Source organism: Rhodnius prolixus, unplaced genomic scaffold (genome assembly GCF_049639745.1).
Source record: "Rhodnius prolixus isolate KJV_2025 unplaced genomic scaffold, Rpr scaffold_3, whole genome shotgun sequence".
Lineage (NCBI taxonomy): Eukaryota > Metazoa > Arthropoda > Insecta > Hemiptera > Reduviidae > Rhodnius > Rhodnius prolixus.
In genome coordinates this window covers 48,974,711-49,183,246 of record NW_027411603.1, presented here as the reverse complement: position 1 = coordinate 49,183,246, position 208,536 = coordinate 48,974,711, and the positions used below count along the sequence as shown (strand labels likewise).

The 208,536-nt window shown below is 35.8% G+C and overlaps 2 protein-coding genes across 3 annotated transcripts; both read left to right on the top strand.

Moving 5' to 3' along the window:
* The first annotated feature begins 10,156 nt into the window (after positions 1-10,156).
* Teh1 (tipE homolog 1 phospholipid transfer protein) lies at positions 10,157-208,076 on the top strand. 2 transcript variants are annotated; one of them, XM_074126470.1, is made up of 3 exons: positions 10,157-10,926; positions 44,724-44,765; positions 199,202-208,076. In XM_074126470.1, exons 1-3 carry the CDS (start codon positions 10,223-10,225, stop codon positions 199,266-199,268), a joined length of 813 nt encoding a protein of 270 aa, XP_073982571.1. In that variant the 5' UTR covers positions 10,157-10,222; the 3' UTR covers positions 199,269-208,076. The 2 variants fall into 2 exon arrangements, with proteins under 2 accessions (XP_073982571.1, XP_073982572.1); XM_074126471.1 differs by lacking the exon at positions 44,724-44,765.
* Positions 21,077-23,781, top strand: LOC141453356 (uncharacterized). Its single transcript, XM_074126469.1, has one exon. The coding sequence runs from the start codon at positions 22,168-22,170 to the stop codon at positions 23,737-23,739; it is 1,572 nt and encodes a 523-aa protein (XP_073982570.1). The 5' UTR covers positions 21,077-22,167; the 3' UTR covers positions 23,740-23,781.
* Positions 208,077-208,536: the final 460 nt, after the last annotated feature.

The following is a 208,536-nucleotide window of genomic DNA, read 5'->3' as shown; positions in this document are numbered from 1 at the left end:
TTTTTTATTACTTGCTCTTGCACTTCGTTAATTATCAAATGCATGGGTTTTTTTTTTTTTGGGTGGGGGGAAACAATTCATGGTACCACTTTTAAAGAAAACCGCAATGATACATTATTTGTTTCACCAAGTAAGGAAATTATATCCAAAATAACTGAGATTATCTTGAAAGAGTTCTAAGTAAAGAATATAGGTCATGTTGGTTATTGTTTGGGCATAGAATTTCTGTGCGAACATAATAAAATAACTCTTATTTCAAAGAAGTTTTATTCAAGATCTATTTGAAAGATATGGCATGGTAAATGCCAATTCTGTCAAAACCCCGATGGATATCAATGTGAAATTATCCAAACCGGAAGAACAACCATCTGATGAGATTGAAGCTCCCATATAGAGAACTTATAGATGCTTTAAACTACCAAGCATTAGCCACCAGACCTGATCTTAGCTATTCTGTTAGCCGCTTAGGTCAATTTAATAATTGTTACACCAGAGAGTACTGGGTTGCCGCTAAACGTGTCTTAAGATATCTAAAAGGTACAGTAGATGATGGAATAACTTATTCACAAGATAACGAGCCGTTAGTTGGTTATGTGGATGCTGATTGGGCTGGAAATACTGATGATAGAAGGCGCCACGATAGCCGAGCGGTTAGAGGCGAGAGCTGTAAAGCTAAGATGTATTGTTGGTTTAGGGGGTTCGATTCCCGGTGTCTATGTCTTGGATTTTATTTAATGGTTAATAAGAGAAACTTATAGTAAAGTATGTTAGGTGGTTATAGGCTAGACCCGCAAAGCTAAGATGTATTGTTGGTTTAGTGGGGTTCGATTCCCCTGGTCTAGGTCTTGGATTTTATTTAATGGTTAATATGAGAAATTTATAGTAAAGTATGTTAGGCGGTTGTAGGCTAGACCCGCAATGCTAAGATGTATTGTTGGTTTAGTAGGTTCGATTCCCCCGGTCTAGGTCTTGGATTTTATTTAATGGTTAATATGAGGAATTTATAGTAAAGTATGTTAGGAGCCGGTTGTAGACTAGACCCGCAAAGCTAAGATGTATTGTTGGTTAAGTGGTTTCAATTCCCTGGTCTAGGCTTTGCATTTTATTTAATGGTTAATATGAGAAATTTATAGTAAAGTATGTTAGGCGGTTATAGGCTAGACCCGCAAAGATAAGATGTATTGTTGGTTTAGTGGGTTCGATTCCCCCAGTCTTAGCCTTGGATTTTATTTATTGGTTAATAAAAGAGATTTATAGTAAAGTATGTTTGTAAGTCACCTCCGTCCTCGACACCTAATTGGTAGTTGGACGTAAAGCCCGCCTGAAAAAATAGGCAATTATTTTACTTTACTTACTGATGATAGAAGATGATGCACTGGGTTTTATATTTATGTATTCTGGAGGACCTATATCCTGTGACTCTAAAATAAACAAAGAACAGTGGCCCTCAGTTCTACTGAAGCGGAATTCATGTGTACGACTGAAACTGTTGAGGCGGTATTATTTATCTTCAAAGGATCTTTGGCGAAGTTGGTGCTGTGAAGCCTCTGGACCAATTACGCTATTCAATGATAATATGGGTGCGCTTAAGCTAGCCGGAAAATCCGGTGACTCAAAACAGGACTAAGCGTATTGATTTGAGATATCACTTCATTAAAGATGCAATTAAAGATGAGCTGCTTGAAGTTAAGCATAAGGAAATGAAGAACATGCTGGCTGATTTATTGACTAAAGGACTTCCGGTGGGGCATTTGTACCTGATAGTGATGATTGGAATCCGTGCAGTTCCGACCAAGACTTCTGGGGAAGTGTTAAGGAAATTAAATATTATTTTAGTATTTCGGCAAGTCTTGGTTGTTGGCAAAAATTGGCAGAGTGGGGTTTGGTTTGTGTAGGGGAAGTAGCTGTTACGCGTGTTTTGTCTTATTCTGGGCTGATTGTTTATTCGCCAGGAAGTGCAGTTAAATATTTTTTGTGTTCGCTTTGTCAATGAATCTTATACATTAGATGTCTTGCTTACTGTGTTGTTTGTTCATTAATATTGTGTTATTCTTTTCCTTAATCAGAACATCAACAAACATATATCGTCAGCATTTATGGCTTAAGTAGATTCAGGCATGCCCAATCTGTAGATTACTGCCAGGATTTACGAATAAAGAGGAGCACTAGGTTTTTCAAAATTCGCGTAGTAGCTCACACTGCCAGAATGTGTCAAACCGCGGCCGCTAAACGTGCCGAGAGAGTGTAAAAAACCCTCAGTGCGCAGGTTAAACTTGGAACAATGAGTCTCCAGCGACCTATTTACAACTCACCCTCTCTCTTTGCTTCGACTGGCTGGAACATGCTACTGGAGTCATCCACACCTTGTCCAACCGTCTCTTTCCTTTTAATTCCCATCCTACCAATTTAATTTACATTGAACAAAAACACATGTATGGGCATCTCTGAAGTGTATTACATTGAAATAGTAACAACCGTAACAACTACTTTGAAGATTAATTATTTGTAACTTAGTATATCATATCCTTACAATTAGTTAAGGGAAATCGCCGGAACCTAATCCTGGTGCATCTTAAGCCCTTATATGCACTAAGCTTGATTCGTTCCATCATTGAAGCTGGATTGGAGCACGACTTCCCTTACTACGATCCTCCAGTTGTTGACCTTCAGGAATATTTTATCCCACCTCAAAATGGCCAAATCGAAATTTTCCAGAAAAATTATTCAAATGAAAACTCAAGCGAAAAATACAAGAAATGCACTACTTCCGGTAGTTTTGGAACTTTTTATGAACTTGGAATTTAATCACGGCCCTTTTAATCGCCCTGTAATGTAACTATATTACTCGTTGAGTTGTAAATTACAATAAAATAGTACTTTTATCGGAAGAATACGCACATCCTCTTTGTTTTGTTGTTGTTCCGGAAAAAATTATATAAAAAAAAAAAGGCCTAGACGCTGGAAATCGAACCCACTAAACCAACAATACATCTTAGCATTGCGGGTCTAGTCTATAACTGCCTAACATACTTTACTATAAATTTCTCATATTAACCATTAAATAAAATCCAGGCGCCACGGTAGCCGAGCGGGTTAAGAGGCGAGTCCTGCAAAGCTAATATGCATTGTGGTACTGGGTTCGATTCCCGGTCTTGGCCTTGGATTTTATTTGATGGTTAAATGAGAAATAGTAAAGTACGTTTGATAGTCGCCTCCGTCCACGACACCTAGTAAATGGTAGTTGGACGATAAGCCCCGCCTGAAAAAATAGGCGATTACTTTACTTTTAAATAAAATCCAAAGCCTAAACCAGGGAATTGAAACCACTAGACCAACAACACATATTAGCTTTACAGGTCTCACCTCTAACCGCACGGCTACCGTGGCGCATGGTTATAGTATTATTGTAAGGAGTTTTTGAAAGGAGACTAGGTTCATCCTCCTAATTCATCCTCCTCGTACAGCTCTTTCTGTTCTGCATTCTTAAGCTTGAACCCCCAAGCGTGCTGACAGTATCTGGGTTATTTATGTTTTTCTTTCCGCAATCTTCGTGTCTTGAAGGAAATATATTTTAGAATATTGAAACTCGAAGTAAGAAAAGTAGGAGTGGTTGTTTACATCGGACAGTCTTGCTCATAAATGTTTATTATTTCCGGATGTTAAACTTTTTTCTTTTTCTTATTTTATTTTGTTTACAAAGCTCTCTCCCCGCCTGTCACCCTTCCCTATACCACCTGGTAAAGGAAGAGAAATCCAATATAATAAGTGGTAGCATGTTAGTGCATACTCAAGCACACCTGTCACATCAGTTTGGAGTTCCGGCCCTGGGTTAATATCCCACTAGTTTATCGAGTTTAGTTTACTCCATGCTTGTCATAATATTTAAGAATAATAAGTTCAAAAGTACTACCGCATTGCGCTTCTGTTTTTCTTTCTAAACTATAACAGGGTTGGAAGGGATTAATGATCTTTGGCTGGGTTCCGGCAGCAGGATGGGTTTGGAAAAGGGTTTAAAACCATTAGTGAGTGTAGTTCGAACATGATTAAAAGGATAGCAGCGTGTGAGGTGATTCTCGTGAGAGGGTGGAATCAATTATTTGCCTTTCACCTTAAAGGGCTTCTTCGGTTTTAATGGGAACTGAAAACAAACCACTTTTAGCCCACTAAGTGTAGCTGCCCGTTCAGCTAAATTTGAACAAGTTTAAACATGAAATATTTTAATTATTTTGATCGATGGAATCAATTTTAATTGCTCAAAGTAAAAAAAGTAAAGTAAAGTAATCGCCTATTTTTTCAGGCGGGGCTTAACGTCCAACTACCAATTAGGTGTCGTGGACGGAGGCGACTAGCAAACATACTTTACTATACATTTCTTTTATTAACCATTAAATTAAATCCAAGGCCTAGACCGGGGTAATCGAACCCACTAAACCAACAATACATCTTAGCTTTGCGGGTCTAGCCTATAACCGCCTAACTTACATTACTATAAATTTCTCATATTAACCATTAAATAAAATCCAAGGCCTAGACCGGGGTAATCGAACCCACTAAACCAACAATACATCTTAGCTTTGCGGGTTTAGCCTATAACCGCCTAACTTACTTTACTATAAATTTCTCATATTAACCATTAAATAAAATCCAAGACCTAGACCGGGTTAATCGAACCCACTAAACCAACAATGCATCTTAGCTTTGCGGATCTCGCCTCTTTACCGCTCGGCTACCGTGGCGCCTCAATTTCTACTATCTCTTGACCTTATATCGTGATCGTAACAATTCGTTTACAGTCGTTTACTTGAATCATGAACATGGCAAAAAGCGGCACGGCCAAGTTATAAAATGAAATCTGACAGAAATTTCAATAATATGTTTTTGTGTGGATGTTAGCTTCAGATACCAATCTTATGGATGAAATCCATCTACCGAAAGTGAAGCAAATTTAGAGATGCGTTGTTTTTCTTTTGCCAGTATGGTTTTCTATAAAAAATAGTAGCAAACGATTTATAACAGCATAACTAAGATTTTTGGAATTTCCTTTATTTTTTACTTTTGTCTATCTAATTGATCAGGAAGGCGTTGCTCGTGTCAAATATTTCCGCCAAAATAAGAGTTTTAAGGTCTATAAACAAGGGGGTGGGGAAATAGTCAATGGCTTACATTAACAGGAAGTGTACAACGTTCTGAAATCTGAGTCCCGGAAGTGTTTTACGAACAGCTTTCACAACTACTTCCTTTGAAATGCCCTTTACAAGCCTGTTTCTCATGAGATCATTTTCGGGAAAATTTTTTGAAATTAAAAAAAAAAACTGTAGGTTTATGTCAGTTAGTGAGAAGGTAGTGCTTATTAGCTGGGGAACCGTTGTGCAGATTGTGGTCAGGAAGAGGAAGAAACGGCCTCTCTCACCTGTGTGTTCGATTGCGTTGCAATCGAGCGGCTGCACTACGATATCTTTGGAACTTTGAGGCCAAAGGAGATTATAGAGCAGAAGGAACTGGTAGGGAAAGCCCTCAACCTTCTTAGGAGGGGAGGTTTCATCTACTAGACTCAAAAGGGGAAGGCACAATAAGCCTCTAGTGGCTGTGGTGCCGTGGGGCATGGGTCCCGTCACGCCGTTCAAAATCTAATCTAATCTAGTGAGAAAATGTAAAAAAAAAACGTTTTAGGCTTTTTTTACAGTCGTTTCAGTAAAAGGAACAGAAAATTTAAAACACCTGGAAAATGAAGTTAAAAGTTTTGGAGCCATTTGTAACAAAGTATTTATGTGTTTAAACGGGAAAAATTGTTTCATTTTTAAAAATTATTCCAACACACGTTAATCTACAACTTTTATTGGAAAGACGACAACCGGAAATACGCTTAGGCGTAGAGGGAGGGTAGAGCTTCCTTTTAAAGGGGTAAGACCCAAAATTTTGGAGTTTAAAGAAAATTTGTAAGTTAAAACTTTGAACAAAAATTGAAATAAAAAACAGCTAGATGACCTGGAGAACTGGTCCGAACTATAAGATCCGACAAGTACTACCACCCTGGACATGACAGTATGACACCAGACATTGCAGAACAGCTAGGAACGACACTGCATCTATAAAAAATAAAAGTAACTTAAAACTAGTTCGAAACTTTCTTTCAACTATCCGGAAACTAAGTTTCTACTAGGATAATCTGAAGTTAATACTCGCTCACACGACTAGAAAAATGATAAACTTATTTTTATGTAAAGCCTAAAGGAGCGATTCTCCAGAAAGTAAGCAATCAATCAAGTACTACACGAATGAGGTTTTCCCAATTGGGGAAATATTTCTTTAAGCTTAATTCCACGTTAAATGTAACCCCTTAACACAAGAGATAGCACCGTGCTAACAAAATAATAATAATAATAATAATACCGGCTAAAACACCCCCCCTACTTCCGGACCTAGCCTGGATTCACTGTGATGTCAGCATCACATCAGGCTAGGCCTCAGTCCTACCCCTACTCAGGGGACCCTGCTCAAAAAGTGTTCCATGTCCCTTTTTTTTTTTTTAGAGACGAGTACTTCTCTTGCAAAACCAGCCACTAGCGACCAATTAGTTCTGCAAGAGAGCATCGTCTCTACCAGCATCTCAGGAGTCAACCACCCGATTATCTGCTCCAAATCTCTTCGTAGGCGACCCCACCTTTCACACACAAAAAAGGTATGGCAAGCGTCGTCTTTCACTGCTGGACAATATATGCAGTCTTCTTGAGCCTCCTTACCCATCCTCTTGAGGTATGCTCTGAAAAGGCCATGCCCACTCACGAGTTGGGTAAGGTAGAAGTCCACTTCTCCGAATGAGCTCCTTATCAAGATGCTTACATCTTTGATGAGCCTGGCGGTCCATCGGCCACGCGGTTCCTCGTCCCAGGTAGCCTGCCATTCCAGCACAGTACGGGAACGCCCCTCCCTGGACACGGCTTCTTTATTCATTTCCTGCCTCCTCTCATAAAGACTCTTACGCTCTCCTGCTAGGAGGGCAATAGGGATAACCCCAGCAATCACCATTATTGCAGGCTCGGATACAGTGCGGTATGCCGAGGCAATCCGCAATGCACCGAGCCTCTGGACCCTGGCTAGTCTTTTCCTATACGCCATTTTATTTAGAGCATTCGCCCACACCTCCACCCAATAAAGGAGCGTAGAGTGGATGACGCTCATCAGGACTCGTCGGGTGCTTGCTCGCGGGCCTCCTACATTGGCCATCAGTCTCCCCAGCAGCGCGACATTCTTCGCAGCCTTGTCCGCGGCCTGCTGAATATGCAATCCGAAGTTTAACCTCTTATCCACCGTCAAGCCTAGGTATTTCACGGAGTTGCCAGAAATCACCTCCTCCTCGCCAACACACCGTGAGATGTCCGTCGGAATCCTTTTTTTCGTTAAGACGACAACCTCCGTTTTGGCCAACGCCAGAGATAGACCATGTTCGGCCATCCACCTATTTACCACCTGCATCACTTGATTCAGCTTCAGCTGAGCTTTATCCGTGTCACGAGCAGAAATTAACGCCGCAACGTAAAGTATGTTTACTAGTCGCCTCCTTCCACGTAATTTGGTAGTTGGACGTAAAGCCTGCCTGAAAAAATAGGCATTACTTTAGTAGTGGAGCAAGAGAATGTAAAAAAGGCGTAGCTGATTATCTCGGTGCACTTATATTCCTCCGAATCGGAGTTTTTACTAAAACATTTGATATTCCTCATTACAATTGCCTCGATAGGACAGTTGTACCAGGAGTGATTACCCAAAACTGCCAGAAAAAGCCGTTTTCTTTTTTCTTTTCCTATAAAAAGATAGAATTTTCTAATTTTCCTAAAAACTGAGGGGCAGATCACAACAGTTCGAACAGATTATACAAATGTTTAGCAAGAATCTTCTTGTCCTTGGATATCTTCTTTTTTCCTCTCTCTCTTTGTTCTCTCATTCTTCCGGTTTGAAAGGGATATTCATTCGACAGACATACACATCAGCCTGGCAGACTGATATCCGTCTGTCTTGTGGTTTGTGGGCGGGGGGGGCGGCCATGACTGCTTGGAGAGGGGGTTAGGTCATCCATATTAAATGCCAGCCGACATTCTGCTACCACCTGCGTACTTCAATCCCTCACGCATCCCCCGGACAGACTACTAGTAGAACTAAAACCTTGTAGTTTAGAATACATCCTTACAGACAAACTGACATAGCGTTGTTGACTCTTCCCTTCACGACCCCTTCCACAACTTCCTACATAGTCCCATTTCTTCTAGTCGTATAGAACATCCTGTATTGTATCCATCTACATAAATTTCACCCAAATAGGTACTGTAGCACATATAAATGCACAGAGATATTTACCACCGGATATGCGTACATGCTTGAAACGTAGTTTATTTAAAATATTGCATTTTGTATCAAATATTATGAAAATTATTATTATTTTTTTTTACCCCATTCTTTTTCTATTTTGGTAGAAGTTCGAGACAACACTTCACCGGAAATATACGAGTATGTGTTCTGAGAAACGTAAATTCAAAAAAGTAAGTATTTATTGTACAAGTGCAGGAAGGAGTAAGCTCTGAGGAGAGCTTTGGCACTTCAGAGAAGAGGAAGAAAGCCGTGCTTTCCAGCTTTAACGAGGAGTCACTTCTCCTTCAGTTCTGTCGGAGGAAATCCGACAGAACTGAAGTGGTGCTTGAACGCTAGAGTTATACTACAACAGAACTTCTGGATCGCTAAGTTTTGGGCTGGATGGCCCAGGAATCTAGTCCAATCAAAAACTTAATGACCAATCATTTACTCTCTCTTTACTCTAATTGTAATCGAGCAGAGATTTTGGATTTTGAAAATTCATCGGAAGTATCTGATTAGAGGTTCCCTGAGGGCCCCCTCAAAACTTTTCTTTTTTGAAATTGAGTGTAATTCATCGAAACTCAAAAAAAAAAAAAACTGCAGAGAGCCTAAATTTGGTATTTAGCTTAAGTACCATCAGAGGATGCCACAACAAAGTTTTAGTCACAATCGGTCCAACGGAAGTAAAACTTTACGTAGATCTGTAACTACTATTTGGAAAATTTTTACAATAAAATTCAATTAACTGTGCGAGTGAGGGGAAAAACAATTTTTCCTTTAGAAACACGATTAATGGGTCAGTGCGCTGAATACCACGAAATACTAGGCGCCACGGTAGCCGGAGCGGTTAAGAGGCGAGACCTCCAAAGCTAAGATGTATTGTTGGTTTAGTGGGTTCGATTCCCCCCGGTCTAGGCCTTGGATTTTATTTAAAGGTTTATTAAAGAAATTTATAGTAAAGTATGTTAGGCGGCTATAGGCTAGACCCGCAAAGCTAAGATGTATTGTTGGTTTAGTGGGTTCGATTCCCCCGGTCTAGGCCTTGAATTTTATTTAATTGTTAATATGAGAAATTTATAGTAAAGTATGTTAGGCGGTTATAGACTAGACCCGCAAAGCTAAGATGTATTGTTGGTTTAGTGGGTTCGATTCCCCTGGTCTAGGCCTTGGATTTTATCTAATGGTTAATATGAGAAATTTATAGTAAAGTAGGTTTGCTAGTCGCCTCCGTCCATGACACCTAATTGGACGTAAAGCCCGCCTGAAGAAATAGGCAATTACTTTACTTTACAGGCTTACCTTTTGAGGGGGCCTCGCCTATTACCTATTTACCCGGTAGTGCCCAATTCGTTTGAGTCCTTTTCATTAAATTTCTTCCTATATATTTTTAGGGCGAAAATGAGCAACTAAATCCTGGATGCGGCTATTTAGAAATGATCAAATTCATGTTCAAGATATAGTAAAAATGCCGTGTTCAAAGAAAATTAGTCAATCATAAAAATAGGAATGGAAGTTAAGTAATTATTTTGTTAATTGAAATTTCGTAAGGATTGGCTATATATATATATATACTGTATTTTTATTGGATAAAACATTTTTTCGCGATTAGATAATTAGGGTAAATTAGGGCAATAAGAGATATGATTGTTTAGGGGAAGGGGAGAGCGTTAGTAGTGCAGAGGAGGGTGGTCAGAGCGACGAAGGGGTTAATATTATGTAATGTGTGCAATGGGCGAAAGTGTAGGCGGTGGTGGGGCTAAGCTGGAGGGTGTTTGGGGTAGAAAGAGGGTTGGCTGAAGAACAGCACACCGGCCTTGCACCAAGTGGTGGGGATCAGTGAGTGGTGATAGCTCGCCCAAGCTAGATGGCTTGCTGAGCAATGAAGGGCGGCAGTTCGGAACTGCTCCTAGATCCACAGGCCGAGCTCAGGAAGCGGAAGCTTCTAGACTTAGCCGCTAAAAAACCAAAACCAATACATCGTACTTGTCGACAGAAGTTCTGGTTTTATGCTACATCATTTTTTACAATGTCGGCCGTTTCCGCCGGTAGTTCGTTATTATTTCTTGTGCCGTTATACGTTGATCCGGCTATATCCACTTTGGTGGCCGATTTTACACCGGAACCAGTCACCTGTATAACTATACGCAAAGAAGAACATTCAGGTATATTCAATTGTACGTGGAGTTCTTGTAGAGAAGGTTGTACATCCGATATGTACAGATGTACGCATATCTATGTTAACTATACACCCTATGGAAATGATACATTAGACGATGTTTACGAAGAAGCTGTACTCTTGGTAAATATTAAAGGTTGTGGTTATCCGCCGGATGTAAATTGTTCCGATTTTACAAATTCATTTGGTGAAAAAGGTGCGGAATTTCCTTGTTATTATTCTAGACAGAACAGAACTGTTGTTATGAGACACTATAATCGCGATCGACAGGTGGAAGTTATTATCAATTATTTTGCGATACCTTTCGTAATTACTGTGGTCACTTCCGTTGTATTGTGCGTCATGCATTGTGATTGCAGGCGATCCCAAGTGCCCGTCCTAAGGAGAACAAAAATACACGATCACAGGTGAGCTTTGGTTTTTGTTTATTTAAAAAAAAAAAAAAAAATGAAATCCTCCCCCCACTTAATAATTTTATATTTAAAACAGGCTTTTCATCCCAATTTTTTGAAGCAATCTAACACAAATTTAGAAGCACTTAAGATTGAGACACAATTGCGAAAAAATTAAAGAAAAAAAAAATATATTAAGACGTCATGGCTTCTGCAAAATAATTCTACGCACTGACTCAGCTGATGCACAGCTCACTTGATTAATTTAATATAACTTACAGCTGTTTCTGCCATTCTGCTATTACACGTGATACATTACAAAAACTTAAAACAAATTATTTATTTAAAGCGTTTTATAAAAAAAAATAATATCTAGTTAAAATATTTATTTAAAAATAATTTTTTAACATTTTAAATACACGAGCAGAGTCAAAATGAATTCAGTTCAAAATAAAATAAGATATATTTATTTATTACTAACACTTATTCTACTACAATAATATTTTCATCAACGGAAATTACCTGATACGATCTCAGGTCCGTAAAAGTGGTATTTTTCTCTGTGTATGTGTGGCGATCATAACTCAAGAACAGGAAATATAATTAAAATTCAAATTTGATGTTTAAAAATCACCGTAAAAATGAGGCTTACAAGTCATGATCAGCCACTTTTAATGAAACATTCTGCCTCTTCCACCTCCCCGATTGTTAAAAAATTTTCGTTCAACTTCTGTACGCTAATGGCACTGATGTTTGAAAAAAAAAATTTTCTCAGCAAAAATTATTTCGTGCGTTAGATTTGGGGCTTAAAGAAGAAGAGGTTGGTTTGGCTAAATCTCTAGACGATCATTGAAATATATTATAATGTGCGGCCTCATTATCTATTTATGTAATTAAATATGTAGTACAATTTCTCATTTAAGGAGAATATATGGAGCGGAAGTGACACTTTACAGCATAGAAATTTCCATTGAGCTCTCGCACAGGAAGTCCTCTTTACTATAATTGCACATTGTTCTTTATTACTAGCTTTGTCAACCCGAGGTAGGTAAATCAAACGCAACGATTCACCTCTTAGAATAACCACCTCAGATAACCCGTACTGGTTAGCAGAGTCCGATTTAAAAAAACCATGAACCTACCATTTATTGTCCTGTAAAGGATGATAAACCAGATTTCCTGGTGCAATTCACAGACTCCTCCAAACTAGCCAGTTTTATCCTGTGCAAAAGTTCTGGAAAAAAAATTGATCTCTCTCCCAGATATTGTCAGGAGAGAAAGGCAAACCACAGAGTGTACTTCTCGGCAAGATTAGATCACTCTTTAGACCAAAGTTGGTTTTTTGTTTACTGCTTCATAGCCTCAAATTTTGGAAATTTACAACCTTTATGTAGAATTTAAAATGAAGACTTCTACAATCCATACAAGAATTTAATTTGATTAAAATGGTCGGTGTTTTTAAAAAAAAAACAAAATTGGTGATTTCAAATCTTGAGAGTATCAGGAAGAGAAAACTAGGCCAGGAAAACTAGGTATTAAGACGGAAATGAAGCAATAACGGGTTCAGCAGCCGCCGCTGAGATTGTCTATGAAATTTTTAACCACTTGCCCAGTAAGTGGGTGGAATGGTAGCTGCTGTAAAATGGTCAATGAATTTTTATCTAGTATCTAGTCCCTAAAGGGTTGATCTAAACTAATTTCCGTTCGGAACTAATTCGAATTTGGTACGCAAACTTGCAGATTCCTATTTCACCTAATGGTCGTGAAAATTAAAGATTACAAGAAATATTAAATGAAGCTTCGCGATACCAAGTGAATTTTTCCAGAATATAAGAAGATTTCTCTTTGATTACAACAGTATTGCTAACTTATTTGAGGGTCATTCATTAAATTAACGGGTAAACATATTAAGTGTAGGTGGACGCTTATTGCAGGGAATTGAAACTTCGTTAATAAGTGTTAGTTGGCAACAATGCGAGGAATGTCAGCTATTCCGATATTAATATTCAAACACAACCTCCAAGGTCATAGTTACGATGGCATTGCCGCTCGCAGAAAATACTTTAGAGGAACATCTGTACTGCGATCCAATAATTTTTTTACTTCCTGTAAAGTGTACACAAATAGTCAGAAATATTCACTCGGATGAGCAAACAATACGTGGCAGTAGTTGCACGAACTGGGCGAGTTTTTACGCAGGGTGTGTGGAAATGTTTAAAAAAAAATGGCCGCTGAAGGTGAGTAAGAGACCGAGCACTGTTCCAAAGCGTTTCGAACTTTGGCGTTGCAGTTCCTTGATTCTGTGGAGGAACAGTGCACTAACAATATTAGCTTATGCTACTCAAACAAGATGGCAGTCTTCTTCTACTTCTTCTTCTTCTTCAAGACAACGCCAGATCTCATACGGCAGAACTGATGCTGCAAACTACTGGCAAAGTGGGCAGGAAGGTTCCTAACTCATACTCCTTGCAGCTCTATCTTTGTCCCTTCAGATTTTTATCTGTTTGATCCAATTTGAAAGAACCTCTGCATGGCATCAAAGTTCAACGGCAACCTTAGAGATAAAAAAAAATAAATACAAAACTGGCTTCCTCGAGATCAAGGTAAAGCATTCTTGTCTGAAGAGATAAGAAGATTAGCAAGAAGATGGGACAAGTGCATAGATGTTGGTGGACGTAACGTGGAAAAAGTGCATCGATGTAATATCCATTTTTGATGTACAGACGGCTATTTAATTATTCTATATAATTATTGAATGACCCTTGTATATATATATATATATTTTGCGTTTATTTATGCTACAATCAGCGCTATAAGTAACAGTGATAACCGAGTAACAAATGATAAGGTAACGAGCGGAGAAGTTACCCAGTGGTAACACTCCCAAATATTATATGGTTAGTCACTCTCTTCACTGGAGAGGAGATCACTGTCTTTTAAGACGTCTTGACGGGTTGTCAGGAACTGTTCTGTAGAAGAAAGATTTTGAGCTAGAGGGTTTTTTATGAGATTGCAGGCTGAAGTGGAGTTTTCTGTATCGTGTTTTCAGCGACTTGTGTGACAAAAAGGAATGTTAAGGTCAGTGTGTATAGTCCCAGGATGGGAGACATAAAATGGAGCGTTTACAAATATTTCGAAGTATTTTAGATTGTAGAGATTGAATCCTTTGGAGATTGGAGCGTTTGGTTGAACCCCACAGCTCTATTCCACAAGTCCAGATGGCCTTGTATATTAAATATTAATTATGATTACTGAATTTAAAAATGTTCCATTTGCGACAGTAATTTGAAATTCCTTCATCAAATTTAGTCCAATATTAGGCCACGTGATTTAACAAACTAATAATATTAAAAATAGATTTTGATAAAAATTGAATGTGGAATCAATATTTTTTGACGAATTGCATCTTGAATAAAGATCCTAATACTGCACAAAAGTTGCCCTTTGCAGCTATGACGATTTAAAGTGACGATTAAAGCCTGGCCAAGCACGTCACTATTTTTTTTAAAAAAGTGCTATGTAAACAAAAGCAATAATTAGTATCTACTGATAACCGTTATCCAATGAAATCATATTATTATTTTTGTTTTTTATTTTGTTTCCAACGCCCGGAATAGGGGGGTGCCGCAATATCAAGATTACCAACTTAACGCTGTTGGGGTGGCTGTGGCCGAGAGGGGGGACCACTAATTAAATGAACATGTTAATCTAGATGATTTCCAGTTTATATCAAGGGCGGGCCGGAAGGGTGACTTTGTGGCGGGAGTTGTTGTTTATATTCATTGGCCTAGTTTTCCTCATCGCTTTTCCTAATCGTTATCATTATTAAGATTATGAGCTTTTCTTCTTCTTCCACTTCTTGCTGCGTTTTTCTTTTCCTCATTCTTATTTTAACAAGGAAATTAAATAACCGGGCCAAACAAGGTTAATTTTTGCTTTCTTTAGCCCACTTTTCTCGTTTAATAATTTAGGACAAAATGAAAATCCATTTAGTAGAATGGCATATTTCCGGTAGAAGGAAAAAAATGCCTGATAACTTCCTATCTGCTCTCACGGAAATTAAATTTAAAAATTATCGTATTTAACGCGATTATTATTTATTTTTTACTTTATTGCAGTATCCAAATCCAAATTAACGTGGTAAAGTTTGTACTGTTGATTATTTTTGGTGACTGATTCATAGTTTCATTAGGATGAAAAAATAAATGTCATTTTTTCAGTCGTTATACATTTATTATGCCGCGAGCTTTCGACCTAGGGACTAGGTCCATCTTCAGGGCTGTGGAACATATTTACAGATTGTTAACAATGATTATATTAAAATGAATATGTATAATTACAAAAATTATTTACCTAGTTTAGAAAGTAATATTTTTACATCATTAGAGGGTTGGTGTGTCTTCTGTCTTGTCTGTTCATGGACTGAGTGTGATCGGTCTGTGTGTGTTATGTGTTAGGTTGTGTGGTAGTCAGTGTTGCCAATTGTCAAGTATTTTGTAGTAAGTTGGCCTTATATATTGTTTAAATTGTTCGTGTCTGTTTTTTGAAATTTAAACTGTTTTCTGTCTTAGATATGTATATCATTTCTGCAATCTCTGTTCGAGAATCGGGTGGAAAATTATTAAAATATTTAGGAAATTCAGAATTTCCGCTCAACTAGAACATTGTAATTGTTAGAACTTACATGCTCCCGGAAGTAGCGCTTAAGAGGGAAAGTCCAATCATTCCTCTTCTTCCGGTAGTGACCTACAAATTTACGCGAATATTTCAAATTAAAACTGCCCTGGTTCGTAAGTTGTACAAGGGTTGATTGTCAAAAAACTGCACGAATAAGCGTAACGTTGAAAAACCACCCAAATTTGACAATTTTTTCCCCTATTTTCCTATAAAAGTTATCCTGTCCTCTTCCTTGGCACAGATCTGGTGCGCTACCTTGGGCTGTACATAGACAAACGACTCACGTGGAACCCACACACTAGACTTAAAAGACAAGCAATGACAAAACGTGCGCAACTGCTCAACAGACTTTTTGGGACGACGCTCCAAATTGCCCATAGAACTCAAACGCTTAATATACAACACAATTCTCAAACCTATGTGAACTTACAGGACTAGAGCTGTGGGGTTCAGCCAAACCTACAGAGCATACGGACTGTACAGGACATTTCAGTCTAAACTACTGCTGACAGATAGCTGACGCTCCTTTCTACGGTGACTAACCTCACCCTTCACACCGACCTCAACATTCCCTTTATAGACCAACTCGCTAAGACGTTCCATATTACTCTCTCGACTAACTGTAATCCTCTTGTACAGTCTCACGCTTCCTCTGACATCACTAATACTCTTCGCCGACTGAATCGACAGTGGCCCCGCGACTTCCTTACGACCTAAATCTCTCCTCTCTCCTCCTCACACTCTCATCTCTCCTCCTCGTATTCTCCTCCTGCTCTCCTCCCGCACCAGTTCTTCGTATTCATCATATTTACTGATTGTATACAAATTTTAAGTTACAAATAAATAAATAAACAAAAAAATATACATAAAAGTTACATTTTCCAAATTTTCTTTAGGCCTAAATGCGAAAATCGATTTTTATGATTGAGGTGTTTTTCGATTCGATATGAATAGTTATAGAACTAAATTAAATTTAAATAAAACCATCAAAGCCGAATTCAAGAAAAATCCTATAAACGAACTGGAAACTCGAGTCAGAAATGTGATACTTTCAGTTGAGCGGAAAAACGTGAAAACAGTCAAATTCGTGAAAATCACTTCTTCTTTTTCTGCACAGGACACCACAAATCGAAACTGAAAATCTACCATTCTTACTTGTTACAAGAAGTGGAAAGAAATGAAAAAGAAAGAAAAACACGGAAAAACTCTCCAAGGATTTCCCTTTTTAATTAGGCAAAAAAAAGGGTGGAAAACTAGCTCAAATTAAAAATAAAAAGGAAGGAGGAGTTTTTCTATTTTCTTTTTTACAATCTCACTGCTCAGGAGTTTTTTTCCCCCCTTAAATTTATTAATTAAAAGTTAAGAGTGGGGTAGGGGCTACTTTGGACCGGATAAGGAAGCTAATTACGGGTACATCTGTTTGCCACCCATTTCATATCTTACGCGGCTATAATTATATGCTTACCTAGTTAATTAGAAATTAAAGAATATTTAATTTTAATAAGTTTTTGTTGTTTATCTCGTAAATTATATTAGTTCTGCCTCTTAACCACAGATAAAAGGAAGTACTGGTATTGGAGCAGACACCATAAACATAGACAAATGTATGTTGATAAAATACCAAGCCTTCGATATATGGACTAAGTAATCTTAAGATCTTTGGAACAGATTACAATAAATGTTCTGTAAAGTTCGTAAGCTTCGAGGAACGCAGATGGATTGATCGGTCTCGAAACAGGCGCCCCAGATATTTGCTAAAGAGCCGAAAGTATGTTACTTCTAAAAAGCTTCTTTTTTTTTAATATAGGATCGCAGAAGTACTAGTATCTTCAACCTCGTAGTGATACCATCAAAGGGAAGTAGTATTAGGAGATCTCCTTCACTTCTTGCCGAGTCTGAAACTTCCAATCATCCGCTAACGTAGTACTGGACACCCTTATTCCTTCGGTTAACCACACTTGCTTCTTGCTGTTTGATGGTATAAGAAAATCTGCAAGTTCCACTGAGAGGCTTCTCAAATTGTCGCTAGATTTTCCGTTGATTTACATTTTCGCCCTAAAAATCAATTTGCCAGACCAGGTGATCGCTCAATGAAGAATAACCATAGAATAACCTCTTAATCAATCATATTCAATCTTAAAGGAGCATTCAGAGTGTTAGAAGTTTTTGGAGAAAAGATTTTTACTTCATTAAGTAAATAAACTTTAATTAATTAATTAATTTTTAATTTTTCTACATCCGCTTTTCTTTCAGTTTGAGATACTAACTGTAATGAGGTGGAAGAGTTCGGTTTTAAAACACGATTAATTGAGATCATCATATCCAATCATAAATCTTAGAACGGCTAAACTAACATTTACTTTTACAAGATTTCATTTACGATTCATCTTATAATTCTAATTCCATTTACTAGTTTTTAATGATTTATTTTTCTTAGAGTGTAGCATCGTGAATTCTTGAATCTTAAAGACGGAAACTGGATGGCTCCAACAATATTAGAGCTCGTAGGCGGTGGGTGTCACAGGGAGGAACACTTTAACTAATTGATCAACCGTTTAATGGTCCATTAGAGAGATGAAATCTGTAATGATGGATCACATCACTTGCTCACAGATTGTGAAAATGCTCTCTCACAGTTTTTTTTGTTTTTGTTTTAAGAGGAGATTTTGGGGTTTCCGGTTTTTTGGGATTAAAATAAATTAAAAATCGCAGCTTTGTCGGATTTAAAGCGTAAATTGCGTATTATTTATTTATTTCAAACTTTTTAGGATTTTTAAGGATTTAGGTCTTGAAAAAGTGTTTATTTACTTAAGGTTTCAAATATGTATTGTGGTACTGGTTCGATTCCCTGTCTCTAGGCCTTGGATTTTATTTAATGGTTAATATGAGAAATTTACAGTAAAGTATGTTTGTTAGGGGTTATAGACTAGACCCGCAAAGCTAAGATGTATTGTTGGTTTAGTGGGTTCGATTGCACCGGCCTAGGCCTTGGATTTTATTTAATGATTAATATGAGAAATTTATAGTGATGTATGTTAGGGGTTAGAGACTAGACCCGCAAAGCTAAGATGTATTGTTGGTTTAGTGGGTTCGATTGCCCCGGCCTAGGCCTTGAATTTTATTTAATGATTAATATGAGAAATTTATAGTGATGTATGTTAGGGGTTAGAGACTAGACCCGCAAAGCTAAGATGTATTGTTGGTTTAGTGGGTTCGATTGCCCCGGCCTAGGCCTTGGATTTTATTTAATGGTTAATATGAGAAATTTACAGTAAAGTATGTTTGTTAGGGGTTATAGACTAGACCCGCAAAGCTAAGATGTATTGTTGGTTTAGTGGGTTCGATTGCCCCGGCCTAGGCCTTGGATTTTATTTAATGATTAATATGAGAAATTTACAGTAAAGTATGTTAGGTGGGTTATAGGCTAGACCCGCAAAGCTAAGATGTATTGTTGGTTTAGTGGGTTCGATTGCCCCGGCCTAGGCCTTGGATTTTATTTAATGATTAATATGAGAAATTTATAGTGATGTATGTTAGGGGTTAGAGACTAGACCCGCAAAGCTAAGATGTATTGTTGGTTTAGTGGGTTCGATTGCCCCGGCCTAGGCCTTGGATTTTATTTAATGGTTAATATGAGAAATTTACAGTAAAGTATGTTTGTTAGGGGTTATAGACTAGACCCGCAAAGCTAAGATGTATTGTTGGTTTAGTGGGTTCGATTGCCCCGGCCTAGGCCTTGGATTTTATTTAATGATTAATATGAGAAATTTATAGTGATGTATGTTAGGGGTTATAGACCAGAGCCGCAAAGCTAAGATGTATTGTTGGTTTAGTGGGTTCGATTGCCCCGGCCTAGGCCTTGGATTTTATTTAATAGTTAATATGAGAAATTTACAGTAAAGTATGTTAGGTGGGTTATAGGCTAGACCCGCAAAGCTAAGATGTATTGTTGGTTTAGTGGGTTCGATTCCCTGTCTCTAGGCCTTGAATTTTATTTAATGGTTCATATGAGAAATTTACAGTAAAGTATGTTAGGTGGGTTATAGGCTAGACCCGCAAAGCTAAGATGTATTGTTGGTTTAGTGGGTTCGATTCCCCAGGTCTAGAGGCCTTGGATTTTATTTAATGGTTAATATGAGAAATTTGCAGTAAAGTATGTTAGGCGGTTTATAGGCTAGATCCGCAAAGCTAAGATGCATTGTTGGTTTAGTGGGTTCGATTCCCCCGGTCTAGGCCGTGGATTTTATTTAATGGTTAATATGAGAAATTTATAGTAAAGTATGTTAGGCGGTTATAGGCTAGATCCGCAAAGCTAAGATGTATTGTTGGTTTAGTGGGTTCGATTCCCCCGGTCTAGGCCGTGGATTTTATTTAATGGTTAATATGAGAAATTTATTTTAAAGTATGTTAGGCGGCTATAGACTAGACCCGCAATGCTAAGATGTATTGTTGGTTTAGTGGGTTCGATTCCCCAGGTCTAGAGGCCTTGGATTTTATTTAATGTTAATGAAAGAAATTTACAGTAAAGTATGTTTGCTAGTCGCCTCCGTCCACTACACCTAATTGGTAGTTGGACGTAAAGCCCCGCCTGAAAAAATAGGCAATTACTTTACTTTTTTTTTTTACTACTTTTTCACTCTGGTATTATAATTAGGAAATTAGGTTTGCGTTCGTCCTATGCCGCACTTGTTATCAATCGTATTTGTGTACTATTAAGATATGGAGAGCCTATGAAGGAAATTTTTAGGCGTATTAGCCTGCCAATTTTCGCTCATCTGAGCACTTCTTATTCAGAAAGCATCTCTATGCCCAAGAGCCCAACCCGAAAGACGTCGCATCCGCCTTATACCTGTTTTACTGATCATGTTTCTAGTCAATCGAGAAGGTACCAACAAATATATTGTAGAATTTAATTATAATAATTTTTTTCTGTCGTAATTTAAAGATTTAGAGATTTTAATGTTATTTACTGTTGAACGAAAAATACCAACATTTTTATTAAATTCAACCTTGCTTACAATAAAAAATAACCATTATAAGTTATTAAAAATTGTTTATGATGACGTAATGGTGTTCGTACGAAGCTAGACATTGTCATAACAATACTAAAGTGGAAAATGAGGAAGAGTGGGGGAGAGAATAAATAGTTTTTTCCAAACGTTTTATATTCAATTACAAGACCATTTTGATTTACGAATGCATTTATATAAGTGTTATCTACGTAGTTACTACCATGGCCTACAGAATACAATTAAAATAAATTATTCAAATTATATGTACAATACATTGTAACGCTTTGAATACAAATACAGTTGGTTTTGTTTGCGTCAATGTTTACTGTACGTGCTACAGATAAATTGTTTATTTTCCTTATTTTGCTTTTCTTAGTTTATTTATTATTTTAGAATAGTTGAACAGAATTTATGACAGTGAAATAGTGTGAAACGCCTACTGACTTTTCTTTTAATTAAGTTGAAAGTAAAACGTTTTCAAAGTTGTTGTAAGTAAAAGTTATTTAAAGTGTTTCTCTAAATGAATGATTTAGTTAACGGCGTGCTGTTGGTTCGCTATAATATGCAATTATTCTGCAATTTAGAATATGCCATTGTGTTTTATTTTATTTTTTTTTACCTCACTTGACCTTTATCGTTTTCTCCCTGTTTCTTTCACTTGACCTTTAATTGTGTTTCCGTTATATTCACAACCATTGTCGAGGAAACACAAATTTTGGAACGATTATTCCTTTTTATTAGTTAAAAAAAAAAATATTTAAAAAAAAACGCTGCAAAGATGGTTCGCTTAAAGTTTACGATGTTTGGAGGCAACCATTGTGGTGATAGAAAAAAAAAAACACAATGCACAACTGTGGAACCAGAAATCAAAGTCTGGAGATTCAAACTCCAGACCCCCCTCAAAGATGAACCACTGCTAGATCACGGCACTTACACAGAAAATGGCCAATAGTTTAAATGTTGGCACGCCTTAAAATTAAAATTTGTATGTATAATAGACGTACTTAAATTAATTATTTTCTAGAATATTTATAGTTAAAACTTTTAGGGCAAGAGAAACTCGTGTGAGTAGAAAATGAGAAATAAAAAAGAGAAAAAAGAAATGAGGAGAAACTGGAGATGAAGTATAACATATTTAAAGCGAGGCGCCACGGTAGCCGAGCGGTTAAACGCTAGACCCGCAAAGTTAAGATATATTGTTGGTTTAGTGGGTTCGATTCCCCCTGTCTAGGCTTTGGATTTTATTTAATGCTTAGTATGAGAAATTTATAGTAAAGTATGTTAGGCGGTTATAGGCTAGACCCGCAAAGCTAAGAGGTTGTAGGCTAGACCCGCAAAGCTAAGATGTTTTGCTGGTTTAGTGGGTTCGAATCCCCCGGTCTAGGTCTTGGATTTTATTTAATGGTTAATATGAGGAATTTGTAGTAATCATTTGTTAGTCGCCTTCGTCCACGATACCTAATTGGAAGTTGGACGTAAAGCCTTCCTGAAAAAAAATAGGCAATTACTTTTTTACTTACATATTTATAGCTTTCAAGAAATATATGAGTGATGCTGGAGATACAGAATGAAAGAGTTAAAGAGTGTCTCATTAATGGCCAGATCTCCCAGTAACTCCCAGTGCAGTTACTGTGGAAACACTAGCAACATAACAAAGCGTTTTTTTGAAAATTCAAAAATATTAATAAAAATCTCAAATATGCCTACTAAGTCAGTCAAGAAGGTGGCGAACGTGGCTGGAAAGTGTAAAGGGACGGAGAGTGGATCGGTCCCTACCACTAGAAGCATGTTGCGCCAACCGGATGTGAAGGTAGCTATGGAACTGACTGAGGTAAGCACCAACCAAGAAGCAAACAAGGTAAGTGATGAACACATTTACACCAAGGCGAACAAAAGTACAAATGCATACACAAATATGGCATATCAAAGTACGGATTTAGGACCCTTTTATGTTATAGTGGAAAGCACTAACAAGGACAAAAAGGGGCTTTCGAGGGTGCACCCAATGTCAGTTGGGAAACTATTATACGAAAAACACATAGACATTGCCAAAAGTATCGACGGAATTAAAAAGCTCGGCGTAAATAGAATGAGAGTTGAGATGAACAATGGGGTAGCGGCCAACAGATTAGTGAGTTCCGCAATTCTAAAGGAAAAGGGGTTCCGAGTATACATACCCAGATATTTATTGCAGAGAAGGGGAGTAATTAGGGATGTAGACACGGATCTGACCGAAGAGGAGATAAAGGAGGTTATGAGGGGCCCATTAGGGGCTGAATACCAGATATTAGAAATCAGACGATTAAAGCGAAAAGTTATAGACAGGGATACGAAAGAAACAAAATTCGTTCCCACTCAGTCGGTTTTGTTCTCGGTTAGGGGACAGCAGTTACCACAATATGTTTATATACATTACGTAAGATGCGAAGTGCACAATTACGTTCAAAATGTTATACAATGTAAACAGTGTTTACGATTTGGTCACTTTAAAGACCAATGTAAAGGGAATGTAAGATGTGGGAAATGTGGGGAGAATCATGAAGCATCTCAATGTAAAGATAACACACCTAAGTGTGTGAATTGCGGCAGTGCTAGCCATTTGGCAACTAACGTGAATATGTGTCCCCAATATAAGAAAGAGAAAACTCTAAAGCAATTAATGGGCGAGAAGAACATCTCATACCTGGACGCAAGAAGATTGCTATCCAGTAACTCGTTTGCCGCCTTAGCGGAAAAACAAGCCCCCACTTTAGATAGTCTAAAAGAATTCCCCTTACTAAATAAACTCGGAGGTAACGATAATAGGCCATTCGCGTCTACCATCTCTTATAAGAGGAAAACCAAAAGAAATAGGTTTGAGGTGTCCCCTAATTTCGATAAAAAATTGATTAACGACCTATTAATTCAACCGGGTACGAGTAAAAGTACACCAGGAGGAATAATTCCTCAAAACCCATACCGCCCCTCAGAGGTAACGAAAACTGCGAAATCCCTTCAACAGGATCCCCATTTAGATATATTATATGAAGCGGTATACTCCATTTTAAAGAGTATAAATGGAATAGAATTAAAAATACCTGACGACAAACTGAGATTACTAATCAAAGATAAAGTGATAAGTTTGAACGAGGCAATGTAAATTTCCAATTGGTTACTGTTATTAAGTAACAAATACTTTTTAACTGTACAGTGTATAGAATATCTCATAGTTTTACTTAGTATACTTTCATTTACAACATATGAATAAATTAAAAATACTACAATGGAACGCAAGATCAGCCGTTTCCAACAAAGGCAGCTTGGAAATCTGTCTAGACGATGAAAAAATAAATGTAGCTATATTAAGCGAAACTTGGTTTAAACCAAAGTCAATTATAAAATTTACTCATTTTAATATAGTGAGAAACGACAGAATGGACGGAAAGGGCGGTACAGCGATACTAATTAAAAATGATATCCCTTTTAAAGAAATTACCAATTTGTACAAAATAAATAAGCTGATGACTGTGGGCGTTAAAATTCCATTTTTTAAGGATGAATTGTCGGTAATTTCGATATACAACAACCCGGAGAATAAAATAACATATCGCGAATGGAATTCACTCTTTCAGAGTATATCCCCTCCCTTTGTGGTTGCTGGTGACTTCAATGTACACAGCCAAGCGTTTGGCTCTAGTTACACTGAGTCTAAGGGTCGCTATCTATTAGAAGCAATACAAGATAACAATTTAGTTTATTTGAATGACGGAGCGCCCACTTTATTGAATAATTTAAAACAAAAAAATAATTCGGCCTTAGATATTACGATTTGCACCGCACAAATTGCTTCAAAATTTTCCTGGTCCGTAATGGATGATACAATGGGCTCAAATCACTTTCCCATTATTATAGAAACGAATGAAAAATGCTTAGAATGTATTTGTCGACAGAATTTCCGGACATGGAATTTAAAGAAAGCCGATTGGCCGACGTTCCAAAATAGGTTAGATGAGGCTATTTCCAGTGTAGAAGATTATGACAGTTTCATAAATGTTTTAAATATTGTAAATGGAAAAGCTATACCTAAATTAAATCCACGGGTAACCTCGCGTAGTAAATGCTGGTGGGACGAGAAATGTAAAGCCAGTGTAGCAAGTAGGAAAGATGCATTTAGAAAATATAAGTTGAATCCTAACTACGACAATTATATAGAATATAAAAAACAAACTGCTAAGACGAAATTAATTATTAAAGAAAGCAAAACGAAACATTGGAGGAATTTTTGTGAAAATTTGAACAAAAATACTCCAATAAGGCTAATATGGAACAAAATCAAATCTTTAATGACCCCACCAAATAGTTACATTCCAATAGTTAAAGGTGATTGGTCCAACGATTTTATAAACAAATTAGCTCCCCCTTTTACACAAAATAAAATAGAATTAATGGGCAATAATAATGATAAACATACGCTATTAAAACCGTTTACCATCAATGAGTTTAAAAGAGCTATCAAAAACCACACGAATACGGCCCCAGGAATGGATCAAATACATTACGCAATGATTTTTCACCTTCCTTTAGCGGCTAAATACAGGCTGTTACAATTGTATAACGAAATGTGGAGTAAAGGTGAATACCCACAACAGTGGAAAAATTATTTAATAAGTCCGATATTGAAGAGAAATAAAAATAGGGAACAATGTGAGTCGTATCGACCAATTTCGCTGTCTTCTTGCGTCATGAAGACGTTCGAAAGGATGGTGAAAAACAGGTTGGAATGGTGGCTGGAGTCAAAAGGTTTACTTCCGAATAGCCAATGCGGGTTTAGGAAAGGCAGATCGGTACAGGATAGTCAGACTGAGCTCGTTACCGACATTCAGTTGGGTTTCACGACCAATAAAATAACATTAGCATTGTTTTTAGATTTTACCGCTGCTTATGACTCGGTTCAAATACCTATACTAGCAAAAAAGTTAGAAAAATTTAAATTGCCGGGTAAATTTATTAGGAATATTATCGAACTAATATCAAACAGACAGATCTTCTTAAAAATAAACAACCTGCTGGAAGGCCCCCAGCTGACCCAGATAGGCTTACCGCAAGGAAGCATTTTAAGCCCAATCCTGTACTCTATGTATGTAGCGGATATAGAGACAGTGTTGGTCGAAAATGTTAAAATGCTACAATACGCCGACGACGTGTGCATCTACACAACACAAAAAACTTCTGAGGATTGCAAAAAAGCGCTTGAAGAAGTTATGGTAAACCTAAAATCCTGGACACTTCTGAACGGGCTGTCGCTGTCAGAACCAAAATCAGTTCTCTGCCCTTTTACTAGAAAGAGGAGATTGGGCCTCTCCGGTGAGATGGTACTGGCGAACTGGAAATTTCCATGCCAAATGTCCGCAAAATTCTTAGGGTTGACAATGGACAAAGTACTTAATTGGAAAAAACACATCGAAACCGTGGAACTAAAAATAGAAAAGTACTTCAACACATTACGAGCCTTTTCCCATAGGAAGTGGGTCCTAGGAACTCCTTGTTTGAGCTAAACTCCGGTGGACGTCCCCTTTAATGGAGTTCTGCCCGGCACTAACACCATTTCACAAACTTGGCAGACGTTTATTGCCCCGTTTATTTGTCTTTTTCTCCATCTACGATTACTTCTTTTTGTGTACTTCTTTATGTACATATCTAAAGTGAGACAGTGAATTTGGCGTGTTCACTCATACGCCTTTTCCATCTTAATACAGTTTTAATTTTTTTTTTCCATTTTTCTTTATTTAGGTGCGTCACCAAGAAAAAAGCATGGTCCATCACCGGCCAGTCAGCTGTAACTCCTGAAAGTCTAAGGACAGATTCCAATCAGTCTTTCATCTCCTTTAAGCGATTTTAATTACCACACAGGCCAGAAAAACTGCATTCGACGATTACAAAAAAATTTAAGACTACTTTTTGACGTAATGAAATTAATTTCAACCTTTTGACATCCTAAATTGATGCTTAGTTAAATCCAGATTATAGAGAAGAGATTAATCTAGTAACCTGATCTTAGTAGTTGATCTCCCATTGCATAGTTGTAATTGGGTCATGACCTAAATTAATATAATCACTTGCGTATACTTAGTTTCAGCTAACATACTATCAATCTAATTTCAGAATATACGCCATCAGCTGGTTATTTGTTTTAAAAAAAAGTTTATGAGTACTTTAATTAAGTCACAACTTTGTAAGTAAAGAGAAATCAGATCTAAACTTCGATATTGGCACTTGCAAGTGGCTGATTTCGACCAATACTTATAATCGGGTGGATTTAATATAGAATTTGAACTTTTCAAATTTTAAAAAATCCAAGTCTGATATTTACGTTATAAAATTGAATATTTAAGTCTGAAATTCATTTTATCGAGAGTAATGGAAATTAAAATCGGGCAGAAATACCCTCATGACTTCCTCTGTTTATCTAAGTTAATGGAATATTCTTGGCATTTTCTTTTCAATCGATTTAGTAGCACGATCCTCTTATGCTACCAATCTCCCTGCTAGTCTATAATCTCTTAGTTCGCCACCATTGCAGGTAATCCTGCGTTTAAAACGTTATGATTTCCTCATCTAGGTGAGGAGAGCAATTAGCTCTGTAAATTGGGAGTGAGCCGGTACGTAAGCAGGTATGTAAGTGCGTATTCATGTGCGTATATTCAAGTGCTATTATTTAAAAAAATGCTCGTGTAACAATGCAGAAATAAAAAACAAAGGCTTCGTTTAAAATGTATATTATATGAGAGATGGCAGGAAATTTGGGCAATTTTGAATTATGTACGCGTTAGTGTGTAAATTTATTATGTGGGCGGTGTGTGAGCGACAAACAAAAACAATGGAGGATGAAGCACAGGGCGACCAACAAAATAAAAAATAAAGACCCGAAGCCACAACAGTGAGGACAAAAAAAGAATGAAACTAAACAATTGAAGTACTTTTTTTTAACAAAAAAAGAAAAAAAGGAAAGCACCTTCAGAAGGAAGTCCATTGCAACGTCATACACAGAGAAAACAACATTCACAATTCACACATAGCAACACCTTTCCAACAAACTACAAACAACATCCTGGACAAAAAGGGACACCAGCTTCTTGAGGAACAAGCAAGTGTGTGTAATACAGTATTTGTTTTATTTTGAAATTCAGGAAGCTGGAAGGCCTTTTTGATGTTTTTGTTTTATAAGTGTAAGGCTTTGCTCGCTTTAGATGCTTCAATATTGTAGAAGCTGTGATGGAGCTTTTAGGTTTTACTGGTTTTTAATGCATCAAGCTGGTGTTTGAACTTAGAGTAGCTTGTTAACCAAACTTGTAAAGGTTTCCATCGTGTTGCTGGTTCTCGCTTTCCCACCAGTTTCCACACGCCCCACATCCATTAACGATTAGTAAACAAAGCAATATTGCGGTAACTTGTCTTCTTCACTTAAGAGATATTGGTGTAGATTTACGAGTATATACTTTTAAAAATGCTGTGAAAGATAATATCTTTGATGGCCCTACAAATGGAAATACTAACCACCCAATCCCTCTAATACTTATTACCATTATCCGTAATTGGTTTTTAAATTTATTAAGTTATTTACCATCTGTATAAACATATAGAATAAGTAAATTAGAAGGTGGATGAGATACGAGGTGTGGCAATTGAATAACAAGACTGATGCTGCTATAGAAGAACTATGCATCCGCCAAATCCTAAAGACCAACAGCTGTGCAGCGTAAAGCCTTCTCTTTCGATTGCAGCGTCTCACGTGTTGTAGAGAAATCTGTCTGACCGGAACCGTCGTTTAGGTAAGAGGTGTTAGTTTCCGTTTTGCCGAAAACATGATACTATACATGTAGTAGAGTATATTGGTGCCGGAGGAGAGCAGGAGGAGAGAAACTACCCAGCGGTAGCACACGCTGCAGGGAACCGATTATGATCGTGATGGTCTTCAGACTGCAAGGAGGTCTCGGGGGGGGGGGACATTGACGATTCAGTCTGCGAGAAGGATTGTTAGGGAATGTCAGAGGAGGTGAGAGACAGTGCGAGAGGATTAGAGCAAGCTGAGAGAGCAGTAAGGAACTTTTGATATTTAATCTTGGCGAGTTGGTGTACGAATGGGATGTTGAGGTCATGGTGACGTAGAAAGGTGTGCCAGTTATCTGTCGGGAGTAGTTTTGACTGAAATGGAACTTGTACTGTCCATATGTTTGTAGGTTTGGCTGAACCCCACAGCTCTAGTCCATAAGTCCCCATAGGTTTGGGGATAGTATTGTACAATAAACGATTCCAGTTCTATGGGCAATTTGGAACGTCGTCCAAAGCAGTTTACGCTTCTAGTACGCAATTAGTAAAAAAGTAAAGTAATATTTTACATTGAATACAATCAGTAAATATGGAGAGAGTGATGAACTGGTGCGGGAGGAGAGCAGGAGGAGTGAAACTACCCAGCGGTAGCACTCTCTATGGGAGAGAGGAGAATGTGAGGAGGAGAGAGGAGAGATAGGAGAATAATGATTTAGGCCTTCAGACTACAAGGAAGTCGCGAGGCCACTGGCGATTCAGTCGGCGAGGAGTATTAGGGATGTCAGAGGAAGCGAGAGACAGTACAAGAGGATTAGAGCTAGTTGAGAGAGCAGTATGGAATTTTTGATATTTAATCTTGGCGAGCCCTCTTGAAGGGAATGTTGAGGTCGTTGAGGAAGAGTGAGGTTAGTCACCGTAGAAAGGAGCGTCAGCTATCTGAGTCGGAGGAGTTTTGATTGAAATGTCCTGTACAGTCCGTATTTTTTGTAGTTTTGGCTGAACCCCACAGCTCTAGTCCGTAAGTCCACTTAGGTTTGAAGATAGTATTGTACGATATATTAAGCGTTTGAGTTCTATGGGTAATTTGAGGGATCGTCCAAGTAGTTTGTAAAGCAGTTTACGCTTTTAGTACGCAATTAGTAAAAAATGTAAAGTAATTGCCTACTTTTTCCCCCAGGTGCGCTTTACGCCCAAATTCGGTGACGTAAATAAAGGCGGCTAGCAAACATACTTTATTAACAAAAATTTCTTATATTCATCATTACGGCCTAGCGAAAAAAAAAAAATCTTAAACCGGATATCAAAAAATTACGAATGCGTGCACAATGAACGTTCATACTTCCTGTTTACAGTATAGTAACAACTAAGAATTACTGATATGTACAAAATTATTGATAGTAGCTTAATATGCGTTCTCAAAATTACGTATTTTCATTTTGAACATATGTGCTTTTGTATGCATCATGAAAAATTCAGTCGTACGTATTTTTATATAACGTGTTTTTCCTTTCTTTATGGATCTTGTATTATTTCTCTTTTCAAGAGCCCTCCTACGTCAATCAAGTCAATTCATTGAGTGATTTACACTTTACTATAAAAATGTTTTATATCGAATACAAAATTATAATAATAATAAATCGACATACTGTCGATTGAATGTTTATTTTTTTTTTTATTGTTCATAAAAATTTATTGGTTTTCATAAGGTAGAGAGAAATATATGGTTCTACCCGGAAGTAGCCGTAAAAAGAAGGAAATGGTCTGAAGAAAATCTAACAATAATAAATATTGATTAGGAAAAGGAAAAAAATTTCTGTCTCTGCTGGCAAATCGCAAATTCTGAACTTTAAATGGTCTGAAATACAGTAACGTTTCTGAAACTTCCTGTACCTCGTAAAAAAATACTCAAGTTTTTGAGGAAATCTCAAAAAAAAAAGTAAAATATTCACTGAGTATAGTGGTAGTTCCGGTAATGAACATTTGAGCGCGAATTTTCTGATGTCTTCCTTAAAGGGGAACAAATTGGAAAAAAAAGATTTCTTTGCGAATATCTTGTATACGTAAACAAGTTTATACAAGATCATTTTCTTCAATGGTTTTAAAAAACACTTTTTTTCAGGCTCAGGATAAATCTACATCTGATTATGGCTGAAAATTCGAAACAGGTCAGCCATTAACATGCGTACCGATACAACAAACTTGAGTGCTAAAAAGAGTTAAAAAATCAACTATAAAATCTAAGTATCATGTATGACGTACACACACACACACACACACACTGTCAGTGACAGAAACATACGAGGGCCGTTTGAAAAGTCCGTGCAAAAATACGTAAAAACTACTTAATTTTTTGGGGTAAACCTTTTTTATTTTTCAACATAGTCTCCTTTTAGGCTTATACACTTCGTCCAACGCTGCTCTAGTTTGTTGATCCCTTCCGTATAATAGGATTTGTCCAAGTCTGAAAAATAGCCATTCGTTTCTGCAATCACCTCCTCGTTTGAATAAAATCTTTTTCCCGCCAGCCATTTCTTCATATTGGGGAACAAATAGTAGTCCGAGGGAGCCAAGTCTGGAGAATAGGGGGGGGATGTGAAACGAGTTGGAACCCTATTTCCATTAATTTTGCGACCACAACTGCTGAGGTGTGAGCTGGTGCGTTGTCGTGATGGAAAAGGACTTCTTTTGTGGGCCAATCGTGGGCGTTTTTTTCTTGCAGCTCGGTTTTCAAAACGGTCCAATAACGATGAATAATATGCACCTGTAATAGTTTTACCCTTTTCCAGATAGTCGATGAGGATTATTCCTTGCGAATCCCAAAAGACAGTCGCCATAATCTTTCCGGCCGAAGGAGAACGGTCTTCGCCTTTTTTGGCGCAGATACGACGCTTAAAGTCCTGCGGATTCTTCTGGAACAGCTGCAAACCGTCCTTGCAACACTTCACACGATTTCGTTTTTGGTCAAGCGTGAGCAATCGCGGCACCCATCTTGCGGATAGCTTTGTCATGTCCAAATGTTGATGCAAAATATTATTGTACCCGTTCATTCGAGATGCCCACAGCACTAGCAATCTCACGCACCTTCACTCTTCTGTCATCCATCACCATATCATGGATTTTATCAATGATTTCTGGAGTAGTAACCTCAACAGGGCGTCCAGAACGTTCAGCGTCACTTGTGCCCATATGGCCACTCCGAAAATTTTGAAACCACTTATAAACTGTTCTAATCGAAGGTGCAGAGTCACCATAATGTTTATCAAGCTTCTCTTTAGTCTCCTGAGGCGTTTTGCCTTTCATAAAGTAGTGTTTAATCAAAACACGAAATTCTTTTTCGTCCATTTTTTTGAAAATCACTCGACTTCCTCGATTCAAACGAATGCCAAACACAAAGAAATAGACCGATCTGGCTGAAACTTGGTTTGTGTTCTTCCAAGAGATGCTACTAACTAAACATAACCTCGATACGCGCCAGTAGTGCTATCTCTCTGACTTTGCACGGACTTTTCAAACGACCCTCGTAAGTGGTAATCAACTTTTCTGCCCTAAACTGTTGAATCAACTAATGATGCTTGAAAATCTGAAACCAGTATGAGTCACCCAGACAGACGTACGATCAAATCATATTTTCAACAATCTATTTAAATTTTTTTTAAATTTATTTTGTTATTTATAAACTGTATAATACAATATATAATAAGTAAATAGGAAGATTGAAGTATAGAGGCGTGAAAGGCAGGAGGAAAGAAACTGCCCAGCGGCAGCACTCTCTACAGGATATGATTTTTAGGCCTTCAGACTGCGAGGAAGTCGCGGCGGGGCCACTGGCGATTCAGTCGGCGCGTATTGCTAGGAATGTCAGAGGAGGCGAGAGACAGTACAAGAGGATTAGAGCTAGTCGAGAGAGTAGTAAGAAATTTTTGGTATTTAGTCTTGGCGAGTTGGAAGGAGATGTTGAGGTCGTTGTGAAGAGTGAGGTTAGTCACTAGTAGAAAGGAGCGTCAACTATCTGTCGAAGTAGAATCTATTTAAATAAAATCAATACAATATGGTGCATTATAATTCACGTAATATCGCTTATCTTCTTGTTTACGCAATATCCCAAACCTTGGCTAGCTTTCTCAGCTAAGTCCCAGGGCATGCTTTCTCATTGATTTTAAGTAGATGACATTGTAGGTTGTATAATAATGATGTTATTATGGCAATAAAAACAGCCTCCTAGTATTTGGACAAATTTGAAATGGGAATTTAGCCAGGAAGACGGGATTTGTGGAGGGAATGTTTTTGTTTTGAATTTCCCTATGATCAGGTTTATATAATCGTATATTTGTCATATATATACGATATATATATTTATATTTAATCAAACTAACACTGGGATATATGACGTGTAGGCTTTAAAGGGGCGGGGAGATTGGTGCACAGAATGGGAGGGATTACTTATCAAGTTGGGTAGAAAACAATCCATGCTAATTGTGTTTACACAGTCAGGATTGGATGTATTCACCGTCTATTCCAGTGAACGCCCGAATTGGCAAAGTCGATGTTATTTGGCATGGAAATAGTACAGAGAGAGAGAGAGAGACAGACTGACAGACTGGCACAAATACACGCACCATTTTACTGAAACGGTTCGATAAATCATTATTTACCTTTGCTTGGAAACTGGTATAGACTTAAAATCCCTGGACAAGGACCCTACCAATGGGAGGGAAGGGAGGCTAACTCTGTCTCGTTCCCTTGTAATCCCTGAAGGCTTTTCTCAAACTGCAGGCCAATCTCCAAATATTCATTTCCATTTTCTGCGTATTAATCACACAATATCGAAATTGAAAGCTAAATAAATCGATTTGGGGTTTGTACGTAGCCCAGAAACAGGCTACGCTCTTTTCGTGAGGGAAATTCTTTAGAGAAAGAGGAGGTAAGATTTGAACTGGAGGAATAGAAAACACTTGGCAATGAAAAGCGGAAATACTCCATCCTACCGCTGCCGTAAACCACATGAAATCGAATGCGGAAATCCAGAACAATCAATACGAGTTGTGGCTATTAAATAACGAGACTGAATACTGCTACAGAAGAACTATGCATGCGCCAAATCCTAACGACAGACAGCTGTGCAGCGTAAAGCCTTCTCTTTCGATTACAACTTCTCACGTGTTTTGTAGAGAAATCTGTCTGACCGGAACCGTCATTTGGGTAAGAGGTGTTAGTTTCGATTTGCCGAAAACATGATACTACACATGTACAGCAACGAACTGTCGTGAAATTCCACATGAAACCGCTACTGAAACTTATCTTTTATTAAAAGAAGTTTATGGCGATGAATGTTTATCACGTGCGCAAGTTTTTGAGTGGTTCAAGCGTTTCCAAGATGGCCGAGAAGACGACGGAGATGATGACCGCCGCCCGGGTCGCCCTTCCACGTCCAAAACGGATGAAAATATCGATTATAATTAATCAACACTGCTACCGTGAGGTGCTTGCTCAACTCCGTGAAAGAGTAAGTCTCTTCGTTTTCGTCAACTGTGGGAGATCCAGGGTAAGTCCGTTTACACAGATGAAGTTCGAAATTTTAAAAATTAGGATGAGTATCCAGACAACTGTCTTGTCGAATCCCTCTGAACTCTGTATATTTTGACAAGAACTGGAGGAACACATTATCCCTAGCCTTTAAAGTCTTAGTTTATCAAGAATGGTGGGGACTTGCAACCCATCTTTGAGGCATATATCATCCATATTGATTAACCAAAGAACAGGCATCTATCTGCAACTATATCTTTAAGAGCAGACGACTATTTTCTGGGTACCTAGCCACTTGGATTATTCCGTTCTTTGGATATCTAACACGTAGTTGTCTGCTAGGCGTAAAACTTAACTCTAATTTGTCTCAAACCTCTTAAAAAAAGAAATAACTACTCTCTTCCATGGAAATGAGGAGAAAAAATAGCAACATTTCGCCTGGGAAAACGTGAAAATTCGTGGAAGAGATGTAAAGAAGATGGAAATTACAGGGCATGGGTTTTGACTACTACTGGGAGACCTCCACTCCCTGTCTTTCACCCTAATCTTATACTTGAAAGCTACAAAAGCTCTCCTGCATCATCTTTGATGGACGACGCAAAAAACACAGCCACACACATATATATATCTTGGAGAGTTTCTTGCAGCGGAAATCCCCTGTGGGTAGTGGGCTGTCCCATAGCACACTATGGACACATCAAAATTATACACGCGTATAATTCACACACACACACTCAAGTATATACCCCCTCCTTACAATATTACAGCATCCTTTTTCTTCTACTTCAACCTTAACATCATCATCTCGCAATAGCAATGATTTCTTCCTTCACTTAGTCCCATATGACGTCTTCAATTTGTGACGTCTGACACTCTTCGTCTTCTCTATCACACTACTTGCTTGTTATGATTCACACGCCCCATTTTCGTATCTTTTTCCCCTACCCTCTTTATCTATTACATTTTCCACAACACTTTATTACGTACTACTTGGCATTATAAAAGGATAATAACATGGATTACTTCCTTCCGTAATTATTGTAATATTATTCTACTCAGAGAAAACAGAAATCTTAAACATTCCAATGCTGTTTCTCAGCCTAAATTAGCTACCCCCAAAGAACGACAACATTATACGATCAAGTCTAGAACAAAAGTCCCCCATTTCCGGACCGGAAATCACCCGAGATACAACAGAAGTTAGAACGAATCGAGCAACCCACAGAATAAGGGGGAAACAGCTTAAGCTCTGTCTGACTGACTTTGACCAAAGATACTAAACCTATCCGTTATAAGATATGAATGGGAGTGTTCCCTACTTAGTCACAAACTTTACATGAAGGATCAGGATAATTCTGAAAATAGAATGTCCAGTTAGGGATGCTTTAGAGAGGTCACAACCCTGGAAGGTTGTAAATCCATAAATCCAGATTTTTAGACTGTCGACAACTCCATTATCAATGAGGGAATACATGGAACTCAATTAAGATTGTGGTACTCTTATGATTGTGCCAAATGTGGATAGATCTGCAGTGCTAGATAACATTATAGATTGTATACCTGACCGCTTTAGGACCTTCAACAATTACCAGAAGTCCTACATTGCTCAGTTTGGTGAAGAGTTATGTTTCCTTCTCACATTACATTTGCTAACCTTCAGTCATGGTTAAAAAACCGGAAACCCAATCAGAGATGCAACAAACATGCGTGCTAAGACGAATAAAACCAAAGATATTGTGCCAAAATTTTTTGAACAAAACTTTTGATTGGGTACCCAAGTTTTGAGGTCCTCCCAATAGCAAGGACAGAAATATATTAGTTTGTTAGGGATCAAAAAAGTTAGTTTAAGTAATCGAATTACAGGATTGAGGTTCTTCTTTTTCCGAAGACGGTTTCATGAAAAAAGGAACCACATTTGAGAGATGAAGATTGAAGTTGTCTTCTTCAAGCTGATGTTGCTCTACGCCTGCACCGCCTGGAAGCCTGGACTTCTAGTAGCAACAAAAAAGATACTCCAGCACAACACAGAACAAATTTCTAAGACTTTCCACGAAGCTCTCTCTAGTCATTGACTCACTCCTCGAGTCTGTATCCACTATCCTCCGTCCACTCCTACATCCAAAATCGGACTGCTCAAACTCCTTTCAATCCTAGTCTACCAACCTAGCCCACACTGCCACGACACAGCCTCCTATAGATCCTTCTATTCTCTAGAGACACAAAATAATCTGAAACTCCTTTCCATCCTAGACTGTCATCCTAATCTTCTCTGCCACGACATAGCCTCCTACAGATTCTTCTATTCTCTAGAGACACAAAATAATCTGTAACTCCTTTCCATCCTAGACTGTCATCCTAGCCCACTCTGCTGTGACATAGACTCCTACAGATCCTTCTATCCTCCTACAGGCACAAAAGACTTTTGTCAAAAGACTTTAAAGAATGAAACACATTACACTAGCTGCAGGTTTTTCCTTCCTTTTTTTTCCTACATTCTTATCTCTGCATTCTTATCCTACATCTTAACCTTTCTATATTAGCACTTTTTATGAAGGTTACAATGTTTTGTACATTGATACTTCGAGTATTTATTTTCTTGTACATATTTATGTATTTATAATAAAGATTTATTCTAAGAAGTTGTCTTGTTAAAAGTTAAATTGGTAACTTAAGGCAGACAAAGTCAAACGGATGCAGATTGTTGTAGAGTAGCGTTTCTCAACATTTCCGTTCTGAAGTTATATTTATTTTTATTTATAAAGAATTTATAAAAACTGACCAATTGGTTTTCATTTTTTTTTGTACCCTAAAGGAATTCAACACCATGCATTCCTAACATAGATGGATTCATGGCGGAAATAGTCATTTGCATGTTCCAGCTTGTTGTACAATGACGTGTTACACATTGGCTTGGACTATGGTGAAGGGTGGTTACATTCCGTTATTTCTTCTCAATGGTTCAACTGCTCTAAAACCATTGGTCAAGCTACCAAATACTAATATGATTGGGTACAGTCTGAATGTCCACGCTACGATGGAGGATTAATAGCACCAGTCTAACCGCAGGAAATGTTCAATAACTTCCCACTTTTATTGAAGACGAAACAAGAGAATAGATATTCCTGTGACGTCCGCTATTCAGTATGGAGTTATCACCGGAAGGATCAGTTCTGAAAGCTTTTTGAGTCCGATAAAGTGGTTTAAAATAACAGGAAGCTGAAACTATAAATATCGATTGGATATCAACCGGAAATCGTAATATAAACTTCGCGATCAGCATTCTGCACCTGATGGATAGTTCTTAGCCAATAACTTCTCGTAATTGTAAAATAATTATTGCAATAAAAAACTTAATTTTCCTTTTTTTCCCGAGAATAATAAATTTTATGTAATAAATGTAATAAAAAAATTTACTGCAAAATAAAATAAAATATATATATAAAAAAAAAAATTATTTCTGGTACAGTAATATGTTGGTTTTTACGAACCTAGGAGGACCTTGGTATTCTAAGAAGAGTTTAAGCAGTATGTACTTCACTGGGTTTAGTAGGATTGTATGGAAACTGAGGTGGCCGGAAGACGGCGGGGGTTGTCTGAACATTCAGTACTGGAGGAGGAGAAGTATGAACTTAGGGGCTAGGTAAGTGAGATACTGGTGCTGTGTTCGCTCTACTGGCAGAGAAAGAGACAGAGAGAGAGGAAGTTTGAAGAAGACAGTTCCAAGAGATGGGAAGAAGAGTTCCTATGTACGGGGCTGGGGTAGCTCCAGACGCCTGTCCGGACACGGGGACAGAGGTGGCGGTCGATATATATATATATATATATATATATCTTTTACAACCCAGACTCCTCTTATTCATTCTACTTCTACAGACTCACCATTCTTTCGATTTACTTCTACTTTTTTTGGTACGCTAAGATTAAAGAAGACAAATTTTGCGTTTCATTAACGGAAACAGCTGATAACTATTTAAAAAAACAGTAGCGTTCCTTTTTTTTAAAAAAAATAACGCCATTTACGGAAATGCATAAGAACCTCCACTAATCTTCGGGAAATTTCAAGCAAAACTTCCTTCTTTGGAAAATGGAAAAAATAAAAATTCGGGAAATTCGTATTGCGTGAGGTGATGAAAAGGTGAATGAATCCAGTTCTAGGATAAGTAGACAAAATCTTCGAGTTTTTCCAAACGCTTCCCTAAAGCCCAAAAATCTATTTAAAAAATACATGGTGCCATCTGGGTTAATAACCGGATATATTACGTTAACAGCATCCGATATTAATCATTATCAGATTATTGAATCCATTTTTTTTTTTTTTTTTTGGAGAGGTAAGTTCTTCACGAAAACTGCTCAGGATTTTATTTTAATCTTCGTATGCTCATTGCGAACATCTAGGATCTATAACTTAAGGAAATCTATTTAATCTGCATAGTTGCAAAAGAATAAATTTACACTTCTAAACGAGGCGCTACGGTAGCCGAGCGGTTAGAGGCGAGATCTGCGAAGCTAATATGTATTGTGGTACTGGGTTCGATTCCCCCTGGTCTTAGACCTTGGATTTTATTTAATGGTTAATATGAGAAATTTATAGTAAAGTATGTTAGGCGGTTATAGGCTAGACCCGCAAAGCTAAGATGTATTGTTGGTTTAGTGGGTTCGATTCCCTGGTCTCTAGGCCTTGAATTTTATTTAATGGTCAATAAAAAGAAATTTACAGTAAAGTATGTTTGCTAGTCGCCTCCGTCCACGACACCTAATTTGGTAGTTGGACGTTAAGCCCCGCCTGAAAAAAATAGGCGATTACTTTACTTACTTACTTTCACTTCTAAACGAGGACTTGGTCTTTATTTTAAAGAAAATTTTGGGAATTTTTATAGTGAAAGAAGTACGAGAAAATTGCCAAAAGTGTGTTGTTCAACGTTTCGCTATTTCAGTGCAGTTTTTGTCGATCAGTATCTTATCAGTACTTCCGGAATGTTTTAATATCTCAACAATTTTCTGAGCAACTTTTTTTCTTTTTTTTTTTAAGTAGATCAAGGGGAGCTTTCTTTTTATAAAGTGGAATTTAAATGAAATAAACCGCTTGGGAAAATCAGAAAAGCGGAAGTGCCTCTTTAAATGATTCAAGGAAAATCGTATTATTCATATTTCCGGAAGGAGAAAGACATTTGAATTTTTTATTTCTGTGTTCGACATTTTTTGGTTTGTATGTTTTTTATTTTTTTAATGATTTTAGGCGCGTCAACATCTCAGGTTATTGGCGCCCGGAGCTTTTTTCAGTGCACTGCCAGCCTCCGGACAGTGTTCTCTCGAACTCATTTTTTAAAATGACATTTTCTGTTTAATCTTTAGAATTTAAGTTCTAAAAAGTATGATGTGCAATATTTTTTAAATAAATTGCTCGACAATTTAACACTCATATCTATTACAAAAGAGACGCACATACCACAACACACGTGTAATACACGTGTCTATATATATGTGTGTGTGCGCGCGCATATAACATTCATAAAAGTCAAAGAAAATTTATCACACGTGGAAACTTTGAACTGTTTTGTACACAAGCAAGTTGTTGTGATGTGGGGTGGCAAGGTGGGGAATGAACCCAGCAGCTTCTCAGTGATGATGAAGCATTCCCTGAAGGGGTTAACACATTTACTTGAGGTCACCACCACATTTATCATATCATCCGTGTAAGTATATGACACACAGACACACATACAGACACAAATTTACATAACCAACACACTAATAAACCTTAGTGTGCCATCACTTACTTTAAAACTTTCACATCAGTGTCACTTAGGTGACTTTGTCACACTAGTGTGTAAAAAAAAACATTTACATAGACAAACACAGGAAACTTGTAAGTCAATTCTCATCAGTTTAGTCGAAGAGAATTCATCCCAACAGCTATTTCCATAAAAATTACTCACTTTATATACGTTTTCTCTCACCCTTTTTCACTTTCTCTTGCTACTAAGTGCTAAGTAAGAGAAAGAATTGACTTCCTGCTGGGATTTTATTTCAGGTTTTTATCGGTATTTCCGTTTTTAAGGTTCTGCTACAAATAGACGTGAGTGAACAGCATAATTTAAAAAAGCTAACGGATTTTTTTTTTGAAAATAACGATGGAAATTTACATCTACTGGCGTCATTTCCTCTGCAACAAGTAAAGCAGATAACCGGATGTGACAAGAGAAGAGTTACCACCATCAGCTCCAATCACGTGGTTCTCCAATGAGTTAATTGTTGAACTGAACTGAGTAAATGGTGGGGGCTAGCACTGTTATTAAAACTGCCCCGGTAGGAGACAGTTATGTAAGGGTTGATCGTCAAAAATTGCACGAAAAAAACTGTGGCTGTGTCATGGACACGGCCGTGTGTTGTACGTGAATACGTTTACCTAACGGGTTATATTTTTTATATAAAATATTTTTATTTATGTATTTAGGATGAAATCAAGGAAACAAATCGACGATCGAACACAATCTATGACTATACAGTCCATTGTCGATGTAGAAGCGATTTCATCATCCACTTGCATAATTTCAACCGCCCCAGCTGCAGATGTACTGGACACCGTCGTTGATCTGCTCGGCCGCAATCATTCTTTTACGTTCCCGACACAGCTTGACTCGGTCGTATGGTGTTTTTATTATTACCATTCGATTGTTCTTGAGAAGCCCTTTCCAACCGTATACGATCTCTGTATTTGGTTTTGGCTTTTCGACGCGTATAGGCCGACATTATTGATAATACTTTTTTTATTCTAACACTTTATTGTATTCACTGTCACTATATTACACTAATGTTTTATATACAATCGATAGATTGTGACGACAGCTGACGATTAAAACTTACAACGAACATCGTAGCTTCTCCGAGTAAAAAAGTTATACTAATTGCAAATCTCAATACGCAGCAAAATGATCTCAATCGTAATGAATTCTTTGATCCTTTAGCTATCCAGTGGTCTAATTTAATTTTGGATGTAGACGATAGATTCGAAACTACAATGCAAAACTGTATCCCCCGATTTTGTTATCATTAGGTTTTTTGGATTGCCTCCATATTGTAGCAAATTTAAAGACGTATTCACGTAAAAAAAGTTTTGGCTTTTCGAAGCGTATAGGCCGACATTATTGATAATATTTTTTTTATTCTAACACCTTATTATATTCACTGAATTTTTAGAAAATTTATCTGTCTTTCTAACCGTATCATCAGAATCGAATTCGGGCTAAAACTTTCTGAGTAATAACATTTTTATTGGAAAAAAGTAATGATTTTAGAAAAAAAATTTAAAGTGACGTCACTCCAGAACAGGGGAAAATATGAAGTTGGCCATTACGTCATTGACCACCACTTTAGATGTACTATACACAGTAGGCCTATGGACATTATTTATACTGGTTCACCCTGTATAGTAGCGTTTTTACAGTTCTTGTCTTTTAAGGATTCCATGTCAAGCGTTCGTCCATGTATAGCCTGAGCTAACCTCACAGTACGAGGAAGTGCAGTCCGGAAGGTACACGTAGTTAAACCGGAGGTCATATTTCTGAGTAAAAGAAAGTAAAATGCAATTTTCATTCCAAGCAATGTCACAAATGCGTCTTTTTTTTTGTGAATTTTGAAAATTCACAAAGAGCATGTTCCCTTGATTTCCAAAACTCCAAAGTTGTGTGGCGATATACAAACGAGGAGGGTAAATGCTTTGTGGTGGCTGTGGGAAGAGGAAGTTGAGCATTTCACTGCCACAGTGAGCTCACAGCCAGTGTATGTAGCCCTCATTCAGAAGAGATAAGGTAGTGTGGTTTAAGTTATACGCGGGAGGCCAAATAGCTGAGGAGAATAATAATTTACACAGCTTTGATTCATGTGTAGTTGTGTCGGTCTGGGTGCACGAAGTTTTGTGTTTAGCCACAACAGTATGTAAGGTATCCATACTTGGGATTCAGCTGAACAACCTTCCCAAAGTACCGATAGAGCAAACCTAGTTTGTGGTGATCTTATAAATAGCTCTGTATTCAGGCGAAGTCAAGATTAAATGACTTGCTAGGTCGAAAAGGTCGAAGCTTAGAACAGGAAACTTAAGATATAAAACTCATTAACATGCATTAACACCAAATTATTACAAAATACATAAGAAATTTTTTGAAAAAATCGTAGCAGGTCGCACCCTCAAAATATATATATTTTAATCAAACACCCCCTCAAAAATAAGCCCTCAATTTAATTTTTCAAGAAAAATGCTCCAAATAAACATAAAAAATTATAAAATTATAAAAAGTATAAAGAAATCATCAGAGCCATTTTCAATAAAATTCTCATAAGATTTAAAATCTACTCATTGAAGTAATAATACCATGTTTAAAATTTACTTTAAGTAAGATATATTAAGCAACACTACGTAATCCTCTTTGTAATTTTTAAGATTCAGGAAATAATACTATTTATTGACAATATCAGCACCTATTTATGACTAAAAGACAAATTCTAGCCACTTACAGAGTTCAGAAGAAAGTATTTCATACTTAAAACTTCCCAAAATTTAACTCTCTATAACTCGCTTTACTTTCATCAGACTATCATGAAATCTTGAGCAATTATAGACTATATCATTCTCTTCATACGAGTAAAATATGAACTCAAAAGGTGTATTAGTTTAGAAGAAAATTGAAGCTAAACGTTTCTTAGTTTTTGAAACTACCCAAAATTTAACTCTCTATATCTCGCTTTCTATTCATCAGACTATCATGAAATCTTGAGCAATTATAGACTATATCATTCTCTTCATACGAGTAAAATATGAACTCAAAAGGTGTATTAGTTTAGAAGAAAATTGAAGCTAAACGTTTCTTAGTTTTTGAAACTACCCAAAATTTAACTCTCTATATCTCGCTTTCTATTCATCAGACTATCATGAAATCTTGAGCAATTATAGACTATATCATTCTCTTCATACGAGTAAAATATGAACTCAAAAGGTGTATTAGTTTAGGAGAAAATTGAAGTTAAACTTTTCTTAGTTTTTGAAACTTCCCAAAATTTAACTCTCTATATCTCGCTATCTCTTCATTAGATCAAATCTCAAAAAAAAGAAAGAAAGATCATCTGCAGTAAAGTAGCAGTACTTCCGGTTAGAGAGATTTTGTTTGCTATATTGTAGTCAGGTCTGATAAGAGCGTTAATTTTTCTGCATTTTTTTCATTTTCATCTTCCGTTTATTTATATAAACGGTATCTGAGCTGATCGCATTAATTCTCCTTTCTAATAAGAGTAGGTAAAATGACCGGAAGTAAGCTAGCAGAATATATGTCTTTGTAATGTAAATTATAATTATTTCCGGATTGTCCTGTTTCTTAAATTTAGATTATAATGACTTACATTTGCATACTTTTGTACAATGAATACCGTTGTTCTTTTTTTTAATTTATTTTTTAATCTAATGTGATTTAATTAAAATCGATTCATTATGTTAATGTCGACATTATAATAATATCGAACTGTTACCCATATTGGTGAATAAATTTGAATAGAGAAATGATTTATTTTGAAAATATTAAAATGGTTTCTTTTTAAAAATAAGCCGGCCATTTTGATTAAAACGTTTTGGTCTGACCCACTCTCAGTCCTAACTCAGCTACCAATTAGATTGGATTAGTAATTCGGCCTTAGTTTAATCTCTCTCTTTTCTTCGACAAATTTTATTAAATTTTCTTGGAAATGAAAAAAGAGAAAAATAATAAGAAAATTCTCATTTTTTTTTACGTAATTTAAGGCGCTTCAACGTCAGAGATTTTTGGCGCCCTTAGTTTTTGCTTGTGCACTGCCCGCTTCCGGTCACAGAACCGCACGCTTAGTTTCGCAGCTAGTTAATTAATCAAGCTGAAAAAACTAAAGAGGAAGTGAATGTTTCAGATTTTTGGACACTTGCTTGACGCTTGCTTTTGATTTGTAAATGATGTTTTTTTTTTAAGGCATTGGTGTAAAGGAAGCTTCCGAAGTTTTAATTTGTAGCGCTTAACAAAGGCTACGCCCGTAGTTTAAGCACTGTTGAAAGCTTTAATTATGGTCCAAAGCGTTTACTTTTGTTTGTAAACTACTTAAAATAGGGCTAACAAAACTAAACGCGAAAGCACTGACTGGCGCAATACGATCAAAGCTTTAAACACATCTTAAAAGCTAAATCGATTTTTGCTATTGAAAGCACTGTATTGATGATCAATCAGACGCACTAAAATAAAAATCACTCTGTACACATTTTGACAATCAACTTAAAGTAAAACTCACTCTGTACATATCTTTGCAATCAACTAAGGTAAAAAAAAAAAATCACTCTGTGCATATCTTTACAATCAACTAAAATAAAAAAATCACTCTGTGCATATTTTTGCAATCAACTAAAGTAAAAATCACTCTGTACATATCTTTGTAATCAACTAAAATAAAAAAATCACTCTGTGCATATCTTTGCAATCAACTAAAGTAAAAATCACTCTGTGCACATCTTTGCAATCAACTAATATAAAAAAAAAAAAATCACTCTGTGCATATTTTTGCAATCAACTAAAGTAAAAATCACTCTGTGCATATCTTTGCAATCAACTAAAATAAAAAAAATTCACTCTGTGCATATCTTTACAATCAACTAAAGTAAAAATCACTCTGTGCATATCTTTGCAATCAACTAAAGTAAAAATCACTCTGTACATATCTTTGCAATCAACTAAAATCAAAAAACAAAAACAAAAATATGTATATTAAAATAAAACATTGTAATATTTTCAGCAAAGGAAAACGTATAAAAAGAGGTTTTCATCATAAAGTGAGGTAAGTTTTTCCGCAATTTTTCTGTTTGTTTTTGTAAATAATTATTTACATTCAATGTTTTTTTTTTTTTTTGTAAATATATAAATATATTTCTTGTAGATAAATGTTTAAAAAATTTGCACTAGTTTAAATAATTTAATTTAATTATTACTTTTTGTAAAACCGAGAATCGTGAAACAGGTAGTTTCTTATTTTTTAAATGTCACACTCATAGAATTAGACTAATAATGGGAAAGGTATAATTATGGTTTCAGCCATGGTTTAGTCACCGACCATGGGGAAAAAAAAAACCCTCTCTTGGATCTATTCCAGCTACCATCCAGATATTTTAACCTCTGGAACAGGCACTTGACGGCACCATGGCCTCCTTTTTAAGATGTAGCCTCTTGAGGGGTTTAAGAAAGAATTCCCTATTCCTGGGAGACTGTATTCCTGGGTTACTGAACTATTAATGCTCCTTCAGGCTATGGCAGGCCATCTTGGATGCGTTCAGTTATTTTAGATCCATTTCCGTTGAACGTTAGCTATAGAAAAGACATAGACATCTAACACATACTAACTAATACATGATATTTGCGATGTATATGTACTCCACGTCAACGGAAACGCTCATTCAATTAATAAAAAAATGAAAATTACGTCTCTTTATTATTATTATTATTTTTTAATAGCAAGACATAAAACTTTAAGAACTATTAATTACCCGGAAATCAATTTTAAATGTTAATAAAATTAAATAGCATTAATGTTATTAGTATTATTACATTTACCAACTTACAGAGACAATTATCGATATATGTCATCGATTCTATCTCTCTAATTGAATATTAAAGTATATCTTACTCCCTCTACATGTATGCTATACTAGCTAAACGTGCGCTGCCGTTTTGTAGGAATCAATGTATATATATACATAAATAAGTTTATCTCGCAAACTAACGATAAATAGCATATTGAAATTAATGTTTGTAAACGATCAGTAAGATAATGTTCGCTTTAAATCACAGTACATCATTACAATTTAAGGCGAAGTAGCTAAGGTATTAACCTTTATTATTATTTTTTCTACACTCATGAAAGAAAATTCAATTTTCAGTCGCAAATGTCACACTCATAGAATTAGACTAATAATGGGAAAGGTATAATTATGGTTTCAGCCATGGTTTAGACACCGACCATGGGGAAAAAAAACCTCTCTTGGATCTATTCCAGCTACCATCCAGATATTTTAACCTCTGGAACAGGCACCACGGCCTCCTTTTTAAGATGTAGTCTCTTGAGAGGTTTAAGAAAAATTCCCTATTCCTGGGGGCCACTGTACTCCTGGGGTACTGAACTATTAATGATCCTAAACTTCCGGTTTAGAAATCGCGAAATTATTGTTAGATGTGACGGAAGTAGGCTAACGAAATTTTATGTTTTAGCTTCCGGGATTTTCCCTTTTTTTTGGGGAGTAACCAGTTTTCGCATTTTTCGAATTCAGGAAAACTCAAGACTTAGTATTTACGAGAAAAATTCAATTTCGTACATTTAAGCAAAACAAAATTTCCTTTTCTTGCTACACAAATTATTATCTATTGATTTCATTTAGAATTTTCTTGGTTAAAATTCAAAATTCAATTACGTAACCAACCAAAGTACTTTACATAACTAATCCCGCTAGTATTGCACCACCAACATTGCATAATTACTAGTGGATAACGGGCCCATATGGTGCATAATAAATGCGGTCCAAGTTAACCAAGCAAGCTTAATATTAATTCAGTTGCATACTGCATAATAAAAACATATTTATTATATAGATTCTCTGGTTGTTTTGGACGCGAAATGTAATTAAATTTTATAACCCGATCATTAACGGTTTATTAAAACTATATCGTAAATGTTAATAAAGTATTTAGGCTGCCTATAGATTTTCCTTCTTTGACCTCAAGCTTTAAATGGTAAATATTTAAATAACATTGAACTCTTGATTACTTATTTAGTAAAAATTGTAGGTGCGCCACGATAGCCGAGTGGTAAAGAGACTAGACCCGCAAAGCTAAGATGTATTGTTGGTTTAGTGGGTTCGATTCCCAGTGTCTAGGTCTTGGATTTTATTTAATGGTTAATATGAGAAATTTATAGTACAGTATGTAAGGCGGTTATAGACTAGACCCGCAAAGCTAAGATGTATTGTTGGTTTAGTGGGTTCGATTCCCCCTGGTCTAGGCCTTGGATTTTATTTAATGGTTAATGAAAGAAATTTACAGTAAAGTATGTTTACTAGTCGCTTGTCTACGGTGCCTAATTAGGTAACTTGAACGTAAAACCTGCCTTAAAAAAATAGGCGATTACTTTACCTTACTTCAGTAAAAATTCTAAGTTTCAAAAAACCTTATTAAATAAATAGCTTGTGGCAGAGTCAGCATTTGTAGGGTGCGCTTACATCACATTTCCCAGATTATATTAAAAACATTTTAAGTTTTATTGAGCATATATTTTCCGAGTTACAAAATATTGCAAAGATTTAGAATATTTGATGTATATAGGCAAGCTGTGGATTAAGTTATAAATAATATAATACTTATGGTAACAAATTTGTACATGTACATTGGGTGTATGACGGGGATGAAAAAGCACATAAACTCACACAGATACCGAGTGCTCAAGAACACTTCAGTGAGTTACGTACTTATTTGAGTTGCCTAAGTTTGGGAAAAAGGATTTAGTACAATAACCCGGCAGAGAAGGTTTCTGGGATATTTGTATCTACATATTATACATACCCAAAAAAAAAAAAAAAAAATTTTCTGGGATGCATGTATATGTTATATATTATAACAGTTTCTGTCTTTCCTTCCTTCTTAGAAAAGCGTACATTTTATAAATTCCTTCGGCTGGAAAAGCTCGCTCCTTCTTTTCATATTATTTCCGCTTTCGTCCTTCATGATTTCCTCTCTCTCTCTCTCTCTCTCTGTGTGTATTCAATTGTCTCTTTACTGTTTGTTTCTTTATCATTTATTTTTAGCACGGTTTAGAAAACATGCCGCGTAACGAACTTAAAAGACAATACTGCAGGCTATAGTCTGCAGTTATTGTCTTTTAACATTTTGTAGTTTACTTTAAATTTAAATTACTAAAAGAGATTCTAGCCATTTTCCTTAATTGAAATTGTAATTCTGCTAATTTGTATAAATAAATAAATAATAGTGATTGGATAATAGAGGTTTGTAAGCTTAATTAAGATTGTCGTCTGATGATTTGGATGTGAATTTTGGAGTTTATTTATTTAATTTGAATTTAAGTCGTGATATCTGATGTTATTTGTGTCCACAGTCTTTTCATTGCACTGTTCCCTCGTTTTGAGGCGAGTATAGTGAATAGTTTTACCAATATGTATCTTATTTCTCATGTAATTAAACGCTATAAAATTAATAAATAAGATGTCCGGATAAGAACGTTTTCTTTCTGGAACGCAGCCAAAAGAGGCTTTGCTGCTCTGGCGACCACCTTTAAGGATTTACAGGATTAACGTTCCTTTTTCCAGAGTTTTTACTAGTCACAAGTAGTTTGTTTTTTTGTTTTGCGCCTGAAAGTGCCAAAAAAGCTTATATCGCAAAATAAGCTTATAGCATCAAGTTTTATTCGACATAATATGGTAAAGCTTATTGTGGTCTTGTGCAATAATTGGGAGAAAGTATTTCGTCCGTCACAGTACGTTGGGGTTAAGAGCTCTTCCCATCAGTTGAGGCTAAGAGCCATCTACATCAGTTGAGGCTAAGAGCTCTTCCCATCAGTTGGGGCTAGGAGCTCTCTTTAACAGTTGGGGCTAACAGCCCTCCCCATCAGTTGGGGCTAACAGCCCTCCCCCTTAAGTCTTTGTTTTTGCATGATCGTCTTCACAAATCTTAATGTACCAAAGTACTCGTGCCATTAACTGACGATTGCAACGCAAAAGCGTGGACTATAGAGGTCGATTCTTTCTCTATCCAACAATTAATTTCCAGGAGCGGAAAAAAAAATTTGACTTCCTCTGTGGAGATGATTTTGAGCCTATCATGTCTTATAAAAAGACACAAAGGCAGTCTGTAACGGCTTGAACACTTATATAAGAGGCTCAAGACTTGCAGGACTTGTGAAGGTCCTGCCATGGTCAAAAGAGACTGGAGTCAAAACTAACATGCCACGCTTCAGCTTAAAGGCCCAAGCGGCTTATTATGAGTCAAGGGCGCCTTCCACCTGTTATTTCTTCACCCGCCATCAGACATGTCCCACTTTAAGGATCCAATGACTACCCCAGAAGCTCACCCACATTGGCTCAAACTAAGGCACTCTAGCCTACAAAAAAAAACCTATCCCTAAAGTTGCCCCTGTAACCTCTTCGAGACACCCCACACTTAATTCCTATCGATAGCTAAATTGGTGAGTTCATAAAAAATATAATGTGTGTTTGTGTGTGTAATAGAATGAGAGGGAGTGAAAGGGAGAGGAGAGAGAGAGGGTGAGAGGACAAAGTTAATTAATCATATTCATGACAAGATCTTAGTTGTTCTAAAGTCAAAGGGAACTTTGCCCCTGAACAATAGGAAGCGGACAGGCGATTAGCCCAAAGAACATTTTGAGTTGAACAGCAACTTAGTTCACAGTTCATGACCTTCTGCTTGTGTTCCATAAACTTAACAGCCACAGCAAAAAGAAGAAGTAGAAGAAGAAGAAGACTATATTATGCAACATAGTTAGGCTTTTTTGCTGTTATTGAGTGGAGTGGACAGTTCTGTTATATTGAAAGTGATGTGCCCATCTCACCCATCTTAATTATTCACTCCAGACCATTCTTCAAACTGAAGTGTTGCCAACTGTATTACATTAATAAAAAAAAAAAAAAAAAAAAATATTTATGTCATTTATTCTTTTTGATAAGTTGTTTATTCTGTTTTCTACTTTATTCCCATGAATAATTAACTAATCGTTATTTTCTTTTGCTATCGATAAGAAGGAATTATTTATTGCAATTTTCTCAGATTATATTTTTTCCAGGGAATTTTTGTAGGAGAATTATTTTCAAGGGCAGCTCTGTAGTTAGAAATTGTTGCAATTCACCAGTGATGTCATTTGATCGATTATATACGATTTTGCAAAACTGTATCGTTAAGATTTAAGTGATAAGTTCTAAGAGATATCGATAAGAAATTTGGGAATTAAGAAAGAGAAAGTTATGTAAGTTTCAGCCAAAATTTGTTTTAAAAAGTGATGATGCTATCATCAAATAAATAATGAAAAACTATCGGAAGGGTGGTTTAATTTAGGTCAAAAATTGTCTCGCTTCCAGTACATTTTCGATTCCTTCTCTGGATAGGGGATGTTTTTGTGTTTTGGTGTTTGGGTTGTATGTCATATTTAGTTGAAATCAGAACTTATTTACAATAGAATCTCGATAATAATCGAAACCTTTGTAATCGAAAAGCGTTAATCATCATTACCTTTCATAGTTAGATCGCTCGCTGCTCGTAGCCTCCTGTTTCACGAAGCAAAAGTATGGAATTGCTTTTATTTGTCGAAAATTATCGATAATTTTTTTGTAGTAACCTTGTATTTGATTAATTCCTTGTCAAATAAATCATGAAATAATTAATCATGATTGCTCCCAATTTCTTTTATAAATAACTATAATCAATTTAGTAATTATTATTCTACGAGAAGATCACGTGCTTTCAGGAGCTTGCAGAAAGGCTTATTAGAGAGGCAAGGCCTTGTGTAATGAGGTGAAGTCGACTACTATCTTACCTGGTTCCTCAGTGGACTTGGGTGTTTTATGACGTACCCTCACCGGATGGGAAAGTCGGAGACGTCGCACTTACTGCTCACGGACGATGGGAAACATAGTGCAGAGTTATGTTTTGGTTTTTTCGTGAGACAGATAGGGTGCGCCTGTGTGGATCTTTAGAAGAGAAGATAGAGAAGTTTTGCTCAGACTACATCTGCAATAAAAGATGCTGAGTAGAGAGGAAATACCTGAAGCCACGTACTAGGCTTGTCTTACCTTGTACTTCTATAGCAAAGAAGGGCAACCAACCTGGATCGTCTTCAGTGAACCCAGGTAAGAGGGGAGCTAGCCGTTAGAGCCAAATGAAGTAATGTGACCAAGAAGTTCCTGGCCAGTGTTCCCGAAGATGAGAGGATGCTTTGGTGGGCAGTCAGAACGGGAAGTCCCTCTCAGGAGAGCTTGCCTCTACGAGCAAATTTTTTGGATTTACAAAATTAAATTGGTGCAAAATGAAAACAGTATTAGTTTAATATCAAACTTTATTTCTTTAATAAAAAAAGAAAAAAGAAAACTACAAAGATTAACCTAAGAAGTGGGAGAATGTGTACCCGAAGTAGAATAAGGAGGACTGAAATAATAATAATAACTGAAGGGAACTAAGGGACCAATTTAAAAAGGAACCAAAGAGGTTGCTCTATGTCCTCCCGGTTTTGGAGAGTTGGAGAGGATGGTATGAGAGGAAGGCAAAGGAAAAGGGTCTTAGAACCGGGGTCTTTACCAGAAATAATAATATTGCCCCGGTAAATGGAAGGGGGACGAGGAGGGTTATGTTTGAGTAGGTATTATTAAAGTTACTAACACAGCCAGCTCTTTACAAAGGCTTGGTGTATGAGTATTAGTGCCGCAGAAGAAACACAGTCAGTAGTAATGTCAAGGAAGCTGGGGGATGAGAAGGACAAAAGTCTTGAGTCTTGAGATAAATTCCTTCTTCATCTTCAACTCTGAACCTTCATTCTTAAAAAAGAAGAAGTCTTACTCCTAGTAGTTGAACAGGAATTTGCGGGAAACGGGTAAGAAAATGAGTCCGGGCAAAGAAAAAAAAACGGGGAGGAAAATGTATATTCAGGTAGCCGTGGTTGTGTAGATCCGGTGAAGGGTAGTTAGCTCTTAAACATGGCATCTTACCAAGTTTTTTCCCCCCCAAAAAAGGAAAAAAAAACCTTTTCTGTCTTTGTTAGTATTCAACCCTCACACTACCCGCCAAACTCACAGCACCACCTTCAGCGCGGCGCGCCATATACCGCCATTTCTTTCAGTACTCCTAATTGTATTTATTAAAGTTAAATGAGGTTTTTCCCTTACTAACAGTCAGATCTAGTCTGCCAGTTCTCTGTTGGGAAATTGTAGCTATCACAGTTATAAGATGGTTATTACTCTAGTCTGCAACTCTTTTTTCTTTTTGTTTGTTATAACAACAATGGAGAATATTTGCTTGATAATTAATACGACCGGAACAGATTCACGGACTCTATCTTCCTTATTTTACGGACAATATGTCCAAAACCGGAAGACCACTGCTCGAGAGAAAAAGTTTATTTCATTAATATGAAACTTTTTTTTTTATCCAGAAACATTAATTTTAGTTGTACAATGACGCCACGATTCCTTTGGCAGTATCACCATATTGTGCATCATTCTCGTACTAATTACACGTACCATGAAACTGTTCATTACGTTAATTACGATAAGAATAGCGAGGTACACATTTAGTTCATGCAATTCAAGGAGATGTTTCAGACATTTGTCCATTTTCACATTCATTTTGGTTTAGTGGGTTCGATTCCCCCGGTGTCTAGGTCTTGGATTTAATTTAATGGTTAATATGAGAAATTGATAGTAAAGTATGTTAGGCGGTTATAGGCTAGACCCGCAATGCTAAAATGTATTGTTGGTTTAGTGGGTTCGATTCCCCCGGTGTCTAGGTCTTGGATTTAATTTAATGGTTAATATGAGAAATGTATAGTAAAGTAAGTTAGGCGGTTATAGGCTAGACCTGCAAAGCTTAGATGTATTGTTGGTTTAGTGGGTTCGATTCCCCCGGTGTCTAGGTCTTGGATTTAATTTAATGGTTAATATGAGAAATTGATAGTAAAGTCCAAACCAAACACTATTGATTTAGGAGTAGCAATTAGTTAGGGATAGTAATTTAAGGACTAGATATGAAATCGTGGTGATTTAAGGGATAAAAGTGAAGGACAAAAATGCTGCTGCGATAAACAAACCGTTTTCAATTAGCAAAATGACATGTTTACTGTTAAAGCAATCGATAAATCTTTATTTGATTTCGTTAAAAAATTATTATTTTTTTTTTATATGATTTATTAATTTTCAACTATGTACGAGGGTCGCTTGAAAAGTCCGTGCAAAGTCAGAGAGATAGCTCTACTGGCGCGTATCGAGGTTATATATAACATAACCTCGTAAGAGGTCCAGTTTAAATGAAGCCCTCAAGTCGTCTGTCCTGAATTGCGTCAGTTAAGGTAAGACTAAGACGATAGTGATTGCCTGACTGTCGATTCAATGTTCCGTTTTGTATTAGCTTGGTTTGTTTCCGATTAATTGCGAAAATTACTGAATTAATGACGTCATCTCAAAGTAGTTATCAATATTAGGTTGTTCTGGTCTTTTTTGGGGGAAGAGCAATGATCTGAAGTGGTTGATCATATTCATGGTGTAGAGGCCACGATGTTTGGAATAGGGGTCGGCTCCTACCCAGATGCAAACTAGTTTGGGCAATATCCCCTCTTTTGGCCAGGGTGGCACGGACACGCGGGGAGGTAAATTAAAGTAATTTATTTAGGGCAGAAGTACAGAGGGCCGATGGTAGTACAAGGTAGTAGTAACGATATCGCTGCTCCCTTTACACACACACACACACACACCCACACACCTGTACAGCCGCTTCCATGGCGCCACCTCCGCCGCTTCACCTGGATCTTGCACCTGATTGTTGGCCTAAACTATTAGCAAAACCCACCTCTACTGTATACACGTCCATTATACTGCTTAAATCTGTTCTCTTCGCTTTTTAACATTATCATTAGAACGTATCCTGTAATACTGTTAAGTTGTTGTACCAGAAGTGTCTCTTACTAGGTTGCTACTAATACTCGTAATTCGTGCCCTTCAATTTCATAAGTTTTATACAGAATAATATTACTGCAAAGATTAACTTATGTTTATCTCAATTATAATAAATTATCTATTAAGTAATATTTGAAGATGCCTCATCATATTAAGTTGTTTCATTGGGGATTAAAGATTTAACTGTTTTGCGGCTCTTCATGCCAACTAGAACGGAAATTCCACCATCGATATCTCTTGCTGAATTGGCTTAGGAATTACCAGCCGCAGTAGCTATGCGACAAAATTTTGGCTATCGTAAAATCATGTATCGTCGATTGCTGGAAAACTTTGGTAATGAGAGAAACTCTATTCGGTAAAGTTTCATTTCCTCTTAACATGATTTATTTTTCAAATTTTGAAAATATGTCACAAATATTTAATTTCCCTTTTTCTTCCTTCATGTGTGAGTGAATGTGATGATTATTCCAGAATAAAGAAAAACCAAAAGAATAATTTGGAATAGGAAAGGGATTAGCTATGCGGTTAGCGAATTGAATTCCCACGCGGAGGTCCCAGGTTCGAATCCAGCTGCTGTGACCCTTAGATTTTCTCTTCTTACAGCTTCAGCTGTCCGGTGATGGACAGTGTTGTCTGTAACGAGAGAACACTGTCCGGAGGCCGGCAGGGCTCTGAAAAAAGCTCCGGGCGCCAATAACCTGAGATGTTGACGCACCTTAAATCATTAAAATATTATTAATAATAATAATTTGGAATAGAGTTAAAATGAAGTGCCTTTTTAATACTAACTATGATGTCGAGATACATCTTTTACTATTCTAACAGAAAAATATTTATGGGTGATAAAGGGTCAGCACAAGGGTCTGCAAACATCTAATACATTCTAAAAAATATGATACTGAGAAGTATGAATGAAATATTGGGTACTTGCTGATTTGTGTACCTTTTGGCGTTTAATCCAACCCTTATGACTTAACTTTTTAAACTACAAGTTCTTGTTAAAGTTTAATTATTATTAATATAATATAGGTAGCAAGGCAGTACAATGAACAGTAATGGAATTTTAGAGTTACCGAAGTGACTTAGCCTTTCGATTTCTGTAAGAAAAAAGAAACTAACGGTTTAAGAGAGATCTAATAATCGATTTCCATCGTGCCGCGTACTTAAACGATACATCGAATTTGATCAATCTACAATTTTCTCATTTTTGAGTCACATTAACCGCGTGTAAACATTGAGCCCACAATTTTTTAAAAAAATACTATTTCGTGCTCATGAGGCGCCACGGTAGCCGAGCGGTTAGAGGCGAGACCAGTAAAGCTAATATGTAATATTGTGGTACTGGGTTCAATTCCCCGGTCTTAGGCCTTAGATTTTTATTTAATGGTTAATATGAGCAATTTACAGTAAAGTATGTTAGGTGGTTATAGGCTAGACCCGCAAAGCTAAGATGTATTGTTGGTTTAGTGGGTTCAATTCCTCTGGTCTAGGCTTTGGATTTTATTTAATGGTTAATATGAGCAATTTACAGTAAAGTATGTTAGGTGGTTATAGGCTAGACCCACAAAGCTAAGATGTATAGTTGGTTTAGTGGGTTCGATTCTTCTGGTCTAGGTCTTGGATTTTATTTAATGGTTAATATGAGAAATGTATAGTAAAGTAAGTTAGGCGGTTATAGGCTAGACCTGCAAAGCTTAGATGTATTGTTGGTTTAGTGGGTTCGATTCCCCTGATCTAGGTCTTGGATTTTATTTAATGGTTAATTGAGCAATTTACAGTAAAGTATGTTAGGTGGTTATAGGCTAGACCCGCAAAGCTAAGATGTATTGTTGGTTTAGTGGGTTCAATTCCCGGTCTTAGGCCTTGGATTTTATTTAATGTTTAATATGAGAAATTTATAGTAAAGTATGATTGCTAGTCGCCTCCGTCCACGATACCTAATTGGGTAGTTGGACGTTAAGCCCAGCCTGAAAAAAATAGGCGATTACTTTACTATTTCGTGCTCAGGAGACTTCCTGCACTTCTATATCCGGTTAAAGATAAAAACTCAAAAAAAAAAATCAGCACGATTGCAATACTTCCTGTCACTGCTGAATGAGAATATGTTTGGAAATGAAAAAACCTTATTTTACATCCCTAATAACTTAGAAACAGGAAAAGGGATTGGATTGTAGTGTGTCTAAAAAGGGGGAAAAAAGAGCCATGATACTTGTTGAACAAGTTGGGCGGGAGCCAATAAAGAGGTTCTTATCTAGTCATGACCATGCCGGATGCTGTAGTTCGTCTGTAAAATACAATATTGTTGTTACTTCTGGTTTTACACGAACAAAACAAAACAAATTATATAAAAATAAATTGCCTTCTGTTTCATTGCAACCCATCATGATCCTGTTTTGGTGAAAAGTAGGAGGAAGGGTTAAAGGAAAAGCCTCGTATATTTTAGGGGAAAAAAGCCCTTTGCAAGGTTATTATAAAATTCTCTCACTATAGCCTTTTCCGTTTTTAGAGAAGTGAAAAGATAGAAAATTGGAATGATTTATCCTTACAATTTTCTCTAGGAACCTCTACTTCAACTCTAGTAAGGAAAATAGAAGAAAACTCTGGCAGTGTAAAACCCATTGAATACACAGCGGAAAAACTCTCGTAAGAAAAAAAATACATTACAGCTTTTTGGGGGTAATGTCTTTACAAGTTCAGCCTACCAACTGGAGAACACTTGGCACAACAACGTTTCCTTCCAGTGATTTATCTAGGAGAAAAACTAGGAAACATGTTACAGGAACATCCTCTAAGTTTTGTGTTGGTCTTGTAGAAGAGGTGGGCAAGAGAGGAGATGGATTGAAAATGGGTAGAAGATTTAGCTGGAAGTGGTTGTTAGTGGAAGGTTGAATTTTGTTTAGAGGCAGAACCACTAGTTGCTTTTGATTAGTTTCCCCATTTGTATGGTTATTAATCAAAATTAAGGAATGTGGAAAAGGTCATTTATGGATGATAAGATTGGAGACATAAAATAGGGCGTCTTGGATTCGGCGGTGGACTTCGGTTTGGCATGACTGGATTTTTGTAGAGTTAGTTTGGAGTGTTCTTTTGGTAGACGAAGCGTCTTGTCGTTTTTAAGTCTAGTGTGAGGGATTTCACGGGAGTTGATGATTTAAATATAATCCCAGATATCGTACTTTGTCCGCATTCGGGAAAGGAATGGCAGCTAAAAACGCTAAGCAAAATATCATCTCAGCTGCAGAAGGACTTCTTAGGATATCCTGTTTTGTTTTTATCGCCCTTAGTTTAGATTAGATTAGACTAGGGCGGCCTCAAGGCCTACGTCACTGCGACCACTTTTGATCTATTTGTGGCTACCCCACCACTCTAAAGCTCAACCTCCAGACCTGTCCTTTTAATCAGACTCTTAATTCTGGAGAGCGACTTTTGGGTAAAGCTCACGGGCCTTGGTTTTTTTCCTCCCCGAGAAGTAACATCCTTAGCCACACGAGCCCCTCACACTGACACAACACGTGCAATACCGTTTCCTCCTCCTCTTCCTGACAGAACCTACAGAGGCTATCATCTGCCAGGCCCATGCGATGCATGTGTTTTCTGTGCCTGCAGTGGCCCACAATCATCGTTACAGCCCCACGGCCTTGACGGATTAATTCTGCAGTCAGCCTCGGCGAATAGCCTTTAATAAACTTTTTCTCGCCCTTGACTCCCATTAAATAGTTAGGCTGAAAGGGATGAGTACATTTAGGGAGACTGTACAGGTTGCCCAGCCCAGTAAGAGTTTTGGTATCAAAAAAGCCCATTTCAATCCAATTTTTTCCAATTTAGTGACATCACTTCCGCTAAACTGTTACATCACTCTAATATAAAACCCACCACAACCCCTGATGAGACCATAACATCCTGTGAATTCCCTAGAGCTCTTTTATTTTTGAACAAACAAATGGACAGGGTTGTTTTATTTTTATTGATTCTGTCAAGTTGATAAAACACGAATGATTTTTAATTGGTAACAGCTGCCCACAGCTACTGTGACGTGACAATGTATTGTTACGAGAAACTTTAGATCACTTTAATCGATGGTACTCGAACATATTTGTAACAAAAAAAAAAAATAATAATAATATGAGCCTCAACAAATTTTGTTAAAATTTCCTGAACAAAGCGAAAACCAAAATCCAGCGTGTGCAAACTTTCCCGACTTTTACCACAATTCTCAAAGCTGCTCCTTGCGCTTTCTTTTATTTAGTTACGAAGAAATCGATAATAAAGAAAAAGAAACTGTTCGATATAAAATGTTATTCAATGACCACACAGTTAGATGAAGATGTTTACACTTCATCACAAGTTTTTATTGTTTAAGGTACGAATGTTAATCTATGTAAGCTGTAAACATATTTACTCTCTGTAAACATCAATAACTTTATATAGTATCTGCAGGCGCACATTAGTTTGAAACTTCACCAGTTAATTGCTTGTTAACTTCAGTTTTCCTCTGAAGCCATTTTGTATTGGGTGTGGAAAGTGCCAGTTCTGTTAATATCATATTCAACTAAATTTTGATATCATTTGATTCATTGATGATAATAAGACTTTGAAAATAACATAAATCTAGTAAGTAAAGTAAAGTAATTGCCTACTTTTTCAGGCGGGCTTTACGTCTACCTATCAATTAGAAATAGAAATAGAAAAGAAATTTATTATTCTGGGAGAATTGTCCCCTAAGAATAAATACAGGAACAAATAGAGGCCTTAATAGTTTGGCCTGTGATTATACAGAAATTAAATAAATAAATAAGTATTTACAAAAGTGAAAATATAATAAGTGAAAATGAAAGTAAAAATAAAATAATAAAACAGCAGAAATTAAGGAAATAAATTAAAACAATTAGAATTTCGGAGGAAGCTGAATAGAAAGTAGATAACTGAATAGACGGGATTTAAAGATGGATAGGGTAGGAGCATGGCGGACAGATGAAGGCAAGGAGTTCCAGAGAGAGGTAGCACGTATTAGGAAGGACTTGTCAAAGGATGAGGTACGGTGAGAGGGAATATAGAGATCAGATGAGCGAGATCTAGTGTTACGGGAATGGATGGAGGATTTAAACTTAAGGAGTTGAAAAATATAGGAAGGCCTTTGAGACTGGATGACTTGAAAAAGGAAAGAAGCCAAAAGATATTGGCGGCGATAGACAGGAAAAAGCCACTTCAACTTATCGTAGCAGTGCGAAATGCGAGAGTCTCTGGAAATGCTGAAAATAAATCTTATGAAGCAGTTCATGAGGCGCTTAAGCTTAGCTTCAATATCACCAGAAAAACCGCCATACACTAAACAACCATAGTCGAAATGGGGGAATATAAGAGAGGAAACTTAGGAGTTGCCGGGTCTTAATTGGAAAAAGGTGACGGGAACTATTAAACTGCTTAAGGATATGGATGGAACGACGAGAGATTTGGGAAACATGGTTCGTGGACGGAGGCGACCAGCAAACATACTTTACTATAAATTTCTCATATTAACCATTAAATAAAATCCAAGGCCTAGACCAGGGGCATATCGAACCCACTAAACCAACAATACATCTTAGCTTTGCGGGTCTAGCCTATAACCGCTCGGCTATCGTGGCGCCTTCAGAAATCTAGTTCGTAACATACTTTTACTAGCTTATTATTATTTTGTTTAAATGATTTGAAATTTACTAATGCAGAGCTACTAAGACCTGCAACAACAATTAGATCAGTAACCCCAGAGCCTGTGATGAGTCCCCACCCTTCAGTACTTAGTTACTCTCCAAAATTGCTGACCTCCATAGCTAAGGAATTCAATTTTGGTTGTTGGAAAAGAGTAAACGATCTGATGGATTACCTGGATTGATTTAACTTTCCTTAGGGAAGGAATTAGCTCCGAATGGTTCTCGTACTGTATATACTTGCGAACTGAATAAATTTTTACAATATATTGCTTTCTGTTAGAGGGTACAGCTGTAGAATGGTCCACTATTTATAAGGCAATAATTTGGGGGGGGGAAAAGGAGAATATAGTATGACTTAATTTCCAATCGATAATCATAATCGATCTGGTTACTAATTAAGTGCATAAGTATGAGTTAATATTTTAGTTGAACTGTATTTTTTTTTTACTTGAAATGTCCGTTAATACGGGAAATGTTCAATGTACCTATTTAAGAAAATAATCTCAAAGCGGCGTCAATGTTGATAAATAAAATAGGGTTTTTCAAAGGGTACTTTAAGATTCAAGATCCCCCTTAACAAGAACCTCCTGAAATTATGTAGCTGAAAACCCGTTGTATAATGACCCTGCTGTTGAAGCTACAAGATCGTGGGCTCTCTTACTCAAAGAAAACCCAAAAAATTAGAGCTTTCAGAGATCTCTGGTCTATAGACTCGTAAAACACCTCAATCTAACAAATTATCTAAAGGAATAAGTTTTTTAGACGCTTATTTATAGAAAAAGAAAAAAAACTATTAAAGGACAAGAACAGCACCAATTATTGGAAGAATTCCTCAATGTTCGGCTATAGACTGGAATGGGTGGATAACCTTCACACAGATATTGGTGTGGAGAAAGAGAGTGGAGCTTGAAGTACGAGGATGTAAGGCCGGATGTACACAGTTTTGTGTCCTCTCCTGAAGAGACTAGGGTTATTGCATTCCTGAAGTGAACTGTGTTTCCGTTTGGAAAGCCCAAAAGTGGAGCGTTTGTTGCTCGTAAAGCACGTAAACATCATCGTCTGTCTTACGGAAAAAAAAACAAACAAACAGATGAACATATAGGGACCCCACAAAGACAGAGATAGACCAAAGGAAGTGGAAGCTATTAGTGTGTGTAAAGGAGAGTCAAGAAAGTATATTACTCGTAACTATATCTTCTAATTCTTCACCACCCACTACACTAACTACTAACAACAGTTGTAACGATTGATGGTTCCTTGTTCTAAATCGTATATTTCAGAATATCTGAATGCCAGTGGCTTTAACAAACATTCCATTCCTAGTTCCATCTTTGCTTCATCACCCTTCCGCTTGAACTCCTAAGACCAACAACAACTTCTCTGGTGAACTATTTACTGAGTATGTGTGGGGGGTGTGGACGCGGAGAAAGTTTCAAAATGGCTGACCATTAAGCATCGTTATATATCTTATTTTGGAAGATTAAAGCGAAGATATTTCTGTGAAACTATTTCAACCTTTGAGATAAGCTTAAACTTATTTCTGGTTTTTAAGGAAAATGGCGTAAGAGCATATTGTTTAACGTGTGGGAAAAAGCTCTGGTCTCACTTCAGGGAAAACAAAGACACACGGTAAGATCTACATTCGAGAGTACTGAATGTTCTCAAGGAATTAGCAAACTGTAACAGTCAATAACGTTCGCCAATCAGCAATGATTCTATTCAGCCTCCGCATACCTATAGCTATAATTATAATACGATCTTGAGTTATTAGAAAATGCTAATTGGTTTCCTCCAATTCTAGAAGCTTTACCTCTAGCTGAAGACTGAACCCGTCATCCAGTTGGGCTGTAATTTCGTAAAGAAGGGATTAGTTGGAATACCAAACACAGATCTATAAGCTGAGATTTCTGGGAGTAATTTATTTTATTTTGCCAAAATTTAAGACGCGTCTAACGCTAAGATTATTGGCTACGGAGGTGCGAGACGGTAACGGAAGTGAAGTGATAAAAGTACGAAACCTGTTAGCGATACAATAATCATGCCGACAGATAAAAATCAAAGCTATTATCCAGCGCTGCGAACTAACTGATGAATCCATTTTAAACTCCAAATAGATGCATTCTACAGCATCAGACTTCTCTAGCTAGAGCATTAAATTACTGTAACTGTAGAAATCTCTTACGGAAGTAAGAGAAAAGTAAAGATACGCATTTGTCAGGGAAATTATTTCTTACCCGACATTGACCCGAAGAAATTGAAGAAGACACAAAAAGAAAAATGTATAACCAGCCAACAAGTCTTGGCAATTGATATTCATACGACCAAGACAATATGATTTAATACTGGTTATTTAGGGGGTCAGGGTTGCCATAATGCTGACCATGTCTACCAACATTAAAATGGCCTCTTTTTTTGTTTTTTTATGGCCCAAGATGGCTCCTCTCTAGCCAACTAATTCTCTTTAGAACGTACATGGAGATAAGCTGTCCTTTCTTGTTTAATGCCAACTTAATTTTTGTATATGTATTTATTTCCTTTATCTTGTCATTTGTTAGAGGAAGTAATGTTATCGTAAAGTTTTTAAATGTTGCGTTATCACATGTAAAAAAATATAAGGTTTCTTCGAACGGAAAGTTCCAAATTTGATTTATCGATTAGTAGGGATTCCAACCGGAAATACAAATTTACAGAAAGGATTTTCATGTGAAAATCACTACCAAATTAGGTGTCGTGGACGGAGGCGACTAGCAAACATACTTTACTGTAAATTTCTCATATTAACCATTAAATAAAATCCAAGGCCTAGACACCGGCGAATCGAACCCACTAAACCAACAATACATCTCAGCATTGCGGGTCTAGCCTACAATCGCCTAACATACTTTACTATAAATTTCTATATTAACTATTAAATAAAATCCAAGGCCTAGACACAGGGAATCGAACCTATTAAACCAACAATACATCTTAGTTTTGCGGGTCTAGCCTCTAACCGCCTAACATACTTTACTGTAAATTTCTCATATTAACCATTAAATAAAATCCAAGGCTTAGACCAGGAGAATCGAACCCACTAAACCAACAATACATCTTAGCATTGCGGGTCTAGCCTACTATAACCGCCTAACACTTTACTTAAGTTAAATATAGAACCCAGTACCACGATACATATTAGCTTCGCAGGTGTCAGGCCTAAGACCAGGAAATCAAACCCAGTACCACAGAGTATTGTATATATTTTCATTTTTCTTTAAAACACAACTCCTTGCTTATAAGACCTAATGTACTTCTTCCAAGCAATAAATGAAATTAGTAAGAATCTGGGCTAGATGCTTAATCATTGGGGGATGCTGTGGTGTGAATCGTATTTTGTGGCTCCCAATTAGGGGGGTGGTAGGGCAAAATACAGAATAGGGATTGGGAACTTGGAGGTTTACGCTGTACTGTAAACAGTCTGGAAGGCTTAGGGTTTTTTGCTCTTTTTGATGGAGCAGCGCTTGGAGTTGACATGATAAGAGACGTTGCGATAAGCGACATTACGGCTCACTTCCTGCGCACTTGAGCCACACTAAATAGAATAATAACCAACCCAGGAAGTGGCCTCGTATAAATCTGCAGGAAATCTCTAGATTTATACACCATTCATTCATTTCATGTGAAAGGTTATAATATAAACAGTGTATTTGCTAGCCGAAGGATTATGGGGGCGGGATAGGCAAGTAGAGGTGGATGACATTTTGGGGCCCTGGCTCTGTGAGTGAGGTAAGCCGACCGACCGATAGTCCTGAAGTGCCAGAGGCGCCATACACGTGGCATTTGGCGGCTGACATTCCCGCCCATTCTCTACCACTAATAATACATCAACCTAGTTTGTGGTTATTTCTTCTTCTTTTTTTTTATTGGTGTTATCTTCGCTAAATATTGTCATTGCCGTATCGATGTATCGATATTCAACACTTTCCCGCTGGCTATGGACGTAAATTACACTCTTCCTTTTTCTTTCCTTTTTTTTTAACATTTGGGAAGTTTATACAAGAAAACGGAAATACAATTTTCGTAAAATACATTTTCTGTTTTACTCACTCATACTATGCTGGTACTGGCAATTATTGCGATCATCAAAAACATCTCATAAAAGATAAATCGCCAGAAGATGAAATTCTATATTTACAAAAGTATAAGTTGAAATCTACGTGCGTTCATTGAATGTACTAATTTAAAGAAGTCATTGGATCCGTTTTTAAGAGATGCTGAGAAAAAAAATTATTAAAATTCACACAGGAAAGAATTACTTTCACTTCCGGTTTAATATACCTTACGAAAACCCTATCCGATCACATTACTTCCTCTAACCCAGCGTTTCCCAACCTGTGGTACGCGAGTTGCTGGTTGGTGGTACACGAAAAATAATCAATAATGGCGGACATAAAAAATTAAATCATAAAAATATCATAGATACGTTTTTTCCTATAATAAATATAAATTATTTTAATTAATAATATTATACAGTAAAGTTGTTAATATGTACAGTAATAAGGTTGGTCTGTCTCAAGATATACGAGAAAAGATAAAAATAGCACATTTATCCAAGATTAAAATTGTCTTTCATGGAGTACGAGTATTTTCCAAAACCCGGAAACACAAATGATAATTGGATTTCAAACCGCCTTCTATAAAGAAAACTTAGGAAAAGCTACACCATTATCGATAAAAGATAAAGAAAATTCAATAAAATTATCATGTGACAGAACTTAAATGATAACTATGTAAAAGTAAAGTAATCGCCTATATTTTCAAGCGGGGCTTAACGTCCAACTACCAAATTAGGTGTCGTGGACGGAGGCGACTAGCAAACATACTTTACTATAAATTACCAGGCCTAAGACCGGGAATCGAACCCAGTGCCACAATACATATTGATAACTATGCAAAAATCTGCTTAAAGAGACTGGATTGTAATGAGTAAGCTCCTATCCAAGCAACATTAAATTTAATTGGTACTTACGGGTAGTTGAATGCTTAAATGTAAATTAATTTTTAGAAGATTTGGGCACAAATATAATAATCCTAAAGCAGAACTTTGTAAATTAATTAATAATTTTGAAGAGAAAAATATGTACGCAATTTTTAATTATTTTAAAAAAGTTTTAAAACTAAGATCTTACACTTTGCAAAGTTTATAAAGTGAACTTGAACTCCTTTGTAAACAGATACATTGGTATCTCTACACACAAATAAAGATAATAATAATAAAATAACACACTCGGGAATAACAAATTTCACGAAATACAATCATTTTTACGAAGTGGTAGCATGATGTATTACCACCAAGTGGTACGGTGAGCCAAAAAAAAGGTTGGGAAACGCTGCTCTAACCATTTGCGTGAGTAATTAGAAATGAAAATTAAAAAATGATGAAATCAATTTAAAAAAAAGAAAAAGGCACGAAAGTTAGTCTTAATTCTAGCACAATAAGACTAATGTTCACTTTCTGAAAGATATGTTAAAGTAATTAAGAAATTCCATTTTGTCAGACAATCCTGTAAAGTCTAAACAAAAGGTTCTTTGTAAGGCAATATGTCTGTCAGTCGGTGTGTAGAATTAAATATGTGAGAGCGCCTGAGTTTCTTTTACAGAATTACATAGATGTTATGTGGTACTAGTATAACCCTCAAGTGAGATGTGAGAAAGGAGTTAGTTTTGGATTTAATTTAAAATGTGTTGTTTTCTACTTCATAAACCGGTCTCTGCAACAGTGAACAACAGACATCTTTCTTCTCGCTGGTAAAACTGGCGAATCCTACGTACCATTGTAATTTCTTAACGTACATAACATAATTTCCTTACAACCTTAACATAACTCGTAACATTGAAGATACACGGGACTCGTAGCACATGCTTTTTACAAATGGTTTTATACTTATTTATTTATTTTTTGTGAAAATGAAATTAAAAAAAATTGGATATTCGAAGATTTTCTTTAGTAAACACACAGTGCGCCACGGTAGCCGAGCGGTTATAAGGCTAGACCCGCAAAGCTAAGATGTATTGTTGGTTTAGTGGGTTCGATCCCCTGGTCTAGAGTCTTGGATTTTATTCAATGCTTAATATGAGAAATTTATAGTAAAGTATGTTTGCTAGTCGCCTTCGTCTACGACACCTAATTTGTTAGCTGGGCATAAAGCTCATCTGAAAAAATAGGCAATTACTTTACTTTAGCTAACTTAATTCAATTAGCTAGATGTACGAGACACAAAAAACTTGCCTTTTTTTGTGTTTTATTCACAAAAAAACAATAATAATTATTAAATTCACCATAGAATGTTAAACCAGCCGTGTACAATAAATAAGGAGAGTGTCAAATGATCCATAGAGTACTAGGTGATAAAAGATATGAATTGATGAAGCCTCGAGAGTATGACAAAGCATTTTGAGGGTCCAGGGTATTTACGACCCCCGGGAACTGGGATGACTTGGATGGGCCAAGAAAGAAAGTGTGGGCGACATAATTGGATCTGAGCGGGTGGAACAGAGATTTTGAAATTGTTTGCGCCACCATTGTTCCATTGCAGCAGCTGCCAACTAAAGAAAATCCTAGGAATTAAAGGAGTTTTTCCATTATATTTTCTACTCTGGTCGGAAAACCTTATATTCTAAAACGTTTTCCCGCTAGAAAACCCACACGTGCACACACAGATAACACACTTAAATCCATTTTCATTACTGTGGGTACTCAGCGCCAGATGGACTGAGGAGAGGAAATCTTGAGAGTCTGTAGGAGACTCGTAAGTCCTGCGAGCTGAACAAAGTAAAATCTAATTGCTCCCATCCCTTCCATCATTTGGCTGGGGAAATAGCAATCAATTATTGAAAACTTCTTAAGTAGGAAATTCTCATACCTCCATTATAGTGTTTCAAGTTCCTTCGGGAAACTCTTTAATTTACTCTTTTCCATCCATGGGTAGGCCAAAATTAGCCAATCGTTTTTATGGACCACATTGTACGTAACGTAGTTAGTTATTGATCGAGTTAAATTATTTGGAACAAATCTAAGAATTGCTTCTTTTTTTTTATTGTTGCTCTTTACAGGACATAAAAGGCAAATTGCTAATATTTCCAACTGGTTTTTCGGTTTTGGATCTTCCTCCATTATCAGGTGTTGATTCTACAATTTAGATAAAATTTCGCTTCAATTTTTATCAAGCACAGTGTGCGACAAAAGCTAAGTAGGAGTCCAAAGGTTTTTTTTTTTATCAAAAACGAATCAACCTATGGATTATGGATAAACATCCAATACACTGTGCTAGCCACGATGAATAAAGTCTGGCGATATTATTCAACACTATAGGCCTAACTTAATTTCCAGCCAATACGTCACTTCCGCTCTCCGGTACGCCCATGGAGCTATCTATACCGACTGTTAGCCAATAAAAAAAATACCCAGCACTTTATCCCGACAAAAATACTCACTTGGAACCCACATTCAAGGTTAAAAACATTGGAACTCAAGAGATAGTACTAGATTATTTCTACATATATTTCTGGACAATCGCTACAAAAATCCCTCTTGAAAAAACAAAAGAGGTCCCTTTACTCCGTTTTTTAAAACTCCTGTAGGACATACAGATGCGAGTTATTAGTATTCAATCAAACCAGCTCCTATCGTGTTCAATCACTCTCCAATCACTAGTACTAAGCAAAAGTTGAAGTTCCCCGTACTACGTACTCGTATTAAACTTGCGGACAAGGATCGTGTTCCTCAAGGCACTGCAGCCTCTGAGACTTCTTGTGCCACTCTCTCTGGACACTCTAGTCGGTAAATCTTGCTCTTCTTCTTGGTTCACCAGCACTCACTATTTTTTTTTTTGTTGTAATACGATCTTTCTTGGATATAAAGCCGTTCCCATCTTTTCCTAACATAGATCACTTAGAAGTTCCAATTTAAGTGATCTCTCACCCTACGAAGATGATTTCTGAAACAGCCATGCCCTAAAATGTTGCCAATTAGTTACTAGAATAATCCTACCTAGCTTCAGGAACTTACTATGTTTAAAAAACAGATCAGGGATAATCCTCTTTCCATGTTTAATGCCTGGAACAATTTTCCAGGATTGTTTGTGAACTCTCTAATCAGAGCTGTTCGCTCTGGTGCTCTGGATAGGTAGGTTCTGGATCAGTAAACCGGGAACGAATGTTCCATTTCCGCTGAGGACGTCCTATGACGTGAACAAAAAAGTTAAAATAATCTCAGTGGTCCACAAAACGGATATTACCATGAAAAATTCGGTTTTCCAAATTTTTTTTAGCCACAATCACTTCCTTAACTAGTAAAGAAAGGAAAAGTAGGGGAAAAAATCAGGGGAATTGATAGGACAGATTATTTCTGTGACAAAAAAAACCTATCTTAAAGATATCATTTCCGTTATTATCCTAACAATTTGTTCAGTTCACATAGTAGGGATTACGCTGAAGCCGAAGTTCCATAACACATTTTTCCAGGTTAGCTAAATATGTCCCGCGGGAATCTGGGCCAGCAAGGAAAAGAATTTCCTCAGTTAATGCTATCGACACCTTACTGATCTTGATAAAACGTATTCTTCATGTTTGTTTTTATAAATTTTTTACTTATATTTGATAAAGGAGGTTACATTTACTGGTGATCGGTGATTCCTTTCCTTTAGTGGGATTATGCTCCTTTTAAACAGTGTAATTGTACCGAGGATTAAAATTCAGAACTGGAAGGAATTACTGAAAATGTGGTTAGGTCTGCAGTGCTGAACAATATCGCTTATTTCATCCGTCGTGAGTACGCATGTTTACTGTGTAGTAAAACGAAAACATAACTGAAGTCTCGATCTCTACACCAATCTGATTTTAAACCAACTCTTTTTTTTAAAAGAAAAAAAGTCCAAAATCGATTAGGAATACGATAAAAGATGCACAGCTACGACAGAATAAAATCAAATTTTATAATCGATCCCAATTCGATCTAAAACCAAATTTTTTGAGTATTTTCTTCTAGTTTTGGGAGCAAATCTTGATTTCAGTGGTACTTCCGTTGCCTAACGTTGACTTGGTTCAAAAAAAACCTTCTCTCGTACACTCATGGTACTAATAATGTGTCATATTTGACACTTACCAAGACTTTTTCATTTTTATCTTTTTCTGACCATTTTTTTAGGAGGTTGTGGCTTCAATTTTTAGTATGAAAACTGATAATCAAATATTTTCACGATCGCTTCGTTTTTTTTGGGGGGGGGGAAGGGTGCTTGGCAGCATTTGAATTTTTTAAAAAATAATTATTTTGTTTTATACAGACATTTTCAACTAAATGTAGGCGCCACGGTAGCCGAGCGGTTATAGGCTAGACCCGCAAAGCCTTGATGTATTGTTGGTTTAGTGGGTTCGATTCCCCCGGTCTAGGTCTTGGATTTTATTTAATGGTTAATATGAGAAATTTATAGTAAAGTATGTTAGGCGGTTATAGGCTAGACCCGCAAAGCTAAGATGTATTTTGGTTTAGTGGGTTCGATTCCCCCGGTCTAGGTCTTGGATTTTATTTAATGGTTAATATGAGAAATTTATTGTAAAGTATGTTAGGCGGTTATAGGCTAGACCCGCAAAGCTAAGATGTATTTTGGTTTAGTGGGTTCGATTCCCCCGGTCTAGGTCTTGGATTTTATTTAATGGTTAATATGAGAAATTTATAGTAAAGTATGTTAGGCGGTTATAGACTAGACCCGCAAAGCTAATATGTATTCTTGGTTTAGTGGGTTCGATTCCCCCGGTCTAGGTCTTGGATTTTATTAAATGGTTAATATGAGAAATTTATAGTAAAGTATGTTAGGCGGTTATAGACTAGACCCGCAAAGCTAAGATGTATTGTTGGTTTAGTGGGTTCGATTCCCCCGGTCTAGGTCTTGGATTTTATTTAATGGTTAATATGAGAAATTTAGAGTAAAGTATGTTAGGCGGTTATAGACTAGACCCGCAAAGCTAATATGTATTCTTGGTTTAGTGGGTTCGATTCCCCCGGTCTAGGTCTTGGATTTTATTAAATGGTTAATATGAGAAATTTATAGTAAAGTATGTTAGGCGGTTATAGGCTAGACCCGCAAAGCTAAGATGTATTGTTGCTTTAGTGGGTTCGATTCCCCCGGTTTAGGTCTTGGATTTTATTTAATGGTTAATATGAGAAATTTATAGTAAAGTATGTTAGGCGGTTATAGACTAGACCCGCAAAGCTAATATGTATTGTTGGTTTAGTGGGTTCGATTCCCCCGGTCTAGGTCTTGGATTTTATTAAATGGTTAATATGAGAACTTTACAGTAAAGTATGTTAGGCGGTTATTATAGGCTAGACCCGCAAAGCTAAGATGTATTTTGGTTTAGTGGGTTCGATTCCACCGGTCTAGGTCTTGGATTTTATTTAATGGTTAATATGAGAACTTTGCAGTAAAGTATGTTTGTTAGTCGCCTACGTCCATGACACCTAGATAGTTGGACGTTAAGCCCCGCCTGAAAAAATAGGCAATTACTTTACTTACTACTTACTTCAACTAAAAGTAAAGTACGATTTAATTGAAGTAAGAAAAATTGCGCGAGTCCCATGCCAGATGTTTTATATTACTTTTAAAGTTACCACCGGAAATGCATTGCTTTATAATAACTAATTGCTCTAATAGGGTTCAAGAGAGTTTTTTAAGGCTTCCTACTACGTAGAACTATAATCGAACATAATTGTAATCTGATTGCTTCCGACTTATTTCTTGTAATTGAATGAGTTAAAAAAATATCTGCTCTCCATTTTATTTTTTATTATTAATAATAAATGAGAATCCTGAACAATCGTGGGATTATTATTATTATTTTGTTCTGCAAACTACAATAAACATTTGGGATCAAACTACAACAATTTTGGGAATAACTCAAAAAAAAGATCTGCAAAAATTGTTTGCTAGCGTGGAGTAAAAGAAAAATTAAATCACTTAACATAGTGAATAACGTACTTCTTCTTCACTGTTTTTCCGAACATCATCAACAACATTTAAGTATTAATAAAATAATAACTTTGCAACATTAATCCAATATGAACTTCTAGAAAGCACCAGTAACAGAATGCTGACTAAAGCCTTGAAATTAAATGTTTAGAAAAGCAACTTAATTAAAGTTGTTTATTTAAATTAATCTTTAGAATAAAAAAATATCACGGAAATTAAGGGGTTTCTTTACAATTCCAGTTTAGGAACCATTACATCCTGTTTAAGTGGATCTTGCAAGATAATGCAGGCCCATTTAGCTTAGAGCTTAAGCTCTGCCCATTATCCCCACCACTTTAGACTTAACTTTTTCGAGAGCAGGACTTTACGTCCAACTCCCAAATTAGATGTCGTAGGCGGCAGGCCTACTAACAAACCTACTTTAGAAATTGGGTATTAGGTCCGTCATTGCTGGGTAATATCTTTTATGTTTATTGTGTAGTCATTTCTATTTCATTGTATCCGTTTTGTACTACACTTGTTGACTGTGGCTGGGATACAATAAACGTGCGTGCCACATTCAGGAAAAAAATAGATATCATATTAACTATCAAATAAAATCCAAGGCCTTTGACCTGGGGAATCGAACCCACTAAACCAACAATACATCTTAGCTTTGCGGGTCTAGCCTATAACCACCTGACACATGTACTTTACTGTAAATTTTTCATATTAACCATTAAATAAAATCCAAGGCCTAGAGATAGGGAATTGAACCCACTAACCAACAATACATCTTAGCTTTGCGGGTCTAGCCTATAACCGCCTGACACATGTACTTTACTGTAAATTTTTCATATTAACCATTAAATAAAATCCAAGACCTAGACACCGGGAATCGAATCCACTAACCAACAATACACCTTAGCTTTGCGGGTCTAGCCTATAACCGCCTAACATTCTTTACTGTAAATTTCTCATATTAACCATTAAATAAAATCCAAGACCTAGACACCGGGGATCGAACCCACTAAACCAACAATACATCTTAGCTTTGCGGGTCTAGCCTATAACCGCCTAACATTCTTTACTGTAAATTTCTCATATTAACCATTAAATAAAATCCAAGACCTAGACACCGGGGATCGAACCCACTAAACCAACAATACATCTTAGCTGCTCTCAAGTATTATTTGGCAATCTAAGCTGATAATTCTAGTAAAATCCTATTTCCCAGGCAAATGTTTTTCTATCAGAATTGTCGCTCCAGCGAGAGAAAATCGTGTTGGCTTTCCAATTTGAATTCTCCCATAAAACTTAATGTTATCAGAAATTCCAAGCTGAAAACTCATTTCAGTAAGAGTGAAATAAGTGTTTTCCATACCAAATTTCCCATCCACTTTTGTTTTAGTTCATAGAAAATGCACCTTGCACACTATATAAATGTTTTATAAGTTGATAGTTTACAAATTTAATCTCTTGTTGAATAAGAAGATAGGAGTATACAGTATAGTTGGGGAAGCGGGAATAGAGCGCAAATATTCATGGAGATAGTTTTAGCTGGAGATATTGCATGCTTCTTGCATGAAGTATCCAATCTCGAGCTCAGCTAGTGGGAGCAGAGCATAACTAAACTCTGTACGCCCATCTTATCCACCTTGCAGATACACTTATATTACATCCTAACCAGCATATTTGGATTTACTTTGCACACAGAGTAAGAGAAATTAATACTACAGCGTATCCGGACTAACATATCTACAGATGTACTAGCTTTTAATATGCTCAGAATATGGAAAATAATTACATTTGTCGTAATTGCATATTGATTGGGGATTTTATTAGAACTATGAGTCTTGCTGACTGAATGAGCCGAGAAGAGCGAGATGGAATCATAAGTGAAGATGAAATAAATAAAGTAAGTAAAGTAATGCCTACTTTTTCAGGCCGGCTTTACGTCCAACTACCAAATTAGGTGTCGTGGACGGAGGCGACATACTTTACTGTAAATTTCTCATATTAACCATTAAATAAAATCCTAGGCCTAGACACCGGGGGAATCGAACCTACTAAACCAACAATACATCTTAGCTTTGCGGGTCTAGCCTATAACCGCCTAACATACTTTACTGTTAAATTTCTCATATTAACCATTAAATAAAATCCACGGCCTAGACCGGGGGAATCGAACCTACTAAACCAACAATACATCTTAGCTTTGCGGGTCTAGCCTATAACCGCCTAACATACTTTACTATTAAATTTCTCATATTAACCATTAAATAAAATCCAAGACGTAGACCAGGGGAATCGAACCAACTAAACCAACAATACATCTTAGCTTTGCGTGTCTAGCTTATAACCGCTCGGCTAACGTGGTATAATAGTTATTATTATTATTATTAAGCCTTTTCTTGTTTGTATGAGTCATTTTTTATCTTTTGTCCAGTAGTTTCTGCAACATTCGGTATCTCTGATTGAGTTCAAGTTATTTGAGTCTAGTGTATGGATTCCATGTGAGCTGCTTGTCCAAGATATAGTCCAAGATAACAAAGTGCGAAATCCGCTACATTTCATACATAAATTATGTATTAATTCAGAAAATCATTCATATTCAATTTTCATTTTCCAACTGACTGTAAATCGAATCTCTACTGAAAACGTACCTTCAGACGTACAAAACTATCAAGCAATAATCTAAACTAGAGTAGAGAACTGCGCAAAAGCAGAAGGCTGCGAAGTCTTTAGACTAAGAGAAAATAAGCCACTTTCTCTTCACTGGCATATATTTTACATTCTTCCTTTTATTTCCGTAAATTATGCGAGAATAAAATTTATTATTTATTTATTTACATAACCAACTTATGTTTTATGATGCTATATAAGGTGAACTAAACACGCGCAAAATATATAGGAGGAAAATTATAATGCCAACAAAACATAGTTACTATCTTCAATATGATTGTAGCAGGTAACAGCTCCATAAACCTCCATTTGTTAGTAATATAGATGGCAGTGAATTTCCTCTTGGCGGAAGTTATACCAAGTTGCAATGTATATTACGTACATGTTCAGGGTCTAGTTACGGACAAATCATTTGTAAGGGGCGGAAGTAGAATGATTTATGATTAATGTTTTGTAATTTCACTGATTTTTTTTTTTTTAATATCTCTTACCCACATTGGAGGAAGTATGGCAATCGTGCAGATATTAAATTTTTGTTACAGGAAATACTGGGGAACCACTGAATAGAAGTTTTTACAAATTGTTAAATTGACTCACAAATAGATATTGTGAGTTCACATTTGTGAACACTTTAAATGACAATAAACTAAACTTTCAAACCCGCAATAAGTACAAGCTTCTTCAAAATTATGTAAAATTCAGTGCCACCATCTAATAAACAATTAGATACACAAAAGTTTGTACAAGTAAAGAAACAATGTTTTGCGACTAAAAACAATAAATTGTACGTTTTTGTTCAAAAAACTTGTATCTATAGCAAATGAGGTGTGATGATGGCCAAGGATCGAAACGTTACTCTCTGCATTTTTAGAGCATATAAAATGAAGAGTAAAATAAAGTAATTGCCTACTTTTTTCAGGCGGGGCTTTACGTCCACCAATTAGGTGTCGTGGACGGAGGCGACTAGCAAACATACTTTACTATTAAATTTCTCATATTAACCATTAAATAAAATCCAAGACCTAGACCAGGGGAATCGAACCCACTAAACCAACAATAAATCTTTGCTTTGCGGGTCTAGCCTCTAACCGCCTAACATACTTTACTATAAATTTCTCATATTAACCATTAAATAAAATCCAAGGCCTAGACTAGGGGAATCGAACCCACTAAACCAACAATAAATCTTAGCTTTGCGGGTCTAGCCCCTAACCGCCTAACATACATTACTATAAATTTCTCATATTAACCATTAAATAAAATACAAGGCCTAGACCAGGGGATTCGAACCAACTAAACCAACAATACATCTTAGCTTTGCGGGTCTAGCCTCTAACCGCCTAACATACTTTACTATAAATTTCTCATATTAACCATTAAATAAAATCCAAGGCCTAGACTAGGGGAATCGAACCCACTAAACCAACAATAAATCTTAGCTTTGCGGGTCTAGCCCCTAACCGCCTAACATACATTACTATAAATTTCTCATATTAACCATTAAATAAAATACAAGGCCTAGACCAGGGGATTCGAACCAACTAAACCAACAATACATCTTAGCTTTGCGGGTCTAGCCTCTAACCGCCTAACATACTTTACTATAAATTTCTCATATTAACCATTAAATAAAATCCAAGGCCCTAGATACCGGGAATCGAACCCACTAAACCAACAATACATCTTAGCATTGCGGGTCTAGCCTATAACCGCCTAACATATTTTACTATAAATTTCTCATATTAACCATTAAATAAAATCCAAGATCTAGACCAGGGGAATTGGACCCACTAAACCAACAATAAATCTTAGCTTTGCGGGTCTAGCCTATAACCGCCTAACATATTTTACTATAAATTTCTCATATTAACCATTAAATAAAATCCAAGATCTAGACCAGGGGAATTGGACCCACTAAACCAACAATACATCTTAGCTTTGCGGGTCTAGCCTATAACCGCCTAACATATTTTACTATAAATTTCTCATATTAACCATTAAATAAAATTCAAGGCCTAGACCAGGGGAATCGAACCCACTAAACCAACAATACATCTTAGCATTGCGGGTCTAGCCTATAACCGCCTAACATACTTTACTGTAAATTTCTCATATTAACCAATAAATAAAATCCAAGGCCTAGACCAGGGGAATCGAACCCACTAAACCAACAATACATCTTAGCATTGCGGGTCTAGCCTATAACCGCCTAACACCAAAATGTTTGACTTTTTTGGAGAGCAACAATAAAATCAAATAAAACGCTGGACGCTAGTAGCGGTTTAAAAAAAAAAATGCTAGAGAAAATAAACCAGAAAATAAAACCATAAAAATGGTGATTGATCGTTTTTTTTATTCTGTAAAAACATTCACATAATTCACCAGAAAAGTGAAATGAAAAGGAATATACCATTTACACCACAAAATGCTGCCCATTTATTCTGGATAATTTCCAAACAATTACCAAACTCATACATCTGTTTTATTCGCCCATTATTGGCAATATGTATGCGGAGGTTATATATTTACGATGGTTAGAAAATAGACAGGTTATGGTTTAATAATTCTTTTTTTTATCAATTTTAAAATAAACAGACTGATGATTATTATGCTAATATTTCTAACAAAATTGCATTAACTTTTTTTGACGTGAATACGTCTTTAAATTTGCTATCATATGGAGGCAATCCAAAAAACCTAATGATAACAAAATCGGGGGGATACAGTTTGGCATTATAGTTTCGAATCTATCGTCTATATCCAAAATTAAATTAGACCACTGGATAGCTAAAGGATCAAAGAATTCATTACGTTAAGCGAGGACTGTAACGGGAGGGGGAAGCGCCGCCATTTTGAGATCATTTTGCTGCGTATTGAGATTTGCAATTAGTATAACTTTTTACTCGGAGAAGCTACGATGTTCGTTTAAGTTTTAATCGTCAGCTGTCGTCACAATCTATCGATTGTATATAAAATATTAGTGTAATATAGTGACAGTGAATACAATAAAGTGTTAGAATAAAAAAATATGATCAAAAATATATAATGTCGGCCTATACGCGTCGAAAAGCCAAAACCAAATACAGAGATCCGTATACGGTTGGAAAGGGCTTCTCAAGAACAATCGAATGGTAATAATAAAACACCATATGACCGAGTCAAGCTGTGCCGTAAAACGTAAAAGAATGAATACGGCCGAGCGGATCAACGACGGTGTCCAGTACATCTGCAGCTGGGGCCGGTTGAAATTATGCAAGTGGATGATGAAATCGCTTCTACATCGACAACGGACTGTATCGCACCACTGTTGGGATCTAAATCGCGACTCAATGAGTTTAATTTCATCAACGTCGATAAATAATGACAAATTTGATTTCATCCTAAATACAGAAATAAAAATATTTTATATAAAAAATATAACCCGTTACGTAAACGTATTCACGTACAACACACGGCCGTGTCCATGACACAGCCACAGCTTTTTTTTTTTACCTAATTTTTAATAGTAGTTGGTTTCTCGAAGTTGCGCAAGCATTTGATCCGGGCTTACAGTGAAAATACAAAACTGCTTCGTGCAGTTTAGCCTTTCTGATTCTTCTGCTTTAGCTAACGAACAGCGCCTTCTTCGATTCACCTTGTGGAAGCCGGTGTTCCTCAAGAAAGCATTCCTCATTCTAAACTTCTGTCCTACTAAGTCACACCCAGAAAAAGCACCATCTTTACCAACGAAGGCGAAATTATCGTATTCTCTCCAAATGTAGATCCAGTTTAATCAACAACCGCCTTCCACAAACATCAAAACTCTCTAGAGGAATGGTTTCCAAAAAAGAATGAAGAATGACAGTAAACATAGAAAAATGTTAGACACATAACCATGATTCTCAGACATGCCATACATCCTCCCAGTTCTAGCAAAGGATTTAGCATAGACTTCCCTTGTAAGGTGCCCATTTTAGAGTGAATCTACAGTTTTAAATTCAGATTTTAGAGAGAAAATGTAATAAGAAAAAAAAATCATGTGAGTGACCCCAGACTTTTCTCTTGTAATTAGAGCAATGATGATGACGCAAAAGCTCCATTTTCTTTCAGAGTGATTCGCTGGAAAATTTATTTTCCGGAACCATACATCTTTATGCCGGACTGCGGTTTACAACATTAAAGAACTCCAAGCACGTAATTCTATATATAAACGATTCCTACCAGGGTCCTAGTAGCCAGGACTTCTCTATCCAGACTACCACAAGTAGGTCCTCCTGGCTGGGACCACGTTGCTTCCCACGGGCGTACCCTGGTCGCATGCAGGCCTTTCTCTCAGCTGCCAGGATTAATGTTTCCCGACCCCGTCTAAGTCATACTAATGTTGGTTTCGCTTCGCTTCCCTTCTTCATCACCACCATTCATACTCACACCCGCTCCCGTCTAACTATGTCTCTTTACTGCCCTCACCACCTACCACCATATTATATATTACTTTTATACCAAAACTGTATCCGCTAGACAACTATTAAGAAGCCAGCTCCTATTGAAAAGACTCAGTCGCACTTTAGTAAAAATTTACGAAATGTAGACACCCACATATTCCGATTCTCTTAAACAAAATTGAAAATATTCATCTGATTTAAAAAAAAAAACATAAAATTATTTAGAATTGGCACACTGTCCACTAAAACCGGAAATTAAATAAAAATTCAAGTTAGAACGCAATGATTATTTGATTATAAATATCTCCATTTCTAATGGTTAGAAAAGTATGGAATTTGGCTCAAATGTAAACATCAATATTCTCTATAATTGACTACTATTTCAATATTCTAGCTGCAGTAAAACCAGAGATATGGAAGGTTGAAAATTGAAGGTTTTGCAACTCACTTATTTCTTGAATCTAAATATCTCCATTTCTAATGATCAGAAAAGTATGGAATTTGGCTCAAATGTAAACATCAATATTCTCTATAATTGACTACTATTTCAGTATTATAAGAGCTGTATCAGAAGTGGTATTGTGTAGTTGTTAATAGGTGTCATTAACAGTTGTTGTTTATGAATAAATAGACTGGGCTTGTAATGTATGAGTCAATGGCTAGGATATAAATATTTAATGAATGCATCAAAGTAATTTTTTTCAAAAATTATTATAGTTTATGGTGTAGTTTATATAATGTAGTTTTTGAAACTATCATAAACTTAAGTGCAAAATAGTGCCCGACTACTTAAGATGTTGTATATTAAATGTTGCTTATAGCTGATAAGTAACTCGTCTTATGTGTCTATGTATAATACGTATAATCTGTTAGGAATAATAATAGTAAAGGAACCTTACAAGTTTCTTCACGCAAGTCTCGTCTTTATCTCCTGATGAGGAACTGTCGCTCTTTATGGGCCATGTTCCATTCTACATCCCACTTATCGTAGTATCTACTCTTTTCATCAAATTTAAGGACCAATTTCTTACGTTAAACTTTTGCCAGTTTGACTACAAATTACTTTACTGACTTTCATGACGGGAAGTGGGTAACAAAAGTTTGATTTTTTCCAATATTAGTAATTAATTCTGACTTGAAATGGAAATTCAGATTGAGTATTCTGTTTTGGTTTAGTAAGAAGATTAATTTAGATCTAGATTTTCTTTTAGCTGTTAAATTTTAAAAATGAATCAAATGTGAGACTTTATTTCCAAATTTAGATAAAAATCGGCCATCCGGATGTACCGAATAGAATTTTGCGTATTTTATGATTACCTTACAAACGACTTCTACGATTTCATTCAAACTAAGCGTAGTGATTATGAACAGAAAAATCTACAATTTTTACTACAATCATTATTCCCAGAAAGTTGATTCAGTGTAGATTCCTTCTTAAAAATTGTAAAAAGGGGTATTTATAAGGGCAACATATGTTAAACATTTTGGGAAATTGAAGAGTATTAATGAGTTAGTATTTTAAGTGTGGTTGTAAGAGGTTGTTATGGGAATTTGTTGGTTTAATGGTTCTTCCACAGACAATTAGTAGGCGATAGGGGAGTGATAGAGCTTTATATTGGGATCGTGGAACAAACTAAGGCAGCTAAGATGAAAAACCACGCACCCATCACATACGCACCAAGAATGTTAGATGTTACGATCTGAATTCAAATTTCCTAATGGGGCAGAACCTTTCTTTAATTAAAGACAATTATATGTGTTAATTTTGTTTGACCAAAATATGGGTGTTTAGCGAAGGAAATCAAACGTTTAAACCGGAAAAAGAATAGAGGAATTATCAGGAAGTAAAAAAGAGAAAGAGACAACTTTAATGTAAACCCAATAGTACATTTTAGAACAGTTGTAGAACCTAATTCAGTTCACCTATTACGAAAAACTAGTAAATATTAGGGACTATCGGCTAGTTTTAACAGGGAATAGTGTGCTTTGTGGCAGAAACAACACCTATTTAGGCCAGCACTTAGTATTACAGCATGGGCTGTCCTGTTTCGTTTCATTCATTGCGAAAAATAAAGGAATAATTAAACACTATCAGCTAGCTTAACACAGGAAATTAGTGTAAGACGGCGGAATATACAGGGTGAACCAGTAAGTATTGTCCACACTGTATGTAGTACATCTAAAGTGGAGTTCAATGACGTATTGCCCCATCTTCATATTTTCCATTGTTCTTGAGTGACGTCACTTTCAATTTTTTTTTCTAAAATCATTACTTTTTTTGCAATAAAAATGTTATTACTCAGAAAGTTTTAGTCCGAATTCGATTCTGATGATACGGTTAGAAAGACCAGATAGATTTTCTAAAAATTGATACTTTCTCATACGAAGATAAAAGGAATCCTGGAAAATGATATACCGCGTTTGAAAGCCCATTAAACAAGGAAACTTTTATAAAAAGTGCCAGCACCTAGGTCGGGATAATGTTCACGTAAGGGCCTAATGAGTTTTCTTAAAAATTTCGATTACTTTTATTTTCCCAGCATTCGGAGGAAGATTAAGGCTGTTTGGAAAATGACTTATGCTTCAAAATGGTATCAATTTTTAGAAAATTTATCTGTCTTTCTAACCGTGTCATCAGAATCGAATTCGGACTAAAACTTTCTGAGTAATAACATTTCTATTGGAAAAAAAGTAATGATTTTAGAAATAATAAATTAAAGTGATGTCACTCAAGAACAGTGGAAAATATGAAGTTGGCCAATACGTCATTGAACTCCACTTTAGATGTACTACACACAGTAGGCCTAAGGACAATACTTACTGGTTCACCCTGTATAATATCAAGCACGTTTCACATCTAAGCATTTAATAATTGAATAATAAATTTTCTTTTGCCGTTAGAATAAGCACAATACGTCTTAAATATACTCCATGCTTAAGTTGTATTCATTCAAACATTCAGATTTTTTAACATTGTTAAATATTAACACCGATCTAACATATGCGCGTAATAACATTTTTGTCGATTTTGTTTTTATGTAGCGGATGTAAATCTTTACGTAAGTTGCTGCTTTTCGCGATATATCTTTGATCTTACTTCCAATACAATTGTTTTGGGGGGAATTTCCAAGGATGGGGCGACATTTAGTCGAATCATAGTCGAAGGAGAAGATCTGCTCTTGTGTTATACGAGTAAGTTGACGGCATGATCTCCCTAACGGCTTTAAAAGAACCTTTGGACCATTATCATATCCAAAGGCTACAAAAGATACTTTAGAAAAAATTGAGAAGATTTAGAAACTGGCTCTGTTAGCCTGCTCAGAGGAGCAGTTGCCCGGGGGGCCACCACGTGGAGGTAGAGCTCAGAATTTGGGCCCCCCTAAAATAATACCATTCTTTTGCCTATATGAAAACCGCATTCCAGCCAGTTTTGACCCCCTTAATAAAGCAGGCTTATTAGCAAATGTCAATATTATTATTGGCATCCATCACCTGCGAAGGTACGGGGTGAAAACCAGTGATTTTGGAATACGGTTAGCCGCGAAAAAAATTTGGCGTGAATGGCGGAAAATAGATTATTCGCGTTTTGGGGGAAACAAAAGAAATAGAACAAGAAAAACCAACAATACAAACAACAACAACAACAACCAACAACCAACAACAACAAACAACTGAAAATCGACAAACGAGAGGAATGAAACAACAAAACAAACTGAAACAAAACCAACCAACAAAAACAAAATACAATACAAAAACCTGAAAATACATAGTAAAAATACATACATAACATAAATAAATAATATATATAAATAAAATATGTTATATAAATAATATATGTATGAATATATATTTAAAATAATCATGCTTAGTAACAAAAGAAACAAACCTTTGCTGCTCTACTTGGACTTGAAGTTCCGAAGAAGGATATTAGTAGTGGCCATATAAATGAATAATTATGATTCCATTTATTTATAAAATGACTAGTGTCATTTTGTCATGCACTAAATATATATCATGCACTAAAGAGTGGCTGGTTGATGTGTAGCTGAAAACCTTAACTAAAAAGCAAAATCTAAACTTAAATTTTGTAATGATTTTAATTATCTAATATGTTGTATTGGTCCACCTGAAAACCCTAACTAAAAAGCAAAATCTAAACTTTAATTTTGAAATTACTTTAACTATCTAATATGTTGTTCCTTTCCAAAGTAGCTGGTTGATGTGTAGCTGAAACCCCTAATTAAAAAGCAAATTCTAAACTTTAATTTTGACATTAATTTAACTATCTAATTCATTGTATTGGTCCACCTGAAAACCCTAACTAAAAAGCAAAATCTAAACTTTAATTTTGAAATTACTTTAACTATCTAATATGTTGTGTCATCCTTCTTCTTGAAGTTCCTAACATGCCCTAATAAATGTAATCATAATTATGGATAAACTCGGAAGTATTTATTGTTGACGGAAGAGATAGTTCGCAAATAAAATTTGGCCAAGTTTTGATGAAGAGATTTTAGCGTGCCACTCGCTGTAGGCGAGCCTAGAGCGAGTGACACACTACTAATCGCGCCCGAACGTCATCTATATAACCACTATAACTCCCCAGCCTACCTGGTCTGCTGTAGGTTGGGATATGTAACAATATCTTGCAGTTACATATCCATCGATGTTGCTTCTTCTTCTTCTGCACCACATCGGAGTAACGCAAAAATATAACGCAAAAAATGATAGCGCATTACATTGCGGAATTTAGAAATAAATATAAAATAAATGAAAATTAGAAAGTTGAAAGCAATCTCCGATAACAAACACTCCCGGAATTTGAACACTCCCGGAACTTTAACACTCCCGAGCTGAAACAGAGAAAAGAAAAAAAAAAAAACAGCCTCCCTTTGGAGACAAGTGGTTTTTGTTATGTCTGCATGTGTTTATTGCTACTGTTTTAAAGAGTGCATGGTATTCTGAGCTGGGGTAACCGTGGGGTCGCTACTCCCCAGGTAGCTGCATGCATCAGCTACCCCTTGCGGCGTTTATTGGCAATGTTACCGGAATCACAAAAAAACTGCCGGAAGGTAGTAATAGTCAATCGTAATTTCTGGATAAAAGAAAAACTAGTCGCAAATGAGAATAAACATTTTTTTTTATCCTCTATTTTACCGAAGGAAAAATAGTAATATTTTTCGACCTAAGGATGGAAGAAAATCCAAAATTAATATTAAAGGAAGTCTATTCTACTTTTTTCCGGTCTGCAATAGTTGGTTTAAAACAGTATAGCGGACAATATGAACCCGGAAAGCTGGAATGAAGTATGTCCATTGTCTATTCACAGCTCTTCTGTTGGCAGTCCAGGTTGAAATTCCAGGACCAGGACTTCAGGACTGTACCGGGTTTTGTTTGTTTCTTTTATTTTGTTATGATTTTTTTTTTTTTTTTTTTTTTTTTTTTTTTTTTTTTTTTTTTTTTTTTTTTTTTTTTTTTTTTTTTTTTTTAATTTCACAACTGCAGAATAATTCTGCATCAAGTGAAGCTGATACAACATGGTAATGGAATAGATACATGAATACATGAGGGGAGAATTCACCCATTGGTGAAACTCCCAAAGTGGTACAGTTCACTACTGTACATTGGCTCTTACTTCATTTAGAAGATCGCGTGGCCACCTGCGCTTCAACCGCCTGGGAGGATTTCCTGGTAGAGTGGTAAGTTGAGCTACTAGAGGATTAGGATGTGAGGTGATTGATGTGTGGAATTTATAGTATCGGGATCTTACAGCTTCAGAAACATAGGGAACAAGGAAATCTCGGTGCAAGGTATGATTGGAAACAAAGTAAGGAGCATTAGCGATTCTACGGAGAGTTTTTGACTGGAAGGATTGGATTCTGTAGATATTGGAAGCTTTGGCTGAGCCCCAAAGTTCCATTCCGTAAGTCCAGGCAGGTTTTAGTATCATAGTATAGATAAGTCGTTTATTCTGTAGAGAGAGTTTAGATCGCTTGTCAAGAAGTCTAGAGAGAAGTTTGTATCGTCTGTTCAGTTCTTTCCGTTTGAGTCTAGTATGTGGATTCCAGGTTAGGCGTTTGTCCATGAAGAGTCCTAGATACTTAACACAATCTGTTGTGGGAAGAGGAGTGAGGTTTAGGTAAACGGGTGGAAGGATAGTTCGCCTTAGGGAGAATGTAATGTAATTACATTTATTTTCATTAATTTTAATTCTCCATTTCTTTAGCCAAGGCTCAAGAGATTCTATATGGGATTGGAGGAAGCGGTAGGCAAGGACCGGGTCTTTATGAGGAGAGAGGATGGCCGTATCATCGGCATAAGTAAAAAGGAAGGTACGAGGATTGGTAGGAATATCAGCAGTGTATATGGTGTAGAGTACAGGCCCAAGGACACTTCCCTGGGGAACACCTGCTCGAACTGGGTAACAAGGAGAGTAGGAATTTCCACAGACGACACTAAATAAGCGTCCAGTAAGGTAAGATTGAAGGATGAGAAAATATGTAGTTGGTAGGATGCTCTTGAGTTTGGCAAGCAATCCCCGGTGCCAGACGCGATCGAAAGCTTGAGCAACGTCGAGAAAAACTCCCGGACAATACTGTCCATTCTCAAGAGAGGTTGAGATTACATCCACAACACGATGACATTGTTGGACTGTAGAGTGATGAGCGCGGAAACCAAATTGATGGGACGGAAGTATTTCCTGTGATTCTAGGAGAGGATAAATTCGTTTTAGGAGCAGTTTCTCAAGGAGTTTTCCTAAGATTGGAAGAAGGCTTATAGGACGATAGGACGAAACGCTGTTTACTGGCTTTTTAGGTTTAGGAATCATTATTATTTTGGAGAATTTCCATTGAGTCGGGAAAAATGTGGTTCTAAGTACTGAATTGTATAGGTAGGTAAGGAAAACGATAGCACGTTTTGGCATTTGCCGGAGGACTTGGGCGGTGATAAGATCGTGACCAGGGGATTTTTTCCTAGGAAGATTCTGGATAGCATACTTAACATCAGAAGGAGAGAAAGCTTTGGGAGGAAGTTCGAGAGGTAACGGTCTATTAAGTTCATCTACAATTTTGCTGGTATGTTCGGAGTCGAATATGTTAGTGTGGGGTGTAAAAGTGGTATGTAAGTGTTGAGAGAATAGATCAGCTTTGTCGCGGTCAGTCTTGGTCCAAGAACCATCCTCACGTCTAATTGGAGGTGAAGTGAACTTATACTTAAGTAAGCGTCGTGTAGTGTTCCATAGTGAGTTGTCTGTAGTGTTTAACGCTGCAGTGAATTTTTCGTGCTGCTCATTTTTGTACTTACTCAACTCCTTCTTAACAAGACGTGCTAGGCGATTAAATTTACGTTTGTAAGAAGGTAGTCGTGTGTTTTGCCATAACGATCGTATCCGTCTTTTATAAGTAATAAGGATTCGTATGTCACTAGGTACAAAAGAGAACTGGTCAGGTAGAGTACGAGGTCTTTTATTTGTTGTAGAATTCCGTACACTTTGCTGTATGGCAGAGGTAAAGTTTTCTACTGCACTGTCAATCTGTTCAGGAGTCTTGAGAGGTATTTTAAAGTCTATTGAACTGTCCAGTAAGTAGCGAAAGTTGTCCCAATTGACGATTCCGTCAATCAGTCTCGAAGGATTTTGTTTGAATACAGGTTGAGTGTCTAAGGTAAGTAATACAGGACTGTGATCAGAAGAGAGTTCATCTAAGGTTTCAATGTTGGGATGTAGAAAAGAGATAGGAGTACAAACAAAAAAGTCTAAAATATCTGGAAGTTTGGAGAGTGAAGTAGGCCAATAAGTTGGTTTGAGTGGAGATAAAAAGGAGTAATTCGTTTGGGATAGGACATTGTTCAGTAAACAGCCTCGAGGATTGGACACTCTACAGCCCCATTGTGGATGCTTAGCGTTATAGTCACCTCCTGATAAGAAGCGGGATCCGAGGGACTGGAAAAAGGAGAGGAAATCATTGGAAGATATAGTATGATTAGGAGGGCAGTAAACTGATGCTATTGTCAATTGGAAAGAGTTTATTGGGAGAGATATGACAGTTGATTGAAGAGAATTGGTAGGATTAGTTGGGATCAGATTGTGTTGAAGACAGTTTTTTATTAGAATTGCAGTGCCCCCATGGGCAGTATCATCAGGGTGATCAGTCCTGTGGATAGTGTAGTCGGTTATGTTGAAATAAGATCTGCTAGTAAAATGAGTTTCAGTGATGAGTGCGATGTCTATTCTTCTGTAGTGGAGGAATGCGTCCAGTTCGAGTCGTTGGGAGCTCAGCCCATTGGCGTTCCATAGGAGGATTGAGAGAGAATTGATGTTTGAGGGATTAAGGAGCAAGCCTGGGCAGGAGATTCGTTATTAGGGTGGTAAGGAGGTTAATAAGAGGATTGATTGTGCTCTTTAAGTCACTTAAGAAGGAAGTGATTACAGAAGTAATATCAGAAGTAGGATTTGGTTGAGGAAGAGGTAGTTGTGGCTGAAGCGCAGGTTCACTTCTGAGCATTTGAGCATACGATATTTGAGCATTGGTTGTTGTTGTCCTGTTAACTTCTTTCAGTGCAGGAAAAGCGTTGAGAGATGGTGGCCCTGGATAATCTCTTCTCACAGCCGAAGGGTGCTCGTAGACGGGCTTCGGCCTCCTCATTCTCTGGAGCTCCTTATGAACAGAGCATCCCTTATAGCTGGCAGAGTGATTGTTTCCACATAGAACGCATTTACGAGGGACCGTAATTGGTTTTGGGCATTCCTTGCTGAGGTGGGGTTCTGCGCACTTAGCACAGTAAGGTGGATGCCGGCAGTAGGCCTTAGTATGTCCATATTGTTGGCATCGTTTGCACTGAACGATTTCAAATTGTTTATAAGGCTCTTCAACTCGAATGCGAGTGTAGTTTAAAACTTTCAATTTGAATACATCCTTATTATTATTTTGAGGCTCCAGATCCACAAAAAACAGTGGAAGAGGCTTTTTAGTATTACGGTGAAGCACATTTGTAACATTTCTCGGCAGAAATCCAAGATCTGATAATTCTTGTTTAATAACTTCTGGCGGTGTAGTGTGGTGGAGTGAACGGATAACTACTCTAAATGCTTTATCCTGCTTAAGTTGATAAGTATGGTATTCCGCATTCTTCTCAGAAAGATAATGAATTATCTTTCTGTAATCTTCTATGGTTTTGGCTGATATAATAACGTTATTAATTCTGCACTTGCATACAAAATTATTTGCGCCACATATCTGTATAAGGTCTGCACACAGTTGCATGTAATTAGTAAGATTACTTACGTAGATGGGTGGTGGTTTAGGTATTTTTTCCACCGGTGCTCTGTCCTCGTCTTTTTCATGAGGTGCTAGACAAGCAAAAGGGTTAGAGGATAGTACTCCAGGTGGTGCTACATCAGTGGTCCCCGTCTGACTGTGCATCTGGCTGTCTTTGGTTGGTGTCATGCCAAGACGTTCCTTGCTTGCTTGAACAGTTGTAGTAAAAGGTGACGGAGATAAAGAGCAGGAACTGATCACGGAACTTGCACGTGAAGTGGAAGGAAATGATTCCTTAATTTGAGCTTTTTTAGATTTTGGAGAAGTGACAGGAGGCTTTTTTCGTTTTACCATTTTGACTTAATTAAAAAAAAAAAAAAAAAAAAAAAAAAAAAAAAAAAAAAAAAAAAAGATTTAACAAATAATAAAATATAATTTAAGGAAAATAATAATAATAATAATTAATAATAATAATAATTAATAATAATAATAATTAATAATAATAATAATTAATAATAATAATAATAAAATAACTATAAAGTATGTACAAAATCGTATTTACATAAAATATATACAGTATAATATTAGATACTATCGATAATAACGATCTTCATGTAGTTCGATTTCAATTCGATAATGTTCGATTTAGTTCAAAGATTTGACACGTTCAGTTTTTGATTCAAATAAGACAGCTAACCTAAAATGATTGTTACATAGTTTCACTCACTTATATCTAAAATATTGCTCGATAGAATTGTGTAAAATTGCACCAAAATGTTTCAAAAATGTTAATTAAAATCTGTGCAAAAAATAACTGAAAAACGTCACTTTTTAACTAGCAAACAACTGAAATGAATTTAGAGCGACACTCACTCCGTCATTACTTCAGCGGTACTGACTGTACCGGGTTAAAAAAAAAAATATAAACCATTCCATTAACCCAATTTACCTAATCCGCCTAAGTCAGATCGCAACTGAACTCTCCGCTTTGAAAAACACAAGATACAAACAATGAAATTCCTAACAAGTTAAATATCAATGAATCAATAATAGAATATTTTGTTTTTAATTTGAAAGCTAATTAAAATTACTAATGTAATTTTTTGTTTAAAACACCTTCTGAATTATACATTTACTTTTAATTGCAAATTTAGGGTACTGGCCGAGCAATAAAGGGTTTCGTAACAGCAGATGTTTAATCTTAGTTTGAAATGTGAAAAGTCTAAAAGCCGTTTGATACCAAAGCATCAAGACCTTAAAAAATGAAATAAAATAGTGTTTCAGGAAATCTGTTACAAAAAGTGTAAAAGAATTGGATAGAATTCAACTTCGTCTAGAGTTAAGTTCAAAAGAAGAAAAGAGACATCAATTCAAAAATAAATAGAGGCACCATTTTTGAACTACTACAAACAAAACGATACTCTGAACGATTATTACTATTCAATCTAATCCAGTTCCTTTATCCCATAAAATGCAGTTCATATATCCCATCAAATCCAGTTTATATATCCCATCCAATCCAGCTCATCCATCCCATCCAATCCAGTACTTTCTATCTCCCCTAATCCAATACATCTATCCCATCCAGTCCATCCATCCTCTCTAATCCAGTACAGCTATCCCATCTAATCCAATTCATCTATCCCAACTAATCCATCCCATCTAATCCAGTACTTCTATGCCTTCTAATCCAATACAGTAGAACCTCGCATAACGAGCACCTCTCTTAACGAGTAATTCGCATAACGAGTAAAACAAATTGATTCTTATAGCGAGCGATGTTTCGCATAACGATAGTTTTCTAATGACATTTCGCTGACTGCGCAGTTTTCGCTGACTCATCGAAAACTGCGCATTCTTCGATTAGTCATTCCTGTTTACGCATATGCGTTTCATATTCTCCACGTATCTAATGCATTGATACAGTCGAAACCGAACTTCACCGAATGAGTGGTGTATAGGGGAAGTCCATATAGTGACATTTGTGTTTAAATATTATTGTGTTTATTTTGTTATCCCTCTAACAAAATGGCTTCGAAAAGAATTAAAATAACGTTAGAATTGAAACGTAAAATCATTGAGAAACGAGAAAATGGTGTAAATGTGGCTGATCTAGCAATTATCCCCTTTTATTTTAATTTATATAAAAAAATTGTTTCGCTTAACGAGTAAGGTTCTGGAACGAATTATGCTCGTTAAGCGAGGTTCGACTGTACATCTATCCCATCCAGTACATGTATCCCACCTAATCCAGTTTATCTATAGCTACATCATCTCTTATCTCTAATCATCGTGTACTTCAAAACATAATTTACCACACGTGAAAAGTGATTATTCCAAATTACTTGCATCTTGAATTTAATATTTAGCCTATTAGGGATGCAAATTTTCAGCCTTAAATCTGTGCACTAATTAAGCTTTCTTTGTAAAAGGCAAGCATGATTAGGTTAAGCACAATTAGGCCTTGCTTTTCAAAAATAATGAAGGTAAAATTAAATGAAGTCAAATTCCAAAGTAGAATACATTTTCGTAAATTATGTGACTATCAGAAAACCAAAAATAGTATCAATAGGACGAAAAAATAAAATGCCAGTTTCAGTCGAATAAAATTTATTTTGCCGGAGCTTTCGACCTGGGGACTAGGTCTTCTTCAGGGCTAGTTTAGAAAGTAATACTATTACATTTCAGGGTTGGTGTGTCTTCTGTCTTCTGTTCATGGATTGTAGACAAGACAGAAGACACACCAACCCTAAAATGTAATAGTATTACTTTCTAAACTAGCACTGAAGATGACCTAGTCCCTAGGTCGAAAGCTCGGCAAAATAAATTTTATAATGACTGAAACTAGCATTTATTTTTTCATCCTATTGAAACTATGAATCAGTCACCAAAAAGAATGAACAACAAATAGTATATTTAGTTATAGCGTATTTATAGTTATATATCTACAGTTATAGTATATTTCCGGAACAGTTTGTCTATGTGTTAGAGAGTTTTCTGTTTGAATGTGTAAAAATTAATAACGACTGAATTTGTACGACACTTTTTGCATAATTATTGGACGTGATCTTGTATTTCACATTTAAATGAAAATTTATTATTGCTATCAGATTGAAACTTGTATTTTTTCTATTAAATAAAAAACTTTATAGAATTTTCCTAATATGCCTTCTTATTAGGCCGGGTCCAAACGAACAAGAACTAACGCGGATCAATTCAGTACGGAACGGAAGATCGCAGAACGGCGTATAACGGTAGCATGCTACCCTAGAAGAATTACGAAACCAATAAAGCGACTAGATACGTGTAAATCGACCGGTCCCTTTTCACGGGCGACGTGCTTTTCTCCGACGAGCTAAAAGTCGACGCGATTTAAATTCGTCGTTGTTTTAAAAGTATCACCGCGAGCGGGAAATTACAAAATACGCGCCGTATCTTGTCGAACGGTAGACCCAGCTTTAAGTTTACAGAGATTTCTCAATTTCATAATCTTTGAATTCGATCTCAGAAAATAAGATTCCCAGAGTCTTAATAGAACTTACAGAACAGTTAAATCAGATCATATGTGAAGCTATAAGACATTATTTTTCTAATAGTTATTTTTTTTTTTTTTTTTTTTTTTTTTTTTTTTTTTTTTTTTGGCGCTTCAACAGCTGAGGTTATTAGCGCACGGAGCTTTTTCCAGTGCACTGCCGGCCTCCGGACAGTGTTCTCTCGTTACAGATAACACTGTCCATCACCGGACAGTGAGCTGTAAGAAGCTCCTAGGAAGAGAAAATCTAATAGTTATTATTACTGTTCTTGCTTAGTGATTTCCATCCCACCTTTGTGAAAAACATAAGTTGTATAAAAGGTTCATTAATTCAGAACCACATTTTTTAAAAGAAAACAGCTTATGAACAAGATGATACAAAGCACAATTAACGATTTTCAAATTATCCATTTATTTTTACTCGCAACAGGAGTAACAAACAGCTCGCGAGTAAATCTCTTTCTGGAGAAAATTTAATTGATTTTTCCGAATAGGAAAACCTTTTTGAGCGAACTTTCAGCCCAAGAAGTAAAGCTGATTGAAAATTACCATAGATACGGTTGCTACACTATTATAGTTAATAACTATTATTCTCTAAATTATTCCTTCCTATACTCGATTCTAGATACGAATAAGATTAAATTCACCAAGATTCTAATCACGATTCCCGTTCATTAATTTGCACATTTTGTACTAAGTGAAATACTTCATACATTAAATTTAGTACATAATCGTGGTTGTCCTTAGATGGAAAAACTTGTCGAATTCAACAAAATATTTGTCTCCATAATCAGGACTAAAATAAACAGTGTAAAGATCAAAATATTGAGCAAATGATAAATTATTTTAGAAAATATTATTTTGAAAGAGTTTTCTCTTAAATTAAAATATTCGTTTCAATTTTATTAACTTAAACCATAATAGTTTTTTTTTATTTAAACTTGAAAGTTTATTTTTTGTAGTTATATTGAAAACTACGAGTATACTAGTACCGACTTCTAATAGCTTTTCGAAGAACGGCAATTCTTGTAGACTGACTTTAAGATTACAATAAAGTGATCTTGATTTTATTGAAAAGTAGAATAATATTCAATAAAAATTAATAAGAAAAATGAAATTTAGCATCATTGCAAGAAGAATTTGCTTATAAACAAGTAAAGATAATATAATATAGCATATATATATATATAGCACGACAAATAAAACAGAAAAATAAATGACAGTAATTAACATTAAATGAATCTTAATAAAATAAATTGAGCTCACTTAATTGTCATAAAACTTATAATACAATATTAAAATCAATAACTACATTTTTCTCAAGACGAGCTTTGTTTGGAGTAAGTGATTCTTAGCATAATCTTGAATGAGCAAATAATGGATGGATTTTACAAAAAGTGAAGGTACAAGCATGAGCGATCTTGAGCTGGTAAAATGTTGAATGTTTGGCTCTTTGTTGTGTATTATTTTGGATCAAGTCGAGTAAATTCTACTGAATATGCCCCAATGACTTGTTTAGTTTTTTTTTGCTAAGTATCTACTATTTGGGTGAAATGTTGACCATTGTTCTATTGTTTAGTCTTGAGTTCATTCAGAATTATAGATTTATTGGAAGTGAAATTGCGTGCCCCAAAAGGTTATTTTAAATCACAAATTTTGTGTTTGAATATTCTTACTTTTAAATGTTGTTACATCTTACCAACGTATACTGTGAACAATTATCAGAACCTTTTATTCACTAATCCTGATCAACCCAATCGTACTGCTTTGATTTCATGTTACTAACGTCTAATATAATACATATTCCTTATTACTAAACTCCTAACAACAAACATCATCACCAGAATCTGTCTTTTAGCTAACTATATCCATAATCCTTTTTATTTAACAAAACATCTTGAGGACCTCGTATCTGAGATGACTCAGGGCTGGCTGCAGTCCAGATTCTGCAGTTACCTCGATACAGGTCTTCTGTTTTGTTAGCAGATGAAAAAAGTGATATTAGATTTTTATGGCGTAGACTATAATTTGTGATGCTTGCTGTTTAAGTTAAGTTAAAGGAATTTTATCATTAAGTAACATGAAATAAAGAAGTCCAATCGTGTGAGGAAGTTGACATTCTATTTCCTGATTGTTCTAAAATATACAAAGGTCACAAATAATATCTATTTAAAAATAGAATATGTAGCCACAAAATTTGACTTAAAAATAAATAAATAAACCTTCTGTGAAAGCTACAACTTACTTTCCCTAAAATCACTACCTTAATGAACTCAAAACTAGGATATAAATAACAAAGCAATGGTGAACAATAACCAAACAGAAACACTTACAAACAAGACAAAGACAATCATCTCAGCAGAATGTTTTAATCGACTATTTCCCATTTAAATAATACAAAACATAAATCCACACATTTATAGATATATAATCTCTCGTTGCTTGCAAATTCCTTTATCAAAAACCCGAAATATACCATTATTAATTTTGCTCGAGTAAAGGTTAAGCAAAAATCTTTACCTAAAACACAGTTCTACTCTTTAAAATGTAATTTTAATTTAGTATTTATAGTTTTTACCCAATTTAAATGAACGCTTTTTTGCTCAATTTTATTTTATTAACATTTATTTTTGTTGTTGCGTCATTTACTTTAATGTAATTTTGTAATTCAACTGTTTTATCTCGAAACATTTTTACAGATATATTATCTTAATTTCTCGCAGCATATTTTTCATTCATGCTAAATATATTAATTTATGGAATATAAATAAAATATCTACTTGACATAAATATAAGATCATCTAATTTTAATCTACTGCCAAGTCAGAAGAACTGTCAGTTTGTACTTAGAAGTTCATAGCAATAATCTCAATTAATAAACTTTTACGTTTTAAAATAAGTTGTTTTTTTAAGTTAACAACATTGACAAAAATTATTTTAATTTCAAAATAAATCATTCAAAAAATTTATCATTGCCTCAGCATTCACTGTACCGCCAAATAAAGTACTTAATAATGTACGAAGTAATTTAACGAAAACTAAACCATTGGTGAAATTAATCAAAGGCGTGCTGAATTAATCAAATAGGAATCGATATCGATAGAAAACTAATAGTAATACTGCAGTGTATCAGCTGGAAACTATGCAATATTTTATAATCAGTCTTGTTAGAAAATTTCTGGCAACCTAAACTATGGAAACCGAATTCTAATCATTTGGACAAAACTTGGAATTGAAAGTGCCGCTTTTTATTCAAGAAATACTATTTTGTATCAATAACTAGTGAATATAAAGCTGTTTGTTACGTTTAGAAGCAAACTAAATGCAAAGCTCTAAATGTGAAATGTTGAGAGACGAAATTATTCATCTCACTTCACTGAGCTGGTTTCAAAATTGTTGGACCACTGATAGGGGCCTCTATGCCATAGAAATGGGTTTATGAATTGAGAAAATCGATTATACACTTTAAATACCGGTAGAAGTGGAAACGACTAAACTAAGATCAGTAATAAATTCAATCTTTAAGTGTGGATGAAAAACACAAGAGATAAATTATCCCCGCAAATATAATCTGATTTACCTTTCTGTTAGTTCACGTTAAGTCTATGATCCTTACTACGATTAAAAATAAAATGAAATTAAGATTTCTTCCTGCAAATTAAGAAGGCAAATAGAAATTCTGTAATGTTTATTATTTAAAACTGAAGTTTCAGTCTGTAAACGAATTTCAAGGTTTTAGTTTATTGCTGAAAAAAGATCACATACTAAATATGCAATAAGGCCTACTCCACAACTTAGAAATTTTAACACATTAAAATAGAACATCTCATGCAAAACAAGACCAGCTGATTTAGATAGTAGTAACGGAACTCTAACTGACAAGTTGAACCAATTGTTTTTTATAATAAGCTTTTACTTAGTTTGTAAGAACATAAGCGCAAGGTTTGAAATTTTAGTCAGTATATGTTCAACTTCTTTTTTTTATTCCTGTGTAGCCATTTAGTTATTTATTATGTAAGTTTGTTAAAAGTTCTGTTCAAAGGAAATAATATTGTTTAAATCAGTGAAAGAAGGATGCATTCCTAATTGGTTAAATATAAATTTAAAACTTACCCCAGTTTTGGAATAATCCTTTAAAATTTACCAATTTGCTAAAGAAAACTTCACTTGAAACTTGTTGATTCGGGGAGTCCAAAAATGGCATTGAAATTGATTGAAGAAGTTGGCTCAAGAAAGAATGGATCTTCTATGGACGTTGTTGATGGAGCTGAAGCAAGTTGTGGTATAGCCATTTGGATCTTGCTTTCTTGATCACTTCAAAATTGGTAAGGAAGATTATGGCCTCGAAATTAATCCTCCCTGATTTGAGAAGTAGGCTTGAAGATCGTGTACGGATGTTATTAATGAACTGAGAAAGGTTGTAAGTATAGTCATTTGAGTCTTGCTTTCTTGAATTCTTCAAAATTGGTAAGAAAGATTACTGCTAAAAAATGAGTGTTTTCTGAGGAAATAAGCTTTAGAAAAGATGAATCTTGACGGGATGACCTCAATTTGTTGAGTGGGGTGCGGAGTGGAACAAAAGAGCGTGAAAAAAGTGTTTCTCAGAAATCTGTTACAAAAAGTGTCGAACAATTGGAAAGAATTCAATTCCGACAAAGCTGAGCTCAAAAGAAGGCAAATACGATATCGTATATCAATTCGAAATGGAATAAAAGTAGCTTTCTTGTACTACGTTGAACAAACGATAGTCTAAACGATTATTACCCATCTAATCCAGCACATCACTCCTATCTAGTACAATTCATCAATCCTATCTTATCCAGAACATCTATCCCAACTTATCCAGAACATCTATCCCATCTTATCCAGAACATCTATCCCATCTTATCCAGAACATCTATCCCATCTTATCCAGAACATCTATCCCATCTTATCCAGAACATCTATCCCATCTTGTCCATATCATCACATCTAGTCCAATTCAGCTGTCCTACCTTATCCAATTCATCTATCCCATCTTAGCCAATTCAACTATCCCATCTAATCCAATTCATCTATCCCATCTTATTCAAGTCAGCTATCCCATCTTGTCCAATTCATCTATCCTTTTTACATCAGTTCGTCTAACCCAGCTACTCCAGTTCATCTATCTATCCCATCAATCCAGTATAACTATCCCCGTCTTATCCAATTCATTTATCCCTTGTACTCCTGTTCGTCTATCCCATCTTATCCAATTTAGCTATCCCATCTTGTCCAATCCATCAATCCAGTATAACTATCCCGTCTTAAACAATTCATCTATCCCTTGTATTCCTGTTCGTCTATTCCATCTTATCCAATTCAGCTATCCCATCTTGTCCAATCCATCAATCCAATATAACTATCCGGTCTTATACAATTCATCTATCCCTTGTACTCCTGTACTTCTATCCCATCTTATCCAATTCAGCTATCCCATCTTGTCCAATCCATCAATCCAGTATAACTATCCCGCCTTATCCAATTCATCTATCCCTTGTACTCCTGTTCGTCTATCCCATCTTATCCAATTCATCTATCCCTTGTATTCCTGTTCGTCTATTCCATCTTATCCAATTCATCTATCCTATCTTATCCAATCCATCAATCCAGTATAATTATCCGGTCTTATCCAATTCATCTATCCCTTGTACTCCTGTTCTTCTACCCCATCTTATCCAATTCATCAATCCCTTGTACTCCTGCTCGTCTATCCCATCTTATCCAATTCAGCTATCCCATCTTGTCCAATCCATCAATCCAGTATAACTATCCCGTCTTATCCAATTCATCTATCCCTTGTACTCCTTTTCGTCTATCCCATCTTATCCAATTCATCTATCCCTTGTATTCCTGTTCGTCTATTCCATCTTATCCAATTCAGCTATCCCATCTTATCCAATCCATCAATCCAGTATAACTATCCGGTCTTATCCAATTCATCTATCCCTTGTACTCCTGTTCTTCTATCCCATCTTATCCAATTCATCAATCCCTTGTACTCCTGTTAGTCTATCCCATCTTATTCTGTTCATCTATCCTGTCCTAATCCAGTTCATCTATCCTGTCCTATTCCAGTTCATCAATCCCATCTTATCCAATTCACCCGTCTCAAGTAATCCTGTTCATCACTGCCCACCGACCTAACATCTAATCATTATATACTGCAAGAAAGGATTCACCATTAAAATAAGAAACGATTATCCCTAACTACTTGCAGTTAGATGTAATTTTTAGCCTTCTAGGATGCAAATCTTTAGCCTTGAAAGTGTACATTAAGAAAGCTCCTTTGCAACAAAGACAAAGCATGAACTTTAACAACTGATTCTTGCTGCACAAAAAATAATAAAAATAGAACTAAATGAACTCAAATTCCCAACTGGAACGCATATTCTTTAGCCAAGCCAAGTTTAGGAAAACAAAATACTGCTACATTACAACAGGTAGTCTTGGCTGTTTGTGGAATTTCTGTTCGAATGACTAAAATTTTCAACTGACTGAAAATGTAGGTCAATGTTTACATAAATACTAGTCGTGATCTTGTTATTTAAACCAAAGTTTATGATTGCTATCAGACTGAAACTTGTATTTAGTTCTCTTAGATAAAAAACTTTATAGAATTTTTCCTAAATGTCTCCTTGTTAGGCCGGGTCTATAAGAGCACGAACTAATGCGATTCAATTCAGTAAGGAACGGAAGATCGCAGAACGGCCTATAACGGTAGCATGCTACCCTAGAAGAATTACGAAACCGATACAGCGACTAATACCGTGTAAATCGACCGCCGAAGAGCCGAAAAACCTAACGCGGATTATTTTCGTCGTTTTAAAGCTATCGCCGCGAGCGGAAAAATTACAAAATACGCGCCGTATCACGTCGAACGATAGACCCAGCTTTAAGTTTACAGAGATTTCTCAATTTCATTATCTTTGAATTTGATCTCAGAAAACAAGATTCTCTAAGTCTTATGAGAACTTTTAGAACGGTTAAATCAGATCATATGTGAAGCTTTGTCTTTATTTTTCTTAAGCTATTACTGTTCATGATTTAATGATGTCCAACCCATCTTTAAGAGAAACCTAGCTGAATAAAACGTTTCTTAATTCAAAATATTTTCAAAGTAACACAGCTTTAGAACATGATTGAAAGCACAACTTTATCTCTCACCGATTTTCCCATTTAGAGCTTTAAAAAATCATCATTTCTCACAACCTAAAGTAACAAACAGCTCGTGTGTAATTTTAAAAATTTGTACCAACTTTAATAACTTAAGCAATACTAGTTTTTATTTGTTAATAGTTGCAAACGTTCATTACTCGTAGTTATATTGCAAACTATACTATTGCAGACTTCTAATAGCCTTTGAAAGACTATACGAAGACTAACAATTCTTGTAGACTGACATTAAGGCTTCAATGAAGTGATCTTGTATGTATTTAAAAAGTAGTATTTTATTCAATAAAATTTAATAAGAGAAACGAAATTTTCAGCATGAATGAAAGAAGAATTTGCTTATAAAACAAATCAAGATAATATAATAATATTTTGAGAAAAAAATTAAACTAAAATTAATAAAGTTTAACGACAAAAATACAGAAAACTATAAGTCAGAAGTTAGTAGAAACAGCATTAACATTAAATAGATTTTAATAAAATAAACTGAGCTCATTTCATTGACATAAAACTTAAAATACGATATTAAATAAATAATTGCATTTTACCAAGGCAAGCTTTGTTTGAAGTTAAGTGATTTTAGCTTAATCTTTATTGATGAATTAAAGAACGGATATTAGTTAGAAACGGTGAAAGATGCAAGCATGAGCGATCTTAAGCTGGTAAAATGTTAAATGTTTGGCTCTCTGTTGTGTATTATTTTTTTGTATCAAGTCGAGTAAATTCTACTGAAATTTTCAAATGACTTGTTTAGTTTTTTGTTAAGTATTTACAATTTGGGTGAAATGTTGACCATTGTTCTATTGTTTAGTCTTGAGTTCATTCAGAATTGTAGATTTATTGGAAGTGAAATTGCGTGCCCCAAAAGGTTATTTTAAAACTCAAATTTTGTATTTGAACACTCTAACTTTTAAATGTTACTAAATCGTATACTGTGAATAATAAGCAGAACATTTTTTCAACAATCATTCTCAAGCTCAGAGGTACTGTTTTAGAATTTCATGTTACTCAAGGCCAAAGTAATACACATTTCTTTATTCAAACTTCTAACAAACATCATCACAATCTATCTTTTAGCTAACAATATCCATAATCCTTTTTATTTAAACAAAACATCTTGAACACCTTCATATCTGAGATGACTCAGGGCTGGCTGCAGTCCAGCTTCTGCAGTTATCTCGATACAGGTTATGTAGTTTTGTTAACAGATGGAAAAAAGTGATATTAGATTTTTTGTTACTGATGGATTGTGATGCTTATTGTTTTGGTTTAGTTGAAGAAATTTGACAGGTAACATGAAATAAAAAGTGTCCCAATTGAGGGAGAAAGTTAAGATTGTATGTCCTGATTGTTCTTCACGGTCACAAAATTTGATGTTAAAATAAATTAACCTTTTTGTGAAAACCACAATTTTACTTTTCCCAAATAATGAACTCAAAACTACACAGGATCGTACTGAACAATGGTGAACAATAACCAAACAAAGACATTTGAACGTCTCAGCTGATGATTTTTTTCTTCAACAATTTCCCATTTAAATAATACAAAACATACATCCACTCATTTACATTTATATAATCTCTCGTTGCTTCCAAATTCCTTTTTCAAATACCCAAAATATCCATTTTTAGTTCTGCTCTTGTAAAGATTAAACCAATACCTGTACCTCGAACACAGTTCTCCTCTCTAAAATGTAATTTGCTATTTAAATACTGTTCTTACAGTTTCTACATAAGAAAATAAACTACTTTATTCTACTAAAATTTATTTTTGTTGTTACGGCCTTCAGTGTTCTGCTTATAGTTTAATGTTTAACTACATTACTTTATCTTAAAGTACTCGTATTTTTATATATTATCTTAATTTCTTGCACCATAATTTTCTTTCATGCTAAATATATTAATTTATTGAATGTAAATAAAATACCTACTGCACTTTAATATAAGATCACTTAAATTATTACTAAAGCCAAGTCAAAAGAATTGACAATCAGTATTTAGAAGTCTATAGCTGAACAAATAGCATTGCAATTATGCAATACTAATGCATTTTTAGGTTTAAATAATATTTTTATAAGTTAATAAAGTGGATAAAAATTAATTTAATTTCAAAAAATCTATCACTGCCTCAGCATTCACGGTAATGTTGAACAGAGTATAAATTAAAGTACGATGTAAACAAGTAATAATTCAATCAAATTTTCTAAAAACAGATGTTAAATTACTCGCGAGCTGTTTCTTACGTTTAGAAGTGACTAGAGTAAAGCTCTAAATGTGCAATGTTGAGAGATGAAATTGATCATCTGACTCTATTGAGTTGTTTTCAAATTGTTTGACTTCCGGTAGAGCCCCATTTCTATGTCATAGAAGTGGGTTTATGAATTGAAAAAGTCGATTTATAAACTTTAGTTTCTCCCAATCACCGTTGCTGCTGGAAACGATTAAACTAAGAACAGTAATAAATTTAAACCTTGTCTTGATTAAAAAACGAAGAATTAAACTTCACATATTTATATGATTTACCAATCTGTTAGTTCACGTATGTCTCAATTAAAAATATAATGAAATTAAGATTTCTTCCTCCAACTTAAGATGACACTTAGAAATTCTGTAATGTTTATTATTTGCAACTGAAGTTTTAGTCTGTAAACAATTTTAAAGTTTGGTTTATTGCTAAAAAAAATATCACTTACTATTTATGCAATAAGGCCTACTCAGAACTTAGAAATTTAAACAACTACAAAAAGGACACCCAATGGAAAACAAGACCAGCTGACTTAGACATAGCAACGGAACTGACAAGTTGAAAGATTCACTTTTCTATGAAGTATGAAGTATATGTGCAGTTGTTAGAATAAATACGTACAACGTAACTCTTAGTTATTCCTATTTAGTAATTTTGTCATTTAAGTAAGTTCGTTAAATGTTTAATCTTTTTTGCAGTGTAGAAAATATTTCTCAAATCCCAGGGTGAAGGTGGTTTTCCTTTCTACGAACATAAAGCTTACTTACGAAGTTTCAGAATACTCGATTAAAAATTAACAATTTACGACTTACCACACATAGAACAAGGAAACTTTACTTGGAACTTGTTGATCGGGGCGGTTCAAAAAATTGAATTGAAATTGATTGAAGAATAGACCTGAGAAAAGTTGGAACTGGTACGGATGTTGTTTAGAAGCTGAGGCAAGTTGTAGAGCGGTCGTTTGAATCTTGGTTCCTTGATCACCTCAATATTTGCATCGAAGTTGAAATGAATCCTCTCTGATTGAAGAAGTAGACGAAAAAAGTTGGAACTGGTACGGATGTTGTTTAGAAGCTGAGGCAAGTTGTAGAGCGGTCGTTTGAATCTTGGGTCCTTGATCACCTCAATATTTGCATCGAAGTTGAAATGAATCCTCTCTGATTGAAGAAGTAGATTTGAGAAAAGTTGGATCAGGTATGGATGTTGTTTAGGAGCTGAGGCAAGTTGTAGAGCGGTCGTTTGAATCTTGGGTCCTTGATCACCTCAATATTTGCATCGAAGTTGAAATGAATCCTCTCTGATTGAAGAAGTAGACGAGAAAAGTTGGAACTGGTACGGATGTTGTTTAGAAGCTGAGGCAAGTTGTAGAGCGGTCATTTGAATCTTGGGTCCTTGATCACCTCAATATTTGCATCGAAGTTGAAATGAATCCTCTCTGATTGAAGAAGTAGATTTGAGAAAAGTTGGAACTGGTACGGATGTTGTTTAGGAGCTGAGGCAAGTTGTAGAGCGGTCGTTTGAATCTTGCTTTCTTGATTTGCATCGAAGTTGAAATGAATCCTCTCTGATTGAAGAAGTAGACTTGAGAAAAGTTGGAACTGGTACGGATGTTGTTTAGAAGCTGAGGCAAGTTGTAGAGCGGTCTTTTGAATCTTGGTTCCTTGATCTCCTCAATATTTGCATCGAAGTTGAAATGAATCCTCTCTGATTGAAGAAGTAGACTTGAGAAAAGTTGGATCAGGTATGGATGTTGTTTATGAGTTGAGGCAAGTTGTAGAGCGGTCATTTGAATCTTGCTTTCTGAATCTCTTCAAAGTTTGCATCGCAGTTGAAATGAATCGTTACAGTTTGAAGAAGTAGACTTGAGAAAAGTTGGATCAGGTACGGATGTTGTTTATGAGTTGAGGCAAGTTGTAGACCGGTCATTTGAATCTTGGTCCCTTGATCTCCACAATATTTGCATCGAAGTTGAAATGAATCCTCTGTGATTGAAGAAGTAGACTTGAGAAAAATTGGCTCTGGTACGTATGTTGTTTAGGAGCTGAGGCAAGTTGTAGAGCGGTAATTTGAATATTGGTCCCTTGATCTCCTCAATATTTGCAACGAAGTTGAAATGAATCCTCTCTGATTGAAGAAGTAGACTTGAGAAAAGTTGGTTCTGGTACGTATGTTGTTCATGATAGAAGCAAGTTGTAGAACAGTTATTTGGATCTTGCTTTCTTGATCTCTTCGTAATTGGTGATGAAGATTATCGCTTCGAAATTAATCTTCACTGATTGAGATGTAGACTTGAGAAAAGTTGGATCTGGTACGGATGACCTTATTTTGTTGAATGTGGAGAGGATAATTTTTGCGACATGATAGTTGATTATAACAAGGATTGCAAAGCAGAAGCATACTTTGAAAACCATACTACTTCTTGATGAAGCGTTGTGGACAAACTAACTGGAGTTTATAAAGAAGCAAAAAAAAAACACATTTGCCTTACTTGCCTTGTTTTGGATTTTAACAGCTGGAATCGCACTAAAATCCTTGGATCGCAATAAATAACTAATCTACATCTTCCCATAGATGAAAGAGAAACACTAGTTTAAAATATTATTTTATCGCAACTTTACGTTGGCAAGATTTATTATTATCTGTTTTTAGACCAACATTCAAACTATGAAAAACAACAAACACCTAAAACCTATATCATTTCAACATGTGCCCTAAATTTACCGGAATTTAATGTACAATTTGAAACAATGAGTTATTAAAAAAAAATACTTTAATAACTTTCTGTCCTTTATATTTTTAAAAATTCTACTTGCAATATAGTGATGTTAACAAATGTTGCTAATTTCAATGAATGTGTTCGCAGCATAGAAGGCTCAACAAATTTCTAAGAAATCCTCTGATCGTCTCAAAAAAGAATCCTGACACAATCTGCACAACGGTTTCAAGAAAATAAGCCCCTCCTTGTACAAATGACTATGCCCTATGTGTACTGTGTAAATGTATTGGGATGTAATAGTATATATTGCTCATGTTCATGTTGTTAGGCTGGGATACCCGCAGGGACGCCAAGTCCCCTGAAGAAGTGGCTAATCCACTTCCCCCTACGGGGATCGGATTAGGAACTGGCAAAGAACTCTTTTCTCCCACTGAAAATATTTTGTCAGAAACCAACTTTGCAATAATTTAGAAAAAAAAAGAGTCGCATTATTACTAAAAAGAAACTATTAAAATCGTGAAAACTAATTTTATTAAGAATCGCCAAAAACACTAAGTTATTCAATGATCTTCGTCCAATACATGTGACATGCTGCCAGAAGACCCTTCTGACATCCTTTTAACTCGTCACTTAATACCATTTCGTATAATTCTAACACACCACGGAAAATACCACTACGTTAAACAGCCACGAAAAAGAAAGAGAAAAAAAAAGAGTTACAACTAAAAATCAAATGAAATCTTAAAATAATTTATATTGGAATGCAGTGTTGTTTTGTGTAATGTTGTTACACTATGTGATTGTTGATTTGGTGTCAGTGTATGAGTGTTGTTTGTGTAAAACAACTAAAGCCTGGGAGCCTGAAAACCCTAACTAAAAAACAAATTCTAAACTTTAATTTTGTAATAACTTTAATTATCTAACTGATATATTGTATTTATCCACCTGAAAACCCTAACTAAAAAGCAAATTTTAAACTTTAATTTTGTAATAACATTAATTATCTAACTGATATATTGTATTTATCCACCTGAAAACCCTAACTAAAAAACAAATTCTAAACTTTAATTTTGTAATAACTTTAATTATCTAACTGATATATTGTATTTATCCACCTGAAAACCCTAACTAAAAAGCAAATTCTAAACTTTAATTTTGTAATAACTTTAATTATCTAACTGATATATTGTATTTATCCACCTGAAAACCCTAACTAAAAAGCAAATTCTAAACTTTAATTTTGAAATTACTTTAAATATCTAACTAAAATATTGACCATTTCCAAAGTAGCGGTTTGATGTGTACCTGAAAACCCTAACTAAAAAGCAAACTCTGAACTTAATTTTGAAATTACTTTAACTGTCTAATATATTGTATTTGTCCACCTGAAAAGCCCTAACTAAAAAGCAAATTCTAAACTTCAATTTTGATATGACTTTAAAAATCTATCTAAAAATATTTTCTGCTGTAAATAGAAAAATAATCATGCAAAGAAAGCGAAGATGCTTAGTAACATGCAGAATTGACTTACCCCTCTGCTCTACTTGGACTTGAAGTTCCGAAGAAGGATATTAGTAGTGGCCATATAAATGAATAATTATGATTCTATTTATTTATAAAATGACTAGTGTCATTTTGTCATGCACTAAATATGTATCATGCACTAAAGAGTGGCTGGTTGATGTGTAGCTGAAAACCCTAACTAAAAAGCAAAATCTAAACTTTAATTTTGAAATTACTTTAACTATCTAATATGTTGTATTGGTCCACCTGAAAACCCTAACTAAAAAGCAAAATCTAAACTTTAATTTTGAAATTACTTTAACTATCTAATGTGTTGTTCCTTTCCAAAGTAGCTGGTTGATGTGTAGCTGAAACCCCTAATTAAAAAGCAAATTCTAAACTTTAATTTTGACCTTAATTTAACTATCTAATTCATTGTATTGGTCCACCTGAAAACCCTAACTAAAAAGCAAATTCTAAACTTTAATTTTGAAATTACTTTAACTATCTAATATGTTGTGTCATCCTTCTTCTTGAAGTTCCTAACATGCCCTAATAAATGGAATCATAATTATTGATAACCACGAAGTATTTATAGTTGACGGTAAAGATACTTCGCAAATAAAATTTGGCCAAGTATAAAAAAAATAAATTTTGATGAGGAGATTTTAGCGTGTCACTCGCTGTAGGCGAGCCTAGAGCGTATGACACACTACTAATCGCGCCCGAACGTCATCTATATAACCACTAAGAATTCCCCAGTCTACCTTTTTTTGCTGTAGGTTGGGATATGTAACAATATCTTGCAGTTACATATCCATCGATGTAGTCCAGAGCGTCTTCGTCTTGGCGGAGGGGGAAGAGCAGGAGTCCTCGTCAATCGTCAATTGGCACTGGACACTTGACACTAGTTAAAAATATTTAATCGCATACAAATACTTCGCAGGTTTTACTTGAGCGGAATTTGGGAAGAACCCGAAGCAATTACTATTAAATACGCACAGGTTAAAATATAAATGATAATAGTTAATAAAAGGTAAAAAAAAGTTCCGAAGCAATCACTCCCGGGGATTTTAACACGAACTAGGTTCCTGTAAACAATAAGGAAAAAAGATAAGTACATATATAACCTAAATGAACACCTTTTTTTGAACTAAATTTTGACCAAAATATTCAAATAATAAAACTCATTCTTGTTAGTAAATTCATAAAATACTTTTGAAACAATTTATAGGCATTTGTATTAATTTGTTTCTTCAGCTAAAAGGACCAATATGCCCAAAATTAATTCAGAAAAGTTTAATTCAAACCTCATCAAATCGTTCATATTAGTTGACATAAAAATGTATTTATATTCCAGTCATTTAGTAAAAGAGTACAAAACTTATCTGTACAGCTTAATTTTTAACCGAAGTCAAAAAAATGGGACTTAGTCTGAAATTCATTCTTACTAATTGTAGGGGAATAAATCATTTAAAAATCAACATTATTTAAGTTAATTAATGCTCAAAATTAGAAAAAAAGTAATTTTCAGTTAATACCTACCACAAATTCATTAAATACCTAATGTCTTAAAGTTCACCTATTTACTTAATTTTTTTTTGAAAGTTAAATTACAAAATTCAACCTAATTGAAGATAGTTTTATTCAACAAAATCAACTTCTGCCATGCATTCAATTGAATGTGAGTACAGACATGTCTGTACTGGTCAATTCTATTTCTTCTTAATTTCTTTAAATTAAATTATGAAAATCATAAATATTTATGTATTCTTCTTTCTTTCTAATACACTATTAATGAATAATATAAAAAGTTACTGGAATATTAATTTAAAGTAAGAAAATGTACTTACTGTGTAGAAGTGATGTTACCTCCACCAGAACCTGAGTTGACTGAAATCAGCTGTGTAAAGGTTATAATGGCCGTTACAAATACGTAGTAGTTACATATGGTACTTTATTTTTTATAATTATTGGAAATAATTTAATAAATGTAGATTTTAATTTAAAAAAAATACTAGAATAATGTTGACATAATAGTTTTCTACAGTTGAATTCTTTTTAAAATAGTATTAATATATAATCTAGTAGGGAATACTTTTATGACGTCACACGCAGATGGTAACCATGTGGTATTTAGAAAATAATATAGAATTAATAAATTCTTCAATAATTCTAGTTTTTAAGTTTTAGAAAATATGTAAAGTAATCCAAATTTTTAAAACGAAGATAAACAGCTGATTCTTACAACCTTATTTTAATATTTTGTTAAAACCTTCTGAAAAGATTTTCTAAAATTATGGAATTTTTTAATTATTATTATAAATAAATATATTTAATATTTTACCAGTAGTTTAACCGTAATTTAAGTTTAAGGGCCCAAAGATTCACTGGGATTCTGCAGTTAATATTAGGGGTAACGCTAGATTGTGAATGCTGGGTCGATCTATTTTTAAAAATAAGAAGTAAATACCATTGGAAAAAGTGGAAATATTCTCCTAGTTTTACTGGAATGTAACTGTTTCTGCATTTGATAGTTAATATTAGGGGTAATGCTAGATTGTGAATGCTGGGTCGATCTATTTTTAAAAATAAGAAGTAAATACCATTGGAAAAAGTGGAAATATTCTCCTAGTTTTACTGGAATGTAACTGTTTCTGCATTTGATAGTTAATATTAGGGGTAATGCTAGATTGTGAATGCTGGGTCGATCTATTTTTAAAAATAAGAAGTAAATACCATTGGAAAAAGTGGAAATATTCTCCTAGTTTTACTGGAATGTAACTGTTTCTGCATTTGATAGTTAATATTAGGGGTAATGCTAGATTATACATGTTGGGTCGATCTATTTTTAAAAATAAGAAGTAAATACCATTAGAAAAAGTGGAAATATTCTCCTAGTTTTACTGGAATGTAACTGTTTCTGCATTTGATAGTTAATATTAGGGGTAATGCTAGATTATACATGTTGGGTCGATCTATTTTTAAAAATAAGAAGTAAATACCATTAGGTCGATCTATTTTTAAAAATAAGAAGTAAATACCAGTAGAAAAAGTGGAAATATTCTCCTAGTTTTACTGGAATGTAACTGTTTCTGCATTTGATAGTTAATATTAGGGGTAATGCTAGATTATACATGTTGGGTCGATCTATTTTTAAAAATAAGAAGTAAATACCATTAGAAAAAGTGGAAATATTCTCCTAGTTTTACTGGAATGTAACGGTTTCTGCATTTGATAGTTAATATTAGGGGTAATGCTAGATTGTGAATGCTGGGTCGATCTATTTTTAAAAATAAGAAGTAAATACCATTAGAAAAAGTGGAAATATTCTCCTAGTTTTACTGGAATGTAACTGTTTCTGCATTTGATAGTTAATATTAGGGGTAATGCTAGATTATACATGTTGGGTAGATCTATTTTTAAAAATAAGAAGTAAATACCATTAGAAAAAGTGGAAATATTCTCCTAGTTTTACTGGAATGTAACTGTTTCTGCATTTGATAGTTAATATTAGGGGTAATGCTAGATTATACATGTTGGGTCGATCTATTTTTAAAAATAAGAAGTAAATACCATTAGAAAAAGTGGAAATATTCTCCTAGTTTTACTGGAATGTAACTGTTTCTGCATTTGATAGTTAATATTAGGGGTAATGCTAGATTGTGAATGCTGGGTCGATCTATTTTTAAAAATAAGAAGTAAATACCATTGGAAAAAGTGGAAATATTCTCCTAGTTTTACTGGAATGTAACTGTTTCTGCATTTGATAGTTAATATTAGGGGTAATGCTAGATTGTGAATGCTGGGTCGATCTATTTTTAAAAATAAGAAGTAAATACCATTGGAAAAAGTGGAAATATTCTCCTAGTTTTACTGGAATGTAACTGTTTCTGCATTTGATAGTTAATATTAGGGGTAATGCTAGATTATACATGTTGGGTCGATCTATTTTTAAAAATAAGAAGTAAATACCATTAGAAAAAGTGGAAATATTCTCCTAGTTTTACTGGAATGTAACTGTTTCTGCATTTGATAGTTAATATTAGGGGTAATGCTAGATTGTGAATGCTGGGTCGATCTATTTTTAAAAATAAGAAGTAAATACCATTGGAAAAAGTGGAAATATTCTCCTAGTTTTACTGGAATGTAACTGTTTCTGCATTTGATAGTTAATATTAGGGGTAATGCTAGATTATACATGTTGGGTCGATCTATTTTTAAAAATAAGAAGTAAATACCATTAGAAAAAGTGGAAATATTCTCCTAGTTTTACTGGAATGTAACTGTTTCTGCATTTGATAGTTAATATTAGGGGTAATGCTAGATTATACATGTTGGGTCGATCTATTTTTAAAAATAAGAAGTAAATACCATTAGGTCGATCTATTTTTAAAAATAATTAGTAAATACCAGTAGAAAAAGTGGAAATATTCTCCTAGTTTTACTGGAATGTAACTGTTTCTGCATTTGATAGTTAATATTAGGGGTAATGCTAGATTATACATGTTGGGTCGATCTATTTTTAAAAATAAGAAGTAAATACCATTAGAAAAAGTGGAAATATTCTCCTAGTTTTACTGGAATGTAACGGTTTCTGCATTTGATAGTTAATATTAGGGGTAATGCTAGATTGTGAATGCTGGGTCGATCTATTTTTAAAAATAAGAAGTAAATACCATTAGAAAAAGTGGAAATATTCTCCTAGTTTTACTGGAATGTAACTGTTTCTGCATTTGATAGTTAATATTAGGGGTAATGCTAGATTATACATGTTGGGTAGATCTATTTTTAAAAATAAGAAGTAAATACCATTAGAAAAAGTGGAAATATTCTCCTAGTTTTACTGGAATGTAACTGTTTCTGCATTTGATAGTTAATATTAGGGGTAATGCTAGATTATACATGTTGGGTCGATCTATTTTTAAAAATAAGAAGTAAATACCATTAGAAAAAGTGGAAATATTCTCCTAGTTTTACTGGAATGTAACTGTTTCTGCATTTGATAGTTAATATTAGGGGTAATGCTAGATTGTGAATGCTGGGTCGATCTATTTTTAAAAATAAGAAGTAAATACCATTGGAAAAAGTGGAAATATTCTCCTAGTTTACTGGAATGTAACTGTTTCTGCATTTGATAGTTAATATTAGGGGTAATGCTAGATTGTGAATGCTGGGTCGATCTATTTTTAAAAATAAGAAGTAAATACCATTGGAAAAAGTGGAAATATTCTCCTAGTTTTACTGGAATGTAACTGTTTCTGCATTTGATAGTTAATATTAGGGGTAATGCTAGATTATACATGTTGGGTCGATCTATTTTTAAAAATAAGAAGTAAATACCATTAGAAAAAGTGGAAATATTCTCCTAGTTTTACTGGAATGTAACTGTTTCTGCATTTGATAGTTAATATTAGGGGTAATGCTAGATTATACATGTTGGGTCGATCTATTTTTAAATATAAGAAGTAAATACCATTAGAAAAAGTGGAAATATTCTCCTAGTTTTACTGGAATGTAACTGTTTCTGCATTTGATAGTTAATATTAGGAGTAATGCTAGATTATACATGTTGGGTCGATCTATTTTTAAAAATAAGAAGTAAATACCATTAGGTCGATCTATTTTTAAAAATAAGAAGTAAATACCATTAGAAAAAGTGGAAATATTCTCCTAGTTTTACTGGAATGTAACTGTTTCTGCATTTGATAGTTAATATTAGGGGTAATGCTAGATTATACATGTTGGGTCGATCTATTTTTAAAAATAAGAAGTAAATACCATTAGAAAAAGTGGAAATATTCTCCTAGTTTTACTGGAATGTAACTGTTTCTGCATTTGATAGTTAATATTAGGGGTAATGCTAGATTATACATGTTGGGTCGATCTATTTTTAAAAATAAGAAGTAAATACCATTAGAAAAAGTGGAAATATTCTCCTAGTTTTACTGGAATGTAACGGTTTCTGCATTTGATAGTTAATATTAGGGGTAATGCTAGATTGTGAATGCTGGGTCGATCTATTTTTAAAAATAAGAAGTAAATACCATTAGAAAAAGTGGAAATATTCTCCTAGTTTTACTGGAATGTAACTGTTTCTGCATTTGATAGTTAATATTAGGGGTAATGCTAGATTATACATGTTGGGTAGATCTATTTTTAAAAATAAGAAGTAAATACCATTAGAAAAAGTGGAAATATTCTCCTAGTTTTACTGGAATGTAACTGTTTCTGCATTTGATAGTTAATATTAGGGGTAATGCTAGATTATACATGTTGGGTCGATCTATTTTTAAAAATAAGAAGTAAATACCATTAGAAAAAGTGGAAATATTCTCCTAGTTTTACTGGAATGTAACTGTTTCTGCATTTGATAGTTAATATTAGGGGTAATGCTAGATTAAAACTGTCCGGTAGGACAGTTGTATAAGGGTTGACCATCAAAAACTGCACGAAAAAGTGTAACGTTGAAAAACACCAAACTTTGACAATTTTTTTCTCTTTTTCTATAAAAGATAAAATTCCCAAATTTTCTTTATAATATAGGGCAAATCCTCCTTTATAACTGTAATTTTTTTGCAACCACCCAGATCTAATAGGTTTCGAGAAAAAAGTTGCCGAAAATGAGCAAAAACGGCTTTTTCAAAAAATGTTCTTGTTCTTGTTCTTCTTCTTCTTGTTGTTGTTCTTGTTACCTTTTTTGTAAACAACGTAGCGCCTAAACGCGTGAACCGATTTTCATGAATGAGGTGTCATTCGATTCGGAATTTTATGTAGATGTGCCTTTTTGGGGTCTCGGCCCTGAACATTGAATGGGAGAGGAGTTAGCCCCCTTTATGTAAGGCCCCCTCCAAAATTATTATTACTAATTACTCTGTAAATCTTGGCCCGATTTTGATAAAATTTGGTAGGATGATAGGGTTAGGGCTCCCCTACCTAACAATAAAGCGACGATCTGCTCTTACACTTGTTAAGGGGAAGTATAGCAATCGTTTCAAATTATCGACACGTGAACCGATTTTCATGAATGAAGTGTCATTCGAATCGAAATTTTGTACAGATTTGTACTTTAAAAGTCTCGACGCTATGCCTCATAAGGAGGGGAGTTCGCCCCACCCAAATAAGGCCCTTTCTAAAACTATTATTACCAATATTTCTACAAAGCTTAGTCCGATTTTGATAAAATTTAGCACGAAGAAGTGATTAAAGCTCCTCTATGTGGCTGTGAAGTGCCATCATGCTCTTACACCTACTAAGAGGAAGTACTGCAATCGTTAAAATTATCAATGAGTGAACCGATTGACATCAATGAATTGTCGTTCGATTCAAAATCTTTGCCTTTTAGGGAGAAGTACTGTAATCGCAGTTTATTTTTCTTGCTCCTCTTAAAAGGAAGTACTGAAATCGCAGTTTAATTTTGCTATTTACGTACAAATACCTTCCTATTTTATTCAAAACGCTTTCTCAAAAAAATGGTTATTGAGGATGGTTTGGGGACCGCAACTATAATCATTCTTTAAAAAGATCTCTCCAGTGGTAGTTACGGTTCCGATTTAACACCTTATCAGGTTATAATGATAGAATAGCTTATTCCAAATTTTAAAAAATCTGTAAAGCAGACGTAACTTTGCAAATAGACAAAAAGGAAAATCTATCCAAAAGGTACAAAAATCTCCTTAACAAAAACTTACAGTTTTAAAAGTTAAGTATAAGGGTTGATTAAACGCCAAAAGGTACACAAATCAGCAGTTCCCAACATTTCATTAATACTTCATTGATATAATTTAAGTAATTTTACTGCATTAACTTTTCCTTCACATTTTTTAGAATTTATTAGATGTCACAGACCCTTATGCTGGCCAGTTCATTCATAATATTTTTTTATTATAATTATGATAAAATGAGTGATGAATTATTCTGAGTAGTCACATATACATGCATGTTAAAGTAGAAAAAAACAAAGTTAGAGTCGGCCACTTTTTAAATTTCAATCACGGAGGATTCAAAACAATATTTCAGTCTTAAATTCGTCTTACCGAAATATTCGTGAGCACAAATAACATACATTTAATAACAAGTAGATTATTCAACAATATTTACTCATTTCTCAATTGTAATTTAATTTAGTCCCCCTAATTTTACTTATGGTAAAATACTGGAATAATTAGCTGTCCTAAAAATATGCATATCTTTATTTTCTTTATTTTATATTACATATATATAACATTGTGGGAAGAACACCTAGATTGAGAATGTAATTGAAGAAAACTATATTATTTGCGATAAAGCCAGATTATTTATTACTTATTATTACAAACGTTTGACTACAACATAAAATAACAATTACTTTAATCGAAGAATGAACTTAAACCAATGATTTTTATTTAAAAATAAAAATAAATGCATAAAATCATTGATGTAAAAAAAGTTTATGAATTTTTTAGCCTCTTATTTTTTTTATATTTTTTATAGTTAAATGGTGTGCTACTTGAGTAAATATTTTGTAGACGAAAATGGCCAGCATAAGGGTCTGTGACATCTAATAAATTCTAAAAAATGTGAAGGAAAAGTTAATGCAGTAAAATTACTTAAATTATATCAATGAAGTATTAATGAAATGTTGGGAACTGCTGATTTGTGTACCTTTTGGCGTTTAATCAACCCTTATACTTAACTTTTAAAACTGTAAGTTTTTGTTAAGGTTATACATGTTGGGTCGATCTATTTTTAAAAATAAGAAGTAAATACCATTAGAAAAAGTGGAAATATTCTCCTAGTTTCTTTGGAATTCGAAACTATCAGGAAAATTATTCATAAAAACCAGAAACATCCAAGGTCCCCTTTTCTTAGATCCTTGTGGAAGACCCGATGATGTAACATGTATCCCGATTGAAGCTCTCTATTTCGTTGGACGAACTGTTTTATTATTGTTAGTAAGCATTTGAGAAATTTACTACAAATCCAAATTTTTTAGGAAAATGGAAAATTTTAAAACCTGGAAAGAGGAAAATAATTTCCTATCAACTCCTTAGATTTTTTTTTTTTTTCTAATACCTCAAGTTTTAAACAGCTTTTTATGACTTAGTGAAAAGCACAAAAGGGCAAATTGAAGGAGTTTGGTAGGGCAATCTATCAACCCTGTGCCTGCGCGAGTAATAAGGGCACCATTTAGTACTTTAGTTTAGCTTGCCAGGTAGAGCTATATATTCCCAGGTACAGGGGTATTAGGAGCTAGGAAAAGCTGTGTCCCTATTCAGGTAAACCGTTAAAGCAGACAGCCCTATGATATATCACCAGTGATTCCTGCGTTGTATATATATATATATATATATATATATATATCTCATTCTATGCGTCCTATCTATTTCCTGATAATGTTGAAATATTATTATATAACCTGGCCAACAATAAACTATACAAAACACCTTATGTAGTGCGTCATATTAAAAAAAAAAGAAAAACTTGGTCTGGATTAATTAATCTTTACTTTTTCTTAGATGCACCAGGAAATGATGAGATCTATTTCTTTCCACCAGAAGTGTACTACTGAACATAGATCGTTAGTCTAATTTGTATCCGGCAGATCTGTTATGTTGGTAAAGAGACATAATCTCAAAACCTTTTTCATGGATGTGAGAAAAAACTTCGGAAAAATCTTATTAAAAAAAAAGGAGAGGTAACCTCAAAACTACAAGGACTCGGGTATAACGAGCCTCTTTCTTTTTTGGGGGGGCCGGAAAACCTGAGCCAATCCCAAAGTTGGAGGTTTAAAGTGTAGTTTTACGTAAGATATCGCTTTTCATAACCTAATCAATTTTCCTTGGGAAAACGGTTCTAGAAAGACTGATAGGTACATACTATGTGAGAGTAAGGTTTTTAAGTTTAATCGTTAGTATCAATCGAGAAGCGATATTAGAAAGGAAGTGTAAGAGAGAGAGAGAGAGAGAGGTGGAGAGATCCAAAGAGGATCAAGTTGCCAAAAAAAGATCCAAAAGGAAGTTAACAAACAAAACAAACAAACAAACAAAACGAACAAACAAACAAAACGAACAAACAAACAAAACGAACAAACAAACAAAACGAACAAACAAACAAAACGAACAAACAAACAAAACGAACAAACAAACAAAACGAACAAACAAAAGATGTGCAACAATTTCTCTCTACTTTCATTTCAATATCAACTGCTGGGTCAATAATAATTGATAATAACTTCTAATCTTAATAAATGTAACATAAATTTATTAATTGAATAAATATATCACTCACCTTTGGCCTCTAAAAGATGTCTAAAAAATAAAGAACAGCCTCCACATCGAGCTACAGGAAACATCTTAAGGGGTAGCGAACAATGCAACACTAAACTCCCGTTGCTAAAGTAGTACCAGCTGTAATCAAAAGAAAAACTATAAACATTTTAAAGAAAAGTCTATTAAAGCAATCAGGAATAAAATTGGTACAGAATTTGGAAATCTGTAGTCACAGAATGGTCAGTTGGCAGACTAGTTTATGCTTAAATACCACTATACAGGGTGAACCATTAAGTATTGTCCATAGGCCTTGTGTGAAGTACATCTAAGGTGGAGTTCAATGACGTATTGGCCAACTTCATAATTTCCACTGTTCTTGAGTGACGTCACTTCTAAAATCATTACTTTTTTCTAATAAAAATGTTTATTACTCGAGAAAGTTTTAGTCCTAATTCGATTCTGGATGACACGGTTAGAAAGACAGATAAATTTTCTAAAAATTGATACCATTTCGAAGCATAAGTTATTCTCCAAACAGCCTTAATCTTCCTCCTGGATACTGGAAAAATAAAAGTAACCGAAATTTCATTAAGAAAACTCATTAGGCCCTTACGTGATCATTATCCCGACCTAGGTGCTGGCACTTTTTATAAAAGTTTCCTTGTTTAATGGGCTTTGAAACGCGGTATATCATTTTCCAGGATTCCTTTTTTTCTTCGTATGAGAAATTACGTTTGTTTTTACAAGAAAACGTGTTCACGAGCCCACAACAGTGTTAGTTATCAAGTTGTTTAATTCATTGAAAACTCTTTTAGATGGGCCAGCAGTCAATTTTAAAGTAGTCTCAAAATAAGGAAGTCAAAAGTTACAAATTGAAAAATGGTATACAGTTAGAAAGCCCAAGCCCATTAAACAAGGAAACTTATACAAAAAGTGCCAGCACCTAGGTCGGATAATGATCACGTAAGGGCCTAATGAGTTTTCTTAATGACATTTCGGTTACTTTTATTTTTCCAGCATCCAGGAGGAAGATTGAGGCTGTTTGGAGAATAACTTATGCTTCGAAATGGTATCAATTTTTAGAAAATTTATCTGTCTTTCTAACCGTGTCATCAGAATTGAATTCGGACTAAAACTTTCTGAGTAATAACATTTTTATTGGGGAAAAACAGTAATGATTTTAGAAAAAAAATTAAAGTGACGTCACTCAAGAACAGTGGAGAATATGAAGTTGGTTAATACGTCATTGAACTCCACCTTAGATGTACTGCACACAGTAGGCCTATGGACAATACTTACTGGTTCACCCTGTATAGAGTATATACTTATATTAAATAACAAACTTCTATTTAGTGTAAAAGTAAAAGGGTTTATGCGATTAAATGGAAACTCATGCGATGTTGTGCTAGGTTTTCCCTTTTGTAAATCACATTTTCCATTTCACTACAAAAAAAAATCAAACAGCACTATAATTTGATTGAAGAAATGATAGGGGAAAATTCCTTTGAAACTAGAAAAATCATTTAATGACTTTGTTCCTGAGTTCTACCCATAATAAAAGAATGCAAATTAAGACAGGTGTTTTGAATTAATAATTACCTTTGTTCTAATGCCAATTATTCCATAACATTAAACATCTAATTATTTAAAATAAAGATGTTTCCAAAAAAATAAAAAGTTATTTCATATTCTAATTACTACTGGCAACTAGAGTAATAATATAATTTGAATTATTTAATCAATTTTGAAATTTACACATTATTTTATATTAGTAAATAATTTATCAATCTTCTCTCTTTATTTCATTTTTTTTAAAGAATCATTTAAGTTATTTATTAAAAGAATAACTTTAAAACTAACAGTAAAATAAATAAAATGTACAAAAACTTACAAATTCGTCCACCTGATTGCGCAAGTGACCGGTGACCGGTGAATGAATCTGAACTTTGAACTCTAAATTAAGTTTTAATTGAAATATATCTATCTTACTAACTTTAGTTTACCTCTAAACACATTAAAACTATAATTAAAATTAGAGTGTCTAGGTTATTCCAGAAAGATTGCCAATAATCTGAAACATACAGTGACTCCCATTAATATTGGGACACCTATTACAAAATGATTTAAAAGGAAAATGAAAACAACATACAAAAGTTTGGAATTTTTTTTTTTTTTAATTACATTAGCAACATCTGTGGAAATAATATATAAGTATAAATCGATGAAATTCCAAACTGTTAGGTAGCACTTTTTGAAAAAGTGTAAAATAAGGCTCTCAAAAATATTGGGACACCAGAAGTGCTAGAGTTTAAATGTTCAATATTTAAAATCTCCTACTATTTAATAATTGGTTGGTAATAATTTAATAATTGCTTTTTGACTTACAATAGCCCTCAAACGATCAGGCATAGGTGAAACAAGTTTTTGGTTAATTCAGGTGGTGTTTTTTTCCCATTCTTCCAGGAAACATCGTTTTAATTCATTTTTGTTAGATATTACTCGTTTACTTAAAGCACTAGCTAAATATTACCATAAATCTTCAATGGGATTAAGATCCGGTGACTGCGGAGAGGTTTGGAATACTTTTGGGCAATTATATAACAGTCACTGACGTATCACCCAAGACGTAGGTTTGGGGTCGTTGTCTTGGTAGAATTTAAAAGACCCTAAAATACCCAATTTTTCGGCACTTTTTTTCAAATTATTTTTTAATATATTACTATAAACCATTTTGTCCATCACTCCATCAACAAGCATTAATTATCCAAATCCTGATGCGGACATCCATTCCCAAACCATAACTGACCCACCTCCACCCGGAGGTGGAGCTTTAAAACCCTTTAAAGTTGGCTGCAAATTCTTCTTTTCGAGTTCAGCATTCGCTTTCCTCCAGACTATAACCCTTCCATCTGACTGGAAAACATTAAATTTTGATTCATCGCTAGAGTATATCATTCCAAAAGTCACTATTTACATTAAAATATTTTTCGGCAAATTTCACTCTCTTAACACGATTATCTTACTGACAAAAGGATTCTTCCAGGCTACTCTACCATGGTAGTCGAGTTTTCTTAGCACTCTCCGAACAGTTTGTGCTCCTTTTTTGCTCTCTGAACATGTCAAAAATTTCACATTGAAGTTTTAGAGCACTAAGTTGGTGATCTTTTTTAATTGTTTTAATATATAACGCTGCTCTCTCTCAGAGAGCAGTCGAGGACGGCCTTTTTGTGGGGTTGAAACAATTCTTTTTTCTTTTTGGTAACGCTGAATGATGTTCCACGCAGTAGATGTTTTAGGTCCGATCAGTTTTTCTGTCTCTCTAACACTTTTTTTTTTGTCTTTGTGCAAAGAAATTACAATATTTCTTTGTTCAATCGTTGTATTTGTATTTTTGCGCGACATGTTATACGTGGCTTGATTTATATAAACTAATTTAATTATTAATTTCATATTGAATATATGTTTAAGGTAAATATTTACAAATTGTATAAATATTCGGGCAAAACCTTGGACAAACTATAAATTATAATAGTGTTCCAATACTTATGAGAGGTAGAATTTGCTCTTATTATTATATATATTTTTTTTAATCTACCAAAACATTTTTATGTACTTATTTAAATAGTTTTTATTTAATTAATAGTAATTATAAAATGAAATGAATTTATAAAAATTTGAATAAATGGGTGCCACTTTTAATTTTCGTCAATTTTTAACTTCTGTATGTACTGTCCCAATATTAATGGGAGTCACTGTATATCCTTTCAATACCAATCGAATTGAATCAATTGTCTTAGATAATTTGTAAAATCATAATAATAAGTACATAAATCTTTTAATTTCCATAAGATCTTTTAATTTACCTATAAATTCAATAAAATAAATACAATTAAACTTTACCCATTTTACATTCTTTTATTCTTAGACAGGCCTAATTTTTATCGTAGATTTTAGCAATATAATTCTTCACAGAACATAATAAATTTTAGGTATTTACTCTGGTTTAGGTACTTATTTAATTAATTGACTAGTAAATTAGGCAATAATTTTAGATCTATATTAATGATTAGAAATTTAAAATTGTTAACTCACATTTCAAAATTGAATTTCTGACGCCATTGTTTAAACTGGATTGGCAATGACAGAATGGCATATTGTTAATTAAAAAGAGAGCTTAAAAAAAGAATCATTTAAAATAAATTAATACAGATTTTAATTAAATCAATTTTAATTAACAAAATTTTAATTTGTTTATTTAAAAAATTAATTACTAATTATATATTAGCGTCATTTGGCGCTAAGTGAAGTCCGCCATTACATTCTAAGTTCATCATCGTTTCTGAACGGGAATGATGTGTTAATTGTTCGTTAAATGGTTGTTAAATTTGTTTTTAAACAAAAAGTGCACATTAAAATGATTAATTTTTTTGTTTTCACAATAAGTGTAATTATAATCCAATAAATGGCGTTTTGAAATTGGGCACCTGGAACATTAGCCTTGATATTGGTATGTATATTCATTAGAATTCATTTTAATATTTTTCTCAGTATGTTGGGGTTATTTCTTATCTAAAGTTTGAGATGAAAAGATTATTTTTAGTTTTTTGATTGTTTAAAAAATAATCTCGTAAAATGTTTTTTGATATACTTAGTCTGTAGTTTGACTGTATCAGGTGCATTTGACCCATTTCTCTTCTAGTTCATTTTTGTAGTAGCGAAACTGTACACCATGTTACAATTTCTTTCGGGTAATTTGAAAGAAATCTAATGAGGACAGGATAATAAGGGTTATAAGGATGAGCGGAGCTTTTATCCTTATTTTTCAATTATCTTAAGGGTTAAGTTCAGCTTTTTTTTTTGCAGAACCTAATCAGTTACTTCATTTTCTAACATCTGTATGCTTAATGCAAATTATTTTTGTTATATCATTAGGTGGATAGATAATATTCTGTACAGCTTGCTTTATTTTATATAAATTCTGATTCTAGTTCTTGAAAAACATTTAATCCATTTTTCACATTGATAGTTACTTAAGTGGATGGTTCTCAGCAGGTTTTGGATGGAGGTGTTTAATGGGCCTGGTGTTTCTTTTGCAAGGTTCCGCTATATTGGGTTCGAAATTGTTTTTCCTTTGACCCCCTGGCTCAGATCGAACCCCTACTTTTGTTAAATAGGCCCCCGGGGGGTGATGAGCTCATGCAAGATTTGGGGAGAGAGGCCCAATTATCAAACGGAAACCATTGTTCACCCTTTTTCTCTTGCCTTTTCCTGAATTCTATCTCATCATAGGATATCCTTTCCTAACCATCTCAGTCTGTGGTTACTTAATTTAGGGCGAACAACAATTAATTTGGTAGTTTAGGTCGCTCATCGTCCACCATATTTGGTACTATCTCCAGTTTCATGTTTTTAAATGGCAGACTTTGATTTATACCCTAATTTAACATGCTTAACTTTACATTACTTTGCTCCTCACTTTCAGCAATAAAAATCGATTGTTGAGGATTAAGAAATACAAAAAAATTAGCTCTTTACACCATTGGGTATCGATCTAAATTCATCAACTTCAATGAAATAAATCAGCTCTTATTTCAGCTTAGATTTTTAGAGGCTCACCTTATTCTAGAATCTATATGTTTTTTTTTTTAATAATCATTTTGGCTGCAACAATGCAATTCTAGAGCAACTTCCATTGAAACCTTATAAAGGAAACGATAGATTATGGTTTTAGAGTGCTCTACATCTTTTATTTGGAGACTGACTCGTATCCAAGGGGGAAGAAAGATGTTTCAATCCAAAACTTTTCTTAATTTATTTGAAAGCCCAGCCTAGGATCTAGATTATCTTCAGGGTTTATACTTACTTCTTGACAAACTTTTCTGGGTAAATTCCTGGATTAGGATGTTGTTTTAAGGGTGATTCATGGTGAGGGTTCTTTTACTCCCGTAGTATCCCACTATCCACTCAGTATTCTGGTTTCTAATTATGCTCCAGGTCCTGGTCTTTGCATTTCTTGTCCAGCAAGAGAGCTCTTTTCCCAGGATCATAATGGTTTTTCTTCTTCTTTCATCGATTATGTTTTCTAATTCAATCTCTTTTCCTAATCACACACAAAGATCTTTATTTTGATCTCACTTTTCTGCCACAAAAATTTTCCCCCTAACTTTATTTATGTCAAATTCTTAGATGTCTTGGGGGCAATCAGCTGATTCCTATTTCACTTTCCTTTAGCGCATTTTCCATTCATATACGATCGCTGCGCACTCTACCGCCTAATTTTTTTGTTCCATTAATTTTTTTTTTTTAAAACTTCAATTGGAATTTACCCCTGCAACGGTTGTTGCAACAAGCAAATATGGTACCTGATAAAAGAAATAAAAGAAAATCATGAGTGGAGAAGGCACCCAGTGGTGTCACTTCAGTAACGTGCTTTGCTCTCATGATAAGAGTAGATCACGAGGTAAATCTTCTCTTCAATCTCCTAAGAGGATTACCTGGCGTAATGTGGAGGAAGATAGGTGTTCTATCTAGAGAGGGCGTTAGGATGAGCTGCTGTAGAGTGGAATGAAATTTTAAGAAAACGAGTGTTAGCAAGAACCTGTAATGAAAGGGATTTTAAGGTCATTATGGATAGTGGTGAGGTTAGATACATAGAACGGAGCGTTAAGAAGTTTTCGAAGTATTTTTGGACTATAATGTCTGGAGTTGGAACGCTTAGTCGATCCCCTTACTTCGATGCCACATGACGCAGTAACAGTAGATATAAGAGTCTTTTGTTTTGTAGGTTAAGTTTCGAACATATGTCAAGTAGTCTGCGAGAAGTTTTGTAGCGTTGGTTAGTTTCTTGTCTTTTCAGTCTAGTCTAGGGGGATTCCATGTCAACCGTTTGTCTAGGTACAGTCCAAGGTAGCGTACTTTGTTCCATTAAATGATCCCATTTTTCTTTTTATCGATAGCAAGTAATGTGTAATCGAATGTTTACATTGAATTTTGGTCTCTTAATATACTTTTTCATTGAATCTTTTAAGTGTACCGTTCAACTGACCAGCAATTACTACAGCATCCTGGGACAAAGCATGTACTCGTATATCCACAAACTCCGAGAAAGTTTGGAGACTGTTGCTAAAGACAAAAAAACTCATTTCCGGGCTGGTATTTACTTTAAATATGAATTTCCTGTAAGATCCCATTTTTTTCCTTTTTTGTTTTTATTTAAGTCTTGTATTACTTCCTTTCTACAACAGGAAGTCAGTGAGTAAATATAAAAAGAAGATAATTAAACGGCAATTAGACGAATTTTTGGCGGAAATGCAGATAACAGGAAATTAATATGTTCAACAATTACTTCCGTTTACTTCTTAAAATTTAGGGTACATTTTTTCTCGATCCATCAGGATAAGTTGCTTAAGATGATTACATTGAGGAAGGAAGGAAAAGTTTTGCGTTTTTTACCGTTTCCAGATTTATCCTTACCTCACACGGGATCGCATTTCTCACCTTCCATCTCTTACTGCAGTAAGAGAAATTAATGACGACATTTTCTTTCCAATTTTATTAAAGTTTTCCGCTCCTCTACCCCACCCCAAGAAAATAAACCTCCACAAGCAGTAAACAAGAAAACTGGCTGATTTTCCTTTTATTTTTCAGTTGGAAACAAAATAAAATGTAGGGAAACTCTCGGGTCATGACGACATTTTCCACATAAACATTTTAGTCGAGGGGGAAGAGAAAAAAAGTTTTCCTCTCCACAACGCGCGTGGTTGGTTTGGAAAAAAAATCAATGAGCAAAATAAGAAAATAGGAAAACTAAAGATGGAGAATACGTGGAAAGTTGTGAAAGAACGTAGGAGGAGTTTGGTAAGATCCAAGTAATAGTGGGGGGTGCGGGAAAAACCTTTTCTGTGTTGAGTTGGTTGGAGAGGAGGGGGCTATAAGCTGGACAGTTCGCTGTTCCCTTGGGTACAATCTTAAGATATTGGTGGAACGTCACGAACTGAGTTTTGAACGAGAGTCTGCAGTGCACTTTCCACTCATGTACGATCGCTTCGCACTCTACCACCTAATTTTTTTAACTATGACATTAAATCATTTCAATTATACTTAAAATTCAGGACTAGCGAGGAATCGGTCAAATAAAAAACGAACTCGTCTTCTTGCCAACGTTTCGACAAATATATTGTCCTCTTCAGGGCCTGGATATTACAAATAACAAATACAAACAATTCAGTAAAACAGAAGATCAGTAAAAAAACATTATTATAAAAATAAAAATATAATAGGTTGGTTGAGTTACAGAAACTACAATAAAAGCCAGAACTGGAGAAGCAGGTATACGAGGGTCGTTTGAAAAGTCTGTGCAAAAATAAAAACTACTTAATTTTTTGGGGTAAACCTTTTTTATTTTTCAACATAGTCTCCTTTTAGGCTTATACACTTCGTCCAACGCTGCTCTAGTTTGTTGATCCCTTCCGAATAATAGGATTTGTCCAAGTCTGAAAAATAGCCATTCGTTTATGCAATCACCTCCTCGTTTGAATAAAATCTTTTTCCCGCCAGCCATTTCTTCATATTGAGGAACAAATAGTAGTCCGAGGGAGCCAAGTCTGGAGAATAGGGGGGATGTGAAACGAGTTGGAACCCTATTTCCATTAATTTTGCGACCACAACTGCTGAGGTGTGAGCTGGTGCGTTGTCGTGATGGAAAAGGACTTTTTTTGTGGGGACAATCGTGGGCGTTTTTCTTGCAGCTCGGTTTTCAAACGGTCCAATAACGATGAATAATATGCACCTGTAATAGTTTTACCCTTTTCCAGATAGTCGATGAGGATTATTCCTTGCGAATCCCAAAAGACAGTCGCCATAATCTTTCCGGCCGAAGGAACGGTCTTCGCCTTTTTTGGGCGCAGATTCCCCCTTGGTAACCCATTGTTTAGATTGTTCTTTGGTCTCAGGAGTGTAGTGATGTATCCATGTTTCATCCACAGTGACGAAACGACGCTTAAAGTCCTGCGAATTCTTCTGGAACAGCTGCAAACCGTCCTTACACGATTTCGTTTTTGGTCAAGCGTGAGCAATCGCGGCACCCATCTTGCGGATAGCTTTGTCATGTCCAAATGTTGATGCAAAATATTATTGTACCCGTTCATTCGAGATGCCCACAGCACTAGCAATCTCACGCACCTTCACTCTTCTGTCATCCATCACCATATCATGGATTTTATCAATGATTTCTGGAGTAGTAACCTCAACAGGGCGTCCTGAACGTTCAGCGTCACTTGTGCCCATATGGCCACTCCGAAAATTTTGAAACCATTTTATAAACTGTTCTAATCGAAGGTGCAGAGTCACCATAATGTTTATCAAGCTTCTCTTTAGTCTCCTGAGGCGTTTTGCCTTTCATAAAGTAGTGCACACGAAATTCTTTTTCGTCCATTTTTTGAAAATCACTCGACTTCCTCGATTCAAACGAATGCCAAACACAAAGAAATAGACCGATCTGGCTGAAACTTGGTGTGTGTTCTTCCAAGAGATGCTGCTAACTAAACATAACCTCGATACGCGCCAGTAGTGCTATCTCTCTGACTTTGCAAGGACTTTTCAAACGACCCTCGTATATACAGATGTAGCGGGACTTACACGGGAATTTTGGTAATTACAATGGGACAGATACAACAGAGTAATTACAATGTTTAATTTTGACAATAAAATAGATATTGGGAAAATTTCTTTTATTACAAAAAGCCGGAAAACCCAAAAATCCCTATGAACTAAATAACATAAGAACCAAATGATTAGCAAATTTAAAACAACACAGCAATTGGCTAAATTAGACGTGTCTGTCCTAAAGTTAACTGTGTTGTTCTGTTTTACTATGTGGCACATTTCTAGAAAATTATGTTTGTACTGGTTCTTTTCCCTATCGAGTACTGTCACATTCTGGAAGTCAAAATTTTGTTTATTTTCAATGTGGTGTCTAAGTAGCGCGGTGGAATTGTCGTCTTTTTTTTTGTCTTACAATCGTACTGGTGCTGGTACAACCTCGCCTTAAGATACTGACTGAATTCTAAGTTTAACAATCTACGGTCACGAAACCTATATATTCATTTCATAACATGAACTTCCGGTAAATAAAAATTTTAAAAAAAAATTCCAAAATCTTGACGATTTACAAGACAAAAAAAGCTTTCATTTAAAGATTCTAGAAAGGCCCTTTCTTGCCGTAAGAACCCAATTAATCAGCTGCTAGAAAGTTGAATTGAATAAATAAGAAGTCCAACCTTTTTTTTATCCATTCAATGTGAACGCTAGGAATTCAGTGAAACCAGCTGATTTTTCCTTCGGAAGGTAGCATATATTAAAGGTTATCTTAACAGGTTATCTTAGAAAAGGTGTGAATGAAATCGACTTTTTCACAATCTGGCGTAAAAGTGTTGGTGGAATACGTATTAAGGGAAAAAGCTAGATTGATTTAAAAAAGAAAATTATTCCTTCTATTTCCCAAGTTAGTTTATTTTTATTTTTTAGCTTCTCTTACCCCCCTAAAAAGAGGAAGCATTTCAATCGTGCAAGTTTTCGATTATCCGATGTTCACCATTAATGCCAGTTTTGAGGTCATCTGGGCACTTAAAATATGCTTTTCATACAAGTCTGTAGGTTCGTCCTTAGTAACTCGAAAACTCGTTAAACCAGAAAGTTCAAATATATGGATATTTCATTGAGGTGTCACCTGGAGATTTGTTAAGGTTTCGATGGAACTCGTTCTGCCGGAAGTGAATTTTTCGTAAATTAGCGTTTACGATTAGCTTTAACTTGGTTAAATATATTTTATCATTGCTTAGAGCTTTGTTTGATACATCTATTTTCTAGAAAATTTCTATTAACAGCTCTATTACAGTAGGAGAGAGGGGTTCGGCTTCCCTCAGTGCTGAAAATTAAGAAACATTAACTAGAATTTTTTTTTGTTTTTTGTGTGGTTTTCTCGGTAACTGTTTCAGCATACTTGTTTAAACTTAGAACAAAGAGACGCTAAGATACTTGAAAAAGAATGGCAACTTTGAGACTGGCCCAGGTGATAGCGGAGACAAAGTTGAGACTAAGTCGTAAGAACTAAGATCTTTGGCACTTTGCTGAGCTGATACCCAATAGGATCCAGAAAAGACTGAATATTGCTCATACACACAAAAAAGGGGAAGTTGCTCCCTACAAGAACTAAAGAGGTTGGGGCAATAAACATTTTTTTGGGGGGCTGTGGGAGGTGCTTGAATTTTAGCAGGAGTTTTAAGAATTTAAAATTCTTCTTCTACTACACTTCAGGGATTAGGCAACATGCCTGTTCCGTCTTCACAATCTTTTTTCTTCATCCCCATCTTTTCAATGGTCGTCCTAGGTTGTCCTCCAGGACTGTACTTATTGATTATTACAGGTACCCTACTAGTTGGCCTACGATTAAGGCCCAGCTCTCTCTTCTTTCATCCATGAATCCGTCATTACTATTTACAGGGTGTTCAGCATAAGACTACCGTAACTTCGGGAGGCGATTCTGGGCATCATTTGCAACAAAAATTCCATATAAACTATGGCTCGATTCGGCTCCGTTTTATAGATATTTTTAATTTTATGCTTTTTCAAGGTACTACTACTTTTTAGCAAAAAGTTGTATATATTTCTCAAACTATTATTGTTAAAGCAATTTCAATAAGCTCCTTAGAAACAAATCTTTTCCATGGTCGTCCTAGGTTGTCCTCTAGGCCTTATTGACCATTACAGGTACTCTTCTAGTTGGCCTAAGATTAACGTGCCTTCTCCATCTCTCTTTTCCTTCATCTATAAATCCTTTAATACCATATACATTCAATTCCTCTCGTATGTCAACATTCCGCATCCTACTTTAAAGAATTTTAACTCTAACTTTAAAAAGTTCTTATGATAAAGGATTCAGAATCCCGTTTTTTATTCATTTTCCTGAAAGTACTTTATTGCGCCATATTTTTGTCTAGAAATGGGCCAATCGCATTTGAAATTAGCCACAGCGGTAACGTTCGATTACCCCAATCGTTAAATGCATATTTGCCTAATTATATTTATCAGATCTTTTATCTAATTGGAACAGTATGTAGATTATACTTTGTTTTTAAATTAAAATTACTATCAATGATTTATATAGGATACCTGCATAACCAGCTTGTATTCTAATGGCCACTGATCAATTACAGTAATTAGTGTTTCTCTTGTATTGTTTTATTCAAATTTTCTCTGTTCGTTAAATTAATTGATTTTGATAAAGTTACCCATGCAATTGTACGTAGCAGTGCCCTGTTTAACAACCGCAGGACCTAGGGCAAAACTAAAGTTCGGGGACCCCCGCATTGAAATATTTTTCATTTCTTTTTCTTTCTCGGTTCTTTGAAATAAGTGGAATTAGAACAAAATGTTTGTTGTGTTGACTAAATATTAGCAGTGATTTAACATGTTTGCCTATTTTTTCAGGCGGGTTTAACGTCCAACTACCAATTAGGGGTCGTGAACGGAGGCGTCTAGCAAACATACTTTACTATAAATTTCTCATATTAACCATTAAATAAAATCCAAGGCCTAGACCGGGGGAATCGAACCCACTAAACCAACAATACATCTCAGCTTTGCGGGTCTAGCCTATAACCGCCTTACATACTTTACTATAAATTTCTCATATTAACCATTAAATAATAACCAAGGCCTAGACCGGGGGAATCGAACGCACTAAACCAACAATACATCTTAGCTTTGCGGGTCTAGCCTATAACCGCCTTACATACATTACTATAAATTTCTCATATTAACCATTAAATAATAACCAAGGCCTAGGCCAGGGGGAATCGAACCCACTAAACCAACAATACATCTTAGCTTTGCGGGTCTAGCCTATAACCGCCTTACATACTTTACTATAAATTTCTCATATTAACCATTAAATAATAACCAAGGCCTAGACCGGGGGAATCGAACTTACTAAACCAACAATACATCTTAGCTTTGCGGGTCTAGCCTATAACCGCCTAACATACTTTACTATTTTCTCATATTAACCATTAAATAAAATCCAAGGCCTAGACCAGGGGAATCGAACCCACTAAACCGACAACACATCTTAGCTTTGCGGGTCTAGCCTATAACCGCCTAACATACTTTACTATTTTCTCATATTAACCATTAAATAAAATCCAAGGCCTAGACCAGGGGAATCGAACTTACTAAACCAGCAATGCATATTAGCTTTGCGGGTCTAGCCTCTTAACCTCTCGGCTACCGTGGCGCCTAACATGTTTGACTAAATTTTAATATTTTTGGGGGGGGAAGAAATAAGTTTTAGGGCTTTAACTTTTTTTTAGTTAATAGTTTTTTTAAATTCGTTTTTGCTAAAAATTAGCATTGAAAGGGAAAGATTTCTAACGCGGAGATCATAGGTTCGAATCCAGCTGCTGGCCCTTAGATTTTTTTTCTTTTTTCCTGTGTGCTTCTTACTGTATACTGTCTGGTCAGCGCTGTCTGTAACGAAAGAGCACTGTCACGAGAGAACACGGTGGCCGGAAGAACACTAAAAGTAAGTTCCGGACGTCCAAGTGACCTTAGATATTGAAGTCGTGCGAGTAATCACAGAAGAATTTTATAATTTAAAATTTGCAGCTCTATAAATCGCAAACCCTTCAATACCTTCAAGTTAACAGCACGATGAAGTTACAATTGTAACTTCTTAAAAATAAAAATAAAAAAATGATTAAAAAGACTAATTCTTCATAATTACAATATAATATGCAAACCAGCAATACACTCATGTGTTGCTGGCCCACAGCGTTTAGGTCAACTTTAATTACAATATTATGTATACTGTGTGTAACAAAGGTAGTTATTGTAACCTGCTTTGGGTACCAACGATACCCAGACATGGTGGGTTATAATTTAGCCGGGTAGTTAGTGTAAAATTTTGATTGCATAGTTGGAAATTTTGTTACTTTGATCCAGTTTTGTATATTATGTAAATTATTCAGTTGGTCTTTTGATGGAGAGGCAGAGAGATATGGGCCGCGGGGTAATAAAATTGCATTGAGTAATTAGTTATTGCGTTAAACTACCATATAAGTAAAGTTATTTGATGTTATTTTATTATGTGCAACTTTTTGGTATATTATAATGAAAATTTAATGCATTTTGTCCGGTTTCAACGCTTACACAACTTACTTCTTTAAGAAATTGTTTTTTTTTTTCCTATAACTTGGAATTCTTACTGGAAAAAGATGGTTGAATTCAATATTGTAGGTTAATTCAATTATTACCTGAAATGTTGGCAACAGTTGCTTGAATTGTTATGATAACCTTGTTCTGTTCATTATTATTATTATTTTTTTTTTTAATGTTTAAGGCGCGTCAACATCTAAGGTTATTGGCGCCCGGAGCTTTCTTTCAGTACACTGCCGGCCTCCGGACGGTGTTCTTTCGTTACAGACAACACTGTCCATCACCGGACAGTGAGCTGTAAGAAGCTCCTAGGAAGAGAAAATCTAAGGGTCAGCAGCTGGATTTCAGAACCCGGGACCTCCGCGTCCGTTAATAGCTAATCCCTTCCATTATAGTAAAGTAATCGCCTATTTTTTTAGGCGGAGCTTAATGTCCAACTACCAATTAGGTGTCGTGGAAGGAGGCGACTAGCAAACATACTTTACTGTAAATTTCTCATATTAACCATTAAATAAAATCCAAGGCCTCTAGACCGGGGGAATCGAACCCACTAAACCAACAATACATCTTAGCTTTGCGAGTCTAGCCTATAACCCACCTAACATACTTTACTGTAAATTTCTCATATTAACCATTAAATAAAATCCAAGGCCTCTAGACCGGGGGAATCGAACCCACTAAACCAACAATACATCTTAGCTTTGCGAGTCTAGCCTATAACCCACCTAACATACTTTACTGTAAATTTCTCATATTAACCATTAAATAAAATCCAAGGCCTCTAGACCGGGGGAATCGAACCCACTAAACCAACAATACATCTTAGCTTTGCGAGTCTAGCCTATAACCCACCTAACATACTTTACTGTAAATTTCTCATATTAACCATTAAATAAAATCCAAGGCCTCTAGACCGGGGGAATCGAACCCACTAAACCAACAATACATCTTAGCTTTGCGAGTCTAGCCTATAACCGCCTAACATACTTTACTGTAAATTTCTCATATTAACCATTAAATAAAATCCAAGGCCTCTAGACCGGGGGAATCGAACCCACTAAACCAACAATACATCTTAGCTTTGCGAGTCTAGCCTATAACCGCCTAACATACTTTACTGTAAATTTCTCATATTAACCATTAAATAAAATCCAAGGCCTAGACCAGGGGAATCGCACCCACTAAACCAACAATACATCTTAGCATTGCGGGTCTAGCCTATAACCGCCTAACTTTACTATTTTCTCATATTAACCATTAAATAAAATCCAAGGCCTAGACCAGGGGAATTGAACCCACTAAACCAACAATACATCTTAGCTTTGCGGGTCTAGTCTCTAACCCCTAACATACTTTACTATAAATTTCTCATATTAATCATTAAATAAAATCCAAGGCCTAAAGACCGGGAATCAAACCCACTAAACCATCAATACATCTTAGCTTTGCGGGTCTAGTCTCTAACTCCTAACATACTTTACCATAAATTTCTCTTATTAACCATTAAATAAAATCCAAGGCCTAGGCCAGGGGAATCGAATCCACTAACCAACAATACATCTTAGCTTTGCGGGTCTAGTCTCTAACCCCTAACATACTTTACTATTTTCTCATATTAATCATTAAATAAAATCCAAGGCCTAAAGACCGGGAATCAAACCCTGTACCACAATATCCCTTCCATTATTATTTTTATTATTACTATTATTATTATTATTATTATTATTGTTATTAATACTTGTAAGGTAGAAAGGATAGTTACGTTTTTGTAACCAAGATTAAATTGTATCGGATTATAGATGCACGTATCATCAGAGTCGTAACATTCATCATCAATAACATTGCGTTTTAATGGCATACATACCTGGGCGCACACAACCACTTCACCAGCTAATCCTGCCACATAACAATATCTAGCTAGCATTATAAATTCTATAGCACCTGTTACATTTAATGTAGTCCAATTGTGTCAGGTTATAAATTTTCTACGTTTTTTTTTTTTTTTTTTTTTAATTTCTGGTGTGATGTAGGTCCGTCACAGGTAGGAGACCATTAATGGCGACGATTCAACTTAATGAAAATTACTTTGTATGAGATGTATACTGCTGTTCTAGAGGGTCATCGCAAAAAGTTCTGACACGAAGTTTTAATAGGACTAAAACCTTCAACTTTTAACATGGACCATGTAAGCGTAATTATTAACCATATCAAAAAAAAAAAAAATTATTTGAATGGTCGAATTTAAATTTTTAAAAAACATTACTCGAATTCTTTAGGAAAACTAAATAGAATTGATATTATTACGTAGCAAAATGGCTGTTAGAATAAAAAATAAGTTCTTAAGAGGTACTTCCGGTGGATCGATTTTGAACAAACGCTTTCTAAAGCGCTCCCAGATGATAATCACATTACATATGGAACTTCCGGCTAACTCCCGTTCTTGGGTAAAGCTGATCACGTACTTCCTCTCTTTTTTACACCCAGACTAGCTTTTGGAAGCCACTTTTTCGTGATTAGAGAACCCTTAGACAAAGCCTACTTCCGGCGAAAGTATCATGAAAACAATACTCCCTATTGGTGAAACAAGATGAACTGTAATGAGTAGTAATCGCCTACTTTTTCAGGCGAGGCTAAACGCCCAACTACCAATTAGGTGTCGTGGACGGGGGCAGGAGCTCATTCATTACTAAAAACAATTTTTTTTCTAACAAATAAAAAGTAGCCCATACACTGGATTCGAACTGCCGATCTCGTACACACAAAGCCAAACTCTTGACCACTAGACCAACACTCGCCCCGAAATCTAATAAATGAATGTCAAAGTATAGCTGTAAAAAAAAAATCAGCCCAATCTGATAAGCATAAATTTAATTGAAGAAAATGCTTACCCCAAGCATTAGGCTTAAACCATATTATAATGAAATATTGAAGAGAATGAGAGAATTGGTACATCGGCCATTCTGCACCCACCTGTAGTCCTCCTCGTTCATGCATCCACACATGTCTGCTTATTAGTATATAATCAGAGTATCGATTAATTATGGCATATAAAGCCATAATGTATGTACAGGCACCCCACTACATAGATCCACCCTATGTAGTAAATAAAATGTTTGCAAAATTTAAATTAGATTCCTTATCGATTTTATCGCTTAATTTTAATGCTCGCTGAAAATGTAAATTTATTTCTCTCTCTCTTTAGGAATTTTCATGTGACTCAGTTCACTTTTCTGTATCGTGTAACTCTAATCGGGAATTGGGGTTTTCCGAGGGAAATAGTTACTCTTAAACCATTCCAACAGAGAGGCGATTGGGAGCTCAGACTAGCCTTCTACGTCTGGACAGAGGCGAGTAACTTGGTTACTTGCATTGATTATTTTAATAAGAACGTTGCGTAACTGCTCTTCACTAATTCAAAAAAATAGATAATAGATAAAATTAGATAACAAAATGACTTAGAATTAAAAATAAGTTCTTAAGAGGTAATTTCGGCTGATCGATTTTGAACAAAATCTTACTAAAGCGCTCCCTGATGATAACTACATTAAATATCAAACTTCCAGCTTTTAAAGAGGTACTTCCGGTGGATCGACTTTGTGACAAAAGCTTACTAAAGCGCTTATTAAATAGTGGGGGGGAAGAAATCCTTAACAAGGCTTGCGTTCGTTCTTTTTTGTAGTTTAAAGAACAAGTCAGAGACTTCTGTCTAGTATAGGCGACACATTACTGATGTTTCGATTTGCACATCAGAGATTTCCAATGCTGGTCAGGAAGTGCTTGACACTCCTGCGGGAATGAGAAGGAAACGTGCAGGTTGCTAGTTGAAGTAGAGGGTGGACACAGTATTTACACCATTCCTGCCAGGACTAAACCCTCATATTCCCATCATGCTGTCAATACATTACATCACTAGATTGTTGGCAGCCTTATTGATTGCAGTAGACATGATTACCAAACGGTTGCCATTTCACAGCTATGAAATGCTCATTAGAAGTGCATTATAGAACTATAATGCAGATTTAGTGCACACATTTCCTTACTGCAGCTATCCAAACTACTTGGTCTGCAGGTACTTAATGCATTTTACTCTAGTTTCATGTAGTGCTTTTCCGTGCAATTCGGTATTTGTTAGTTTGACTGCGTTTAGACTACAATATTTTTAAAAGTATTTAGCTAATTTCTACACCCAACTGCTTCATCTACTGCTGATGATAGGCGAATATCCGAAAATGGTCAGCGATGCAATAAACATGCATGCTACCACGAATAGAAATTAAAGATACAAAACTTTTTGCACAAATTTGCCCAATTTAAAGAAAATCGATTAATCGAAAGTGTGATTTTAATGATTATCGATTTTTATTAAAACGATTGACATTCAATCTTTCGAATTTTGAAGGACAGTTTTCTGCGTGACGTCGTAAATAAAATTAAAATATGGCCATAATCAGTGCCATTTCGTTTTGATGAGAAGGTCTAGTTAACTGATATCAACCTTTCCCTTTGTCGGTACATGCGATTAAATAACTGTTGTAGCTATTTTCAAACAGTCGGTGAACTTCCGTTCAGGGTTCTGTCCCTAAAACTTTACTTTATTATTATTTTTGTCCCTTTTTGTCCTTTACAGCAGCAGCAGTTTTAACTAGGAGAGTGACCTCCCCCTTTCAATGAAATTCACGGTCAATGGAATCCTAATTAGTGGAAAACTTTTAAAGTTAATTAAGTATTTAATTTTACTTACATCGTGAAAACTTTTATTAGTTAATGTTTAAGGTGCTTTCGTTGGAATGAAGCCCATTACAGCCGTAAAAGCAAGGGTAGACCGTTAGGATCTTGACAGGTCTAGACATGTTACACCTTTTTTCTTTTTTTTAAATCTGACTCATCAAGTTTTTTTTAAAACACTTTGAATTTTTACTTAATAAGTAATACAAAAATAAATAATGAACCCACAGAAATGTCAGCATGCCACGGTTACTCTCCGGCGGGGCTCCTGTCCACCTGGTCCTCTTCAACAGCAATCCTCTTCCTTGTTCAGATCTGGTGCGCTACCTAGGGCTCTACATAGACAAAAGACTCACGTGGAACCCACATACTAGACTAAAAAGACAAGCAATGACGAAACGTGCGAAACTGCTTTACAGACTACTTGGACGACGCTCTAAATTGCCCATTGTACTCAAACGTTTAATATACAGTACTATTGTCAAACCTATGTGGACTTACAGGACTAGAGCTTTGGGGTTCAGTCAAACCTACAAACATTTCAGTCAAAACTCCTCCGATAGATAGCTGACGCTCCTTTCTACGGTGACTAACCTCACCCTTCACACCGACCTCCAACATTCCCTTCATAGACCAACTCGCCAAGACTAAATACCCAAAATTCCATACTACTCTCTCGACTAGTTCTTATCCTCTTTTACTGTCTCTCACTTCCTCAGACATCCCTAACAATACTCCTCGACGACTGAATCGCCAGTGGCCTCGCGACTTCCTTAGTCTAAAGAAGAAGAACTAAATCTCTCCTCTCTCCTCCTCACATTCCGCTATCTCATCTAGAGAGTGCTACCGCTGGGTAGCTTCTCTCCTCCTGCTCTTCCCGCACCAGTTCATCTCATTCACCTCCTATTTACTTATTGTATATGTTTATACAAATTGTAAATAAGTAATTATTATTAAAGTTCAATAAGTTTAAAATCATTTTTGAAATCATCTCGTCTCACAATGTTCGCCAGACATTGTGAGACATTGTGTTTATGATCACTTTTCATGAAAAGAATTTCAGATATGAGTAAAAGGCCATTATTTTTTAATGGGCAGCCCAGGAGAGTCGGTCAAGAGATTCGAGCTTCCGGTCTAGCGATATTCTTTAAACCTGAAATTTAAGCAATATTTTTAATTTCCACTAAAATAAGATGGAGGTATTTTTTTTTTTTTTAGAATTTCTTTCTTTTAGTTAACGGAATTATTTCACTGCCACAAAATAGTTTTTTTAAGTATGAACCTGTCGTTGCCTGGGTAGAAGTATCATCAGCTCGACGAGGGCCAGAGGGTACTGTACACCTGTAGATGATGAAACAATTCAGTTTCTCTAAAGATTAGACTCTTGTTTAGACTTGTCTAAACAAGTACGAGCAAGAGAGGTTGGCTGCAGGTAGCAGATGCTTCTTTGCATTGAGCCGGATAATGAAATCAAAGTCCATTTCACGTAAGAACAAACTCCATATCTATAAAGTTATTATCCGGCCGGTTGTAATTTATGGATCAGAGACATGGCTGCTGAACCGGAGCGATAGTAACATGCTAAGGGTTTGGGAGAGGAAGATTTTAAGGAAAATATTTGGCCCTAACCTGAAGGACGGAGTTTGGAGCATTAGGAAAAACAGGGAGCTCAGTGAGCTTTACGCGTCGCCAGACATAGTAGCTGAAATTAAAGGGAAAAGACTTGACTGGCTGGGGCATGTAGAGCGCATGGATAGGGATAGTATTACAAGTAAGTTGTACAGAAATAAACCTGAAGGAAGAAGAAAGGTCGGCAGACCGAGGAGAAGGTGGATTGAGGAAGTGGAAGAAGATATTGCCAAGCTGGGCATAGCACGATGGAGGTATAAGGCAAAAGAGAGAGAAGACTGGAGGAAAATTACTAAGGAAGCCAGGGCCCTACAAGGGCTGTAGAGCTATAAAAAAAAAAAAAAAAAAAAAAAAACAAGTACGAGGGGAAGTGTGATGGAATTCGGAAATAGGGTATCTAAACAAACCTTCCCTGTTTTGTCTTCTCAAGATATCCTGAAGAAGAACGGTGCTAGAGAACATCCTTTCTGAAGTAACACGTGTTAAGTATCCAGACTCCAGACGAAGAACTTTAAAAAAAAGCGAAGAGCTTTCAGTTAGGCTGATCCCAACTATGGCTTCCTCAAACCTAATGGCTTTTTTGGAACCAGGACCTCAAGTGAAGTTGTAGGAACAGAGGAGAACCTGGTAGTCAGGGATAACAACTAAAATACACCTCTGTAACGGAAGTAAGGGAAATAGCACGTGGTCTCGTGAGTGGAAAATCCAGCTTAGCTCACTTGTCCAATAAAGAACTCAAGCAAAAAATTAAATAATCTTAATTAGATGCTTAGATATTTGGATAAAATTAGATTTTAATCAATTACTTAAAAAAAAAAAAATGGTTTTTGGTTCAACTTCTTCATTTTTAAACACGACTCTTTGTCTGCAATATGTAACGCTCGCATTCAAACGATTTCCAGCCTTTGTTATACGTCAGTAACTGGTAGACAACTCATCTCTCACAGTTGGTACCAATAAGCCACTTGGTGTATAAAATGCTCTCTCTTCAACAGCTTCGAGCATAATTCATGGATGCCCACCACTTTCGAAAACAACTTTTGCCCTAAAGTGGTACATTCGGTGGAAAGATTTTTTTACAATAAGTGATGATCTGATTTCCTGTTGGGTAACCGATCAAGTTATACGAGTATTTAGATCATCCTTTCGCTATGAAGACATAATAATTCTCCACCAACATCCATGTGCTTAAATCTGTAGCAGAGCTAGCAAAGAAATATGAATGTATTTCAAAGTTATGGCCGATTAGAATGAATGGAAGAAAATGATTAGAGAAGGATTTTGGTTAAGCTGTAAGGATGGCAGGAATATAGGGTACTGATCTATCCATTAGTTGTAAGTTTGGATGTAAATAGTTGGATAGAGTAGAGGGATGAATGTGTGAAGCGAATGTATTTGTAGGTAAGAATGGAGAGTGAGTGATATTCTAGTGATAAGCACCTAGACGATGCTGGCTAAATGGCGGAAGCCAATGCCAAGAAAAAGGCAAAAAAAAAGGACAATAAATAATGCACAAATTTGAATCCAAATGAAATGAGATAACGAAAAGCATTAACCATTTTTATTAAATCAACAATCCTCTCTGGATTGTGTAAACTGAACACTATTGACTATAGTAGTGGAGCCGGTTGCCCATAGTGAGGATCATGATAGTTTACTGAATCCCCTATTGTCCTTTGTGTCCATTGTTCCCCCCACATTGGGTTAGCTTACTGTGTCAAGTTTAAAAGGACTCATAGCACAAAGGTGTCACATTCTGGAATTTAACTCTACTGTCATTTATCGTTTTCATGTGATCTTTTTTTTAATTACACAATTTACAATGATTTGTTTGTGCAAAAAACGGTTCAAAATTTTTTTTTACCGTATGTATGCTTATTAACAATTGTAATTTGTTAACATAGTTGTTAACAACAAATATTTGGTGTGTATTCTGCCTTGACTGTTTTTGTAACAAAAGACTGTTGGTACCTAATTTAGTCAGAGCAGAAGACACACCAACCTCTGATGTTAGTAACGATGTTAACAAATTATAATTGTTAATAAGTGTATACAAAAATAATTTTTGTGTACCAATTTTTATATCAAATGAATGTACGTAAGTAATATTTTACAGTATCGTATTATGTCCTACAGCCCTGAAGACGTGATCTAGTCCCTTTATCGGAAGGAAGCTTGGAATTAATACAAATAACAACATTACCGGAATTGGCAATTATCTATCTTCCTTTTTAATAGTTTTGTTCTCTAAATGAGGAAACCTAAAAACGAGCGATGTGTAAAGGGAAGGGGAAAGATATGTGCAAGATTGTAGATTTTCTTTTTTGGAAAAATTAAAAATAAGTTGAAAGGATTAACCGAAGGTGTGGGGAAAACAAGGGATAGAAAATGGATAATAAACAAAAAAGAAAAGTGTTTGGAATAGGAGCGAAGTGCAAACTAAGCGAAACACTGATAAGGGAAAATCATTGAATGTTAGAGTGGAAAATATGGGCTGTGGGGAAAAGCCAGTTTTTTTTTTACTTTTAGAGTCTTTTCAAGCGGAAATCCGCTTCGTAAACGGAAATCTTCGATCTTCTTTCGCGAAAACGTTTGCAACATTTGCATTTCCAATGTTAATGAATGAATCGGTAAATAAATATTTATTTCGATAAATATATACATAAAATAAATAACGAAGTATAATGTACGATATATACACTTTAATCTTCATAATATGTGAGGAACGAGGAAGGTTAAGATGAGTAGGATAGGAATGCAGGGAAAAAAGGAGAGGAAAAACCTGCAGCTGGTGTAGAGAGTTAGAGGAGTATCTGTTTTATTCTTTTGTGTCCTGTAGGGTGTAGAAGGATCTGTAGGAGGAGGCTATGTCGCGGCAGAGTGGATTGGGATGGACAGTCTAGGATGGATAGGAGTTTCAGGAGATGATTTTGGATATAGGAGTGTACCGGGGGATAATGGATGCAGTCTTCGTGGAGTGAGTCAATTCTAGTGCGTCGTGGAGAGAGTCTGTTGCGAGTCTCCAGAAATTTGTTCTGTGTTGTCCTGGAGTTTCTTGATGTTGCTTCTACAAGTCAGACTCCAGGCGGAGCAGGCTTAGAGCAACATCGGCCTAATGACTACTTTGTAGAGGAGGAGTTTGTTGGTCCATAGTCATTTTGGAGTCACTAGAGGAAATAATAGTCTTACTAGTCCAGTTTGCCTGAGTTTACTTTGTCCTGTGAACGTGTGTAGTGAAAGTGAGTTTGTTGTCCAATGTTAAGCCCTAGGTACTTAACGTGGGTAGACCACGGGATGAGAGTGTTATTATGACTGATTTGTCGGTTAAAGGAGGGTCTGAGTTTGGTGAAGAGTATAGCGTTAGTCTTATTGTGGTTAATTTTAATTTTCCAATGTTGTAATTATTTACCCAAATATTAAAACTGTCTCCGGTAGGACAGTTGTATAAGGGTTGATCGTCAAAAAGTGTACGAAAAAGCGTTACGTTGAAAAACACCCAACTTTGACAATTTTTTTCTCTTTTTCTATAAAAGATAAAATTCCCAAATGTTCTTCAAAATATAGGGCAAATCCCCTTTTATAACTGTAATTTTTTCGCAACAAACGTAAATCCAATAGGTTTCGAGGAAAATCTTGCCGAAAATTTGAACAAAAAAAAACGGCATTTTCAGAAATTCTGCTCTTTTTCTTGTTACCTTTTTTGTAAACAACGTGTGTGTATGTTTAAAAAACAAAACCGGAAAAGTTCACATTTTCCAACGTCTTCCTCTTACACCGATTAAGAGAAAGGAAAAGCTGTTGGTAAACAATTTCTTTTTGGGTTTTTTGATATTACATCTTATCACTGGTTTTTCCTTTTTTTTCTCTGATAACAGAAGAGAAATGCGGAAATCTGTTCTGGTGTTCTCTGCAGAGATAAAGGTGAAATCTGAGGAACAGGAGCATATTATGGAGATGCAGTTAGTGTGTTTATGTGTGCGTGTATTGTGAATATACACCTGAATTCTGAACAAAGTGTGTATTAAGTGAAAACATATCGATTTATATGTTCGATTAGCGTGATAACCTGACCTTGATACCTTCTCTACTAAATTTTATATATATATATATATATACACTTACATATAACAATGGAAAAGGTGAAAATAACAGGCAGATAAGTGAAACTAACGAATCAGGAACAATTTCCCTTTTTCTTTCTTTGAACACGAACGTCGAATTATTAAAATAATAATAACAAAGTCCTGAACTTTGATCGACCAATCTCTGATTGGCTGCTCTCGGGGGGTTAAGCTTATTTAAAGGATGAACGTAATTAGAGTTTTTCTTTTTTGTTATTTACAGTTTTTCCGAGTAAAGAAAAAATCCCCCCCAAAAAAATTAAAGATTTTTTTTTCCTGATAATGTAGTAAATTTTTAAATACGCTGCGTGGAGTGGGGAGGGCAAAATACTACAAAACGGAAATTCCTGTATTTCTTTATTGTTTCGTAACACATAGTCCACAGTAAATAAGGTGAACAAAATTACAAAGAAAATCTATTATTCCCTGTAATGGCGTCTATTTTTTTGATTAGATTTTTATTGACATATTTTTCCAATTATTTTCCATCACTTTGTAGTTTTTTCTAAATGGACCCACTTAGCCTATGACGTTTACACTGTAGATGTGAGTGCTACTTTTTTGTTATGGTTTAGCTAATGATTGGATTGGTTGTTAAGTTGTTAAAGAGGTCGTCTTTGGTTGTGGTTGTTGTTGTTATTATTAAATCTATTAGATTAGATTAAATTAGTCTATTACGAGGGTCGTTTGAAAAGTCCGTGCAAAGTCAGAGAGATAGCACCACTGGCGCGTATCGAGGTTATGTATAGTTAGTAGCATCTCTTGGAAGAACACACACCAAGTTTCAGACAGATCCGGTCTATTCTTTGTGTTTGGCATTCGTTTGAATCGAGGAAGTCGAGTGATTTTCAAAAAATGGACGAAAAAGAATTTCGTGTGTTGATTAAACATTACTTTATGAAAGGCAAAACGCCTGAGGAGACTAAAGAGAAGCTTGATAAACATTATGGTGACTCTGCACCTTCGATTAGAACAGTTTAGAAGTGGTTTCAAAATTTTCGGAGTGGCCATATGGGCACTAGTGACGCTGAACGTTCTGGACGCCCTGTTGAGGTTACTACTCCAGAAATCATTGATAAAATCCATGGATATGGTGATGGATGACAGAAGAGTGAAGGTGCGTGAGATTGCTAGTGCTGTGGGCATCTCGAATGAACGGGTACATAATATTTTGCATCAACATTTGGACATGACAAAGCTATCCGCAAGATGGGTGCCGCGATTGCTCACGCTTGACCAAAAACGAAATCGTGTAAGGACGGTTTGCAGCTGTTCCAGAAGAATCCGCAGGACTTTAAGCGTCGTTTCGTCACTGTGGATGAAACATGGATACATCACTACACTCCTGAGACCAAAGAACAATCTAAACAATGGGTTACCAAGGGGGAATCTGCGCCAAAAAAGGCGAAGACCGTTCCTTCGGCCGGAAAGATTATGGCGACTGTCTTTTGGGATTCGCAAGGAATAATCCTCATCGACTATCTGGAAAAGGGTAAAACTATTACAGGTACATATTATTCATCTTTATTGGACCGTTTGAAAACCGAGCTGCAAGAAAAACGCCCACGATTGGCCCACAAAAAAGTCTTTTTCCATCACGACAACGCACCAGCTCACACATCAGCAGTTGTGGTCGCAAAATTAATGGAAATAGGGTTCCAACTCGTTTCACATCCCCCCTATTCTCCAGACTTGGCTCCCTCGGACTACTATTTGTTCCCCAATATGAAGAAATGGCTGGCGGGAAAAAGATTTTATTCAAACGAGGAGGTGATTGCAGAAACGAATGGCTATTTTTCAGACTTGGACAAATCCTATTATTCGGAAGGGATCAACAAACTAGAGCAGCGTTGGACGAAGTGTATAAGCCTAAAAGGAGACTATGTTGAAAAATAAAAAAGGTTTACCCCAAAAAATTAAGTAGTTTTTATTTTTGCACGGACTTTTCAAACGACCCTCGTAGGTCAGCTTCTGTTATACAAGGCACTGTAGTCCCAAAATGCTTTGATAAATTTAATAACAAGCTAGGCCCTTTTAGGTTTATCAAAAGAATACACCTCTTTTGCAAGGTCAAAGGACATGCTCAAGGGTCTTTTTTTGCGTCTTAACTCACCTGGTCTTAAGCAGGTGTCCAAGGTCTTATTTCCAAAACAGTTATTGCAACAATAGGATAACAACAAAGAGGCTATTTCCATCTCATTCTCTCTCTTTGTCACAGTCTGCTTGAATTTTGAAGGGTGGGGGACAAAATTTGCCTCATCTTATTTTTTTTTTAGGACATACTGTAGAGATAAGCCTAATAAGCGGTAAAGTAAAAGACGTAAGGCCAAATTAAGTTCGCATGGGGCCGGACTCACAGGCGATGAGCTTTGTAACAAGTGCGATACATCGCAGACTGTCCTACATCAACATCTCGCATAAACTTTAAGAGCCAAAAAAAAAGGTGGCTAAGGCTGGACCATTAAGGATAATGGAGCGGCGATGATAGTTGCTTTAAATCAGAGAGAGACCTGAAGAGCAGCGAGCAGAGTCTCGCATGCACATAGTGACGGAGTTTAGTCGCGTTTCTCCTATCGATGAGACATGATGCGAGAGGTATTATTTCTATACGAAAATTCTTGCTTGAAAATTTTGGTATTTACAGCAGCTTTAGTAGCAGGAGGCTGCAGTGTTCATGATATAATCAGGACAAGACATGAACCTTGGTGAATTTCGTCACTTTATACCAAACAACTTCGGGAGCATCCTGGCAAGTTTCATGCGTATTTTCGAATGTCTATTTCAACATTTGATTACATACTAACCAGTGCTGAGGGCATGTTAATCAAGAAAAAGGACGAATTCCAATGTTATCCTGTCCCATTTCTTATCCAACACAAATCGGTTGTGATGTAGAAGATCCTATTGGTCCCACAGAGGTTTTTTTTAAAAAAAAAACTACACCAATAAATGCATCAATAACACCATTTTAACCTTGAAAATTGAGCGCTATGAGAGCGAAGAAATTTAAACATGTCACAATACGTTGCTCTACTCTCTCTCTCTGGTAGCGTTGCTCTATCTTCGCTTTGCTCCCCACTATGCGCGAATATAGCCTTTGGAGGTTCTGTCAGGAAGAGGAGGAAACGGTACTGCACGTGTTGTGTCAGTGTGAGGGGCTTGTCTAGAGCTAAGGAATGTTCCTTCTCGGGTAGGAAAAAAACCTAGGTCAGCTTTACCCCAGAGTCGCTCTCCAGAATTAAGAATCTGATTAAACGGACAGGTCTGGTGGGGCGAGCTCTAGAGAGGGGGGAGCCACAATAGATCCAAAGGGGGCGCAGTGGCGTAGGCCTTAAAGGCCACCCTATTAGAATCTTATCTTATCTTATCCCCACTATTTTTCGGTCCCATACGGTTAACTTGTGTTTGTTTTCGCTGCTTTGCTCTTCGCTATCATCGCCGCGCCGCTCCACTATGTTTCCAGCCTAAGGGTACGTTCACAACGGAGCTGTGAGCATAGATGATAGCTGAGATGATAGCAGTGATGCATCAGCGCTTATAGAGTAACCTAGTACATTCTTATGTGAGCGTGCACAACGAAGCTTCGACTAGTGACTCATACTCGCTGGTATAAACGAGCATAGATGATAGAATTGAATTTTTCATTTTTCTGCTAGCTGAACTCCAGTATCGGAGCTTCAAAATGGAGGTAGAAAAATTAATTAGTGCTGTCTTTACTCATTATTTTTGGTTATTATTTTATTATTTACTTTTAAACAATATTTTGTTTTTTAAATCGTGCTTACATTTATTTTTATGTGTATTTATTTGTTTTTCCTCAATATAACCTTACCTCAGAGTTATCACTAGTTTTTCTTCTATAGTTATAGGATTTCCATGACAATTTTTCCTACGTTTTCTTAATTTTGACCTTATTTTTTCTAAAATTTAGTCAAATGTGGTTGGACCCATCCTCACATATTCAAAAAAACGATCCGGATAATTTCTAAGTTCCTTATATAAATAGTGAAATTCGCCCAAAGTACTTCGTTTTTTATTTATGGGATGTACATGATATTTTCTACATCTTTTTTTTTTTAAATATACCATTTGGTTGCTGGTGAACAATAAAAACTCTTCTTCACTACTCGACATGTTGCATGTATCACAGCTCCGTTGTGCACACTAATCAGCGATTATATTTTACTCTATCAGTTATCATCTCTGCTATCATCTATACTCACAGCTCCGTTGTAAACGTACCCTAAGGTGACTTCTGGAACAGTGGTCACAGGTCTTCAACCTCGGGTGATCCCTTGATACCCAGAACTACCGCTAAATGAAGTTTTCTAGGAAATTGTTCCAATTAATAGACATAGATGAATGAAATCAGTGAACCAAGTATAGACAAAAATGGTTAAAAGTTTCTGAAACCTCTTATAGTTTGATTTTAACAAGGATCCCCTGACGTTCCTGAAAGAACCCCTTTTTTTTTTGGATCAAGGAATCCCTAAACGCTAGTTTTCCTGTGAGCTTGCAAGACGGCAATACTTCCTATTAGAATGTGTAAGAGAAAAGTACGAACTAGCGGAAGTTAAAGAAAAAGGACAGAAAGTATTTTTCTTCTACTTTTTTTTAGTAGTTCTTCCTTTTTTACGTTACAAAATTTATTATGGGAACCAAACTTGGAGAAAGGAGAAAAAAACCCAGAGTGAGTTGTGGTCGTCCTGGACAGCCGGGCGAAGCGACCGCGCTCTAACAGATTTAACACAGAAAAAACTTTTTCCTCGCTCGAAATCCAAATGAATAGAGTTGTGTCTGGTCTTCATGAATTTTTATATCGTCTCTCTCTTTCTCCCACCGTTTTACAACATCTGTTGCCATGCTGCAGTTCTGCACAGTGAATATCCAGAGGCGGAGTTAGGAGGGGCCCCTCTTCCTTCTCCCTCTCCCAACAGGAAACTTTTGAAAATAGGAGAAGGAATAAGCAGTAAATTCTGGTTCTAAAAAAAATACCAGTTGAAATGGCTCTCAGTAATTAATTTTATAATAAACCATTTTGTTACCCCCCCCCCACCACTTTGGCACCACTGGGCAGAGACAGGCGAAGGAGTTTATTAAAGGCTATTCGCCGAGGCTGACTGCAGAATTAATCCGTCAAGGCCGTGGGGCTATAAGGATGATTGTAGGCCTATTAACTGGCCATTGTAGGCTCAGGAAACACATGCATCGCATGGGCCTGGCAGATGATAGCCTATGTAGGTTCTGTCAGGAAGAGGAGGAAACGGCACTGCACGTGTTGTGTCAGTGTGAGGGGCTCGTGTGGCTAAGGATGTTACTTCTCGGGGAGGAAAAGCCAAGGCCTGTGAGCTTTACCCAAGAGTCGCTCTCCAGCATTAAGAGTCTGATTAAAAGGACAGGTCTGGAGAGTGAACTTTAAAGTGAGGGGAGCCACAATAGATCCAAAGGGGTCGCAGTGGCGTAGGCCTTGAGGCCACCCTAGTCTAATCTAATCTAATCTAATCTACCCCCCCCCCCCCAAAAAAAAAGTACCAATGTAATCTCGCTCTTACCAGCAGTAAGAGGAAGTTTAAGCAATCGTGTTGCGTTTCCGCCATTCTCTACAGTGTGCAGCTAGCTAGATCAAAACCTATGCAATTCGTGGCCACGAAGTTAGAATAAAAGCTTGGTAATAGTGCTGCACGAGAATCGAGACAAATCTCGGTCTCGTCTCGGTATTTCAAATATTAATTTTTAGCTACAAAATTATAAAATTGTGTTCTTTACTAATATTTGAATTTGAATTTGAAAATGTTTATTTACAATTTAAATTTTTTTATACAAATATATATAAAAGGAGGTTTCAGGCTGCATGCCTATATCCTCTCCACAACATATCAACATTTACATTGGGTACAAGTCCAACTTAATGCTAAGGCAAAAAATTTAAAAAAAAACCTTACTACATAAGATTAATTAAAGCAAGATATGCTTTAGCCTTTTGTGTTTGTATTTTCTATAATTAAGAGAACTTAAGTTATAGTCCATAATACTTTTTATATGCGGGTAGGGACTATGTGTACAGGAAGTTACAAAGTTTTCCGTAGCGTTGTAGATAAATGTGGACACGCTGGCAACATCAAGTGCTGCATGCATGTAATCTATGGGTGTCCACCGGGGATATGACCCAACTAACCTTAAGCATTTGTTTTGGACTCTTTGTAACTTCCCGTAATTGGTGCAACAAGTATTGGACCACACAGGGGCTGCATATAGTAGTACGGAGCGGATATAGAGATAGTAGATAAGTTTTTTATTAAGAAAATCTAAGTTAGAGTTGCGGTTCAAAAGAGGAAAGAGACTGCACATAATTCCTACCGCTTTATCGCACACTCAGTTTATGTGTTTGGTGAAAGTTAATTTGGAGTCTAACACCAACCCGAGGTATTTAACTTCCTTGCTCCACGGAAGGGAGTCGCCGTTAATTTGGACAAATCTATTCACAGCCGGTCTGCGGCGTGTAAACAAAATAATTTGTGTCTTGGCATGGTTTGGCCTTATTTTCCATTTTGCAAAGTATTTGAAACATTTTTCAAGGGCTATCGATAATTGTCTGGCTATTGTGTCAACTCTGAAGGAAGAAATAAAGAAGGCAGTATCATCAGCAAACAGGGAGCAACTGGATTTGAGTTTCAGCTTGGTGACGTCATTAATAAAAATGTTGAAAAGTGTAGGCCCCAGGACTGAGCCTTGGGGAACACCAGCTTTAATTAACCTCACACCTGAAACTGTGGTACCGAGTGCAACGCTGAATTTTCTTTTAGTTAAATAGCTTTGAACAAAGTAAATTAAATATCTCGGAAAGCCATTCTCAATTAATTTATAGATAAGGCCATTGTGCCAAACACAATCAAAGGCTTTTTCCACATCAATCAAAGCCATCCCCGTATGCTTGTTCAGATTAAAGTTGTGCTCTACCAAGTCTGTTACTCTGGCTAACTGGGCAGTAGTCGAATGCCTCGGACGGAAACCAAACTGGCAGGATGATAATAGGCTATTACTGTCAATGAATGAAGTGAGTCTTCTTAAATCTTAAACTAATAAATAATCATTACGGGTATTGAATTAATTATCAAAAGATACGATTTTATTATATATGTTCAATATTACTACATCTATTTGACTTCGAATTACATAAGTAAAGTAAGCAAAGTAAAGTAATCGCCTATTTTTTCAGGCGGGCTTTACGTCCAACTACCAATTAGGTGTCGCGGACGGAGGCGACTAGTAAACATACTTTACTGTTAATTTCTTCTATTAACCATTAAATAAAATCCAAGGCCTAAGACCGGGAATCGAACCCAGTACCACAATGCATATTAGCTTCGCAGGTCTCGCCTCTAACCGATCTTCTATTGGTCATTATCAACGCAGCTTGCGAAAATAATCTTTCCGATGGCACTGAAGTTGCACAGATACTAAAAATATCTTTCGCCATTCTAGACAAATTTTTGAAGGAATTCTCAAGTGTTTTCCACCATTCTAAAATGTCAACGTCTACTGGTGCTTCGTCTAATTTGGTATAGTATTAATTATTTCTGTCTTCCACGCTTCGGTGATAGTTGCTGATTTTTGAGCAAATGGTGCAAAAATATTGATGCAGTCGTCGTCGTCGTCAAAAGGTGAATCATCAGATTCTTTATCTTCATCACAATCATCTTCACCAACAGCCATAACTAATGGAGCGGGAAGTTTGTTGGGAGGTGTATTTTTTATTTCACGAATCGACTTGTTATAGGAAGCAGATATGTTATTTGGGTGTTTCATTTGGCGCGTTTTTAACATCTTTTTGAAATTATATAAAGATATATAACAGTAATAGTAATATATGATGCATTGAAGTGTAAGTAGTTGTCTTCTTATACACACATTTTTTTCCTTTATATCAATACCAATATATAAATTAAAATAATTATTAGAAAATAATAACATTTTTTGAAAAGATTATTAATAGCAAACCATTTATAATACTTAAACAAAAATTCAAAAAACCGATACCGAGACCGAGATATCTCGACGAGACCGAGACCGAGATTTGAGCGACCGAGACCGAGACCGAGACGAGACTTGAGCAACTGAGACCGAGACGAGACTTGAGCAACTGAGACCGAGACCGAGACCGAGATCGAGAACTGCATAAAGTCTCGCCTCGTCTCGGTCCCGTGCAGCACTACTTGGCAACAACCGGATGATACATAGGTAACTAAAGACGTAAGCATACTTCAGGATTAGTAGACGATTCTAAAATTGGTGATACAATTAGAAATTTTATAGAGGCCACAGTAGACGAGCGGTTAAGTGGCTAGACCCGCAAAGCTAAGATGTACGAGGTGTGGCTATTAAATAACAAGACTGATACTGCTACAGAAGAACTATGCATGCGCCAAATCCTACCGGCCGACAGCTGTGCAGCGTAAAGCCTTCTCTTTCGATTGCAGCGTCTCACGTGTTTGTAGAGACATCTGACTCACATCGGAACCGTCGTTTGTGTAAGAGGTGTTAATTTCGTTTTGCCGAAAACATGGATACCTCACATGTAGTAGAGCAACGAATTGTCGTGAAATTTCACATGAAACTGGGTAAAACCGCTACTCAAACTTATCATTTATTAAAAGAAGTTTATGGCGATGAATGCTAATCACGTGCGCAAGTTTTTCGAGTGGTTCAAGCGTTTCCAAGATGGCCGAGAAGACGTCGGATATGATGACCGCCTGGGTCGCCCTTCCACGTCTAAAACGGATGTAAAAATATCGATTATAATTAATCAACATTACTACCGGTGAGGTGCTTGCTCAACTCCGTGAAAGAGTAAGGAAAAAAAAACGACCCGATTTGTGGAAGAACAAGCCTCACGGGGTTCTCCATCAAGACAACGCGCCGGCTCACACTGCATTGTCTGTCAAGACGCTTTGCTAGCCAAGTACAACATCCCAGTTTTAGGGCCATCCGCCTTATTCGCCTGACCTGGCCGCCCCATGTGACTTTTATCTGTTCCCCAAAAAGTCAAATCTGCATTGAAAGGGGCACGATTTCAGTCCGTTGAAGCTGTCAAAGAAAAAGCGGCACGCGTCATGCAGGAGCTGACAAAAAAAGACTTTGTAGGGATAGGGGAGTGGTGTATATTGAAGGTGATAATAACTAAATATTGTAACGAAGTTGACCTGGGCGGAGAAGAAAGGCCTGGATTGTTCTAGAGGTTGAACGACCAAAGTCAGTAACAGGCCGCCACTGCATAAACAAAAGAGGCGGTATCTACTTGTGGCAGAAAAGAAAGGCCTAGATTGTTCTAGGGGTTAAGCGACTAAAGCCGGTAACAGGCCACCACTGTGTAGACAAAAGGGCCGGTCTTTACTTTAACTAGAAAGAAAAGGGCTAGATTGTTCAAGGAGTTAGTGACCTGTGTAAAAGCCAGCTAAGAGAAAGGCCTCAGTTGGGGTGGTGGCATATGTGTTTCCCAGCCAGTGATTGACAGGTGAGAGTGAGACAGACGGAGTTGGAGAGAGACAGAGAATGGGAGGAGGCGGCTCACAGCTGAGGTGGTGGCAGTATGTTTTCTCCAGCCAATGAACATCAGGAGGGCGTGGAAACTTATGCTCAGAGAGTTGGAGGAGGGCAGTTCCAGTTGGAGGGAGGCACGCAGTTAAAAGGAGGCCGACACAGCTGGAGAAGTCAGAGTTAATCGAGTTTCAATCAAGTTTTAGAGAGTTTTAGTCAAGTTCGGAGTTAGTGTTGAGAGAGTCAGTGTTGCGGAGTGCTTCAGTGGTAGCTAGTTGGGCAATTAGTCAGTTGATGAGTAGAGCTGTGTTAGTGCAGCTGAGACTAGTGCAATTCGGTGCAGTGCGGACCAGTGGTCAGTCGGGGAACAGTTTTGTGGCGTTACGAAGTGAGTAAGTAACAGTAAACTGTTGTGACTGTTGTAAATGGTGACTGTAATGAATAGCGTTAGTTGCTTGTAAATGTTAATGTGAGTAATGTTAACGTGTTAATAAATCAGGTTATTACTTACAAACTTTAGCGAGTTTTATTATTTAATCAAACCCATATTATTAAAATAACTAGTGGCAGGCACTAGTTGTATAAGTGAAGTTTTCTTAGTAAAAGGACAAGAAAAACTTTACAATATGTATAAATTTAAAATAAAATGTTTTACAGCAATAGTCTCGTTATTTAATAGCCACACCTACCTCGTATTGTAGGTTTAGTGGGTTCGATTCCCTAGTCTCCAGGCCTTGGATTTTATTTAAATGGTTAATATATGAAATTTACAGTTAAGTATGTTAGGCGGTTATAGGCTAGACCCGCAAAGCTAAGATGTATTGTTGGTTTAGTAGGTTCGATTCCCCTGGTCTAGGCCTTGGATTTTATTTAATGGTTAATATGAGAAATTTATAGTAAAGTGTGTTAGGCGGTTATAGGCTAGACCCGCAAAGCTAAGATGTATTGTTGGTTTAGTGGGTTCGATTGCCCCGGTCTAGGCCTTGGATTTTATTTAATGGTTAATATGGGAAATTTATAGTAAAGTATATTAGCTAGTCGCTCCGTCCACGACACCTAATTGGTAGTTGGACGTTAAGCCCCGCCTGAAAAAATAGGCATAAATTTCTTTACTGTTACAATTAGAATTTTAATAATTGAAGTACAAGAAAGGGCATGTGAGTGTACTTGTCGGCGTCATGAAGATCCTGCTTCACTACATGCGGGAAAGCATTTCACTTATATTTACGACAAAATAACTAAGTGAGGAAGTGCAAAATCGTAAATTAAACAAAATGATTGATTTACAATTCAAATTGCTAGAGAGCGCCAGGGCCGTCGTACACATTGTCATCAAGGTGTTAATTTCACTTTACCCATAATATACAGCACACTCTGCACGGAATTAATACAACTAAGTAGGAGCTTCTCTCACACTCCGAGATCGTAACACTCACTTTAGTTAAGCCTCTGAATTAATATTCGCACTTACTTAAGTTACATCCATTAAACAATGGAGGTACAGCTTTTTGGCCCTAAGTACACACTGTACGTAACTGTAGTATACTGAAAATCTGATGCCAACTTTTACGCGATTTATTCTTGCTTTGAAATTCTCTAGGTTTTATCCAAACTTTGCATTTTTTTACTACGTAAATGATATTTGGCTTCAATATAAGTGCCTAGAATCCCATGTCCTAGAACCCCTCCTAACCATGAACGTTGATGAAAAGAATTTTCAATAAAAATGGCAGATCTTTATCTGTTAATGAAAACCAAAAAGAAGTGGTTCAATATACTCTACACTTCCGGTCAAGCGATCGTATTTCCGACTTAAAATTTGAGCAGCATAATTAAAACAACAATTATTTATCCAGGTAATTGGCACTGCACGTGTTAGGTCAGTGCGAGGGGCTTGTCTGGGCTAAGGATGCTACTTCTCGGGGGAGGAAAAACCAAGGCCCTGAGAGCTTTCCCCAAGAGCCGCTCTCCAGCATTAAGAGTCTGATCAAAAGCACGGGTCTGGAGGGTGAGCTTTAGTGTGAGGGGAGCCACAATAGATCCAAAGGAGTCACAAGTGGCGTAGGCCTTGAGGCCGCCATAGTCTAATCTATCTATCTATCTATCCAGGTAATTACATCACACTATTTCTGTGTATCGTCCAAAGTTCAAATTTGGTATTTCGCTTAAGTTCCACCAGAGTTCGTGACTATAATGTTTAGTTAAATTGTTCTAAATGTAAAACAATGTCTTGTAAAAATATTTTACTATTTGGTTACCCAAAAGTTTATGGCTTTAATTTAGACTATTCAGCAATTGTGCGCGTAATAGTCTTATCATTGATGGAATGATAAGAATTGGAATCCATTTTTTTTAACCCCAATTCTTGCATCCGTTAGCCCCAAAAGGGATTTAATAACGGTGAAAAAGAGAAGTACTTTGTTTTCAAGTGAGTTTCGAGCATCTTAGAAGTCTAGAAAGAATTGGGTTCCTGTCTGTTAAGTACCAGTTTAATTGACCTTGAGTGTGGGATTCCATGTGAGTCTTTACTTACTCAAGGGCTACAACGTTCCATGAAGGACCCGAGCCTCAGCCACTACAGCTCTCCACCTATTTCTGTCTCTTGCCGACGTTCTCCATCTCTGCTGACCAAGGGCCCCTCCAAATCGTCCTGCACGTCGTTCAACCATCCTAGTCAAGGCCTACCCCTCGGTCTTTTTTCCACCATTGTGTCCATACAGCGCTTTCCTGGGGGACCTCTCAATGTCTCCTTCATTCGGTGCAAATGTCCCAGCCATCGTAGTCTACCAGACCTTATTAGTGGCTACTATATCAGGCTCATCGAACAGTTCAACAGCTTCCAGGTATCTTGCATCCTTACAGGTCAAGAAAATCCTTCTTAATACTTTTCTTTCCCACCTGCACAGCCTTTGTTCGTCCGCTTTGGTTAATACCCATGCTTCCCGAACTTAGGTAACGATTAAACGCAGGGGGAGTCTGGTATATTCTTATCTTTATAGCTCGGGACAAGCATTTCCTTTTAAAAACAAGCTGCAGAGGCATCTATTAACGGCTGCGATTCTCTGACACAGATCTTCCCTACCAACTGTTTTATTAGAGATTAAAACTGGCCCCAAGTATTTAAATTCTTTCATATGTGAGTCTTTGGTCGACATAAAAGCTCCAGGTACTTTACTTGGTTAACAGATGATTTGGTAGCCCCAAGGAGGAGAACTTGGAGAGAGAGAATGGCGGATAGGAGAGATCTTAGATCACTATTCACCCAGTTTTCCCGGAAAAACTCTTCGATTTTTCTACCAATAATATTGTGTTACTGGGAATTAAATGAAACTCTAAAATCCTAAGAATATTGCTACTTTACGGAGAAAATTACTAAGAGGAAGAAAGAGCGAGAGAAAATAAGAAGATCCAGAGGAAATATTCATACGATAAGTGGGTTGACTTTTTCACTGAGGTCCTTTTATTCCTTGATAAATCCTTGACTATCCTTGACATCTATCCTTGATGTAACTCCACCCCTCTGTTCGCAAAGAATCCATTATCTAGGGAGTTAGTGATATTATTTGAATGCCGGCTGGCTTCTTTATTGTACTTATCCCTTAGAGAGGGATTCACAGTACAGATAAGACGACAGACTTATTGAATTCTGGTCCTTAAAGACATAGACAGTCTCACTTGAGCACGAAGTTCTTGAGTTTTCTATCCGTTGTCTACAGTGATTATATACGTCTTCAGTTGACATCAACGATCGATTGTTCTAAATCTTATTTTATAACACAACTATAATTGGTATTCACAAACAGTACAACAAATGGCTAAACCTTGATCAAAAAAAGATAAAGGCGGAAGGAAATGAGAAGAAAACTGACTAAATACATTTCATGGTAATATCCAAGTCCAGCGTGATCTGGACGAGAATCTAAGTCAGGGTTATAGAGTGGCGAGCCCTAGGGCAAGCGTGTTCTTAGTGACATAGATCCGATTCTTAGGGTTCCTCTGGCCCCTTTTTCAGTGAGCACGCAAATTATTTAGATGCACGCTCTCTTCTCAGATGAGAAGGTTAGAGAGGGAGGAAATAGTTGTTGGTTTAAAAGCTGATACAACTTTTTTTCAATAAAAACAAGTATTTGTTTTCTCTTACCCTAGTAAGAGAGATTATTGTAATCGTGCCGATTTCAAATTTTGACTGTTTACGAAAAAATATGCTACGATTTTGTGGTCCCTCGAGTTCACAAAAGAAGTAGAAGTAGTAGTAATCGCCTATTTTTTTCAGGCGGGGCTTAGAGACCAGCTACCAATTAGGTGTCGTGGACTGAAGCGACTAACAAACATACTTTACTGTAAATTTCTCATACTAACCATTAAATAAAATCCAAGACCTAGACCGGGGGAATCGAACCCACTAAACCAACAATACATCTTAGCTTTGCGGGTCTGAGTTTCCAAAAGAAAAAGAAGTGATTTTTACAAATTGATGTAGTAAGTGGCCAATTTGAAGTTATTTAATTTAATAGAAAGTACTTGATGGTACCTCAGAAAATTGAAGATCAGCTGTTGGCTTGTTAACTCAAATTTGACTCGAAATTATTCTCTTTCAAGTAATGATAAGAAAACTATGAAGAGAACAATTTTACTCTGGAGCAAAAGTATTTACTCACAGTTTTACGCCAATAAATTTAGCTGAAAAGAAATTTACTAAAAACATAAGGGTGAGTGGATAATAATAGTTACAGACAAGGCCACCAGAGTGGTTTACTGGTTTTATGAGCGGACTACTAATTTTGCCACCATTACGCCATATTGAGTTTGAGTTTTTTTTTTTTTGTTCTCTCCCCAGAATTGGACTCAAGATTTATTGGGCGTACGTGAGTTCATACGTGATAGAGGATGATGGGCCGCCTACGTACGTATTCTTTGGCAGTTGCGAGTTGTTAAATAGAATAAATAGTCGTTAGTTTCCTGTATACATTTTAAATGGTTTACTTCTTTTTTAAAAAAAAACAATTGTAACGTTATAGCGCATGTAACGAGCACCAACTGTGCACGTTGGATGGGTTTTGGGTATTCTGGTGACTAAACAGGGAAAATTATCGACTCTCGTTCATGCGCACAAGAAGTGTGTGTGACATTGAACCCAGCATTAGCCTAAAGAAAAAGGGTTTAATGTACCAACTATCTTCACTAATATCAAGACTATTATATAATTATTTATAAGTTTCAACGCAATATTAGTAAAGTAAGTAAAGTAATCGCCTATTTTTTCAGGCGGGGCTTAACGTCCAACTACCAATTAGGTACTATTTTTCCAAGTGGGCTGGTTTTACAAATATATATCAAGAGCTATTATCTAATCTAACCTCTAGTAACGTGAGCATTTTGCCGGTTTGGTCCCTTTTCGCGCAAAAAATGTGATTGCAGTAAATATTTAAAATGGAGGTGAAACCTCCCCTCCTAAGAAGGTCGAGAGCTTTCCCTACTAGTTCCTTCTGCGCTGTTATCTCCTTTGGCCTCAAGGTTCCAAAGATGTCATAGCGCAGTCTCTCAATTGCAACGCAATCGAACAACAGGTGAGAGGCCGTTTCCTCCTCTTCCTGGCACAATCTGCACAAAGGTTCCGAGCTAATAAGCCCTATCTTGTGCAGGTGCTTTCTGAACCTTCCGTGCCCCGTGAGTAGGCCTGTAATCAGAGTAATCTGATTCCTGCCTAAACCTAGAGTCACTTTAGTTCTTTGTTTGCACAACAAGGGCATAACCCTCTTGCTGTGTTTGACCCCTGGAAGCATCACCCAGTACTTTTCGTGTTCTCTCCAGATCCAGTCTCTGAGAGCCTCACGAACTGCACCCCTAGTGATCCCCAGGACTGGTTCCGGACCAGTGAAGGGAGTATTAGCTCCATTCCTGGCCAACTGATCAGCTATTTCGTTCCCCTTGATCCCCACATGGCCCGGCACCCATTCCAATCGGAGTTTGTTGTGCCGAGCCAGTTGATCTAGGGCTTTTTTACATTCCCAGACCAGGGAAGAGGTAATTCTGAAGGAAGAGAGAGCCTTCAGTGCCGCTTGACTGTCCGAAAAAATGCAAATTTCCCTATTTCTAAGATCCATTCGCAGATTTTCCCCAGCGCAAGCTCTAATGGCAAAGACCTCGGCCTGAAATACAGTAGCGTATCTCCCAAGAGGACTCGACAGCTTCCCTAAAACTAAACGATATTTTCTGAGAAAAAGATTTAAACTAAACTGATGCAGAAAAAAGTCTAATAAACGTTTTGTTCACGTTTAAATGGTCCCTTTACGGCAACTGTCAAGCAAAATAACAGAAAACTCAAAAAGCCTTAATGTAAAAACGCATTTCCGGTTTACTGATATTCCTACAACATCCGAAATGGTACTTTCACCCCTGAGTACCCCAAATAAATAAATGAGCCAGAAAAAAAAAAAGAAATTTCGAACTGAATATAAACAGCTGTACTAATATATCCAGGGATAGTATGGGGAGTTTCAAAACAACGATATCATTACTTCCTGTTACGTAATATAGTGAGCAAAAAAAAAACACAACACTCATTTAATAAATCATAAATCATAAATTTAGAACTTTATTAATTAAATATTAATGAGGATAATGTTTTATGAAAGCCAACGGCATGGCCGTATGTGGTTTGGAAGGAGTTAATTAATGGCTTCAGCATGAAATTGTTAGCGAGCCAGGTGATATCTCCGCCGCGACTTCCTCACATTACTGTGACGTCGCCTTTCCTCAGCCGACCGTCCTGCCCTTCGTCTAAGAGGGCCGTCCTACTAACTACTCCATCCGTCTCATCTTATGCTATGTATAATCCAAGTAATTATTATGCAAAATATTTTACTATTTAGTATAATTCATTTTGTTTACCAAAATTTATTATATATTATAAAAATATTACAAATTAATAAAAATTAAATCATATTTTTTTATTTGAAACTTGAAATTTGTACCAAAAATTTAACATCATCACGATGGAAACCCAAGATCAACTATAGGTGCCGTGAATGCACCAATTTTATTAAAAAATCTTCGAAGCTGTTTTCATGAAACCTCCAAAAAAAAATGCAAAGCGTCATTTCCGGTAATGTGTTCTTAAATAAAAGCTCATTTCCGGGAGGCTTCTACAATTTGAGCTAATAGAATTTTGAGGTTTTTTTTTTTTACTTATGGTGGATAGATACTTGCAGATCTAAATTTAGCTCAGAAAAAATTGTGCTACTTGGTGATTATTTATTCTTATGTTATATTTATTGTACTATTATTATTTTTTTAATCTTTTGTTGGAATTTACCACTGCAACAAGCAAATGTGGTACCTAATAAAAACAATACGTGAAAATCACGAGTGGAGAAGGCACCCAGTGGTGTCACTCCAGTAACGTGCTTTGCTCTCACGATAAGTGTAGATCACGAGGCCATCTTCTCTTCAGTCTCCTTAGAGGATTACCCCTGGTGTAGTGTGGAGGAAGATAGGTGTTCTATGAGAGGGCGTTAGGATGAGCTGCTGTAGAATGGAATGAAATTTTGAGAAAACGAGTGTTAGCAAGAACCTGTAATGAAAGGGATGTTGAGGTCATTATGGATAGTGGTGAGGTTAGATACATAGAACGGAGCGTTAAGAGGTTTTCGTAATATATTTTGGCCTGTAATGCCTGGAGTTGGAACGCTTAGTCAATCCCTCATACCTCAATGGCCGTATGACCAAATAGGTCGCATTAACAACAGGTATAAAAGTCTTTTGTTTTGTAGGTCAAGTTTCGAACGTTTGTCAAGTAGCCTGGCGAAGTAGCGTTGGTTAGTTTCTTGTCTTTTCAGTCTAGTCTAGGGGGATTCCATGACAACCGTTTGTCTTGGTACAGTCCAAGGTAGCGTACTTTGTCCACAGTTGGTATAGTTTTTTTTTTTAAATCTATTTTCTTAATATTTGTACGCAAGACAACTCTGAAGATGGGCGTAACTCTTAAGTGCCTTGCCAAAAAAAAAAGGAAGTTTTTTCCTCGTACTAGGACCACAAGCGATGTTCACGATAGACTCACGTCTTCACTGGGCGGAAGTTGAAGTTAAACTAGAGAGCCTCTCATTAAGAAACTATCAGAAAAAGGAGAATTTAGCCTTTAATTTCCTGTTTGATGGGCGTTGTAATCCCCCCTAGATTCTTGGACTTTTCCAAGACTAATGTGAAGTAAGTCCCTGAACTTCGTGAAGAGGAAACGCTTTACCTATAACTACTTTAAGGCGGGGATATTTCAATTAGAGAGTGTTGATCGTCTTGGAGAACAGTTATTCATCTATGGAACCCGATAATCATTGATTTAGTCCAAATTCTAAATTATAGTAAAGACAGTATTGTTTTAATTAAAAACACTCAAAAGAATTAAATTATTAATCAAATATTAATATTAAATTATTTAATATTGAATATGATTTAAACATTTAACTATAATTCAATAATTAATATTTCTGTGTTACAGGTGAGTGCTGTTTAATTACAAAGCCATAAATGGTGGCGGTTATCGATAAATTTTGTAAGTAAATGCATGAATTGTCAAAACCCATAATTTATCTTCGTACTTTTTCGATTATAATTGCTTTTAAAATCATTTCAAGCTTTATTTTCTTAAGTAATATGTTTGTAAAGTAATTAAACTTTTAGATTTTAAGTTTTTATTAAGAGCTGTTTTATGGGACACGGGTTATATTGGTTTACGTTGTGTTTATGGTACAGTTTTTGACGATCAAACCCCACTTATACTACTGTGATTTTGGATAGTTTTAATGAAATTAATTTTCTACAGCATGTTTTTAATCGAATTCAATGTTGATGATATTCGAAAGCGGTTCGTTTCCGTTCTGGCACAATTTTACGTACGTGGTAATACGTGAGAATGAGTGAAATATTCAGTGGAGAACCAGTTGGGAACAGTTTTTGACGTGAAAACGTCTTTAAATTTGCTATCATTAAAACTTAAACGAACTTCGTAGCTTCTCCGAGTCAAAAGTTATACTAATTGCAAATCTCGTTACGCAGCAAAATGATCTCAAAATTATGGAGGTAACCCAAAAAACCTAATGATAACAAAATCGGAGGATACAGTTTGGCAATTATAGTTTCGAATCTATCGTCTACATGCAAAATTAAATTAGACCACTGGATAGCTAAAGGATCAAAGAATTCATTACGATAAGCGAGGACTGTGACGCATCGCGCGCGGTGGAGGAGGAAGCGCCGCAATTTTGAGATCATTTTGCTGCGTAACGAGATTTGCAATTAGTATAACTTTTGACTCGGAGAAGCTACGAAGTTCGTTTAAGTTTTAATCGTCAGCTGTTGTCACAATCTATCGATTGTACATAAAACATTAGTGTAAAATAGTGACAGTGAATATAATAAGGTGTTAGAATAAAAAAATATTATCAAAAATATATAAAGTCGGCCTATACATATATTTTGAGATCGTATATGGTTGGAAAGGGCTTCTCAAGAACAATCGAATGGTAATAATAAAACACCATATGACCACAATCAAGCTGTGCCTAGGAACGTAAAAGAATGAATGCGGCCGAGCGGATCAACGACGACGGTGTCCAGTACATCTGCAGCTGGGGCGGGTTGAAATTATGCAAGTGGATGATGAAATCGCTTCTACATCGACAACGGACTGTATAGTCATAGATTGTGTTCGATCGACCGATTTGTTTCCTTGATTTCATCCTAAATACATAAATAAAAATATTTTATATAAAAAATATAACCCGTTACGTAAACGTATTCACGTACAACTCACGGCCGGGTCCATGACACAGCCGCAGTTTTTTTTTTTTATTCTAAAGGGGGGCCCTCTAGAACTAATTAGACTAAATGAAAGAGAAGATAAAATTTATCGTGAAACCGATCGTTTCCCCTGCTCCTGTTTGGTCGCCAATGAATTAGATAGTTTTTTAAGGAAATAGCCAATGATCAGAAGAGCGGCGTCGAAGATGGTGGAAAGGAGAAGAAGAAGATAGACTGGACTGCGGTAGTCATTTGTAATGACCAATAATGGAAATCAGTATTTCTCGTGATGGGCTACGGTTGATGGTTGTTGTATTTTCTCTCTCTCTCTCTCTCTCTCTGTTTTGTTTTTTGGGGGCGGCAGCAGGCAAGCTGAGACGACCTTGGAGGCGGCACTGACGCAACGCCTTCGCCAGTTGAGCGTGCGTTGTACTATTCTAATAGGGTTATGTCACGAATATACCTACACCCTCAGGTACTTGCCCAACTCGTTCTGTATAATCTCGCTAGTAAAACCTCACCACCAAAATAGAGCCTGGAATTTCTTTTCTCATCTAAAAACAGTGAGAAAAATTCACTGTCCTTACCTTTTCGAAACTTGACTCATATTTTCTTGTCGCCACAATTCGCACCTCTCCTCAAAGTGGGAGTCAGTAAAAAAAAAAGCGTCAATTAATTTATTTCAAGGGTGTATTTTTGATTTCATGTCTTTTTGCCATTTTTCTTAGCTCTCGTAAAAGGGAAGTATTGCAATCTTGAGTACTCTTCACCGGAAATACAAGTTTTAAGTTTTCACGATGCAAAACAAATTTTGTGTTTACAATTGTCTTGCTCGCCCCACACATGGTAATATAATAAACTCTTTTCACTTTTATTTTAAAACATTTCTCAAATAAACTTCCTTTTTGGGGGGTTTTCTTGGCATTGGCTATCGCCATACAGCCAGCATCGTCTAGGTGCTTATCACTAGATAATCACTCACTCTCCATTCTTAATTATAAATACATTCGCTTCACACATTCATCCCTCTACTATGTACAACTATTTACATATACTACAAGTAATAGATGGATCAGTACTCCTATATTCCTGCCATCCTTAGGGTACGTTCACAAGGGAACTGTGAGTATAGATGATAGCAGAGATGATAACTGATAGAGTAAAATATAATCGCTGATTAGTGTGCTAAATCGGAGCTGTGATATATGCAACATGTCCGAGTAGTGAAGAAGAGTTTTTATGTTCAGCAGTAACGAAATGGTATATTTTAAAGAAAAAACGCTTTAGAAAATATCATGTCCATCCCATAAATAAAAAACGAAGTACTTTGGGTGAATTTCACCATTTATATAAGGAACTTAGAAATTAACCGGATCGTTTTTTTTAATATGTGAGGATGTACATATTTTAGGGAAAAATTGTCATGGAAATCCTATAACCATAGAAGAAAAACTAGCGATTACTCTTAGGTAAGTAATGATTTTATTGAGAAAAAACAAATAAATACACATGAAAATAAATGTAAGCACGATTTAAAAAACAAAATATTGTTTAAAAGTAAATAATTAAAAATAATGAGTAAAGACAGCACTAAATAATTTTTCGACGTCCATTTTGAAGCTCCGATACTGGAGTTCAGCTAGCAGAAAAATGAAAAATTCAATTCTATCATCTATGCTCGTTTATAGCAGCGCGTATGTGTCACTAGTTGTGCACGCTCACATTCGAATGTATTATGTTATTCTTTAAGCGCTGATGCCTCACTGCTACCATCTCCGCTATCATCTATGCTCACTGCTCCGTTGTGAACGTACCCTTATAGCTTAACCTCAATTAAAATCACCGTAATCCTTCTCTAATCATTTTCTTCCATTCCTTCTAATCGGCTATAACTTTTAAATACATTCATATTTCATTGCAAGCTCTGCTACAGATTTAAAGCACATAGATGTTGGTGGAGAATACTATGTCTTCGGAGCAATAAACTTTAATTTATCCAAGTCTTTTAAGCTGGGCATGAAGTTTAAGCCCCACTTTGTAAAGCCCTAGTAAGGGTTTGAAATCTGCCCGGGGGCCCTCCAATAAACTGCCTCGAAGTACGCACAGATCATTGTGAAAGCTTTCATCCCAGTTTTCGGAGTAAAAAAAAAAAAAAAAACATCCAGTAATTTCCCTAAGTAAAGCGCAGCTTGTGTACAGTTATTTTCCAACTAATTTTCACAAAATTTAACTTTTAAAACAAAACGAATTGCAAAAGAAAATTAAACCTAAATGTTAAAAAGCATACTGCACCCAAGTTAGAGAGGGAAAACATTTTTAATTAAGGAAACAAAGTTTTTCTTTCTATAAGCTCAAGCTTTTTTCTTTTTCACAAAATTACTTCGGAAGTTATGACTCATATTTCCGGTCCAATTCAAGTACAAAGTAAAGGTTATTGTGAGTCATTGATAAACAACGGTCAGACTTAATATCTTATTTTTTTTTTTCATTTATCAATCACCCTTATCGCAACAATCTTATATGGATGGACCGAAATAAGATGACGAATTGTTTCTTAGAAGTACTGTTAACTCACCTTGGGGGTGAATCACGGAAATGAGACCCAAAAGATTTTTGGTAAAAATTGATTTAACCCTAAATACGTTGTGGACCAATCTCTGAAAACTGGACGAGTTAAACTAAGATAATATTATGTAGTACCATACTGGTCTCCTACGCGGAGGTACCGGTTTCGAATCCAGCTGCTGACCCTTAGGATTTTCTTTTCCTAGGAGCTTCTTACAGACAACACTGTCCGGTGATTGGACAGTGTTGTCTGTAACGAGAGAACACTGTCCGGAGGCCGGCAGTGCACTAAAAAAAGCTCTGGGCACCAAATAACCTTAGATGTTGACGCGCCTTAAATAATTTTAAAAAAAAATTATGTATTACCTTAGGGATGAGTTCAAGTAATGCATGCCCATGATCTGATTTAAAGATTTCAACACCCCACTTCCCGGGGGTTCAATTTAATAAAATTCAATTTACCCGGGAAATATTTTGGTAAAATTTCTGGGTTTCCAGTAAAATAACTTCTTCGAAACAGGAATTTCCTAAATAGCCCGCCGATTAGTTATTTTTCCACAAATAGATATTTTGTTTTGAAATGTGCACAACATCGGAAGGTCCTTTGCACCTGAACTAGACCGGAAAAGTAGACACTTTACTGTGTACAGTCTAATCTACACCAACCTAGCCAATCTAGTCGAGACTAACCTATCGATGTCTCTAACACGTCTTTCCTTCTAACCTAACTAACTAATGTTGGGGTGGAGCAGTCGATATTCCTTGCACCCCGTAGAGATCTAACCTAAATTTTAAAATCACCTATTTACATAAAATTTATATACACACTCATACACTCATCGTAATAAGTACATTCGTCCTAATAAATACGTTCATCCTAAAAAATACATTTATCCTGATAAATAGATATTGTTTCTTCTTTATTTGGTCAAATTCAGAGTAAATACAACTTAAAAAAAAAAATCACATTTTACGATTTTAAAATTATGCTTACAAAAAATTTAAAAAATAATTAATTAACAGTAAGCCTGCGCACTTATTCAAATGAACTTACACTTAAGGGGTCGATACTAAATGTATTCCTTTTTCCTCTTGGCACCTAATTTACATTTATTTATGAAAAGTGTGTGGAAATTTCTGTTTGTTTTTCTTTCTGAATGTTTTCTAAAAAGAAATAAGAAAATTTTTTGTATAAATTATATAAAATGAATACAACGTCAGATAATCTAGAAAAGATTGCCTTACATGAACAAACAAACTTCCAACTATTAGTTCGTTGTGAGCTACGAACAAACAGACGGAGATTAATTAAATATTTATTTTAAGATGTGGGTAGAAATTTAGGAAGCTGCCGAGGGAAATCTATTTTTAGATTAAAGTGTAATTAAAGAAGAAGTGGAAAAAGAAACATTATCTTACCTTCAAACAAGGGGAAGAATTTTTCGAATTTTAGTGTCAAATTTTCAGAAATTTGACTCGTTGATTCATGTTATCTCTTTTAATGAAGAATCTCAGGAAGTCCAAATTTGGAATACTGTTTTCGAACTACGTGTTCTTCCGCTTTGAAAGATTCAATCAAAATCTTATTCTTATTTTTTGTTGGGATTTTCAAAGAAACGAGCTCTTTTGGATTATACTAACGATTACTACGAGGTGTGGCTATTAAATAACGAGACTGATACTGCTACAGAAGAACTATGCATGCGCCAAATCCTAACGACCGACAGCTGTGCAGCGTAAAGCCTTCTCTTTCGATTGCAGCGTCTCACTTGTTTGTAGAGAAATCTGTCTGACCGGAACCTGACTGGTTTGTGTAAGAGGTGTTAGTTTCCGTTTTGCCGCAAAACATGATACTAGAACATGTAGTAGAGCAACGAATTGTCGTGAAATTTCACATGAAACTTGGTGGAACCTCTACTGAAACATATCTTTTATTAAAAGAAGTTTATGGTGATGAATGTTAATCACGTGCGCAAGTTTTTGAGTGGTTAAAGCGTTTCCAAGATGGCCGAGAAGACGTCGGAGATGATGACCGCCCCGGGGTCGCCCTTCCACGTCCAAAACGGATGAAAATATCGATTATAATTAATCAACATTACCACCGTTGAGGTGCTTGCTCAACTCCGTGAAAGAGTAAGGGAAAAAAAACGACCCGATTTGTGGAAGGACAAGCCTCACGGGGTTCTCCATCAAGACAACCGGCGTCGGCTCACACTGCATTGTCTGTTAAGAGGACGTTTCTAGCACAAGTACAACATCCCAGTTTTAGGCCATCCGCTTTATTCGTCTGACCTGGCCCCATATCAGACTTTTGTCTGTTCCCCAAAAATTCAAATCTGCATTAAAAGGATCACGATTTCAGTCCCAGTTGAAGCTGTGAAAGAAAAAGCTGCTGACGCGTCATGCAGGAGCTCACAGAGAAAGACTTCCAGCACTGTTTCTGAACAATGGTAAATTCGCATGGAGCGTTGTAGGGATAGGGGAGTGGTGTATATTGAAGGTGATAATAACTAAATATGTATAAATTTAAAATTAAATGTTTTATAGCAATAGACTCGTTATTTAATGGCCACATCTCGTATATCTTGGAAGTACACATAATTGGAGGGTTCTCCAGATCTTAAATAATTCTTTGGAAGGCGGCTAAGAGCGATGACAATGTAAAGATAAAATAATTAGGGTGCATCCGACTTGAAGGACCATCATTTTGGAACGAGGACTACCAGTGATGGATTCGAAACGACTATTTACAGTCTCGTGAAATATTATCAACGTACGAAAATGCTCACAGTCAAAAGAGAAAATTGAACTCCCTCATTGCCCCTTCTACAAGAATTTTCGAGTAAAATTGCGAGTATTAATGGAATTGCATTTTGAAATTTGGAAACGGTAAATTCATTTGTTTTTTTTTTCCACATTCCGGAAAGTGTTTTTAATGCACTTCCGGTACAATGTTGTCTATCACCGGATAACATGAGCTTGTAAAAGAAGCTCCTTGAAAGTAGAGAGTCGGTGTGACTTTCAGATCACCACGTAGTATCAGGAGAATACGGGAAATAGTAGAACTAGAAATTATTGATTCTCATCAGTTCGTTAAAGTGTTTGTTTTTTTTGAAAGAACAAGTAGAGGCGCAGGAAGCGTTAAATAGAGAGAGACAGAGAGAGAAAGAGAGGCGATCTTGTCACGACCTTACCCAGCTGTTTCATCAGTGAAAACACCAAAACATTCCCCAACTACTGTCACGAAATCACGGAATCTGGCAAAAATAATTGTAACTTGTGATATCGATTTTTTTTTTTTATTTTGTAGTTCTTTTCATTTATTTACAGTTTCTCCTTTCTCTCTCTTTCTCTAGTTCTTCAAAAAGAAGTAGTATTGTGATCGCAGTGATTTTTCCAATTTCAATTTTTTTTTTTTGCCTTTTTATGGCATTGGCTTCCGCCATACAGCCAGCATCGTCTAGGAGCTTATCACTAGAATATCACTCACTCTCCATTCTTACTTATAAATACATTCGCTTCACACATTCATCCCTCTACTATATACAACTATTTACATAAACTACAGCTAATGGATGGATCAGTACTCTATATTCCTGCCATCCTTATAGCTTAACCGAAATTAAAATCACCGTAATCCTTCTCTAATCATTTTCTTCCATTCATTCTAATCGGCTATAACTTTTAAATACATTCATATTTCATTGCTAGCCCTGGTATAGACTTAAGCACATAGATGTTGTTGGAGAATATTATGGTCTTCTTAGCGAAATGGTGCATCTAAATACCTGTATTGGAGTAAGAGGAAGTGAATCTAATCAGTATTAATGCTTGACTAAATCGTACAATTCGCATTACGACCACTTTTACGTCTTTCTCGGTTTATTTCCGGTGGAACTGTCACTAATAAATGGGTTGTTTACGACAATAAGCAGGCTGAGAGCGAACCACGCAGTGTGTGGATCGTATCTTCACAGGATCAACAAAAAGGTCCACCTCTCCTCTTTGTATAGATTACGACGACTGTAGTCGTCTAACATTCGTTTCCTTTCTACCACATAACGTGGACATATCCATTATTATATTGCCCTGAAATCCTCCTCCTCATCGTAATCTATGCAAAGAGGAGAGGTGGACCTTTTTGTTGATCCTGTGAAAATACGATCCACACACTGCGTGGTTCGCTCTCAGCCTGCTTATTGTCGTAAACAACCCATTTATTAGTGACAGTTCCACCGGAAATAAACCGAGAAAGACGTAAAAGTGGTCGCAATGCGAATTGTACGATTTAGTCAAGCATTTTTACTGATTAGATTCACTTCCTCTTACTGTGAGTAATTTCGATCGTTTTAAAATTATCGATATTTCCGTTTTAACCGGAAGTTTCCTTTTTTTGAACTTTCTGGAGCCCTCCCCACGAAAGTAGTTTTAACAAATTTTACTGCATCTCTTGAGATGCAACATCATTTTATTATAAAAAAATTATTTAAGAATTTTCCTTGCGCTTTTACCAAAGGAGCTGATGCTCTTTAAACGTGTTACAGCAGCAGCATCCTCCCATACTACTGGTTTAGAGAAATTCAACCTCCCGCTTAATCCTCTTCAATAAAAAAAATTTATTCCAAATAAGACCTGTTCACCTGAAAGACCCCTGAAATTGATTTGATCTGTATGGTTGCAAAAAAATTAGACAAAGATATGCCTTATATATTTAAAAATCATTGGGAATTTAATCTTAATAGAAAAAAAGGTCAAAATTCGATGGTTTCTCGACGCTACACTTTTTCGAACATTTATTCGACGATCAACCTTTATACACAACTCTCCTACCAGAAAGTTTTTAATATTTCTTATTTAATTGGTGAAAAAAAAGGTAAGGAATATTTGCGAGGGTAAGAAAAAGGAACTAAAAGCTCGAATGAGGGTTGCGTGTTTCCGCACAACTCAAGGATAAAGTATTTTTAGTTTGGTGTTCAAGAACTGTTCAGAAGGTCGGCAACTAATTATTATTAAGGTATCAATAATAGTGCATAGTTCGACTGGCTGCAAAGTGCAGAAATATTGCAACGGATGTTGTATCTAGGGTAAATGGAGATTAGGACATAAATCATAAAGCCATTAGTGTGTACATATACAGGGTGTTCATTTTAAGACGGCTCAAATGCATTTCATGCTTAAACGGTTGTTCTGAGCGAAAAATGGTAGAGGAAAAATTTGTTGCCTGCACCTCTAGTTTCAGAATATGTGACTTGATTTTAGATTCCTGCCCGCATACGCGGCTGACGCGCGACCAAAAGTAAGGGTTCGCAGTTGACCCCCATTTTCATATACACAGTTTTAAAGAGTATAGAAAGTAATGAAAGAAACCGGAAACCGCTATGCGATATTTTCAAAATTAAAGGTGCTAGGCCATTTCAAATTCTGGTATTTTTAATCATATTACAATTTTTTTAACTTGTTATCAAAGAGAAAGAAGAGCACGCGCTAGGTCATTTTTATGTATTTTTTCATCCCCTTTCTACTAAAAATATTGCCAAGGCCGTAAAGCTAGTATTTTTCTTAATATCAGGAAATAAGTCGTTTTCCGAGTGATTTTTCTAAGAAAAATCAAATGTTAAGAGCTTTAGATGTTCTCAAACATACCCAAAATGGCTAAAAAATAATTTTACATCTGTTACAAACAAGAAGGTTTAATAATTATTTGGTAATTTTGGGAGAGTTGCGTTTAATTACCAAAAAAATTGGAAACCTCCTGCCACATATTTGAGAGATCAATATCTTTCATGTAAAGGATCAAATTTATTTCTTAATTTATCAAATAATGCACTTTACTCAACTTGTGAAGCATGTACTGTGCCTTCAAAGGTGCCTGCTCAGATACAGAGAGCAGTTGATAACCTCCTGGCTAACCTGGCTTGCGAGTCTGAGGAGGCACCTTTCAAGACACAGTTCAAGCTGCAAAAGTGCATTATTTGATAAATTAAGGTTAAAAATAAAGATAAATTAATTTCGAAAAAACTTACAAAGTAAACTATGTGTTTTTTTTGGGTCTAGTTTCCAAATTTTTTACACCCGATGCTGTATCTTCATTTTTGGCGGAGTTACGGCCAAAAACCCGATTAAGGTTTCATAAGGACCACTAATTTTGACAAGGATTTTGAAAACTACATAAAAAAACTGTGAAAAATGACGTTGATCCCGTTTCGATATTCCTAATATTAGTTGAGACATTTAAGATTAAAGTTACAATTTTATCTGATTCGTGATCGGTTTTCAATATTAATTTTCCACCAGAAATACACCAGTTTTGGGGAGATCCTCTGGCTGCAGAAAAATGGTTATTTGTGACGCAATAATAATAATTGAAGATTTTAAAGTATGTAGAGTAATGTAATGGTTGTGGGTGAATCAGGATAAATTTGTTTTATCATCAAATAAAAGCAATCATCACATCATTTAAATGCACCCCGTATGCAAGACTTCTTGACCTATGATTATTTACTAAATTTTGTTCACTTGAAAATTGGGATAAGATATAAATGAGCTTTGATTTTAACCGTCGTAGCAAGCATTTTCATTGTATCCCTGATCGGTTTCGGATCTTTATCCATCACCAGCTTGGAATAGAGCTTAACATTTGCTTTTGAGCGATTTGAGCAATGATTGCATTAACTGATAAAAACTGCTCATACTTACCCGTCTATTCCTCCAGCCTTAATAAGGCTAGCCGGAAATCATAGGCTTTGTACAAATTATCCACTTCAGTGCCTCTAAATGCTCTCCTCGTAAGCCTCTTAAGTTGGTTAAATGGATGGACCAACAAACGAAACAAAAAATGGAATTTGGAGCCCTTATTTCCATGGTTTTTTTTCCCTTTCATAGCATTATCTCCCTACTTTATATAATCGTTGTGTATAATCCCTGGGAGTAAATTGATAAATCCTAAATTCTCTCGCTTAGTTTATTTATTATCTCTTTTTATTTATTTATTTTTCTGCCACTTTTAATTTGTAGATTAATTTTTTTTTTCAAATTTGGAGTTTTTATTAACCATTAATATTGGGGAGTAAGTTCGCCTTATTTCGTTAAGTTTTATAATACGAACTCTAATACGAAAAATCCAATTACCTCCTTCCGGAGTTTACCCAGATCTCTTCGACTGAGACTCTGGTTAAAGATTTGCGCAGTAACAGAGCTCTCGACTACTGGATCGTTCGTCCGCAGGTATTGTTGCAACCTTAGGTATAAAAATATCACCCTAAGAGGTATACTCCCTTCTAGGCTCCCAGCTGTATAGGGCTAGAGAGTGTATAGCGTGTATTTGACCAACATTTTGCGAACATTGCCTGTACAGGCACGCGATCTCTACATTTCTATATAGTACATGTTACAAAAAACTTTGTATTATACAATATATATATATATATATATATATATATGAAAAAAAAGTATAATTAAAATGAAAATAAATAATATAAGCAATTTATGTAAGCAAGAAAATACATAATAAATTTATTAACCTGCAAATAAATATTAAGTTTTTACTGTTTCAGTAGAAGTACCGCAAACGGTTCAAATTATCACCGGAAATAGATTTATTGAAACCTCTCCTCCCTTGAGCCCCCCAGAAAGTGATTTTTAGCAAATGGACTACATGCCCTACGGGGATCATAAAACTGCAGGGAGCTCATTGTTTACGGTGGAGGTGGGGAAGGTGCAAGAGCGGAAATCACTATAAACAATTAATGGTACAAATTATATTTGTGTCCAATCAATTAGTTTTTTTTTTTTTAATGGCTTTGGCTTTCATTATGGCGGCCGGTGATGTTCAATACGATCGTTAACTTAAAAACGGAAGTGAAATAGCCTATTCACGTATCTCTCTCTCTCTCTTTCTTTCTCTCTGTAAAATCATTTATTTGTTGCTAATCACATATTGCCAGTTAAGTTATTGACCATATGCTCTGCCACTGCCTTCTTGTGCTTACTTTAGGTGCTGAATTTCACTCTCCGTAACATACCACCTAATTCTAAACCTAAAAAAGAATAATACGTAGAGAAATTTTTAAAAAAACTAGATTCACGTACTTAGAACTCCTCGAAAAGTGTATTTCCTGTAAAAATGCAAAATTTTTTGCATATCCGCTCTATTGCAATTTGTGAATATCTTGCACGATGTTTCCATGAAATGTGTGTTTTTGAATAAAATAAAACTTAATTATCGTAAAGTTGTACAGAGGACTTGCAAATCTAAGTACTTATAACACACAAGTTTTACAAGTAAAATTACGTACAACTTTGACACTTTACAATTGTAGGCACTTTAATCTGGTTGAGCTTTATGAATGGTAGTACTTATTGTTGTTGAGAAAATTTGGCAAATTAGGAAAATTCGTCGGAAATTTTTTTATTAATTAGTGTAGTTTAAATTTTCTACCATTAGTGTTCCAAAAGTTTAATTTAAATTTAGAATTTTTCCACAGTTCAAGAAAACTGTAATTTTAGTAGCTACAAATTGCATGATTTTCTCTTACAATATTTTATTTGGTTGGTTTTCTTGACATCAAAATTTTACTCACTTACACCTCGTGTACTTAGATCGTGGAAAAGTTTAGAAATTGTGCTTTGAAGTATTGGGAATGCTGGAAAAATCAGGTGCGAAAATTAACTCGTTTCACTTCCTTTCTCCAGGATCGTAAATGATAAATTTTTAAAAGGGATAAAGGGTTATTTAAGTCGCCTGGGCTATTTTTTCGATATCTCAAATTTCTCCCTTTACTCCCGAGAACAGTGGTGAAAGTCACGAAGAGATAAGATTAAGTTTAAACGGAACCGCAACCAAAACTGGTTTATTGTACCCTTCGCCTACTTTGGATCTAGTATACGAAAGCTCTCCTACTAAAGAGGTCGAGGACTTTCTCTACTAGTTCTTTTTTGCGCTACTAATTCCTTTGGTCTCAAAGAACCAAAGGTTTCACAGCGCAACCGCTCGTTTCTGGGATACCCTAGCAGGAACCTCTGTCACTGACGGGGGGTCAGCGTTTCCGCTCCTTCCAGGAACGCTCTCCTGTAGTCACTACCGCATCCATCTTAAGGTCTGACACAATACCATTCTTAAGTTCAAAACTAGCCGACGTACCTTCCTCAGATACCTGAGGAACATTACTAAAATATATATATATATATGAAAAAAAAGTAGAATTAAAATGAAAATAAATAATATAAGCAATTTATGTAAGCAAGAAAATACATAATAAATTTATTAACCTGCAAATAAATATTAAGTTTTTACTGTTTCAGTAGAAGTACCGCAAACGGTTCAAATTATCACCGGAAATAGATTTATTGAAGCCTCTCCTCCCTTGAGCCCCCCAGAATGGGTGATTTTGGTTAGCTGGTGATTTTGAATATTTATTTTCTTTTCTTTTTATTCATTTTGGTCCCGAGTGAGGTGGGGAGATCAGAGGTCACCTGTGGCAGACCCCCCACAAAACACAGGAAGGCTACATTACAATGGGGCTTCGCCCGGTGCCCCCAAGGTGATCGTTACTGCACATATATTTTACTACTCTGTACGCATTCAGCCTCGAACATGAGTCCCCCATCTGAGCTTGGTCAGGAGAGCGATAGACGGTATATTAAAGGAGGGATAGAATCAAGGATTAGCAGTCGGAAGGTATACCACCACTTGGCCCTTCGTGTACTGTCTAAATGTATTGGGTTGTTACAGTGTATGTTGCTCATGTTCACGCTGTTAGGCTGGGATACTCGCAGGGACGCCAAGTACCCTGAAGAAGTGGCTAATCCACTTCTCCCTGGAAATAACTGGGTCTAGTTTTTTGTTACTAGTTTGGGATGCTTACTACTTAAGATCCGATAATAACAATATTCGTAGAAATCTACCAATTGGAAATGGTGGGCATCCTTTCAACCAATGAAATGAAAAAAGTTTTTGAGTGAAATCCAAATTAAAATCAGCAAATTTTAAAATTTCCATTATCCTTAGTGTAAAGAGAAAAGGCAGTGGCTATTTTACAATTCACCGGAAGTGAGTTTGCTCTAAGTTGCGTAATAATACACTCCAGTTCCAGTTCCTCTTCCTATTGTTTCATGGCCGCCCCTACGGGCAGTGTGTTAGTATAGGAACAATGAATTGTACATCAATCTATAGCTTACTGGTCTCAAGCCAAGTAATTACCACTGGAGAATTACCGGAGATCAAATGATCAAGTGGGGTTGTTGGCGCTGGACTGGGTGGAAATAGATTGCACTGCTAGAGGAGTGGAATAGCTTGTCCAGTTTCTCCAGTTGGAAGTAGCACTTGGCACGGCGACAGACTTTATAGATGGATCTCCATTCTCCATTTTAAACTTTTTCTCGTCAGAGAGCAGGGGTTTTATTCCCCTCTAGCTAAGGGGAGAGTTATAGAGGAGAAATTCCTTTTTATTATTTCTATTGAATAATTTATTAAGCAAAATACGGGGGTGTGGGTGAAACCGGACGGAAGCACCACTTTAATATACATGGAAAAGCGTTAGGATAAATTTTTCATCAACTAAATCTGTGACTGAATTTATCTGCTTTTAATATCATCGTAGATGTTTTTTTCACTTTTCCGTCACTTGCTAGTAAGAAGAAGGTTTATTAAATTCCTGTAGATTTCCCTATTTAAGGGTTTTCACGGGAAAAACTCTTTCTAAGAATTTCCAAGGACGAAAAAAATCTAGTAGGAATATTCAGATGATTTTCTTTTTTACGTAGAACTAGATAATTACATTTTCTTGAAACTTAGGATTTTGAATAAAGATAGTTGACGTCATCAATACTTGCATCTGCATAACGTCATCTATTCCCCACTTCATTCCATTAAAATCAATATTCCCTGAGGAAATGTTTTTGTGATCTACCTAGCATAAGATATTCATCAAGTTCAAATGAAACACTTTTTTTGGCGGCTGCCAAGAAGAAAAAATAGAAAAATCGAGAAAGTTGTATTTTGTGCGATCGCACTTCCGTTAGAGAGCAATCGTACTAAATCGGAATATTGGTCTAGACAATAGATTACTTACAAGTACAAGTAAAAAATGGAGACGATTTTTAATTTTTATGCTCTGTGTTCATAATAAACATGACTTTATTTTTTTTAGGAACGTTTTTCCGGGAAACTCAAGGGGTATACTTAAGGGGCGGTAAAGTTAGGCCTGTTGTATAGTTCCGGTTCTAAAGTAAGCAGAAAAATTCATGAGTATCAAGCGAACTAACCAAAAATTCTAAGTTGGAGATTATCATTCCACCGTTAGAGACTTTATCGAAAACTTTAATGGCATTGTCGAGAGAATTTATGATAAGAGAGAGAGAACACGTATCTTCCACTTAGGCTGGAAACATAGTGGAGCGGCGATGATAGCGAAGAGCAAAGCGGCGAAAACAATCACTCCCTATATGTAGCGTTGCTCTATCTTCGCTTTGCTCTTCACTATGCGCGGTTCCATATGTTAACTTGTGTTTGTTTTCGCCACTTTGCTCTTCGCTATCATCGCCGCTTTGCTCGCCGCTCCACTATGTTTCCAGCTTTAGTAAGATGGAGGTACTCTTGGTGGAGAGATTTTGATTGGGGTCAGGTCCTCTGGAAAGACCTAACACATAATTACATTACATTAGTGTTTTATAAAGAGGGGCTGACCATTAGGGCTCCTTTGGTTTCCTTAGAGCTCCCTTAAACGGGAACAACAGCAACCCAAGCTTAGCCTAGGGCAGCCTTCCAGAGCCAGCTAAGATCCATAGCTGTACCAAAAACCAATCGAGCAGAGATCTCAAGGGGAAATATTCTAAGTTCGCCCCAACCAACGTCAGCCTACACCTACCAAAGATGCTGAACCACTTTCCGGGACAATCTATCATAAGATAAATGTAGTTTACAGATCATAAAAAAAAAAAAACTTAAAAAAGCGGTCCATCTTACAGGGAGGTGGTCTTTCTGAAACCACAATGCCTGATTATTTCTGAGATTAAATCACTGATTATTTTTCCGGATGCGCTTAACTACCAAATTAACTGTTATGGATGGGATAGGAGCAGCTCATACTTTGCTGGTAACATTTCACGAAATAAATTTTTAAAATAATAGCTATACACGGAACTCGAACTGGAAAATTCCCAGTTTTAGCTAGGGGTCTGCGAGATCCAAAATGAAATTTTGGGAATATTCTGACTATCTTCTTACGTATCATATTGAATACTCTAACGGAAATAAAAAAAGTTTTGAGGCACCAAAAAGAAAAAGTCAGGCATTTTCAAAACGTGTAAGTCTGGGGAAAATTTGAAAATCTCTACGATTTACAATACTTTGGAGGAGAAAATAGGTGGGGAAATTGTTTACGTGATAATCACGTAGGGAATCACGTTGGGAAAAAAAACTTAATTGAATATTGAAGAGCTGTTATTGTGCGTTCCATGAATGGAATAATAACAATTTTTGTACTAGCTTTCCCACAAATATTTTGTTTATCCATGGGCTGTAAATAGATCGAATTGTTGCAACTGTTCTAGTTGAATAGATTATAGATAGAGGATGCTGGGGAAAGATGATAGTAAGATGGTTAGAGGATATTATTTATACACTGATAATAAACATAGAAAGATGAAATGTGCAAAGGATTCGGTATCCCTCGGGGCGACGCCCAGCTAAAGAACCAATCGATGTTTTTGTGAATGAGAGACACACAAACACAGCCTCCCACAAATGGTTGTAGTAGTGTGTATTCTTGTAGTAGTGAGTGAATGTGCGGAGAGTGGTAGAGGACGCTGGTATCCATGACAACCCACTGTATGGCAGGGAAAATAGAGCGCGGCAGTATGGTGGAGTATTGCCGCCCGGCACGTCAACATTTGGCGGGAAGAGAGAGAGAGAGACAGAGTGAGACAGTGTGAAGGCGTGCGGACGGCAACAGAGCATTGAGAAAGACTGTGCGACCGTTGCCTCCAACCCCACATTTCCGAACGGCTTTTCCCTGCCGACGAAAGACTTGTTGTCCTCGTTTATCGGCCCAGACCATCAGTGAGACACTGGTACGCCTCTTCTACACTTCCAAACTACTTCACCAACGCTATGATTCATCCGTATCACCAGGATGTGCTCTACCACGTAGAGGAACTCTTCTTCTTTTTTCTAGTTTCTTGTTTTAACTAAAATACTCAGGCCGTAACCATTCTCCCTTATCAAAGTCACCCCAACCTAAAGTCCCAGAATTCAACTGCTCCCCAGGACCTTAAATCAATCAACTCCAGAATTCATTAAAGTAGTAAATAAATGGATATCAAACTTGACACTTCACCCAAGTTCGACCAAATGAATTTCCTTTGTTTTTCTCAGCTCCTTCAATTTAATTTGGGTGTAGTTTTCAGTTTTTCTTCCTCTTCCTAAGAGGAAGTGTTATAATCTTGCAGATTCTTTCCCTCACCTATGACTAGACCTAACATAATATCTTTTTTTGAAACTCAAATCGCGATAATAGTTATGTTCAGAATAGAACCTAATGTTTCCACACCCAACCAACGGTGAACACTAAAACCTTTATTGCTGCAAGCACTACAGTGTGCCTCTACAGGGTGTTCATTTTAAGACGGCTCAAATGCATTTCATGCTTAAACGGTTGATCTAAGCGAAAAAAATGGTAGAGAAAAAATTTGTTGCCTCCTCTGGCTCGTAAGCCAGGTTAGCCAGGAGGTTATCAACCGCTCTCCTGTATCTGAGGAGGCACCTTTTTAAGGCACAGTACATGCTGCACAAGTTGAGTTAAGTGCATGATCTTTACATGAAAGATATTGATCACTTAAATATGTGGCAGGAGGTTTCCAATTATTTTTTTTTTTATTTTTTTTTTTTTCCTGGCGCATCGACTGCTGAGGTCATTAGCGCCCCTAATCGTTGTAAGCATTTCTCTTCTTTTATCCACTCGAGCTGAGTCGGCACGAATTTGCTTTGGGCTTCCACATACTGCACCTTGCTGAGCAAGGTAGGGTGGAGCCCAGGTGAGGTTTCCAATTATTTTTTTTTTGGAAATTAAACGTAACTCTCCCTAAATTACCAAATAATTATTAAACCTTCTTGTTTGTAACAGATGTAAAATTAATTTTTAGCCATTTTGTGTATGCTTGAGAACATCTAAAGCTCTTAACATTTGATTTTTCTTAGAAAAATCACTCGGAAAACTACCTATTTCCCAATATTAAGCAAAATACTAGCTTTACTGCTTTGGCAATATTTTCAGAAGAAAGGGGATGAAAAAATACATAAAAATGACCTATCGCGTGCTCTTCTTTCTCTTTGATAACAAGTTAAAAAAATTGAAATATGATTAATAAATACCAGATTTTGAAAAGGCCTAGCACCTTTAATTTTGAAGATATCGAATTGAGGTTTCCGGTTTCTTTCATAACTTTTTTGTACTCTTTAAAAGTGTGTAAATGAAAATGGGGGTCGACTGCCAACCCTCATTTTTGGTCACGCGTTAGCCGCGTATGCGAGCAGGAATCTAAAATCAAGTCACATATTCTGAAACTAGAGGTGACTGGCCACAAATTTTTCCTCTACCATTTTTCGCTCAGAACAACCGTTTAAGCATGAAATGCATTTGAGCCGTCTTAAAATGAACATCCTGTATTATTGAAGATAGACAAATTACACATTTAAAGTATCCCGTTAAATTTCATCCCTCCGACAACTACCGGAGATGACCGAAAGACTAGTCTTCGGATCTACAACTTTTCTTGGAGAACTACGCAAGATTATAATGGCTACGTTAAGCTCTTCAGGAGTCGTTTAATCGTAGAACGACGCAATGTTTCCTTTTTTTATTGAGATATATTTTTGGGTAGGCTGAAGCCTTGAAGCCTAAAGTGAAGCTGAAGCCACTGCCTGTAAGATTTCGACCCACTTCAGGAGGTAAGCACCACAAAAAGGTGTATTGCTTAGCTCTCTTTGTAAACACGTGATTTCCACCAAAATACAAAATTAAGTAACACAGATGGTAGAAAGGTGTGTGTGTATTATATCAGGACATTGTATGTGAAAGATTAATATAGTGACAGTCTAAGGCAAAAGCAATGTTACCAACTCACTCTTGAAAATACGTAAATTCCCACATACAACACACATACTCGTACGTTCACTTACCAGACATCGCGGCTTTTACCGCTTACACTCTCTGCCTCTTCTCACTCACAAGCTCCTAAATTTCTCTTATATCCTAAGGCATCTTTACAACCCCATTCTCCCACAAAATCTCTTTGACTCCCTTCTCATTCTAACTGATACTCATTCTACCAATTTTCTACTCACTTCACTCCCAGTGCAGGTATGCTGTACGAAAAATTCTCCCTCCTCTACCAGTTTCATCTCTATAATACCCGTTTTCCATTCATCTCTTCTCTCTCTCTCTCTCTCTCTCTCCCTGTGGCCGGAAGAAGTTGGGAAAAATTCTTCAAAGAACCGTACAACATCATTTTCACTGACTCAACAACATACCTGTATTACCTTCGGCCTGTGCACCGCATGCTATTAAATATACATATAGTATATGGAAAATATGAATGATCCAAAAAAGGGTCAACTTTAATCTCTTGACTTTTTAAAAAAAAAAAATGTTCAGTTTGCATAATTACTTTACAGAGATGGAAATTTAGATTGCTTTAGTTTAGGAATTATTAAAATGCAATATTCAGTTATTTTTAGACGTACTTTGATTACGTGTACTCTGAAAACATGAAGCATGCACTTGTTTGCATTTACTTAGTTTAGATTGAACTTAGGATGGTGCTTTATTTTGTCGAGTTGTTCATTTATAATTTATGTCCAAGATCTTTGGTAAGAGTTTGTCCAGGCTCTGCAGCTAAGGAGGCTATGTCTCCTCATCCTCCGGCAGAATCTTCTAACAGGTACAGTTTTTCCCTCTTATCGAGAACCAAAGTTTCATGTACAGTCATTAAGGTAGCACAGGTACTCGGCCTAGTCCGGGACAAGATCGGCGAAAAGTTTCCGGCTTGGAGAAGTGCAGTTTGCATTGGTCAGCAGAGGCTAGTGCAGGGGTCCGCAACCCGCGGCTCGCGAGCCGCATGCAGCTCTTTTATCCAAATTTTGTGGCTCTTCAGCGTGTCCGAAATAAATTGTATGTTTCAATTTTATTGAAACAAATGAAAATTTCATTTATTAAAGTAAAGATATTTTTTCAAAAAGAATTTTAAATGTGATTGGTGTGAAATTGAATAGAATTATATTAAAATACAGTACGTAATACTCATTTTCATTCAAATACAGGTTTAGTTATCATATCATAAAATAACAATTTGAGAATACATATTATCTACAGAGTTGTTTACACTATCATCCTTGCGGCTCTTGGTAAGATTTATTGAAATTATTTAAGAAGAAATGGCTCTCTACTTAAAATAGGTTGCCGACCCCTGGGCTAGTGCGATGAAGTCCTAAGACGCATGTTGGCCCTAAGTACTTGCCTTGCCTTGAAGGGAAAGCGAAAGCAAAATAGGGACAAAAAAAGAAGAATTCCAAGAGAAATTACAAATTCCCAATTTATTGTATAGTACAATGTTCCTCCCGATCCCAGCAATTGTTCTAATATTTAGGGAACAAATATAATTCTATCCAAATACAGAAGCAGGACTCAACCCCAGTTGGTCCTAGGACATTTCAGAGTTTACCTTCAATATAGATACACCACAGTTTAATATTAATTCTATACTATTTGGTCAAAATATTTAGAATACCTGTTTAACCAAATAATAACTTAAACAGATTGGCACATCTGTTTGGCTCGGTAAAATCCGGTGTACGTATTAGTCCGCTAATACAAGAGTGTGTACGAGGGTCGTTTGAAAAGTCCGTGCAAAAATAAAAACTACTTAATTTTTTGGGGTAAACCTATTTTATTTTTCAACATAGTCTCCTTTTAGGCTTATACACTTCGTCCAACGCTGCTCTAGTTTGTTGATCTCTTCCGAATAATAGGATTTGTCCAAGTCTGAAAAATAGCCATTCGTTTCTGCAATCACCTCCACGTTTGAATAAAATCTTTTTCCCGCCAGCCATTTCTTCATATTGAGGAACAAATAGTAGTCCGAGGGAGCCAAGCCTGGAGAATAGGGGGGATGTGAAACGAGTTAGAACCCTATTTCCATTAATTTTGCGACCACAACTGCTGAGGTGTGAGCTGGTGCGTTGTCGTGATGGAAAAGGACTTTTTTGTGGGCCAATCGTGGGCGTTTTTCTTGCAGCTCGGTTTTCAAACGGTCCAATAACGATGAATAATATGCACCTGTAATAGTTTTACCCTTTTCCAGATAGTCGATGAGGATTATTCCTTGCGAATCCCAAAAGACAGTCGCCATAATCTTTCCGGCCGAAGGAACGGTCTTCGCCTTTTTTGGCGCAGATTCCCCCTTGGTAACCCATTGTTTAGATTGTTCTTTGGTCTCAGGAGTGTAGCGATGTATCCATGTTTCATCCACAGTGACGAAACGACGCTTAAAGTCCTGCGGATTCTTCTGGAACAGCTGCAAACCGTCCTTGCAACACTTCACACGATTTCGTTTTTGGTCAAGCGTGAGCAATCGCGGCACCCATCTTGCGGATAGCTTTGTCATGTCCAAATGTTGATGCAAAATATTATGTACCCGTTCATTCGAGATGCCCACAGCACTAGCAATCTCACGCACCTTCACTCTTCTGTCATCCATCACCATATCATGGATTTTATCAATGATTTCTGTAGTAGTAACCTCAACAGGGCGTCCAGAACGTTCAGCGTCACTTGTGCCCATATGGCCACTCCGAAAATTTTGGAACCACTTATAAACTGTTCTAATCGAAGGTGCAGAGTCACCATAATGTTCATCAAGCTTCTCTTTAGTCTCCTGAGGCGTTTTGCCTTTCATAAAGTAGTGTTTAATCAACACACGAAATTCTTTTTCGTCCATTTTTTGAAAATCACTCGACTTCCTCGATTCAAACGAATGCCAAACACAAAGAAATAGACCGATCTGGCTGAAACTTGGTGTGTGTTCTTCCAAGAGATGCTACTAACTAAACATAATCTCGATACGCGCCAGTGGTGCTATCTCTCTGACTTTGCACGGACTTTTCAAACGACCCTCGTATTACAATTTGGTCAACATTAAATATTTAGAAGGCTGTGGCATGGATTAAATAATTCATAGTAACTGTTCTGGCACTATAATTTCAACCTAATTTGATTATGAATGAAATATTCTGTATACAGAATTTAAATGATTTTTTCTTTTTTTCTGGTCGATTCATAAATAATTGAATGAATAATTTAAATGATTCATAAGATGGTATATTTTGAAAAATTACGTGATCTACGTTCAATAGCGAAATATTACGATTAAGGGCATTTCTGAAGAAGTAGAGTAGGGCAGAGTTTAGCCCCTAAAGTACTATTTAAGTACTAAATACGGTTTCATTACTTAGGCGATTGCAAGCAAGGACTTTGAACAGTACCAATTAGATAGGAAGAATAGGAACTTAGTTCTTGCTTGGTCTCAAGAGTGGTGGCTTGCCACCAATAGGGCAGAGATAGGCGAAGGAGTTCATTACAGGCCATTCGCCGAGGCTGACTGCAGAAGTTAGTCCGTCAAGGCCGTGGGGCTATAAGGATAATTGTAGGCCTATTAACCTACCATTTGCATGCTCAGAAAACACATACATTGCATGGGCACCTGGCGGATGATAGCCCTTTGTAGGTTCAGTCAGAAGAAGGAGGTTGGAGGAAACGGGCTCTACATGTGTTGTGTCACTATGAGGGGCTAGTGTGGCTTAGGATGTTACTCCTTGAAGGCCTGAGGAGCTTTACCCAAGAGTCGCTCTCCAGAATTTAAGTGTCTGATTAAAAGGACGGGTCTGTAGGGCGAGCTTTAAAGTGGAGGAGCGCCACAATAGATCCAAAGGGGTCGCAGTGGCGTAGGCCTTGTGGCCGCCCTAGTCTAATCTAGTTCTTGCTTATTTTTTTGGAGCTGCATCCAAATCCAAGTTGAAAATTAGGAGACGACACAAGATGTATGCTTGTCTGATGCCCCTCAAAGGTGCAGATATCCTGGTTCTTTTCGCGTAGGGTCTTTCCCCTCCTCTTCACATATCCAAGGAAAATGGAAACTCCTCTCCATTTTCACTTCTTATCAATGATTCGTATAACTTTTAATTTTCCTGTTTTCCTTTTTTTCGTTATCGTGAAAATAAACTGCTCTTATTGTTACCTTTGCCTTATAGAATAGATTTTATGGGGGGGGGGGGAATTATAAAGATGGCGTGATACGGTGCAGTTTATAAACGTTAATATTAACTACAGCATGTTTAAACTTGCTCCCATTTATGGGTTCAAACGCCTTCTCTATGGTTTCGTCAATCTTAAAGTTCTCATTTCTTTCCTTCGATAAGATCACATTTCGATTTATGATATATTGATAATTTATATTGATTATTATTTTTTAATAAAAAAATAACCATCTAATTTACATAAAATGAAGTTTTAAAGTTCGATTACCCATATATCGACACAATCACTAGCAATTTTATGTGTGGCGATTTTAATTAGTAGCATTAATTATTTCTTAACGTTTTTAGAACATCTATTTATATAAGTCCTCAACCTGGGGGTTAGTAGACTAACTTGGAACCTTCATACTCGGACTGGAAAGAAAAATCAAATTAAATCAACTAAAACGACTTCATTGGGGCAAACATAAGAACAAAACATTTCTACGACGTACGGAGCGTATCTGTGGGGAATACGCCAAGATGTCCAGTAAGCCGAAGAATACTGAACTTCCAATCAAAAGACTTTAGAGGAATCTTCATTGCTTGCTTTTCTGTGTTTCCAAAACAAGAAAAAAGTAACTCGCCGAAAAAGACATCTTTAATTTTTCGCTTCGGATTACCTGCCTAATCTAACCTAATCCTGCAGCTCTAACTCCATTTTCCATTTCCCACCCATACACTTACCCTATTGGCTGCTATAATCCAAGACAGCTTCCAACTTCTGGAGAGTTCGAACGATGGTTAGCGTCTCTCATCACTTCTTAGCGGATGTGGCAATTCTATATTCTGTGTATATATTGTAGATTGTATCAGAAGGGCGGTTCCACCAAAAAGGGGAAGGAACGCAGGCAATCCAAAATGGTTCCCATTGTTCCCCGCCCACCCCTCATCTCATCAGAGATACCGGGGCTTTAAAACAACAAATCCGGCTAAAGATTGCCAGATGCCAATACAATAAACTAATAAAGTAGTAAAAGGACACTAGGGAGCATGGTGACTCAATCGCCCAGTGTACTGGAATAAACCTAGAAAGTTCTGGCAAAGATTACCACATACCACAATCTCCAGGTGGGGAAACATTCAACCTCCCGAAGAGGAGAAATCTAGTTTTAGAATAAACGGGGCACACCTCTACAAAGGGCCGCACAGTCTCATTGGACTCACCGCACCCGGCGGCGCAAATTAGCGACTAGGTAAGGCCGCATTTGAAAAAAGATGGTACGCTAAATTCGTATGTCCACTCAACAAACCTGAACCAACTGGCCGGATCCGGGACCTGCTAAAACCAACTTTAGCCGTTTTTGGCAGGCCAAGAATTTCTTTAACCTGGCAGCAGTCAGCTCGGGATCTCCACCGTTTTCGATGTTCCTTCCAAAATCCACTGCTCTGTTCTACAAAGTCGAAATGATACAGGGATAATGGGCTGAGAAGTCATTGTTATCATCGAAGCTCCTTCCTTTGCTGTTTCATCAGCAAGTTCGTTACCCCAAAATCCCGGAGTGACCAGAGGGGACCAAGCAACCGAAACAGTACTCAAAGCTCCCAACAAATAGAGCAACGTGGCAAGAATTTACCGAAATTTGGTTCTTATTAGGAGAGACCAGCGCTTTAATTGCAGCCTGGCTATCCGTGAAGAACCTTTCTGTGTATATTACACATCTCATTGAAATATTTATATGGTACAGAATCCAATTTGAGAAAAAATATCTTTTGACTACTATCCAATGGAATACCCAATTCCAGAGGACTAATTCAATTGGATAAATTCTCCGTGTTGTTTGAACTGTAGTGACACAATTAAAAGGGTCATCTTTCCTACTGTATTTTCTTTCCAAAGAAGTGAATAATACAACTGTCAAGTCTTATCTCTCCTCTAGTTCTAACGGGTGGTCAATGACTCCTCACACATCCTTTTATGTTACAATCATAATTACTAACACTAGAATCTACAGGAACAAAAAGAACGAGAGAAACAAGAACTTACGAGTGTTAAGTTTATTTGAGAAAATAAATTACTTGTTCTGCTTGCCCCTCATTCCTATCCATTACAACCTGTGGATTTTGTAGTTTTGTGGCCGCACAAATGTTCTGCCAAGTGGAGGGGGCGGACGAACTTGGCACGCTGAATCCTGGAACGCTCTCCGTAATGCCATATTAAATATTGTATAAAATTTCATTTATGTCTCGGATCTTTTTTTTTCTACGCTCATTTCTTTATTATGGTTTTTTAAGATAATAAGGATTAAATTATACCATAATGTTATGTCCAGGCCACAATCCTGAAATATATGGTTTAATACTATGAAGTGTGGAATTCGGCTAATTAGTTGTGTTAGTGCCCGTTAATTTTTTGGAAAATGAACTTTTCGCGGCGATCAGCCACTTCTTCAGGTACCTTGATGTTCCTGCGGGTAGCCCAGGCTAAAAACACAATACAAGACACCCTAAACCCTAACACAATTGTACATAAGAGCCGGCAGAGATAAAATAGCTTTGTACAACCAAATAATATGGGTCTAGCAAAGTTCCAGGCAATTTCCAGCTCACAGTCTAAAGTCTGGAGTATGAACTGAACTCTTTCAGAACAATGTACAGGATCAACAAAAGGTCCTCTCCTCTTTTCCGTAGATTGCAATGAGGAGGAGGATTTCAGGACAATATAATAATGGATATGTCCACGTTATGTAGTAGAAAGGAAACGAATGTTTGGCGACATATACGAGGTATTTAGATGCAGAAGACATAATATTCTCCACCAACATCTATATGCTTAAACCTGTAGCAGAGCTAGCCATGAAATATGAATGTATTTAAAAGTTATAGCCGATTAGAATGAATGGAAGAAAATGATTAGAGAAGGATTACGTGATTTTAATTTCGGTTAAGCTATAAGGATGGCAGGAATATAGAGTACTGATCCATCCATTAGTTGTAAGTTTGTATGTAAATAGTTGTATATAGTAGAGGGATGAATGTGTGAAGCGAATGTATTTACAAGTAAGAATGGAGTGAGTGATATTCTAGTGATAAGCACCTAGACGATGCCAAAAAAAAAAAAAAATACAGTACAGGGAGATACTGTGTCAAGAAAGGATTCCACTAAGGCACCAGGTGTTGTAGCCTGACTTCTACACTTCTGATTGTTGGGCGTGGTTAACTTCGCCAAAAGAACTTACGGGCTACAACTATATCTGGAGAGGAGAACGATATTTTGAGCTTCAGGAAGCGGTTATCCTAATATATATTGGTGTAGCTAGGGGTTCCCTGAGCAGGAGGAAGTTTTTTTGAGATAGAAGAGCCTTAAAAATGTGACTTTAGAAAGAACACCATTTCGAAAATTAGATATGATTGCAATGCTTCTCCTTTCTTGTAGCAAGAGAAACTAATAGGGCAAAGTTCAAAGAATGTTCCCATATCTTGGAATCTTTTACGCCGGACCCCTTCTTTCCTGGACCATGTTAACTGAAGATGATAGAAGACTCAAAAGATCAAAGCAGTATTTTTTTTTTTTTTTTAGCAGATGGTAATACATTGTAATCGGGTTTGTGTTGAGTCACCACGAGGAAAAGAAAAGTTTGTTTGCAAGGACTGGTTAGTCTTGAGCCAAGGAGACTCAAGACTCAAAGAGGCAGTTTCTAATCTACTATATATATGTTGAACCGATAGCCGACTTGCTATGCCCTCCGCGTCAAAGGATACCAAGTAAAGGAGCTGTGTGTGTTTCATATGGTTCATTGAGTTTTACTTTGTTACACTACAACACGGCACTCTTATACCCTGCGCCAACCCCCGCCCAACAACTTCCGATTAACTGTTCTGGATACTCTATTGTATATGGCCAACAGTATAGTTACCGTCTTTGAGTAGTTTCGTTAGTATAGTGTAGGCTCAGTGCTGGCCTCTTGCAGTGAATATACTTATTCTTAATGGTTTAACAAGATCTAATATTCTACCAGCAGTGTTTCAACCGGAACTACACTTTTGAGGTTATCCATATTAGCATCTGTAGCGCATTATTCGTATCTTAATCTCTGCATTAAGGGAAATTCAATATGACGTCATCATTATTTGGAATTCATAAACTTGTTTTCCTTCTACTATTGTCTCTTACTACAACTTACGTCAACCAATAAATTAATTACGTCAACCATTTATTCCCGGATAAAAAATTTAATTAGCCATAAATTAATGACGTACTGATGATGTCATGATTAAAACAAAACAAAAAAATGTTTATTTAAAACAAACATTAATAATTAAGTCATGGTATTAATCCAAACATTAGATATATCAGGATACAACAGCTGGATAATTGGTATCGCGTGCCAGTAGAGTGCAGCATTGCAGCAAGGTTTATCGGAAAACCCTTGAAGGCAGCGGGGGGGGTCAGGGTAGTTATTTTTCCTCTTTAGTTTTGCAACACTAGAAAGAAGGTAATTTTCCTATTTTCAACTGTATTTTCAAACAATGAATAATTAAAATTTCATTTTCTGCTCAAAACTGATTTGATATTAATTAAAGAAAAAAAAAATGAACACATTTCAGTTGGTCTAATAATTATCGAAATGAATTCCAGATGAATATATTGGAGTAAGGGGATGTAAGTTGGAAAATATATTTTGGTAGTTTACTGGGAGCTTCAATGCTTGAGGAATCCTTAGGGTGAAGTGATTCTCTGATTTGAGAAATGGTGAGCAACTGAAGAAGTGGCTTGCATGGGCAGTGTACTCCTTACCTTGACAATCACTCATCCTGGGATTTACTTAACTTTGGAAGCTGCCTTCGAGAGTATGAAAGCGGCGCTTCTTAAGATAAACTAGACAGAACCAGTCTCAAGAAGAAACATTAAGAAATAGTTAAAAGTTAGGAGACTTTAAATACAGGATATCTGATGAAGAAATAAACCGGTCTTCCAGTACGTCATGATTTCTACTCGAAGCACCAAACAGGAGAAGAGAAATTTACTTTTCTTTGGTTATTGCTGCTTTGTTAGGCTGTTATAGGCTAGACCAGCAAAGCTAAGATGTATTGTTGGTTTAGTAGGTTCGATTCCCCTGCTCTAGGCCATGGATTTTGTTTAATGGTTAATGTGAGAAATTTATAGTAAAGTATGTTAGGTGGTTATAGGCTAGACCCGCAAAGCTAAGATGTATTGTTGGTATAGTGGGTTCGATACCCCCTGGTCTAGGCTTTGCATTTTATTTAATAGTTAATGTGAGAAATTTATAGTAAAGTATGTTAGGTGGTTATAGGCTAGACCAGCAAAGCTAAGATGTATTGTTGGTATAGTGGGTTCGATACCCCCTGGTCTAGGCTTTGCATTTTATTTAATGGTTAATATGAGAAATTTATAGTAAAGTATGTTAGGTGGTTATAGGCTAGACCAGCAAAGCTAAGATGTATTGTTGGTTTAGTAGGTTCGATTCCCCTGCTCTAGGCCATGGATTTTATTTAATGGTTAATATGAGAAATTTATAGTAAAATATGTTAGGCGGTTATAGGCTTAGACCCGCAAAGCTAAGATGTATTGTTGGTTTAGTAGGTTCGATACCCCCGGTCTAGGTCTTGAATTTTATTTAATAGTTAATGTGAGAAATTTATAGTAAAGTATGTTAGGTGGTTATAGGCTAGACCAGCAAAGCTAAGATGTATTGTTGGTATAGTGGGTTCGATACCCCCCTGGTCTAGGCTTTGCATTTTATTTAATGGTTAATATGAGAAATTTATAGTAAAATATGTCAGGCGGTTATAGGCTAGACCCGCAAGGCTAAGATGTATTGTTGGTTTAGTGGGTTCGATTCCCATCGGTCTAGGCCTTGGATTTTATTTAATGGTTAATATGAGAAGTTTGCAGTAAAGTATGTTAGGCGGTTATAGGCTAGACCCGCAAAGCTAAGATGTATTGTTGGTATAGTGGGTTCGATACCCCCTGGTCTACGCTTTGCATTTTATTTAATGGTTAATATGAGAAATTTATAGTAAAATATGTCAGGCGGTTATAGGCTAGACCCGCAAAGCTAAGATGTATTGTTGGTATAGTGGGTTCGATACCCCCTGGTCTAGGCTTTGCATTTTATTTAATGGTTAATATGAGAAATTTATAGTAAAGTATGTTAGGCGGTTATAGGCAAGACCCGCAATGCTAAGATGTATTGTTGGTTTAGTGGGTTCGATTCCCCTGGTCTAGGGGCCTTGGATTTTATTTAATGGTTAATATGAGAAATTTATAGTAAAATATGTCAGGCGGTTATAGGCTAGACCCGCAAAGCTAAGATGTATTGGTGGTATAGTGGGTTCGATACCCCCTGGTCTAGGCTTTGCATTTTATTTAATGGTTAATATGAGAAATTTATAGTAAAATATGTCAGGCGGTTATAGGCTAGACCCGCAAAGCTAAGATGTATTGTTGGTTTAGTGGGTTCGATTCCCATCGGTCTAGGCCTTGGATTTTATTTAATGGTTAATATGAGAAGTTTGCAGTAAAGTATGTTAGGCGGTTATAGGCTAGACCCGCAAAGCTAAGATGTATTGTTGGTTTAGTGGGTTCCATTCCCCCGGTCTTAGGCGTTGGATTTTATTTAATGGTAAATATGAGAAAATTAATGTAAAGTATGTTAGCTAGACGCCTCTGTACAGGACACCTAATTTGTTAGACCATGAAAAAAAAGGCATTACTTTACTTTTTAACAAGTAAGCAGTATGAGATTTTGGCTCCGGAGAAGATAAATGGAAAAACGACTGGCGGAAGAACGATTATAACTTATAAAGAAATAAAGGAGAGATTGCTCTTGTCAGAATTCCAGCACAAGAAGCCAATTTCGGCAGCAGTACATGCTGAATGGATCTTCCTCTAAGTCCTAACCCAATGTAGGAGTTCACTCGTTCCCAAGCAAAAAAAAAAAAAAATTCTAAGGACTCCTGCACAGCTTGGTTTCGAACCAGGAACCTCCACTCCTAGAATTCAGCTCTCTACCTTCAACCTACCATCCTTTATTGCGGTTATTTTATTTAAGGACTGCTTTTTTTTCCTTTTTTTTTGTACAAATTTAAAATGCAAGAAGATTGAATTTCTTTTTTTGTTAATAAAATATGGCAGAAACAAAAACTTTAGAGTAACTACAGGAAAGAAAATGAAATTATGTAACATAAAAAAAAGAAAAGAAATAAGAAAATTAGTGAACATCTCTTAAGCTTTTTAAGAACATCTGGTAACTAAGGAGGTAACCAAGCTAAAATATAGTATGCGGGGTGGGATAAAACTGGAGTCCGTCGTGAGTTATTAAATGTCCGGTTAAGAACTCTTGGACTAAGTAGGGTATGGAGACAAATAACCCAAGAGGGTTTTTTCTCTCCTTTAAACTCTGCCCTCTGTCTCTCTCTCCTGGTACTTCTTCCCTTTGCTTAATCATTTATTCATTAGTAATTTACTTGGTGAGGTCGGCGGGTAATCACTTGAGGAGGAAGTTATACTCCTTTGGCCGTCCACAGGAAGATGATAAAATAAGAATTAAAAAAAAATAAAAAAAAAAAGCCCCCAGCTAGTTCTATTCAAGAAGAGAATAAGGCGCTTTAATAACTTCTAGTGTGCTTGTAATTGTGCTTAATGGGCCATCTAAATTATGTACTCGAGCACATTTCCGTTTTTCAAAAAAATGTAATTAAAAAAGAAAACTTTTACAAAAACTAAATAATTTAAAGCAAATTCAATGGTCTGAACTTAGAGTTCGTTTTGACTCTAATTCTCTCCGGATGAGCGAAGTTATTGTAACCGTGCAGATATCCCATTTTGAAATTTCACCGAAAATATCCAAAAAAAAAAACAGATTTTTTACAAATTGGTGTGTGTGTGAATTATTTGAGTGACCACCTGTTTGTTACAATTACCATGTATTAAAATAATATTTTTAGTTATTAATTTTAATTTAATTTGCTTTCTTTCGAAACGTTTGTTGTTAAAAAGTAAAGTAATGCCTATTATTTCAGGTGGGCTTTACGTCCAACTAACAAATTAGGTGTCGTGGACGGAGGCGACTAACAAACATAACTTTACTGTATTAACCATTCAATAAAATCCAATCGAACCCACTAAACCAACAATACACCTTAGCTTTGCGGGTCTAGCTTATAATCGCCTAACATACTTTACTATAAATTTTTCATATTAACCATTAAATAAAATCCAAGGGCTAAACCGGAGGAATCGAACCCACTAAACCAACAATACACCTTAGCTTTGCGGGTCTAGCCTATAGCCGCCTAACATACTTTACTATAAATTTTTCATATTAACCATTAAATAAAATCCAAGGGCTAAACCGGAGGAATCGAACCCACTAAACCAACAATACATCTTAGCTTTGCGGGTCTAGCCTATAACCGCCTAACATACTTTACTATAAATTTTTCATATTAACCATTAAATAAAATCCAAGGGCTAAACCGGAGGAATCGAACCCACTAAACCAACAATACATCTTAGCTTTGCGGGTCTAGCCTATAGCCGCCTAACATACTTTACTATAAATTTTTCATATTAACCATTAAATAAAATCCAAGGGCTAAACCGGAGGAATCGAACCCACTAAACCAACAATACATCTTAGCTTTGCGGGTCTAGCCTACACTAACCGCTAGGCTATCATGACGATCTTTGTTGTATGTAAATAGTTTATATACCTAATAATAGTTAATAATAGCTCTGATAAAATATTAGTAACATATATTCAGATGGTTTGCAGATTAAAATAGGAGACATTTTTAAAAAAAATAATTTCCTTCTCTCCCCCTCCCTCCCCCTACCCTACACTATATCTCTCTCCGGATAGAGATAGGAAGTAAAGTACGGTTGCACGCAACTCATTAATTTCTCCTACAGGACCACATTTTCTCGTCCTGGCACGTGCTATTTCTTATTCCTTTGTACGTGGTGTAGTGCCAAGTTCACAAATACACGTTCTCACAAATACAATTCCAGCACGATTACACGAGAACACAGAGACGTATTATTTGATTTTTGAAGTGTGCGTGCGGATGTTGTATTGTTGATAATTTACGACGTATTTTATTTATTAAATGCAATCGTTTTATTTTATATTGTTTTTACTTTTTTCTGAATCGGAAAAACGGACGAATTTTATTCGGTGGAAAACGGAAACAATTTCCAAGAAATGACATTAACGAACGAAATTTCAGAACTTACGGAAATAAGGAAGAAATGATGGAATTAATTTTGTTATCCTGGAGAAGGTGTTGGAGGGATAGCAACATTGGCACCATGGAGAGGCTAGCCCTGACTCTAGTCTTGTCGCTCCTCCTGGACAGACTAGTTTCTATAGTCCGCTGTTGCCATAAGGGTTGGTTCATTTATCCTATTTCCTAAACGCGGTTTTGAGGCTCAGATATTGAACGATCGGCGCAGAAATGGCAGTAATTATTACTATCACAGGTTGAAGAAGTGTACGCAAGGGCAATTAGCGACTGACATTATCAGAAAAATACATTAAAAAAGCTGAAGACACGGAACTAAACAGAAACTAGTCCTCAAAACCGCGCTTTGGACCAACAACAAGTTGAGAACCAGAACACAAATTGACACTAACAACCCTAATGATAACAGCGTTATTTACAAACTAGTTTGTCCAGACTATGATAGTACTTATATTGACTTACAGTGGGAATAAAATCCAAGACAGATACAAAGAACACATCCGTTCGTACAAACACAACTTCGCAAACCTCCTCATCAAACACAGTCATCAACTGGACAGTATCAGAAACACAAGAAAAAAGGAAGACTTAAGGACATCTTAGAAATAAACAAAACACCAAAACAATATGAAAGACCAAACTAACTACAAAACTCTGATTAACTCTTTAAAGTCATTCCCTACCAAACATATCGATACACCTGAGCAAACCTCACAAAGAAAGGCATGAATATAACAAGCGTTTAGCGTGTTATCTAATATTAAAAGTGTTCTATTAAACATTTTTACTTATTAACGCATTATTTGTAAAACGATTAGAATCACATATTCGTCAATATTTAATTTAGCAACAATTATTTCCCAACACAAAAGAACTAAGAATGATTCAGTTTTTCCTGCTTACGCTCTCACAACTTCATTGAACAATTTGGGAATCTAAGAAGATGCTAATTGGGGATTTATAGTCAATTTAAAAAAAAATATTAATGATTATAACAAAATGATTTAGAAATCATTTTTTAAAAAACTACCAAATGGAGAGAAAAATGCTATTTTTGAACTTCGCACTTTTGATCTTATAGTAAATTAAAAAGAAAATAGTAACGAATACATCAAAATGGTCTAAAAAACCAATTCCAATAAGTAGTTTGGGAATTCTAAAAAATTAAAAATTAGATATTGTAGTCGATTAAAAAGAAAAAAATCTAAGAATCCATCAAAAAGGTTTAGTAATCTGTTCCAGAAAACTATTTGGGGATACCAGGAATGCCAATTTTAAACTTCTAGTCGATTAAAAAGAGAATATTAAAGTGTATATTAAAAAGGTCTAGAAATCATTTTAATTACATCTCAAAATATCACCTTCACTCTTCGGCGCATTTCTCTTCCTCCAATCATCTATAACCTAACACCTCACCTCTACCAGCGAACGTTGCCCGGCTACCTTGGGCTTTACTTAGACCCGAAGACTTTCTTGGAACCCCCTACACTAGACTTAAAAGAACAGAACTAAACAGACGCTATCGACAACTTAAAAGACTCTTAGACGACAGATCAAAAACTCTCTCTCTGGACAACAAAAGACTAATTTATACTTCTATTTTGAAACCAATCTGGGTCGTATGGAATAGAGCTGTGTGGGGTTCAACCGAACGCAATCTCTTCAATCTAAAATACTTCGAACTATCGTAAACGCTCCATTTTATGTCTCCCCACCTGACTACTATACACACTGACCTTAACATTCCTTTTGGCACACAAGTCGCTAAAACGCGATACAGAAAACTCCATTTTGGCCTGCAATTTTATATAAATCCTCTAGCTAAAAATCTTTCTACTAGAACTCTTCCTGACAACCCGTACAAGACGCCTTAAAATACAGTGGCCTCGTGATCTCCTCTCCAGTGAAGAGAATGACCAACCGCCTAATATTTGGGAGTGTTACCACTGGGTAACTTCTCCACTCGTTACGTATCATTTGTTACTCGGTTATCACTGTTACTTATAGCGCTATCGCGCTGATTGTAGCATAAATAAACGCAAAAAAAAAATACATTTTGTTGGGTTTAAAATGAAAAAATTAACCAACACTGAGCGTAGACAAGACGTAGCAATGATATTAATTTGTGAGTAATAATTAAATGATAACGTGCTGTTTTCATGCAAGAATAATAAAAATATAATTGATAATAAAGTCTTACCTTGATTAAGAAATATCCAAGTTCATCAGCATCTCCAATAGATCGCCAGTCCACGAGCACTTGACACATGACACAATTTAAAATTATTCACAACACTATTCGCACTAAAACCATATATCACGCACTAAGTATAACTTAAACACAATTTATAAAACCGAACTTCACTTTAACACACACTAATATTCACTTTAAAAAAACCACGTTAATAAAGAGACACGACTAACGAGTTAAAGATGGCCGCCGGTAACTGGCCAGGCCGATCAGCTGATAAATTGAGGTTATCTAAGCAGTGTGACCAACTTTTGTTTATTTATTTATTTACCTTTCACAGTCTAATTTTTTAAAAAAAAAACTATTTGGAGAAATCAAGAAAGCTATTTATTTATTTTGATTCATAATCTACAAAAATAAATTGTTATTACTTAAGCTTGTAATTAGGTAATTAAGGATTCTATTTCAACGATTAATTTTACTGTTGACTTTAAAATATCAAAGAAATCAAAGGCAAGAAAGGCGTCGTGTCGAAGACGTAACATTGAAAGCTAAATTACAGAATTTAGTCCAATAAAATTGGTTAATTTATTTAATTATTACTAGTTGCTATTAAAATAGGCAGAAGCTATTATCTGGTTTATTCAACCTAAATTGAGACCCAATCCCAAGGCCATAGGCCAAAGGTCAAGAATAATCGATAGAATTCAACCGCTTCTAATCGAATACAAAGCAGTAAGAGTTAATAATGATCGAAGGATTTTGATTTTTCACATCAATAATAAAGCCTCCTTTTCTCTCAATCGTTATATAACCAGGCCATTATTGGACTAAAATTAAGGCAGATCGATTTTCAATCACTAATGGTTGAAAGTATTTTTGAATGTGTTTGATAATATTATTAGTTTCCATTTATAAAAAAAAAAACTAACAAAAACTCTGAAAAGTACCCCTCACACGACTTCCTGTTACCGCGCCGTTTACGTCATTTTTTTGAAACTTAGAAGTTTTACTAAAAAGTAGAAATTGAAACATTTGGTCAAATTAAATTTTGAAGGCTTTTGTCTCAAATCTTTCAACTCAAAACATTGGATATATATTTTTCTTCTCGTATAAGAAGGTTACAAGCCAAAGTACACTAAGTTTTAAGAACTACTTGTGCACCATAAGTACACTAAGTTTTAAAAATAAAATAGTAGGAATCGTTTTGGAGTATTTTTTTTTTAAAGTCCCGAAAATCGATTCTGTTCATTGGTTGAATCGAAAAGACGTTAGGTCCAAAGTGCTGGACAATTGGACAATATCTTTGCCGTGGCACGCACGTTTATTGTATCCCCCCCGACCGGTTTTGGACTTCCGTTCATTTTCAGAGGTTGATTAAATAGTTTAGTGTACAGATTTTGCCTTCACTTCCGTTTCCGTTTCGCATTACCCTTGCTGGGTCGTAAAAGAGGTTCCATTTCTTCTTCTTCTCGCACTTCGTCCGCTTCATTCCCTTGTTCCTTTAGTTCATCAACAGATGTGAAGCCCTGACAAAAAAAAAAAAATATTTTATGTAGTTCTCGAGCAGTTTGACGCTGAATATTTTCTTCAACATTAAAGTAAAGTAAAGTAATCGCCTATTTTTTCAGGCGGGGCTTAACGTCCAACTACCGAATTAGGTGTCGTGGACGGAGGCGACTAGCAAACATGCTTTACTGTAAACTTTTATTAACCATTAAGTAAAATCCAAGACCTAGACCAGGGGAATCGAACCCTCTAAACCAACAATACATCTTAGCATTGCGGGTCTAGCCTATAACCGCCAAACATACTTTACTGTAAATTTCTTTTATTAACCACATTAAATAAAATCCAAGACCTAGACCAGGGGAATCGAACCCACTAAACCAACAATACATCTTAGCATTGCGGGTCTAGCCTATAACCGCTCGACTACCGTGGCGCCTCTTTCTTCAACATGAATTACCATATTTAAGTCATGAAAGAGTTTCGCACCGAATTTTTTTCTGATTTCAATACTCTATTAAGATTGATCAATGAAATTCTAAATTAATTCATTAGTTTCCATTTGTTCTAGAGTCAAATTAAGTTGATACGAAAAAGTTCCATTAAGCTTTTTTTAAACATCATTGACGACGCTCTGAATATTGTTTAAGCCAAAAATGAGTTCCCAACCAATACGGCTGAAATCAGGCTCTATAAAGCTTAGCCAATACCAGAGCGGCGTAATGTTCGCTGTTTTTTCTCCAGTCCATTCTGTATACTTCCTGTTCTGGCCTCCACTGATGCTCTCGCCGGATGATTAATGCTGCAACTGCCAAACACACCCCCCTATACTCCACCCCTCATCGCAAGTACTTCTAATGATTGATGAAGTTTACTTTTCAATCATCTCACCGCAGTTTCTGTAGATGGCTTTTCTAATCTTTGCCAGAAAAGTGTTGCTATCGTGTAGATTTTTCCAAATTAACCATTTTAACCGGGAATGTATTTAAAATTGGAAGGAAACTTTTACGAGTTTGTGGCATGTGAACTGTTTAAAGCGGTTCTTGAATTTAAATTCATACCACCGCTATCTTAACTGCTTTTTAAGCATTGCTGTCTTCTCTTCAACTGTTTTGCCTCTTCTGCTTCTTTGTTCGCATTGTTCATGAGAGGTGCTGCGAAAAAATTGCATTATACAGTTTAAAAAAAAAAATCATTACAAACTAGGCAGGTGAAAATTGCCCCAGTGATTGTCTTGAACAGTTTGACACACTAAATGTGTTCAACATTAACTACATAGTGGACATCATGTCCCTTGAGTGCAACCTACCCCCCGCACCTGTGTGACATCATGCTATAGCCCTACTACATTCATGCAATAATACAATCAGGGACCTTTGGGGGAGCCAATCATTCACACGTTTAGTCTGGTTTAAGTTTACTATTTAGACCTCGTTCTACTTTTCTACCTCTACTTATCGATTTTTGAAAAAAAAAAATGATGTGATCGTACTACTTAAGAATAGAATAGAAAGCCCCACGGCTTATTGTGCCTCAAGAGACTTATTGTGCCAGCCCCTTCTTAGTTCTAGTAAGCGAACCCTCCCCTCCTAAAGAGGTTGGAGGACTTTCCCTACTAGTTCTTTTTGCGCTACTATCTCCTTAGGTCTCAGCGTTCCAAAGGTTTCATAGGGCAAACGCTCGATTGCAACAGGTGAGAGGCCGTTTCCTTCTCTACCTGTCATAATCTGCACAACGGTTCCCATCTGATAAGCCCAACCTTGTGCAGATGCTTCCTAAACCCACCGTGCCCCGTGAATAGGCCTGTAATCAGAGTAATCTCTATTTCTGCCCAAACACAGGGTCTCTTCGGTTCTTTGTTTACACAGCCAAGGCAAGCAATAGTCTTGCTGTGTTTAACCCCCAGGACACATCACCTAGTTCTTTTCACGCTCCCTCCAGATCCAATCTCTGAGAGCTGCACGAACCGAACCCCTGGTGATCCCCAGGACAGGCTCCGGGCCGATGAAAGGAGTGTTAGATCCATTCCTGGCCAGATGATCAGCTTTCTCATTCCCTTCAATCCCCCCACATGACCCGGCACTCATTCCAGCCGAACTTTGTTGTACCGAGTCAGTATTTCTAGGGCTTTTCTACATTCCCAGAATTCTGAAGGATACAAGAGCCTTCAGTGCAGCCTGGCTAGATGCAGATCTCCCTATTTCTAGGTTCCATCCGCAGGTTTTCCTCAGCACATATTTTTAATCGCTACTTATGAATAGTGGGGACATAATAAATTATATTGTTCTAAGAACCTAAGCCAATAAGAATTACACGGAGCTGCTGCAGTTTTTACAACTGACTAACAGCAGCTTAGGTTCCATTTAGTCTGAACCTATCCAAAATATTGCCTTTGTAAGACCTGCACTTGTGGCAGTTTCCCTCTCAAGTGATTACTATTGAATAGTTCTAGGTAACCGAAGTTTTTCGGCAAACTCCGGGAGTTGTCGAAGAAATTAGGCGCTTTATAATCACACCCGTCATTTTGAACTGGAAAAATTTATTAAATTTAAATGCTATATTATAAAGGACCAACGGTTATCTCCTTCAAATGTAATTCATATCATTTTATTCTAGTATAACATTTGCTTTTAAATTTGAGAAGTTTTACTGATATAAAGTTGAAGCCAATCCAAATAAAATAACCTCGCTACGCTTCTTTTAACAGCTGATACTAGGATAAATAATTTGTGGAATAACCTACTTTCCTACACGCTCTGGAGTGCGCCACAGTAACCTAGCGGTTATAGGCTAGACCCGCAAAGCTAAGATGTTGGTTTAGTGGGTTCGATTCCCCTGGTCTCTAGGCCTTGGATTTTATTTAATGGTTAATATGAGAAATTTATAGTAAAGTAGGTTAGGCGGTTATAGGCTAAACCCGCAAAGCTAAGATGTATTGTTGGTTTAGTGGGTCGACTCCCGGTCTTAGGCCTTGGATTTTATTTAATGGTTAATAAAAGAAATTTACAGTAAAGTATGTATGCTAGTCGCTCCGTCCACGACGCCTAATTGGTAGTTGGACGTTAAGCCCCGCCTGAAAAAATAGGCGATTACTTTACTTTTTTACACGCTCTGGAAGGGAAGAACTGGGAAACCATTTACTTGAATATATGAATAAAGATGGCGATGATTTAAAGAAGAATGAGCTCTTTCAAACTTCTTTTCACTCAGGATATTTTGAAGCAGGTTGGTCGGTGTAGTAAGATGGAGGAGGCTTTGCCAGTCAAACTTAGTTGTTATTTACAACGTAAACTTTAGCTAGTGAGCCAGAATGCCTTCTCTCTTGAAGAGATGGACGACAAGAACAAGAGAGAGAGAAACCTCCTACCTTCTTGGAGTGACGCAGATCGGTCGCCACGAATAGTCCAGGGGTAATGTCCTGGAGTTTCTATGATTATCAGAGATGTACGTCGTACAAACAAGAAAACAAAAAAAATAGGTTATAAATTTCGGCTTTAGTTGAAAAACCCACGCTTCTCATAAATATTGCCATTTTAGTGGAACTCTCCACCCTCTGCAACCACGCCGAACAATAGTAAAACAAACAGTCTAGCCAACTTCTGAAAATAATATTAAACCACACTTGATTTTTTGGGAAAACTATGAACAAATTTAGTTCGAACGTTTATGACTTTTTTCGCGTTATTAAAAATCAAATAATTATTACTTCCGTTTTTTTTTTTTATTTTTGTTTTCTTTTTTTTTTTATTGGCTTTCGCCATACAGCCAGCATCGTCTAGGTGCTTATCACTAGAATATCACTCACTCTCCATTCTTACTTATAACTACATTCGCTTCACGCATTCATCCCTCTACTATATACAACTATTTACATACAAACTTACAACTAATGGATGGATCAGTACTCTATATTCCTGCCTTCCTTACAGCTTCACCGAAATTAAAATCACCGTAATCCTTCTCTAATCATTTTCTTCCATTCATTCTAATTCGGCTATAGCTTTTAAATACATTCATATTTCATTGCTAGCTCTGCTATCGACTTAAGCACATATATGTTGGTGGAGAATATAATGTCTTCGTAGCGAAATGGTGCATCTAAATACCTGTATATGTCGTCAAACATTCGTTTCCTTTCTACCACATAACGTGGACATATCATTATTACATGTTTGAAATCCTCCTCCTCATTGCAATCTACGCAAAGAGGAGAGGACCTTTTTGTTGATCCTGTGTAGATACGATCCTCAGCCTGCTTACTGTCGTAACAACCCATTTATTAGTGACAGTTTCCTTAAACCATGGTTGTCTAGGTTTCCGTTTTCTTCTCTTTCAAATCTACATAATTCTCAGAAATGTTTTTTTTTATTATTTCAAGAGATTTCAGGAAATGTCCTCTCATTTCCGTAGAAGAACTCAATTTCGAAAATCAATATATCCCAAAAAAAATTTATTATAAATTATATTCTATCAGCCAATCAATTTGGAGCATCGATAAGCTTAAATTTAATTTATGAAATATTCATTAGCGAGCGAGTTAATTTGATGGTTGCATAAATAACTAATCATTAAGCTGGTAATACAATTTACAAGTCAAACGTTTGAGGCCTGCTATTGGCAGGCCGGTGGCCTACCATTTACATAATCATGGTTTTGTGTCCGTTACTCTGTAAGTTATGGTTTATATTACCTTCAACCTCCGGCCAATCCGCCCCCCCCCAATCCGCCAAGTTGCTATAATTACTGTTGCGGTTGGCCCACCTCCTACTCTTCACGTCCAATATAGCAATTAAACTACCAGCTGGCCGGATGGAGCTCAGTAAAGTTCACTTAATATTATGTTTGTTTTTCCCTTCCGTTTTCTTCACCCCCCTCCACCAACAATTTAATCGTGGACACTCCAAAATCCACAGCTGATCCTTTCATCAAACGAATGTTGTTTTGTGATGAACAGAAACTAACTGGCATAATCCAGATTGCCATGGTGACAGTAATGATGATGTGGCACGTGAGGCTTGTATCTTTTTTTTACATTGTTATGTTTCCAGTTCGCAAAATCTTGTTACATTATTATTAAATGTCAACTACAAAGTAGGTGTCGTGATCGGCGGCTATTGGCATTCTTTACTATAAATTTCCCATAACCATTAAATAAAATCCAAGGCCTAGACCAGGGAATTGAACCTACTAAATCAACAATACATCTCAGCTTTGCGGGTCTAGCCTACAACCGCCTAACATACTTTACTACAAATTTCTCATATTAACCATTAAATAAAATCCAAGGCCTAGACCAGGGGAATCGAACCCACTAAACCAACAATACATCTTATCTTAGCGGGTATAGCCTATAACCGCCTAACATACTTTACTACAAATTTCTCATATTAACCATTAAATAAAATACAAGACCTAGACCAGGAGAATCGAACCCACTAAACCAACAATACATCTTAGCTTTGCGGGTCTAGCCTATAACCGCCTAACATACTTTACTACAAATTTCTCATATTAACCATTAAATAAAATCCAAGGCCTAGACCAGGGGAATCGAACCCACTAAACCAACAATACATCTTAGCTTAGCGGGTATAGCCTATAACCACCTAACATACTTTACTGCAAATTTCTCATATTAACCATTAAATAAAATACAAGACCTAGACCAGGAGAATCGAACCCACTAAACCAACAATACATCTTAGCTTTGCGGGTCTAGCCTATAACCGCCTAACATACTTTACTACAAATTTCTCATATTAACCATTAAATAAAATCCAAGGCCTAGACCAGGGGAATCGAACCCACTAAACCAACAATACATCTTAGCTTAGCGGGTATAGCCTATAACCACCTAACATACTTTACTACAAATTTCTCATATTAACCATTAAATAAAATACAAGACCTAGACCAGGAGAATCGAACCCACTAAACCAACAATACATCTTAGCTTTGTGGGTCTAGCCTATAACCGCCTAACATTCTTTACTATAAATTTCTCATATTAACCATTAAATAAAATACAAGACCTAGACCAGGAGAATCGAACCCACTAAACCAACAATACATCTTAGCTTTGCGGGTCTAGTCTCTTAACCGCTCGGCTACCGTGGCGCCTTGTTTTCCTTTTTAAGAACTCCACATTTACTTCCAATAAATACATTTTTCAGTACTTTATTATTATTTTTTTTTTTTTTTCATCTTACTAATCTCTTTTTCTATTCTTTCCTGTTGCAGTGACTGTTCAATAAGCACACGAGTGGAAAGGATGCAATCACAAGCGGACGTTAGCCGGCCACTCTGACATAGGGAGGAAACTGTGGACAGCCATTTGATGGTTACTTCACAGTCAAGTGATCTTTAGCAGAAAATTGGCGAATCCTTGCCAACTCTGATGTCGAATTGAAAAGAAAGGACGTTAATAAGAAGACGTTGAATTCAGAATTTCTTTCCAAAAAAAAAAGAAGTAGGGTATTTATAAAGAAAAAAAAATTAACAAAATCTTTGGAAGACAATAGAGTAAAAGTTGAGGATTCGAAATTATAAATAAGATTCAAAATGTTGAACATGGATTTCGCTTGTTCCAAGAATGTGAAGTTGACCATCGAAGAAACATATGATGACCACTTATCCCCAAAATACCCAAAGCATCCAAAAAAAAAACCAAATCATATTTTCCCATTAAAATTATTTGAAACAAGTTTGTTTTAACTTAAAACCAAAATACTCTTGAACAGTGTTGCCAGATATTCGACTGAACCAAAAAAAAAAAAATACTAAAATTTCCCTATTCATTCATAACCATTTTCGCCCCTCCTCAAAAAAACCTAATCATTATTATAATTATTAATTTTTTAAGTATAGAATTATTAGCCACACAATAAAACAAGGAATTGAATGCATTTCTTTAAATAAATTAAAGAAAGAAATCCTTTAAAAATAGAGATAGGATTAACAAAAAAAAAGATGTTCCAATTATTAGGACCTAGAAATGATTCATTTGGTTTGAAAAGACTTGTAATTAGTACAAATCGCGTGAGCAGATGAAGAAGCTGGCACGGAACAACTAGGGGAACCGATTCAACTGGGAGAAAATCGTCATTTGTCCTGCACTTGCCCAAAAACTCTTCAAAACTGGACTGATCCTCTCAGCAGAGAAAGTAGATCGCCTTGAATACGGACGGGAAACTCTACAAACATTCTTCAATTGAGTAAATGAAGTTAATTTATCGAGAAGATCTAAGAACAGGAAGTTGGTGTACCAAAACTACAAGGAGCAGCTGATAAATAGTGAAGAACACATCCGCTATGGTAAACCTTGAAGGTCCAACATAGATCCGTTCGTAGATCCGTCTAGATTGATTGTAAAGCTGTAGTAGCCGCCAATAGGGATTTCGGCCGGTAAGAGATTCGTTGAAGATCATCAAGGGTTGTAGCCGCTACGAGAAGCGAGGAGTGTGGAAGGCCGCCTAGCCTGGAGTATGGCAGGAAAAGATTTTAGAAGGAAATGGCTGCCAAAACACTGGCGATGATACTTTCTATGGATAAAACTGTAACAGGTTTAATCGCCCAATTAAAATTAAAAATCTAAAATTCACGACCCGATATCGCCACGCCCTTCAGAACAACCCTGTATAATAATTCGGAAAATTCTAGATGTTTTCAGATCGAATGAATGAACCATTCATAATATCCTTTTTAATATTATTTAATTATTTTTTTTTTTTCTAAATCAACACGCTTAGGGAAATCTTTAATCAATTAAAAAAAAAATAATAATCTCGAACTATATTTATGTGTTTTAGATAGTTTAGGTGAAAAACTATAAAAATGTTTAAAATTTTAAGAAAATAAACTTTAAAAAAATAAATAAATAAAAATAAAAACAAATCAATGAAAATGCTTTAAAATAATTTTATAAAAGAAAATTTTGTAATGAAAAATAATTATTACAAAGCACTTATATAAATAAATTAAAAAAATAGGAAAGAAAATTTACAAGGGAAGGGGGATGTAAAACAAAATAAATATGGAATCAAACCACTTGTGGCTATGTCTATTATCTAAAAACCTATTAAATATTGCTTGCCAAAAAATAAAATAAAATAAATTGGTGTGTGTATGCCAAACTTTTGGCAACACTCATATCACTTGCTAAATTTACAAATATTAGTAATCAACACCACATTTTTCCAAAAATTTACAAAAAAGAAAAAAGAAAACTAAATAAAATTTTAAATTGACCTAAATATCTCTTCATTGTTTTTTTAATAATCATTTATTTTTCAACACATTAGTCACACAAAATTCTAATCAAAAAAAATAATAATAATTTTTTAACAATATTATATAATCAAAAAAATTTTATATTAATCAAAAAAAAATTTTTATGAAAACACACTGCCAGCTGATTATATTTTGCACATATTTTATCATGAAAAATATAAAAACAATCAAAAAAAAAAATTAAAAAAGAAATACATAATCAAAAATGAAAAATTAAAAAATTTATATTTATAAAAATTAAATTAAATAGGGAATTAAAATCAATTTAAAAAAAAAACTAATGGCGAAACATTTTGCTTTGATTATTAAACTTTTATGAGAGAATTTTTTGTTTTCTCGCGTGAGATTTCCTGTTACCGTAAAAAACGGAAGTACTTCGTCTCAATTAATGGGAATGCATGAATTATTACTTTCCTATAAGGGAAAGTGCAGTCACTATGCTGCTGCCAACTAAAATGCTGTAAAGTAACGTACAGTTAATTAAAAAGAAAAATTGAGACTTAACTCTTAAGACAGCTCTATCCGCCCCACCTAATTAACCCCATTGAAAAGCTGGACTTCTTCTGAGCTCACCCAGTGTGTAACATCCTCTACCGATTTTCTAGAGAATGGACAAAGTAACCTGGACACAAAAAAAAACATCGATTAGTAGAGGTTATAAAATCGATATAACCTATTCAGAATTGTTTTCATTCTTTTCTTTTTTTTTTTTTTTTGTTTGTGTGTTTTAAGAACCAATAACTTTTAACAAAAATTAATCGATTAAAATTATCGATTCTTAATAATCAAAGCAAAATCAACTATTCGCCATTACTAAATATTTAGTAAATATTAAAATCAAAACACGGCTGGCCAATCAATCAAAATTTATTAAACACATTTGTGAGAGAAAAGTGGAAAATATTTTTTAATATTTGGCACAAAAAAAAAAATCGATTCCATTTTTAAAAAAAAAAATCGATAAAAACAAAAAAAGATCGTAGAATAATATAAAATCAAAAGAAGCAAGCAAATTTAGTTTTATAAAAAAAATTAAATTAATAATTTTTGTAAAAATATTCTTTGGGAATAATAAATAATTAAAAAAGATTTTGTATTTAAAAAAATTAATAATAATGAATACAGTTATTAAAAAAAAAAGAATAAAAAGGACATTATATAATAAATAATAAATTGAATAGTTGATGGTAGAAAGTCAGCTGAAGATTTAAGCCCACACAATATTGTGGAACAGTGTAAACTCCTGGAATTTAGGAGCCATCTTTGTACGTCATATCTGACGATATTGTTTTTTAAATAATTTATTAGTTTAATAATTATTTCATGATTTTTTGTTTTTAATTTTTAAAAAAAGCAAAAATAAATTAAGGTATCATTTAAAAAAAAAAAATTATTGTTTTAAATTACATTGTGTCAAAGGCTAAAGGTCAATTTAATGAAATTAAATATTGTTTAAAAAATTAATTGAATATTTGTTATTTAAATTAATATTATTGGAGTTTCTTATTATCAATGTTTTTTAGTCGAGAGGATGACCTAAGTAGTAATATTAATTTAAATGGATTTAATCTTTGTCGAAGTCATTGGTGCTTCTTAGTTGGACAAGACAATCTCTTCAATTGAAAGAAGATCTCTGTGATCTGGTCCGCAGGAGTTGTTGGTGCGAATGTCTTCTTGAACTTGTTTGAATATCACCTAATGGCGGAGAAATAGACTCCTCTCTTTCCTTTTAGTTCAGAACCTGCTTTCATGGTTCCTTTGAAATTATGTCGATCCAGCGCACAGCTGTGGACGAACGCGTACTGCATTATCTTAAGGAAAAGCTCATGAAGTTGTCGATAAAACTTGACTGTCTAGGCGTCAAGATAGAGGATAGATGACAGTAGGATGACCCTTTTATTTCCAAGGACATCTCTCACTCTCCTAGTTAGAATCCCTGTTCTGGGCACAGCGCCTTACATCAGATGAGATGATGGACGGAAACCCACTGACTGGATCATTCGTCTACCAAGGACGAATGAATTGATTCCGAAATTCATCTAAAATCGTCTTAACTACGCAATGAGAAAGACAAAAATTGACGATAGGTTTAGGGGGGTGACCCTTCCCACCAATTTTAACGCTGATTTCCTTCTCTAAAGAGGACCGGACAATAGATTAGATAAACGGAAGTAACATATCAAGAAATTTAAGCGAAGGGATTAGCCGAGCGGTTAGCGATTACTGGGTTTCAACGTGAAGATCCTGGATTCGAATCCATCTGAAGGCCCTTAGATTTATCTCTTTCTAGGAGCCTCTTATAAGCTCGCCAACAAGAAGCTGACAGTACACTGAATAAACCACCGACCGCCTAAGAAACTTGACGAAAACAAATTGACGCAATGTAATTTAAATTAATAATTTAAATTCAAACCTAAAACAATAAAAATTGTTTTAAAACAATAAATGCGACAAACAACGTCGAACTTCCAAATGAGATCTTCCTTAATTTTTTCCTAAATATATTACTTTTTTGAAGCTATAATAGTTTTTTTTTAATTTATAAAAAAAGGAGAGAACAATATTAAACAGTAATAAAAATGAAAACAGAGAATTAAATTGTTTTGTTCAAAAATAATTTACGATAGCAAAATTTTTTGTCTCGATTTATTTATCGATTTAGCCTTCGATATCATTTAGGGGAAAAAATTACGAATATTTATTTAATTGCAAAAAAAAATTATTACAAAAGAAAACTTTGAATATTAAGTATGCTTATGTGCTTGATTAATAACTTTAAGTAAAAACTAAATTATAAATATAAAAAACAATATATAACTATATATTTTATACTAGAATTTGTAAATATACAACCTTATACATACTATAAATACCAATATATTTATACAATATAAATATTAAAGTATAAAACAAAAAAAAATCATTAAATGTATAAATATATATATACACAAAAATAAAATAAAATAAAAATTTGAACATGGTACATTCTGATGAATAGAGGATATTATTAGTTGTGTGGATATCAAAGTCAGTTATAACCAAACAAATAACCTTCTTTTTCTTTTTTTAGAAAAAAGGAATAGGTTATAATTAATATTGCATGAGATAGAATGTACTGTGGATGTGACAATATTATTTGTTTGTGCTTTTTTAAAAAGTCTAGAACTTAGTGCATTGTGGTTGAAAACATGAGTAATTATTTAATAAAATACCATACAATTTATATAAATATACATATACAATTACTTAATCGATAAATAGCGAAATATCGATTGAAGAGAAAAATATTTTAGTTGATATATGATAAAAAAAAATATATATATATAAGTATATATGTAAGAATTTTTTTTTATATCTGGTTAATGCAGAAAATATTTATTGGGGTAAGAAAAGTCGATAGTTGGGCTGCAGTATCTTGGGTTTATAATGGGTATCCTCGAAAAAAGAGAACTCTAAGAAATTTGTAACCAGTGAGAGGAGAACGTCACTTCCGGCATTTTAATGAAACCGTTGAAGTTTTTGGACAGACCGAGCAAATGTCCTTCTTCTTTTTTTCCTTTCAATGCAAAAAGGGCTTTCAATGCCAAAATACATTGGACAAGAAGGTACGCTAGTATGTAACGCCCTTATCCAGTGAAGAAATAGTGCTGCTTGTGGTGAGTCTAAGGAAACTGGGCCGCCATTATGTGAAGGATTTGTAGCGCTTTGTGCAAGAACTAGATTCCTTGTCTTCCTTGAGGTGGTGAAGATTTCCCTTTCTTGAAATTGCTTTTTACGTCTCTGGTAAATTTCTCCGAAGTCCTTAGGGGATACCATGTGTCCTGGGTTTAACTCGCTCACTAGAATCACTAAGTTGCATGGTAATCTGTAATGCTCCAGATATCTGCTAGTTGGATGGATTTCCAAACAAACACCCTAATGTCCGTTCAACAAGTGAGGAGAGCTGGACCGGAGTACAATGGACAGTATTTGGAAATCAGAAAACGAGATTAGGGAAAACGGATACTGAATCTCAGTAGCGCGTAGCCCAGGAGACGGTGTAAGGTGACGTCTGTGTGTTTGAGCAGCTGTTGGTCGACGGACCCTTCTCACCAAATTAAAGGGGTTCTAAACAACAAAACGGTTTTTACGAATTAGTAATTTCGTTTATCCGTTACTAATTTGGAATTTTTTGTTTATATCCATTACTAAAAAATATTTTAATGGTAAAGAAAGATCGGCTGCGATCGGTAAAGTTCGGAAAACTGACCGATTTTGCTTGAGACCCATAGTTTTGTTCATTTGTTTGTTTTAAATTTCATTAACAAATGACTCAATCAACAATTTAGACAAGAAACAAAGTTAAATTGGCACTTTCATGAAATTAACCAGATATTATTGTATTGCTATATAAATATATGCGAGAAAAAAAATAAAATAGGAAACTATAAATGTATAAATAATTTGTATAAATGGATTAATTATGTACATTAGAATGTATGTTTTGTATGCATGCGAGAGTTATTGATTATTGTGAAATATCATCAAAATAATTAATCAAATCAAAATTGTTAATTCTTTTGATGATCTCATCATACATGACATCAAAAATAATAAATAAATAAAATAAAATTGCTCAATTTAAATATGGGAGCTGTTGGTATATAAAAATATATACATTATTTTATAGAATTCTATGTGTGTTAAATCTATAAAAATATGTTTTTGCCATTTTGTGAAAAACAAAACAAAAGAAAAGAGTCAATGGATTGATTGATTGATTGAACACAATCAATTGTGTTAGTTCGTTTATTGTGTTTATTCGAACAATTAGTTCGTTTTGTTTTTTATCAAAATATTGTTTCAGAATTTTGTAACCAAATTTTATGTTAGAAAGGTTCCTAGAATATTAAAAAAATTAATAGTAATTTAAACATCTTTTAATTGGATTAAATTTTCTTTAAGTTGAAGGAAATGAATAGAAATTAGGAAAATTTTGCGGCCTACAATTTTTTCTTCTTATTACAACGATTTATCCATGTAAAAAATGAAAATCAGAGAAAATTATCATTGTTTTTTTTTTGGGCTAATTTTCATTTCATTTTCCTTTTTAGTTCCAATAATTTTTACCAAGGTTTATAGAATTACAGTACAGATCGATTTCTTTCAATTATTCTCCGCGATAAATACAATCGAAAAGATCGATAAATACAATCGAAAAGATCGATAAATACAACCGAAAAGATCGATAAATACACAAAAAGAAATCTTAAGTTGGCAATTCTCGGTCTAAAAATTTTAAACTTTGACCTTTTTACTAAATGTTAATTCGCGCTTTTATTTTAAGGAAAATTTGAAGCTTCTTTTGTTTCAATAGAAATTAACTAGTGATTTTAAATTTTAAATTAATTAAAAGACATGATAGGGTAGTCTAAAAGTACAGGTAGAAGATAACCAGGTATTTTGTGAGTGATGTCAACATTTTAACAATTTCCAGTTTTGGTAGTTAGTAGTCGTGTTTCTAGTTTCATATTATCTGCAAAAAAGGAAGGAATTTGTTGCTTGACAGGACTAAGTCTTGGCCATTTTGTAAAGGAAGACAAATGTTACAAGTAGACAAACTGCGTAATAATAACATTACTTTAAGATTTGTCTAAGCAGAACGGACATTATACACCGCTGAGTTTTGACAAAAACTAGATAATAAATCATATAACTACTTACATTTTATAATTGCGCCAATCCTGTGCTAGCTAAAGTTGTGCTAAAACATAACGTTTGTGCTATCCACCCATATGTTGTTAAAACGCCAAAGCCTGCTGGATTAAGGCATTCTATTAGGAGGTTATTTAGGTTAACCCAAAAACCTGGCTACCAAAAGTCCTTAATTTCATTGAAAACTATGTTTTAATGAAGGGTTTTCTTTTTTTTCCAAGACAACACTGTTTAGCCAGAAAAAATCCTAGAATTTTTTGGTGAGCTTCTAGGCAGGACATCTTTCTTCTCTAAATATCTACCAAAGTACCTGTTTCTAAAATTAGGTTTTTCCTCAGCGGTTGGCCGCCCGAAATAAGCAAAGCTGTTCTAAATTACAGATTCTGCTCCAAGTTATTTAATGAATATATAGAACCAATTTGATGAACATTGAATAAAAATTCCATGTCTAAAAAAAAAATTACAGTAAAATGATAGAAATCATGTCAGTTTACTTTGTTTTTGTACTTAATTTTTTTTTTTAAATGCAATTACTGTTCTCTAAGTAAATTATAACCTGACAAAACAATCAGCTGATCTTAATTATTTAATTAACAGCTGTTCATAGCTACGTATTCAAATAAATCTTGGCAAAATATATAATATGTGAATCTATTTTCATTTAGTGTACATTATTTATTAATAAATATATATATATATTTTTTTTTTTGGTTACAGGTTTACGAAAAAAATAAATCTTATTTTAATAAAGTATATCTGTATAATAAATCCATTATTATTTATTTGAGAAAAAATAAATAATTTAAAAAAACGAACTTTTTTGTGTGAATCAAAATTTAAAAAAAAAATATCCAAAAAAGTTACAAAAAAAAAGCCTATATTGTATATTTTTGTTAAAATTAATATTTAAAAAAAAAATTAATAAATAAAATGTTTAATATGTATAAAAAAAAATATTAATAAATATTATTATTAATAATTGGATTCGAAGTGGGCTGATAGTTGAACCACGGGGCTGTACATTGTTATGTTTTTCTACAGTTATAGTTATTTATATAAAGAAAGAAATTAACTGTTATTGAAGGCTGGCCCTTCAATAACTGGATAGTTAACCAAAAAAAAGAAAAATAAATTTACCATTTTGTTCTTTTTTTTAAAAAAATGCTTTATAAAAATTAATTATATATAATAAATATATATTATACATTAAAAAATATTATATATATTTGAAGGGAGGTACGGAATCAAAAATAATATTTAAATGATGCTACTAGGGGAATGAAGGGAATATTTTTAAGGTTAACCAAGGGTTATTATTATTATTTTTTTTTTAATAAAGGATATTTATTTTTTAAAATAACGAGTGATGTTGAAATGAAATCTATGAACTCTTAGAAGGGTTTCATTGGTGAATTATGATTTTTTTTGTTTTATATTGTTTTTTAATTTATTAATTGTTGGCCATATTTAATTAAATTGTACATAAAATAAAGAAAAATTCTATGGTAATTGTTGTTTTAGGTTTGTTGCTGTTTCCTTCCTTCTTACTGACGAGAAAACTGAAGCTTATAATGTTTTATACACAGGTTTTT

Coding starts and splice junctions, on each gene's coding strand:
- Teh1 (XM_074126470.1), top strand. CDS start 10,223: ATGAAGGGCGGCAGTTCGGAACTGCTCCTAGATCCACAGGCCGAGCTC. Junction 10,927..44,723: donor ACAAAAATACACGATCACAG/GTGAGCTTTGGT, acceptor TAATATTTTCAG/CAAAGGAAAACGTATAAAAA. Junction 44,766..199,201: donor GGTTTTCATCATAAAGTGAG/GTAAGTTTTTCC, acceptor TTCCTGTTGCAG/TGACTGTTCAATAAGCACAC.
- LOC141453356 (XM_074126469.1), top strand. CDS start 22,168: ATGAAAGAGTTAAAGAGTGTCTCATTAATGGCCAGATCTCCCAGTAAC.